Source organism: Dunckerocampus dactyliophorus, chromosome 17 (genome assembly GCF_027744805.1).
Source record: "Dunckerocampus dactyliophorus isolate RoL2022-P2 chromosome 17, RoL_Ddac_1.1, whole genome shotgun sequence".
In the NCBI taxonomy this organism is placed as follows: Eukaryota; Metazoa; Chordata; class Actinopteri; order Syngnathiformes; family Syngnathidae; genus Dunckerocampus; species Dunckerocampus dactyliophorus.
The window spans coordinates 11,276,726-11,549,910 of record NC_072835.1 but is presented as its reverse complement, the minus strand read 5'-3'; the positions used below and the strand labels follow the sequence as shown (position 1 = coordinate 11,549,910).

At 40.0% G+C, this 273,185-nt stretch overlaps 4 protein-coding genes and 1 long non-coding RNA gene across 21 annotated transcripts; 3 read left to right on the top strand and 2 right to left on the bottom strand.

Annotated features, from left to right (window-relative positions):
• Positions 1 to 2,191: 2,191 nt before the first annotated feature.
• Positions 2,192 to 11,018, bottom strand: wdr5 (WD repeat domain 5). 2 transcript variants are annotated; one of them, XM_054756933.1, is made up of 14 exons: positions 10,862 to 11,018; positions 10,259 to 10,363; positions 9,094 to 9,202; positions 8,952 to 9,025; positions 7,558 to 7,647; positions 6,478 to 6,567; positions 6,278 to 6,361; positions 6,147 to 6,202; positions 6,008 to 6,054; positions 4,886 to 4,961; positions 3,259 to 3,292; positions 3,105 to 3,179; positions 2,936 to 3,023; positions 2,192 to 2,725 (listed from the first exon to the last, which is right to left on the bottom strand). In XM_054756933.1, the coding sequence occupies exons 2-14, from the start codon at positions 10,334 to 10,336 to the stop codon at positions 2,625 to 2,627; spliced, it is 1,002 nt and encodes a 333-aa protein (XP_054612908.1). In that variant the 5' UTR covers positions 10,337 to 10,363; positions 10,862 to 11,018; the 3' UTR covers positions 2,192 to 2,624. The 2 variants fall into 2 exon arrangements, with proteins under 2 accessions (XP_054612908.1, XP_054612909.1); XM_054756934.1 differs by having other exon boundaries at positions 10,868 to 11,018.
• Positions 11,019 to 16,095: 5,077 nt separating this feature from the next.
• Positions 16,096 to 26,401, bottom strand: LOC129170435 (lymphoid enhancer-binding factor 1-like). 3 transcript variants are annotated; one of them, XM_054758000.1, is made up of 9 exons: positions 26,368 to 26,401; positions 24,251 to 24,383; positions 21,515 to 21,576; positions 21,383 to 21,448; positions 21,217 to 21,285; positions 18,629 to 18,788; positions 18,452 to 18,559; positions 18,320 to 18,368; positions 16,096 to 16,489 (listed from the first exon to the last, which is right to left on the bottom strand). In XM_054758000.1, the coding sequence occupies exons 3-9, from the start codon at positions 21,571 to 21,573 to the stop codon at positions 16,386 to 16,388; spliced, it is 615 nt and encodes a 204-aa protein (XP_054613975.1). In that variant the 5' UTR covers positions 21,574 to 21,576; positions 24,251 to 24,383; positions 26,368 to 26,401; the 3' UTR covers positions 16,096 to 16,385. The 3 variants fall into 3 exon arrangements, with proteins under 3 accessions (XP_054613975.1, XP_054613974.1, XP_054613976.1); XM_054757999.1 differs by lacking the exon at positions 26,368 to 26,401 and adding an exon at positions 24,468 to 24,624; XM_054758001.1 differs by lacking the exon at positions 26,368 to 26,401 and adding an exon at positions 24,472 to 24,624.
• On the top strand, positions 25,420 to 31,520 carry LOC129170434 (bromodomain-containing protein 3-like). 4 transcript variants are annotated; one of them, XM_054757998.1, is made up of 11 exons: positions 25,420 to 25,557; positions 26,507 to 26,838; positions 27,435 to 27,572; positions 27,657 to 27,789; positions 29,334 to 29,416; positions 29,507 to 29,836; positions 29,928 to 30,056; positions 30,146 to 30,298; positions 30,747 to 30,889; positions 30,974 to 31,233; positions 31,323 to 31,520. In XM_054757998.1, exons 2-11 carry the CDS (start codon positions 26,644 to 26,646, stop codon positions 31,457 to 31,459), a joined length of 1,701 nt encoding a protein of 566 aa, XP_054613973.1. In that variant the 5' UTR covers positions 25,420 to 25,557; positions 26,507 to 26,643; the 3' UTR covers positions 31,460 to 31,520. The 4 variants fall into 4 exon arrangements, with proteins under 4 accessions (XP_054613973.1, XP_054613972.1, XP_054613969.1 ...); XM_054757997.1 differs by having other exon boundaries at positions 29,304 to 29,416; positions 29,510 to 29,836; XM_054757994.1 differs by having other exon boundaries at positions 29,304 to 29,416.
• Positions 31,521 to 45,931: 14,411 nt separating this feature from the next.
• Positions 45,932 to 265,172, top strand: vav2 (vav 2 guanine nucleotide exchange factor). 11 transcript variants are annotated; one of them, XM_054757616.1, is made up of 30 exons: positions 45,932 to 46,883; positions 109,504 to 109,620; positions 198,505 to 198,563; positions 208,404 to 208,472; positions 219,102 to 219,207; positions 220,253 to 220,267; positions 221,135 to 221,233; positions 222,531 to 222,599; positions 224,522 to 224,622; positions 235,514 to 235,613; positions 236,521 to 236,616; positions 240,314 to 240,382; positions 240,466 to 240,552; positions 241,820 to 241,905; positions 241,992 to 242,124; positions 242,421 to 242,435; positions 242,743 to 242,852; positions 243,019 to 243,120; positions 245,395 to 245,483; positions 245,684 to 245,697; positions 245,795 to 245,813; positions 246,124 to 246,251; positions 248,642 to 248,713; positions 248,791 to 248,852; positions 251,108 to 251,224; positions 252,917 to 253,004; positions 253,081 to 253,204; positions 256,224 to 256,310; positions 257,310 to 257,464; positions 261,565 to 265,172. In XM_054757616.1, the coding sequence occupies exons 1-30, from the start codon at positions 46,680 to 46,682 to the stop codon at positions 261,610 to 261,612; spliced, it is 2,640 nt and encodes an 879-aa protein (XP_054613591.1). In that variant the 5' UTR covers positions 45,932 to 46,679; the 3' UTR covers positions 261,613 to 265,172. The 11 variants fall into 11 exon arrangements, with proteins under 11 accessions (XP_054613591.1, XP_054613583.1, XP_054613585.1 ...); XM_054757608.1 differs by having other exon boundaries at positions 256,221 to 256,310; XM_054757610.1 differs by having other exon boundaries at positions 241,817 to 241,905.
• A 4,274-nt stretch (positions 265,173 to 269,446) lies between these two features.
• Positions 269,447 to 271,377, top strand: LOC129170128 (uncharacterized). The gene is made up of 3 exons (XR_008566534.1): positions 269,447 to 269,560; positions 269,625 to 269,704; positions 271,229 to 271,377. It is a non-coding gene; the product is annotated as an uncharacterized LOC129170128 (long non-coding RNA).
• The last annotated feature ends 1,808 nt before the right edge of the window (positions 271,378 to 273,185 follow it).

Below are 273,185 nucleotides of genomic sequence, written 5' to 3'. Positions count from 1 at the left end.
GTATTGGTCCATTCATGAATCACGCGCCTGCTCTGGTTTTTGTCTTTCAGTTCATTGTGATGGAACAAAATGTTGTGCAAAAAGTAATAAAACATTGTTTTAGCTTGATAGTTAATACATACCGATATAATATAATAATACCAATAATCTAGTAAAAATGGGCATCTTTCAGACATATTTGCAAATGGTGATCAATCGCGATTAATTAACTTGAATACTGTGATTAATCTGATTAAAAATTGTAAACCCTACAGTGACACACGTATACGCAACAAAAATATGAACACTTCTGTTTTTGCTCCCATTTTCCAAGAGCTGAACTCAAAAGATCTAAAAGTTGTGACGGCCCCTGCTGGGGGGTTCCATGGGAGCTGTATGTCATAGTTGCTAACCTGCTGTCTCCCTGAGGTTTCACGGCATTCAGCTAACCTGATTACTGATCTGCAGCACCTGGGAGGACGCTCAAAGGAAATAAAAGGGATCCACCTCGCCATGGATTCTTGGCTGCACCATGCTGGTTTTTGTTTGGCTTTAGTTTGATTATGAATTTGGTTCTATACCTGATTTACCCTTAATTGTTCAAATAAATAATCTAATAAACTAATGTAGCTCGTGTCCTCGACCGTCTTTGCCACAAACCATGATGCAGGTTGTGACAAATGGAGGCGTGGCCAAGAACAAAAGGCCTATTCCTCTCAAATATTGTTCACAAATCTGTCTAAATCTGTTAGCGAGCATCTAGCCACCTCACAGGTGTGGCATATCAAGGTGCTGATGAGACAGCATGATTATTGCACAGGTGTGCCTTAGGTTAGCCACAATAAAAGGCCACTCCAACATGCGCGTATTAACTATATTGGGAGTGGTCCGAAACCCAGTCAGTATCTCGTGTGACCACCATTTGCCTCAAATACCGCGTATACACCGATTTGTGAACAATATTTGAGAGAGATAGGCCTTTTGTGTAGATAGAAAATGTTTTAGATCTTTAAATTCAGCTCCAGACAAATGTGATTGAAATATGTGTGTAGTTGGAGCAAAGGAAACCTGTTGACAAGCTTCTAAATGTGTTTTTTTAATATTACTAGAACCCTCTAGACATGAAAGAACACCCCCGTAGTCACCTTTGCACATGTATTACCCAATATAGTAGACATACAAAGAGAAAATAAGTCATTTAAGACATAAATAAAACGTGTTTCCTTGGAAAGCTGAGTGGCAGGAGGCCAGGGGAGGGCAGTAGGGGATTCAAAGCCAAGTGTTACCTTGGCGTGGGTTACTGTAGCAACAGTAGCCCATGTCTTTATTAGGGATTATTGTGCCTGCTGTGGGACGCACGGTGGTCTAGTGGTTAGCACAGTAACAGTCTGGAGATCGGGAAGACCTGGGTTTGATTCTCCCTTGGGCATTTCTGTGTGGACTTTGCATGTTCTCCCTTTGTGTGCGTGGGTTTTCTCCGGGTACTCCGGTGGATGTGGGAGGCCACATTCCAAAAACATGCATGTTAGGTTAATTGGAGACTCTAAATTGTCCATAGGTATGAATGTGAGTGTGAATGGTTGTTTGTCTATATGTGCCCTACGATTGGCTGGCGACCAGTCCAGGGTGTACCCCGCCTGTCGCCCGAAGTCAGCTGGGATAGGCTCCAGAATGCCCCCGCGACCCTAATGAGGAGAAGCGGTATAGAAAATGGATGGATGTGCCTGTTGTGAGATATTCAAACCTACAATAAAAGCCTGTTGTTCCAGCACTCTAGTCTGGTGCTTGTGTGTCTCAACGAACTGATGTCTAGTGACAAAGAAAGGTGGCTGCTGAAGACCAGTGCAGAATACTTCATATTCTTCACTGTCTCTTTGAATACATCTTTTGAATGTCTTATATTTACTTCATTTAGCCATTCTTATTCTTGATCATGCTTAAGGTACAAATATAAAATGTGCTTCAATATACACATTTTTGACTAATAGGTTGTATTCAAGCACAAAACAGCATGATTTAATATATTTTGGAAAAAAAATATATTGAAGCCACAAAAGTGGCAAGGGATGCCGATCTTATACATGTAGATATATTGTATACATTTATCTAAATATGTAATTATGTGGTAATGAGGTGTACGTTTGTGCTGTTTGTTAAACTGTCTCAACAAATAACCATATCGCTTTATGCCGCAAACAAAAGGCCAAGAATGTTCCATGGGTTCCTTGTTTATTAGAAAAAAAAACAAGCCTGACATCATTTGGACATCACCACACGATTACACTGACATAAAAGGCAAAAGTAGCAACCATTAGTTTTTTTGTACAAGACCATAATTGAATTGTCATGTCCAACATGTTGTGATGTCATATGAAAGTTTGTTAAACAAGTCATCCATTTGCTGAACTAAACAACACTTGAGTTGTGTGTAATGGAGGTGGGCTGACGGTGGGGACACAAAACCAGAAGGAATGAATGTGTTAATATGAAGGTGAGTTGCATCATCGCTGAATGAAGTTAATTCCATGGAACGTCAGCATCCAGCACAAGATCACCAGTCAAAAAAAAACAAAAACCTCCTTTTTATTGTTTTATAAAAAATAGAAAATAAGTGTTTAAAAAGAAGAAACGTGAATGTCAGGCTTTTAGCAATCACTTTTCCAAAGTTTGATGGTTTTGTCGTTTTCTAGCGCTGCCGACGCGATGATGTTCTCTGTCGGGTGGCAGGCGGTCGAAATGACCACGTCTGAAATACAATTGAAGAAAAAAACGCATTTATTGTACTCCAACACCAACTTACACATGCAAACGTGATCATAATCTGTATGTATTTACCAAAAATAGTATCTCCTACTTCCAGACATTACGGTTTATTATCATTTTTGTTACTGGGTGGACGGAATCCCTTTGCTTCTTGCAACCCTGCTTTTTGACATCCTTCGATGTGTTAGCGTACCTGTGTGACCCTGCAGCTTCTGCACAATCTCCTTCGTCTGCAGGTTCCAGATGTACACCATGTTATCCTCGGAGCCTGACACGATCCACTGTAAGAAAGCCCATTTATGTTGCATGGAATACACACAAAACAAAATAAAGTGCAGGAGTATCATCTCAATTCAACGTACCTTGCCACCCGTGACTGAGAAGTTGGCAAATATGCAGTACTTCTCATTTTTATGGCCTGTGTACGTCTTCAAGCACTGCAGAGAAAGGGGGGAAAAAAATGGGTATAATTTAGATTAGTATGTAAAAGTTTGTAAAGTCTGTGATTTCTCTCACCTTTCCCTTGCTGTAGTCCCACAGCTTCAGAGTGCTGACGAGCAAAAATATAACAAACGTTAGACTTGAGGGTAGTCATCACGCATTTTTACTGGTGTGTGCCGCCCTCTGCTGGCCATTATCGAAACAACAGGATGGCATGAGCCCTCTGTGCAACTCAAAGAACCACTTCCTACATTTAATACAGAAAACCTACTACATAACATTTTATTGGCTTTTCAGGGATAATAGTCTTAATTTGATGCTAAGCATGTGAAATCATCTATTTTCCGCCTGCGTCAAGATGTGGAATGTCAAGGATTTTGTGAAGATGGATGGGCATAATAAGAGATTCATTCGTTGAGTGTTTCACAGCCCTTACTGAACAGAGGCACATATTTTACATGAGAAAATCTCACGGTACACCACCAAACGCGTCCTAACTTATTCTGTTGTGGATACACAGGTTAATTATGTACCTTCTGCGACCAAGTAGAAGAGTATTTCCTTGTGACTATCACTATCCAGGTATGTCACTGGAGTAGATGCTGTAGATCAGGGTGCCCATTACGTTGATCGCGAGGGTAGTGTGGTGATCGCCCAAGCGTAACTTATTGTAGCGTTATCATTCTGATTACAGATAAACTAACTCAGCGGTAAGATGCCTATATCTATAACAAAGGCTATCTGTTCACTTGTAGGGGCATAGCTATTGAGGAATTATGTGAAATTGTCTTTGTGGCCATATTGAATTGAATCGTGAATTACTGAATGAAATACTAATCATTAGCATTTAGTATAGTAGTTTCAAAGTTTACCAGTTTATACAGATTATACAGTACATATATAGTATACAGTATACATGGTTCATAATAAGAAATAAATGAAGTCGACTTGCAACTTGCATGCAGAAAGTGTGAGCACCCGTGCGGTAGATGCACAAAGATACATTATTTTATGGGCTACATGATGCATTACGCTAATGCAGCCGAGCGGACCGGAAGCTGTGCTGTTAAACTGGTAAATAATGACGGGTATGTACTAATAATACAATTAACTATTAAAATGGGAACGAAAGGACAAAATATGTGAGTTTCTCAGCTCCCACTAATTCTGGCTTATTTAAATTGAATTATGTACACAATGGGGATGACAGAATTAGCTATCTGAGATATTAGACCGAGTTTTAAGTAAATGTTGACTGCTGATCCTAAATATGCCATTACTTTTCCTCCATCAGCTACGGCTACTTAGATATACCGCTAACTGTTATTCATACAACTGATGGTTCAAATGATTATTGCTTTTTTTGTGGTGAATTAAAGTGTTCTGTGCATGTAGAATGTATGTGATTACATGACAGAATGCTGCACGGCTAATGACAACACACACTGTGATATGCTTGTGACAGAGCATTATATATATATAAATATATATATATATATATATATATATATATATATATATATATATAAAAAGAAAAAAAAGAGCTGTGAAAGAAACGGCTGTGGTTTGAATCAGCTTATTAGTGGTATTTGATACTTTCCTATTTGCTCACATTTGGTCTGCTTGAAATGATTTTTAATGAGGTTGGAGGCTGCTGAGTCAGGAGGCACAAAATCGGAAGGGAAGTAGTTTGGTGACTTACTTATCCAGCGTTGCAGCCAGGATGTATTTCCCATTGGGAGAAAACTTTACAAACGACACAGGAGGGTTGTCATCATCTGACATAAACACAAAACAAGTTAGATTTCATTTTCTTGGACCCATAATGACAAATACCATACATGCTCAAATTACACCTCCTATAGTTACCGGGCGAGTTGTCTACCAAAACAATTAACTGTCAATGTCTGTAATTAGCATCTGGTCAAAAAACATTGACAATGACAGCAACCTGCTGATGTATATTTTTTTTTGTTATATTAACTCCAGAATGGCAGCAGCTGCATTTGAAGTATCATGAGTGGTCAGCAACCAACAGCTTTATCTACCTCTGCATGCGCTTAAAATGTTGGTTGCGCTGTACTTTGTGTTGTGCAAAGTACAGCGGATCCCCGCTTAATTGCGATTCAGCATTCACGGCCCAGAAAATTTGTAGATTTTTGGTCCAAAACATTTTTATTTCAATTTCTTTTCTCTGAAAATGACGTACTAACTAATTTGGATACTTACAAGGGTCTTACTTTGGATTGTTATTATACTGTATATATTATCTATAGTCGTCCCTCATTCAACTATGTAAAGAACAAAGTATTTAATAATAATAATAATAATATTTCACTCATTCAGATTTAGGATGAGTTATTTTATTGTTTACTTCATTTTTTGAGCAGTGTATCATTTTTTGAGCAGTGTAGTAGACATAATAAGAGTAAATAAGCCATTAAAGACGTAAATAAAACTCCTGCGTGTGTGTGTCACTTTAAATGTGTTCACTAGCGGGCCTTAGGGGCGACCGGACAGATGTGGAGGACAGGAAGTGACGTCGGAGGTCCAGAGTTGAGTTTTAGCTTGTCGTGGGTAATGACCCCAACAATAACCTATGTTATTATTATGATTATTATGTTGTTATTATTGTCCCTGTGAGATCATTTAAACCTGTAATAAATGCCTTTTCTGGTCCTTGTTCCACCCAAAAACCGACACCTTGGGGCCAATGTAAAATAATACAGTTGCCGCAAGACACAAAAAAATATGTATAGAACTTCTACACTGTGACTCCCATTCCATCTAATTCCATTACAACAACAATAGTGTCACCGTGTACCTATGAGAGTTTTTAAGCACTGCCCAGATGCTGTGTCCCAAATTCGGCTGAAGACACAAGAACAATTTGGTTAGGGACAAATGTGACATATATGCAATGATAACACCACATGGTATGTCAAAGTCTAACTGATTCTCACCAAAGTCCATCATAGCTGCTCGACACAATCAGGGAGCCATCTCTGTTGAAATGTACCTTGAGGAGAAACACATGGTCCAACGTTTAATTCCAACTCTTGGCTCAACATCAGAAGCTGACAAATGTCCTTACAGCAGAGACGGGGTCTGAATGAGCTGGCAACGTTTTCAAGCACTTCCCAGTTTTTACGTCCCATATTCGGACACTCTCGTCAAACTAGGAGGAAGAAAGCAATGCGTTCATCTCAAATCAACACATGAAATGCTTCAAATAGGGGTTGTTATTTCTATAGTTCCTGGATGTTTATAAGCCAAATCAAGCTGTGCACTCACCGATCCTGACACGATCAGATTGGACTGCGGGTTAAAGTTGCAGCAGAACACGTAGTTGCTATGACCTTTCAGGGTCTTCAGGCATTTTCCCTGCATACATGGATGTATACATTAAAAACGTTTTACCTTGTGTAATGCAATACAGTAATCCCTCATTTAATTGGTACCAAAGCCTACCCTGATAAGTGAGCTTCCACAAAGTAGGACTCCTTAAGTATAAATAAAATATTTTCGTAGCTAAGAAAACCTGTTTACGATCTTCTAAATACGGTTTGTAACTTTATTAGAGCCCTCTAGACATTAAATAAGACCACTATTGTCACCTTTACAATCATATTACTTGGTACAGTAGACATAATAAGAATACATAAGCCATTTAAGACATACTGTAAATAAAACTCTTGCTTTTTTGTGTTGTTGTAAGTGTGTTCCCTCAGGGAGCTAAGTGGTGGGCAGATAGGAGGTGACGTCGGGGTTTCAGAGTTGAGTTTTAGCTTGGCGTGGGTGCTGTAGCAACAATAGCCAGTAGGGATTTTTATTTAAGATTATTATGACTGTTTTGAGATAATACAAACCTGTAACAAATGCCTGCTGTTCTGGCAATCAAGTCTGGCGTTTGTATGTCTCACCGAACATCACAGTGGCATTACTGACACCTAGTGACTAGTGGTTCACAGCGTCTCTGAATGTGTCTTCTGAATGCCTTATGTGTTATGTTGTGTTCCACATGTGTTACTTTTGGTTGCACCGTATGGTTTGATGACCTGCTGTTTTGTGTTAGTGTGTCAAAATAGACATTTTTCCTTGCAAATTTTCGCCATTCACGAGTGGTAACCCCCACTGAAAGTGGGAATCTTGTAATGAAAAACATACATGCACAACTAATAATTTGTTCCTTGAGCTGATGTTCAGGTTGGTTCATTTAGGTTCAGAAATGATTGTACAACTTCAGTGGCATTCAACTTCACTGGAGTTTTGTTTTGCAAAATACAGAGCTTCTTTTCTTTTGCACACACACAGACACACAGTCTCACACACACAGACACACACACATATACCAGTTGTTCAGTCATTATTTACCGAGCTGACATCCCAGATCTTCAAGGTCTTGTCATCAGACGCGGACACCAGGAGGTTGGAGTCAGATGACCACGCTACGTCGGATATGCCCTGTGGATTCATATAAATTAAAGAATAAAACACACTGTACTCAGAATACAAAAAAATCTCTCAGTATGTTGCAATGCATTTCTACACCACTTTTAACTACAACCACAAACACAGTTTTGATAAATCTGTTGTACTGCACTGCATTATGCTAATGATAACTGGATTATCCAATGTTGCGGTCAGTGGGCTTGAGAGAAACAAAGAAGGGCCTGAAATTATTCTTTCCACCCACCGAGTATATCCTCAACTGAGGTCAGCCAGAACCCCTTTGAAGCAGACCAAAAGTTGTGCTCCGTGGCCTCGCTGAACTCCTCCCACACCCGAGTTTTTGCCTCAACCGCTGCCGAAGCTGTGTGCTGCTGCTTGACCTGCTGGTTGGTCGTTTGTACAAGCCATCCATGCTCGGTAAGACGGATTCTTTAGTTTCATGGCAGCCCTAAAAGCTGGTGTCCACAATCGGGTACAGTGTTTGCCGCCACGATTGGTACAGACCACAGCTCCGTTCAGCTGCCCCGATGGAGCCCCGATTACAGCCCATTTGGACTCGATATCCACGTCCTTCCCCGGGATGCATGTAAAGCTCTGCCGGAGGTGACTCGACAAACATTCGTACGTTTGAGCCTGCCAGGTCTGTCCAACATCCAACTCATCAGTGATCCCTTGACAGCTCAGCCCTTCTCTGCAGCTATGTGTCCAAAACATGTGGACATATCCAGGTCACACTGTCATTGCCTATATGAGCATTGAAGTCTCCCAGAAGAACTACGGAGTGACCGGGGGATGCTCTCCAGCACCCCTCTGATGGACTCCAGGTACTCTTGAGATGCCGTTTGGCGCGTACGCACAATCGATAGTCATGACCATTTCCCCTACATTAAGGCGTAGGGAAGTGACTCTCTTGTTCACAGGGGATGATTCCAAAACAGAGGTGGCGAGCCGGGTGGCTATTAAGGCCACACTAAGGCCACACTCGCTGCCTCTCTCCTGTGGCAACTCCCGAGTACAGCAAGGTCCAGCCCACCTCGAGGACTTTGGTTCTGGGACAAAAACTGTGTGTTGAGGTGAGTCCAACCATGTCTAGTTGGAATGTCTCAACCTCTCACACAAGCTCAGGCTCCTTCCCCACCAGAGAGGTGACGGCCCATGTCCCAAGAACTAGATTTTGGCGGCCGAACACCAGGTCGTCCAGGTCCAGTGTGTCTCAAAATATTTAACAGCCTCACTACAATTAAAAAGGCCCATTCAAAAGGGAAATTAACTTTCCTTATACTGAACACAAATAAGTTATTGATGTCATGACTTACAAGTTTGTGTCCCGATATGGTTTTCTCAAACTTGCCGTCGTATGCGCCCCAGATTTTGATGAGTTTATCAGCGGCTGCAGAGAGAAAATACATGAACATCCATCCACAAAAAAACTAAACAAAAGGGGGGTGAAAATCTTACAGGAGCTGGCAAGCCACTCTCCACTGGGACTGAACTTGACAGAGGAGACGGCTTTAGTGTGGCCTGCTAGTGTGAACTTCAGGCTGTAGTTGGGCTTGGCAGGGGCTGACTGGAAGTGAATGTGACAACAGATGCTTGTCAAACAGGCAGTGATAATAATAAACAAACAACCTCCTACCTTTTCCACCCCTCGCTGTCACTACATGTGAATAGCTGCGTTCCTAAATGTTTTTTTATTTTTTAAATATTTAACTTAACAAGATGCAGCATAAACAAACTGTCATTTTACACAAGGGCTCTTTGCTGTCGTTAGCATGACGGCCTCTCTCTCCCCGTCCACCCAAGCACCTTGCCGTGGTTGGTTATCATTGGCTGATCACTCATCATCTTGTGGGAGAAACGATCCCATTACTTAATTGACTTTGTTTTGACTTGTTTTTCGTACGTGCATGAATGTATTATTATTTGTATTATTTATTTGTATTCATGTCTCTTCTGTTTTTGTTGCTTAATTTATTGGTATATATGTTTATGTGTTTATGTTTCTTATGTTCTTGTTCTTTTTTGTGTTTTCTTCCTTTTCGTGGGAGAATGAACAGAATAAGATTTTCATTACATGGTATAACTGCTGTTTTACCATGCACATGACAATAAAACTCTCTTGAATCTTGAATCTTAAATGTATTGTGGAGTGAGCGAGTGTGTCATGTTCTTGAGTTGCTGGATTATTTTGCCTTTCTATTCATTGCTAATAAAAAAAAAGTCACCAGTCAACTATCCTTCCACGACCTCCCATAAAGAACGACAGAACAACCATTTGTTAAAAAGAGAACAAGACAATGAGGAAAAGGATACTAATAACAAAATAATTTCTTTAAGCTGAAAACATAGCCCTGAACATGGTATGTGTGTGTGTGTGTACGTGGGTGTGAAAAAAAAAAATCATCCGAGAGAATCAGTCTCAATTCTTGAGTCACATTGTTTGCAGATTTGTGGTTGAGAATACGCCATTAGTAACGAGCATATTTAACTAAAATGTCACTCCATGGAGCACAGACCACCATCCTATGTTACTGTAAGGCTACCTCCTAGTTAACAAATTATGGTTCTGAAGAAACAACCAAAAAAATCTGCAATCTATTCCTTCCATAGATGTATGGCCAACCTTGCTCTGGCTGGCGGATGCTGACGGCGCCACTGGAGGTTTTGTGTCAGTCTCTGGTTTCTTGTCTTCTGTTGCCATGGCGTTTAAGTGAGCATCAACTGTGGACTGTCAAAAGATGACAACAACATATCAGTCGAATTCACTAAAATCCGTGCTTTTGCAGTCAGCACACCTGCATATTTCTAAATTACTGCAAGAGAAACATATCACTGATGAACGACAAGGAGTCTGTGGCTATTAGCATATCTCCAAATGACTCCAAGCATATTCAGTCAAATTTGACATATCAATATAAACCAGAAATCATATTTTTTGAAAAACAACGTTGCTAACACTCGCTGTTTAAGATAATCATGACGTTAAGTCAGTCTAACGTTCGCTAACTTGATAGCCTCAGCACCACCAGGAGGCTATTTTAAAGCTAAAGCTACAGCCAGTAGCAGTAAAAAGATCGAAATCAATATTAAATTACCAGTACTCTCAAGTGCTACTAGCTGGGTGGCGATGCAAGAGCTGTTACACTGATGCTGTTGACAAACTGCGTTAGCCACTAGAGCGGCCCTCCATTCAACAATGAGGCGTCGGTCACAAATCGATACTTACGTGTACCTAATCGAGTTTTGGCGTATACTTGTTGCTCCTCATAAACACCAGTAAGGAAATGTGCATATAAATATAATAAGACTGTTACAGAGAGCCGAAGCGGCTCACTCCTTAACCGCTTGCTACCAAGAGGGACTGCTAGGAAAAGCGGGGAATGTGGTGCAGCAGCGTCCACTGCGCATGCGCCAATTCCACACTGGGTACGGAAAGACAGGAGGGACCAACAGCACGTTTTTCGAAATAACACTTATAAATGTGACTAAACAAAAGCAAATGTACTAGTAATGGGTACAAACTGCACGTTTAATTATCAAATAGACTACGTAAGTGTCTGTTCACCGCCGCTCAAAGGCGCTTTAGCTGCTTGAAAGGCAGTCTTTTATTTGAGTAGGTAATAGTCGGGAAAACACTCGCAAGAAATGAAAGGGGATAACTTGAAAGAAAACTTAACCATGGTGATGTCAGAAATAGATAAAAGATGAACACTACACAGCAGTGACTGGAAGGACGGTGAGGTTCGTGGCTGGTGAGGCACTGACTTTGGAGTTTTTATGTTAATACAGGTTGCTCATTAAGAGGATAAAAAAGAATAATTCTAATTAAATGTCTTCAAATTGTTTTCAAATACTCCTCAGTCCCATTATAAGTAGCATCACAGCAGCATTTCATTAAAAACTTTTATCAAATAAAGATTAGAAGTGCCAAATAAGTTGTTTCACAGAGCTGATTCAAACTATACAGTTTTGCTGTATCTTAGTTTTTTTAATGTTTCATCTGAAGGTGCCTCTGTACATTAAATCGGCTTCACCACTGCATATGTCGTAGTCCAATTGCTGTCAAGTCAAATTTTCAGTCTTTTTTTTCTAAGCGCCCTATTTGCATAAACGTGAGCTATCTTCGACTGCTGCTTCATTATGCATACGCCTCACTGTTGCCCCCTGCAGAGGGGAAGCGAAAATACTGAACAAGCTTGTAAAGCTTGTAAAGGAAAGCTGCACTTTTTGGGGAATTTTGCCCGTCATCTACAATCCTTATGTGAGACATGAACACACATGTCATTGTCTTTTCTGTGCAATCTAAAGATATAAAAACCTCTAAAAAGAGGCAGCTAAGAATGCTGGACGCAAAATTGGACATATCTATTCCACCTTTTAAAGCTTTCTGAAAAAAAAAATCCTAAAACGCCCACAAAGCTATATTTACATAATGTCACCTGCATACTAAACAAGCTACAGTGACATGGTTAACATTGTTACGCCAAAGAACTACTTTACTGGCTTAACCTTGCCACACCACACCCGGCGACTAGCTTCGCCACAGTCGCTCACAACACTTCAGGCCATATGCAGAGCTGCTGCCAGTGCTGCTGTTTTTTTTTGAGTTTGGAAAAATTACGTGTAGTGTTCATTTCTATGTTGCTATGTGAAATCAATGCGCCCAGCAAGGAACAAGTACGGCAAAAATACTGTGAAGTATTATCATGAATGTGCCTGTTACATGTTCACAGCATTTACATAAAATCAAACGTTTTTGGAAGTGTTTTAATAGTGGGTTTTGTAGGTGGAATAGGTGTGTCTCATTACGTGCATTAGCTGCCTCTTTTTAGCTGTTTGTAGATCTTTAGAACACACAAGAGACGAGGATGGTGGGGGAACAATATTCCAAAAAAAAAGGGTTTTCCTTAAGATTGGTTTATATTTAGATGTTTGGCGGGCCAAATGAAACCTTTGGTGGGCTGAATGTGGCCCTGAGGTCGCCTATTCTGTTTTCAGAATTTAAACTTGCCAGAAAATACAAATTTGAAAAGTATTTTGAATGAAAAATCATTAAGAATTAGAGAGGATAAATGCAAAACATCAGGTAATCTACTAGTAGAGTTTTCAAACATTTTCCAAACAATCTTAAAAGATTACACAATCTGGTCTTTCATAACATTTTTATTAAGCATTTTGTTCATTGTAGGTCACACAGTATGTGCCATAAGCCATCAAGACATGTCACTCATCATCCAACAATGTTTAACTTAATTTATTATGTTGTTTTTTTTTATTATTGTGAGTGCTATACAATTTATTTATACTGATTTACAAACCTCACCTTTATTGTAGCATTGATAAACTGCTTCATCATTTTCTTATGTTATTTCAGAACTGGTAAAGGGCACATGTTGAATAGAAAGTGAACAAATGTATTAGCAATTGACGTGAAACAGACAGGGGGTAGGACTGAACAAGCTTTGCTTCTTCCTACTCCTTTTGGACATGTGGAATTGTGAATTGCAACATGTGATGTATACCAAAGTCAAACATATGTACGTTCAAATAAATTAAAACCATTATCATTACCAAATATGTCATTAAGACACAAAGACCAACATTAGCTTGACAAGACAGATCATTTTAAATTTGTTTTTGACTCAATTCCATTCACTTTGTGAATATCTAGCATCCCACAGGGATACATTGGATTTATAGTCGCCTATTTTTCCAGTGTGTGCAGAACATGTTCACACCTTTATCTTACATATTGGAACGCATGGGAAATTTCAGGGGATGTCTTGTGGAATACATTGTGGTTGTCCTTGACAACATATTTCTAATTACTGCATTGTAGTTTTTAATTAATGTTCCTAATTAAATGGCTTTTTTCAACCATGTAACTACTTAAAATATGTTTACATTATTTACATTTACAGAATACACTTCCGTGAATCACCACCTTATCGCAGTGGAGGGATTTGAGTGCCCTAGTGATCCTAGGAGGTATGCTGTCTGGGCTATATGCCCTGGTAGGCTTTCCAAAAAAGGCAAAGATCGATTCTGAAGACCCGCATCTTGCCCTGATGTGGGACACCGGGGCCTCACCAAGAGCCAGGCCTGGTGGTCGGGCCCAGCCCGAAGAAGCCACACGGGATCTCCCTCCCCATAGACCCACCACCTGCGGGGGCACGCATAAGGGTCCGGTGCAATGCGTTTTGGGTGGCAGTCGATGGCGAGTGCCTGGGCGACCTGGTCTTCAGCGGCCAAATCTGGTTCTTGGGACATGGAACGTCACTTCAGAGCACATGCTTGTGCGAGGTTGGGACATTCCGACTAGACATAGTCAGAGTCACCTCAACCTACAGTTTGGGTTCTGTAACCAAACTTGAGAGGGGCTCGACCTTGTTGTACTCTGGAGGTGCCACAAGGGAGAGGCAGTGAGCTGGTTTGGACTTACTGGTAGTCCCCTGGCTCGGTGCCTTTGTGTTGGAATCCCTGGTGAACGAGATCATCCCTGGTGAACGAGAGGGTAATTTCCCTACGCATTTGGGTTTGTGAGTGTCCTGACTGCCGTTTGTGTGTATGCGCCAATGTACAGCTCAGACTACCTAGCCTTCATGGAGTCAGAGGGTGCTGCTGGGGATTCCATAGTCCTATTGGGAGACTTCAACGCCCATGTGGGCAATGACAGCGTGAACTGGAGGGGCGTGATTGGGAGGAAAGGCCTCCCGATCTGAACCCGTACGGTGTATTATCAGACTTCTGTGCGAACCACAGTTTGTCCATAACACCATGTTCGAGTGCATGTGCACATGACACTAGGACACCCTAGGCTGCAGGGCTGATCAATTTTGTAGTCGTATCTGACCTTAGGGGGTGGATTGCGGTGAATGTCTGGCAGTCTCCCCCATTCGTCAAGTCTTCAACTCTTACCTATGGCAGACATTCTACAGGGGAGGATGAGGATAGAGAGTCCGAATAGGCAATGTTCTGTGCCTCCATTGCAAGGTGGTCAGTGCCAGTTATGGCAGCAAACCTCGAACCCGATGGTGGACATCGGAGGTTAGGGCTGCCGCCAAGCTGTAGAAGGAGTTTTATTGCATGGATGGCTTGTGGTGCTCCTGAAGCACCTGACAGGTACCGGCAAGCCAAGTGACACATGGCTTCAGTGGTGGTTGAGGCAAAAACGTAGGTTTGGGAGGAGTTTGGTAGGCCATGGACCACTATTTTTAGTGTCCAATGTTTACAGTGGGGACAGAGGCCTGCTGACCTCAACTGAGGATATAGTCAGGCAGTAGAAGGAATACTTTGAGGCCCTTCTCAATTCCACTGACATACCTTCCATAGAGGAAGCAGAATCTGAGGACACGAACGCGGACAGTTCCATCACCGTGGCTGAGGTAGTCAAAACACTCCCAGTGGCAAAGCTCCAGGGGTGGACGAGTTTCACCCTGAATTCCTCAAGGCTCTGGATGGTGAGGAACTGTCTTTGCTGACATGCCTTTTCAACCATGCGTGGAAGTTGGTAACAGTACACCTGACCTGGCAGACCGGGGTGGTGGTATCTCTTTTCAAGAAGGGTGACCGGAGGGTGTGTTCCAACCGTAGGGAGATCGCAGTCCTCAACCTCCCTGAGAAAGTTTGTTCCAGGGTGCTGTGTAGACGGGTAAGAACCTCGGCTACAGAAAGTGCAATGTAGTTTTTGTCCAGGTCGCAGAACACTGGACCAGCTCTACACCCTTGCAAGGGTAATGGAGGGTACATGTGAGTTTACCCAAAGGATCTACATGTAGTTTGTAGCCTTGGAAAAGGCTTTTTCGCATTGCCAGCAGTTAAGTTCAGCCTGTTCAGGTGAACGTTGCCCTCCACTGTTGGCAAGGCTGTCCTTTCCGTTGATAATTTTTATGGACAGAATTTCTAGGCGCAGCCAAGGCTTTTAGGGAGTCTAGTCTGGGGGCCTTAGGCTCTCGTCTCTGCTATTTACAATGTGGTCCTGATGGCCACATCAGGCTGTGTGACCTTGAACCATTTACTGGGCCGGTGTGTGCATCTGAGTGTGAAGCTTCTGGGATGACACTCCGCACCTCCAAATCCGAGGCCATGGTCCTTGCAACCTCCGGGTTGTGAGGTCTTGCCCCAGGTGGTGAATTCAAGTATCTGGAGGTCTTGTTCAGTTGAGTGAGGCAAGGTTGGAGCATGGGGTCGACAGGCGGATTGGCGCAGCATCTACAGTAATGCGGTCGCTGTACCGGACCGTCGTGGTGAAGAGAGCTGAGCCGGAAGGCAAAGCTTTTAATTTACCGATCTATGTTCCCACCCTCACCTATGGACTTTAGCCATCACCTATGGAGATCGCGGCTACAAGCGGCCAAAATGAGTTTACCCCGTAGGGTGGCTGGACTCACCCTAAGAGATAGGGTGAGGAGCTCGGTCATCCGGGAGGGGCTCAGAGTAGAGCCGCTGCTCCTTCACATCATCAAGAGGGGCCAGTTGAGGTGGCTCGGGCATCTAGTCCGGATGCCTCCCGGACGCCTCCCTGGTGAGGTGTTCTGGGCATGCCCAGGCGGGAGGAGGCCCCGGGGCAGACCTAGGACACACTTCCCTACCGAGACTGCTGCCCCAGGGACCCGGACCCGGATAAGCGGAAGAAAATGGATGAATGGATGGATGGATGGATGGATGGATGGATGGATGGAAATTTACAGAACTAACTACAGAACAGGGGCGGGAGGTGGGGAGTGGGTGGGGTAGGTTAGTTTAAAGGACTAGGCACACCCCAGCATGTGTAGGACCTTGTCTGCAATACGCATTTTTTCAGACTCGTCACTGGTCTTAGAGGGAGTTGGAGTTTCATCTGGAGAGTCCGGTTCTGCAACAGAAACAAGACGCAAGTCAATCCAGTTGGACTTCAAAACTTCAAAATTACTTATTTTCACCCAAACTAACAGGTAATCTTTTTAATACTTGTATTGAGTCAAGTCATGTCTGATTAGACTTCTCAAGTGTGAATTGTATGGCACTTTAAAGCGTTCATTAGAATTCTCACTTTTCATTATTACTACACAGACTGATCCCTCTTAATGACATTTTATCATGTATTTGTTATTACTTTTGTAATATATACTTAATCATTTTATTAAATTTTGTATCACCTCTACCTGAACATGTTGTCTGGGGCTACATGCTCTTGATAGGGTTTCCCAGAGCAAACAGGTTCTGGGTGACGAGCCAGACAGTGAGTCAGAAGACTATGGAAAAAACCTAAAGGAGGCCACGTCACACCTGGACATGCTACACCGGGGCCCCACCCTGAATACAGGCCCAGGAGAGGGTCTCAGAGGCCCTGCCCAATAAAGTGACCCATGTTGACGCACCACTTTTAAAGGTAATTGCATCGTGTGTTGGGCGGCAATCGAGGGTGCCTGGGCGGTCTAGTCAAGATTAATGGAATGGAACATGGAACGTCACGTGGGAAAGGAGCCTAAACTTGTGCATAGACATAGTCTGACTCACCTGCAGTTCGGGCTCTAGAAACAAACCAAACTGGATCTTGTGGTTTGCACCCATCAGGTTAGGAGTCACGTCTTGCCCCTCGTGGTGGAGTTCAAGTGTCTCAGGATCTTGTTCATGAAAGGGGTAAGTAAGGCTGTAGCATGAGATCGACAGGCGCAGCATCCCGGGTAATGTGGTCTCTGCACTAGACTGTCGTGGTTAAGAGGGAGCTCAGCCAGAAATCAAAGCTCTCGATTTATCAATCGATCTACATTTCTACCCTCAACTACGGTCAAGATCTTTGGGCGACCAAAAAATTAAGATTGGGATAGAAGAGGCTGAAATGACTTTCCTCTGTAGGGTGGCTGGATTCACCCAAAAAGATAGGGTGAGGAGCCCAATCATCAAGGAGGAGCCCAGAGTAGAACCGCTGCTCCTTCACAACATCCAGAAGAGCCAGTTGAGGTGGCTGAGGTTAGTACGGATGCCTTCCTGGTGAGGTGTTCTGGGCATACACAGCCAGGAGGAGGCCCCAGGGTAGACCTAGAATTATGTCTCATAGCTGGCCTGGTAACGCCTCGTCCCCACAGTGGAACTGGAAGAGGTGTCTTGAACAGGTGAAAGTCTGCGACTTGGATAAGTGTAAGAAAAAGAAACATGTCTACTGATGAATCCAAGATTTGGCTTGTGGAGGTTGGATCGTAGAGTCAAGAGTGTGGAAAAGTCAGTGAAAATACTGCAATGACTTGAGAGAAACACCTTTTGGTGGAGGCAGCATAATGGTCTGGTCATCACTGAACGCAGAAAAATATTCAGATGAGATTCAGATGAGACTCTTGGTCGCAATCCCAAATATCCACAATCTGGGGCCAACTCAATCATTCAAGATCAACCCAAACGGAGCACTTGTGGGATTAGTTTGGGTGTGCTCATTGGGCTCGAGTGACCAATACAACCACATCGCCTGCTGACTTTTGATGACTCTTGTTCGAGGAATGCCATCCCACAACATTTTGTGAAGAGACTGTTGACCACCTAGGCTGTTGTGGTTGTACATGTTTTTTTCACATGCTACTGAGGCACAGGGGCACTCAGTTGTGCGAGGGATGGATACAGAGTAGACTTCTGTAAATGCCATTTTTACAGGTATACAGGTATATGGCACAACATTAATAGTACTGTATGTGAGGGAATTATGTTGGCATACCTGTAACAGCGGTGGCTGCTGTAAAACTGCGCCGCCTTCTCCTGTTACCCTACACGCAAACACATTTTTGTACTTTCTGTCTAACATAGGCTGATCAAGTCAGTTTTGTTATACTTTGCAGGTTGGCCTCACATAGTTGTCGCTGTTGGACCATTCCGGATACATTTGGGAATGGAGTTTTTTTTCAGCATCAGCGATCTTATAATATTTAGCCTGTCCCTCATCAGTCAGCAACTTCCACTGCAGACAAAGGAAAAAAATATTCAGGAACTAAATACAGGAGGAAACGGGGGACAAAATCACACTCACCATATGTCCCAGGACAGTATTGACAGACGCACTGTCCTTTAAATTCATTTGCGCCTTCACATGTTGCCTCTGCTCCTTCAGAAAGCACATGAAGGCGTTGGGCGGCTTCTTGACGTACGGCTGGTCTACATCCCGTATGCGCCGGCGCCTTCGTTTTCTTCTGATATATAGAAGAAAATATGTAAAGAACTCAAGGTTAACTTTGAGTGAAACTGGGAGGAAAACTGTTTGATCAAGGTCCAAATTAAAGACCATCATGCAGAACTTCAATACCACAGGTCAGCTTACAGAGCATGAAGCCATAAAAAGAAATGAGCTTCAGAGGGGCACGACACAACAAATGTAGCAGCAAGTGGCTTTTGCTTCCAGGCAGTGGTGGGGAGTGGAGATCAGTGGGAGTCAACACCATGGTGATAAGAGTGTTGGGCCAGAGGGGATGAGATAGATGATAAATAGAAGTGTACGTAAGATGGACCTGAAGGGACACTGAAATGATCTGCACTTCCAACTGATTCGTTATGTACAGGTAAAGATGAATACAAACATACAAATACAAATATATACAAATAAGCAGCACACTGACTGTGATGCAGTATTTATCAAATTTTAAACCCAGATGTATGTTTAACATAGCAGCTCAGGCACAGTAACATTGCCAACAATTATATTTGTATTGTATTTGTATATTGTATATTATAGTTTTTTTGCAGGTCTGAGTTATAGTAGATCCACCAGCGAATGGCAAAAAACGACAACTGAGACACCCATAAAAATTTCATTTTTTTGACACACGGCTTGCTCCCTTTTCTCCAAACCCTCCCATTAGTTGGACGTTGACATTCTCTCCAATTTTGGATCAACATTTGCAATAGAAGTGATTAGATTAGCTCAAGCTCCAGAACCCTACTCTTCGCTTTTCAGTTTCCATTGTTCACTCATAACACAATCCAGGTTTATGCCCTAAAGACGCCTCACACTTATTAAACCCATTTAAAGTATAAAATGTACAGTACTGGTACTCACCACTAATCAATGCTCCTGTAGCAAAAAAACTTTTGTGTCTAAAGTCACGGCACGCAACTACGCCGAATGAAGTGCGAAATCTCAACGCTCAGGGCAGACACATTTTTTTACACGCATTTAAAGCAAAAAATGTACTCGCCATTAATGAATGCTTCCATATAGGGGTGCAACGATTACAAATTTCTGGCCGAAAAAATAAAAACATTTAAATTCTGGCCTATCATCAATCACTGATCTTTAAAAGGTCTGACCTGCCGATTCCGATTTTGGCCGACACGGACATTTTTTTTATAATTGACACCATACACCTTCTTCCCACCTCCCCTAGCACAGGAACACATTTACAGCAACACACACAATCACTAGGGCTGTAGCGATGCACTAAACTCGCGATACATTATATTTAGCTCACGATACGATATATATTGCGATATTCAGCCAACGATACGGTTCGATAAGATCACTTACATCATTTTTGGAAATATTTTCAACTTCGGTGGCAGCTTTTGAGTGTTCCATTGACTTGGATTGAATGAACTGAATTGACAACTGAAAGCGTCAGTCACACAATGTGTGGCTCTGACTGGACAAAGAGTCAACAGCTGAATCGACAGACGTCGGCGTCTCTGTAACTTGCTCATGCTAGCAATGACAGTAGAGACGACTTGACCTAGACGGAAAATGAGGGATTTCATTGGGACTTAATATTTCAACAGGAAATATCAATATATCTCAATATATCAAAATCACCCAGCACAATAATATAAAGGGTCATTTCATTGCATTGACGAGACCACAGTCACTGCAGAAAGTACTGTACATAATAGTAAGTAAAAAAAGAAGATCAAGGAACTTTCCCAATGCTAACATGTATGAGTCTATATTATGTTTTGTTTAAATCTCAAATTGCTCATTTTCTGTTATTATATCTGCTATAGTAGGTAATACGAGCGTAAAGATGACTACAAGGGTGCTATTTCATGTCTAGAAGTCTCTAATAATGTTACAAACGCTATTTAGAAGGTAGTAAACAGGTTTTAAAATTCTCTAACTACAAGATATATTTGATTTATGAAATTGGGAATCCTACTTCACTGAAATTCTGTTATACCGGTCAAATCTGGAACCAATTAACCGCAATAAATGAGGGAGAAATGTATTTATAAATTATTACCAACTTATGGTGAATGATAGGCCGTTTTTTCCAGACATGGCATTGTCTTATCTGTTTACAAAACCTTTGGAAAAGCACATAAATGTTCTCAATATGTTGCTTGACAATTACCTGAGGGTAATCCTGACACAAGTCCAGTAAAACGTTGAATTATTCAATAGGGCAGAGTGTATAAACAGCAACCTCGCAGAGCCTTACTAGCAGGACACTCAGCAGGCCTATGCAGCAGACACCTGTATGTACTTATCTCCGTGTACGTAGCTAATCTTATTACTCACCAAAAAAACCCCTAAATCTACAAAACGTTCTTGTTTTTAATTGTATTTTTTTATGTTTTGTCAGTCACTGGCCACTACACCAGTCATGAGAGAATCACTAAAGTCAATCTTACTTTGTGGTTGTATTTGGTGCAGCAGCAAAGACAGGTGGCCCCGTAATGTGGTAAACCACCCCTCCATTCCTACATTAATAAAAAGAGACACAAAAACATTTTTACGTCAAAATTTTTATCAATGATTGGACAGTGGGGAAGTCACTAATTTGGAAATAATGCATACTTTGAGGTGGATGTTATTGGAGCAGCAAAGACGGGACCTGACATCTGGTAGACTTCACCCCCATTCCTTTAATGTAAAACATGCAGAACGTTTGTATCTAAATTATGTGTTAGTGTGTGTCGATTTTCTTACATCATCCCAGCTGGACACCAACTGGAGTTTTCAGGGTGTGTTCCCCCAGGGACTGACATATTCTGGAAACGCAAATATGCAAAGCTGTAAAACAGGTTGCACCCGTGTCATCATTCCACAAGAGGGCAGCATGAAGCCTCCCATCTTTGAAATCATGTTTTGACGCCTGAATAAATGATCGATTTAAATCTCCCATCTTAACATGCGATGTCTCATTTCATAATACAAATGCTGGTAAACTAACCCCTATACAACCTGTTGCTGGGTCCTTTCCAGCCAACTACAAACCACATTACTATTTGTCATGTACTTACCTGGGGGGCACCCGCCTGACTTTTGATGTCAAATGCATGCATGTCGTACGGATTAGAGTGAGGTCCTGCCATCATCTGACCTGGCTGCACAAAATCTGGGCATGGCGGGACACACCCACTGTAACCTCTGCTGTGACCTGCGACCGGCTGACAGTGGGGGTCAGACCTGAGCCCAGGAGGGACGGCGGCAGCATTTGAAGGTGGAGAGCTGGCTGTGGTACACAACATGCTGCTGACCACCTCCAGCAGAGTGGAAACAACTTCCTCCCACTTGAGCTCTGCTATAACTTTCTCAAACTCTGCCCTGAGCTGCTCCATGCTGGTAGAACTAGCTGCCTCTGACCCTACAGCCTGCTCTCACTCCTGAAGAATGACAACGACTGAAGACTATTGGCCTCCTGTGACACACATTGATAGGAAGCTGCTTTTGAGACACTTTGGAAAGTAACATCATAGCTCACACATAGAATAATAATGGCTTTAAAGCATAACATATATAATTTAAAGAGTGATGTCTAGTGTACAAAGTATTTAAAATGAGCAAGGAACCATATTTGGTAACAAGCTTAAAGGTAACGTTCAGAGTGAACAAGTTATAAAAACAATAAAGTATGACATGATGATATGATATTACAAAAATATTACAACATGATGTGATTTAAAATGACGATTTTCTAAGTGTTGCAGTTGCAGCACTGAATGGGACCTCGCACCCCCATGCTACTCGGGGTTCTGAAAGTCGGTTGGCACGCGGGACGCAGGACTCGACGCGAGTTGCTTGACTTTGAAAGAAATCAGTGCATCTCGAGCAGAATATCCACATTTATATTATTTGGCCCGTAGGGACGCCCTTGGAGTCAATTACAGTCATCTCTCACCACTTTGCGGTTCAAATTTCACAGCTTCACTCTACCACGGTTTCATGGTTGACGAAGGCCTATTAATAGTAAAAAAATTATGCACATTTCATCAAATTTTACTATTCTTCGCCTAGATAAAGCATTTTCAAGCATAAAAATGGCCAAATGAATGAAAATATAAATATAACGCATTCAGTAGTATTCTATACTGGTCACTAGGTGTCAGTAATGTTACATTGATGAGACAAACCCTGCAAGAAGTATGCTGTCCAATAAAAAAAACAAAAACAAAAAAAACAGAACTCTCCCATTGCTAAGATTTGAGTCTATGGTATGTCTTATTTATGTATAATACCGCTTATTTTCTGTAATTATGTCAACTATATTGGGGAATATGAGTGTAAAGTTGACTAAAATGGTGTTAATTCTTGTCTAGAGGGCTCTAATAATGTTAAAAACCGTATTTCGAAGGTCGGAAACAAGGTCTGTATGCTCTATACATGAAAATATTTGATTTAGAAACAAGGAATTGTTCTTTGCGGAAATGCTGTTATCACAGTCGGGTCTGGAAGCAATTAACCGCGATAAACAAGACATTACTGTGGATATTGGTATCAACACTTGAGCTTTTGCTCTTTACATTTGCTGTTTTTATTTTTATAGTGTGCCACGGGCCGCAAATGGCTCTTCATTTGTGGTTGAGCGCGTGACGTGATGTTAAAAGTGAGCAACCAAAACTCTCATTGACTTTTTAGCTTGTTAGCTTCCTTCGCCGTGAGTCAACAATGGTAATTAAAACGAGAAGAGAGTGTTGTTGCAGCTGGAACTAATTGATGCGCTACAACACTCAGTCTGTTTATTCTAAATCGGAGAAGAAAGCGTTCACAAACTCGGAACTGGATTTGGCCAAAGAGCAGCCAAGTGTATTAAAGGGTCAAAGACGTATGAAAATGTATACATGTTGGCAGGTCTGTGTAGCTTTGTCTTTCTGTTTAGTATCTGTGATTTTGATTGTTCTCCTGAACCAAAAAGGCCAACTTTGTTTGCAAACGTAGGTTCTTGAGATTTTTTGGAGACGGCACCACTGAAATATTACATTTTTCACATGCCTCGCTTGCAAATTTATTGCTTTTTCATGCATGATAAGGGCCCCAATCATGCTACGAATTGCATAGATAAACAGTAATAAACATTGCAGTTTCAATTATTTTATGACACTTGAGTGGTGGCACCTTTAAGGCTAAATTGAGCTAAACACTGACTTTGTCTTTGATTTAAAAAAAAGCAGGAAAAATTACATATTACTTGAATCCGAACAAATAATGCCAAGTTTGAAATGGTGACGAGTGATCAAGGGCATAGACATTTCCGACACCCTTGTTGCTAGGATACGGCAGAGAAACGAAACCTAAAGTTGGGGACAAGTTTAAAACGTAAAAGGAAGGCCAATATTAAATAAATTAATCACATTACATTAACGGAGTGTTTCCCAAAAAACGATGTCAACTACTTAGTCATAAATAGTGGAAATATGGAAATAAATAAGAAATGAGGCTGCTTACCACAGCGATCACTGACGAGTCATTTCGCCCAACCTGAACTTGTGAGACAAGTTCTCAATATCTCTCCGGGTTAGGAGTATTCCGTTTTTTCTGTAGAGTTCAGGCTGTCAAGTGAATGCTGAGCCAAGTGCTTCTGAAATGAGACAGCAGATAGAAAACTTGTCATATGAAAGGCACAACATGTCACATAGAAATATACGTTGCGTGGCAACCATACACACAACGATCGTTTCCGTGGGCCTATCCGTCCATGTTGGTATTCATTTTCTACATCTCCTCTTTTGTATCACTACGACGGAGTAGGGAGTAAAATCATACCGGATTTCATTCCAGGCTAGAATAATGAGGCGCGCCTAACCTCCAAGTCACACGAGGGCGCCAGAGGACCCTTAATGTAATAATGTCCCACTGATAAGCGCTTGTAACAACTAGGGGTGGGCGATACTGCCGATTTCTGCACCAATTTCTCCGATACCAAGTATATACACTCAGTATTGCCGATCGTGATACTTTTTAAGTTTGTGAAAAAACATTAAATTATTTTGCTATTTTTGCCATTAATTTGTTGATCATGATTAGTATCAGAACATTTCGGCTAACAAAAAACGGCTAACTTATCAACAAAGTTATTTGTGAACAATTTATAGATACTGTACTTGATTGCTCTTTGCAGGAAATTACGTTTTTGCTCCAGCAGCCACTTTTACAGACATTACAGTACGAATAGGAAGAAAGTAAACAATACCAATTTTAAATTAAGAAAATATGATCAAATTTAATGAAAATAATGTACATAATTATGTACATTATAAAGTATAAATACCTGATTTTGAGCATAAATGTATTACGTGCATTGGTATATTTGTACACATGACACACACACGTGTGTTCTGTAATTTCTACATAGTAGACAAATGTACAAGAATCACTTTGTATAGAACACAAAAATAGCAATACAGTATATGAATACAACAAAATAAGACAATGTGACAATGTCAACGTAATAAAACTAATAAAACTATTCCCTTTTAATACATAAAAAATATATACATACAGAGATATTTGTGAAATAAACAGGCGAAAACTCAAGAACAACGATCTAATAACGCTAGTATCGCTCAGATGCTATATCTTGGTATCGAGTCAGTCGATATTTGTATCGATCCGCCCACTCCCCGAGCAACAACTTCCTATCGAGGGCAGGAACTTTTCACCTTCGATGTTGACTAAACGACAGCACTTTTCCTTTAGAGACGCGTCTTGTGCCTTATGAAATGACGTGACGCCTTCACAATCCATCGTGCAAGGTAATGTCATATAAAATCCCTAAAGACCCGAAAAACGTCTCGTTTTCGTTCTGTTCTCCCTTTGTTTGATCGGAGAAAACACGTGCACACGTGGTGTTGATGACAGAAAAGTATGGCCCGTGATCTATTTTGTTATCATCAAGGTATGTATTCTTTCATGTCAACTCGTATTAAACGTTCCTCATTGTATACTGCGGACAAGTTTTTCTTAAAGCCGATGTTCTCCTATTATGTTTCCATCTCAAATGGCACATTTGAACCTATTTCGGCAAATAAGGTTATGTAAAAGTGGCTACATAATTGATTGACGTAATAGTTAGCCTTCAAGCCCCTGAATATACTGCATGTACTGCAGGGCTTTTCAGTGGCTTGCAACACTTACTGTACCTAATTTGGTATCAGTTATTATCTTAAAGTGTTCATTTGTCCCACTTTCCCCTTTTGATCCTCTCGTATGGTACATACATAACATATACATTTTATTTATGTAAGCTTTAGGGCGCGTTCAAGCTTGTCATTTAAAACGGACTGTTTGGTCCAGTGTGAATGCAGTTCAGGGCCAAAAGTACCGGACCAAACAGGGAAAAGAGACTGCCTGAGAGAAGGGATGCAAGTTCGAATGGCGACCACACTAACAGATCAAAACACTGGCTATGATGTCAACAAATGCGACCGTTACAAGGCGATGCGTAGCAACAGTCAGCAAATCATCAAAAAAGAAGTGCTAAATGCCAGAAGACTAAGTACAATACATTTACATTACAGCTAGTAAAGTACAAAAAAAGTCTTCCAGAAAAAGGAAAGTCCTACATGTGCTCGTGACCCGGAAGACGTCATGTTGTTGTGGGGGCTTGAGATCGTGGGACAATGTACTTGAGTCGTGGATATGATTAACTGAGACCATCTATTTGTATTACACTGACATAAACATGTTTTCGTGTTCAAACAGGTCAAAGAAGAGCAATGTAAAAACATGGCTGCGCTTCCTTTTCACTGCACCGAAGACTACAGCCGTAGGATCTGGAGAAGATAATATAAACCTGCTTGTTTTCTGATTTGAAAAGTTCTGACTGTGGAGCAGTGGTCATGCTGGCAGACACAGACCAAACTGTGCCACATTTTGAGAACCCTCCCCCTCCTGAGGTCATGAATGCCAACAAGTCAGGCCGGAGGACCAACCAGCTTCATTTCATGCAGAATGTAGTGGTCAAGGCTGTGTGGAGGCACCATTTTGCCTGGCCTTTTTATCATCCTGTTGATGCTGTGGCTCTTCAACTACCAGTGAGTACTGGCCACAAATGAATATATGGTACTTTCTTTCACCTACCAATGTATAAAAGAAAGAATAACACAATATCATATTAAAACACAGGAAAAAAACACACTAAATGAATAATGACTCATCACTGGTGCATGAACTGAATTCTGTTTTCCAGAGAGAAGATGGTCATAGCCTGGTTTTGATGTGCAACCATTGTTTTGGTAGTGGTTCCGAGCTGAAAACCCAGTCTTACACAAGTAATTGGACTGGAATAGCAACAACATATTCAGTGCCATTTTGGGAAGTTCTGGGTAGTTCTTTTTAACTGAAATCCAAATTGTTGGAACAACAAACTTCTCCCCGTATGGAGTTTGTCTATTCGCACTGGCCAACTTTGACCCCAAAGTCCAAGTTAGTAATAAATAAGTTAGGTCATAGTTATTTACATAAATAACGCAAAATAAAAGTGTGTCTATGGGTTTAAATATTGCAGCCCCACCCACGGTCTGGTTTTAGGGGACCCCGTTCTGAAGACAATTCTACAAAACATAGCTTTTGCTGCAAAGTGACACCAACAAACATTGTCAGTATAACATGTATTCTTTCTATGAATTAGGATTATCATACCGTAATAACCAATCCCATGGATTTGGGGACCATCAAGCAACGGCTCGAGAACAACTACTATTGGAGTGCCAGTGAATGTTTGCAAGACTTCAATACCATGTTCACCAACTGCTACATTTACAACAAGGTATGACCCTTGCAGGTTGATATAGATAGCTGCTTTGCCTCTTTATTACTCATAGATATCGCCCTTCCCCATCCCCTCCTCCAGCCTACAGATGATATTGTGCTGATGGCACTGGCATTGGAAAAGACTTATTTGCAAAAAGTCTCTCAGATGCCCCAGAAGGAAGTGGAGCTCTTGCCTCATGCAGCCAAAGGGAAAGGCAAAAATACACTTCCAGGTAATGAAGTATTGCTTTTTAGAATGCTGCACCAGATGACTTCATGTATGAAAAACTACTTGACTTTGGGGTGTGCCGCAGGCAAGTCACAGGAAACCAGATTCTCTTTAACATAACTGTTGCTACTAATGTGCAACCCATCTTTTTTGAATGAGTTTGACTTTTGTTATGCAAATAACAAGAACGACCAAAAGTGCGTCGCATGGGTAGAAAACAACAAAGGATGCGCGCACTTAAAATAATTTTTTTAAGAAATACCTTACCACCATTATATACTGACTTATGGATTTTCCTCGCCAACAGACTAAAATATATACATATATAAATGTATGCATGTATTGTACAAGTGCATCTCAATGACTTATTTGATTTGATTAATTTCAGTATTTAAATTCAAAAATTAACATTTAACGTACTGCCTTTTAAGTTAAAATGGGGTGTTTGTTTGCTTTTTGGCAAGACTAAGTGGCCGCAGTAATTCTTTTGAGTTGAGCTTATTGTTAGGCGCACAAGTTGAACAATACACATGATGCCAGACGCCTATTCTTAATACTTTCTAATGTTCTTCTGCCTTGGAGACTATATGTCTGTAAGTAATGTGCAACTATAATAATAGTGTCTGTGTGGTTTGAGAAATGTTGTATTTCAGAAAGCATTGTTTAATAAGGACACTGATTATGTCTCGCTTGGAGATTGCCACAGACTAACTAAACACACATGTATGATTTTCAGTCTGTTTTAATTGATTTGTGAAGGCAAAAAGGAAGTTTTGGCATACGTTTCTACACACCGGTATCCATATACCTTAAAAAAAAAAAAAGGGACTTACGCTTCTGTAGCTGTAGTTTGTCTCATTGGCGGTGTAAACATTTATCCCTCTCTCTGGCCTCGATGTCTTCTCTTGTGAATTTAATGTTGTTAGGAGCAGCGCCATGACACTCCTCAAGCTAGCTTAGTCATATACCGATAAATGCCACTTCCAGCCCAGTGCGACTTGTACATATTTTTTTCTTCTTCATGACACTTTTTTCGACTGATGCGACTTACAGTCCAGCAAATAAGGTAATCAAAACTCAAATTCAGTTTCTCATCAAATGAAGAATAAAAGTTCAGTATTGTAATCTACTGGTTCACACTCCAGTCAGCACTTCCTGAGCTTTTAATTGGTGTCTTAGAAATCAAGAAAGCTTTGCACAGTATTCTAATTCAGATGCACCTCTGTGTTCACCTAAGTCTTTCAATAAGTGCTAGGTTCTCTTTGCCTGCATAGAAATAATTTTTTGAACAGTATTTATTGGAACAGCCAATTCTCACAGCAGTGACCATGTTCAAGGAGGTCAATGAAGATGTCAAGATGAAGAATTGTAGATTTATGCAAATTTGTGTATGTACAGTGGTGTTGTGTGGGTTGCCAGTCACCAGGGTTTCACCACGCTAGTACTGAACCTTTTTGACCCTTTCGGGTCACTGTAATTTTTGCACAATATTCAGTAATGCAAATGTAACCAATGCAGGTGGGAAGGGTTCACCCACATTTCTTTCAGATATGACCCCTCAGCTGAAGCCCTTTGGTGCCAGCTCACCTTCCACCTTTCACCTTCCTGCAGAGCAGCCACATGCCAACACCGTATGTGATCTCAACCTGCATCATATGATGGATTATGTAGGACATTTTTTTTTTTTTATCCTTACCCTTCATTTAATTCTGCTATTGAAGAAGATGGGCCTTAAGAGGAAGAACAGCACCGTCACCGACACAACCGGGCTGAATAAGTCACCTGAAAGCAAGAAAAGATACAACAACCTCGGTGGGGCCAAGCATCTTTCTACCATCAATGTCGATGGAAAAGAATCAGTGTCACAAGGAGCTGAGACATTCCAGCTGAGTAAACCGCTCAAGTACTGCGAGGACATCTTGCAGGAAATGCTCTCAAAGAAGCACGTAGCGTACGCGTGGCCCTTCTACAAGCCTGTGGATGCTAAAGCTTTGAAACTGCACGATTATCATGATATCATCAAATACCCCATGGATCTCAGTACTGTCAAGGTATTAATGGTGATGAGTGTATTTTTGTTGCTACCAAATGGTTCTATTCACTCCGGTGAAGGATACTTCTTTTGACTCGTTTTATTTCTAGACAAAAATGGACAGACGAGAGTACCAGGATGCGCAAAGATTCGCTGCAGACGTCAGATTAATTTTCTCCAACTGCTACAAATATAACCCCCCAGACCATGCTGTAGTCGCCCAGGCCAAGAAACTTCAGGTGTGTTTTTGGGGAAAAATCAAGCAGTTAGAATGATGCAAGTTCTCTTGATTGAACTTGTTTGATTCCATCGTTCCTGTTGGCGCCAGAGTTTGTTTGAGAAGAGGTTTGCAAAGATTCCAGACGAGCCTGTCTTGGTGACTCCAACGGGGGGCTCCAGCCTGACTCTTGGTGGGTTGAGTGCCAGAGGCTCATCCATTTTGGACAAAACTGACCCCCAATTTGCAGAGTTGCAAAAACAGGTGGGCATATGTATTGCTTCAAACATAGCTCCAAAAATATGTGGTCAAAGTCTACATTAACTACCACAGCCAGACATACTACTAACATATTACACTCACTGGACTCAAAATCAAATGGGCCTGCGCAATTTAATGAGGTCCAGTACAAAAAGTTTATCAGAAGTTAGGCTTTTCCAACAATAAGGCATAAGAAGACACAGTTTTGACGGGCACTGTCGAGACATATTTAACAATAATTGTTGCACTTCTTGTTTGCACTTTAATTGATAATATCGGGAGGTATTTTTATCATTTTGATCATCTTATTTAGGATACAACAGATCATTGTGTATTGAATGTAGCTGTCAATATTTGGTGTACCTAAGGTTCTGGTCGGTGAGTGTATTTTAGCGTTGACACCACTTTATTTTCGTAGCCTTTAACTCAAACTCCATTTCAAATCTGTCAGACACAGTGTACAGGGGCTCAACAGCAGTTTGCTACATTGTCTGAAACCCCTCCAAATAAAATGAAGAAAAACCTGACAGAAAAGGAAAAAGACAGCAGGCTAAGTAGAGGCAGCACTGAATGCGGTCAGACTGTCAGCTCTAGGTATGACGTCCACTCAATGTTTTATTATTTCTGGGAAAAAGGTAGTTATTAAGGTATTTTTTCCAAAACACTCTCTATTTTCAGTCAGTCAAATAACAACTGTGATGAGGAATCCCTGCAAATGACATACGACGAGAAGCACCAACTGAGCCTCGACATCAACAGACTGTCCAGCATAAAGCTAGGTGGCGTGGTGCACATCATTCAGACACGAGAGCCATCTATGTGTGACACCAATCCAGAAGAGCTTGAGATCGACTTTGAGATACTGAAACCATCCACTCTGCGTAAACTGCAGCAGTATGTCCGGTCTTGTCTATGCAAGAAGTTCAAGAGATTTCAAAGTAAGTATAAAATTGTAAATTGGTTCCAATTGCGTCTGTTCCATTTACTTAGCCGCTCTGCTTCATTTTTTCCCCCTTTTAACCACCAGAGAAGAGTCCAGCTGAGTCTCATCAGATAGAAAGTAGCACCTCAGATTCTGATGTCAGCAGTTCTGAAGGCTCCAGTTCAGAAAACAATGACTCGTGTTTTGTATTTCGTACTCCCTCTCCAGATTTTACTGTCTAAATAATAAAAACATGTACAGTGTATATATAGCTATTTTTTTGTAATAAACCCACTTTCTCCAGTTGTTTTATATTTTTCCCCTCATGTGATACACAGGTGATTCAAAAAGAATGAGCCAAAATCATCACGCAATATTTCAAAAATGAAAAACGGGAGAAAACTCCAGCTTGGACACGTGTTGTACATACCTTCAAGTTTTTATTTCTTCTTTTACAAGTGCTCAATGTGGCCACCACCGGCGGCACGGATTTTGGCGCATTCTTTTTTAATCACCCTGTATTATAAAATATTTGGGATGGCAACCAGCTGAAGTAAATTCATCCGCCCACCCAGGATGTTGATCAAACCAGGAATCACCAAGCCTCACGTGAACTGGAAACTGCTGGAACACCAGTGTCAAGCCAATTATACATTGCCATGGACTGAGACAGTGCTGACCAAGAAAGAAACCCGTCCTTCGACATCTTCAAGCTTTCAACCTGATCACTGTAGCCACTGTCAAGCATGGTGGTGGGAGCATCCTTCTCTGGTTTGCTGCTAGTAGTACTGGTCCACATAGTGGATGGATTCATGAAGTACTACCTCCAAATTCTTAGACTTCTCCTGAGATCAACAGGTTGACAGCTGAAACTACCCCAATTGCATGTTCCAACAGGACAATGGTCCCAAACACACGTGACAACTGTTCTTGGAGTGGATACATTTATCCAAGGACTTTATCCAATGGCCTTCTGAAAGACCCAACCAGAACCCTATTGAACATTTTGCAGATAGTGTTTAAAAGCAGAGTCAAAGCCAGGAAACCCAAGCAATTTAAGTGAATTTTGCCAAGTGGATGGTCAAATATGCAACCTTAATTATGCCAAAATATTTGTGATGGCACACCTGGTCCAGGTGGTTCATCAAATATTAGTGGTGTATGTACAGTGGAAACGATAAGTATTTAATCTCCTGCTGATTTTTGTATGCACATTCCAGAATTTTATTGTAGGCTTATTGCAACAGAGAGCGAACGTTAAAAAAAGCAGAAAAAATGTAATGACAGTAAATATAAATTAATTTGAAGTTGACTATGGCAAATCCAATGCCAAATGTGACTTAGTACTTTGTGGAGAAACCCTTGTTAGCAAGCACAGAGGCCAGATGTTGCACACATCTCATCTTGGTCTGAGAAACAGCCTCATAGCAAATGTTTCCTCCATGTTTGACAGCAGGCATGTGTTTTGGTGCTGGTTTATATCCAGCAATTCTCTGCCTCTAAACACGTGGTGTTGAGTTGATGCCAAAGAGCTCAATTTTTTTTTTGCCTCACCGCATCACATGCGACCGTGCCATGTCTAGTCTTTGAGGTGTTTATTGGCAAACTCCAGACAGGCTTGTACTGTATGTGTCTTTTTGAGCAGGGGGACCTCAAAGCGAAGTTGTATCGGATCTGGTTGGGTTTAGTCGCCTTTATGTACTTATGACTGTGACGCCACTGGTCTAAAGCTGACTTTTTCAGGCTTCACTTGTCTAAGCTTTACAAGCTTCTTATCTTCTTATTGTGGGTTTGAAATTTTGCAGCTGAGCTGTAGTTCTGCAATCATCCAGAAAGTGGCAATCATGCGCCATCTTTTGCATGGAGTCACTTTTTCAGTTTTACGATAGTTTTTTTTTTTTTTTTTTTTTTTAGAATGGGTCATATTCTGTACGTTATCATTTATTTTACTTCCACGTCTGTAGGAGTATGTAGTGCTTTGTACATTTTACAAAACAGGTGAAGGCCAGTGATACACGGATTGTGTATCAACTGCCAAATCTGAGACCGCATGCAAGGGCATTCATCATTGACTTTTGCGGTGAAACTCTGTGACCTGCATGGAATTGGCCACCTAGCAGCCCACTCCCACAACAACCTTGAGGGCATGATTGATCAGTGCCACAAGTTCAGTGACAAGTCATCATTACTGGAACCTGTGGCCATCATTCACAGAGCATGAAGCTAATGCTAAAAACGACCACACACACGTAACCTCCCACTATTTATTTGCTTTACCGTGGCTCATTGGGCGCACATTGCAAGGGGGAGAAAATAAATTCACGAAATACGATTTCACAATATCAATTCAAATCTGAGTGGATGTGCATGCTTGCGTTTTTGTTCAGCAAATGATTAATGCTAAGAAAGTCTACTTTTTACTGTGCTGTGTTAGTGACATACTTTATGGTGCTTATTAATGTATTTTAGAACCATTACTCACTTGGGGAAAAGAATGTGCTGAGCATATGCAATTCAGTGAGAACATATTCACACCCCCAGGATTTTTCTCATGTTTGTTATGTTTGCATGTGCTAAAATGTTTTTTCATATCAATCTACACACAGTTTTCCTTAAATATACAGCAAAAAATAATTGTATATATTTTAATCAACTAAAACAAGCATGGATTCCAAAGTGCCAACATGTCATATGTGATAAGAACATCTGTTACATTCGACAACGCAAACAGTCTGAATACAGTGGAACCTTGGTTAGCATCATTCATTTGTTTCAGGAGGTAAACAAGACATTAACCGAATCAGTTTTTCAGTTCACATTACGGCACAATTATGCCTCCGTTTGCGTGCAATCTCCGGTTAGCGTACAATATGGCGCGCGTCTTATCGTGTTATTAAAACACCTCGAGTCTGACTGTGTTCTTAATGGGGTTTTTTTAAATAACAAAACATCCTTCCTTGTTAGCATCCTATTAGCTAACTAAACAAAATGGCAACCGAAACCGGAAGTTAAGCCGTCCGTTTAAGATGTCATCAAAGGTTGACCAAAAGCTTTTATAGTTTTACATAAAACAATTCTAAATGCATATAATTGACGAGTGAAAGGGATGAATGAACGTTTAAAGTTACTTTTACCTTCACTGAAGGTGTGACTTCCCAAAGACACGATGTGGCAGCGGGATCAACCAGCACCACCTTCCTGTTTACAGTCATGTCAACAACGTCTTCAGTGAAGGTAAAAGTAACCTTTAATGGTCATTTATCTCTGTCATTCATTATTTGTATGCATTTCAAATTATTTTCTGCATATGAAACTGAAATTGTCAAACTATAAAAACGTACGTGTTTTGTGTTAACGTTTTTGGCTTTCTGGAAGAGATGAATTGAATTTACATTATTTCTTATGGGAAAAACTCACTTGGTTAACATCTGTTTTGGTTACAGTTGGAAATTGTGGAACAAATTAATGACGCTACACAATTAATCAGTGCAGGAAAGCCAAAAATGTTAACACAAAACTAATTTTTACTATAAAAACCTGTTTTGTTTTAGCGTTTTTCAGAGTCATTTACTGATGACATCATAGACAGGCGACTTCTGATTCCAGTTTCCATTTTGTTTTGCAAGCTATTAGGATGCTAACAAGGAAGGATGTTTTGTGATTTAAAAAAAAACAACAAAAAAACGCAGTGTATTAATAACACAATTAGATGTGCACCTTATTTTACGCTAACCGGAGAATGCAGGCAAACCGAAACAAAACTGTGTCGTAAATTTTTTCGATATTAACTGAAAAACACACTCACCGGGGCGGACGCTAACCGAGGTTTAACTGTTCCAATTTCTTTTTTTTTTTAAACAGTCTTCTTAAAAATAATAAAGTTTGTGTAGATGCGGTATATGTCTGCCGCAATCTGTCGTTTTTTAAATCCCTATTAACCATACACAATTGAAATGAGAAGTTTTATTACTTTATTAAGTTTTCTCACTCTCTGAAATTAAATCAGACTGAACTTTTCTTGTTTTAGGTAATTTAGAGTTACCAAAATTATTTATTTTTGGTAAATGCTGCAATTACGAGAGAGGGAATAGTTTACGTAGACAAGTCAAAAGTTTACATAGAGAAAGATGACTGTCTTGAAACAACGTGGAAAAACTCACATGACGACAACGCGGCTTTGGAAGCTTCTGAGGTTAACTGACAACATTTGAGTCAATTGGCGGCATAGCTGTGCATGTATTTTAAGGCCACACCTCAAATACACTGTTTCCTTGTTTGACATTGTCGGAAAATCATTTGTGGAGCTCCCCAAGTCTGGTTCATCCTTGGGTGTAATTTCCAAATGCTTGAAGTTAACTGCTTCTCTAGTCAAACAATTATCCACAAGTGTAAACGACACAGGAATATCTAGCCACCCTACCATCCAGGAAGAGACGGGGTTCTGTGTCCCAGACGTGAACATATTTTGGTCCAAAATGTGCAAATCAACCCCAGAACCAAAGCAAAAGACTTTGTGGAGATGATGGCTGAAGCTGGTAAGAGTGTGTTTTTATCCACAGTCAAACATGTCTTATACCAACAAGTTCTGTCAGGAGGAATGGGCCATAAATTTTGTGGAAGGATACCCAAAACCCTTCACTCAAGTCATACAGTTTAAAGGCAATGCTACCAAATACTAAGGAAATGTATGTGAAGTTTTGACTCTGTAAAATAGTCCCTCTTGTAATTGCGGCATTTGGCAAAGAGAAATAATTTTGGTAATCCTAACTGACCTAAAATAGAAAACATTTTGTCTGATTTAATTTCAGACTGTGAGGGAGAAAAAAGACGTTTTACATAGTGTAACCAGTGTAACGTCTGGTTTCAAGTATACATACTATTTCTCATACTCAAGACCAGTTCACTCTAATCTTGGGTCGACATGCCATACGCCAACATCACAGTAGCTAGAACAGTAAACGCCTTTGTGTTTTGACCTTGTAGGAGCAGCTATCCTCTGATATGATCCACTTCAGGGCATGGAAGAAGAATGGTCGTCGCAATGACAAAGAGAGCAATAGGTTGAACGATGATGAAGTTCTCTCTGCATCTAGATGGATCTGGTTGGACCTGTTATGTATTTAGACAAGGTTTAGAGATGTCATTTGCTCCCTGGCCGTCTTTTTTCAATGGGTATATGGTTGCACATATTGACGTATGGGAAGATTAGACAGTCTTGTTGTTGGTGACCACTGCAAACAAGTGTCGCAGAACGAGCAGCAGCATCCTTTGTTGTTTCATGAATCCAACTCTTCCTGTATCTGCCGTGAGCATGGCATTCAGCGACAACCTCGGAAGGCCTGCTAAAATGATATGCCATATTTTAGGCAGATGTCACATCTCCAAAATGTCTTTGAAAGGTTAAGTGATCTCCTGGCTCCATCAGCCAATCTCAAAGACCATTTACGCATTTCATTGCATTATGTACTCTGCATAGGACAGCGTCAGCTGCTTGCCTCTTCGCTCCCATTTTCATGCGCACTTTTTGTGAATTACCAACTAATGGGGCTCTGTCTGCATTAGGCAGTGTTTCAGTCTAACCAGTGAAAAGTAACCCTATATGCATTCATATCGGACCGAGCAAGAGTTGCCTTCCACATTAAATGAGGACAAATTCAATTCTGAAACTAACATGGCATTTGTATACAGTACATAGTGAGGGTAGTCTTGCTTTGAGAGGTTGCTGACTGAATCCTGTATGCAACCATGAGTTGCACATTTATTTCTGTGATTTTGGAGACTGACAGAACCACAGTTAACTATGTTTGAATTTGTGATTCACCTAAACACCGAAAATATTAGGTTAACTATTGCTTAAACTGCATCTCCTGCTGTTGCAATTGACTCAAATCCAGAAAATGTGTCCAAAATTTTTCAAATACTGTATTCTAATCATTACAATTGTGATTTCATGCGCAATTTTGCAAGTTTACTCTGTTAGTTTTTTTTTCAGTGAATACAATATTGGATAAATATGTCCTTTTTCCAAAGGCTGAGACCATTTGGTAGAATGAATTAAAAGTTGCATGACTTGAAGTAAATAAAACATGCTCTTTTGCTTGCTCATTGAAGAAACATAATAACAATTTGGTGGCATTTTAAGTAATTTGAGCAAAGTAACTGCAAGAAAAAGTCACTGTATTGTAAGAGATTGGATTGTGTTTACAGTGACATTTATAGGTCAGTCATGTTTTTCACGTTGGTGTTTCTAAATTCCAGAGGTTAATGAAGGGACTCGAGGCATGACTGAGTGTTAGCGTGACTTGGTGAAACATAAGCAAATGTGTGTGTGTGTGTGTGCTGCTTTGCGTATGTAGAGAACAATAAGCAAGTGAGTCTGCTACGATATAGCTTACGACCGAAAAAAACTATACAGTGGAGCTACAGTATTAGTAGGTTACCAATTATGGTGAATACCCATAATTTTTATTTTTATGCCCGTGAATGGCCATATAAATGTCTATTTTTGAGACAAAAATAGACTCTCCCTCTCCACCACCAAACCCTCCTGCTAGCTTGACGTTGACGCGCTCATCCAATTTTGGCTCAACATTTGCGATAAGAGAGGCTGTTGTAATGATTAGATTAGATTCCGCGACAGAACCCTTCCCCTTCTCTCTTCAATATGCCTCCCACGCTTTATTTTTCAATTTTAAAGTGAAACATGCATTGGTACTCCCCTCTAATGAATGATAATGTAAGATGGTTGATGAACATACGGAACTGGAGTCACGATTTCACTTGATGCTTGATGAAAAAACATTATCAGTGAAGCATTTAAACATAAACATGTAACAATTGTGGGCTTAAAAAAAAAATTATAAAATTTTTGTATTTGTAAATTATTACCGAATTATGATGAATGAGATTTTTTTTTGTGGAAAAAATTACCTATTTTTGGAGAAAAAAATAATTTTTTTTTTTTTTTAGCTCAAAATCTGCACATTTTCACAGCTGTGAATGCTGAATCACGAATATGCGGGGAACCACTATATCAGTGCTGCGCTTAAAGACAACATCTTTTGCAATTAAATCTGTTATTGCCTGAGTCAGTACATGTATATATACTACATGAACTTATTATTGTATTCACTAACCATCTTTGTTATCTGATCATTTCCGATCATCTGGAAAATGTCCCTTATTTTGAAATACATGTGTTGACAGGTATAGACAATCCATGAACGAATAGGGCATGGATGGATAGATAAATGGCCTACAGCCCAGAGTGCTTTTGAGAGACATGCCACATCCCAAGCACGTTTCGAAGTGAATATTAGACAAACTGCCACAGACTCATGACAGCCCTGCCCATCCTAGTGAATAGATGTGTGCAGGGTGCTGCAGGAAAAGGGGTCTACTTTGTCCATCGACATTCCCCAACCACTGCTCATAGATCAGTTTGGTGCAACATGGTGTTTTGCTCACCGGCTCTTTTTACAAGTTATGCACGCCTTTCTATATCCCTGCATAACTCTGCAACAGTGTGGAAGCACACTGAATTGTCTGACCATGAATGAAACACTGTCTCTGTTAAATGTGTTAGTTGGAGGCTCATGACCTGAAGGAACTGAGCAGACCTCTGGGTCCGAATAAATGGCTGAGAGCATTCAAGCTTTGCACAGTCAACAGGATGGACCTCTTTTATGAAAACGGAAAGAAAGGTGATGCTTGGACTGTATAATTCTCTACTCAGCATACCATTGAACTGGAGCATAACAATGCAAACGCACCATGGAGTTGATATTCTCTGCTGTGAGGCAAGGTTTTGTATCTGCAGTCAACAACGCGGCCATGCAAAGTGCTAAATAATAAGGCTATTAGGATTTTTAAAAGGCCCTTCAAGGGCTTCAAGTAAGGGAGAGAATGTCACAGTACAAATTCAAAACTGAAAGATAGTCCGAAATGTAATGTTACCATTAAAAAGCTCAAAGGAAGGACCATGGGCCAAAACAAAGGGATGTTTTCAAATTCAGTTATTTTGAATTTGCCAGAATAGAACGTAATAAGAGTGTAAGAGATCAAAGGTTCTTGTATTGAACCAAATGGAATTTGCTTATGTTTGTGTTGAACAGTCCCAATAACTTTCACGATTTGTTTCTTCAGCTTTGTTGAACGTATCGAACAAAAGAATAGTCCATCATGTGCTATGTAGAGTCACTAAAACACTCACTGTTCAGTGGCCATTAACCATGTTTTGTTTGTTAGTGGACTGCTACTGTCCACAACTGCTATATTCATTCATCCATCCATCAATCGATGTATGTTGCTTTCAACAAATAAAACCATTCCATAAAGGAGCATTTTGCCACATAATGCACTCTGTGGTAGCTTGAAAGTCACAATTATCTCCTGATTACAATCCTAACATCCAAATCAATGTGAATCTTAAAAGCATTGCTTTCTATTACTGTTGCAATGATCTGTATGGATTCAACTTTAAACTTCACGAGCACGGTCAAAGCAAGCGAAAGAGGTTTTTCTGCGGTGCTTTATTTAATGCCAGTAAAAGAATCGGGCTAGTGTATTAGGTCCCTGTGGAAATATGGAGGTGGGGGAAGCAATGAGTTGATAAAGTAATGAGACGTGACAACAAGGCATTAACAAGGTAGCCATGTGACATATTGATGTTCGTGGCAATCAAGTGATTCATTGACCTCATGTGACAATTCAATTAACAAGAGCGAGTCGCTGAAAACTTAAGGAAGAGGACTAATGTTGCACATGGTGTACATTATTTCCAGATATCAGTACCGTACATGGGAATGGAGGAAAATATGTTTCATTTTTCATTTCATTTTAAAGGCCCTTTACTTAGAATTTTTTATTGTATCTGTCTCTCAAAGAAATGCTGAAAAAGACAGTTTATACTTGTGCGAATCCCAGGTAGAAATTGTGAAATTCTCTCTATTGTCTCGTTGCAGCAACAGGTCTCTAAAGACTCTCGAGCTGGTCGAGGAAGCTGCAGCATTTGCAACACACACAACAGGAGGATGCCCCATGATACAACACATAAACAGACTCTCTTTTTGTTCCTGTCCAACTCCCTCTGTTTGCCATCACATCCCACTGATGCATCCAGTAATTCTGCTCTCTTTTGCAGGAACATCTACCTAAAGAATTGCAGTCAACCATGCTGTCACACAGTCTTTATCAATATGATCTTCCTGCAGGTATTAACTGCACAAAAATGACACCTACCACAAAAGAAATAGCCAGAATGACGCAAAAAAAATGGTCAAAGTCTGGGAAATTGCAGTAATACAGCAGAATAGAAGTGATGGGACAAGCAAATGAGCCAAAGCACGAATGCTCAGTGTGGGCGTAGGAGACATTTGCGGAATTGTGCCCAAGTACAGAATGACACGAATAGCCTAGTATGAGTACACCCTTAGATGGGGGTAGATGATATGCCAGTAGACTATTAGACAGACAGATGTGCTCGTCTGCTAATCTTTTCTTTTGAAAGACTATCAGACTGATAGATGAACAGTCGATCACCACCGTGCAGAGTCCAAGAATGACGGAAAAACGCAAATAATGGACTCACCCATAAAACATCCTAAATAAGTCTATTTTTGATAGTCTAAACCAGGGGTGTCCAAACTTTTTCCATCGAGGGCCACATACTGAAAAATGAAAGGACGCAAGGGCCACTAACATATTTTTGTAAGCCAACACATTTGTCCGAAAAAGCGTATTATTAGTATGAACTTTGGTTTTTGCTCTTTTTTTCCAACAATTTTTGCTGTTATTGTTTTTTTCCCTCCAAATATTTCAACTTTATTTTAAGATAATCTTTGTAAAATTATTTTCATTATATTATGACTTTATTCTCACAATAACTTTTCCCCCCAACCTAATATTGCAAAAATTACAACTTAATTTGGTTTTGTTTTAGTTGTTTGTTTCTTGTAACATTCCGACTTTTAAAAGGTAAGGTTTTTTCTTTAATATTTTAGCTCTGTGCAACTAAAATGGCATTATCTTCCCTCTAAAATTGTGCTTTATTTCTCATTTGAATATAACTTGTTTCTCTTGACTTCATATGTTTTGACTTTATCCTGCAAAATTCAGCTGTTTTTTCTCCATTTCTGCTGATATATTTTTTAAAATGTTCAAACTATTTCAACGTTCTTTTTGAATTTTTTTCTCCTAATTCTGACTTTATTCACACAATATTTTGACTATATTCTCGTAAAATTCGAACTTGTTTCCGCAACCTGATTTTCCAAAAATTACAACTTTGTGGTTTTGTTTCTCATAATATTGCGACTTTAAAAAATAATGTCTTATTTCTGTAGTATTTCAACTTTATGCTCCTAAAATTACGTTATTTTTCCTGATAATATTTTGACATTATTCTCGTAAAATTAATACTTAATACTAGAGTAAGTAAGAGTGTGTATGAGCGTGCGCATAGGGGTGTGTTTGTGCGTAGGAGTGTTTATGTGCGTGTGTGTGGGTGCGTAGGAGTGTGTATGTGCGTGCGTGTGTGTACTTTTATTTATTTATTTATTTTAGCTATCTATTTTTTTTGGGGGGGGGGGGGCATACAGGGGTTTGATCCGTGGGGTCAGGTGCTGGGCGATACATCTCTGCCGCCCGTGCCTCCGCCGGGTGGGTGGAGGGTGTGCCTCCTGCATCCCTTGGCGGGGCGGCCCTGTGTCGGGGGTCGGGCGGGGGTTGGCCCGGGGCGGGCCGGGCTCCGCTCCCTGGGGGTGGGGGTGGCGGTGGGCGGGAATTGGCGCTTCCGGCGCGGGCGGGCTTCTTTCCGGCTGTGGAGGCGTCTCTGGGCCTGCCGGTTTGTGGCCCCCGGTACCCGTCTGCCTTTGTGGGGTGTGATCTCTCGCTGGTCTCAGGGGTTGGCAGTCCTCCGGCCCGCTGGCGCCCTGTCCTTGGCTGGGATTACCTCTCTTCGGCCCCTTACTGGTCTTCCCGGGGGGGGGGCTCTCTGGGCTGGCTCTTGGGGCACTGATCTTTGTGCTGCCTGCCCCTATGGGCCTGGTGGCCTTCTGGCGGCCGGGGCCCGGCCTTGCTATTTGGGGCGGGGCTCTCTGGGAGGTGGAAGGCGGCCCCTTTCCTTTCATGCACTCTCAGTGACAATCACACGCCCACACATTCCTGCACCTTTATATATATATGAAGTCTTCCTTACATACAGAGATACCTGTACATATGCACACTCACAGTACATACGTACTTCCCCACATTACTCACTGAGTTAACCAGGGTGTTATTATGTTGTTGGTTTTATTACAGCGACGGTGATATCAGCAGTATGACTATATATATATATGTGTGTATGTGCGGTATATATGTGTATATATATATATATATGTATATATGTATATATATATGTATGTATGTGTATGTATGTATATATATGTGTATATGTATATTTTTTTTTTTACAATGATGTGCATTACAGTAACTTTGATTCTATTCACTATCATGGATAATCATTTCATTACTACAGTTATGTGTGACTGTTTCAATGCGGTATTATCATGGTGATCACTATCATAATTCATCATTTCATGACTGCTATTGTGTGCGACTGTTTCAATGCAGTATTGTCATTGTGATCACTGTCATAGTTCATCATTTCATGACTGCTATTATGTCTGATTGTCATTGACAGCTTTGTCATTGTGGTTGTTGATATTGATTTGTCCTTTATCCTTGTTCGTCTTTATAGTTGTCACGGACATTTATTTGCTGATGTCGCTCTGTATGTTTCTGTTGTTCTGTCACAATTGTTGTTGTTGCTGCTGTTGTCCTTGTCTCTTGTCTCTCTTTTTTTTGTTTTTGTCCCCTCTCGCCCCCCCCCCCCTGTTTCCTTTTCTCTTCTTCTCTGTCCCCTCCTGCTCCGGTCCGGTCGCTCCAAATTTGCTTTATAACAAGCATCAAGGTCGAATAAATTTTGTATGACAGGGGAAGTGTATATCACACTTCTCTCTGGCAGAGTAAATCTGTTGAGCACTTGACGGCATTTAGGTATACAATTCTATCTGCTTTAAAGGCTGGACAGGACAGGGGTAAAAAAAAAAAAAAAAAAAAAAAAAGACTTAGAGCAGGGGTGTCCAAACTGTTTCAACTCTGTTAAAAAAAATAAAAAGACACAGGGGGCCACTTTAATATATATATATATATATATATATATATATATATATATATATATATATATATTTAAATAGATACAGCCAGGTATATATAATTTTGTAAAAAGGCAAAGAAAAACTTAGTTTCTTGTTATTGGTATCAACATTTCCTTTTTTTGTCTTACATTCTGCGTTTGTGCTCATTTTTTCCATTTTTGTATCAATTTTATTTCCACATTGTGCTGCGGGCCAATACAAAACATGCCATGGCCCCCTGACACCCTGACTTTGCGAATGCGCTACAATGTGCCAAAACCTGTGGACAAGTGGGGGTCATCTGTCAAAGTGAATTTTCTTTCTATATTTAGATGAAATGAGTTTGACACAGCATGATATGCTGCTTGTTGCTGGGACATACAGCATCAAGACCGATGATTGGGGTAGATTTTGAGCTGCAATGGGTCAGAACCTGTGGAAGAGAACGGCAGCTGCAAAGGCCAGTTCCAGTATTAAAGTGGAATAGTCAAGACAGTGCATGGTATGGTGCTAGTTGCTAGAACTTCAAAATAATCAATATAGACTATCTGGACGAAGAGGTGCTGGCCTGGCGTCACACATGCTCAAAGTGAAAGACACCTACAAAGACTGTTTGCAGCGCTATGTTGGAATAGTTGCAACTGTGCATGGTATGCTGCTTACTACTAAAAATGTGAACATCATGATATATTGACAATTTATTTCCAAACTGTGGGCAACTAGACGCACTAGGTATAAGAAATGTTTGTAGTAATAGCGATCACACAGCATGGTATGCTGTTTGTCGCCAGGAAAGGAAGGTAGTATGAGGAATTATTTTCACCTGAAAACGTTTGGACAAATACAGGCACTATGCTGGCATCACAAGTGAAAGGCTGTTTGCAGTATGGTGCAATCGTCACGACATTGCATGGTATGCTGCTCTTTGGTTGCGCTCGTGTAGCATATGTTGTCCTAATGCAAGCGTATGCTACACAGAGAAGTCATGTGAAGAAAGAAGAGAAAAAGAAAAGAAAAAAGAAAAAAAAGAAAGAAAAAAAAAAAAAAAAAGAATACTTTTTCTCATTAATTTACTTTTTTTTTCTTGTAATACTTTGACTTTATTCTTATAAAATTACTGCTAATTTGAACATTTTTGCTGTTGCTGTTTTCTTTTGCTGTTTTCCTGTTAAATTATACCTTTAGAATGTGCCGTGGGCCAATCGAAAAAAAAAACCAGCCGTGGGCTGCAAATGGCTCGCGGGCTGCACTTTGGACACCCGACACCTCTCACTGTTACTGAACAAATAAAAAATTTTGTTTTACACATTAAGAAACAATTCCAAGCATATGGTACTGTCTGTACTGAAAAAAATATGCCGTTACACAACATCACCTCTTGTCAAAGCATCTTCCTGCTGGAACATATTGAGAGAACTGACTTGTGAGACAGCACCCTGTGCTAGATTCATAGCTGCATAGCTGCAGATAGCGCCTTCAATCCACTTTTATTGACGTTACCATAAAAAAATATATATATATACAATTTAAAGTGGAGAAAATAAATCTGTGAGTATGCAGGGGCTCATTAACCGCCCTTGGCTCACTTTACACCGAAAGTATGGCACCTTTGGCTAGTGTGCAGGCACTGAACCACGCCCTTTCTGTGCCATGATCGGAAGATGTGGGGCAGGGAACGTGACGAGGAGGAGACTATTAGGCAAATAGATGTACTTGTCTGCTGATAGACTATCTATCTATTGACTATCAGATAGATGTGCTTGTCTGCTGGTGTCTGTCTATGTAGCTATCTAATGAAGAGGTTATATTTTATCTGTGTAGATTCTCAGTCATCCAGGTCACGGTGATCCGCAATGTTTCAATCGAGGAAACTGGACTTCTTCTTATCGTTGTGTGCGTTTGATTTTTAATCCAAAAAGTGTGACCATTCAGAACTGAAGAAGCTTTTTGGATTGAAGGTGAAACGTCTTCAACTATAAGAGGTCCAGTTGCCTTGATGGAACTTTTGCCAAGGTTATGGTTTGTTGATGTTGGGTATGTATTCTCACAATTACATTTACTGTAGTTGAGAATCCAGACATAACTACTTCCGGGGGTCTCCAACAGGTAGCTCATTAGCTGTTCCATTCAGACATTATGCCTCTATTTAACGACAAATGATCACAAAATAGCAGAGAAATAGCATGACTGGAGATCTGTGTGATAAATAAAGTACAATTTAAATGTTGCCAATCACAAAAATAAAACACAAATGGCTCACCTTTCCTTTCTTTTTGCCAAAAGTGATGAATGTTGGAGACCCCTGGCTCATGCCATAAAAATACTAGTACATCAAAAAAAAGACAAGTTATAAATTGTGTTAGGTTTATGTTTTTATTTATAAACACCCCCTTTGATGTAGTTTATCCATTAACATTGTAGATTGTTCATTAATGTATTCTGCAGCTGTCAAAATGCATTTTATTGTTGTATTGTCCCTTTAAAAGCGTCCACGCAGCCTTGACCGTGCAGCACTGAGTTTCAGCCACCAGAGGGCGGGACATCCAGCACCGTTGAAACACATGACCACAAATGCACTTCCATGCATGGAGTGTGGCGCTTCTCTTAACAAAGTGTCAACACTGGACTGACGCTTTTTGCCCGAGCGCCGCCAAAGAGCACGTTGGACCTCCGGGTCAAGAGGGCGCTCTTTGTCCGGAGTCAGGAGTTTGGGACTGGAACATCCCTCAGTCCGACAGGGAAGCGAGGAAAGGGGGAGGCACAAGAGAAAGAGAAAGAGGGCGAAAAACACTCAGAAGGTCCTCCAGCGGTGCTTCCAAGCGGCGAACAAAGTAACACAAACCCGGACAAACTCACTTGTATGTTTCCGCAGGAGCTGAGCGTTGTTCGGAGTGCGTTGTTCAACCATTACGGTCCCTCGGTGGAAGTATTTTGATCTTCTTTTTCTCAGCCTCTCCCCTCTTCAGAGGACGGATCGCCTCCCGCACTTTAAATCCAACAACTCGATTTGTGTGTTTTCTTTCCATGCGGTCGTGAGTGGATACATGTCAAATCAGCTGTTTTTGCGTGTCACCGCCACTGACGTTTCATGCGGACATTTGAAGTGTGGATATGCGAGGGAAACTTTTGAAGGATGAAGAGGAGAAAAACGAGTGAATGCTGGCATTCTTTATATCGTCACGCTGACATGCATCTGCTCGGAAAGTTGTGAAATTGCTTCATAGTGGATGATAAGCACCGCGTAGTGGACTCTTGTGTGATTGTGTGTGCAAAGGCAGAGGGTATGGAAGAGTGGAGGCAATGCGGGCGGTGGCTGATAGACTGCAAGGTCCTGCCCCCGAACCACCGGGTGGTGTGGCCCTCAGCAGCCGTGTTCGACCTGGCACAGGCCCTGCGTGATGGGGTGCTCCTGTGCCAGATGTTGCACAACCTCTCTCCTGGATCTGTGGACCTGAAGGAAATCAATTTCAGACCTCAGATGTCACAGGTGAGTCTGTAACCCTAAGTGACGTCTTCAGACTGTGATCTGACTGTGACACGCACTTCAAGGCTGCTGATACTTTCTCATAACACACCCACTTCATTGCCCACAGCCCAGTGCAGAGCTGCACCTCTAATTGTATGGTTAAAAATATGCAGGTTCCATTCAGGTCATGCACTGAAGAAACAAAACAAAGTCACACCCTTGCACCATCATGTTGCGTTTTGCTGGGATCTGCATAAAATAATGTATCATTTCTTTGTGCCACTTCCTTTATTAGCTATGCGATGACAGGTGTCTTCATGTTTGCTTGAAGTCAAATAATGTTTAGTGTTGCACTGTGTGGAAGTGGAAGTAAATACGACCATCTGCACAAAGACGACATTTGCATTTGCTGTTCCCTTTTAGATTTAAATAGCCTATTTTAAGGAGCAGATGGGTGTAATGTTTAGCGAGAACTCAGGGGAAGATGCTGGGTTGCCAGCATGTTGTGCTTCGGTTCTGGAGAGTTTTGCCCCATATTCTGACAAGTTGTCCTTTAAATCGTTTACACAACTACATCATAGTACAATTGGAACAGTATGCATCTTTGCATTTTGAAAAGTTTGACTGTTGAAAGGCATACTCATACTAGGCCTACTGCTGTGCTTAGACGCACTTCACACCTGTTTGGGTAGTGTGAGCGCACTGATTCGCGTCCAAGCATGATTGGATAGTCATAGAATGACTGTTATGCAACAGCTCCTTGCAAGTTCTTCATGATAACCAACACATTTAATCAAAATAATCGATAAATCAACCCCACAGCATGCTTTCTCACCCTCGACTACAACATAAAGTAATAAATATGTCCATCCATTTTCTATGCCGCTTCTCCTCATTAGGGGGTATGCTGGAGCCTATCCCAGCTAACTTTGGGTGCCAGGCGGGGTCCACATGTTGTTTAATAAATGGGACCTCTCCTCACACAAGTAATTGATGGCAGTCGCCATCTTGCACCAAACAAATAAGACTTGAAATAATCCATAAAAGGTATGTATTGCCTAGTGATCATCCGATATTATCTGCAAAAAAACCCACTTAAAACGCTGTACAGGTGGTTCTGGGTTTACAGCGTTCCATGTTACAACGCTCCATGTTCCCATAAATTCATTATTTATTTATCTGAAACATTAATTTTTAACACAATATAACAAACACTCTTCAATCCAGAATGAAAGGGAGCAGAAAGAAGACAAGTCTGGTTGTCTCTGCCCCTTTTTCCTTCCCCAAAATTCAGCCACAAAGAAAGCAATTTGAAAACAACAATGTAAACAAAAAATATACATATAGCAGTCGGCACGTTTCCTCAATTACAACTCAGCCAATGCCATTCCCCACAATAGAAATAACCATGGTATGGCAATCAAACATAACTAACACATTTCATATTTCCTCAACATACTAGCTTTAACCATTCTTTTAAATGTGTTGCCTGACTTGGATTCTTTAGTTTCTTTATTCAGGTTGTTCCATGAACTGACTCCTTTTACAGAAAAACGACGTTCCGTCAGTTTAGACCTGAATCTTGGTTTAAAAAACAAAATTTTGGTTGGTAAACACGAGAATCACTCGCCTGCCACGACCCTTATTGGGGATAAAGAGTCGACCTATACGTTGTAAGGATGACGAGGTGGTGGTTGACCAACAATCTCTTTATTGCAAAAACAAAACGGGATACGGTTGGCAACCACGCCAAGACAATACCAGCAAAGTCAACTGTCCACTCTGTACCCAGCTGTCCTCAGCCTGCACACACAAACACAATGTCAGGACTCATTCCACGTTCACGGTTTCACAGAGTGTCGTAAATCACAACACTTTGCACATAACTGCCAGGTCACTGTGCTATGCTAAAGGATGTGCTCCTTTTGAAAGTGATGGTAATAATCAAGCAGTGTAGTGGTTGTACTGTAAATGTGCAGTTTTCTGGAGAACTGTGATAAGCATAAATAAATGCTACTACAGCGCTGTGTTCCGTCAGTGTTGTTTTGATTGCAACACGTGTGTAGGCCCAAACAGTAACTGAACATGTGCGTGCCGTCTGTCCTCACATACTACAGTATTCAGCGTCCACCTTCAGCCTAGTTGTCATATTGTCGGGCTCCAAATTCCTGCCAAAACTACAGTATGTTTATTGGTTTTCAGTTAAAATTATCTTTCCTAGAACAGTCCACAAATCAAAAGCGAATACTTGCCTTGTGTTTTATCTATGTATAGGTTGCAATGTAGATGAGCTATTACTCTATGAAGCTCCCTCTCAGTAAATCGCAAAGAATTGTCTGTCTTTATAAAGCAAACACAAGTGGACGTGCTGTCAGAGGTTTTTAGTAACACGCCTCAGTTTCTATAGTGTTCGCTTCAGCAGAACCACGCTTCCACAGCCAGCATGAGGAATCATTGGCTGCCAGAGGAAGTTCATTTGACCACAGTGGTAGAATGAGAGTGGCAGACGTTTCTGTTGACTCTGTTCACCCCGAAATCTGGAATAGTACTGAACCTAGGGATACTTTATGAGTCCATATCTGTCCCTTTTTAATGTATCAATTTTTAAGTACCCCAGTGGGCTAATTATTGGACTTCAGCATAGGTGGTTGTATCTTTTTCCTGGGCCAACACGTTATAAATGTCTTCCCAAGATGAACAAGTGTCAAGGGTGCAGAAGTTCCACTGAGGTAGTCAGTGTCTACATTCCAGGGGCAGTTTGAGTTGCCCTTGTTGGCTTCCCCTAGACACTTGCCCTCGGGGGAATACCCCACCGCCATCGTGTTCCATTTCTCCGAAAAGCTGAAGTGAACTTGGTTAGATCGACCCTTGCAGGGCTGAGGGAGCAAGTCAACACTCGAGAGTTATGTATTACCCACAATGCATTGCACCGGTGCAAGAAAAATACATCAGTGTGGTGGCAGTAATGAACATCAAGCACTGTTTGTTTGGAAGAAGATGCATAAAATAAGCAAGGTAATTATTCTATTTGATGGTTTTTGCAATGGCAACATGTTAGAGAAAACAATTTATAAACATACAAAAACCCATAATGACAACTACAGTAAAAATAAATATTTTTAAACAAAAACACTAAGTTGAAACGAACAATGCAACTTTGAACACTAACTAAAACTAAACAGAATTTTAAAGAGTGGTAACATACAAATGGGGCTTATTAAATAACAATATAATAATACAAATAATGGGCAGGTATATTTTATTATTTGTAAGAAACAGTATAGCGATACACCTACAGCTAGTGGTGGAACCATGATTGCTTGGGCTGAAAGTGAGCAAGGGAAGGTGCGTTCCATTTATCACTCCTCCCACGTCCACTTTCCCCCGGTTCTGCAAGTGTCCTCTGCATGACGTCGCCAGTGACATCATACCAAGTGGCTAGGGCAAGTCAACGAGATCAACTGAAACTGCTATTGAAATGCAGCCATTTTATTGATGTGTTTCAGGCAGTGCTGCTCAAATAGTGGGGCGGGCCCCTCACTGTACATGTCTATATTCATGCTTGAACCACGCTGGTGCCAGCAACTCATACATTGGTTTGTACAGATAACTAAATAAATATTACAGTTTGTCAATAGTATTCCAAATAAGGGATGGGGCATGTGTAAAAAAAATTCCGTCCCCTGGGGGGGGGGCATGAAAGAAAATAAGAGAACCATTGGTTTAAGGTAAAGGGGGTCTGGAATTTGGCTTTAAAAACAGGTCTTGTTCGTTGAAAGTTATCTGTTTTCTTGGAGTTGCTCGTAGGCAAAATAACTTATAGATTAATTTGTTTTCTCTTGCTGGTCTTTCTCTCTCGCACTCTTTTCCTGCTAGCCACCATTAAACTTGACTTATCTGTTCTGCAGAGCTCCAGACTCCTATGATTACAAGGCGAGCAAGAGGTCGGGATGGCACACTTTGATCCGCCCACTAATCCCACTATGAGAATCTGCAGCGAGAGTAGAGGGGCGGGGGGCTTCAGTGACAAATTGGTTAAACAAAAATCTGGCAGCAGAACAGAAGCACATCATGATTTATGATAAGGAAAAGGTCAGAGCATGTGCTTTAACACACAGTCAGTGGCCCAGCCAAATGAAGAGGAGGTCAAGCAGAGCGATTGCATTATTTGCTATAGACAAAACTTCTTAACTGCTGAATTTGAATGGGGATTGATGCTTTCTGGAACAAGTCTTGTATGTGATTATGGCTTGCAGTTAATTAAGTCACTGTACTGTGTATTCGACTCTTTTTAAAATGCTTTCGTGGACTTCAGTTGAATGTACAGAAGAAAAAAAGTGTTTCTCTGTTTTCCAATAAGCCATTTGCTGCTGTTAATAGGACCTTCTGACCAAGATGCTCGAATGGTTGGCATGGACTCCAGTCTGTGCTTCAGTGCAAGACCAACACAGCATTCATTCTGTTTTACTAGACCCTTAAAACAGCACACTGGAAGAGCCATTTACTGAAATTTGAACTGGAATGTCACCTCTTCTGTAATCTATGGTCGAAGTTTTAGAAATGACCTCAGAAATTGCTCATCTGGTTTGTAACTCTTCTCGTTCCTGGTGGCGCCGCTATGGCGAAATGTCTCTCCAAAAAAACACTGCCTGTGATACACAGTTGATGTGTGCACCCGACAATCAAACATTTTTGTCAAAAGTGTTAAGAGTCTAAATTGCACAGTTTTGCACAGACTTGTGAATGTCATTTACCACTGCACTGTGGAGTTGGCACAGGTTTTTAATGCACGAGCTGACCATGACAGCACTTACAGACCTCAACAACTGTGATTTACCATGACTTGGAACAATTGGACTTCATTATATATGCTTGAATTTAGCCCACGATGTAGTACATATGTTGTATTTTCTGGACAGCCTTTCCCACAGGGCTGTAATCTATTTATGGGAGTGGCGGTACGTAATGACATCGTCAAATTTTAATTGGCCATGACACATTTGCATACTTGTATACACTTGCATACAAGTAATTCCTTGCTGCTTAGAATTCTGTGGCTTTCACGCTATCACGGTTTTTCAAAAATATAATAATTGACAAATCATCGCTGTTTCACGGTATTAGTCAAAAATATGCATATTTAAGCAAATTTTACATATTTTTGCAGAAATAATAATGGCTAAATGAGCCAAAATACAAATCTAAAGCATTCAGAAGACGCATTCAGAAGACGCATTCAAAGACGTGATATGTAACATTCTACACTGGTCACTAGGTGTCAGTAATGTTACAGTGATGAGACAATAGCCACCGCAGGAAGTACTGTGCAGAAACCGTAAGTAAAAAAAAAATAACAACAAGAAACACTTCTAATGCTAATGCGTTAGTCTATATTATCTTATTTATGCTTTTTATGACTTATTTTGTCTTTTTATATCTACTATGTTGGGTAATACAAGTGTAAAGGTGACTATAGGGGTGTTATTTCATGTCTGGAGGGCTGTAATAATGTTAAAAAAAAAACTTAGAAGGTTGTAAACAGGTTTTTTATGCTCTTTGCCAATGAAAATACTCGATTTATAAATAAGGAAGCCTACTTTGCAGAAATTCACTTATCATTGGTCTAGAACCAGTTAACTGCGATAAATGAGGGATTGCGGCGATTGTGACGTCATCGTTTCACAAGAGTAGGTTGAATTGTTGTTCACGTGGACACGCTTCGAAGCTGTTTTGGGATTTATCCACTCTGGGAGCCGTTTTGGAAAAAATGCCTCACAAAATGGGCAAGGCCCAAAGTTTCTTGGAATAGTGACTGATGAATTTATATCAAAAAGCAGTTCAATAAAATGCTTTTTCTTGAGCCATGCTCAGTGCCTTATTTGGTTATTTATTTATTTATTTAGCATCCATATAGCTTACAAACGCCAACATGTCCCTGGTGGAGGTAAAAAGTGAAATATATTTGCTTGCTTGGACGCCCCATTAACAGTATCAGCATTTTCTGTTTACAATTCTGCATGTGAGACTCTTGAGAGGTTATTAACAGAAAGTCTGAGGTTTGACATTCCGATGTGACTGTGCCAATAACAGTGGCGTAAAGATGAGGAAAAACACTGCAAACTCAGCACTCATCAGAGCTGGGCTGGCTAGATAATGCTTGGAATTGTCCATTCAAGGGCCTGAAAAGGGAAAATGTCCATTCATGCATCCTTACAGTTCACAATGAGGGATCATTGTGATGCTCATGAGGTTAAATGTGAGCACGGAGCTGCAACCACATTCACTAACGTCTGTGACATCCAAAATAACTGAAGGGATGGTTTTGGTTGTGATAATGGGACCAAATACTGCTATGTTTGAGTCAGTCTCTGTCAGCATTAAATGCAGTGCTTGCAATGAAGCCGCCAAGTTGACCTCTTTTTGGGGTCGGATAAATCCCTGATCGTACTCTTGAAGGCAGCAAAGCATTCATCTTAACCTCAAGGTTTTAAGTGGAGTACTAATGAGCACTGATATTGAGAGCTGCATCAGAGCTACAAGTAGGTGTACTGTACATATTCTGAATCCAGCGCCTCAGGCTGTGTCTGAAAGACGAGGCTCTCAGCGGCATTTTTTTCTCTGGTTCTTTCTCATCCTTTCCTCCCCCCCTCTGTTCGGTAGATAGTGGCGAATACCTTGGGGATGACTCAGGTAGACGTCTATGTGTGCGCGCGCTTCACTGCTTTTGTTTCTGCTGGTATGCGTGTGCATGTGCATGCATGTAAGTGTTCTCAGCACTCCGCAGGGCTCCAGATCTCACACAGAGCCTGCTGCTTCCACTCAGAGGTTCTTCCTCTTTGTCCACCTTCCACCAAAAATATTGGCTGCTGCGGGCTAGAAGTTGGAGCTGAATATTATGAAATTGTTTTTTCTTGAGCTGCTCTTCATACTTGGCTAAAGGCTAAACAAACACGGGGAATGATGGAAATGCTGTTTCATATTTGACACCCTGCAAACAATACCAAAACATGACCATTACATCCCCTCCTCAGTCCTTTGCTGTCTATGTTAGTGTAAAAAAGCAACAAGAGGTTATGTCATTTAAAGGCCACTGCATGTTAGCAAATAAGAGTGAGAGTGAATAAAGCAGAAAACAAGACTGTCAGCCTCCTTTAAAAAAAAAAAAAGTATCTACTTGGGAGGGGGAGGTCACTACTGTGGACAACCACCCATGCTGGCCTCCCTCAGGGGTAATTTAATCCAAGCCTTTGGTCGACTGTTGACCCCCTGACCCCAGCTCTCGCCGGATGCAGGTAATACTGCTAATGGAGCTTGTTAGGGACACATCCTGGCTTGAACAGCTGGGGCTGTGTCACTAGAGGCTAATGGGATTGACAAGAAGGGAACAGGTCTAAGCTCAGGTTTTCTAACCTTTTTGTGTGGGGTAAATCTCCTCCTAGGGCTATGAAAATCGTTTCTAACTGTAACTTCTTAGATGTGTGTGTTGACCTTTTCATACCTGGCTGCTCTGTTGTTTCTCGGGGTAATAAAAATGCTTTTGTCACAAGGGCAACTACTTTTGATTTCACAGTGGTCCATGAAAAGCACGGTATATGGCCTCATTGCTTTATTTAGCTGTTTGTGTTATGTATTTTAGGGGTTTCAGTGTTTCCCAGGAGAATGGGGATAGATGATGTCATCGTTTAATTTGCATAATTGTTCATGACGCATGTGCATGTAACTTTTATGGATTCCCTGCCTGGATGAGTCCCATCATAATGTGTTTATGAGGCGGGGTAGTGTCGAATATTAATCTCTTAAACTGGTGCATGGAATTATTGACTACCTTGGGGTTCTGGTCAGAGAACACAAAGCCATTAGATGGACTCATTAACTTTAATTGTGTTTCATGAAGTCTTCTATGAACAGTAGCTTGTGATACCATCACTACTGTCCTCTGCAGGTTGTTGCTAAAGAGTTGTTTGAGGGTCTTTCTTTACAACTCTCACAATGTTTCCGTCATGGGCATGACAGTTTGTTGAAGATTTTGTAGCAATACATGTGCTGAGGCTGACATCCCATTAGACAAGTTAGCTAAGCTACATCCATTTCTCAATTACTGGACGACACGGGCCAGTGATATATTGCGTCAATAAATGTATGGATTTTTGCATTTCATTTATGGACATTTTATTCACTAAGCCAAATAGCACACACTCTATGCTGGTAAAATAAGTGGAAAAGATAAAAAACGGAATTCTAAAAAATTAAAACGGAATTTCGGAAAAAATAAAACCGATTTCATAGGGTCGTTTGTTAAAAAAAAAAAGGTCATATTCTAAATCACACTATGAATTGTATAACCATGTCAAACGATTAATCCTACGCTAAAATTATTTTTTTCCAATTTTCCAATTTGATCTTTTATTGGATGGACTTTTATGGAATCTTTTATTGGATTAGGGACTCGACTCACAGAGGTTACAAAAGACAATGTTGTTGGTGTGTAAAAAAAAAAGTAAATTCAGCAATAGGTACTTTGGTTGCATTATTTTTAATGCTTTGAAGAGCTATTTCTATAACCATATTCAATTCCACAAGTTCATGTTTGTAACAAAAGCTTATTATTATTATTTTTATTATAAAAATAAAAGATCGAGATCGGATCAGACCGGCGAGACTATAAAAAAAAAAAATTGGATTGGTATCCAAAAAATGTGGATCAGGACATCCCTAGTTTTGATTGGTTTTTCATCTTTTTTTTAGATTCACAATTGCTTGGTTTTCACCCATAGACAGCTCTCTGGTTTTCATGTTGTTGTCACCTCTAAATGCAAGATACACAGGCGAAACCTATCCTTATCAATCTGAAACTGAGTGTCAACATTCAGTGCTATTTATTGATTGAATAAGCAATCAGACACACCTGGGCAACAAAACACACCCGCCAGTCACATGTTCCAGTAATTTTGCTCACATAAACAATGGGTGTGTTCAAACAAAAGGTTGTATTTATTAAAAACTGATGGTTTCTGCAAACGATCTGTCATCAATTTTGGTAAAGTAATGGTTTAATTCAAACTTTAAATGAACAAATGATTATCGCAGAACTCGTTTTGTTCTGACTTGCACATGGGTTTACCTGTGATGGTTATTTCTACTTTTAAAGGGAAGTACAGAGTAGTTCAGCTGCAGGGAATGTTCAAGGTCATTCAACTCGAGGAGGGGAGCCTTGCAGCAGTGAAGTTCACCTTTAACAAGCTGAAGGGCACTGACCTAGAAATAAATATTCCCTTGGAATCAAGCAACTTGCTACAAACCCGTGAGTCAAGATTTTAGAAACTTTTTGGCAGCTGCTTGTCATCTTTTTATGTCAGTGAAGCTCAACGAAGAGGTGTTAAAATCTGTGCTGTATTTGCTGGCATGTGTCAAACGAATTAACAATTATCAGTCTTCCCAAGGGTGGTGAGCGCAGAATGTTTCGCTCAAACTTAAATAACAGTTACAGTTAAGTGCTGTTATAGGGCAGTGCATGGACGTTGAATGAATCACGTAGTAGTTTAGGCCAATAGTCATTAAGTCCAAACAAATGCAATGGGACAGGGCATTTAAACCGGCCCCCTAGTCTACCTGCTGTATATGTAAGAAGATGTTTTTTTCACAATGATTATTGCAATTTCATAAAGGATTGCAAACATACAAAAGGCGCAACACCTCCTCATTGGCTTCTGTTTGTCTACATTTGAATACTGTATTCCTGCGGCAAACTAACTCTTTCAACGGATGGTAATTTCAATGGCATGGTATGGCGTCCCAGCAATTAGTTGGCCCCTTATGAGATCCGTTTTATTTTGTCCAAATTCCGTTTTTTTCCGTTTAATTTTTTTTATTAATGTTTTTTACCTTACTTACTTTACCAGCATAGTGTACTTTTGTGACAGCAAATAACAGGTCGATTAATTACTGTAAATGCAAAAATCCTTGCATTTATTGATGTTATACACCATTGGCCAATTTTGCCCAGTATTTCAGAGGGGGGCTGTAGCTTGGCTAACTTTACTAATAGGATGTCAGAGCCTCTGCACACACAAAAAAATCCTCAACAAACTGTAATGCCTGTGCTTGAGTTAATAATGTAAGATATTTTTTACGACACCCTTCTTTGTTTACACAGTCAGACAGAATGTGGCAAACAGCACTCTTGTGTTGTTTGTGTTGAGTTTTGACGATTTGTTTGTGACGATTCCGCCACAATTGAGCAGTCCGCTGGTGAAATACTTCCCCACACAAACATTTATTCTCGTCATGATGACAGCATTTCATTCACACGATGTACATTTTTTGTGAGATTCAACAGTTTAACAGTAGATTCTGTTTTTGTTGGCCAATTGGGCAATCAGAATTACTATTGCTGTAAATTTCTGTGTGTAAGCCGCTACTTTTTTCTCAAACTTTGAACCCTGCGGCTTATACACTGGTGTGGCTAATATATGGGTAAAAACTACATTTCCCATGATGCTTGGTGTGCTCATGTTCTAATCTCATGGCATCTCCTACACTTCAGAACTACTACTAATCGTTTAAATATCTATTTCGGAAAACAGTATTACTAAGTCCATCATAGGGGCAAACAAAAGTTCAGAACCCCCAAAAAATGCTGAGAAGCCACCATTCTCAGCGTTTGCTAAGCCTGTCGCTCTAGTTGAGTGGCGCCGAGAATGCACACGCTGCAGTTTACAGCGAGCAATAACAAGCACAATTTATACTAAAATCAAATGTATTGGATTATTCAATAAACACCATAAATATACCACCAAGAATGCATGTTGAATGAAAACAAAAAAAGAGGGGACATATTGGAATTTGTGCAGCCATGCAATTGACACATACCTGTATCTGCTGGGGGGGATCCACCACTATGATGACTCAAAGGCGGCCAATAAGGAAATTCAGAGGATAACTCCAGCAGAAACAATGTGTAATATCCAGCAATTTCACAAGTGACCCTACGTAAACCTTAGGCAATGTATGTAGCACCACAGGCGTACATGTCATATAGATTAAGAAATAGAAATACAGATAAAATAAAGCATATTAAACAAAACATAAAATGCCGTGTTGTTCTCTTGGAGATTATAAAAACATATCTATCCATCTCACACTTCTTCTTTATGGCCGGTTGCAACCAACATTGAGGTGCATATCGCCACCTACTGTACCGGAATGTAGACGCAGACGAACGTAGAATGTAGATACACATTCAGAGTGACAACCCGGTAGTGACAGGCTTCCATCATAGAACATACTCGAAGAAATGAAATTGATGCCGCTTTCAAGTTAAAAGCTTTGGATTTGAGGATAAGAAGATGGATGGATGGATGGATGGATGGCAATGGATTTGGTTGTCAAGACAAGGAAACATTGCTGCTTCGTGTAGGACTACTGCCAGTTGAAGACCATTACCACGCTGCTACATGACCACAGCGCTCACAGACACCCCACCTCGTCTCCGTTCCTCATCAGCTTGCAAATTTTCCTTCATCTCCAATCGTGCTCCTCCTCCTTCACCTCAATTTGGCCAACCGTTTCAGTCCACCTTCTGCACCATCCCACACCGAAAGAGAGAGAAGTGACAACCATGTGTGACCGAAGGAATTAGGACGCTGTTCAATTTTGACACGGAAGAGGGTAGGCTATCGTTATCTACTTTATGTTCAATGCGCTATTCGACATTGTTTTTAACCAGCTGTGTACTGTTCTGCAAAAGTAAAAAAACAAAAACAAACGTCTGTGCACTAAATATCCCATTTCATGACTTGCACACCTGTGGCTTATACACCGGTGCGACCAGTTTTTTTCCTCTAAATTTAGTGGGTGCGGCTTATACTGTACATCAGACTTTACGGTACATAGAACTCATGCCTCGTCTCCGCGGAAGACTCCATTGTTCGTCACTTTGAAGAAAGTTAACACTACGCTGCCATTTTTTTTCTATTGCACTAGTCGAAAGAATCATGGACCCTTATGGATGCCATCTGATTTCTGAAGAGGCTCCATCTGCATGCTGGTTGTTTGGGGTGATTAGCAAGGGCATGCAAGGCTATGGCGCCTGCTTCTTTCCAGAACCAGCCATGCTCTGCTGGGCGCCATCGTGCCACAGAGAGATGAGAAAGAGGAGGTCGCCTCTCTGTTGTGACAAGCCAGATGGCTGAATATCTCCCCTGCAGTTCTCTCCAAACCAGACAACAGAAGAGTGTTATAATTCTTCTCTAATAATTATTCTTACCGTTAATTTGTTCATCCGTTTTTTTGTTTTCAGGCCTCGAGTGTCATCTGTCTTTCATCACTAGGGTCTGTAATGACACTGCCCACTTCATTTTGTCACAACAGTGCTTTAGCCAAGAGTCTAATTTGAGTTGTTGTGGTGCTAGACTGGCTGTGGCTGTTTCCTGCGGTCGGGAATAGATTAAGATCTGGACTGTGCTCGAGGAGAGGGAAAGCAGTTCCCATCCCCCCTGTGGACACCTCCAACCCCCAACTGTACACATAAAAACACACAAACACACACTCTAAAACAGCATCCTCTTTCAAACAGTAAAGATAAACAGCCTCATATTTTCTCTTTGCCAAAGGAAACAGATAATATGCACCCCTATGACGCATTGGAGGAAGTTTTGGAGGTTTGTTTTTTATATTTTGTTTGTTTGCACTGGCCTTGGAGTTTTCGGGCCTTTGCCACAAAACGTCACAAGAAGTGCTGATATCCCATTGCTGACGCGTATTGATCATATCACGTAATTGGCTGTGGAATAGGAAGGGCACAAAGGTAGGGTTACAGTGATAGGCTCAGTCCCATAAAAGACCTTATTGATCGCTTAGTCCCTTGCTAATCAAACAAACAAAGTGGAACAGTGTAATGCGGGGCTACAGAGGGCGGAAGAGATCATTTCCTGATGCCCCACCTTTTGCTCCCCCCCCCGCTGTCCCTAGAGCTTCTGTAACTTGCTCAAGGCCACTTTGCATGGGGGAAATGCTTGCAAAGTTCAAGGTTGGCTTCCTTCATTTTTGTTGTAAACAAAAGCACTTTGTCTGTCTGGATCAGTTTGTAGTCTGGCACAAAGAAAGAGGATTCCTTGTTCTTGTCATTGTTACCACAGGTTTTAGAAATGTATTTCACACCTCTAGTGTCAAGCTGGTCATTTATCTGTTCTTTATGTTGGATGACTAGAGGCTAGAAAAGAAAGGAAGACTTTGGTATAGAGCGGAACCGGACAGCAGAGCCACAGACAGTGGTGAGAGTGTATATTTTATAAGCCAGTGGATGTTACAAACCCAGAATCGGATTTGTATAGTTATGTTTAGTCTACTGCTACACAGCACTGTGTGAGGGCCTGTCTTTCATTGTGCAGCTTGTGCATGACTGTTCTAGTGTGTCAGTTTGTACTATTGTATATGGGAGGATGTGTTAAATAATACTCACAGTGTTCCTTTCCAAAATGTGTTTGTGTCAGCATATTGGTCTTTAGATGCAAGGTGCAGCTGATATATAAAAAAAAAAGAAAAGACAGCAAAGTGGACTTTATTTATTTTTTACGAGGCAGAAACAACTTTCTTTTTGTAGTATGTACAAGTTGTGCTTTTGATTGATAAGCTCCTTGAAAACAATTTCTTTATAGATGCTTGCTAAAGAAGGCCAGGGGGATTTCCTCTATTTCAACCCCCATTCTTAAAGGTGAGGATAAAAATAAACATCAGGCCTGCCACCAGTTTGGTGTTTGCATAATGAAAGCAACAGGGCGTAAAGAGAGGAAGGCTAAACAATTTAGATGTAATGGTGAAAGCTCCTGGGGAAAACCGAAAGGGAAAAGACTGTGTGCGTTTGTAGAGAATCCGATTGAGAGGAAGCTTTTAATGGATTTCACCTGTGAAATTGAGCATGTCTCCCACAATGGCATACAACCCTTGTCTGGTTCCTCACAACGACTTAGTTCCATTAGCCCATTTGCGACAGCGGCTTAACTACACAAGACCCTGACAACAAGCAGGATTTACAGGATTTGGCACTATGGTGGGTTCTGAGGACATATTCTTTCCTGATTTTCAAATGAATTATCCGTTTTTTTCTCGAATGTTTGAAAATGTTCTCGTTCTGGTTCAGCATGGCATGGTTGGCATCGCCTCTAAAGTTTGATCGTGTTCCTAAACACTGTCAATTATTAATTTTGGGCTTTGTTGTTTGGAAATAATTAATACAGTTTGAAAATCTTATCTGGTCTGTTGAATAATCTGATGACATTCTTACACTTTGGAGTCTCAGCAAGAAGCTTAATGTGGAAAGTGTTTTGAACCACGGCTTATGTAAGGACGTCAGCTCGTGGCCTTGTCAACCTGCTTTTTGTCTGCCGGTATCAATACACCTGAGACTATTCCGTACAATGGAACAAATAAGGTCAAACTCATTCGCTGGTCAACTGCTGATTTCTTTTGGATTCCAAAGAAATTGTTCCCACCGAACAAAACCAAAACGCTTCAAGGATCAAAATTTTAAAGTCAGAAAACCTTTATTTATTTTGCAGAAGTCTTTTTCGTAATAGTGTAGCATTTCTATCTAATACAAATGCAACTCACGTGTCTTAATTCATGCGGTCACTGCTGTCCTAAAAGTTACCGACAGCGGCCACATTGCACAAAATTAACAAATAAACAGAATGACTCTAAATAAGACAGGAAATAGTCCACTAGTCAGAGAAATTTCAGAAATACATCAGAATAAAAATGATGGGACAAGCAAACGGGCTTTGGCATGAGTGCTCAGTGTGTGCGCAGGACAGCAGGGGTCAGGAAAGGGAGGGGGAAACACGTCCATTTTGATAGTAGGTATATTTTGTTGACTATTGATCATTATTTTTTTAATGACTATTTTGTTGAGACCAAATGGTTAAAATAAATACGACACTTTTTCTATAACCTACATTGCGTATGGCAGTATTATCAGTCTTATTTTGTTTCTTTGTGAAATGCATCCAGTGGCATCACGGTAAAAGGAACATACTGTGTTCATTTATTACACAGGATGTGACCTGACATTACTGTAGTTTGAGGTAGGGCTGTGCGTTATGGTCCAAATCTCATGTCCCGATATATTTACACCACAAACCGTCAGACGCCAGAAAAAGTAGCTAGATTTGTTGCTAGTCGCTTTTAAGAAAATACGTCGCCAAGAGGGATGGAATGTCGCCAGATCTAGCACGGAGCATGGAGGGGGGCGGAGCAGCAGCGTCGCTAAAGAGCGCTGACACACACAGCAGAGCGAGACAGACCTCCGTGTCAAGATACAAGAGAACAGCGCAAATCCAGTCTATATCGATATGAATGATATGTTTGTTTTTGATATTGTGCTTAAAAGAAATATCAATATATCGTCTAGCTTTTGTTTGAGGTAAGAGCTGCTGCATATATCGGTATTGGCTGATATCATTCTCAAAAATGAAGTGCTGGACAGTATCAGTATATGGGATATTGGTAAGAAAGCCAACATTGCAGGGAATAGGGGACTCGTGCCGTACCTCACATTATTCAAATGTTTTTTAGTGGACTCATGGCACGATTGGCACGATTGCCCTGTTGTGAATAAGCCCTAAGTTGTTGTTTTGGTTTACAGCACACTACTGCAAATGTACAAAGTTAGAAAGCAAGCACATTTTCCGAAGGGGGTTGAATCATTTTGAGAGCCACTTTAAGGGCAACCACCATAGACTGGGTTCATTCATTATGATATGACTGCAAATCCACACTTTCCCCTTCCACTGCTCAGGACAGTCTCCCAGTCTCCTATGTCCTGCCTAGAAAGAGTTTCATAATCCACTCCTAACCCTTCCCCTGCTCTGAGCCAGACAACAAGGAACATCTGGATGTGGAACAGAGAGTTCAAATCACACCCTTCTCCACCTTGAACGAGTCCAACAATGCTTGGCCAGTGCAAGTCTGACATTCTTATGACTTGACTTTACTCTTTTCTGAGAAAACTGTGGGTTTTTGTACTGTTATCACTGCATCGCGTGAAGTATTTCTCCTGGAGGGGGTTCTCAAGTGGTATTTTACCTTACTTGTCCCTCATACAGTACATTGGCTCAGTTTTTAGACAGGCTGAACTCATCAATAACGCAGCAAATTTGCTTCATGCAGATTTTGTGCTCTCAATTTCAAATTATAATGTCACATTAATAATACTAAAAATACAACTGAAAGCTGACATTTATTTTTATATTTAAATGGGGAATTTTGTTGCCCACGGTGCCGCACGGTGGTCTAGTGGTTAGCACGTTGGCCAATACAGGAACAGCCTGGAGATCGAGAAGACCTGGGTTCGATTCTCCCCTGGGCATTTCTGTGTGGCGTTTGCATGTTCTCCCCGTGTGCGCGTGGGTTTTCTCCGGGCACTCCCGGCTTCCTCCCACATTCCCAAAAAACATGCAGGTGAGGTTAATTGGAGACTCTAAATTGTCCATAGTTATGAATGTGAGTGTGAATGGTTGTTTGTGTATATGTGCCCGGCGATTGGCTGGCGACCAGTGCAGGGTGTACCCCGCCTGTCGCCCGAAGTCAGCTGGGATAGGCTCCAGCATGCCCCTGCGACCCTAATGAGGATGAAGCGATATAGAAAATGGATGGAATTTTGTGCTATAATTGTGTGAGCTTACAATTATCACCTCCAGTATTCTGCCCACTTGTCAGGCTAGTGAACATGTTTTTTTTGTTGTTTTTTTGAACACATGTTAATGTTTGGTTAAAAAGGAACACAATTCTGTAAAACTATTTTCAGACATAATCTGCTAGTGCTCTGATTTTTGATCTACATCGCCTTATTTTACAACAAACTCTCATGATATTAGGTCGTTTGCTTTCGGGTGCTCTACACCATCCATCCATCACGTCAGTGAAAATCGCCACTCAACTGAAGGAGAACTTCTACTGCGCTTTCGCACTAAAAGGTTGTAGCCTGCGGTTCTATAACCAAAATTGCAATAGTGTCGCTTTACCGGCTAACATTTAGCTGTGGGGCTGAATGACCTGTGTGCTTTTGCCCCAGCGTTGCACTTTCATTTGTCTCATCTTTACCTTCTTTTCCAATATGACTCGACCTTGACAGAGGAGTGTTGGGGGACTGTGGGGATGGCATTTTCCCTGACCGCTACCCTCAGATGGGCTGCTGGGATGATGAACTGCTGTTGTCACTGTCATTCATCTTTTCCATGTGCTCTTGTTCTTCTCTTTACACCCTAGCCCTCTTTGTTTGTGTTCTTTTAAGCTCGGGGGACACTTCACGACAAACACTATAGATGGTGGCGATTTTAAATTCAATAAAAAAAAAATCAATCATGAAGTTTTATGTCAATTACCATATTTTCTGGACTATTAGTCACACTTTTTTCATAGTTTGGCTGGTCCTGCGTCTTATATGTCAAAATATATATATCATTTATGTTTAAATGTTTATTCGTACTGACTGACATGAACCAAGGAGTGAACAATACAATTGACAGCCACAAGAGGGCACTGTAGGCTTGTCACAACTACATGATGCTCCTGCCATTTAGTGATGTGAAAAGAGATCGGGAGCTTGGTGAACTTACTTAACAGTAATTTGGTTGTTGGACTCGCTGGGTTTTTGCATTAATTCAGCCTATTCAACCTCCCAGGTATGTTCTTTATGCGATTGTGTAGCTGGTTAACTGTTAATGTGTTACATCAGGGGTCACCAACGTGGTGCCCGCGGGCACCAGGTAGCCCCCCACGACCACATGAGGTGCCTGCAAGCCTGCTTATCATTCAGGTTTTCAGTTAATAATGAAAGAACAGTAGAAAGAAATGCATTCTGAAATACAAAATGTGAGTGGTGGACACCAGCATTTTGTTAATGTTCTGGCATATTCGCTTTGTTTGGGTTTAAAATAAGCTCTGAAAATAAATGTTACAAAAATGAGTAGCTCTTGGCCATTTTCATTTTGTAAAAGTAGCTCTCACAAGGAAAAACGTTGGTGACCCCTGTGCTACAATAACATCCCGGACACCCATTCAGCCTGTTGTTCTGTGTGCTATTGTGTAGTTAAATAACTTGCTTTCCACATTAAATGTCTGTTCTTGGTCTTGAATTTTGCGACATAAATGTCTACATAAATGTGACTTGTGGTCCGACTTATTTACGTTTTTTGGTCTTTATGATGCATTTTTCTGACTTATACTTCAAAGCGACTTATAGTCCGTGAAATTTGGTATGTTGAATTTATTGTTAATAAATTGAGTTGAGGCAACCTGGGGTGCACTGCTTGTTTGCAACCAACAGGGGTGCTGTTGATTCTGTCTCAACTCATTTGTAGTGGAAAGAAGAACAACATGACTTTATTGACAGGGAATTCACCTCCATCCACGAAGACCTTTACTGTGGCAACCTCTCTTGGCAACATTATTTTGTCAAAATGACATTGGCATTGAAACAGGAGTTTGGAAAATCCACTTAAAAATAATATTTAAAAAAATAACAATCATAATAATCAGTTAATTGAATTTTAATGTTCCTCATCATTGATCAAGAAAATGTACGGTAGTTAAAAGCCAATTCCTGTTCTCTCGGTCACTTTATAAATCAAAGTGGAAAAATCTTAAAAAATAGAAAATACAAAAAAAAATAATAAAAAATAATATAGCTCAGCATATAACATTTTAGATGACTAAAATGGAAAACAATCCAGCTGTATTTGAAACGAAGGATTTGTAAAGATGGCATTAAAAAGAAAAAAACAGTGTGTGTAAATTTTAAGTGAACCAGTTGTAGAAGCTGCTAACATACTTAATGCATCTCTTAAGTGTCTAATTGTCTTCAAATGTCAGCAGAAGCCAGGATGGGCCTCATTAGAGGCCGCGCTTGTACAAATGAGCTTACGGTGACTTTTGCATTACAAAGGGCTAAACAGCCTCTCGTGGAATTCCATTTGGAAATCACAAAGACACTTGCAAAATCCCTCAACACTGTTTGTAATATGATCTGATTTGGTCTCTCCTCTCATATCAAATTGTCATTTGTATGCTCGTCATGTCCTTTTGTTTGTTCTGTAGTTTTGCTCCCCCTCCCTGTCAGGTGCATGTATGGAATGGGGTGATATGAAGGGTTGGTATCTTTCCTCAAAGAATAAACTGCAGTCTGCGTGGGATCCTCCATTTTTAATTACTCTGCACATTTCACATTTCTTCATTTGTATCCAGAGACACTTTGTTCTATACAGCACAAATTGAAAATAAACTTCCCCTGACGCACAGCCGGTCCTGGCCAATTTTGTGGCGAATAATTGACAAAACTAGTTCACTGCTCCCTAATCGGAATAGTGACTGTCTTTGCAGATTTTTAGACATTAACACAAAATAAATGTACATTGGGAGCTTGATAAATAATTCTTTGGCTGATTAGATGTTAAGTGTTTAATTACGCCTGGTTAGAACACCAGCAGATCTCAGTGCTCTGGTGCATCTTAATCTGATTTATGTAAACGTCTGTTCATTTACATGTCTAGACCACTTCTGCCTATAAATAATGAGATTTTCATTATGTGAATTTTTTGTGCCCTCGGATTTTACTGCCTAATAAGCTCTTCTGTGTGTGAATGTGATTTTCTCTTGGAGATCAAAAAAGTATCTATCTATCTATCTGTCCCATAGTGTGTTTGAAAAAAAGAATAGTTGTTAATAACCAACTGATATAAAAAAAACAAAGTAAAAGTGATGTACAACAACAATTTGTGAAAAATGGAGCATTTACAATTTAATATCAACACTACACTGGAAATATACACAGTAGAATAAAATCCAATAACATCGGGACAGCCTATTTGCCTGTTTTTGTAGCATGGATACTATTGAGTGTAAACATTTTGTGTATTTTGCCCTTCATATGAAGACCTTGCTGGCTGCAGACCAAAGTAAACATTGCTTTTATGCGCAAATGTGTAGCATAATTCCGTTAGAGCTTATGCATGAAACATTATCTTAAAGGAACATCAAGACAGAGCACGTACAGGTATAAATGGGTTTGTTTTCATGTTGCTCACGAGGTCTGTATGAATGTGAGAATCTGTTTCCCCCCGGGAAACAATGGGCGAAGGAGGGTGAAGATGTGTCAACACACATCTGTGAGATCAGTACAGAATCTATAGACAGGACGTGAAGTGTTTGAAGGCGACAATGAGAGCTTGCTCATGGAAGAACTCCATGAGACCAGACAGCTGGATGTTAGAGGCCTCAGGCCTCTTGCACTCCTGCTGACACTCCTGTCGTCTCTGCTTCCTCCTCCATTAATTAGAGCAGAGCTTGTTCCCTTTGCTGCCGAGGAGAGCAAAGTGTACTCAAATATTTCACCTGCACATTATCTGTAGTTAATGGCAGGTGAGACAATTTTAGATTCAGTGGAACCTCTGTTTTTGTTTTAAATGAGTCCAAAAGGTCTGACAAAAACCGAAACGTATGAAAACCAAAGCAATTTTTCCCATAGGAAATAATATAAATCCAATGAATCTGTTCCAGACACCCAGAAATATGAACAAGAAACAGATTTTATAGAGAATAACTGTGTTATTTTAATTGAAGATTTAGTGGCGAACATGGTAATGAGTGGAGGGAAGACGGGAGGGGATGGAAGAGCCACGCAAAAGCTGTTTCATTCGCGTCCTTTCCGAATTTAACTTTACCTTTTAACTTTATTGAGTGGATGGTTAGAGCTGCATACCTGCTCACTTGAACTTTGCTGTAAACCTCAGCGGCAGTTACAATCACCATTACACACACTGGCCTGCCTCACTTGCTGTATTGTGTCTCCCACCTGTTGCCCCTGCAACCTGTATTAACGAGGAACCTTTACATTACAATCCTGTTGTAACAGACGCCACCTTCGCACTTTGCTGTGAGTTCTGTCTTGAATTCAATAGTGTTCCTCATCTTCCTTATCAAAGGTCTGGCTTTCTTTGGTATCAAGGTGGGTTATTTTGCAGCCGTAGTCAACCAAAAAGCACAGACTGTCTGGCACTCAAAAATATGCAGTGCACTTGAACGCCTCATTAGTGCAGGGCTTATAATGAGGAAGAAAGGAGACTGATACAGAGTTGTTCATTGTTGTGTGTGTGTGTGTGTGTGTGTGTTCTATGAGGAAAAGGTGATCAAAGGATTTCCTGGCTGGAGTCCATCCATCCATTTTCTTTACCGCTTATCCTCTTTAGGGTCGTGGGGGCATGCTGGAGTCTATCCCAGCTGACTTCGCGCGACAGGCGGGGTACACCCTGGACTGGTTGTGAGTCCAAAAAATGTATGGGTGCCATTTTCCATTTGTGAGTGCTCTTGGAATGTACCCCCTGGGAATATATTGTGTATTGCAATTCAGACAAAAATTGGGATATGACTATTGGGCCTTATTGCCCTACTTCGGATACAGCAGGGCTGAAAATCATGAAACCTTGAATACATTGCAGGAAGATGCAGATACATGTTGATGCTCGGGATTAAACAAACCGAGAAAAGTGTGGGAATACAACACACTTTAAAGCTGCTGTTACCTTGATGCTTGATGCTTGGCGCTTACTTCTAATTAAAACAATAAGGCTTTGGGAAGAACACCGTGCACAGAACTTTGTCTACCAAAAAAAAAAAAAAAAAAGCAAAAACACAGAACAAAAGAAGACATTTTCATTTTCTCAGCCAATTACTGACAGGATCCTTGTGCCTCAGGATAAACAGGAGCACAATAATGAGAAAAACAATAGGCCTGCAATAGTGAAATGGGATGGGACTGCAGGATTCCTCTCCATTTGTTTTTATACGAACTTTAACAAGGCATCCGTTTAACTGGATTAAGTTTGCACTCTGTAGAAACTTCTTGCACTATAACCTACTTACAACTTTCAGCTTAATTTTTAGGGTGCCACGAAAGTGCTGTGTTTTTAACAGCTGTTTTCCCAAACAGTTGATGACCAGGAAGTTATCTCCTCCACAGCTTAACCCATCTCCACAGCATCTGTCTCGTGAATTATTCAAATGCCTCACATCATTAGGTCTGTTTCAAGCTTGTGCAGCAGCAAACGCAACTGTCCTTACGGTTGTACAGTAGTGGAATACCTGCTATCCAATAGTGTTTAATGTGTACTTTGAAATGAAGATTGCACCAACAAACCCTCTCCAGCCATGAGTGTGCAGTGCAGGGAGAAATCCTCTTTGGCGGTGCTTATATTGATCAAGCCTGGCAGGTGGGTTAATGTACAAATGTATTGTACAAAATTCTTAGACCACTGTTGGATTTTCTTTAATGCTAAAGTGCACTACAGTAATTCCTTGTTTATCGCAGTTAATTGGTTCCAGACCCAACTGTGATCACTGAATTTCCGTGGTCGTATTCCTTATTTATGGAATATTTTGGTAGTTACAGCATATAAAACCTGTTTACGACCTTCTAAGTACGCTTTTAACATTATTAGAGCTCTCTCTCCACTATAGTCACATTTACACTCGTATTACCCAATATAGTAGATATAATAAAGTAAATAAGCCATGTAGGACATAAATACAAAGTTGTGAGTGTGTGTGTTGTGCGTGTGCTATAAATGTGGGGACTCAAATGGCAGGCAGACAGGAAGTGACGTCAGGCATTCAGAGTTACGTTCCAGCTTGCAGTGGGTATTTTTTATTAGGGATTATTGTGCTTGTTGTTAGGTAATTCAAACCTGCTATAAAAGTCTGTTGTTCCGGCGATCAAGTCTGGTTAAACATTACAGTAACATTACTGACACCTAGTGACCATTGTAGAATACTACATATCTTCAGCATCTTTGAATGCATCTTTTTAATGACTTGTATTTGTATTTTTATTCGTTTAGCCATTTTAATGCTTGAAAATGCCTAATTTAGGCAAAACATACATAGCATTTGCTTAAATATACATAGGTTTTGACTAATAATAGCGTGTATTTAACAACGAAGCAGCATGATTTATTAATTAATACATTTTTGAAAAAACGTGAGAGTGAAACCGCAAAATTTGAACTGTGAAGTGGCGAGGGACAACCGTATAGCCTTTTACAGGTGAATTTAATTTGACCTCCTTTAAAATTAACTTAAATGACGTGTTCCAATGTATCAGTACTATTTGTCCAACTCGCTATTCTCTAACAAGGAGCTGAACGGCAAAATTCAAAATTGGTGTGTGAGCCAAGAATTGACCGCTAAATGTTGTGGTTCAATTAGTACTGGTAGTCTTCATCATGCGCATTGTGTGTGTGTGTGTGTGTGTGTGTGTTTGTCCATGATTACACTACAAAGTACAGTTTAGACTACTTCCTGGTTCTTGGACGATGATGGTGGACAGTTTCGCTGATGGCACTGCGACTGAAATGGTCAAATATAGCTTATATCCACATTTTTGAATATTTTATTTCTGAATAAAAGTAATAGGTCCTGTCCTTCCAGTTACTGTTTTACAATGACCAATGTCAGTAAAGGGCGCTGATATAGGGTATTGATTAAAATGACTATTGTAAAAATAAATTCACTTTGGAAAGTATGTGAGTGTATTATTGTATTTGGGGAAATGGATGAGTGGGAGTTTTCACTCATGTGCAGCCTAGTTTGCATGTGGGTGAGGTGAACAGCTTCTGCTTTTGAACATAATTAATATTGATTGATAACTGTCTGGCACCTAATGATTGATGATCCGGGTAGTATGTGTTGGCACATTATTGTTTAAGTTCTGTGTGTACGTGTCATTTGCCCTTGAGCCAGCGAACATTTTGTGTAGAAACCTGACGATGATCTGCTTTCACTCAGTTCTCATTTATCAGTCAGAGGCAAATCAATAATGAAAAAGGCAACTTCTGGGCGACAGTATGGACTCATGCATAATATGATAAATGCATAGATAATTACCCTGCAGGTGTGTTTAGTGTAAAGATCTAGGGAGAACACTAATATGCTGACTAGCATATGAAACTTTCAACGTTATGAAGGTAACCAGAACCACCGTAAATGGAGAGTTTAAAATATATTTTAAATGATAATTTGCTGAGAAAGGTCAATCTTAAATGAGGGTTGGGGCTATTGTGTGTTTGCAGATAACTGGGAAATGAAGAGCGTTGCACAGAAAATGTTCATTAAAGTTGGTTGCATTTTTAAAAGGTTTGGATTACCTTTAATAATTCTCATGCACAGGTGTGAGTATACTGTTCAGATTAAGATCATTCTGAGCCTGATTTTCCAATACCAATGTCAAGTCTCCTCATGCTACGTAGTCATGTCGTTTACAGGGCGGAGGCAATGAGCCGCTCTCAGACAGGCTTTCAATTATAATCTGATGGAATTTTTCTTAAAAAAAAAAAGCATTAAAAACTTAGTATTTACTTGTACAGAATGTTTCTTTTTCGAATGTTTTGACCCTCAACATGAATATTCCCTTTTGAGGAAGGCAGAATTACAAGCTAAAAGCATATGGGCTGTCCGTCTAGTTTGCATTTGTGGTGTCCAGTAGCACTCTTGTGAAAGCTGACTGTTTACTGAATATCAAAGCCAGCTGTTGGCATTTGCTTCCTCTTTGGGACATCGCCTTGATGTGTTGTGCGTTAGCTGTTCAGTAGGAAACGCATAAGGAGCCCCTGCAGTCCAATTAGATTAGGACAGCAGACTCACGAGGCAATGAGCACGTACACACATTGGCTAGATACAGAATGGTCGGGAGGAGTGAAAGATTTCAACGTGCTTTCGACCATGTACACACATTGTATGCACAACTCACATGCATGTGCCATCTCTAGTCAACAAACGCTGTAACCTCGTCAACTCCATGGACTTCTGGTGCGTTTTGAATACATGACACATGAAACACACCCACTTCCTACAAGAGGAGCTACAAGATAATAATTGCTTAGCTGCTTCACACCCCGGACATTCTTTGTAATAAGCCGTGTTTGCAGACTGTTCCTTTCGGAACCATCCGCTTTCACTCTCAGATTGTGATGGATAGTTTTAGGGACGCAAGCAAACAGTGATTGGTTACTGCTGGTGTAAGGAGGGGAAGTGTGAGCAGGCGGATCACGGCACTATTACGTACTGAAATTGATCAGAGGGCCCAAGCGGGTGGATCCGGCTCTCAGTTTAATGAATAATTTAAATGTGAATGATGACTCAGCACTTGTATGTGTGTTTACTACACTGGAAATATATACAGTAGAAAAAAATCCAATAACATGCTTTTGTTGAAGGTGTAATGTATCAAACGTCTTTTAGATTCAAACCTGTTTGATTTTCTGTTACACTTTTGTGCATTTAATAGTAGAATTCTGTCTACACAGAACATTGTCGGTTAACCACAAGAGTACTTTTATGCTTTTCCAGATTGTCCCTCCACTGTCAGTTTATGACCAACAAATGTTTTATCACCACTCACTCTGTAAACTGAATGTTGTTCAGGCTAAAAAGGCTTTATTTTTATTTTCCCAGTACTGATTCTGTGTCCATTTGCTCTGCAATGTCACACAATCAAAAGAAAGCCAAGATACTGTACACAATATAGACAAAAGTATTAAGACAACCAGATCATGACACCATAAAAGGAGTTCATCCCCTCCACCTTGCAGCCACATGGGGCTTCTGGGAAGACTTTATCAAATATGTTGGAGTGTGTCTGTGGGGACTGTTGTTCATTCATCCAGGAAAAAAAAAACATTTAAAACTCATTTTTAAAATAAATTTTCTGTTAATTAGCAATTAATTGTTTTAAGTGACCTTTCTCATACTATCTCATATCATCTTTCAGTAGTAAATAGTGTTTGGTCATCCTGCGATGAGCGTCAACAAACATCGGTTTGTCATACAGTCAAACCTCGGTTTTCAACAAAAATGACCCAATATAGCAGATATAATAAGAGGAAAATAAGCCATTTAAGACATGAATAAGACTCTTGCTGGTGTGTGTTGCAATAAGTGTGTTTCGGATGTATGCAGGACAGGAACTGACGTCGGGGGTTCAGAGTTGAGTTTCATCTTGGAGTGGATTATGGGTGCAACAGTAGCCCGTGTTGTGTTTATTATGTTAGAATTGCTCCTGTTGTGAGATAAGTCAAACCTGCAATAAAAAAGGTGCTAGAGTGGCAAGGAATCGACTGTACATTGATTTGGTTTCAAAGATTTGGTTTCCACGAACCTTTTGGAAGGGGTTACCAACGAAAACCGAGGCACCACTGTATTTTCAACACTGTGTTTTTACTTTCTCCATCTTGAAATTTTGTCGGAAAAACTCACTGGTGCATTTTTGGGAAACCAAAATAATTAATGACAATTATTTTGTTATGAGCTATAAATTATGGAGTGTGCACCATGTGTCTCCGTGTGACAGGGTGGCTGCTTTGACTTAATGCAAGGAGATTTCAGTCCCTCATTGCCAATCTTGTCCTTTGCTGCAGTCTGGGCTTTTAGTGGCTGTTGAGAGAAAACAAGCATGTCTATCTGACGGTTCATGCTGCTAATGTAATGCTTAAGTAGAAAGGGAAAGGGGGTGGGTGAAATGTTTCTGCTTCATGTGGTAGCAGAGGTTCATTTACAGACGTATGTAATCTGGGGGCGATGCCCCCCTGACCCTTGTTGTTGACCAATGGGGCTGTTGACTTTGGAGGAGGTTATGATGTAACACGCACAATGAAAAAATGTCCTTCCCTCATTCATAAATGTGGTTTGCCACAGCGTGTCCACGGTGCAGTTACGTACATAATGTTCTTTAGAAACATTTGTTGGGAAATACAATTCTTTATGGTGCTTTTGATACTACAGTATAACATCCAAATCAACATACAGTAGAATGTTACAGCATCGGGGTGGATTTAATGGCAGGAAGCAATTTATGAAGCTGAGAGAACATATAGTAGGCCTACATCATCATGCTTGAATATAGTTTGCGTATGGGTGTGTTGAAATGTCGAAATAAACGATACCATTTCCATTACCCAAGAGGTGAGCTTACGTTTGTTACTTGTTACAGCAGCACAATTAAATTTTATGGAACCCAGGCTATGCAGTGTTATGTAAGGCATACATTACTGCCTTTCAGAGCCGCTGACTGATCTTTGCAATGTTGTAATCTGCTGCTGCTGCACGGGCACAAAGGAAGTGTGAACATAATGCTGTTTATTTGAAGGGCAGGGAGGTCTTTTCCTACTCTGACTCTGTAAAACAGCCCAAGGAAACCCCAGAAATGACTTCATGTCTCTGCCTGTGACTCATTTTAGACGGTGAAATGCAGCGTGAACATTACAGCCATGTCAATAAAAAGCTTGCATTACATCCTTGCTCTGGGAAAACCCCTTCTGCAGCTAAGAAAGTAGGAATTACCTGATGTTGCAGTCTTTGTTTTTGTGCAGTTACTCTAGCTCAGTGGTTCCCAACGTTTTCACAGTCCCATACCCCTTCAAACATGCACATGTATTAGTCAGTACATACAGTTAAGAAACAAACAGGCTCATTGATCAGAAAGTGCACTAATTAGTCACAGCGGCACATAAGAAGACCAGCCCTCATTTAGCACACAAACTATGAGTTATTCAAGATTAAACACTCATAATGCACAATATAATGATCAAACCTAAATATGTTCATAAAAAGCACACAGAACAATGAACAACTTCTTGTCTGTCTCCTTTCCTCTGCATTATACTGCCTGTGCTGTGCAGGTGCTGTTCACATGATGAGGCATTCAAGAGCACAGAGTAACTGAGTGCTAGGCTTTCAAACACCAATGTACTTTAGCTGTTTTTTTTATTTTTATTCACATACCCCCATGACAATTTGGTTACGACAGTTTGTGAACCGAGGCTCTACTGACACTTAACTGCATCTGCCATTACAGACCATCACTTTTTTTTTTTTCGAGACACAATAGTGTGACATACTACCACCACTTAATTTAGTACGTGTACATTTTACATTGTTCATGTTGACTTTTCAGGGACGTAAATATGTGAAAAATGTGTATCATCTAAGAATGACATTTATATTTGACATATTTTACCAGCTTGACTCAATCAAACTCATTTTCTCATAATATTACATTCAATATCTAAGGTTGTCAGCACCCGGTTTTGATAATGGTGTTTGTTTTTTGTTATTGGAGGGTTTGAGAATTGTTTCTCGTCTTCAAAAGTAAATTAATGGGATGGTCTGAAGTGAAAGTACTGCAGAAATTGTGGAAAAAAACAACTCATGGTACTCAAAGTGCTTTGCCATAGTTGGCTCATTCATCTACTGATGACGCAGCAACAGGAGAAACTGGGGGTTCAGTGTCTTTCCCATGGATACTTCGACTTGGTCATGGGGGGGGGGGATAAAGGATAAAGGATCGAACCAGCAACATTCAAGTGGAAAGACGACCAGTCTATTGCCCCAGGACAGTTCAGACGATGAACTGAGACACTTTCACTGCACATGCAAGACAAAAGACAATGTTAGAATCATCATAAGAATGACTGTTTTATATTTATCCGAAAATAATTCATTTTATATATATTTTTCATATAAAATATACAGTAGAGATGTAGTGATAGTGAGCTCTTAAAGTGCTGCAAGGCAGTTGGGCAGGTGGGTTTTTTTTTCTTTGCAGTGATGAGATCAGGGAGTTCATGCTGGCTGTTGTGCGTGTTTAAATTGAGGTTACATATAAGCAGTCACGCTTGAGGCTGCTCCTACTCTGGCAGCCATCACCGTGGCGACTACACTCATGGTGTTTACAATTAGCATTCTGTCTGACTAATCTGCAATACAGTGTGTAGTGGACCACATAGATGCATGCTTTGAAAGTGACCTGACTTGCTCAAATAGAAATATGTGCATTTTTTTTCTGCTAAATTTGTTCTGCTCCAGGCAATTTTTGATGATGTGTACTGTGTATCTATTCATGGTAATACAGGTTCCTATAAAGCAAATCGGATGTAAACCACATTGGCCTTTATGAAACCATTTGCTCTGAATTACTGCTCCGCTTTATTGTACAAACAAACACACCCACAGGTCCACACGCGAATGAAGCTACACAAACACGCTGTTGGCTCGCCGACCTGCCTGCGTGCTGTAAAGGATGATGTTTACATAGGTGTAAGTGAGTTGGTACCATTAGAAAGATGAATTGTTGCAGAAGTGTACAGAGGTTTCAACACAAAGCCAAAGCTCTCGCTGTATTTTGCATATATTATCCTTCCAGGGTGTGGCCTCTGCTGCTCGGTCATGCTCGAGCCCCCCTCCAGCAGATGGAGAAGCTCTTCTATTATCACAGCTCTCCACTGCACCTCTGAGACTTCATCATCACCATATCTTTCGCTTCATATGCGCCTCGCCCGATCCCTTTTTGTGCTTTGCCAGGCTCTTTGCATCTTCAAAATCCTGTATGTGTGTATGTGATTATCACTCCTCATGCTTATCTGTTCGTTTGCATTATCTGAGCACAGGCCTGCATTGTGTTGGATCTACTGATTGGTGATAGTGAGGTGTTCCCATGTTGAGTAGATGACAAGAGCCGCATGTGGTGGAAACAGGGACTGGAAAGAGCCACACTCGCCTGAAGCTTTTCAGGCAATTGTGTGCGTTTGAACGCTTTTTAGATGAGTGAGGCTCTTCAAATACCACATTATCTGTGCCCTATTGTTTGTCTGAATCGTAATCCTAGATGGTTCATGACCATTAAAAGCTTCATTGAAGGCATGAAGTTTTAAGAAAGACATCTAACCCGCCCCACAAAAACAAGGGACAAAATGAGGCAGGGTTTTATCTCTAGCTGGTTAATAATGTTCACTCTTGGGCCTGAATTGGTTGCTGATGCTGATCCACCTACTTGTCAATATGTGCACTGATAACACTGAATGCAGGCCTGGGGTTAGATCTATTGCCATTGATCAGGCAGTTTGAATAGAGATGCAGCAGCAGGCCAGCAGAAGGTCCCATACTGAGGTGTACATGGACATCTTTGTTTGCACCCACACACCCACAAGCCACTGGGGGCGTTATTCATTCGAAATTTATTGCTGCGTCACACTTGTAGGGACTTACTGTACGTGGTAGTTAATAGCATTTTTCTTTCCTCCAGGGGTTAAGTGTAAGTCCAGTAGCGTGGGTATGAATAAAAAGTGGTGCAGGTGCAGGGGCACCTAAAAAAAAAAAAAAATTCTGTCCCCACGCTGGCATGATATGGCAGAAGAGAACTGGTTTGGCTGCAGGACCCCCCCATCACCCCCCTTAAAGACCTTTTAATTATTGAATTAAAAATATATTAAATATAAAAAAAGATAATTATGCAAAAAATAAACACCTGCTTTTTATAGACATATTTCTCCCTCACGTGATTGAGATCGGTTATCCGTTTTTTTTAAAACTCACTCATTGGTGATCGGCTCCAAAAATCCTGAGTGTGTAAAGTCGAGACATTTGTGACCTACTCAAGTACAGTCGTCTCTCGCCACTTTGTGGTTTTGAATTCCGCGGCAAATTTTACAGATGTTTTTGACTAAATTAAGCATTTTGAAGAATAAAAATGGCTAAATTACCTTCAAATATGTTGACATAGTATGCTACACTAGTCACTAGGTGTCAGTAATGATACTGTAATGTCATGTTTGGTGAGACACACAACTTGATCGCTGAGAACCATAGCCATTTATTGTAGGTTTGAGTTATCTGACAGCAGGCACAATAATCCTTCATAAAAATTCCTTATAAAAACACGGGCTACTGTTGCAGCCGTAACGCAAGGCTGAAACCCCGACGTCACTTACCGTCAGTCACTCATTCTGGAACACATTTATAGCAACACACACAAACACAGTCTTATTTATGTCTTAAATAGCTTATTTACTTTTATTATGTGTACTATTTTGGGTAATATGAGTGTAAAGGTCACTACAGTGTGATATTTCATGTTCACCGAGCTCTAATGATGTTAAAAACTGTACTTGGGAGGTTGTAAACAGGTTTCTTGTGGTCTAGCTACAACAATATACTATTTATAAATAAGGAATTCTACTTTGTGGAAATTTACTTATCGTGGTCAGGTCTGGAACCGATTAACCGCGATAAACGAGGGATTACTGTATTTGTTTCTGATGGTGACTTCCGATATACTTACGGTTTCAGTACTTACACAGTAAATCGTTCAAATACTGTAGATATGGTTCATCTTAAACACCATTATGAACTTCCATTTGTCAGTTCTCATTCTATTTGCTTTTTTAAAAAACATTTTAACGGCTGGTCGAGACAATGTAATGGAAACAAAAAGTCTCGCCAAGAACTATGTTTGACCAGCATGTGTTCTGTTTACGCTGTTTTGCCTGTGACATAAACCTGATGCCGTCCAGCAGGATGCCAAAGAAAGATGCGAAGATGCACAGAAAGAAGCAAAGTCATGGCAGTGCACCCAGCAATTAAAATTTAAATTGGCTAGATTTATCTTCACCATACAGTGTGACAGGCTGATAACTCGACCTGATAGCAGAGAGCCTGTTTGTTAAAGCTTGGCAAAATCCAGATATCTGGGCAGCAGCCACTTGAAAGAGCAGAATGGATTTATTGCAGCATTTCCTCACCTCGCACACTCATGATCACACTACAAAGCGCAGTTCAGCCAAGGCTTAAGTGCTAGGCTTACCTTGAAAGCCTCACAAATTGACCGATTTTACTATCTGAACACTTCCACTAAGCAACGCAGTCTGTTTGTGTAGAGTTCTGTTCCAATTATATGTTAGAGGACCTGAATGAGGAGCTTTACTTTTTACAGTCTTGAGTTGGTCTTTTGGGGCTGCTTTATCAAGTGGAATACCTTGATTGCAGAGTAATTACAAACAGTAGATTTGTTTCCACAGAATTGCAAAAGCAGCAAAATACTGCTTCAGGGTAACTTCATTGTCTCACACTTAACAACCCCTGGTGTTTTGATCAGTTCAGACTTAGCTACTGTATGTATGCATAATTATTAGAGATGCTTGATATTGGCTTTTGACTGATATCTGTTATATTGATATTGTCCAGCACATCATTTCTGATACCGATACTGCCAGCAGTATTCCCTTATAATGTCAGGTCACATCTTGTGTAATGAACACATTATGCTTCTGTGATGCCACCGGGATGCATTTCACAAATAAACACTGTTTGTGTAAAATATAACAAACACTGAAATACGTAATGTAAGTTATATGAAAAGGTGCCATATTTATTTTTATTAACATTATTAACATTTTGTCTCAATAAAATAGTCATAAAAAAATGATGACCAATATGTTCTCCTATGATGAACAAGTAAGAGAGGTTAGTCTTTATACATTTGCTGGTCATCCACTGATCGGTTAGATCGGATAAGATCGGTTTCGTATGTAAGGATCGACCACTGATCCCCCCAAATTAAGGAAATCTGTGCTGATTGATTGGTCTTTTACAGTCATTGCATATTGTATGTATATAATCCAAAGGTAAAGCTTGGAAATAATTCCAGGCTGCGGACAAACTGAGCCATCAAGCTTGTTTCTGTGTGGCGCACAACGTCATTATTTACGCGGCAATATCATTATCAGCAGAAAAAACAATCCTGAAATGAGCCAATGTCTAATTTTTATGCCAATACATTCGTCCCTTGTTTATTGCGGTTAATTGGCTCCATATAAGTGAATTTCCACAAAGTAGGATTCAATATTGTCGTATTTAGAGCAAAGAAAACCAACTTATGACCTGAATATGTTTTTTTTTTACCATTACTAGAGCCCTCTAGATATGAAATAACACCCCTATAGTCACCTTAACACTTGCATTACCCACTATAGTAGACATAATAATGGAAAATAGACGTAAATAAGATAAGATAGACTCACACGTTAGCACTGACAGCGTACTTCCTGGTGGTTATAAGCTCAGCAAACGTTACTGACACGTAGAGACCAGTGTAGAATACGACTCTACTGCAGCTGTTTGTGGTTAAGGAGAGACTCATGATGCACTTCAATTGCTTTAGTAAGAAGCAGAGAACACATGCAGCGAACATTCACACAGGAGCTGCTGTCAGCCACTTTCTACGCTAACACGCTAACAGTCCACTCCAGCTAGCTGATGTCACACATGTCACATCCCAGGCCCCGCTTCTTAAAGGTGCACACGAGTCACAGACACTGTATTAGACTTCATATCACATCTTTTGAATGCGTTATATTTGATAATTAATAATTAATTTTGGCCATGACTTCATACAATTTGCATAAATATGCATATTTACTACTAGTAGACCATGAAACAGCACTCATTTATTAATTAATTAATTTTTCAAAAAACACGATAGAGTGAGGGTGCAATGTTGAACCTCGATCTAGCGAGGGACGACCTTCTACTTGTACTGTATGCCTTATTGGCCGATTACTATCGGACATCCCTAACAATTATTCTTCTACAATTCCATTCCAAAACATATTTTTTTCTTACTTCAAAAAATTGTATTCAACAATTTTCAAGTTGATGGCTCAAGGCGAGCAACTAATTATAAAGCAGAATTATTGGCATAAACCGTAACCCTCGGTAAACCCTCAGCTTAATTGAGATGTTCTCAGGCGTGGTTTGATTAAACATGAAAACCTGCATGGTTTTCCAAATTCAAGTTTCCAAGTTTTAATTCAAACTAATAATTCAGTGTCTCACAAACTGGATAATATTATCATTTCAATTCATAGTTGATGACTTCATCAATTGTTGGGATCAGTAAGACCATGGCTTGTCATCATTATTTATACTCCATTTCCTTTTTTTTTATTGCACTGTTCTTCCAATGTAATAAAATCCATCACCTTTTCCCATGCAAATCCGTATTTTCCGGTTGTACCCGGTCAAAAGTTGCCAAATAAAACAAGTCATTCGAGTTCTGACTGTGTATTACCTCGACATTAGTTTCCATCTGTTAATGCCCTGTTCCTAACGGCCATTGAGATTCACTTTTAGGCAAACTTGCATCACCAAATGCAATGAAAGTGTAATTGAATAATTTTCTTATGGGACACAGCGGCTTAATGTGTAATTTCCTCAGTAAATGCTGTGCCACCATGCTGTTTTGTAATATGCTTCCGCTTGATAGGCACTGTACCCAGGAGCCACTATTCAAATGGTGCAAAATGAAACAACGCACCCGAGTGGGCAATGGTGAGGAATATGAACAATTACATTTTTTTTCCCCACTGATAGCAGTCACAAGAAAACCCCACAAATGGACACACTAATTTGGAATCACATCCAATCAGCTATCTATTATTAGAAGTTGAATGAACACAATCTTGCACTAGTAAAAACCAATGCTTAATGGGCTTTTCTGCTGTATGCTCTTGGAGCTGAGGACGAAAGGATGTGAGTGGTTCTCACGGATGATGAGTGCATCTGGGGCTCCAGGGTTCATCAGATGGAAGTGTTGAAACTGTTGAGCTTTTTTTTTTTTGTATGGATAAGCATTATTTATGATTTGCATTAGTACAACATCAAAGAATTGCCAGCCTTTTACTGTATCTGCTCATCAAAGTGTGACCTGTGTGTACAGTGCATCCCCTGCTTCTTATTTGATGGTTTGCTTGCAGAAAGAAAGTTGGCAGGACTATGAGCGTATTGAAAATCCATAGGAAACGTTAAGCTGCAGTCATCAACATGTGGTAAAAATATGTATTTTTCATATTGCCACTGAGCAGGAAAATGTGTTGCCTCTCTCCAAACTTCATCTTCCTTTGGCTCGCCGTCAAGACCCCACTTCAAACATTTTATGAGATTTGATTTCTGTGTCTCCCTGAAAGAGGACACACCGGTAGAACTCAATGGCTTACTCCCTACTGTGTGATGGATGAACAGACTGTAGGATATGCCTAATAATCATTTGCCTCCTGTAGAGGACGGTCCGCTGTAATGGGCCCGCTTATTACTGTAACACCTTTATGAGCAAATAGCAGTCCTCCTGCTGTTAAACTGGGCCTTTAAAAAAGTTTCTATGCCACTTTTGTTGTGACCGCTTCATTCAAGTTGTTTATTGCATATATTTTTTTTAATTCAAATTGTTCATCTTGCACTTATTCTAGGGATTAGAAGATACAAATTTAATTCAGTTTTGGGACAGAGATAGTCAAGTGATGAGTACAGCACATATTGCATCTGGAAAGAAGTTTCAACCTGGAGTCGAAAGAGAAAGTGCCGCTGCATTCTGTAGATCAGGGGTGTCGAAGTCAAATGGAAGCCGCTGCAGGTAGAGGCCGGGTGAGGCCGCATCAAGTTTTCCACAAAAAAAGTGTTTCAAGTGTTCCAAAAAAAGTACAACTGATCCAGTCTTTTCAGTCTTATTATTATATAGTCTTATATTACGCAACGCTGCCAGAGAGCTGGCAGCATGTTCTCTTACACAGCGTCGCTGGATGTGCTTCTGGTTTCCCAGCATGCCGTGTCTCACTTCTTTTTAAAAAAGTTGCCCTATGTGTGTTTATTTAACTGTTACATGTTGTGCTGTCCTTTTTGTGGTCACACCGTGATTGTAGTTAGTGTTCTGCTTCGTGACCCCCAACCTCACTGTGAGTTTATTGTCACCTATTGCTTTCCCAGTAGTGATGTGCGATACCACTGATTTCTTTTCAGATTTGATACTGAGTAAAATTCAGGCTGGTATCGGCGATGCTGATCCGATACTGATACTTTGGTGCATATACACCAAACGTGTCTGGTAAATTTTAAAAAGCAGTGTATTTCCAATAGTAGTAGAGCTCATAAAATAAAAGACTATTAGAAGACATCAAGAGTAATTTATTCATTTATTTTACATTTAGACAAGGTTTCAATAATTTAGTTACGTTCCACTAAGCATGGGCTGGTTACCGGTTTCAAAACCACTGAAATTGTCCGTTATACCGTCCTGTGGTATGAGAGAAAGTGGAGGTCCACTGCGGCCACTGTGTGGAAATACTGTTTCATGTCCTGTGTTGTTCCTCGCAGTTGGAAGTAGGCTTCGATGTGCTGAAACCACAAGCATGAGCTGTGTCGCCAAAAGTCGGCAACTTAGGTGTAACCCGCACTGCCTGCACGGGGGCTTGAACACAGGACCTTTGCAGTGGGAGAGGAGAGCGCTGACCACACGGCCAAAAGCCCGGACTGTCGACCGCGTGTTCAGCGCAGCTCTCAAGGCAGACGAAGTGAGGTTTACCAGCGTACACTTGCGCAGCCTCACAGGCTGGCATCGGTTACATAGGCATAGCTAGCATTGACGTTAGCCGCCTGCAATGCTGTTGTGGTTGCTTGTCGGTTGACAAATTACTCACGTCAAGGGTCACCAAATGTGGAGATGTGATTTAGAACGAGACAGGCGCTGACGATAAGTGGTATATACCGTTTACTATCCGCTGAACAACAGGCAACAACTACTTAGCAACAGTTGCTAACAGCAATCACGTGGCCCTCAAACGGAAGTGAAACTGGTTGATGCAAGCAAATGAATAAAAACTCAGCAAATACGCAATCCAACAATTCCAAAACACTTGTGGACAAGTTCTGACCTGCACAATCACCACACTATGAAATAATAACATGACATTATGGGTTTTAAAAAATTATTATATATGTTTTAACCTTGATTGAGCCAGTGATTGCATTTATTTGGATTTTGCTTTGTATTTATTATTATTTTTTTTTTAGCAAGAAAGTATGTATGATCTTGTGACATGAGTGGCAGGATTAGCCACAGCAGACTGCATTTTAGTTTTTATTTATTTTGGAATAGTTTTTGTTATTTATTTTAAACACATATGTTCCACTTCCATCACGTTTTATTATATATTTAAAAATGACTCTTCAACAGACAAAACATGTTGTTTTCAATAAAGATATTTCAAAATAACCCATTTTAGAGCTGTAATTATTACACCGTGATATTTTTGCCCAGGGTTATCATACCGTCAGAATCTCATACCGGCCCATGCCTACTTTCCACTGTGTTCCTGTTAGTGATATACATTACCTCAAATGACTGAAGTCTCAAAGTATTGATATTATGATCTGAGAATTGGTTTTAGAGCCTAAAGATCTTGTATCGGAGGTATCGATATTTCAGGATCGATACATCACTATTGCCCAGTTAAATAGCCTCTTCCTTTAAGCGAGCTGAAGTGCTTCTCACCATGTCTTGTGGGACTCGGGTTTGCCAAAATATATATAATATTCATATAAAATGCTCAGGACACTTTTGAATTTGGTGCCACAAAATATGGTCTGATGATTCTGGAGAGAAAGTTGTTGAATTTTTCAACATCTACCCAAAGATAATTAGTTTTTTGGGGAAAAAAAAAGATGTTTCTGATGTCTTCCGAGAAGAAGATAGTGTGCCTGGAGGGTGGTCTAACACAAATCAGTATTGTACGCGTAATCCAGTTAGTAGATAAGAGACATATTTCCAGAGTTACTTGAAAGTGCTTCATCACCTCCGCTAAAGAGGTTATTCTTCCATCGCAGTTTATTTCAGTTCGTAGGCTGCAGTGCTGCGTGAGAATCAGCTGCATATAATTTCATAACAATCATCTGGAACTTGACTCAAGCACTTTACATGATTATTCATGAAAAGGCTGATTACTCTGGGAGCAAGCGGCCTGGCCTCTCTTTTCTAACCAAACTCTCCTTCTGCTGTCAGTATGCGATGGATGTCTTCTTCAGTGGTTCATCATATTGGAGACATTGCCGCTAGCATTAGCCATACTTGTCGTGCGGTGTTGGACATGGTTGTCATTTTATCCACAGTACTCTTTCTTTGTGTCATTGCCATAGTGACACGACATCAGTACTGTTCACAGCCTGAAATGAGGCTTGACTGCACTTTTTCCTTGTCTGGCTGACAGCTTTGCCCAACATTTCAGATGAAACAGCTGAGAAGTTTCATGTGGTTGTTTGTCCACACTTTTTCCACAGTTTGTTGTGTTGAGTTTTCTTTTTTTTTCACAACTTACACATTTATAAGTCATTACTGCCTTAAAGGGTGAATGAAATGTTTTAAACAGCCTATTTTGGAGGAAAAAAAAATCACCTTATGTGAAAACTCAATCGCAAATGTGCGAGGATCCACTGTACTCATTCTGTGCCTTCACTGGTTGGATTTGGTAAAATCCCAGCATGCTTAGAGCAATTCACACCAATTCATTCCTCATTCTATATAAATAGCTGTTTTTGTACAATGCAAGCTACATTTGGCCCGCGGCTGAGTTGCTTTGTACTAAATGCTATCAGAGCTCAGTGAGAAGAGACAAAATATCTTTGACTGGATGCAGCCTTTGCCTGCAGTAGCGCAGCTTTGTATGGATTTCAGCTTCCCTTTCAATTGTGTATTTATATCAAATGTGCACCTCTCGACATTTACTTTTGACCGTTTTACTGTGTAGTTTTATGCCGAAACAAATGTCATGTACCGCAGTTGTGAACTGTGGAGGTGATCTTTTCACTATTCTTCCTCATGTTTTGCTCCATTAACTGTTACATTGAGAGCTATAAACCAAGCTTTGTGATCAGCATGCCTGCTCAGCTCACCTGAGTACACATGTACCTGCTATATCAACCATTCTATTGTGTCATTAAAGGGTGACGTTGCCTTATAAAGGCTGCATGTGTCGTATGGATAAAAGTTTATCAAAAGGAAGAGACATTATCTGGGTTTTATTTGCCTTTATACATTTTCCCGTAGTCATTGTCATAACTTCTACGAGAAGGTGAAATGGGCTATTTGTCTTTTCTTGGATCACACTCACTTCAGAATGCACCCACCGAACTGCGCATGCAGATACAAATAAGCAATTTGATCAATTAGAACAGGGCTGTCCAAAGCGAAAAATGGAAAAACGGGGAACTGAGAGTTGATACTAATAAGAATAATAATACACTGTCACCAGTAACACAAAGCTGAGATGCAGGCTGCCTAATGAATAACATATTAGCATATCTACATTGGATTGTTTTTAGTCCTTTTACAAATGTATTAAGAATGTCACGATAGTCCCTGCATCCCTTGATTTGTCAGTATGTGGACCCTGGTGGGAAAAGTTTGGACAGTTTTGACAGAATTAGACAGTTGCATTTCAGTTCACAGTACCCACGGTATGGTCCGTAACTTGGTATTTGGGCTACAGTTTCTGTAGTCCATAAAGGTGGGTTGACCCGTGCAGGGCGGACCGAATGGTCCGGTATTTTACCATGTACCGTTGCATCACTAGTTCACAGCGGATCGACACAGTTTCAACACAGCTTTTAAGTTATTTTGATTATAATAATACAAGTTGAAATTCTACAACTACGGACAAAACAGTACATTTGTAATGCGATCATATACTGTATTTATTAGGCTAAACCAATAACACAGCCAAGAACAAAGTTACTTGTAATTATTTTAACTCTGAACTGACTTAGCACCACAGTAGGTTGAGTTTCAGTCCACAAGTGACGGATAAAAGATGGCGTTGAAATCACAGTATCACGCATGACGATATGCAGAAATTACAAACACGTAAGACAAAATGAGTTGGAAGCGATGTCTCTAAGTCCACTGTCTCCGCTCTCTCCATCTGTGCATAGAGGGGGGGCCGGGAGAGGGGGTCGGTTGTTGCGCTTACATCTGCGCTACTCAATATTAAATTATATTGTAGAAGAAAATAATTGCTAGTCCACACTGAATAAATATCGGGTCTTTCATATCGTCATTGACATCCATTCAGACCACGACATGAATCATCATCCTTTTGGGTTACTCGATATCTGTGTTTGAGTAAAATATCACTGTAAATTGTTGGAGGATTACAATGTCGTTAAGCAGACAGTAATGGGCTTTTTGAAATGTGACGGTCCCTTGAACATTCATTTATCATCATCAGTGATGTTGTTGACCTAAGACAATTAGGGGTAGATATGTCTTGGTAAAGTCAGTGCTGCAAGGAAAGGAAACAACACCAAATAAAACATAATCGAATAGGGCTTGATACTGGGTTTTACACAAAGCATCAGGCTACCAGAATAAAATTGCTGAATTCAGGGTAGAGTCCTGAAATAAGTAACATTTTTAAAGATTTAAAATTTTGATTGTATGGTTTTCTGAACAGTACAATGACATTGGCTATTTAAAAATATACTTTTGTCATGCGTTGCAGTAAATATCCTGCATGTGGGTCATTTTATTGTGAAACTTTTGAGACCGGCTGATTACCTTGAACCTTACTCATCTTGTGTAGCCGCACACAAAGCGAGACAAACTGCATTTACTGTGAGAACACGGAGGAGATTAAGTCTAGGATAATGAGTAATATTCGTGACAATATTATTAGTAGATAATTAACTATCATGCATATCTTTTAATATTCATGCTGGTTGGTTCCACCATTCTCCTGCTAAATATGTCGGTCCTTCCATGCCCTGTTTTGTACGTACGCACATGTGTTTTGTTGCCTATATGCCTGTATTGTACTGTATATCTGACAAGAACAGCCTGTTTGTTTTATCATACATGCTGTATTTTCTGTCTGTTTTGTTTTTCTTCCTCCTCCAATGTCAAGGCAATAGGCAATGTCATGTCCACATATTAGCTTCCACAGTATTCAAGCTGTAGTGTGTCTGCGCTGATCAAATATTCCATTACTCTGCCAACTCCCCGGCATGTAATGGGGTGCACTAGATCATTTCCAAATAGTATTAGGAGTCTCAACACCCCTACTCTCACAGCAGTATCCAAATAATTACCTCGCCATACATCTGCTTGCAGCTCCAGGCTTGGCCAGTCCTGTGACACCTAATGTGTTCAGAGAGTTGATAGAAATGATAGTTTTCTTGCAATGCTGGCATCGCTTTTGTCAGAGCTGACGTGGAGCTGTGCATCGTTTGCTTTGCTTTGTTTTTATCTTTAGTAGAAAACCGAGGACTTTTTGTGGAAGGGGTTGCTGTTTTTTGTTGGGTTTTTTTTGCAAGAGCAACGACTGTATGGCGTATTTGTGGCTTACATGAAGGAAGCATTAGTGAATTGTTGTTTTATTGACTGACTCAAAGGGTTAGGAGGTTAACTGCAGGGATCATTTTTCCCTTTTCATTGCACATATTCTTGAAACAACAATTTAACTGTTGAATGATTATCAAGTGAGAGACTCAAACGGAAAACAAACTGAAGACAGATGTTGGCCGTGCATAAAGTCGAAGTATTGACAGTTCTCCGGGCAAAGTCACCTACATACAGGCGGTTTCGTGGTTATGACACACTTGCACAAATTAATAATACTGTGCAAAAAGAAAAATAGTTATGTTCGTAGGGCGGAAAAGTATGTCTGTGTCAAATAAAAGGAAAAGGAAAGTGAAAGTGAAAAGTGAAGTGAAATTAGACATAATGGAGCGATCATGAAGGATAAAGTTGGTATCTTTGAACATGTGAAAGGATCTGCTCCTATGAAACTGACAGTGATAACTAGGCAGTGTAGTCGTCTCGTTCAATTATTGTATTTTATAGTTTTATTATTCTATTTTATGTCCATCATGTGTTCGGTGAACAGCAGGGAGGTCACAAGATCACGCACGATTAAAACACGACAAGATTTCTTGTTCAGAAAAAAAAAACGTCTCGTGGGCGGTCACTCGGCCTTGGACCATAATAAATAAATAAATGAATCACAACAAATGAAAATTAACTCCATCATTTTGCCGACCTTTGCACGAGCGTGTCTGTTTCCCTCGTCTCTCGCCTCCAAAAAGGCAGCAAGAGGATTCACTCTGCATTGCTTTCAGCACCTTGGCACATTTGTTCCATAGAACAACGGCATGAATGAAATGAGCCCTTCTGTCAATCATACAGTCGCTTTGTTTCTGTGGGTGCAAGCGAGGCTGCTAACATACGCACAGTGCCAAAGAGTATACCGTAGTAGAAATTCAATGAGTAGATTGCAATATATTATCATATATTTTGTATATTTTTTCATTGTACTTTTCTTAAAAGTAATGTTAATGTTCTTGTCTCGTTCTCGTAGACACGATCTTGTGTATCTCCTCTTCTCGTGAACTGAGTGTCTCGTGACACCCCGAGTGTACATTGTGAGTGACTTCGGTGTCAATTTACGTAACACCTCAGTTACCACTTGTGCTAAACCTCGACTTACACTGCAGTCGTGGGAATGCAACTCATTCACAGACCGAGGAGCTACTGCATACAGAGAGGGAAATAGTTATTTGATCCCCTGCTGAATCCACCATACAAAGACATGACCTAACACATTTTCAACTGAGAGAGATGGAATATCAACAAAATAATCCAGATAAAATATTAAATAAAGTTTATAAATGAATTTCTGGGATGTCAATGTTGGCATAAAACATGAGATATTGGTTCATATCGGTATCTGTTTTTCTGCTGATAATGATACAGGCGTGCAAGTGATGGCATCGTGTTCCACACAGCAAAAGGCTTGCTTGCTCACTATGTCTGTGGTTTGGAATGCCTTTGGATTTTAATGATGCAAAGAACACAAAGCAATGCAAGGGGATAGGACGGTAAGGTGTCTTTCTTGAATACTTCATCAGGAAGAATGAAGTCACACTGCGCTAGCATTCCTGCAATTAAATAAGAATCGACCGGAGATGTGCTGAATGAGCCCAGTTTATAATTCCACTGATTGTATTCGTCCAAAGTTTTATATTTTGCACTTTACTTTGTTCTTATACGGATGTTTGTGCCACATATTCCTTATTGCATATTTAAGTATTGGTTTTAGTTTGCATCCAGTGGCATCAAATCAAAAGACGCATAATGTGTACATAGCATGAGTGTGAGTGAAGAGCTGCTGCCAATATCGGTATTGGCAATGTGCTGGAAAATATGGGTATATTGGATATCGGTAAGAAAGCCAATATCAAGCATTTCAAATGAAGTTGTATTAGACTAAGTGAAATGATTGATTATGAGATTACCTACCAACCAGCAGGTATTTTGACCCCGGCAGCCAATGAAGCAGACAAAATTAGTCCAGTTTGTCTGTATGAAGCTTGAGGACAAAGAGACCAATGTAATGTGGGGGGGTTCACTCAGTATGGTCTGAGAGAATGATTCACTTTTCCACCTTTTCCTCCAACTTTGCCCTCGGGTGGGATACCCCAATGTGGGAAACCCTTGCAGGAGAGGCTAAGCCTATAATTCATAGCTGCGAACCGTTTTTGAAAAATGCCTCAAGGACGCACGTCATGATGGCTGATCCCAGGATTAATGATTGTCCTTCAGGAGGCCTTGTTTGTGATATGATTTACCAAACATACTGTGCATTAGCTCAAGTTGCAACGGGCTGACGTTAATTAATTGCAGATCGGCGATGAGTTGATTGCTTCATCTTGCACCCATCTTATAGTCTTTACAGGCTAACAGCTTTATTAGCGCTGTGTGGGGTTGTCAGGTCTTTATGGCACTGCTGTTTATTGCAACCTGTTTTTCACAGTACGTTCTACATCATAAAGATTTAGATATCCTTAGACCTATTCTTCCATGTTTGCCTTCTCATGTTTCATTTAACAGATGGTATTTCATTTAAATCCGGACCTTAAATCCTGCCAGGAAAGGTTTAAGGGATATGATGATGATACACAGCTAGGACGGAGACAGGATCAATAGAAGATATAGCCTGAACAGTATTTATCACCCCGGGACTTCCTAGTTTAGCAAAGCATCCCCCTTTAATGCTGCAAACTCGAGCTTCATAGTAACCTTTACTAGTGGTAGTGAACTCCCCATCATAACCGTGTTTCTAAGGCTATAATCTTGTTTAAGATAACTGATAACCCTGTTTTCTTTGGTCACCAATCTCTACTCTGTTATTCAGCAGCTTAGTATACTTCCCTCCACCCACCCACCCACTCCCCTTTTTTGCCATCTGCTTTGAAATTAATGGGCATGTTGGAAAGTAGGCTAAATCCAGAGTGACAGCTTTTTCTGCTTCCTATTTTTAAAAGAGGTGCTGCAGGCAGAGTCCAAGTGCGTGGGAGATGGAGAAGAGAGAGCTGGTCTATCAAGCTGTTTTCGCCTCTTAGATTTTCTCACCTCTGGCCTGCGGGATGATCCAGAAACCATAGCTCATAGCGTCACTTAGCTGCTGATGGTGTCCTTTGCCCTCCATGATTTGGAGTGAAGTCACTGCAAAATATGCACACAGTTTCTGCTGTAGAGATCATTTTGACGGAGTACAGGAACCTCTTAAATTAAGTAAAATGGCACGGGAAGCGGCTTCAACGCATTCTGTTTTGCTTCGAACACACACCAGCTACAACGCAAGAAGCCGAGCTATAGTTATGGGGCCGAGTTACACCACATCAGTAAAACATTAAGTTAATTATGTATTAATATTGGAAAATCATGTGCCGTCCAATCATCACAACCGTTATCACTGACATGAATGTTTTATGAATGCAAAGTTTTATTTGCCACTGCTTTGTATCATGATTGTTGATGATACTGTATATGCGAGGGTATTGAGAGATAAACTGAACATTTGCATTTAGTCGCACTAGAACTCGTTTCAGGGCTTTTCTGGTTTGTTCATTATGTAATTTTCTGGCAATTTTCTCCATGTTCAGTAATTTGGTTTGTTTGATTAAAAAAAAAACAACTGGCAAATATCTGGGAAAAATAATCCCATCTAAGAATTTTTCAAAGGGTTTAAATCAAATGAATGCAAAAAAAATCTGTGCTGATTTTCTACTGCAGGGTCTTTTAGTGTGTGTGCGTTCCAGCGAGGGCGGGGCTCAAAGCAGACAGCAGAGATGCTGCAGTGGACCAGGGTAGACCACAGCATGAGGGTATTAAGAGACTATGTCAACAACAGCAGTTATTCATTACGCAGCATATTCAACAAGGATCAACATGTTGAAATGATGACATGAGCACAGTAAATGTTTTTTTTTTTATTTTAGAATTACTTCTCATTCAATTCACACATTTCCCAGAGGTGACTCAACATGCAGAGGGAAATTACATTTTCATCATGCTACTCCAGAGAATATGTGATTTTTTTTTTTTTGTGCAGTTTCTTGTGAATGATGATTTTCAATGAAGGGAACATGAAATAATGTTTGGCCTTCAAAGCTACTGCTTTTCAGCTGATTTGCAGTGTTGTGTAGCTTGTCATTACGGTCTTACATAAGTGCCCGCTGATTATGATTATGATGATGATGAAGCAGGATGCATATTATTGAATTCTGGAATGTTTACATATGTTTTGGCCCCGTTTGATGTATAAAAAGCATGATAACTCTATGCCTTTCTTGGTTTATGCATGCTACTATACCATGCTGGCTGTTTCAGCTGTTGCACTTGGGTTAAAAAGCTCCAATTAGAGAGTAGTCATAGTGTAACATTTAAAAGCAGCTGCATCTGGACACACGCAACATGTCTGTGTGTGTCACCCATAGAACACACGCATCTTTTTTCCATGCTTAATACGCTCTGATCCTTCCCAAGGTTTCCTCTTGTGGCCACTGTACCAGACAGTCTGCGGAGCTGCGGAGGGGCTGGCGTCGCCTCGCCCACTGGATGCAAAAGCCAGTTCACATTTACTTTCTAAGGCACAGCAACCAGCCTCTCCTCTCCTCCATTACTCCCCTGCTGCTACCATCTCCCACCTCTCCTCCCTCCCTTCATGAGAAGGATTACTGGCAGAAAGTGGACGTTTGATCCTGCCCTCGTCTCTGCTGCTTCTATATCCGCCTGACAAAGCTCTCGGTATCCCTTTTTCTTCCAGACACCTCTGTTCTTTGCTCTTACTGTCTTTTAAAAAAGATAAGAGTTAAGCCTTTGTACTGCTTGATGTTGAGGTCTGGTCTACCTGGGAGCAGGCTGGCAAGCAGCAGGGTCGCATGTGAGAAGTTAATTCAATTTCCCCAGGAGCGAATGTGGGGATATCACAGCGACAGGTGTGGCTTGTTTTGCACTGTTTTTCACTAATATAGAAGGACGGACATGAATCGATACGCCTCCAAAGAGAGAGTCACGGCTTTTTCTGCCAGTTATCCCAGATAAGATCCTTTGTGTGTTACACATTAAATGTGCAAGATCACGTTAAGCTTTTTTCCACTGAAATGACTCAGCACTGATTAATTGTAAGGGGCAGCGCCAAAAAGCTTTCCAGTGTAATTTGCACGGGAATTATAAAAAGGGTGGATGCTAAGGGCTGTAGCCTCACTGATGAAGGCCAAAAAAGTTGCATTGACAAGATACAACGTGGCATCAAGCATTCTTTGCTGAGATGAAGTTATATTGAAATGTAAACGATGCCAGCTTTATTTAGGGAAAACTGCTGAAGCCTACATATACAGTACCAGGCGCGGATTTAGAGAGGGGGTACCCCCCCCCACCCCGTTTTGAGGCTATAAATAGAATGTTTTGGCTTAAACGATATATTCCAAGGATAAAAATAACAACAAACTCTTGAAATTAAGGACATAAAATTGGCCTCAGATATCACCAGATTGCAGGAAATGAGGTCTAATTTTAAAAAATTTTTGGGGGGAGGGCCCCCAGACCCCTGCTCCATTTCCGGCTCCTCGGCCTACGGCCTCGGCCAGTCCCCCGCTTTTCAAAAAAGCTAGATCTGCCCCTGAGTACATCAGGCTTGTGCAAAATTTCAAATTTCAATGTAATTAATTTGAAGAAATAAAAATAAATTAATAAAAATAAATATAAAAATAAATCTTATTTATTATTTTATTTATTCGTAGGATTATTATATTATTTATTTTACATCATTATTTTTGTTATTCTTAAAGTATTTTTCCACCATTTACTATGATTTTAAAATTATAATACAGTAATCCCATGCCACTTTGCACTTACAAAATATATTAATGAATAAATCATTGCTGTTTTGTGGTTGAATACGACCTATTATTAGTATAAAAAAAACATGCATATTTAAGCAAATACATTTTTTTGGCCTAAATTAAGCATTTTCAAGCATAAAATGACTAAATTAGCTAAAATACAAATATAAGGCATTCAGAAGACGCATTCAAAGATGTTGTAGTATTCAACACTGGTCACTACTTGTCAGTAATGGTACATTGATGAGATAATAGCCACTGCAGTATGTGTTGTACAGATACGGGAAGTTAAAATAAAGGAACAAGAAGGAACTCTGAGTTTATTATCAGGGTCTTCAATTAAAATTGCACACCCCCCAATGTTTCAATGCAACACAATTATCTTGGCACCTAAATTGCCTAAATTTAAAGGAAAACTAGAATACGCCAACATTATCAATTGGAATTTCAAATGTACTTCCTTCAGGTCAAATCAAATTCTTGGAATTTTGCATAAGCCTGGTATACAGTACTGTGTATGTAGTGGTATACAGTAAATACCAGTTAGATCCTGCTGTTCCTACACATAAAACTACCCAAATGCATTTCATAGATGGCCTAAAGCCTCCTGCCATGATGGTAAGATGGTGACAAGCTCCATAAAACCATAAAGATGATGACGATGCCCTGAGCCGCCCTACTCGCCCAATCTCTGTCGTAATCATGAGCGAGTACATTTGTTCGTAAACCACAGCAAATACATTTTCCTGAGGTTGTATGCTGTTTAAGGCCAGCTATAAACTTTCATTCAGTCAGCCTTTTTGCCAGCCTTTGCTGCTGTTGCTTTCAGCTTTGCAGTGTTATGGGTTTATGGTCCTCATTTACAGGATGTCAAGGCTGATGCTTGCAGAGAAATGTGGTACTCTTGGCGATAATTAGGAGAAAACTGCCATTTCTTTTTAGTAATTAAAAAAAAAAACGTGTATCTGTTAATAATGCTGTGGACGGTAATTCTGAACACGCAAACATTTGTGTCAGCTAAAAGCTGTATTGACGGCATTTATTTCCTCGATAACTTGTCATCTTACAGTATATTCAGAGTCTGGAGCACGGGTGTCAAACTTGTTTTCAGAGGGCAACTTGTAACCCTCAATGTACATGAATATAAATATAACTTGGTAAATATAACCTCATGATATTATTACACAATTGCCATGCATTTGATTATTAGATTTTTACACTCTGCCACACACAGAAGGGAGAGTGCAGCCCAGTATATATTTCTGCATGCTTTTTGCGGTAATTTTAATTCCGGTCCAGGTCTTTGGTCCATGTAGCGTTCACGGCTCGGTACCGCAAAACTACTTTTTAAAAGTATAATTTAGAAGCTTTTTGAAGAACATAAAAATAACTCTTTCCAACCCTGCCAGAAGAATTTTGTTAGGGAATACAGTAATTCCTTGTTTATTGTGGCTAACCGGTTCCAGACCCAACTGTGATAAGTGAATTTCCGCAAAGTAGGATTCCTTAATTATAAATTTAATATTTTTTGCAGTTAGAGCATGTTTCTGTTTCTGACTCAGCGCCACCCGATTGATCAGTGCATGGTTAGTTTTGGTCGAACATATTTTGCATATTTGCAAATGCATTTATTTTACTGCACGGAATAATTGAAATATGATTGAACTGAAATTTAAACAGATTACAAAAAATTATTCATTTTGTCTTTGATGTTACATTTAATTTATATATATTATTATTATTTTTTTTAAACAGTGTTCATCTTGTATTCAGGGTTGTCTTATATCCGGGTCAATAAGGTAATGACAACCCCTGTGTGATGGGTCTTATGTCTGCATCAACTCTCTGACAAGGACACAGTTTGTTTAAGCACTATCTCACACAAGCTACTGTATATTTGTTGGCTAATGTCAAGTCTATCATGTGCCAACTTGAAATTGATTAAGAAGGGTTTGTAATGCTCAATACTTGCAAAAATACTTGGGGTACTTAAGGTTCATCTTTGCGGTTTATTTAAATTTTAATTTACCACACAACCATCGAGTTGAAACAAAGTCTATGTGCTCTACCAATCAGTAAATTGGCTCATTGCTGTTTTGTGTGTGGGAGAAGATATGTGTGATTGAATGATTGTTCATCCAAGCTGTGGGTATGATGATTAAAGCGGGCTCCGGTGCCAGTTGGGTAATTAATCGGCTGTTCACCATGTTAATAGCATTAGTCACCTTGGAGATAATCACAGCCATCGAGAACACAGAGCTGCATCCTCCGGTGTACCTCATTGAAACAATGGTATGGCCAACAACCTGTGCTAGCAGTGTACTGCTAGATCCTTCAGGCTGCAAGTCTTGGGAGACGTCATTCATTTGGCTAGTTGGAATAACTGAAGTAAATCATGAATAGTCAAAAAAAATGAAGTCGCATTCTCCAAATGTATCGTGGCAGGATCATCCCCAAGATATGGATTATTTGAGTCATCGCTCAAGGTTGAACTCATGCTTTGTCCCTTGAATCACTTCGTGCGGCCATCCTCAGCACAGTCGGGATCTTTTGCAACCGTAATGTATCGCGTGCATATTTGATGCTGGAGGATTTATGTCGAGAAAAGTGAGTGGTAACATTTCACACAAGGGGATCAGCAAGTGTACGTAAGTGGTGAGGGAAACTCATTGGGGGGGAAAAGATAAATGTAGTCTTCTTCTCTGTTGTCTGATGCCATAAATTACCTGGCCATTGATCCATGGCTGTCTCTGTGGACCTTCCTACATTCATCAAGCCACCAGTCTAGAATGGACCTGGCGGAAATACCTCACTTTATTCCTGGGTCTCTGCAGCACAGCCTGTTGCTTAGATACAGTGCTGATTTCCGTAAGAGTGGTAACTAAACAATTGCATTAAGCACATGCACGGCAACTTGTGATGGAGCTGTTTTATGACCTCAAGTCTTTTGCTAAATGGTTTGGAGGACAAGGAATGACACAACAGAGAGCTCAGTTGCCATGACATCCATTCAATACCGCTGGTCTACACGTTTATACACAAATGTCTGCTTCTGAGATAAAACATATCACCCTTGGTCAATTTTGGGCTGCTGAACAATAATATGTCCATCAAAAATCTTATTAGCTAAAATGTTAAAGATATGCAAGGTTCTTTGTTGCTTAGTAACGTATAGGGAGTAATACACAATCTGAGTGCATACAGTCACAAGATTATGAAGTGAATATAGGTTCTGTATTCAACATTATGTGGTCTACATTCACTGCCAATTGTGGGCATATGGTATACCACAGGGGTGGTGTATCTTTAAAACAAGAGCTAATGAGCATTTTTAAACATCATTTTCGTACTCTGTGACCCAAAATTAGCCAAGAATGACTACTTTCTTTCCAGTAGCATTTTGGGTGTAGACCAGTGTAATACACGGGACAGGGCTGTCCACAATCAGGATATTGGGGGACTAATCAATGATCACCGGTCATTGATTAGGTGACTTTAAATAAACTGAAACACGATCACAATCAGATAATGTGAGGGAGCAATATGTCCAGTGTTTTTCATACATTCATTTATTTGTAGCGTTTCGCACTGTGTCGTATATGAGTGGCAAGACTGGACATGTATAATTGTTTTTGAATTATTTTTATATATTTATAGATTTTATAGAAGCGATATATTATATTATATAATCTCATGTAATATATATTATAGACTAAAAAATTATATGTATACAGTGTACCCTTGTTTATCGCGGGGGATAGGTTTCCGAAATAACCCGCAATAAGTGAAATTTGTGAAGTAGCCAACTCCCTTTTAAGGCTGTAAATTCCCTCACCGTACAGTTTATACACTTAGATCTCAGACAGGCAATAACATTTTCTCACGTTTGTCTCTTGTTTAAACACGCTCAAAAAAGTTAAAACCTTCGTTTGAATTTTAATGATCAACTTTAGTGATCAACGCACAAAATTATTAAGTCACACGCATATTTAAACTCCTATGATCGTGCCTTTTTGTCCCGGCGCCGTTCCGCTGTTTGTACACTTGTTTAAACATATTGCCGCAGACAAACCGAAGATTCATTTACAAGCTAGCAAGCAAGCAAGCTAGCGATGACACAGGAGACATGGCAGGACACCACGAAGGACATTGATTGATCAGAAAACAATGGGCGGTGCAGACAGATGGGGGACACACAACTTCCCACAATGCAATTCTTCTGAAAGTGTTTTACCGACTGATTGACATTGCAAGCTCTCGTTTTGACTGTGACAGGGAACATATTCCTTGTCCCTTATTGTGGCTGTTTTCACTTCGATGTGGAGAGACAAGAGGATCTGTACCTCGAAGACATCTTGCTTTCTGTGTTACTCCCTCTTACACAAAAGCTTCCAGGAAGGGGTCTTTTTTTGAGTTTTAGCTGCAGGGTCACTTCCTCCCTATTCTTAGGAATGACCTAACGTGCGTCTGTACTGAATGTTGAGTCGCTGCATATGAAGCATGTTACAGATGCTACTCCAGTCCAGTTAGTGCTCCCCCTCCATGCTTTTTCTCATATGAAGCCATTCCTTCCACAATACATTTACTGCACATTTATGTGAGTGGCCAGTGGAAAGGTGAAGGTGGACCTAATTTAATAATGTAGTCATCATAGCAGGCATCCCTTTGGAGTCTATATTCTCAGAGCTGACTTATCTTCTTTTGTAATGGAGATTAACCTCCACTAAAAAACCGCACATGGCCTATTTAACGGCCATATTTTAACACAAGCCACGTGCACCCCACTAATGAGGTAGTTGTGCCTTGTCTGCAACTGGTTGTACATGATTTAAAACGGTGGTCAATCCGCGGCTGCTTACAGGCTTTTAGGGCTAATAGGATAAGATTAACACATTTGCATGCCTTGCAATGTATTATTCATGCAACTTCTCCTCAAATTTGCAAGAGCAGGGTCTTTCTCTTGACTGGCTTCCACATCTGGGTGACCTGGAAGCGAAGCAGGTTGCGTGAGCATGGAGCCCTTTGCTACTGTACTCCCATGTAGGTGTCTAGCACCAGTACATCGACCCACCTGCCGTAAAGTAGCGTTTTTGACGTCATGGAGTAGATCCCTGCTTTTTGCGGGAGTTACGGTCCACGCCTACCAGCAAATGTGTATTTTTAAAACACGTCTTGTTCCTCATTTTCCAATCACTCCTGCCAGCTTGATGTTGACATTCTACGATTTCAGATCAACATTTGCAATAAAAGTGACTTTTGTAATAATTAGAGTAGAATCAGCTCTAGAACACTCTCTTCTATTGCAACAAGCCAAATGCAAAATCCAGGTTTAAGCCCTAACACACACACACACACACACACACACACACACACACACACACACACACGTATTAAATACATTTAAAATATAAAATGTATAAGTATCACCACTAATGAATGATAATGACCGAACAGATTGTGAATCGGACTCGCGCTGTACCCAGTCACAGCACACAACTATGGTGCATTTAAAGACCTCCGAAGACATGCGACAGCTCAACGCTTGATGAAAAAGCATTATCAGCGGAACATAAAAACATAAACATGTAAAAATTGTGGGCTATTTGTAACAGTGGTACGTGTATGCTGTGTATTTCACCTGTATTATCATGTATTGATACATTGCTGACTTATGGTGAACGAGATGTGTTTTCTGCGGGGGAAAAAACGGCTTGTTTTTGGAGAAAAAAAGTGTTTTCTTGATGATTTTTTTTTCACCAAAAGTCCAGGGATTCACAGTGGGACCTCATGGGTTGACGCAATCTGCTCCGGACACTGCATTACCTCCGATGAAAAAAAATAAATAAATAAAAAAATACTGTAAATTTATGACTTCCTGGTTCCATCAGAAAACCTTTATTATTATTATGATTATAATTATGAAATGACAATTTTTAGGTAACATTCTAACATTGTACCTGTCATAGAAATGTAAAAAAAAGTTAACCACAGCTAATAGTATAGTGTGCACACGCAGTCAATACTTGAATGTCTAATTACACGTCTCACAGATGTTCTTCACCATTTTCAATGTTAAACATTCTTAAATGACAGACAAGTGTAAAATGGTTTTAGTCCCCATCAATAGCAGGGTTAATCCTTTTGATGCTTTGTTCAAACTGAGGACTCCTCCTGCAGTGTTGTGTGACTCTAAAGCTGCACATTTCCTCAAAATGTTGGTCTCATGTCAGAATCTGTAGTTTCTCATTATAGTTGTTTTCCTTCCTGCACTACAACTACAACTCTGTTTCTGTGACTTAAGATCGATTTGACTAGTTTATAGCCCGTGTTACCAAAGCGGAGCACGCAAATTGTATCTGTGTGTACAGGTGGAACGGGAATAAAAATTAAAAGCAGCGTGACAACATCGGTGCCTGAGACACAGAGTTAAGTAATGTGCTTGAACGCCTCATCATACATATGAACAATGCCTGCAGAGCGCCAGGCAGGGAGGTCGGTGCAGAAGAAAGGAGACAGACACAAAGTTGTTCATTGTTCTGTGTGAGGCATATGAAGAAATAGGTGAGGGATTTCATTGATATTGTTTGCTAAATGAGAGCTATTCTTCTTATGTGGTGTTGTGACTAATTCGTGCATTTTCTGATCTATGAGCCTGTAATTAGTTTCTTGGCTGAATGCACTGACGAGCATATGTGCAGTTGAAAAATAAGCCATAGGATTTTTTGAGCAAAGGAGCAATGTATACTAAGAATGAATCCTAAAAGGGGTTTTGTTTTATTGTTTAGCATTTTGCTGCTTGTCACTTTAAAATACTTGGTTGTTGGATGCTATCATTTAATTTACCATTTATGTTTAAAAACATTCAGCTTGTGCGTGGCAAAAATGTGTTTGGAAACCACAACATTGTTGACAAGGAGATCCTGAAGTAACCTTAAGGGGGTTTATTTTCATAATACACTTGGAAGGCTAAGAAGAAAAAAATAAAACGGAAACCTTCTCTCAACTTAATTATTTGTTTTCCCCTAACTGCTCAACCAAGCTTTTCTTGTGGGCAACTCCCATGAAGAGTGTTTTGTGTTGTTGCTGCCTTCTCACCTGCTGGGAACCTCCTTCCTGGAGGCCTGGAGTGATTCACTGTCCGAGACACAATGCATTGTGTGTGTGTGTGTGTGTGTGTGTGTGTGGCACACACACACAATGGCATTTTCCAGACATACATCAGTCTCTTTCATTGACTCTCTGATTGGCTGAGTATTTGATCATCTCAGTTTCTCAGTAGAGCCTGCTGCTTGAGCTTTCAAACACACATGTGGTGCAATCCAATATACTGTTGGAGTAGCTATGGTTTTTGTGTCCATTTGAGGAAAAAATGGAACATTTTGATGTAGATGTCTCAGAGTGGCACTGTTTTTTTCTTCTTCTACAGCAGTAGTGTTTTTATTTTTGGAGATCAGATCAGGCAAAATCAAGCATCTGGCTCACACAAAGGGTTTGTCTTCAGATGCTCAGTCGCATTGTGCTCTCATGTGTTTTAACACTAAAAATGTCATTACAGGGAAAACAATGATAACTTTACTTTGCATGAATGTATGTTGTTATTCTACAATTTTTCCGTCTCTTGTTTTTGATCCTTACATTTAATTAGAAATGGAACTAATACATGTGCTTGTTAACACTCTTTTTTTTTTTAGGGGATAAGATGTCACAGCAGGAATATTTGCACAACATGTGCACACCTGTATACATTGAGCATGTGCATAAACAAAAGCAAGAAAGAGAAAAACAGCATTAGGGAAGTTTAAAAAAACAAACAAACATGAAAATATCTATATACTTTATTTTCATATGCACAGATATTAAAAAAGTATAATATAGTATGGACAGTGGGGCCTCGGTAGCTCGGTTTTGGTTATTATTATGTTCCAAATGGTCAGACGAAAACTGAAACCTACGAAAACTGGAGCAATTGTTCCCATAGCAGATCATGTATATCCAATTAATCCGTTCCATATACCCAAAAATATGACCAAAAATACATTTTTATAGAGAATAATTATAGTTGTACATGCATAAAACAATGATAACTAATTATAAAGGACAAATTAAATTGATAAATGAAGATTTAATGTCACTTTTACCTTTATTGAAGTCTCTTGCTGGAGAGGAAGGAGGGAATTAGGGAGAGATCGGAGGGGATCAACGCAAACAACTTCTCAACATCTTCGATTGTTTCATTAACACCTTTACCCGATTCACAACATTAGCTTCCTTGGGTTCCTCTTTTTTCACCAGGATGGAACTTATTGTTGATGCTGGAAAATGACTACTTTGTGTAACATTCTCATTTCAGTTTGCCATGTGAATGTTCCTCACAGCAGTGGTCCCCAACCTTTTTTGACCCACGGACCGGCTTGTGTTCCCACAAATCTCCCGCGGACCGGGGTGTGGGGGTTCAGGGGTTTCGTACATTATAGCGATCTAATTTATCTTATTTATTATGCATTGTGTAAAACTAAGACATGAATAACATCAAATTAAAAGCACAAAATGAATGCCGACCCACCATCCACCAGTTCAAGTTCCAGCCAAGTTTTTCCAGAGAGATGATTACATCGCTGTTTGACGTGTGTGGTAAAAGGCAGTGCGCTAGCATGAATTAACCTGAGACAAATGTACACATTAGCACTCAATAAGTCATCAAAACTTACCTTTATGCATTCCCACATAGTATCAGCATTTGACACCAAATATGAGGTGAAATAAAAATGCTAAAAATACAGTAGTAGTCTATCTGTGCGGCATGAGATAAAGTTAGCACACGCACAGTGGACATGTGTCAAGTGAGACGGATGTAACAGAGAGAATCCGGCCACTTTTCAAAATAAAACATAAAAAAATGAAATAATAGAAATTATTATTTTTCTCTGTGCAGCCCGGTATCAAATGACCCACGGCCCAGTACCGGCCCGGGGTTTGCGGACCACTGCCTTACAGTATACCGTACTATTGTGTCAACTAAATACCGTCAGATTTGTTTGTCGTGCAAAACTGCACAATAACTGAGACAGTGTATGAGAACCCAGGCAAATAATAATGATAATAATAAAAATAATAATAATAATATACTATTATATGAATGACAATTTTTTTTGCGTCATCAACACATAAACATCATGGCAAGCCAGGCGTCTGTTATGACGATAGACTGAGGCACAGTGTCGTGTCCCCACAGAGTCACACAGAGTCTGACGCTCCTTTATAACTTCATTCTGATCTGAACACATCAACAACAGGGCAATTCCAACACCATATATTTATCTCCAACTCAAAAACACGTCTGTAGCCCATTCGTCCTGGGAACAACACTTCCTCTCACGAGATGACTGCGAGATGCCTTCACGGACACTCACAACAACATCACAGCAAAGTCTTCAATATGCGTTTATGTGTGGTCTAAGTAAACAGAAAGACAAAGAAAAACAATAAGTGGATATCAGTCACTTTGTAACTCTTAATGTGGAAGTACATCCACCCATCCATCTTCTACCGCTTATCCGAGGTCGGGGCGCGGGTGCAGCAGCTTAAGCAGGGAAGTCCAGACTCCTTCCTTCCCGGCTACTTCGTCCAGCGCCTCCCAGCGGATCCCGAGGTGTTCCCAGGCCAGTTGAGAGTCTCCCCAACGTGTCCAGGGTCTTTCTCGAACCCTTCTACCGGTCAGACGTGCCCATAACACCTCTCCAGGGAGGCGTTCTGGAGGCATCCTGAACAGATGCCCGAGCCACCTTGTCTGGCTCCTTTCAATGCGGAGGAGCAGCGGTTCTACTCCAAGTTTCTCCCAGATGACAGTGTTTCTCATCTTATCTCATCGGGAGAGCCCAGCCACCCTATGGAGAAAACCCACTTCGGCCGCTGGTACCCGCGTCATTTCGGTCACTACCCAAAGCCCATGACCATAGGTGAGGGTCGGAACGTAGATCGACCGGTAAATTGAGTGCTTTGCCTTTCGGCTCAGCTCCTTCTTCACCACAATGGACTACAGATGTCTCCACCAATCCGCCGGTCGATCTCGCGTTCCACATGGGGCAGGATCACATCCCCGACCCGGAGATGACACTCCAACCTTTTCTGGGCAAGAACCATGGACTCGGACTTGGAGGTGGTGATTCTCATCCCAGCCGCTTCACACTCTGCTGCGAAAGTACAATTTGCTGCATTTACTATCCTTAATTCATCTGATTACAAATCATAAATAATAATAAAAGTAGATTTCTGTTAACTTACAGAATCACCATCATGATTCCTGCAGGTTTCCATTAAATCAAGGCAGTGAATTAGAGAATAGACAGATTATCTAATGACTTGTGTTAATTAAAAGTTCCCTTCTGGTTTCCTTCAATAATTAAATAACGACCCTGGTTGGTGCCTCATTAACATAGAGGGGATTGTATTTGCCATGGTTTTTCTCAGGTGATGCTTATATTGTGTTATACTTTCCAGATGCTGCATTTTTTTTTCTACTGCTTTTGTTAGCAGTGGACAATGTAGCAGGAATTCATAAGCAGTCATTTAAATTGCAGGACTTTCTCTTTCTGGACACACTTGCTGGCTTCCATGGCAACGTTCTTCCATTTGCATGAGCTCGCATTTACTCTGCGAATTGATGAGATTTGGCTAGATACGGACTACACGTCGTCTACTCTTGTTTTACTCGTTGCTTTACGATCGGCATTGTTTCTCCGAGCATCCTGGCATCTAACAGATGCAGGGAAATTGCTCCAATTTGATGACTTCTTCAAACCATAAAAGTAGTTCCTGACTCGCAAGTTTCCAGCGTTACCAAGAGAGTCGCTCCCTTCTGTTGTTTCTCTCCAAGGTTCTTTCTCTTGACACATCCGACACCAAAGAGCTGCAGTTTTGACAAAACAACCCACCCATTGCTACAGCTCCTCTCCCTTCTCAGTCTTGATCTCACACTTTTTTTCCCACATTCCCTTTCTCTCATTAGCTGTTTCTCAGGTTTTATGGGGAAGCTTTAATTTGTGTTTCCTCCAGCATGTAGGAGCCTGCACAGACAGGGACCACCATCCCAGAGGAACAATGTGTGATTTTCTGTGATGTAGCACGACGATGCGACAGAAGGGCTGTCAGGGTGTGACGGTTATTTATTTCATTTTTCTTCAAACTTCTCCCAGATCCTTCCCTCCTTTCGGTTTTCATCCCTGTCAACAACCTGACCTCTTTATCAAGTTGTTCGCTCTTCCCTGATAAGTCAAAATTTTGAGCTGTTGCTTCAGCGAAGCATGTGACACCTTTTTAAAAAGCTGACTGCCACACTGCAGCTGAGACCACACCAGGCACTCCGGGCTTATGATCTTCTCCTTTCCCCCCCATTTCCCTCACTTAATCCCCCTTTGTTTGGATTCAACCTTGCTTGGAAACAGGTGAAGAAGAGGCTCCAAAAAAAGAGCTCGTAATCTAAGTGCCAAAAAAAGAACAAACACCTGCTTGCGTTTCTCATTTGCAGTTCAATTTTATTGTAAGGCGTTGTAAAACCATGAATGGGAGTTGTATAATGTGGCTGGATATCAAAAAGCGCTTGGAACTGGATTACGTAATGGAGGAATTTAAATAGTATTGCAGCAGCGATTCAATGTGTGGTTTATAAAACTGAAAGTAGTTCACTGTTTTTATGTTGTTTTTATGTTGTGTACTTGGAATAGTAGGTGTTTTCTACTATATGTATGTATACTGTATATATAACATTTGTTTGATAGTAATGGTTTGCTGAATGTAAAGATAGAAGAAACTAATTGTTTCTAAATGCAGTTTTGAAAATAGTGGATTTAAACTGCAAAATGGCAGGCATTTTCTGTCCATCGCGTTATTTCCAGGTGAGTCATTTCAACAAAACACAGTATGATAACGTGGGATGCACGTTTATACTAAGATGGCACGACTGCATCTAAAATAAGTTAACCTCGTGAAACCATACAACCATATTGTCGCTGGCGACGGCGGCGGCTCTCACAAAGTCTGCCATGATTAGTAGTATCAAATAGACACACACTTTTGATGCAGCTGTTGTTGACGGAAGTAGTGTTGCTCTGGGCTCTGTGAAATCAATGCGCCCAGGAAAGAAGTTCCAGTAATGCTTAAAATGACCAAAATATGGCAAAATACTAAAGTATTACATGTTATCATGAATGTACCTATATAATATAAAACCGTAAAACCTTTCTTTAGATGCACAGATTATGGTCAAAATTCCCAAAAAGGTTCAGTTCTCCTTTAATAACACAACAAGACGCACACAATATTGTACGCTAACCAAAAATGTACAAAACCGAGTCAAAATTTTGGTGTACATTTCCAATGCTGTCCGAAAAACAGAAAAACCGGGGCGTACGCTAACGGATGTTCAACTTTACTTGATTGTTATACTGCCTTGTCACTTTCCTATGTATTTACAATTGTCAAAGAGTACATTTGGACTACAGGAGGTGAACAAATGTATTGAAACTGATGTGAAACGGATGAGGGGGAGTATTAAATAAACTTTGCTTCCTCCTACTCCTTTTTTCGATATGTGGAACTGTGAATTGTACTGTGTGATGTACTTCAGTGTAACTTGTATGCATATTCAACATGAATTAAACCATTACCAAACTGCTGCCATGCCATTGTCCACAATAATATCTTCACTTGCAGCTGTTGTTATGGGCTGTAATTACATTTATTTAAAACTGTATTTTGGGAGATTATACATGAAAAGTTTCACTGAAATATATTACTTCCTTAAATATAACATTAATACATTGCATTATTGCATAAAATGCATTATTTGAGTCCTATAGACATGAAATAACACCCCTATAGTCGCGTTTACACTTGTATAACTCAATATAGTAGGCATAATAATAGAAAATAAGCCGTCTTATAGACATAGATAAGATAAGATAAGGTCGACTCACACGTTTAGCTTTGACAGCTCCTACGGTGTGCGAATGTCTCATCAATGTACTTTTACTGACACCTAAAGACCAGTGTAGAATACTTCTGTACCGCCGCTGTTCGGAGTCAAGGAGAGACTCACGATGCACTTCAATGGCTTTATTAACAAGCAGAGACCCCATGCAGTGAACACTCACATCAAAGCTAATGTCGGCTTAATGTTGCTTAAATATTAATACTTTTTTAATTTTTTTTTTTTTTTTATACTAGCAACAGGATGTTTCAACCATGAAACACTGGTCATTTATTAATTAATAAATTTTTGAAAAAAGAAACAAAGAGTGACAACATGATGTTCGAACTGCGATGTAGCAAGGGACGACTGGACTACTGGGCAAACTTTTTGAGTTGTTAGTGTCTTTATTCATGATTGAACAATGCTGGTACCAGCAACTTATACAATGGTTTGTACACTTAAATAAATATTTAATACTATTGTTTCTCAATACAATACGGGTAGGCATAACAAAAATATTCTCATTCCAAATATGCTTTCAGTCTTTTATCTTTGCAAGTACAAAAACAGCCAGGACTAGACTACAGCGATTTACATTGCTGGCAGTTTAATACATTTGGTTGCAGTGATGCACTCACAACAATGACAAATATCTCTGCCTAAACCTGAAAGTGGTGGCGGCTGCAGAAAGGTAATTCCTGATAGATTGTGCTGAGCGCAGCTTTAGCCTAAGGAGATGACCACAGCCCGTCTATTCCCAGATGCACTCTCACTCTACACACTCTACCAGGAATATTTTTTTCAGCATGATCATAGTAATTCTGCCTAGTGCTTTCCTGCTCTCTTATCTCTAAACATTTATTAGAATGTCAGACACATCCTTCTCCCCCTCCTGTCTCTTTCTCTCTTTCTCTCTCTCTCTCGCTGGTCTCAAAGCCACTCCAGCAAATGTTACCCTTTCATATCTGGGCTAGGAAAATAACCTTCGTTTTTTTCCACCCTCTGCACGTGAGGATTCACAGACACGATAACCTTCGCCACTGAACTGCAAATGTCATTTTGGTAGCCAACCAATCACATTTCTTTTCAGCAAGCCAGGGCGGTTCTCTCGTGGTGTCCTCACCCATGACACCGGGACGGAGCAGATGTGCACACTTGAATGAAAATGAGTCAGCAAGGCTTTCAGGTGTGGCCAGATGAGGCCCGCTGAAATACCGCAAATGATGATCATATGCGATGAAAGCCGCTCGATGGCTGTTAAGTAACTGAAGGGATACGCTTGACTTGATTATTTTTGACCGTTCAAACAATGAAAGCTAATTAGTGCAGCAGGCTGATGGAGGACGCCTCTCTTGGTCAATTGAAGCAACAGGAAGCACAATATCTCATTAAGGCGCAGTCAGGTTGAAATGCATTTTGCCACGCTTGGAGAGGGTTAATGCTCTGGACACGTCCTCGAACATGAATACTACGAGTGCGGCGGTTACTGCCCGAAAGGCATACAGGAATAAACCCAGCTTGAAGTGTGATGACCACAGCTGCTGTCTTTTTACTTGTTTCATAAAAGCATCGATTGCAAGGATGCTTCAAGCAAAACATACAAAAAAAGAGTCATGTTTTTTGACATTTTTTTTCATTTTCTCAGTTAAATATCTGTGTGTGTGTGTGTATAGCACTTTATAAGCCATCACTTAAATAATTGCAGCATCTATTTACCAACTAGCTATTGTGTCCTTAGCAATGGAAAGGTGAGAGAGAGACGGTGATCATAATATTTTGGTCCTTTATGCAGAGTTTGGACAGGACTGCAATCTGTTTGTGGCAAGGAGCTAGATGACATCAATGTCTACTGTACGTAATTGGCCAAGATGCATCCATCCATCCATTTTCTGTGCCGCTTGTTCTCACTAGGGTCACGGTTGTATGCTAGAGTCTATCCCAGCTGACTTTGGGTGAGAGGCAGGGTACATCCTGGACTGGTCGCCAGCCAATGGCAGGGCTATGATGCATGTGCGTGTAATTTTTTTGAACAAAAAGTGAGCAAAATCCCCAAAAATATATGTTTAGGAATACACATTACATTTTTTCTGATGCTAACGGAGCCAACTGTGATTGACTTTAGATGAGGGAGGGGGCATGCTTTCGAGTCTCCCAAAGTGTAAAATAAGAAAACGTCGCTAGATTTGTCACTTGTGACCATTTTTGAAAAGATAGGAGTTCTCAACTGGTCTCTTCCTGGGACTCCAGAGATAAGATAAATTAGATCACTATAATGACTGGCTGGGAGATGGCATGTTATCGTCCTGAATTACAGCTAGGCAGGTACTTGCTTTGGTAAGCCATATTACATATTTGACTTCACAAGTCAAGTATTTTTGTAAAAGCTGAAGATCGTGAGCTTTAGTATTTTATACAAAAATCTGCATGTGTAATGTCAGATTTGTGATCTTTGGTCCTTTAGATTTTCTGCATGAGACCAGTGTCTTTACCCAACAAGCAAACCACCCTGAGGCATGTCTGTGCTGGTGGGCTTGTCTGATGTCAGAGGACGGGCGCCACTCTAACTTTCTTATCTTGATCAGAGAGACAGCCCATCGGCCTCAGGGGCAATCCGTCAGCTCACCTTGTGGTGGCAAACAATCATCCAAACAGAAGACCAAAAAGATCAGCATCAGCCAGGAAATTGGACATTTCGTGTCGTTCAATGCAGCTGTGTGGTTGTGGAATTGTGGAATATTGTTGGACCTTCATAAATCCACTGTCACTGACATTTTGCATCACTGTCCTGTCTTGTAGTTCCTGTGTCTGAAGAACATCAGGACATTCCTCAAGGTATGCCATGACAAGTTTGGCCTGCGGAACAGTGAGCTGTTTGACCCTTTTGACCTCTTTGATGTCAGAGACTTTGGCAAGGTAAGTAAATTGAGCTCTGCTTTTAATCCTCTACATTCCCAGACTCTTGTGGTGAGTCCGTCATCGTCTAAACATTTCTCTGCCCTCAGTCTGGGTTCTAAGAACAATAGGTTCTCAGCAACATGATACTGGCTTTGTCTGTCATAATATCATTGATGGTGCTATGACCTATTAATGACCTTAGAACTGAGATAGGGATATGACTCATTGAGATACATGATCAAATCACAGCATGGTTTGAGCAAACCTTACTGTTTCCTTACTAGACATATGATTCAGTGGGTTTGTAAACTTCCTTTGGTGATGGTCAGGGCGGCTTTTTGTACAATTGCCATATCATAAGGACATACATTGGACATCGGAAATGTGTGGTTCCGGTTTGAGTATCTTTCTGCTATAGGAACTTTGCCTGAATGAACTTGCTCCCTCGTCTTCCATTGAGTAAAATAGATGTAATGAAACCGCATAGGTCTGTCCTGAGTGCAGTGTGAAAGTTAATTACTGGCTGCAGATGTGCCATTAATTGTATCAGATCTCACTATTATCATTACTACTATTACATTACTGGTGTATTGACTAATCTGTTATCTGATTATTACAATGATTTGGCTCATCCGATACAACATTTCCATTGTGGTTGGGGCAAAAACTGGATAAATAAACTGAACATGAAGAAAAAGGAGACAAGGACACATGCCAGGTTGTAGCTAAACCTCAAGATGACGTTTGATTTCAATACCATTCACTGCAAGCTCATTGACTCTCAAACAGCAGTCAGAATCAATCACATAGGCCCTCAATTTGTCAATTTGGAAATTGCTTTTGTATGGTATTGGTGGTGGCGGGCTTGTCTCGCCATGGATTTTCCATTAAGGCCAAACACTGCATTATAATATATCGAACTGAGTAGATCCCTACTAATGTGACATTCATTTAAATTCAGGAAATGGCTTATAGACAGAAAGATAAGAGAAGGCGATTTCTACTTTAAGAATCCGTTCAGTCCATCTTCAATGGATGATTGTTCTGCTTTTAGTGTGTCACCAGCATGTATACGTCTTTCCTTAAAGCTTGGATTATTTAGTGAAGGAAAGGATTGTGGGGAGAAGATACAAGGGGAACGGCTTTATGCAGCTTCCCGTATAACCATTCATAAGCCCCTGTCCACCCATTAATACCTCCACAGTGGCTGCCATGGGCCCCAGAGTTTGTTCCCCCTCTCCTCTGATCACCACCTCTTGCTCTAATGATGCCTTCTCCTGGATCACAAGGAAACTTCAAACGTCATTGCCATTTCCAATCCTCCCATACTACCTTAGAGTGGGACTTGTATTAAATCAGATAAATTGTATGTGTATCCCGCACATACTCATCATTTGATTTGATTTTTGTTTCCGTTTCAGTTCCTTTGGTTTCCGGTGTGGGGCCTGCAGCTGCTTTGTCTTTAGCTCATGCTACTTAAACCCTCGCGTACTGCAGGATAGCGTGGGAGTTGTCACTTACCAAAAATCTCAATTTATTATGACATTTCTGTGAACGTCTGACCACATCTATACTTCATGAACTACCTTCTTATACTAGCAGAAACTCTACGGTGCCATGCACATACCTGTATCACCTTTCCGCCTCTTACTGCATTCTCGCCCTTCCCCCATCATTACAAATTCATTATGACATCATTAAACCAATGAAATGCAGCGTATTACAGTAGACCCCAGAGAACATTTTTATTTAAACACCCACTTTCATCTGAACCCAGCCGCCTCATTTCCGTTCTCCCAACCTATTTTAATTAGCCACCGAAGGAACATTGCTGTCATTTAAATGAACACGGCAATCAGTTTATTTGGCTGTTGCCATGATTAGCATAATTAGCCTGCACCTGTTAGTCATCTATCAACAGTTTGGTAATTTTCCATCTGTAACTGGAGAGCAGTGAAGGAAGGAAACTTTCTGTCAGATTTGCTCTCTTCATGAGGGAGTTCTACATTTGAAATGTAGACGGCATTATTTGCATCATTTTCAATCTTATCTTAAACACTGTTGAGACTTGATTGTGAAGCGCTTGCCGGCTCAGTTACACAGTGTCAAGGTGAATGGATTTAATATCCTCAATGGGAAAGCATTATTTATATGAACTGCAATTCAATCAAAGGCAACATGAGGATTTGGGAATGTATTTGAATACTTGAATACTACTACTACTACACCACAGCTAATATAAAGCAAATCAAATCAGTTTTACCATACAGCTCAAAACAGAAGGGACCACAATTAGGGATCGGCTGGTAATACCGGCTTCCTCCACGATATCGGGCCGATCAGGTTGCTGTATCACCTTCGTAACTCTGAGCCACACTCCAACATGGTAGGTGCTCTAATGCGCCTCAAAGCTGGTTGCCACTCGACTCCACAAGCAAGAAGAAGAAAACACAACGCAATTTCATTTATGGACATTTCATTCACTAAGCCAAATAACACACACTCTATGCTGGAAAAACAAATAAAGAAAAAGTAAGAAAAATGTAATATATTCGAAATTACACCACAAATTATCTATAATCATGTAAAAAATGATTAGTCCTACCGTAAAAAGTATTTTGCACGTCCATTTTTTTCCAATTTTATCTTTGATTGGATGGACTTTTATGGGATTAAGGACCTGACTCACATTGGTTTTTACAAAAGCCAAGCAATATTGTTGGTCATGCTGTGTAATAGTATAGTAAATTCACCAATACTTTGGTTGCCTTATTTGTAATGCTTTGAAGAGCTATTTTCATAACCATATTCAATTCCACAAATTCATGTTTGTAACAAAAGCTTATTATTATTAAAAACAAACTAAGAAAAAAAACAACCGGTACCGGATTGGATTGGTTCGGATCGGCAAGACTATAAAAAAAAAAAATCAGATCGGAACGGAAGTCAAAAAATGTGAATCGGGACATCCCTAACCGATCGGGACATCCCTAACCACAATATCTTCATTTAATTTGAACCAACTGCTCTTGTTTTTCAGCAGCTTTGCTTTCCAGTGCACCTTGCTCATTTGTCTCTTCTTCATCACTGTCCACCACTCCCCACTTATCAACCTTTCACCCACTCTGGGTGGGACTGGGTTGTGATAAGACAAAGCTAGTGTCCGTTGAGCCACCAGAGTGATTGCCATTGGTCGGAGATGTTTGATTACTCTTTTTGATGCTGTGATTGTTTCCACACTAAATGCCGCCTCTTTCATTTCCTTCTTGTACTCTGCATGTGAGAAAAAATGTTCGACATCCATGCCCTTTGCTTCCAACAGCTGGTATGTTCTTTGGCCACTTTGCTTACCAAAGTAGTTTTTGACCTCAGTGCAAAACCCTAAAAGTTTCAATCCCATAACTCTGTAAAATAGTCCTAAACATGTCAGATTGACTTGTTCAATTGGAAAATCCTGATATTCTGGCCAGCACTTTTACACCACTGAATTAGTTGGCTGCAATGCGCATTCAGGTAGCTCATTTCTCCCATTGACCACAACGTAAGCAGGATTACTATTGCAACAACACATCATCAGTAGGGTAAACTAACGTCTCATGGCGGTCTAATCCCAGCTCACGTTACCAGAACGTGAGCTGAGGAATTTGCCAGAGGGGAAGAAAATAATATGCCCAGCATACCCAGGTCTAATGACAAGGAGAGATTGAATCATTTCTTTCAAGACCCATGGACCAGTCCCCTATGAAGTGGAAATTGTTTCTGTAGTGTTGATCTAAACCTGCTAACCAGTGACTAACAAATCAACACATGGCAATCAAAACCTCTGATCGAATGCTTTCATGGTTGGTGGAGGTAAACATTCTTAGCATTATCCTGTTCAGCTATGCCAAAATTCTCCACTACAAGGGGTGTCACAAAATCAAACCGTCACAAGATTTCTCATAGAAAAAACTTTCTTGTGAAAACAAACAACTAAATAAATAAATACATACATACATACATACATTAATAAACACCTGAAAGAAATGACCTGAATAATTTTTCCGGCCTCCATATATTGCCATGTGCATGCGTGTCTGTTTTGTCGTCTCTCACCTCCAAAAAGGCAGGAAGAGGATTCACTCTGTGTATTGGTTCAGCAACTACAGAACGACTTCAGACATTGCGAGACGGAGTGAGATCTCTTGACAGTCGTACAGTCGCTTGGTCTCTGTGGGGGGAGGCGGGGCCGCTAGCATAGACACAGCAAAAGAGTGGAGCCTCGTGAGGAGCAATGCAAGGTAGTAGAAATTAGCAGGAAAAAGATGATTACAAAGCAAAATGCCATAGCCCCCGTGTGTGAATATTAATCAATTAGTTTTAAAGTGGTGGCAGCATAAACCAAACAAACTTGCCCACCTCCACCTGACCCAGTTTTCCCATGTGGGGAAAAAAAATACACAACGAAGTCAACACCCACTGAGTTCTTTGAATGGCAAAGTGAATACAAACGGAATAGAGAAAAATGGTGTGGCTTCACTGAATCGAAAAGTAAATGCTGCTTTTAATACAGTTAAAAAGCCAGAATTTCAAGAAATGCTGCAAAGATTAGACATTACGAATTGCCTGTATGAAAATACTTATCACAACCGGCAATTCCTCAACTTTACAGAAAGGAAATATTGCATTATTACGATATATTATTATTATCTACACTCATAACAGTCGTTTATTTGGTCTAAAAAATTAGACAATAATATCGTTTAGTGTCAATTTGTGGGACGATAAACATTTCAAAATGCACCTGCATTATTTTGTTACTCGTGTGTTAAATAAAAAAGTCTGTTTGTCCAGTCGCATGTTTTCATTGTATGTACTGTACATTTTGAGAATCAATAAAACATGAATAGCAGGAAATAAGACTTTGAACAATGCACGTCAGACAGAGAGAATGCAGTTTAAGTGATGGATGGAGGCCATAAGATCAAGCAGTACCATTAGTGACCACATCCTCAGCAGCGGTCCTTTCCTGTCAGTGTGGCCCAAGTGTGTATTTAAGTCTGCCAGGAAGGTTACCATTTTGTTCATATGTGCCTGTCTCGTCACATTTACAGTAAAACCTTGGTTAGTATCATTAATCTGTTCTAGAAGGTCAGATCCAAACCAAAATGTATGTTACCTGAATACATTTATCCCATATGAAATAATGCAAATCCAATTAATCTGGACAGGACACCCAAAATTGTTCACACAAGTTTTACAATTATAGTTTTACATGCAGACAACAATTCAAAGTGCATATAAATGACAAATAAAAGGGATAAATTAACATTTACCGTCATTTTTACCTTTTGAAGACTTAATTGTTGTCAATGACGACTGAGGCAGCTGGTGAGGGACGGGCAGAGTTCCAATGATGCTACAGACTACTGTTAGCAAGTCTCAGAGTCTTTTGTGGCTGCAGTACGACAAGACGGTCATATACCACCTGTTACGGTCATATGCGCTGAAACTGTCGTTTAGCTCCTTATAATCTTATTAAAATTTCACCAACTTTTGACAAATTCAGCCCCACCAGCTTGTCAGCTATTTTTCCACAGACTTGCTCGTTTTTTTTTCCCCTTTGCAAATCCACTCGAAAGTCATCCCTCCACATCTTGTGACTTCTCTTCTTGCACCATTTTGCAAAAATTTAAATAAACTAGTTTTGTTTAAACAGGGTGAGTGAACAGAATTGGTGCAACAAATTAGGATCCTGCAGCACACAGCCTTTTGCTTCTTGCTAGTTGGTACTTATTTCAGAGAAAGTTTGGAGTCAGGCGAATAGAAAGGCACCGAGGTAAATTAGACTAGCTCCTGCGATGGAAACGGGGCTAATGATGGATGTGATTGTTAAATGCCAATTATACTATAAGACTATATTACGTGATGTAAGTAGATTTAACTAGAGCCCATGCATAGAGTCAGCAATCAAATGACTTGCATACCCTGCCCCTCGAGATAATGCAGAGTTGTTTTCAAATGGTGACATTGTTACGCCAATCCATGACCACTACCACCGCCAACACATTACTTCTTACGTATCCAAGCTTACACCCAGGGCTTGCCGCAGATAGACTACAGTAAGTCTTCATTATCCACTCTAAAAACACATGTTCCTACCTCCGCAGACACTTTAGTGTCTGCATACTCTATCCCCTTACGTCACACTCTGTCCATCACCCCCCCGCCCCCATCAACTGCAAGTTTCTCCACAAAGCTTCCGAGACATGCTCAATAATTCATTCCAAATGCCACAGTACTGATGATAATTCATTTGATATGAATTATAAATGGGAACTTCCTCTCCCTCCTGTGCTTAGACCCCCCACCCCCTTTCCATCCCGATCTTCCATGACCTCATTATTCCTGCTGCTTGTTACTGCAATTCCTGCAGACACAGGTGGTTGCTAAGCTTTCGTTTGTTGTCTGAGGTACGGTCATTAAATGGTGTTTTCTCGGCTTGAATTGTAAGACGGTCTGGCCACAAGGGTGTTCACGCTTACAGTGTAATAGAGATGATGTGATTGCTTGATACCACAGATGGCACCAAGTCATACTGGACCTAGATATTCCTCATTGTTTGCGTGATGGATGAGGCGGACATTTGAGCTCTACATGGCCTGTTATGTGCCATTTAAATGAAATCTCAGTGCCGTCTGGATCCCCTCCAGCTGGTTCATATGACTTCTTTTTTTTTAAACTCATAATTCAATTCCAAAGATCTGGGGAACAACTCCAGTCTGCAATGATTAGTTGTTATCTTTAACCATTGTGGCATTGGCATTCTAAAACACAAGAAATTACTGTATAGAAGGAAGGTGAACATTTATTTCATTTTGATTACTTTTTTTCCAGAACATTTGAAGTTTGGAAAGAATTGGTTTCTCATTCAGAGTGTCAGTGAATATTGATGGACAGATAACAGGAGATTTGCTCCAAGATTAGCACCCGGTTGGCTATTTGACGCCTCTTGTCTCAGCTTGTGCAAAACAGTTAAGACCGCTGAGGTGTTGTCACAAGAATCTTGCATTTGTGGGTTGTGAGCTAGTCGTCACTGGAGTCTGCTCCCTCGGTGGAAGAAAGGTTGTCTTTAGAACAATCTATCAGGATCAGGAAGAAGAGGCCCTACAGAGTGAACTGCGTGAGCTCTCATTATTTTGACTCTCACGATTCCCCCCTGCAAGGCTCCACAGGTGGAGACATGGCAGACAGGTACATTCTCTAAGGCAGGGGTTCGAAAGCCCCCAGTTTTTGTATGTTTATGTTGTTTTGTTTCATTGTTTTTTCTCCGAGCATTTATTCTCAATTTGTTCGGCACCATAGTTGTGTGCTTTGAGTGAAAGCCCCGTATAGCTTTTTTCAACGCTGCCACAGATAGACTGCTGATGCTGTGCGTGTATACATAAAAGTGAGGTTTGATGACTCGATTGTTATGTCTGTATCCGAGTCCGAGCGGTGCGTAACCTCAAGTTAATTCATGCTAGCACACTGCCCGGCACCTACACATAAACAACAATGTGATAATCTTCTCTCTGGAATACGAAGTCCAGGCTCGTACCAACGGTGAGTTTATATTCATCTTGTGCTTTAAGTTGGTGTTGTTGTACGCTACTTTGATTTTCTTCAGTGCAGTCAGACATGATGAACGCGCAGGACTTTTATTGTGACGGCCGGAAGTGTGTTGTTGGTCTTGAGCATCCTTGTTTCATGTTAAACTTTGACATCGTCATTAAACGCTCGGTTAGATTGTACTTGTCTTTGTTTTATACACAACATAAAATAAATAAATGTTAGGATACTAATAAATTAATTATTATACAGTGGTACCTCAGTTTTTGTTATTAATTTGTTCCAAAAGGTCCAATAAAAAAATGAAACATGAAAATCGAAGCAATTTTTCCCATAGGAAATCATGTAAATTAAATTAATTGGCACTTGCAACTTTCTTTGGCCTACTAGTTGACTAGTTGGTTATGTCCAGTATTGTACCATAACCAATGCAGTGTACAAAAACAGAAGCAACATTTTGGAAAAAAATGTTTGTCAAAAACCGAATCATACAAAAACTGCTGCATTTACATCCATATATAAACACAGACAATATATTTTTTTACCATTCAAAACAATCACATAGGATCAACCCACGTGCCTCATAAAATAACACTTGTGCACACTTTTCACTGTGGATGTGTATGCTCACACTATGTAATGCTCTCAAAGTGTAAAATGATCCCAGTCATTCACATATTCATACTAAGCTGTGGCTCAACATCCTTTATGGAAAATATAGCTGAAAAATATTTGTCACACAATGCTGAGACGGGATCCGAAGAATAAGCTGCTTTTCAAAAAACATGATTAAATCATGAGCTACCAAATGTCTGTGTGTCACGTCAAAGAATTCTCTGTTGACAAGGAGGTTGGCTTTCACCAAAACACAAAAACATAGTTGTCTTCTGGCAGGCTATTTCTCTCATGGGGAGGGTTGTGTTGTTGCAAACTATACTACAATTTCATTTTTCACATTACCTGTTTTTCTTCTCTGTGGAGCTAAACTTGAAGGCAAATGAGGAACTAATTATGACATATTTTACATCAATCCACCCATTTACAATACTCTGCATCATGTGCAGGACCATCAATGGCTGGAGCCTCTTCCCAGTCTTTCCACAAAGTGGTAAAGCTCAGTTCTTTGTGTGACAGTGTTGCAGCTCAGTAACTAAGTAATTACTGTGACATATACCACGACAGTCAACAATCAACGCTGTGTCCCCACCTCCACCCCCACCCGACAAGTGTACTGAAGCTACTAGGGCCAGCAACCCAACAAAGCTGGTTGGTTCGGCTGGTTCGCAGATATTGTGCGAACCTTAACAATGAAAATGCAATAAAATACATACCATACCGAACTGACCAGAACCATACCACTTGGTTGAATCAATACTTTAGGGCGAAAGGTCAAGTAAGCCCTAAAGTAAGCTTGATCACCAGTGAGTCACAGACAAATGATAGATACACCTAGAGAAAGTTTCTAGTCTTCAGCTTACATATTACATATTTTTCTACCATCAGAAGAAGCCGGATTACCCACAAAGAACCCACATTATCACAGCGAGAACATGCAAACTGTCCTGATACAGGAGATCCCCCGTTTTTGTGGGACTTACATTCCAGGACCACCAGCGAATGGCGAAAAACCATGAGTGCAGTCGTCCCTCGCCACATCGCGATTCGAACATTGCTCACTCACTCTATTGCAGCGTTTCAAACATGAATTAAATAATAAATTATTGCTGTTTTGCGGTTGACTACAGCCTATTATTAGTCAAAAAATATATCCGTAAATTCTTAAACTCTGAACCCTGCGGCTTATACAGCGGTGCGGCTAAATTCTAATCTCGCCACATCTCTTTTACTTCAGAACTACTACTAATTGTTTAAATACTGTGACGCTCGCGAGTCAGTGAGCTCTTTCTTTGGCAGGAGCTATCAATCACGAGCTATGAGTGCACTCACAACAAGCTTGTTAACCCACTGGAAATCACAGGTCATAATATATAACAGTATAACCGTATAACAACATAACAGTCTGACTCACGATGTCATCTTCCAAAGAACACTTTACTAACAACAATAAATTCATTACACAGCAAATGTTCAAAAGGTATTAAGTTGCAAACAAATTTGCAAACATGCACCAATATAGTTCAAAATATTAAAAAAAAGTTTTAAAGTTTTCCCAAGGGCATTGTGACAGAGCAACGCATTCATTGGGGTGCTGCAATCACATCAGCCTCCCTCTGGGCTTTGTGCTCCGGGTCCTCTGGCTCCATCTGGTGGACAGAGGCAGCATTGCAGTGCCATCCAACATTTTCTATGCTTTCTATACTCCTACAATTACATGGTTTTCTCAAACGCAATACCTCATGGGAAAACTTTAAAATGTTTTTTTTCATTTTAAAATCATATTGGTACATGTATATATATTTCTGAGGTATAATTTTAGTTGTTAGAGTGTGAAGTTGCTGTGTGATGAGTTTAATGTTTGTAAGATGAAACCGTGAGTCAGACTGTTATTTTGAGTAATAACCTCCCGAAATTTCCAATGAGTTGATAAGCTTGTTGTGAGTTTTTTTCATAGCTTGTGATTGGCTCCTGTCAAATTAAGAGCTAACTGGTCCTCACGGACTCTGTGCGTGCCACAATATGCCATTTTATGACGTGGACACGTGTGGCTTATACACCAGAATTTACGGTATGCATATTTAAGCAAATAGTACAGATTTTTTGCACTAAATGCACAATGTAATGGTTTAATTTATTTGAACATGGATAAGTTACAATGAAATACATCACATAATACATTTAGCATTATGACATGTCCAAAAGGGGTAGAAAGAAGCACAGCTCATTCAATCCAACCCCTCATCCGTTTCACATCAATTGCAATAAAGCATAAACATAAAAAATGTCTGCGGTACGTTTCACCGGTATTATCTAGTGTTTATAATATGCAATCGACTGCGGGAAAAAATCCCCTCTTTTTGGAGGGAAAAAATTGGACCAAAAATCTGCTAAATTGCAGGGCCGTGAATGCTGAATCGCGAATGTGCGGGGATTCATTGAAAATATTGGATCCCAAACCCAATCTTCTTGCTGTGTTGTGCTTCCTAATATTTTTACCGTAACAGCTGCATTTTTGCCAACCCTATCCATTCCAATAAAATGCAATGTACTTAAATTGACCCACAAAACATGGGACGTGGTCTGTAGTATTGCAACATTGTAGTTGCCCAAAACATGTCGAAGTAACTCCTACATGAACACTGCAATATCCATTAAACAAAAATCACAGTGTCAGATTTTTGTGGCCAGAGAAGCGGAAATAGCCACCGGAGTCAATTGGATCATTGACTGCACTGTCTGGAGCTGCCATTAAATGTGATCATCAACAGGAGCACATCAGGGTGGCGAATGACACACACGCGCACAGGTAGGTAGACACACACAGACACAATACACACACACGGACATACACGTAGTCCCTCTCTAAAGCCATGGGCCATAAAGTATGCTGGAGTCGGTGCTATCTGATATCTCCTATCAAAGGGCTGTAAAATGGAAATTAGACAGAATGGACGGCATAGTCTCTCATTAGTGGCAGCATGTATTAGAGAAAGTTTTACTTTTAAAGTGTGATGTTGACAGACGGATATTGGCAAGAGGCTTTAGCTCACTTAGCTTTTATCCATCCTACCAATCCACTATCTTCCTCGTGCTCTGCCACCATCATGTGCCGCTATACCAGGCCCCAATGCTTCATTCGCTCATCCTTGCTTTCTTATTATCTCACATTTAGTTACTCCAGTCTGTCTCCCTTTTTCTCCCCATCTCTTAGGACTGTCAAAGTTACCGCGTTAACAGAAACGGCCTTTAACGGCACTATTTTTTTGATGTGCAATTAAGGTGTGCAAGTTCTGTTTGACCCTCGGCCCACACCGTCATTTGAGGAAACGCAGCTGTGACTGTGGAGCCACAAAGGGGAACAAATATTGAGCAGAAATGGACAAAGAAGGCCATGTTGAATGGTAAGTTTAGCATCAAAAAGCCCTGGCGGATGGCTCTCGCAACAAGACCAAAGTTATTTGTATCGACTGTCGCTGTGAGTTGAGTTGTCACGGAACACATCGACTAGCAGAGAGAAGTGAGAAGGTACTCCTGGTATTTTTTAAATTATAATTTAAATAGTGTTACTTTGGCATACTAGTGTCCCAACTAACGATGTCAACCGCCTATGGGCTGATTTTTTGCTTTGAACTGAGAGCTAAAATTTGGGTTACGAGCTGCAAGTTACCAGCAGGCAAAGCCGAGGACAGCTATTTGGGGGGTTTGTGTCGATGTGACCATGACTGAAGACGAGAGCGGATGTAGCATTAGTCGCGCGCTAGCTAGTCACCAGGAAAGATTTTCACCACATTAGCCAAACATGCATATATTATAGCAGTCTAATTTATCCTATTTATCATGTATTGTGTAAAACTATGACGGGAACAACATCAAATTAAAAGCACTAAATGAATACAGACCCACCATCCACCAGTACGAGCCAGGAGTTTGTTTTTCAGAGAGGTGCACCACACAAATATACACATTAGCACTCTGTAAGTTCATCAAATCTTACCTTTACGCATTTGAATTAGCATTTGGGACCAAATACGAGGTGAAAGAAAAACAGAAAAAATAAAGTATTGTAGTCTATAGTAGCGTGGGAGAAAGTTAGATGGTGCGTTCAAGGGCCGTCGAACAAAGTGAGACAAATTGCCGCTGACGTGAAACATGCAAAAACTGTGGGATTTCTAACTTTATATTATTTTTTGGAATAAAATAATGGCCCATATTTCCAAAATTGATATCCCTATGCATGGCATTTGATGTAGTTATTTACAAATTATTTTATTGTTTAAAGTTTTTATTAAAATGTTTTTTTATTTAGTCATTGCGTCTGAATGTAATGATTACAAAACAAAACAGCATGCTTGGGGATATGATGTGCTTTTTTACACATTTGAAAATACCGTAAGAATGCCACTTTTATAAAATTGCCGCCTTTATTTTGTAATGTAACGTTAATGTCAACATCAACTAATGTAACCGTTGAATTGAATCGTATTGTTTGTACACTGTATCGAATTGTTTTTTTTGTGTTTTTTTTATCTTTTTTTATCTATCTTAACCGGTGTATCGAGATGCGTATCAAATTGTTTATCTCAGAGATTTTACATCCCTACTTATGATCGATAAAAGCTTCTTTCTATCTGTGATTAATTGTGATTAACTATGAGTTAACTATGGACAAAATGTGATTAATTAATTAAATATTTTAATCGATTGACAGCCCACATTTTTATTCATTCCATCCAAGTAGGTTTATGGCCAACAACCTTGTCTCCTTTGCTGTCATGTAAAACACAGGTACATTTCTTTTAAACGAAAGAGTTCAAACGTGTACAACCACACATTTCAATTACTGTATTGTTGTGTTTTTACCTGTGGTGTTTTGTGCGTGGCACGCCCTAATTCAATTAAGTCAATAAAAGCTGGCAGCCAGGCTCCTTATTGTGTGGTGTTGAGTAGATGGCTGCCGTGTTATTAACGCCCCCTGCAGCGGCCACAAAATTGATGCCCTCCTCCATGCTACTCATCATTTATTTCCCTGCATGTAGCAATAAGACACAACTCATATGTGGGCAGTAGAGTGGACGACTTCATGCGTGGGTAAAGTCAAAACTTTCCCCACTTCAACTCATAATTTAATATTGTGAGCATTATAGCTCAAAACTAATAAGGTTTGAGAACACAGAGATCATTTGTGACTCTCAAGTGAATGGATAATTATTTTGTAGTTCCAACACAGGCGAGATAACCCCTTTCCGCACTACAACGGAGGCGGGATTATCACCTTTATTTTGTTTATCTGCTTGTCTTCATTCAGCCAAAATTACCGTGCTGATTTATGGTAATGTACTTACTGGCAGCTTGGGTTGCCAGAATTGTACTGCAAAAACACGTCTACATAGGGACAGAAATGACACGGTATTGTGTAAATAAGATGAATAATAGTTCAATCTGTGTTTCTAAAACGACAAGGTATAAAAGTGTTCTCGATAGATAGATAAAACTTGACCTTCTTGGGGGTCGTGACACCCTCCGTAATATAAAGGGATGGGGAACACTCCATGAAGGCAATGAGCACTTCCACACAGGAAAAGCTACACAGAATGTTAATGAAATAAAGTATTCTGTAAAAATGAGACTTCGACGCTCCGTATCTGGGAAAGGTTTGCTTGTAATCATCTTTGACGCACCTCAATAAACTAAAATAGAGCATTTTGCATCCCTAGCTTAACAAATTGACGGTAAATGTAACCATACTTCATATCTGACTTAAATGCATTTTTTTTCATGCTTACGTCAAAATTCTGAGTGCTGCAGTGTCCAGACGTTGATTCAGGAAAGGTAGTCTTCACAGGGCAGATGGACGTGACGTAAACTGTTACGTTTCTGTTTTCCGAGTAGTGTTAGCGGTTGTGCTTGGTCATACAGTGAAACTTTGGTTAGTGTCATTCATCCGTTCCACGAGATCTGACTCAAACCGAAACATACTCTTAACTGAATCAATTTGTACCAGAAGAAGTTAGGTAAATCCAATTAATTCATTTCAGATGCCCGAAAATGTTAACACAAAACACATTTTTATAGTTTTACAATTATAGTTTGTAGTGTTGTCGTGAGAGCTCTTCACGCGTCATTAAAACGTGCTGAGATTTCTCGTGTGTCTACATCAACAAATGTAACCGTTGAATCGTATCGTTTGGACACTGTATTGAATCATATCAAATTGTTCTGTTTTTAAAATATATAGTTTTTAATCATATCGCAACCCGTGTATCTCGATGCGTAAAAAATTGGATCCACAAAGAGATGTACATTCATACTTACAGATAAAAACTTATTTCTATCTGCGATTAGTTGCGATTAAACATGAGTTAACTATGGACAAAATGCGATTAAATATTTTTACCGATTCACAGCCCTACTTTAAATATATGTATAATGCTTTTGTCATTATAAATTGTTTTTTGTTAGTTGTTTTTTTAACTAGAACTATCAAAGGACAGCTGGACAGACCTCACATAAATAGACAAAGACAAATAGACAAGAGAAAAACAGTTAGCTGTACTATTATTATATTATTAGTAGTAGTATCAGAGCAGGGGTTCATTTGGTCTCAAAAAATGTTGACTATAGTATCTTTGAGCATTCATTTGTGGTACATTAAAGATTTCAAAATGCACCTGCATTGTTTTGTGACTGAAATACATGCAAATACAAAAATATACAGTAAGAACACAGTCAAACTCACACAGTGTATTACAAATACAACAAAACAAACAGCATATTGTACACAAAATTTGGCGTACAAAAACACGCTAATGCGAGGTTCTTATTTTCAAGGATGTGTTGTCAAGTAGATGTTACATATTGTTTGCATTTTTTTGCTTTTTTGTAATTTAAAGTATTTTCAATCCAATGTTACAGTTTTACTATTGCTGTTTCCACCTGGAGGTTTTGTAGTTTACTGTTATTTTAATTTTTAACTGTGTACACCACCCCACCTGTCCATGAAGTCAATCGGAAATGAATTTACTTACTTTAGTTGGGTGAGAGGTGCTGCCATATATGGATAGAAGACCGGCCGTGTCTGACTACAGACTGACACATTTTAGGACAAGGGAACGATTGCTCTGGAGGTAGTGACTGACTGTATCTGACATTTGCTTCAACCTCTGACTGAGTCTGTGCCGGGTGTGTGTGTGTGGGTGTGTGTGGGTGTGTGTGTGGAGCTTTCAACCTCATGCTGTTCTCCGTCTGCCTCAGCTGCAATTACCAGTAGAGAAAGGAGAGTGCCCATAGGTACCTGCTCATCATCCCACTGCTAGAGCCCAGCCCTGGACAAAACATATACAGCAGCCCCTGCCAGAGACTGCATTATGGAGATTAGGGTGAAAGATTGACAAAGAGGAAGAGGGGGAAGGACGGAGATAGGTTCAATGAGAGTAGTGAGATTTCAGGGAAGGGAAATTAGTTTGCTTCTGGGTGCTCCCCTAGGCACAAGTGAAAGTGAGGCGAAAGATGGGAAAAGATAAACAACAATAGAATTAAGGATAGGAGCAGCATTGCTACTACTCAAACATTCAGAGCAGCCGCTGATATTTCCATCATAAGTCATTCACTACCTATTATGTAGTCAAATGTAATATTCTAGTATCTAAACATTAGCAAAACTAAAACATCAGCGAGCAAGTGAAGATGTGCTCCACACAGCAAAAAGCTTGCTAGCTCGGTATGACGGCGGCAATGTTCCCACTAAGCTGCGCGCCTGCGCAGTCGCCCACTTCTCTTGCATTCTCAGCGTATAGGAAATCCATGCAGCGCACAAACTACAGCCCAACCTGACCTGTAAATGAAATAAACACATAACAATTTCTTCTGTACCATTTTACAATGCAGCTCAGTGAGTGACAGGGATCCACAAGCGGCAACAACATATAACACAAGGACAAACATTGTCCAGCCAATGATAAGAGCCTGTTGGTATGTATTTACTTGTGTAGCCAATCAATTCATTAACAGCGTGTTACGTAGTACATGCCGCTGTTTTGCAGGTTAGCGTATAGCTAGTGGTGCAGGAGAGTTAAGAGAGCTAAATGCTGCTTGCTAACCCACTCACCAAGCTAAAGTAAAAAAAAAGTTGGAGTGGCTGTCAAAGTATGTGCAAACACAAGAAAAAGAAGTGAAACTGGGTGAGATTGTTTCTTTGTTGGACGTTGTTGTGCTGCTATGTAAAACATGCTGCAAAGCCAAAGTAGCAAGCGAGTGAAAGCAGTGCAAAGCGTGGACTGAATGTGTGGCGTTGTTGTTTTATGTTTTACTGCCGTGCTTTTATTTTGATGGCCGGACGTACTGGATACAGGAAGTGTTAAGCAGAGTTTGTGTTGCTGAAGGAACCGGAAGATTGGTTGAGAGTTTTTTATTTTGTTTTATTTATTTTTTTAGACAAATGTAAACATATGCAACAAATATGGCTTCAACTTCTTGGCGTCTAATTGGCTTTTAATACTTCTTATCTGTTGTCTTCATGCTGCGTTCAAGCGTGACATGGAGAATGAGCCCAGTTTATAAATTCACTGACTGTCTTACTTCAGCGCCTCACACTTTGTTCTTTACTTTGTTCTTATGCGGATGTTTGTGCCACATAGAAGCTTTCCAAATTGTACCGTTGCCAACATTATTTAATTGGGTTCATGAATGTACTAAGACCAACCTGTCTGAAATGATAATTAGTAGGAGAACATGCTATTTTAGTTGACGATTGGTCATGATTTTTAATGACCATTTAGTTGATACAAAATGTTTAACATTAATATGGCACTTTTCCCATAACTTACATTTAATTGTGCAGTATTTGTCTTATTTTGAACAAACGGTGTTTATTTGTGAAATGCATCCATCGGACAGTAAAGGAAACATAATGTGTTCATTCATTCACAAGATGTGACCTGACATTAGTTTGAGGGAACAGCTGCTGCCTATATCAGTATCACAAATTAAATGCTGGACAACATTTGTTGTATCGGCTGTTGGTAAGAATGCCAGTCATTTTCAAGCTGCATAAGTAAGGAACTTAATCATTGCAGTGCCTCCTTGGTATTCCTGGGAAAAGAGAGCCTAAAGGTTTTTAAATCATTAGAGGAAAGCTCCAAATTTAGAGATAGTACTGCAGCAGTACTAGACTTTGAGGTCAGACCATTACTGGATTGAAAATAACTCCAGATCTGGTTGTAGATGTGCTCTAGTTTCCTCTCAAAAAGGGAAATTCAGCCTTGCTCCGCTTGCCAGCAAAAGGAGCCAAGCTGTGCACAGCATTAACAACTAAAGTCGAATCAGCAACAGCTCACACCTGCAACAGTGTGCCAACACAGAGAGCGGACGGTTTTCAGCAGACTGGTTCAGTCAGACACACACACACAGTGGAGACTTTGTCAGCCTCGGTCTTCCTGGTACGGCATGTTTCCACCCTGACGAGAACAGTGTGGTTGTTGTGCTTGTGGTTGCAGAATTGTCCAGACACATGTATGCACGCATGGATACAGTCGGTCATCACACTGGATAGCTTTCATTATAGAGAGAAGCAGTAATTCATGAGAAATGGCCGCAGACATTCAGCAGCAGCAGTAGTTTGCGGTCCATGTGAAGTCGTTTTTAAAATGTGGAGGAACGCAGTATGTTCTTACGAGAATTCAGTGGCAATGAATACACTACAACTGCAGAAAAGCAGAAAATAAACATTGTTTGGGTTCTTCCATAACTTTGCCATGAAAATATTTCCTACGCTGCCATGCTTGTTGAAAATGTTACAGCAAAACTTTTGTTCCGATCGTTATGTTGGAAAAATAGCCTACAATAGTTTACATGAACTCACTCAATACCAAAGATGTAGTTGTACATTTTTATAAACCCGAACACCTATTCCCAACAGCGTATTCATACGTCTTTTACGTTTTTTGCATGAGAGGCAAAAAGAGGTTATGACGCAACTCCCCACTAATGCATTTCACCTTAGCGCAATTTTAAGCCATAAAAACGACCACAAGGTGGCAGAATGGCTCATGTGGTTGGTAAAAACACACATGACAGGAAGGAGGAAGCGAGAGGAGTGTAGAGTACAAAAAAGCTTACGCATTCTAGGGAAATTTTAAAGCATGCACACACATGCGCACACATAGTCACAAATGTGAAAATTGTTAATAGTTCTTGGTGTTATATTTGTTTAAAAAGTTGTTATTTGATGTAAAACAACCGCTTTTTAATGTTGTTCATGTTGGTATGTTGGTGTACATGTTGGCATTTGAGCTGTCATAAAAGCAAAGCATATTTGTGGGATTGGGACAAATCTCAACCAAAAATCGTCAATAATTCTTTAATATGTCATCTGATTTTTTGGGTTTTATTGAACTCTATTAGTTGGAATTGTTGGAGAAACTGATCACATTTTTTTGTCCAATGCATTAAAATATTGTCTTTGGAAAACCAGGAACTGTGCAACAAAACCCAAACATTTGAGCGGTTGAGTAGATTCTTCAGAAAGAAAGAAATTGAGTTTTACCGCAGAATAAGGGGCATACTTCACCATCTCTTCCTTTGCAATATGACTTTGTTCTGTAGGGTGTGTGAGTGGTGAGTGGTGTTTAATGCTATCAGCACACACCTGAATATATCTGTCATATTTTCTGAGTTTTATAGACCCGAGCAAGTTGCTTCCTTTGTATGTTCCTGCTTTGTATCCGAACCCCAGGTGTCCATTCTGAGTTGGTTGTAGATGATATGCTTCATAAATACAAATACTGTAAATAAAATACCATACTATGTTATATACAGACAACATGTAAAATGTCTATTAGGTTATCTTTGCTTCAGTGACTTGTATGCGTGGCTTTCTGACTCCGTATGGCTCTTTGCAGTAATTTCATCCAAAGTCCCCTTTACACCCATGTTTCAGGCTGGGAATTTGGCGCTGCTGCCATATCTCGCTGTTCTCCATTAACTGGAAGGAAATAGAATGACCTGACAAAATGATCTGCCAATAAAGCAGCTCCACAGCCATGTGAATAAAACAGATGTGAATAAACAGCTCATTCAGAACGCTGAAGGTGTTACACATCCCAGTGCTATGAAAACCCACACACTAGGCCGGCGCTTTGCCAATATTCAGCATTGACAAATGATTTTGGACTTACTGTTCTGGGAATCTCTGTGCAAATAAAATACTCATGACAAGTGAGTCAGTTGAATAGAATTTGTTGGGCGGAAGGATGAGCTGGAATAAAGGAAACATACTTATAGAATTAGGAAATTATATGCAAATCCGGGCTCTTGTCCACAAGTGAGGGAAGGTTGGAGTGTGAGGTCGACAGGCACCTGCGGTTGCTGTACCGGACCGTCGTGGTGAAGAGGTGGTGAATTTACCGATCAATCAATGTTCCCACCTTCACCTGTGGTCATGAGCTTTGGGTCGTGACTGAAAGAACAAGATTGCGGATACAAGCGGCTGAAACAAATTTCCTTCGTAGGGTGGCTGGACTCACCCTAAGAGATAGGATGAGGAGCTCGGTCATCCGGGAGGGCCTCAGAGTAGAGCTGCTGCTCCTTCACATTGAGAGGAGCCAGTTCAGGTGGCTCGGGCATCTAGTCTGGATGCCAGACGCCTCCCTGGCGAGGTGTTCCGGGAGAACGCACCGGGGCAGACCTAGGACAAGCTGAAGAGATTATGTCCCACAGTTAGCCTGGGAACGCCTTGGTGTCCTCCCGGTGGAACTGGAAGAGGTGGATGTGGACCCGGAAGTCTGGACTTCCCTACTGAGACTGCTTCCCCCACGACCCAGACCCGGATAAGCAGAGGAAAATGGATGGATATACAAGATATACAAGATGGATATACAAATTATGTTTTGTACACTATTTTCCACCAACGAGTGTGCATATGCAAACATCACCATTGGGAGAAAATGTAAGAGTCCTACCACAACATTTTTTTAATTTTTTTTTTTTTTTTTTACAGGAAATAATGAAAGGGTCATTCCATTAAATTGGTGCCATTGTTTTGTTGTAACTCTCTCAAAATAAAATTGTTTTTTTTTTCCCACTCTAAATCTGATAATACACATTTCGAACTGCTCAAATGAGTATCAACCCATCTCAGGCAACTTGATTTATTTATTTATTTATTTTTTTAACAACAACAATTGTGACAAGAACAGAACAACAGAAACATATAGAACTACATCAGCAAATAAATAAATGTCTGTGACAACTATAAAGACGAACAAGGACATAAGAACAAAGGACAAAAGAATATCAACAACCACAATGACAATCACACATAATAGCAGTCATGAAATGATGAACTATGATAGTGATCACAATGACAATACTGCATTGAAACAGTCACACATAATAGCAGTCATGAAATGATGAACTATGATAGTGATCACAATGACAATACTGCATTGAAACAGAAATATTTAGGTAACAGGACTGTGCCTAAAGTCATAGTTTCCAGTCATAGTTGAAATATCATTAAATATACAGAAAAATAATTACTTTTGGCCTTCCCATGGCCTGCAGAGTATAAGAATGATGCAACGTCCTGTGGACCATGTGACTTCCACAATATTTAACATTTTTCAGAGGGGGTATGTGTTACACCCTAACACAATGCTTCTCAAATAGTGGAGCGAATTTGGTGAAATTTCAGGGGGGGCGTGAGAGGCAGGGAGTACTTTCAGTGTTACTGCAGACTTGCCAACATGTACAAATTTATTGTACTCTACATGCAATTTGACTCTTGAATACGCTCGTATGCTTCACAGCACTCCATTTTGCATTATTTTGCATTTTGCATTAGAATTTTCCTGGTTTCAGTTTTGTGTTCAGTCTGTACAGTACAAATAAATACATAGATATTATCAGCTGTTCTATAGTATTTCAAATCAGGGGGGCATGAAAACATTTCTGTCTCCTAGGGGACAAAAAAAAATAATAATTTCACTTTTTTCATGTAATTCAAAAAGTTTTAATGAACTGTATAAAATCCCCCAATTATGGAAATTGCTGCAATAACACAATCATTTTCTGCTTGAAAGAAAGTATTTAATCAGTCTGTTTCAGAAACTCATCCAAATCCCTCAGGCTTGTCAAAGTGAATGCAAGTTGGCAAGCATTATGGTGGCCAAGTGATGTACACCCCATAGATGCCAAGACACGGTGTAGCCCTGGTAACACTGTCTACAGCAGCAACCCTGATTTTCTGTGAATATCATTGGAGGAAAAGTGTACGTAATTGCTGGCTCAGCAATCCCCACACACAAAAAATGCATTCAGTGTTTTTCATCCCAGTGATTTTGTCAGCCTCAGATTGATTGCACTGCCGAGGTAACTTTCACATCTAAAAAAAACATATTGCTTTTTTTTCCTAATGGTTTTGCAGGGAACATCTTATAGTTATTCAGTCTCCAGGGAGTTTTGAAATTAAAGAGCTCATTTGACATCTACTGATCTACTAGGGAGGTTCTTCCCCAACATTTTTCATGTTTGGGCAACAGGAATGCATTTAGACAAACTCACACCGTCTGAGGTTTGAATAGAGTCAGCCCGTCCGCGAAATACTGAAAAAGAATCAATGTAATGTCATTGTTCATAATTATTTTTAATGGCCGCTAAGAATATTTTAAATAACCTCACTTAGTCCAAGTGGTGTTTTATTAATTACCTAATGCATTAGGTGCATTTACTCCAGACTGATGTTAATAATGTCAGTTGCTTTCTACTGTTGCAGGAGGTTGCTGGGAGCAGTTCTTGCTTGCTGAAGCTGTGTGCCTCAGGCAGCAATGACACAGACCTCAGTGGCAGTGACGAGAGACAAAGAGACAGCAAACGTCTCAGACCGCCACACATTCAAATCACAGCTTCCTTTTCTTCTCCCTTGAACCTCCTCCTCCTCCATCCCTCCTACCCCAGGCTCATGACCTTAATAGCAACTTCATGTATTACTGGGAGATATATAATCCAATAAGCGCAGCACCCCTGCCTGTGGCTGGGACCATCACACACAACAAATGCTCCCAAAAGTTCCCATAGAGCACACAATTGCACTCACACAAGAGTGTACAATTGCTCACTAAGCTGCCTTCCGATTACCTTTTTATCACTGTCATATCACGTAAGAGGCAGCGCATGAGGAAAAGCACTGCAGGGAGAGGGGATGTTTGCTTTTTACCTCACGCGATGAGCTGAACAGGATGTTGTCCTTGCCTCATCTCCCCACACTTCCTGCCTACAGGATGGCCCGCTTGCTATTTATAATACTGTCCTGTATTTGCCTCCTTTAGGGAAGGAAGGAAAAATGTAACCTCCAACTAGCCCTCTGCCATCCCTCCATTTTTAAGGCCAACCATTTCTCACAATTGCTGGACCCTTTTGGCATCATCTGGGGTTGAATAGACCCCCACCCCCACCCTCAGTCCCAGCTGCAGTCCCATAATGAGTCTTATTTATAAGTCAATTTTGCCCCCATTGTCTAAGGGCTGTTTTTTGTTGTCATGCACAGATCAGATTGCATCATTTCAATATATCCACAGTCTTTATAACAGCATCCCTGGTTGGGATATTAGCTGCGTTAAATACTGACCCTGACCCAATTTTATGTAAATCTATGGCAAAACTCAGGACTGATAATTTACATATAAAAATAACAATTAAAATGGGATTTTAAAAAAAGAATTAATTCATGTTGCATTCCATGATGCCTTCCATGACATTATTCCATTTACGCTTGTGTTACTTATTATACTTTTACAATTTAACTAATGGAAGATTTTTGAAAAAATAAATAATAAATCAATTATTTTGTATTTCAATTATCTATTTATTCGGCCTTGTATTCATTTAATTTTGTCCCGAAAACCCTTCATAACATGAGGTAAATATAAGCTGGATTTAAAAGCCTCAAAGCCAAAGCTGAGACCTATAGATTTAAGATCAATGAGTTGTTTTCCAAGGATTCTGGTTGTGGAGGTTTCACACAGGTTACAAAATCAATTTGGTTACCTTTTTATACCATTTTTTTTTTACAAAACAACATATTTCGATCAATCCATTCTGTATAATGCTGACATAACAGTATTAGTGGCTCTGGTCTTTAACTATTAGGCTCAGAAATATAACAAAAGTGCTGAAAAGTCAGCTTCCAAACTACAAAGGAAGAGCAGAGTTTGTGAAAGAAGCAGAACACCAGGATATCTCAATGCTGCAGTCATCATCGGATGCATTATTAATACCTGCCCTACCTAATTTCCACTAATCTGGCCTGAATTGGCCAGGTACACAAGGGGGTAGATTTGTTGAGCTTGGGAGCTGTCCCATAAATTGCAATGCTAATGACGTGGCTGAAAAAGCCTCTATTCCTGATAAAGGCAGATTTAATGGAGATATTTCACAGAGAATCATTTATCAGTGCCTGACAGGCAGGCACCAATTCTTCCTCTCCCCATCAAATAAAAACTACACAGACACAAAGCACCTTGATAGGCACAGACCACATCAGTGCTTGATCCATGACTATACAACTTTATCTGCCACAGCAAATTAACTTAACTCAGTGGCTATAAAAGCAGGGAAATTAAATTGAAGGGGAAAAGACAGCCCACAGTTACATCAATGAATCTTAGATCATGTTTAACGCAACTGAATCGTCACTCTGGGCAGACACGTAAAAAAAAATCAAAATATGTTTTTAAATTCTGCAGAGAATGCATCCGCTGGAAGTCGTAGATCATCGATAAAAGCTGACAGAACAATAGAAAGATAACTGTAGTTGAACACAGGGAGGTCGGCATGCATGTTACACAACAATCCAGTACGGTTTGCTGGATGAAAAGCCTTCCCGACAAAGTAAGGCGATGTTGTGGTCATGAGTTATTAATGGCGTCTCTCACAACATTTCTGTATACAAGCTGCAATGTGATGACTAAAACACTTTGTAATGTGGTCTAACATGCAAACAGCAATACACACTCAGAATTAGCATAATATGTAATTCCAGAATTTATTGTTGATTAATCATGTCTTGGAGCAAAATAAAGCATTCATCCGCAAATAACACAGGAGCACCAAAGTCAGCGTCGACCAATCTGATGTCACTAAAATGATCCTGTGTTTTTGTGGTGTGAATTGATTTATTTCTCCCTCATCTTCCCGGAAAACAGTCGGGGCCAGCATTCAGAAATATGAATCAGGGTTGCACAAAGAAAATGTGTGATCTCGATTCACATTAACATGTGATCTAATTTCTAAACAATAATGTTACAGGAAAACAAAAAACAAACTAGCTTCCTTTTTAGCATGATGGTCAGATCTTCCTCCTTGCTGTGCCTAGCCCCCTACCCGCCTAAACAAATTCTAAGCCAAAAAAAAATCACACTTTTTGCAGAATGGTGCAGGCCTAAGGTGAAACAATATTCAGTATTTGCGACTGAAAATGAGATGTATATGATGGTCAGCATGAGGGGCAGCCCAGCTTGGGACTTGGTTCTCAGGAAACAAGATGGCTGAAGATGACGGAAGCAAAGCGAACAAATTGTAGCGACCATCGCAGTGCGAATCGAAAGCAGAGTTGAATTTCAGAAATGAGGCCCAATTTGTTGGTTTAACCAGATCACCAGCCAATACCTCACTACGTCTAATTTCTATGGAATCTGTGAGGGGCATTTGCTTGATTTTAGCTGTCATTTCCGTTTTAGGTTTGCGTCCTGAAGTGACGGATGGGAGTTGGAGTTGCTACCGATATATATCTATGCACCTTGATAAATCAAGACTCAGTGAGCAGGGGTAATGCTCGATCGCCCAGTTTGTAGAGTCAGGAGACAGAACGGACTAAAACTACTTCAGTCATGCATTCTTTCATTCATTATTTCTTTCTGTTTGCCTTTGTGGATGTACTCAAAATCCATGCCACTCTAAGTGAGCTTTTTGTTGTTGTGTCATAAATGTGACAAGAACATAATAGCTTCCAGCTAGCTTGATGTGACGATTTCATTGTGTTTTGTTTTGTTGTTCTGATTACTGAGGATTTTTTTTCTGAAAAAATGCTTTGTCTCCTAATGCTGTTTGAAAGTCACAGGAATCGATCGTCCCGTGGCATAGTAAACACTAGTCTTGTTGGAGGGAGCAAATGCGAATGTTTCAGTCCATTCTTACTTCAGTCCATTCTTACTTCACTTTTTTCTAACAAACTTTTGAGTGGAATCCAGGCGTCGACGTCTGGCGAAATATTGATATGCAAAGTGCTCTAAGTGAAAGTTAAAAAGCGCACGTGGCAGGGAACTCTGTTTGACGTAGTGGAGGCGGTCTCTGTATCGTTGGCATGGAGAGAAGTCCCAGTATACGTGTGATGGCCCAAACAAAACGTAGAAGGAATAACAGCTTGGTGGCCGGATGCGGCCCACAGGCCTCTGGTTAAGGACCCTGGTCTAGCTCTTCTTCCATTTCCCAGCAGTCTGTATATTGTGGGCAATTATAGTCTGTATCTCTGGTGGAAAAAAAATACTCCTGCTGATTTGCAGTGACTGCTTTGAGTTTGTAAAGCCAACAGCAACACTAATACACCAAAGTACAGTAATGGGTGTTGGACAACATAATGAACATGTCTGCACTATTGGCATGGGCCGGTTACCGCTTTCAAAGTATACCACGGTATGAAAAAGTCATGGTTTCATAACCACTCAATTTGTCCCTCATGCCGTTCCTATATGCTCGTATGAGCTCCGGCGTGGCCACTATGTGGAAATACTTTGTCAAATCCTGTGTTATTCCTCGCAGTCCGAAGTGGGCTTCGATGTGTTGAAACCACAGGCGTGTGCTGTGTTGCCAGAAGTCGGGCCTAGATAGCACAAGCGTCAGCTGCCTCATTATCATTGAGCAGTGCCGGTATGGCCGCACTGTTGTTGAACGACATGTTACTCACGTCGAGGGTCACCGAGACAGGAGTCGAGGATAAGTGGTATAAACCGTTTACTCTCTACTGAACAACAAGCAACAACTACTTAACAGCGTCTTAGTTGCTAACAACAATCACAGGGCCTGTTTTTGGAAAAGTGTGAATAGCAACACTTTGGGCGGTGCATTTATTTGCATTTTGCTTTGATAAGAAAATATTTGTTGTGTTGTGACTTGAGCTGCAGAATTAGCCACAGTAGACCGCAGTGAGAAATGCATTTTATTTATTTACAAAGAATTCACTTATTCTTTGTCATTCATTTTAGATACATATGTTTCATTTTCATCGTATTTTAGTATATGGTTTAAAAATGACAGTCAGTCAACAAAGATATTTCAAAATAACACACTAGTGTGCATGAAAGTATTAAAAGACAGACTACATCTCGTGTGTACCAGATGTTGAGGGTAGTAATCAGGCTTATAACCACCGAATAAACCTTTAATTTACAATGCTTAGTGGTGGCGGAAATATAATGATTAAGTGTAAATAAGAAGAACCAGGGCTATTGTAGAAAACCAAGAGAGGGTACCTTAACCCAGTGTGATCAAGGTATAAATGTGTAAAGAAATACAGGAATGTGTGAAATGAGTGAAAATGTATGAGGTTAGGCGTGCATTCATCCATCCATCCATTGTCTAAATCACTTATCCAGTATAGCTCCACAGGGAGCTGCAGCCTGTTCCAGTTGACATTAGCCGATGGATGGGTGACATCAGAGTCTTATAGCCAGTCAGTTGCAGAGCTTATAGAGGCAACCAACCATCCACAGACATATTTACACTAACGGGCAATTAAGAACCTCAAAACAACTGAGTTAGCATGTAAGCCAGACCACCAGGACAGACTCATGCAGGCAAACTGCATTAAACAAGGGCCGACGCTGGACGGTGGGAATGAACGCAGGACTATCTTGCTGTGGACGACAAAGACTACAAGTGGCACATGAAAACATGGGTTGATAAAATATATAAACCAAATTAAAAGTTCAAAGTGTTTGAATTTGTATTGTTTGATATCCAACATGACAAGACTGCCCTGGAGCTTTGGGATACAGAAGGCAAAGATCAAACGATAATGTAGACATTGGAACACCATCATGCCTTAGAATGTCTTTGTTGTCCATGCTGTGACCTCATCATACCAGAGCAGCCATACTATCCTTTGTTCACCTCATCTGTCTGTCTATTAACACTGCTCCCAGGGGATATCGCTACCGTGTGGCTCCTTTTCCTTATACACCTCCCCCACTCCATCTATTCCTGGAAGTCGAGATTTAATGAAGAGTTTGCCACCGTTATTGACCTATTCTACCAATAGGGTCTGCGGCTGTTCCCTTTTCTTTGGTTTTTCTCATGTTTGATTACAGAAGCTGCAAATCATGCATATGGATGTGTAGCACTGCAGTGGATGCTTGAGTCAAATAGCTCTCTCCATCTCTCTTTATGTTCAACAGCATGATTACATACATAACAAGGCTTATTGGCTAAGTAAAAACATCCATCTATCCAACTGTTTGTGTGGTAAGTTTTATGTGTATCGTAATGGCGGAAGGGATTTTGCTATCCTGCTGTCAAACTAATGCCTTGTAATTGGCCTTCTAATTCTGTGGGATAATGAGACTGAGAGCGGTGGCAAAGGCTATGCTGTTACGTTCGCCTTTAGCACCAGACAATTAGTACGCATAGAGGTAATCACAGGATGGCAGGTAGACCCTTTTAATGAGCCAAAAAGGATTTGCCTTCACTTTCTGAGATCACAATGCTGTGGTAGTGATAATTGTTACTTAATTACAAGTGTAGACTTTTGAGAGCTTTTTTTGAAGCCTCTTTTATACTGGTGCAAGTTTATACAGTTTGAAGCCAGAAATCTGTGGTTGAGGGGCTTTCATTTACTCATTTGCAGAGGGCATCAATAAGGGGGAAGGCATCCGTTGTAGTTTCTATTTGCTGTGTCCAACAGGGCTCACAGTTTTGTTGAGCTCACATTTCATTTGTGTAGATCTCAACATACCTGATAGGGATGAACGCATACACCCCAATCTGTATCGGTATCTGTTCACCCATCTAAATGATCTGTATCAGTATCTGTACTCGGGGCGGAGAATAAACCGGAAGTGGCCGTGGTTTAACTGAAAATGGACGGATCTTAAATCAGTACATTATTTTAAGTCCCGAATTGACATGGATTGTCAACTTTTACAGAACAGCTTGTCACTCCCACATGTCACTCCCTGACACTGATGCTGAGAACACCAAGGTAGGTTGGATTGCAGGGTTTAAAGTGTGTGTCAAGCACTTAATGTGCGCTTCCAATAATGCCTTGCACACTGACACTTCCATATTACAATTATTATCATTCATAGTAGTAAAGCCATACTTCACAGCCTGATTGGCTTCTGGCTGCCCTGTTCTCGTCAGACAGCTTTTCTGTCCACTGTGTTTTACATGCAGCAATGCAAATATATAGAGGCAAATTTGCGGATTCCTATATTTCTTGACTCCAAAAACCGAACAGTTGTTACCCTTCACAAAGCCTGTCAATCAATCTTGAGCAGACCACACAGCATCATCAGAGACTCCCACTGTGAAGGTGAAAGTGAGTGAGGACATTCAGCCCAATGAATGAAGTGAGTTCAAAGTTGAGTTGTCATCAAATGCCACCAGCTGCAATCTTTTTTCTTTTTTTTTTCCCTGTCCAGCCATTGGGGCAGATAGCATTGTTGATCTAAATGCCCTTGCATGCTAAACAGATTTGCTCTGCCAGGGAAAAGTGGAAGATACTTTTCAACTGTTATATAGATTTCATTTGATGTTTATTGTTATGCAGTCGGACCGGAGCAGGAGGGGATGGAAAAGAAGAGAAAAGAAAACGGGGGAGTGCGGGGACAAGAGTGGGACAATACAGAGAGAGAGAAGAACAACAGAAACAACAACAATTGCAGCGACAATAACAAAACAATAGAAACAAACAGGACTACATCAGCAAATGTCTTTAACGGTCAAACAAAACGAAATAATATCAACAGCCACAGTGATAATACTGAATTGAAACAGTCATAGTAATTTGTGGTAATTGTAATATATTAACCATAATAGTGAACAGTAACTGTAATAATAACTGGAATGCACACAATTGTAATAACCAGCTGAAATCTGCCAGCTCGGCATCACAAATTAGCTGCCTTTGATATTTCTTTGCTGAGAGGCAGCATATACAGTAGCTGCTACAAAGATGTATACAACAATTAGCAGTTGCTACTACCATTTTGAATTCAGTGACGTCCAAAACCTTTGTACAAAGGTATAAGACACAGTTATTTTTCATAGGAATATCAGACTGCAAGTTGCCACTTGGTGTGGCAAGCTATTGAACAAAGCTTATTATTCCCAACATACATGAAGTCACCAGACTGAGGCGTGCGTGATGCATTGTAGTGTCACATAAAATAGTTTTAGCTGCAACGCCATTTTTGTCATTCACAGAACCATCAGCGTGTGTGAGCTTTGCCGCACGTTTATGAAGTCCATCATTTAAATATTGATTAGATTGGATGCCTTGGGGATCTGCGTGATCATGGGGACGGAGCAGGTCTCCTCTTGTCTGCGTGCATGGCAATTCAGGATTGTGTGTGTGCATGTATGTGTGTGCATGCTCCTCCAGGCTAAGGATGCATAGAAATATTTTCCTGGGAAGTAATAACCTCAGGCTTAACCTCAGCACAGTGGCAGCATTTGTTTTTGTTTATTTTATAGCTGTCCTCTGGAAAGGGAGGCACCATCGGTGTAGGACTATAAAGTGGAAATCAATGGCAGGCTTTAATTTGAAGCCCCGAGAAAAAGATCGGGTTTGATCATTCCTGTTTCTCGCCGTCAAAGCATGCCATCTGGACCTTTTGAGAAGACTCTAGTTGCATGGTCTTTGCCTTTTTGTCTGTTTCTTACATCCAAATTACATCACTTCTCAGATTGTTATGTAATGTGCCGTAATTGCCTGCTTGCCTGTATGGCTGCATATGCTTACTAAAAGCAGGTGGTCTTCAGTCTACAAACGAGTTCCCTTCCGACAACTATGACGTGACTATGACCTAAATTAACACCTAGTCACTCAGACTGTACGCAGAACACATGAATGCCATATAAAATGTAGCAATAAAAAGATTAAATACAAGAATTAAACAAAACCGTAATAAAAAAAGAGAGACCAACTCCTTACTTTTGTTCCTGTGGTTGTCTTGCACACTAGAAGGGGCGTTGCAAGGGAGAGAGAGAGAGACAGGCTTATTGGGAGGAGGGAGTCTCAACAATGACACCACTACACTGCTTAATTATCACTGTCTATTTCATAGTAAAACATAATTTCACAAGTTCAGAAATACAGTACCATCTTTATCGCTGGTAATGGTTGCAGCGTTGAGCAGCTTGGACTGGGTAGCCAACGTTGATTCTCCACATCTCCACTGAGTGCCTTGCGATGACTGATTTCCTTTACATACTACGAAAGTAAATCAAAATTCATTACATGTTGTATTGTCTTGTCTTTTCTAGCTTTCCAAAACATTGGACAGATTGCTTTTGCTCACAGAACAAAATGTAATTTTCCCCTAAACCCAAAGCAGCATATTTAATACTGTCATGGTCCAATGGTAACCACCTGTGTGCATCAGCCACACTCCCATGCTGTGAATCTTTACTTCTCCAAAGGGAAAATAACAGCAGTAGTTGATGGACACTTGGATTTAAATGGTTGTGCTTGTACACCAGCCACATTATCTTTAGGTGTGTATTCCAAAGGGGTTTTAGTCTATTCCTTAGTGATACAGTATATCCAATTGAAGGGTATCTCTGTTGATATGACACACCTTGGACACCTCCTCCTACTTCCACGGCTCACACAAGGCCCTGATATGTGCCATCATCATACCACGTGCTCTGCTGTTTGTTGACAGCCGGTCTTTGATGCTCATGCTCTCAAGAGAAGCAAATGTGTTATTTATCTTCTTTTCTCACAAAGCGTGGCAGTCTCTCACTATGGGCTTTGGGCTTCCACCTGAATATCGATGTAGAGCACAGTCACACTGGGACTGTACTGGACGGGAACAGAAAAAGCGAAATGTGCAGCGTTCAGCTAGGTCACAACCGGGCGTACGATTTTTTGGTTGTGCGATTTTATTTTTTTTTTGCATTCCCCAAATTGCTGTTTTTTTTTGTTTATTTGTGGAGAGTTGTGGTGACCATGACGGGTTAAGAGCTCGACACGCACGGCGGTCGTATGAAATATCTGAACGTGTGTTGGACGCATTCATTATGTATGTGGGGTGCACGTGTGGTGCAATTGCGACCTACAAAAAAAAAACCTGACATCAGCACAACGTACGAAAGACACACATTGGCCAGTATAGACGACGCATGAAGACTTACGGAGTGCATAAGTTTGTCTTGCAACCTAAAAAAAAAACCCGTAAGTGCCTCTAGTGTTTGACATGACAAAGAACTCTGTGATCGGTCTGCGGCCAGTCTACGGCTCAAAAATCAGCACGTCATACGCGTGCCCTCCGTGCGTCTTTTGCGGCTTTTTTTGCAGGTAGACCAGCTGTAGGAGCCCATACGGCCGGTTGTGACCTAAGCAGTAATCCCTAAAGGTTCCTTGTAAGGTGAGTTGTTGTTCCTCCAGTGTGATATGTTGATGCCACGAACGATGATGCTCGGGTTAAAAACGAGTTCCATTCCTAGTAAGTGGAGTTTTGGTGTAAGTCAGATCTTACACCTAAATTATACCTAAATGAACACCGAAGTAAGTAGAAGTGGAAGGGACATGGGAACAAACAAAACAATCTTTGATGCTTTCCACGTGAAGACCTTGCCTTACACAGGTACAGGTTAATGAAGTGCAAAAAGCTAATGAGTAAGCAATGTTATCCACTCCACGTAGCTGTGAAAGAGGCAGACACCAATGCCACCCTTTACGCATTGTCTTTCTGATTGGGTTCAACACATAAATAAGAATGCAAATAGGCCATAATAATAGAATGATCTCTGTGACCAATTAGGGTAATACAGCCATAAAACAAATACACAATGCTCAACGCGGACAGTCACACACACAGATACAAACACGACCCACTTAAAGTGATTTGCTGGGGTTATTTGCTTTGTTGCATGCTTATTTAATCTGAGAGACAATTTGTGTGCATGCGAGGGTGATAATAGACTGCTGAGTACCTGTGTGTCAACAAATGTTTCAATAATTGCATTATGATACTTATGTAGAAATCCCAAGATCAAGCTGCAAGCCATTAAAATATCACACTGTCACTTTAATGGCCTCCGTCAACGGCGTGCTTTAGGAGATTGTGGATCACATACAGAGCTTACCCTATCTAAAATGGTATGTCACAAGTAATGATACTGCAATATAGAAGATGCATGAAGAAATGTAACATCTGGCACACTGTCTCTCGGCAACAATTTTTTTTTAGCATGCAGAGAACACGCCTTCTAACTTCTAATTAGCGCCCTGTTTTCAAACAAAATACAGACATTTCAGGGTGATGTGGCGTATTGATTTGACTTCTTTCAGCTCACCAGAGGCAGACACAAGATGTATTTAAATAACTCTTTGGAGTTTCGAGGGGAACATAAGGGCTGGGCAATCAACCATTTAGTGTACAGCTAAACAGGCACTACAGAACACATTGTGGTCTTGTTCAGAGCAGATGTGGCTTCAGACTGTGTTCATGTCTTTCTTTTTAATCCACTGGATACAATCAGCCACCATGCAATCTTAATGCTTTTCTTACTATCTCTTCTTGCCTTTGCAGTTTATCTTGTCAGAGCTCATCCTACGGACATTGCAGCAATTAGTAGCTACACTCCCTGTCTGATCTTTTTGTCCAATTAAACACACCGCTGCAGTGAACCTGATTCAACTTGAGAGAATAGCTTGTTGATGCTGTAAACCAGGTCTGTGGGAAACACCACCAGGCTACTTTGTTTCTACCTCTGTGTTATTACCGGCGAGGGATTCCGATTTATTAGTTTCCCTGCCATGAGGTATGATATCCTGTTTGATAAAGCAATAATAATCTCCTTGTCAAATGCTTTTACACCTACAAGTCCCCCACTATACTGTAGGCTCATTTGTCAGATTTTAAGGTATGCATAACCGCGGTCTAAATGCTCTTTTTATTGCATCTTTTAAACATGCTGTCTGGGTAATGCATTTTTTCCTAAATGATGTATACCTGAAGGAGGCTGTCAGGTTAAGCTTAATTAAACAGTCATATGCAGAGTTAGATGATCATGCTCCTCAGATGTTAATCACCATGACAACTGAAAATGAATACAAGGTTCTCATCTACTGCTGCTTACCTTTTAAAATGATGACTCCCCTTACTTACAAAGCTTTACACAGCTTTTGCATAGCTGTCCTTACTCTACACACTTGTGCCAGTAATGGCTGTATTTGTCAGGCGTAAACGGTAGTAACTGCAAAACCAAGTAGCTATCGGTGCTAAATGCATGCAGACTCAGCTACCTGCAACAAATCGCTCTCCGCGCCAGCAACACTTTTTATTTATTTATTTAATCAGGAAAGGCAAGTTCTTCAACCGCAGGATAGCACACAGAACATCAGGCGGAGTAGGTGTTCTGTATGTAACACATGAACCGTTATTCAGCTACACAATAGCATAAAGAACACACCTGGGCGGCTGAACAGGTTAAAATAACATAGCAAGCCAGCGAGTTCAACAAGCAAGTTCACCAAGGTCTCGATCTTATTCCACATCACTGAAAGGCAGGAGCAGCATAAAGTTGTCACAAGCCGAGAGCGCCCTTTTGCGGCTGCTGACAGTAATGTTCACGTCTTGGTTCATGTTCGTCGGTATGAATTAACATTTACAAATATGTTAAATTATATACAGTGCGTATAAATAAATCGCACCTGACTATAAGTCGCAGGGCTAGCCAAACTGAAGTAACTGTGACTTTTAGTGGAAAATACAGTATGCACTTTAAAATACTTTAAAAACGTTTTGTTGCACATTCCCTGTTCTGTATTGCTGCTGGTTTTGCTGTGATAATTATGACAATTTGTTGCGGATTTTATTTCATTTTGGTGAATTTATTACTTAGTTGTAATTTTATTTATATCATTAAAGTTCTTTTTGGACACAATTTGTATGGCTTTCAATTTTAAAGGGATAGTTTGGATTTTTTGACATGAAGTTGTATGACATCCCCATCAGCATCGTAGTGTATCAGCAGTCACTCACCCCCCAATTGGTCTTCTAAGTCCAGTTCTGGTTGGATTTCGGTGATGATGAACGTAGTTCCAGGTAGTCGCTGGGGTTTCACAAGTAAGGAGTTTGGCTTCTCAAAACAATGTGCGTTCAAAAGTGTAATACATTTGCGTCACAAAAATGCCTACTCGAAAAAACAGATATTTGTCTCCCGCCGTATCCCTGTGTGCCGTCGCCTCTCCAATCTTGTGTATGTGATGAAGACGCTCGCATCGACTTCCACGACGAAGCGTCGCGGCCATCCTTTTTTACGTGTGTGTTCCACAGCGGAAGAAGACACAGTTTCAAAAGAAAAGACCAGTGTCGGTTCATACGTAAACAATACCCAGTCCTAGTTGTTACCGATGCAAAGTCAAACTGTGACTCAAGTGTCACATTCGTGACAGAGTGGGAGATGAGAAAGAGGGATGACAAAGATGGACTAAAGGAGTGTAAAACTAATGATGAAGAATCAAACTGGCATCCATGCTTGATGAATGTTAACCCGAGAGGCTGCATGCTGAGATAAAACAATGAAGAGGAGGAGCACAGAAACAAAATATTGATTAAATGTGTAAGACATCAGTGACTTGAATGACTGGAATATTTAAACATGCAAATACTGTTGCAAGATGCTTTTGGGTTTCCTCTAACAAATTACATTCGCCGTCATCCTTGACATAAGCATGATTCTCTCTTTTCTGACTGCATTAAAAATAACAATAAACATACTTCCTCTTGACATAGTGTTTCAGAAAGTGGAAAGAGAGTCAATAAACATTAAATAAGGTATTGTTTATTCTCCATTTACTCTGATGACGGAGGGATCGTTGTTGCACGAGGTTTGTCTCACTAAACGCCATCATGTGTATCAAGTCTTTGCCAGATTTACTGAGGTCTTGTGTGACATGGTGATGGCACGCAGGACCAACCATTGCTAGGTGAGTTTTGACTTTTTACTGCAATTCAAACAAACCTAATCAGTTGATTTTGGAAAGTTTTAGGTCACATTGGTGTAAAGGTTATGTCTTCCCTTTAGCCTTTCTTCCTGGTTCATTGGACCGGATCGGAGAAGTAGTCAATGATCACACAGTTTAAAATGTTTTCATATTGTATTAAAAAATAAGAGCAATATATTTGGTTACAGCGCTGGACTCGACGTGGACAAGGTAGTTCGACGAAACAGCCCATAATGAAAGTGCACACAGCATATAAAGCAGTTGCCCTCAAGAAAGACAACGTGAAAGTTAAGCTTGTATGAGAGAGAGCGAGTGCAACAACAATACACCTGTTGTGTGTTTGCCTCTTTGTCTCATTATTTTTCCTGGAGTCATATTGAGGAGTTGCGCAACACTGATTGTGCTATGTGAGTGTGTGTGTCAAGAAGATTTGAATGAGAGTTATTAGACTGAAAATGCACTATGACCTATTAAACTGAATCTGAAAGTGTACTAGTAATGTCTAACTATTAGTTAGAAGAATTACAATAGTCTAATATCTGCAAAGAAGTTTGTATCTGGATCTATTACAATTTTAAACTTCATCAGAAATCTGTTGACATGCACAGTGGTATCTTGGTTTTTGTTGTTAATTCGTTCCAAAAGATCTGTTGTAACACCGAAACATCCGAAAACAGGAGCAATGTTTCCCTATAGGAAATAATATCCATTCTGGACACCCCAAAATATTAACAAAAGGTTATATTTTGCTGAAATTTTGGTTGGAAAAACGAGTCATACGAAAACAAATGTTCAAAAGCCAAGTTTTTTTTTTTTTTTAACACACACACACTTGTAGTAAGAGACAAACGGTCATTGTAACAGTCGAATTTGGGGATTTACAGTGATGACGGCCAAAGTAATCACTGATGAATTGTTTTCGCAGAAGAAAGATAATCCGTCCTTGTTGATATGGGCCGCACACCTCGCATACGTACAATGCTTTTTCCATTGAAGTTTCTCCCAAAGGAAGTATTTCCAATCAATGTTTACATTTCTCCAACTTGTTTATTTTGCACTCCTCCTTTCAACAAACTATAATCCACTGGCTCAACAAATTAATTTGGCTCTCCCCCATGTGGGTGTTACCCTTCTGTCCATCATCACATTCATGAATTTACCAGAAATATGATCATATTGTTATTTTTCTACATACACAAACCAAACCGTTTAAGGTAGGACCTACTGATGGATTTATTTTATGTTTTTTATGTGTATAAATCCATTTAGATGGTCACTAAAAATGAACAGAGGTCGTTAACATTTACCTCAGGAGAATTGCATCTATGCATAAGATTTTTAAAACTGGTCCTATTTTAATTCACAAGCACGGCTTGTCATAAAAACAGTTTGCCCTTAATAAAACAAAAAGCTTGCCAAGAGATGTTAGAAGACATTTTGATTTGATGGCCCCTCTCATTCGTCATTACACATTGTGGCTGTCTTCATTTTAGATCAGGTAACACAGCCTGGAGCATATCCTGGCTAACTTTGGGGGAGACGTGGGCAACACCCTGGACTGGCCGCCGGTCAGAGCGACAAAGAGCCATTTAGTCCCACAGCAAGTGTGTAAAAAACATTATTTATTCATAAGATTAACCAAATTTGAACTCCCAGCATGCTTGAACTAGTTGTCCTTTTTAATAAGAATCAATGGCACTCATTTCTGAAGGAACTGTGTGAGGTTTCTTGAATTGGGGAAAAAAAAAAATGAGCTTGCTGAAGTCTGCAATGATGTCAATTACTGGCTGATCTTTTAAGTCATTCAGAAAGCACACGTGTCACAGTTCATTAAAAAATGATTCGAATTTTTGCGTTGACCTTTCCTCATGACTAATTTCTGACATTTTATGGATTACGTAACATAATAAGAAATAGAAAGTAGTTTGATAATGAACTTAATAATGACTGCAGTGTTTTGCATCAATAGCTAAGTGTGGCTTGAAGGCATTCTGATATTTCTCTTAATCGAACTCAGTGCTTCTCAAATAGGGCGGGTAGAGCTGCCGGGGGTGCGCAACAAGCAAGGGGACTTTCACTATCATTGTTGTTCTGCTCTCGCTAATGTTTGGTCTGTACTTGCTAGCTCAGCAGGCAGATAACAGGTTGCCAATACTAGTTTAAGCACTATAAAATTGAACGTACAGAAATAAAGCATGTCAATTATGACTTATGTACATCTCTCAGGCATTCAACATAAATGAAATGCATCTAAACCAGGGGTCGGGAACCTTTTGGGCTAAGAGAGCTATGAAAGCCACATATTTTAAACTGTATTTCTGGTAGAGCCATGTGATATTGTTTAATAATGAATACAAATAAATGCGTGCATTTTTAAGCAAGACCAACATTTTCAGAATATAGTACGTTTCTGAATTTATTCTTTGTTTTGGTGTCTGAACCGGAAAATATCGGAAGTACAGCTGGCACTGGATCTGGATGGATGGATTAAAATGCATAAGAAAGTTTTATATTTGGACATTACAACAGTATACGCTCAAATTTCTGTCATGTTTTACCAAAATAAAAACATTACTTGCCAAAATAAATAAATACATAAAAACGTTAAGCCATGTCTGAGAGCCATAGGTTCTCTTCCCCTGATCTAAACAAATGCGCTAGCTCTACGCTAGCGCATTTCCAAACACCTCCGAATATGACAACTAATTAGATATTTAAATATTCATTTCACTTAAACAGATGAAGCATAATAAGCAGAATACTGTATACTTTCAGGCAAACTTTTTCCATGGCTCAACAAGAGACAGGACTGACACATTGCGCGTCCCAGCACCAGTAGCTACTTCCTGACTACGGAAAACTGAATGTAAATGCATACTTAAAAATTAGACTGTAAATATTGTTACAAATTTTTCACCCAAAAGCAAGTTAAGTTAAAAAGTCATATGCCTTTTTGAAAAGGAGTAAGCTGATGAAGCTGACAAGTGACCAGTGTTCACAGTGTACTGTTTACTGTTTTGTGTGAAAACGCACATCCCTGTAAATCCCTGTCAATGACCACGCAGACTGCATAGTCTTGTTTAATGGCAACAAACTGAGTTAACGAACTTAACTTGGAAACAGGTTGAAGTTGTTGCAGATCTTTTTCATAACTGAGTGATTGTATGCCGAATGATGGTGCCAGCAACTCATGCAGTGGTTTGTACAGCTAGATTGACAGCTCTGTCCCCTCGGGGGAGAATGACACGAGATGACAAGAGAATGAATAGTTGAGAACTGCTGGTCTAGCATGAACATGCATGAATAAGAAAACTTTGACATATACAATAGCTGACTGAATTAATGACGCGTCATTGTTACTTTTAAATTGTGATGCCACCTTTTTCTTTAGCATCAGATGTTCAGACTAGCAATCTGAAAATGTCTGAAGGGCAGAATTTGAAATGTATCCTTTATTATGTGAATCATTCCTAGCCACCAGTTTATTTGATCCTAAAACTCAGAGGCACAGGCAATATAATGGCCCATTTTGCTTATTATGCTTTTTGTTATGTTCCTTTTTATGTTATTTTTATAAGTCATGCATTGCATTTTTTCCCCTCCCCGCCAGATTCTTGCGGGGTTTGATCCATTATAGATCAGTCATAATGTCACAAGTCATCAGTTCCATTATAAGTCAAAGCATCAACCACTCTGCTGTGCATAACAGACTGCAGAAGATCAATCTATTTAAGACAGCCAAACGTCCCTTCAGGGCAATGCTTCAGCTGCCTTTATCAGAATGCTTATTCAGTCACAAATGAAGACCAGATTTTCACCCAGTGTACAATTTATTGAAGGGGAACGCTCTTGATTTCATCTGTATTGAAAGCAGAGGTGGCAACTCGAGTGTTATCTCTCACTGGGAACAAAAAAAGATAGTGACTGCAACAGTATGGCCGGGTCATTAATGAATGCTAACAAGAAAAGAGGACTCAAAGTGAGTGGAGAGAAATGAGTCTGAGCTGTGTTTGACGTACGCATGTGTAAGCCTCATTACTTGGCACGGTTATAAATTGTGGCGGTGTGGATCAGTGCTTCTGAGCCATTATTTAATATCACACAGGACAGGTTTTACAAAGGTATTAAGAGATTAGCGTTATGAAACAGGTGATGCCGCTTTTCACCCTCATTTCATTTGTCCCTTCTTGAAACAGTTTGATGACAACAGAACTGACAGAAATCTGGATTATCATTATAATAATGCCTCTTGCCTTTGTCTGTGTCCTTGATTGATGGAATTTTCCATTGAAATCAAAGGAAAGAAGAAGCCTGTGAAAGACAGTTTTTTGCTTTACTTTTCAAACTGTTTTTTTCTTTCTAAAATACACCTCTTCGAAGACAGATGGAAGATGAAAGTACAACGTATAGCTCATCTTTACTGTACATTTGTACAAGTCAGGCTGATATCTTTATAGGTTAGCCATAGTGTTCTAAAATGGTAAAATACAATAACTTACAGTAGAACCTTGTTTAACATCATCAGTCTGTTCCAGAAAGTCTGACTCTATCCAAAACTTAATATAGCAAATACATTTTTCCCATAAGGATTCATGTAAATCTAATTAATCTGTTCCATAAAGCCAAAAATGTTGACACAAAACACATTTTTATTGTTGTGCATGCAGAAAACACTTCAAAATGCATATGAATGACAACTGTATGGGATAAATGAACATTTTTATCTTGATTGAAGACGTGATTGTTGACAAAGAGGGCAATATGGCAGCGAGATCAACGCGGACACTACCTTCGTGAGTTATTTCTTGAATCTAAGAGTGTCTCCCGCCTTCTTTATCAAAATGCTGGCACTTGCAACTTTCTTCGGCTCCATTTTGGGTTATTTTGCAGCCGTGATAAAAATTTTTAAAAAAAGCAGAGACTTGTGGCATGACTGTGTTAGTTAGCAAAGAACTACAGTCAACTGCTGATGACATCATAGACGGACAACAACGCTGAAACCGGTTCCTGTTTCCATGTATTAGCAACCTATGGTAACAAGGACATTTTGAGATAAAAAATACCTTAAGAACACAGTTTGACTGACACGGTGTATTAAGAACACGACAAGACATGTGCCATATTGTATGCTAACTGAAAAATGTACGCGAACTGAAGCAAAATTAACTGAAAAACACTCTAACCGGGGGAATCCGCTAACCGAGGTTCCACTGTATTTTAAAGGGATCATTCAAATATGTCCTTTTCCCTTTCAAACGGTCAAAAGCAGGTACAACCTGGTACTACAAGGTAATGTTCCTGATCAGCTGGGGTTACTGAGTGTGACTGAACCAATACCATCCCACTGATGCTAACTGGCCTAGCAGATTAAGCATTTGTGATCAAATTGTATGTTGGAGGGACCGTTTGCAACTGGCTGAAGATTGCATTAGTTTCAACTTAAAAATACAAGAACACCACCATCAGCGAGGATATGTTACCAATAGCGTTTTAAAAGAACAGACTGAAGATAAAAAAAATTCGATATTTTTCACAATTACAAATTAAACTGCACAAAACTTGTCGGGCACTTCAATTTGGGCCGAATAAGATGACTAAAAGTAGTCTCAGAGAAGCGACTGATAATTTGCAGTCATTCTGTTGTTGCCATAGACTATACATTCAATGATATCTAACGTTAGCAAGCAAACATAACAAACATTACTCGGAACAGGGTGGGATATAATGCTTTACATAATACCTATTTTCTTAAAATCATAAACATTGTTTATGGGATATCTTCATGCTAGAAGTATAAGAAATGCAATGCATTTTTTGGAATTTAGATGAATAGTATTTTTCCAAACTTGCTCTGCATCGTTGAAATAAATAAAAGCCTAGTAGTGAGAGACGTGTAGTGGACCGATTCAGTCAGTGACATCAACCGAACAGTCCAGCGAGGTTAATGCAGCATCACGTCATCTCATCTGAGACACAACACATCAGAATGATTCACGGGACAGCTGGAGGTCACCGGAATGGAGGATGACAGAAAGAAAAAGCGTCATATCATGTTGATGCACTCTTTGTTTAACTAAAATAACACTTCAACGTCGTCATTTCAACCAAATTCACTCAGGGTGACTGCTTTGGCTCTGTGAAAAGGACAGACTTTATGAGGCATGAACACTGATTTTCCACATACTGTATGAATGTTGCTCTGCATTATTTATTTTTTGTGGCAGGAAGGTTCTTTACCTGCACCGCTGCACCCCGAGGGCAGGACTTCGGAACGCAGCAGAACAATGTCTTGCATTGTGCGGAACCAACTAACACCTGTTGTGATTATTCCTCCGTTTAACTTATCTTGCTTCCAATTTGTTCGACGTGCATGGACATTTTTTGATGTGGTGTGGATGTCTGGAAGCCAACGTGAATCACCCTCAGGTGTGCAGATCAGGGCATAACATGCTCTCACGTGTACAATAGCTGCTAGGTTTATGGTAGACGGCAACAGTTTCATATACAGCAACTTCTAAGTTTATACACGATCCATTCAGATTTAAATAAAAAAAAAAGGTAATAAATTAAATGAATTTGTTCCATTTTCAAATGTTTACAGTTGTGAAAATGTGAACCTCAGTTTTCAAAGGCCCCAGTTTTTGTATGATTGGGTTTTCGCTGAACATTTTTGCCAAATTTTTGCCGAAGTTCTTGTACACCGTCTCGGTTTTCCTACAATGTTGCGCATGACTGTTGTATTTTAGCTTCTTTCACGCTGAATCTTGCGGTATTAAAAAAGATGTGGACAGACTACTCTCAGCATTGCTTGCTTATTCAGCCATCTTGGATCACGCACCCAACACCAAAACTCGTGATACTTCGTTTACACAATACTACGGTACCCCGTAGGGCTCACTAATGTCTTGCCTGTGCATCATGCTGCGGACTTGAGTGTTCAAACAAAAGTGAGTCAGTCTTGTCGCATTATTAATACATTGGGTGAGTCCAGGTGTGTTCCTACATGAAGTTATTGATAGTTGTAAAGGGGAACACCTAACATCCACAACTGCTTTGAAATGCATGTGGATATGCCCAATGCATCCCCCCACCGGAATGATTGGAATATTTAGCCAGTAATATGACTCATCTAACTGACATCAAGATGTAAACAGCGAGTGAATATTCTATTCCCTTCTGCTGTCCCGTGGTGCTTCAGTTTAACATTCCAAAACAGCTCCTGCTGACTTCCGCTTTGTTGTTTTTGCACCATCGATGTTGGAAATGATTTTGGTAGCAAATGAGTCTCATTTGGGATCATCATGAAGTAAATAAAGTGAATGTAGAAGAGGCTGCTGTGTTCAGCATGATATGACTGAAGTTGGAGACTAACATTTACCATAATTTTCAGACTACAGAGTGCACTGGTATATAAGCCGCAGCCAAATTTAAAGAAAAAAAAAAGGATTTTTACATATGTCGCCCACAGTGGTCGGTAAGATGCAGGTGTCCACGTCGTAACATGGGATATTTAGTACACAGAATTTGTTTTACTTTTGATTAAATACATGTTTTTTTTACCAAACGGTGCTGAATACTGTAGTGCATGTAACTTTACTCATTAAACAGTAGCCTACCAGAAAAGTCGTTCATCGCTGTTTTCATTCTCTTCTTGGGAACTAAAACCACTAAAGTCGTCCTCTTCAGCATCAGGATTCTTTTGTTACATACTTGTCAGTTTTTCTCTCGTTTTGTTGCTCTCTGTGTCACTTTGGTCTTGAGGAAAATTAGCCTTTTAGCGTGAGCTGCCCTCTTCATCACGCAGTAGTCCAGCTTTTCGAAACCTGTTGGTGATCGTGGATTTTTTTGACACACTGTAAAGAAAGACACACTATAAACCTTGCAATCCTATGTGAGCTCTGATGATGAGATGTGAGACGCTTTTTTTTCACCGGCGTTTAAACATCTGCCGCGGTCCGAGCAGTCCAAATAGAAGCAAATGCCCCAGTCTCTGTATGATTCGATTTTCGACAAAAAATGTTGCCAAAATTCTGCCTTGGTTTCTGTACAATATTGCACTTAACAAACAAGTAAGTTTGCCCTGTACTGAATCATTCCGCGGAATCGAGTGCTGAAACAAAGCACCCTTCTGGTCTAACCGTAACATCTTTTTTCACCCTAAACAAAGCAATAAATGCTGATAATGACAAAAGGGGTTATGTGTTTATGAAGAGGTTTTTAATTTTTAAATGATTTTAATTAGGGCTGTCAAAAATAGCACGTTAACGGTGGTAACTAATATATTTCATGAATTACCTTAGATTTTTTTTTTGCATTATTAATGCACAAGCTTAGGTAGGTAAATATGTTTTCAGACACATATGCCATCTCTTAACTTGTTTTAAATTTTAACTTAATTTGGCGCTGCAAGTACACACAGATGTATATACCTGTATAATCCTCCCTTGTTATTTCTCTTTCTTTCAATAAAATACAGTAAAAATGGGCATATTTCAGACATGGTAACGGTATTTGTTGTAATTGGTAATGGTAATTGTTTGAACATGCATACAAATTACATTGGAATAAATCACATAGTACAATTCACAGTTCCACGTGTCCAAAAAGGAGTAGGAAGAAGCAAAGCTTATTTAATCCGAACCCCCATTCGTCTCACATTAACTGCAATACATCTGTTCACTTTCTGTATTCCAAATGTACTCTTTGCTAGTTTAAAATACACAGGAAAATGATATGGTAATATAAGGTAACACAGTGTGACGTGGTGATTAATCATGCTTAATTAATTTGAAAACCATGATTAATCTGATTAATTTTTTTTAAAATCATTTGACAGCCCTAATTTTAACATAAAAGCGCAACCATAGACAATATTTGATTTGCGTCAGCAGTAACTTAATAGAGCGTGTGTCCGAATGTCACCGAGGACACCCATCTCGTTGTGTCTGTATGTAAGTGCAGCTGACACTTATAGAAGTGTTCTAAAGAAGAATCCTAAAGAGTATTTGTTAATATTTAATGACAAACAACTGAGGGTCTTTATTTATGTGCGGCAACTGTGGCATCCTTCCACATTAGAATAATAGGCTCTTCATTGTAAATGGATGGGGTTAGAGGCATCCAACCAAGATTGTTATGGTTTGTTAAATTCTATGATTTATTTGGTTGCTGTGTGGAAAAAACGAAATGCAAATCTCCCCCATAAACATGGGACGTAAAACTCAATCTCACGTGTGCTTTCACTATTTTAGTCATATCCGTTTACACAAATTCTTAGGAGATTTAATGAATTCAGTGATATACTGTATGTCCGTTCTTATCTCTTATCCCACACATGCACTCCAATAATGACTTTTCTACGCTGAATTGTACACCCCTTTTTTTGTAACATGAATGTCAAGAGCTGAATGAATAATTTCACAAGTCTCTTGAAATATGAATGGTTTCACATATTGGGTCATAAATACACCCTCACTGTAAATTTTCGTGGAATCCCTTCAAAGCCTCCATACATTACTCAGAGCTCTCAAAAAATGTGATAGAAGATTTTCCCAACTCTGCAGTTGATGCCTGTGTTGTGTTGTCAATTGCAGAGTCATGTTTGTGTGTGTTGGCTTGTTTGGTATTTGTGTGAACTCCATGAAACCCGGTTAGGAATTCAAGAGATCCTCCCAGTGAGGCTAGTGTGCTTCTACTTCTGGACGTTGATGTCAAATTCACACTTGAGCATCCATTCCTCCTTCTCCTTTGTCCTTCTCATAAATAAGGCGAACACAGTTTGTGCAGTTATGTAAACAAGAAAAAATACAATAAGCATATTGTGAAATTCATACCTGACGGTGTCACAACTGAGAATTCTTATCTTATTGTTATGTGTTTATGAGCGACGGCGAACAGGTAGTCCCAAATGTATCTGTGGCGGTCCAAATGTATTTGTGGAGGTCATAATTAAATGACTGTATGGGAAAGAAGCATATTCTCTTCAGTCATACCAGCATCATAAGAACATCTTTTCATCATTCCCTGTGCAGAGTGGTGAACATGTGCTGATTCTAATCATTTCCAAACCCAGAGCAGAACATGAACACACAGAGCACCGAAACAAAACCCGTCTCTCACAAGCACACACACACTTCTTCCCACCTTCCCTCTGACTCATATCACACATCCGTCCTTCCGTACCTTAATGAGGAAGCTCATTATGGACAAACAAAGCGATGCTCCTCAGCATACACAACGTGGAGGCTTCATTGTGCAGCTGAGTGTGGCAGCGCCAGCTGAATATTTTATTGATTCTGCAAGTCCGGCTGCTGATCTGTCTTGTTTACTTGTGTCATTAATATAGTCTGTGTAAAACAAAGCGCCGTGGCCTATCAGTTCATCAGGTTGTAATGACTGTTTACATTTATATTAAATATGGGATGAGCATTGTGCTGTTGAGTGGGACAGCTACACACTGTAGGTGCAAAATCTTTGGAAGCGCTCACCGTACACACAATTTCACATGGCCCACAGGACTCGTTTAGACTATTTGCAAAAAACTATGACATTAGATGACAATACAATACAATATAATGGGAGCCATGGATGGGTTCATCCAATTCTCATTGGTGAAGAATGGTTGACAGATTGGGCTGTGCTAAAATGAACCTTGATTCCTTGTACTGTATGTTATCATATGATAATATTTTGCTGCTCATTATGCATACAGGATTGTTTTGGCTCAACTAAGCCCTTATGTAGTTCTCTAATGAAGTTTCGATGTCTAACGTAATTAATTACAGCACTTATCTGACAAGACAAAATGCAGCTTGATGAATTACATTAGGTGCACCATCTTGGCTCTGGATGGCCGACTGGGAAATGGATCAAGATTATCTCACTGCTGGAACAACACAGACACACAGGCCCCACAGCTCATAGAAGATCAATTCAAGGTGAGAGTAGGCAGACCTCACTGTAGCAATATTTGTTTTATATATATATATATGTAAGTATAGTGCAATGTCACAAATATGTCGTCATTTGCATTTTTTTTACTCAATCAATGGATTGTGTTTGAGTTCTGAGGGTCCAATGTATCATGTTTGGGAAGGCATTACTAGAATATACTCTACAGGAGGGGGGCTGACGTCATCCTCTAATTTGCATCATTGAACATGATGCATCTGTATGTCATTTTTGTGTTTTGTGTCACAACATGCCTAATTGTTCCTATTTTTCTTCTTTGCTGTTTTTTTTGTTTACGTATTTGATTTCCATAATGTGCCACGGGCTCATGAAAACACAAGCAGCAGTCCACAAGTGGCCACCAGGCCGCACTTTGACGAACTGTTACCAAACAACAAAAGAGTATCTCCAGTCTCTCTGTCTTCTTAGCATGATTGCTAGCCGTGACTCCCGCTAGACAAAGGCTAAGCTGCACGCTTCCACATCTCCCCTTTCACGCTGGTGGTGATGCACAGTGGAGGTGCCCTGCTCGGTTGGATCTCCACTCCCGCGGTGATTACTTAGCCTTTCAGGGCCGCTTGTGTTTGATTCCCAAATAAATGCATGATTCTTGTCTTTCACTTGTCCTGTCCATTCGCGGTGGCTATCATCAGTGGTGGGCCGCCACAAATGAATGAATGTGTGCAAGTCTTGGTGACACATTAAGGTCCAGCCCAAAGCCCAAGCATCCCTGGTTGGTTTGTTGATGTGTTCCACATTTTGTTGTAATACCCAGCAGCAACATAAGGTGTGAAATTCTGAGGTGTAATACCGCAATATTGATGTAGCAGCTGCTCTTGGGAGCAACCTCTGAGCCTGTGTGTGAAAATACAATGCCTTCCCTTTTTCCCTCCCCTCGGGGGAACAGACACAAGGCACCTTTATTTAACACAAACCAACACCCTCCATACCCCATTACTAAATGACTTCCTTGCTGTATGTGATGGAGAAGTAAAAGGAAGTGATAAGTCTAAAAGGTAAAAAATTGGAATTTGTATGCTGTGTAAATGGCAGTTTCTTATGGGAATTCTTTCCAGGCATTGCTCTGACACACTGAAGAAACAGCTCTTTTGAGTCCAATGAGAACTGATAAGGGAAATTGATCTGCACAGGAGCCATACAGCTCACTAATATGTCCTTCATTGCTTCAGGGTGTAGTCACAAAACAAAGCCATATACTTTTTCCAAGCTGGCAAACAGTGTGGTTTGTAGTTGTTCAGTAGGCTCTCATATCCATTTCGAGTGTGTTGCTGTGTGCTTTGGGATTCACGGGCTCTTGTGTCTTTAGGCGTTTGCAGCTCACGTAAAGTCATTCAACCATCGGCCCAAATAAAAGGCAGTATTCTCCCTCTATGCATACCTCGACGCGTGCCTGTAAGGCATGTGTAAGTGGATCACGGTGCCATCTGTTTGCACATACTTTACTGTACTTTACACCTTCCGCACACTTCAGATGCAGTCAAATTAATTTATTATTCATTCATTGATTTATTTTTGCTGAGTAGTTAGCCACATGGGTTGGCAAAATATGAGCCTGGTGTCCCGCTACCCACTTTCTATTTGCAATCAGAGGCGCTGCATGGGGGAAAAGTTAGGACAACTGACAGGGTGGGGGTTGAATCTCCCTAACGAGGCATGACCGAGGCAGACATAAAAAGTTGCCGAAAAGTAAAACTGCAGTGAAACATCCAATGAAAGTACAATGTCACTGAGGTTTAACAACAATCTGAACAATAAGTCTGTGGAGTTGCGTAACATTCCAATTTCTTCCTGCTTCAATGTAATTCATTCATTTATTGAACTTAAGGCAATGTGTTGGTTATTTTTTTCATTTTACAGTGATTAACTGATTACATTTGTGTGACAGTATGAATAAATTAGATGTGCGAGGTGCATTCACAGCACAAATGACCGTAACATTATGCAAGTTAAGACTGTTACCATTATTTCTAATGGGTTTCACAATGTTTTTGTCTTTCGAGGTAACTTCCACTGTAGAAAATCTAGTGTTTTTTTTATTATAATAGTCACATAAGTGTCTTTTGTTTGTAATCTAACAATTTCTACACAATTACAGACTTTAATAATCACACATAGCGACTTTAAAACTATCTGGATGCCATAGTTTTGCTTCTATAGCATATTTATGAACATGTTTATATTTTGTGTATCACATATCACTGTACAAGGTTAGGTCAATGTCACTTCAGTCACAGGTTGATGAGGACCTGATGAAGGATGGAAACTTTTTGAAATGATCCTTTTTTTTTTTTTTAATAATTCTCTGAAACTTGGGTCAAAGAGGAACATCTGCGTTGCCACAAGTCTTCACCTCTGCTGCCGTCTTTTTTTTTTAGCTAGCAATGGCTGGTCTCCACCTTCTTGCTGATGCAACCACACAAGGGGTGCAAGGTGTAGCATGCTGGGGGCTGATGTTGTCATCACCAACACCTGAACTAAAACAGAGTTGTGATCCAAGTCCGCTTGTCCAAATTCAATCAATGTATTTTTGACTGTAAAGCTGTGAAAATGACTAGAACTAGATGAAGCAGTTCCTGTAGAAATGCAGAATAAAACTTGAAATATACAAGAAATATGTTGAAATCTATTCAGCAACAGAGGATTGAAGCAGCACCCATCAGATTGAGAGACGAACACTCTACAACCTGAGCCATGCAAGCATGGGCAGAATGTCTCATGTACAGTCGTCCCTCGTTAATACCAGTTGGTTGGTTCCAGACCTGACCGCGATATGTGAATTTCCGCAATATAGGATTTAATGTTAACAGATGGAATATTTTTGTTGTTTGCGCAGACAAAACCTGTTTATGACTTTCTAAATACAATTTTTAACATTATTAGAGCCTTGTAGACATGAAATAACACGCCTATAGTCACGTTTACACTCCTATTATTCATTGTTTACAACACATGCTGCAGAGACTTGAGACGGCTGCTAGCTAGCAAGCTAGCGAGCTAACCAGTTAACCTCGACTTTATTTCTTCTAAACTTAAGAAGCCAAAAACGTACCGCTTCCGCAAGGGATGGGAGGAGAACGTTTTTGCAGTCTGTAATGTGGGACATGCAATGGTTGACTTCATGACTTCATGCAATGTTAAGGTAAAGTCATGTAAGGTAATGTCTCAATGTTTTGTGTCATGACTGCCACCTAGTGACCAGAATACTACATATCACTTGTATTTCAATATGTTGTGACTAATAATAGAACATAGTCCACTACGAAACAGGTATCATTTGTTAGTTAATTCATTTCAGAAATACAATATATGAATATAGAGGAGCATGAATCGAACCGCGATATTGCGAGGGGTGACTGTATTGTTAAATGGAAAATGAATTTCCACCAATAGGGGGCAACGTTGAAATTGTCTATTCATTTTCATTTGGAAATTTTTAGAAAAGTCGTGAATGAGCTGAATATTTTGATCCTGGAATGGTTTGAAGCAGTTGAGAAACGTGGGAAATGTGAGCAAAAAAAGCAGGACTGAGGATCGAACCAGCAACCACCAGGTTGTGAAACAACCACGCTACCTTCTGAGCCAAGTCACCCTGTAGAATCAACTGAATGTTACAGTAATGGAAATGGAAAATGATTTTCCACCAATAAGGTGCCCCACATTCATTTCTCAATCATTTTCGATTTGAAAATTATCACAGAAAATATGAAATTGCAGTAAATGTGGGGATTTTTTGGAAAGTCGTGATAGTCAACGTGTCCTAAAGGAGCTGAACATTTTCACGTTGGAATAGTTTGGTTAAGAAGGACGAAAAATGAGGCGGACTAAGAAGAAGTAGCGGAATAAATGTATTTAAAATGGTGTAGAATTGTATACATTTTTTTCAGGTCTTTGTGTGTCAGACAACTTTCAGTGCTATTCCCTGATCTACTCCATGTAGTGTTTACAGCATGTATAGTGACACGGCATCATGGGAATACAATGTGTCTATCTTGCCTCATTTCCGCTGTTTAACCCTGTGAAGGCTCTGACATGAATGAATAAAATCTCTTTGCACCTCACAGATGGTGCTTTATCCGGTATGTTGGTGGAACATTGCTGCTCAGTGCTTTTGGGAATAAGAGTGTTGCTATACTGCTGAAATACCAACATACTCCCTTCATTTCCTTCACATAATTCCCTCAGAAATCCACTTCAGATTTGTTCAGGAGATACTTAGTGGATGTCTCTATGCAGCACCTCCGCACGTTGGAGACAATATGATATGATGTCTGGTAATGCTGTAATTAATATTGCATAGCTCATCTTACTTGACTATTAATGGATTCTTGCCAGCATGTAGGGTATCTCCATGGCTTCCCTCTCTTAAGACTCCTCCGCTTGTTATGCTGCTGGTTTGTTGTGGTGCAGTGTGTTTGTGTGAGATCAGATAAGAGCTCATTCGCTTGCCCCATGTGAGTGGCAGTGAAGAGAAAGCAGAAGTATCAAAGAAATCTGTGGGCCACCCATTTTTCTTATCAAAATGAAAAAGTGGCTGCACAATGAATAAGATACAGCAGCACAGATATCAGCAAAGTCATCCATAACTTTTCTCATCTAAAATGTTATCTTTTGCTCTATCGTTAAACACCCGTTTCGCTCGTGATTTGATATCCAGCTTGCAGACCTTCTCGGCTAATGGAGTCGAAATGATGAGAAATAACACGCTTAAAGAGACCTGATGATGATTGAGTACGCCGATGGTAACACACGCATGCGCACAAGTTGTTTGCTGTCAGCTAATTATAGCTATTTGGCAAAGTTTAGCTACTTGTGTTATCTAGCCTATAGTAATCACACAGTGACTCCAAAATTCTCTAAGGGGCTATCCACACGGAAACGTTTTCAGGTGAAAATGATCCATAATGACTCACAGAAGTAATTCCACTTCTCGTAAGTCTAGGTGAGCCTTGGAAAGCACAAAACGACGGAAGTGTGCGCATGCGTTCTTTCTTCTTCTGTGGTTTGGTGTGTCACGTGGTTCCCTCTGCATGTCTGTTCACAGCGCCACACTTGGGTGTGCCTTGTGTATAACATTGTTTTCGCTCAATTGATTCGTTCCCGTCTGGATGCATCTGGCATAGTTTAGACGAACGCTAGTTATTTGATTTTATTTAGATTGAATGAAAATGTACTATAATTTTTATGCATTTAGTGAAAAATAGTGGAAAAATATTTACAAAATTTGTACGATATGTTCTTTTAAACCACTATTGGTAACATATGCTCGTCAAATTGCATGCTGAGTACGACAAACTCATACATGTTGGCAGGTCTGCACTAATATTGAAAGTCCTCCCAGCCTCTCACGCCCGCCCTGACAGTTCACCACGCCCCGCTCACTTTTTGAGAAGCGCTGGTGTGAACGTCAGTGTGAATGAGTGATGTCTGAAATGGCCTTGTGTTTGACTGGTGACCAGTCCAGTCACCTCAGTTAATATAAAAAACAGTTATTCTTTAGTGGATCGTTAAGCGTCTTTATACATGAATCAAGGACATTTGTTTCAAAGCCCATTCCGACAGTGTATATACATTGATGTAATGTGCTATAATTCCTAACTTCTGCTATATATATACCCGCTACACCCATTTTTGCAATCATACATACATCACTAACTATTCTCCTGAGGAAAGTAAAAGGAGCCATTGTTCAGCTGGAGACGGTTGTATCTTAATTAAGTGCTGTCGTCCGGAAGCGATGGGTGAAGCTCTACTGCATCTTAGTTTGATGCCGAGCCAGCAGTCTGCACGAGATCGCATTAGTCCTGAGGGAATTGTCATGTCTTGCTACCCCCTGTAGAGGAGCCTGGGCTGTGTGAATGACGAAGGGGGTGCACTGAGGTAGACAGAAAAGAGACACAGAGATGGACATAGGCCAGACAGCCCTTAAGGCAGTTTGAGCCACGTGCCACCCACACAGATGTCACAGACCGCTGACCCACACATCAGAAGCTTTCTGATGTTAGTTCATGTACTGCATGTGTAGTCTGGTAATAATTGATCCTGACTCCAGTCAAACCTGGGTTTTCACCATTCGGTTTTTGTACAATATTGCAGGTAACAAACTAGTCTGTTTACCTTGTGAAATCCCAAACAAAGCACCATACTTGTTTCACTGTCTGACTCACTGTCTGTTTATTTTTTTATTGAGTGTGACTGCTAAATAACCTGCCATGGGGCCAAAGAAAGTTGGAGGTTCCAGCACTTTGACACAGAGGGTGAGAAACACTATTGAATTTGATGAAGCCATGATGTATGGGAAGTCTGCATCAACAATAAATTCCATTCCATCCAATCATTGTTCGTGATTATTTTGCATTGTGTCTGCATGTAAAACTATAGTTAGGCTCTATAAAATGTATTTTTTCAAGCATATTTTTTTTCTATATATAATTTCTTTTTACTCACTCACTGTGTACTGCTAAAACAATTTGTAATGATCCACAATTAAAATAAACATGAAACAGATAAATTTACTTCCATTATCAGAAACAGATTAATTTACTTCCATTATCAGAAACAGATTAATTTACTTCCATTATGTTTTAATAATTGGAAGGTTACATCTCCCAACATATTTCCCATTGCACAGAACCAGGAGGAAAAGTAAAATACACCAGCAGCGGCATGTATAAAATTATCAAACTTATATTATAAGTATATTCTGAGTAACCAACATAAAAAAATATGCCATTATTCAGAAATAAATAATAGACTTCTGAAGTCAAACGAAGCCCTGCTTCTCAACAACCGAATACAGCCACAAATCCTTCGCAATAAAAGTGTTTCTAGCAGAAACACTTTTTTCAGTTGGGTGGAAAATTAGTTATCACCTGCTCGATGGTTCTCTGGTTGGCAGCGACTTCTGCTGGCTGTTTTTCCTCCTGGTTCGGGTGGAAACGTGCTATGTGGTCTCTCATATTTGTCGTTTTCCCAAAATATGACAAAGCTTGCATATTGTCTGGCTCTTGTCCAGCTCATGTTTACCTTCAAATACCAAAGCAAAAGTGCTTCCAGACGCTCGCTTTTAACCCAGTTGATACGGGTCTGAGTTTATGCTAAGCCATCCTGTTAGTGTCATACACTTAGGTGCACCACCATAAACTGTCCTGGCGGCACTTACGCTTTCCGTCTTTGTTTTATTTTTGTTGTTCCATAAGCATCGATTATTGACATTTATGAATCGATTCATAATCGTCAATGTTCGCATGGCGATGCATCTAAGAATCGATTATTTCCCCCACCCCTCTGGACATTTTTTTTTAACATCAAATCTGGTAATAAAGATAAACATTTTGTATGGAGAGTTACACTCCAAATTATTAAACCTGGATATAAATTATACAACCATGGAAAAAAAATATTAGACCACCTTTGTTTTTTCAGTTTATGGAGCTATTTTAATGCCTGGTACACCTAATGGTACATTTGTTTGGACAAATATAATGATGACAACTAATATAGCTCATTAGAGTTTAATTTAAGAGCTGATATCTAGCAACTTCCATGGTTTTGGTGATAATAACCAAAATCACTTAAGTTCTTCAATGAATAGCAATAGCATTGTACTGCCAAAAAATAACTCTTATGAGCTATTTTTGTTGTCATTGTTATATTTGTCCAAACAAAGGTACCTTTAATTGTATCAGGCGTTAAGATGAACAAGAAACTGAAGAAACAAGGGAGATGTAATTATTTTTTTCCATGACTGTATATTTCAGTAGTTTGCATTAAAAAAACAACAACAAAAAAACTACAGCTGGTCTAGACTTTCCAATGAATCAAATGTACTGTAAATATTTTTTTTCCTTGTGAGGAAACAGAAGTATCCAACAAGAACCCAGGCAAATTCCATCTGGAGAGCCTCAAGCCAGGACTGATTCTATGTCAGAAAAGACTGCTTAGCACTGGACCACTGTGTTATCAGTTCACATAAAACCAAGTAAAATCCAACATTTATATTGTGAATTGATATTTCTTTTGCCCCAATGTGAAGCTGAGTATTTCCCGAATGATACAGTATATTTAGTTTGAAGTCCAGCTGCTCCTTAGCATCACAATAGTTTCCATGGGCTTGAGCATATTACTTTTGCAATCACTTCCTTTTCCAATATAGAAAGCTCATCTTACAGTGTGGACACCATTTTAAGATATTTTCTCTTGTTCAGCCTTCCATCTCTTTTGGAGGTAGATCTCATGATTACTCTACTGTGAATTGCATATCGCTTTGCTTGATATTGTTCAGGGAAATGAGCTTCTTTCAAAACTGGTAGTAGCTCCAGAGTGGCAATAATCCATATCTTCAACACCTACAATTTGTTAGAATGATACATTTTGATCACAGGCGTCTTTTACATAATAATTTACAAATAGTATTCTGTTGGCATTTTGCAATAGATTCTTTTGTAGTCCTAAAAAAACAATCCACTGTGAGGACCTTTATGGTCAAACTGTTTTGGACAACCTCTGATTTGTTGGGATAAGGAAGCAACTTTTCCCATAAGAGATCATGAAAATATAACACATCAAAAAATAGCATTTTAACATTCTTTACTGTCATGCGACGAAAATAAGTCAACTCATTCAATCCCAGACATTTTTTAAAAGACAACTCCTTCCAGTACCAATCACTTTAGACGATTTTGACAGATTTTTCAAGGCACACAGAATATTGTGTTCTATGGCCCGATAAACGTGGAACCTACCAAAAGAAAGATTAGCGTCTCGTCTTTCATCACAAAAGTAAAGTTTGTTTCTAACTTTTTCCATTCAACACAGGTAAGTTTTAGGAAAATATCAGTACCCAACAAGAATACCACAACTATACCACAACATAAAACACAAACAAGGGTGTGGTTTGCCTTAAAATAACAATTCATTTACAAATATAACACCATGAACTAGATCACTTTTCACATTTGGAACTAAACTGTGCGTGTGCACGTGTGCGCACTTCACGTGTGCGTGCGCATGTGTGTGTGTGCATGCGTTAAAATTTGCTTACAGTGTGTAACCCTCTGCATGCTACGCTCCTCCATGCTCTTCCACTTCCTCATTGCTGTCGAGTGTGTTTTTTCACACGCAAATGATCCATGCCGAGCTGTTATTAAATGCACTTCTGCCACCTTGTGCCTGTTTTTATGGCTTAAAACTGGTCTAAACGTGATCTATTAGTGTGCAGTGGCGTCATCTCTCGCGCAAAAAAACGGAAAAGACATATAAATACGTCTTTGGTATTGAACCAGTTAATCATCATTAATAGTGAATTGAAAAACTAAAGTAATGTCGGGTGAAATTGTTCATGCTGCCACTTGTATACGTGTATTTCTCCTGAATTCCGTCATGTACAAACTTTGTGGCATTCAACTTAAGAGGTCCTGCTGTATTTCAATGTATACAGTCATGGAAAAAATGATTAGACTGATTGACTGAATGATTCTTGTTCATTTTAATGCCTCATACAGCTAAAGGTACATTTGCTTGGACAAATATAACAATGGCAACAAAAATAGTTAAATTTTTTGGCAGTACAATGCTATAGCTATTCATGTAAGGCATGTACTGATTTTGGTTATTATCCAGAAAACTGGAACATGGAAGTTGCTAGATATCAGCTCTTAAATTAAACTCTTGTGAGCTATACTTGTTATCATCATTCTATTTGTCCAAACAAATGTACCTCTAGTTGTACCAGGCATTAAAATGGATCAATAAACTGAAGAAACAAAGGTTGTCTAATAATTTTTTTCCATGACTGTAGTCATCCCTCACCACTTTGTGCTTGGAATTTTGCCAAGCTAAAACTCAAATCTGAACCCGCGACATCACATCCTGTCTGCCCTCCACTCAGTTCCCCTAGCACCAAATCTTATTTATTTCTTAAATGGCTTATTTTCTTTTGTTATGTCTGCTATATTTGGTAACACCAGCGTAAAGGTGACTATAGTGGTGTGAAAATATGTCTCGAGGGCCTTAATGATGTTAAAAACCATATTTAGAAGATCATAAACAGTTTTTTCTATGCTCCAACTACAAAAAACATTCAGTTTATAAATCAGGAATCCTACATGCGGAAATTCACTTACCACGGTCCAGTCTGGAACTAATTAACCTCAACTAATTAACCGACGAATTAACCAATAAACGAGGTATGATTGTACTTCAGGTCGGTTTGTCTATATGTCCTTTATCCATCTCAGATTAGAACAGGTAAATTAGTGGCTTCCACATTGACCAATTGATCCAGTGATTATAAAATCTGTCCAGTGCAAGGCTTAAAGTAATGTCTTTGCCCTCCTTCTTTCAACTGTTTGATCAGTTTGATTTGGTCAAACACAGGATGTTTTTTCCAGGCAAACTTTCCACTCCACAGGTGACGTATCGCTGTGTACTTTTGATTTATTTTTAATGGTGGGTCCTTCAGGTATTGGACTGGTGAGCCCACTTGCTTTTGCACATTCTGGTCTCTTGGTGCACTCTTCTCCTGAGGGGAACTGCCATCGGGGCTAGGGTAAACGGTATGAATTTGAGGTCATCCTTTCATTAGGAATGCCTCTGTGACGGCTACAGCTGCAGTCACTGTTTTGAGGGCATGAGTTAAGTGTTCTGTGTTTGTGCAGCTGCAGGCTAAAATGGATGTGGTTGTTCCAAACATCCCATTGGAGCACACAACCCAAAACCCACCATTGTAACCAGTTCCTACCAAATCCATTTAATTGCCCACAAATATCAGTTATGAGGAAGATATCAAGCAAATCCGTTGTTTCAGTTAGTAAATTAAATAACGGATTATGTTCAATTAAACAGATATTTGAGCTATGGCATGCTACTGATAGAGTATACAGTATTGCATAATGATGCTTTGGTTTGGTAGAAAATGGTACAAGAGGCAAATTAGATGTGATTTATCTTAGTTCCTGTCTTGATTAGCTGTGTTTGAAAAGCCATTGTCTGCCATGCTGGCACAGATGTCTGTCTTTTTCACTGCAGTGTAGCGCCTTAATGGGAATGCCAACTGGTACAGCTGGCATCAGCGCACTGACAGTACATGAAGCCAGTGCCCAAGTCGCATGCACACAAAGCTGCCTGCTTGCACCACCGTCTCTGGGGACGTAGCAATTTCTAACACACATGCTAGTGTGCACATACATGGTTTAATCAGCCATCCACACACACAAACACACACATTGACCGCAACACACAAACACGAGCACACATGCTGTGCCTTGATGAGCAGCTTGCACAGTAGCGGTAATGGAAGACCTCTCCAGCTGTTTGTGAATGCTCATGTCTGTGTGTCTGACAAGCTTGCAGACGGTGACTTGCACCCATTTAGAGCTGTGTGATGTTGGAATTGATATGTGGTATGTTTCCTCAGTAAGTATATGCACAGTTGGGAGTACTGAGTAATTAGTGCAGTGCTTGTACAGTGCTCTGTACAGTACAGATAAATACATCTATATCAGTTTTGTCAATAGTATTTCAACTAGTTGTTGTGGGGGGTTCGGGGGGGTTGACGTGAAAAAAGTGCATGGCAGAAAATAATTGACAACCACTGTATTAGTGTAACAAAACCAACCAAGTTTTAATGTCACTGAAAGCCTTGCTACAATCAAGTCAGTGTTCATATGCATGTAAATTGAATCCAACCTTCTATTTAGCACTTTAGTAGAAATATGCAAAACTCTCACAAAGATGACACAGGTTCTTGTTTCACTTGTGCTCAGCTCTGAATTCACTCACCTGACCATGAACCACTTTAAACCTGATGCTGATAGACATACTTTAATATGTTTGCAATTTGCAGTTATCCATAATGGTAATGTTATAGTAATGGGTGCTGGTAGGGCAATAACATTGCAACAGATGTTTTAGTCCTAGTAGCAATTATCTATGTAGAGAGCAATTTAAGCAGGGTGATATGAAATCACGGGGAGTCCGTAGTTAAACTAAAGGAACCAGCAGGATAGCTGCAAATATACTATATTGATCCCAAGGATTTCTGAATAAGTAGTTATTTAAAAAAAAAAAAAAAGACCCGGTGGAAGAGATTTCTATGTCCACAACCTATTAATGGCATAGAGAGAGGGAGATTTGGACGGGTAACAATTGGGAGGTGCATGGAATTACTGTACTACTGCATTACTGTACTGCGTGCTGTACTGCGGTAAAACCAAAATGTGGATGATGGAAAATCATGTTATATCTTCATTTGAACCGAGTTATGTAAAGATTCCCGCTTTTTACGCGAGTTAGCCTACCAGCTAGCGAATGGCGAATGTATACACCCATTAAAATGTCTAATTTTGACACACGGTTCCCTCCTCCCCTTCCAAACACTCCTGCTAGCCTGACATTGACATTCTCCCCCTATTTTGTGTCAACATTTGCAAGAGAAGTGACTGTTGTAATTGCTCGATTAGACTCAGCTCCAGAACCCTCTCTCTTCAATTGCCATTGTTCAGCGACAGTATCTAATAAGCTAAATGCACAATCCGAATTTAAGCCCCAAATACACCTCACATACTGATCAAACATATTTAAAATACAAAATGTATTGGTAGTCACCACGAATGAATGATAATGATCGGTACAGCCAGTCACAGCACACAACTATGGTGCATTCAAGGACCGCCAAAAAATCTCAACGCTTAACAAAAACAAACATCAGTGAAGCCTGAAGACCTAAACATTTAAAAATTGTTAGCTTTTTACATTTTACTTGTAATATCACAGGTTTAAAAATGATTACTGACCGAAAAAAAAATCCAAATTAAAAAGATATTTTTTGGACGAAACCTTTGCGACTTAGCGGGGTCGTAAATGCAAGAGAATTCACTGTATAAAATGTGTGCTGTGTTTTGTGTATGTTTGTCTCTGTTTTGCTTCTAGCCTAATTGTAATACAATATCCAATAATAGTTAATAATACTCTAAACTCCAAAAAAGCAAAGCCTTCTTCTTTCAAACTCCATAGAAGAAAATCACATTCCTAATTTTGAACATTTTGGGTCCAAATCAACAGTCAATTGTGGTGTTCAAAAACAGGAACGTCTGTTTGAGCCATTTCTCATAACGCAGGCATGGAAATGACAATATGCGGCCCGTACATAATGTACAAAGATAACCAGTCATGTGAATTGGATTTTGTCAGTTCTGGTGCTGATTGAGCATCAGGGTTGAGTTATATGATGAACCTGTTGACTGTCGGCTAAGCTCGCCCGCAACATTATGCAAATACAGTTGGAACAGCAGATCGCCATTCCTTGTTTCTTTATTGCTGTTTTGAATAAAGCCATCTATCTTTCCCTTTTATGATTTCTTTCCAAAGGCAACGGAACTATCATAAAGCCTCACGAGCACTCAACAGCCTCCCATTAAAGCACAAACTTTAAACCATGTGACCAGCTTGCTGGGGGGCAGTTGGCTATACATTGTAGGCTTCTCAAAGGAACAAAAATGTCACCAAGCAAGAAACACGGCAATCATTTCTCCCTTTGCTTTATCACTGCAGAATTCCCTGTATTGCACTGAAGGGAGGAGATAGTTATCGCATGCACAGCCGAGAGCTAAACCTGGAGATGGTGTGCATTCACATGTCAGACTCTGTCATGTCTGCCCCGCCTTGTACGTATTTGACAAGCCCCATCTCATATGCCGCATCAGGAAGGACTATCTTCCATTATCGAAGGGGTATAAAACAAACAAAACTCCAGCTAGTTTACCTTAACAATCAGATGACGAAAGCAAGATAGAAGAGAGAGAGAGAAAAGGGTGACAAAAAAAAGGAGCTTCTCTCCCAGTGATCTGGAAAGTCTGCGTTATTGCTTTTATATTTCTTTCTATTTGCACTTCTTCAATGGCACTTCCAGGGTTCTTCATGCACGTCCCCCCCCTTCACCCTCACACGGCTCTTCCTCTCAGGTACATTTAAGTTAATGTCCCATTTAATGAAAAGTGAGATAAAAGACATGCATCGTCATCATGTCCTTGACCAGAGACGATACGTATGTCATTGAAGCAACCTCATCACTGCCATCAGTAGTCAAAGGAGGGAATTTTGAAGAACCGCCTGGATCAAAATGTCCCCAATGCTGCAAATATGTGGCGCTTCGACTGGAAAAACACTTAGATAACCCAGTTTAGGTTTTTTTAAATGAAGAATTTGAGTTTTCATGCTTTATATGGCAGTTTTTGGCTGGAGTGAAACAGAATATCGTAATACCTCTCCATGCCTCTCAGGCTTGTTTGTAATTCTTCAGACAGAAAACTGAACAAATTACCTTCGATCCACTGACGTGCAGCCTGAGTCTGTTTCTCTTCCAGAATGCAAAATCACCTCCCTCAGACGTACAAATACTTGAATCACCCGAAAAGGAAAAAAAAAAAAAAAAACTGTATAAAAATGCTTCATGACAAACCACCAAAGAGCGGGTTGACATAATATAATAATCAATAGTCTGTTTGATTCGAACCTACAGTTGGTCAGTCCCAGCCAAGAGGAAAGATTACAATTATGCTAAATCAATAAGATCATCTTACCTGATTGTGTAACTTGGTCATTTCTTTTGCATTCATTCTGAATGCATACGGTACATGAAACAAAATGTTTGCAGACTTGACAAATTGATTCAACTTAATGCTTTTGCCAAACAAAACATGCTCTTTCTTAGTGATGTGCATTAGGAATCAGCTGACTATTGCTCATTAGTGAGAGTGCCTTTACATTGAGTGAGGGACAGCGTATTCTAGAACCTGTCACTTATATTATACCGCCACGTCCTTTTTATGCTTTTTGCATTATTCATCGGTAGGTGACTGGCGTCTTCACAACCTTGGCGACCTTGGTCCTCCTCACTGCTGGTCTTAGGCTGCATGTTTTTGGCTTTGGCATGATTCTGTGTCATTACGTTGACTGTGAAAATCTGAATTAAAGCGCTGAAGCAAACAAGCAAGTTGTATTTCTTTGTTTGCTTGAGTCATATCCCCCTTTTAACGACTCTCTACCTGCCGTTGACACTGCAGTAGATGCCTGCTTTTCAGGGAGTTTGACAGGGGTTGCGACAGCATTTCGGGACTACCAGCGAATGGCCAAAAAGTAACCTGAGGACCACCTACATACCAGTTCCGTTCCTAGACTTGGTGTAAGTCGGCTCTTATACCTAAATTATACTTAAATTAACTCCAATGTCACTGTACACAAAACACACTGTGCACACTGCTACGTGTATCTATTATTCTGCCGATGTATTACTCCGCCAAGCGCACGAAACCAGTTGTGACCACGTAACCATGAAACGCCGAAACCCGTAATGTCGTAAACCGAGGACCACCAGTATTCCATTGGCAAAAGCAGGTACTACGGTCATATAAGGTGATGCAAATCACTACTGGTAGGTTATTCGTAGAGCAGAGACGTCATCGGCGCTTTATTTGAACAATACGGCTTTTGATGTGCCTTAGCAATAGGATGTTGCAGGATTTTAGTCTACAGTCTCTACTTTGCTGCAGCAGTTGTTTTTCTTGCTGCCCTCAGTCTCTTCTTGAATAAAATTTGTCGACAATGTCCAAAATTAAATGCAAGAAACCGTCATTGTCTTCATTATTTTCGTCCATCTGACCAATGCATCCAATCTAAACCAGTACATTTACATGATATACATAAATGTGTGTCCAGTGAACGCCACGTAGCTATTTTGACTGACATACTACTCAGATTATGTACACAACTATTGAGGAATTATGTGTAACTATTTTTATTGCCATATTGAATTGCATTGGATTGTGAATTATTGAATGACACCAACTACTTTGAGTAGTTGGTTTCTCACTTAATACTAGTATTAGTATTATCTAGTAGTTTAAGTATTTAGTATAGTAGTTTCAAAGTTTGCCGGTTGGATTTCATTTATATGTTATAAATTTAATAGGAAGAGACAGATCATGTTGACTTGCATGCTGAAAAAGTGTGTGCACCCCTGATATACATGTACAATGTACATAAATACTCATAAATATATTTATTAACCAGGGACCTGGTCGTTTTAAAAGTAGCTTGCAGGCTGAAAACGTTTGAACACCCCTGATCTAGAGCTTTTGGAACACCTGCAGTAGTGTACCAACCATACTGGTACCAAAAAATCTAGAGATGAGAACTAGACTCACTACAGTCCGTTGATTGGAACTGCCAAATGTCACTGCTCTTGTGCAAAATTGTAAACATGTCTATTCTCAAACAAAACTTCCTCTGGCTATACACACCACATAACAACAAGAAAGAACACAAAATATTGTATTTCACTGTCATGCTTTGCTGGCTTAATTTATTGTTGGGTTCCTTTGTGTTGCACCGCTATGATGTCACACCGTTTCCTTTGCTGACACAGCTATTGCTACTTCACTGAAACACACCGCAAAATGCAGTTTACCATTCCAAACAATAATTAAACGCCCCCCAATGACATGGTTTTGAGTCAAAATGGATGTAAATAAAACCGCAATTCCAATCCAGGCTCTACTGTTAGCATATATTCTTGACCGCCTCATGGGGTTTTGTGGTTTTTATTATCCCACCATGTTCATGTGTGGTCATAGCAGCGGTTTCGTATAGCTTCGCTTTGCTAGTGAGCCTGGGCCTTTTTTTTCCAAGGCTAGTGGCGGTTGTGGTCGCAAGAATAGCGTACCGGTGTCATGTTTGCAGCATCCTACCAAGATTACATCATCATCAGTGCTTTTGAGAAAATGCTTTCCTGCAGCAGTGATGTCGACATTTTATATTGTCCAACCACACCGTGTGCAAGCCACTTTTTTTAACATGAATGCAAAACTATACAAGCACGTTTGTTTTGATATGGAGTATTTCTGTAGACTTTGAATGAAAAGACTAGTAATAGCTTTTGATCCAAGTAGCCTCCAACCCTCCTCGTGGATGACAACACTGCTTGTCAGATTCCTCCACATCCTCTAGATTCAGGGTGATCGGGAGTGTCACTGTCTCTTTTTGTTTGGGCTCAGGAGTGTGCGTGAGTGCTTGTGGGTTCGCGGTCATGCTCTCTGGTTGCTTTTACAGGGTTTTCATGTACAGATGTGCACTTCATTGACTACTTTTGTTGTCGTAAACACGTCAACCTTGCATGTGATCATTTTGTCCTGCTTTCTGTCCCTTATATGTTGTATTGTTGTCATTTGGGTCAACGTCTAAATAACTGGTCATCATATACTTTTTGAGGGTAAGACATTCCAACAATAATAAAAACAGCTGCCACACTCAATTGTTTTGCTGTTTGTGAGCCTCCCGACAGAACTCCGGGCCGACACTTGGAACAATCAAGGTGAACATGCTGAAGCTTCTTCTGTGTCGATACTGTGGTAGTCTGGTGCTTCATTTATTGTTTTGTCTTGCAGGAAAAGGTGGAACGCAGGTGTGCTCATTTTATATATGCGGTCCTGTTCTACAACATAAACAGGGTAGTAGCGTCTGGTAGCGATTCTGAGATGACTTTCTAACCAATGATGTCTGTTTTTTTTCCTGGCGTGCCTGGTTGCAGGTGCTCTTACATTATTGAGAAGTACACAGCTTTTTATCGCTCTCAAATGGTACAAGGGAATTGCCAGGGTGTTGTGAAAATGGTCTTATAGAGAGAAATTGGGATGCCTTAGCCTTTCTTATGCCATTGAGTAAAATCGCCAAAAAAAGAAAAAAAAACATGGTTTAGCCATTAAATTTGACTCTTAGGGCATGTACAGTGCTTTAGCTTTCTTGTATGACTGAATGGATTTCACTTGTTGAGAGATCATTTTAAGAATTCTTTATGAATTTACACGAGAAGGAAAGTCTGCAGGCTAGAACCGGCTTTTCTTTTTTCCTTTCTGTCAACACGGACTACTCAAGCGACCTTGTTCTATTTTGGATTTGTGGAACCAACATATACAGTGGAACCTTGGTTAGCGTCTGCAGCTAACCAAAACGTACTCTAACCAAATCAACTTTTCCAATTAGAAATTATGTAAATCCAATTAATCCATTCCAGACAGACACAAATGTTAACACAAAACATGTTTTTCTTGAAAGTGTGTTGTTAGCAAAGACAAGATGTGGCAGCCAGACCAAGACAAACAGACCAGACAGTTCGAGCGTTTGATTCAATCGTCTCTGCTTTTCTTTCTTTCTCTGATCACGGCTGGAAAATAACCCCCAAAGAGAGTTGCAAGTGCCAGCATTTTGATAAAGGTGAGAAACACTATTGAAAAAAGTAACCTTAAATGTTCATTTATCCCTTTAAGCATTTACTGTATTTTTGTTTTACGCAACAATAATTGTAAAACTATAAAAATGTGTTTTTTGTTAACATTTTGAGACTCATGCAAAGAACTACATAGTCAACCACTGATGACATCATAGACGAGCGACGGAGCCGACTTCTGCTGCTAGCAAGGATTTTTTGTGATAAAAATAATTAAGAAATTGGTCTCACACAGTGAATTAATAACACAACAAGACGTGCGCCGTATTGTTTTAACCGGAAAATGTACACAAACTGACGCAAAACGTTAATGTCAATTTCCGACGCGAACTGAAAAACACAGTATCCAGGGCGTACGTTAACCAAGGTTCCACTGTATTGTACTTCTTGGAGCATTAAATGGCTCACAACTGGATTGTTCAGGTTGTCTTGAAAGACGTTTGGCCTCTCAAAATACTAGAAAATGTCCTTTCATCCCTTCCTAAAAGGTTCAATAATGATGGTGATTCTACTTAAATGACTCTCATTGGCCGCTGTTGTTTAACAATTGTCCTTTTGCACAACAACATAGTGAAACTGTTGTTTCGTCTGCATCTACCTTAGAAGATAAATACTTCGGATCCTGCACCAGCTCTGAAAACTAGCGCTGACCTCTCTAGTGTTTGAGCATGAAGTGATGAAGCCTGCTTGGATGAGAGGCGAAACGCCTTCGAAGACGACATGAACAGTCCAGCTGCAATCCAGTTGAATGCCCTGAGAATACAGTCATCTGGATGAATGAGAATATTCACAGGCATCTATATCATGTTTTTAAAACTTTAAGTTCATTCCAAGGACAACATGAAGACAATGTATACACCTGTGATTTATAAAACTGCCTCGCAGCACCTGCCCCGTCGAGCTTCTCATGGGTTTGAGGCAAAACATACGTATATGTCTCAGTCTTGATCGCAAGCTTGAACAAGTTATTCTGGAACATCTTCTCATGAGAATTTGCTGAGATGTTCAATAACAAAAGTAATGTGGGGTGTTTGTTCTATTATATTTTAGCTGACTGTTGGAAAGCAGTAAATATGTTATATGGATTTCCTCCAAAATTCTCCTCATGAGAAACATCGCTTTGGGATATAAACAAGCCAGTGTTTGCCATCATGTGTCCCATGTTTGAACAAACAATTGTGAAAATATTTGAATTTTGCAACAGTAACGGGGGTTGGGAAATGAAAATGTATGTGTCTCTGCTAACAAAACATCTTTTGTTTGTTGTGGAGTTTCCCTTGTCGTGCTCTGATTCTCTCATTCTGACTGAGCCAATACTCTTATCAACCTACCAATCATCAGACGATAAAAGTATTTTTCAGTGGCTTATGAGGCAAGGATAGCAAAATCTAACCGCCGTTGCCTCCATGCAAATCGAAAACAGACAAGAGCCACCGAAATGGGTTGTCTAATGTTAACATTTCCAAACAATGAGGCTATTGTCGATGGTATTAACAATATTTTTAAAAAATACCCCCAACAATTCACTCTCAAAGATGTTTTTTCTTCCAATTTGTGGAATTCCTCTTGAAGTATTGATGTGGATCCACTAAGGACCATATTCTCTGTCTCTGCATTTTTTTTTTTTTAAGCTTATTTCAGCTCCTTGTTTCTGTGCAAGCCCTCCTTTGCCAGTCTCTTCCGTGCGGCCCCTCGGTGAGATCTGGTGCACTGAGATCCATAATGAGCCTCTGTCTGTTTAAGTTGACACACAGAGAGCTGTTTGAGGCTGTGATGTGCCACTGGTGTAGGGCTCGGCTCTCCCAACAGACGTCTGGGTTCAGAATAGAGGAATTCCTTGCCTGAAATACAGCCAACTGCTGTGGGGGATGGAAGAGGTTCTGACCTCCTCAATGAAGACACATCATCACCATCACATCAATGCAGAGATTTTGTGTGTGTGTGTGTGTGTGTGTGTGTGTGTATTCCCAGTTTTATTTGGAAACATACTGGATAACTCAACATGTGCCAAAGATGTTATCTCTCGATTTCATTGTATTTTTTTAAGGGTTCATTCATTTTCTAGTTTCTAGTTGCCTTCGGGTGAGAGGCAGGGTACTTCCTGCACTAGCCCCTAGCCAATCGGAGGGCGCATATAAACAAACAACCATTCACACTCACATTCATACCTATGGACAATTTTGAGTCTCCACCTGACATGCATATTTTTTTTTAATACGGGACAAAGCCGGAGTACCCGGAGAAAACCCGATACCGATATGTGTAACATCCACATGCCGCCTGTCGTGGAATGAACACATATCTGTTGTGAAGCTAATGGATACAGCATCTAGAGAAATACTTTTGTCATTAGGCTTAGGCTGTGACATTTGTTTTAAAAGTCAACAGAGTAGCCATTTACATTTTTTTTGATCATTAAAAAGTCCAGGGAAGAAAATCAAGTGTCGTAATTTTCATGTGCAGCAGCACGGTGTATTCATTTCCACGCCACACTACAAATTGCATGTACACAGTAATTCCGGGCCAAAATGAACATATTGTGCACCATCCGATTTTCATGAAATTTCATGCGCAGATAGATATTAAAGTGAATTGATATCCGACATAACTTTGATCTTGTCCTGAAGCTCCGATTCATGAGTTTGATTGGCTTAAAGTTGGACTTAACATTCAAAGCCGTCTTATGAGTTGAGGTGGTCCAACATGCAGTATTAATCCGATACAAAATTGAAGAGGAAGAAGTGATCTACCTAACAAACATCTATACGAATGAAAAGCAGCATTTTCACAGACGTCCCCACGGACAATCCTAATCGAGCGCACACACACAGTGTCAGATTGTAACATTCCTACTAGTGAGCTAGTAGAGTGGAATGAGTGAGCTAGCTTGCTACTAGCAATCCACGATTGTTTACACGCTTGAGAGGTGGGTTGATGAGGTCATCATATGCACGTCAGAAAATATGGGAGCCCAAAGGCATATAAAAAAAACAAAACATTATGTTTATTATCGGCTTTCATTATAGGGAAAAATCCCAATACCGATATTGACTGATTTTGTATTTTTATGCCAATATCGGGCCGATAATATCAGACATCGCTAATCCAAACATAAACATGTAAAAACTGTGGGCTTTCTATCAGCGGGACATGTATGTTTCCTGTATTATCACATATTTGTAAATCATTACCAATTTAGGACGAATAAAATGTCTTTTATGTGGAAAAAAAATTACTTATTTTCAGAGGGGAAAATAAAAACGTTTTGACCAAAAATCAATGAAATTGCAGAGCTGTGAATGCTGAATTGCGAATGTGCGGGACCCACTGTAATGCGGGGTTGCTGGTACGTACACGTTCTTGCAGCAGCAACAGAAGGCTTGGTAGCCCTGCCTGCAAGCAAACGTCTGCCTCCAGTCATTCAACACACATTCCTAAGCAGCTGATCGTGTTAACAAAGAACAAAGGCAATTTGTATATTAATGCTGGTTAATATTCTATCAGTAGATGCCCGAGCTTGAAAGTAGCTCTATTTGCTCTGAAAGGCCATTATCCTGTTCAATAATCATGTAGTCATTTCAGCCCCGGGTCATTTGACTATTAGTTATTGTCCAATCAATCTTTCAATGTTTGCTCTGTGTGTGTTTATAGCGTGTAATGATCAGACATTGAATGGAGGACATTCCAGCACCCTGAGGAGCACAGAATGTGTGTAGAATGGACTTTTATGTTTGAACAGCTTATAGTCATTGGACATTCTATACATGCCTGGGCTGTAACACCAGGGGAGTCATAACAGCTAATAATGTAGACATTATTAGTAGCATTAACACTCGCCCAACAGGCTAACTGCTGATTCATACGGGGCTAAAAAGTACGACATCAGCAATTATTTTATTATATTTATGTATTTCTGTCTTTTTTTTCCTGAAATCTTCATAGCCTATGCAATAAATACAATTTAAAGTTGAACAGGAAGCTGTTGGAACTCTCCCAGATGAGAGTTTTTTTCCTGCGTTTGCCCTCATGCTGACATACTGTCTCATGGCAGGGATTGAGTGCAAACACATGCACAGAAGTGAAAAGAGCAAAACTACTCCTACTTCATGTCAAGGCATGGTCCGCTCTAACCATTGTTCGTGTTTGCGTTGCCGCCACAGAGACTTTATGAAGTGTTGCCAGCACATATCGAAACAAATGCTGCCAAACCTGGAACTTGCCTTCACGTGATTTTATATTTGTGGAGCAGATCTCATTACAGAAACAGCGTGTCAGATTTTTTTTTTTTTTTTTTCGCAGCCAATGAGTGTTGTTTTTTCCAAATATAGAAGTCCTCTATTCTATTTCCATGATTTTTCCCAAACATACCCATTATCCAATTACGCTGACACGGCACCATTGCTAAAGAAGTCAAGTTAACCATGTATGATGAATAATAATGATGGGGTATATCATGCATAATATTCTGTTTTATTATAAATGGTGCCATTAAATGTTTCAAAATTAGTCATTTTAGAGTGATGTATTTTGACACGCGCTCTGTTCTTGAACTATTTAGTGCTTTGATTATAATTAGCTACAATAATCAGTAAACACGACAAAGAAAAGAACAAAATGCTGCGGTCTTCCTCAGTGGCATGCTGGCAGTGGAAGAGATACTGTATCATCCATACTCATGAGAGAATTATTCAACACTGAAGAGCACAATCCACCTAACTTTCAACTCTCAGTCCAATCAGCATGCATTATTCTTCTTTTTCCCCCCCTTTTTCTTTCTTTTTTTTTTTTTTTGTCCGTCTGTTCTCTTTGGCTGTTGAGCGCAGTGGTTAGCGTAGCCCATGGCTGCAACCACGTCACATGTACAGGCCACACATTTGCCTTGATCTCATTCTCACTTGCTCCCACACACGCTGTTAACTGTGTTTTTAGAGTCAGCGAATGTGAAAACAGTCAGGCGGCAAAACTAAAGACAGGGAGGGGGGAGGTTGGCTTGAACATCACACACACACACACACACACACACACACACACACACACACACACACTGCCACCATTGGCACAGGCGTCTTGCCATGGTGAAAGGTTAAAGTACAGATTAACAAGCCTCTCATCTAAGAGGACACTGTCAAGCTTTCGCTTGTGAAATCAAATTAGACTTGAAATGAAAATTGAAAGTGAAATGTAGATCTGCAGAATACAGTCATCCTTCGTTTATCACCGTTAATTTGTTCCAGCCCCGACTGTAATAAGTGAAAAGTAGAATTCCTCATTTATAAAATGAATATTTTCATAGTTATAGCATAGAAAACCTGTGACCACCTTCTAAATACAGTTTTGACATTATTAGAGCCCTCTAGACATGAAACTAACACCCCTATAGTAACCTTTACACTCTTATTACACAATATATTAGACATAGAAAATAAGACATATTAAGACATAACATAGACTCATAGGTTAGCACCGGGAGAGTTCTTTCTTTCTGCGGTGGCTATTGTCTGTCTGATCAATGTAATGTCATGGCGGCTGACACACAAACACACAAAAGTCATTTCAGTATGCTTAAAACCAGTAATGTATTGTTTGCCGTTGCACACATTCAATTACACAAAAAAATATAAAAAAAAAAAAGCCAGAAGCTCCACCGTCGCCATCCAAACGTATATGCTGAAACCGGAGTTTTCGAAAAGCTCTGCTTTTCAGGACAAAAACCTACGTTTGCGTGTCGGCATAGGAAAATGTGTGTTTTAAAAAAATCAGTATTCATGTGGACAGCACCTAAATGCGTCTTCTGAATGCCTTATATTTGTATTTTCGTTCATTCAGTCATTTTTATGCTTAATTTAGGCCAAGAATATGTAAAAGAAATTGCTCACATTTGCATAATTTTTTACTAATTATAGGCCATATTCACCCAAGTGATAACCTGATAGAGTGAAACCACAAAATTCGAACCGTGAAGTGGCAAGGGACTAGTATATATCATTTATACTTAATGTCGGGCTGCACATAACATTGAAAAACAAATGTGATCTCTTCACATTTAACGCGATCTAAAAATATAATAAGAAAACACATCTAAAGTTCTGGCGGACCAGATTTATTTGTGGCGGGCCACCACATATAAATGAACGTATGGGAAACACTGATGTGTAACAGTTGGAGTCGGATAGTCTTTTCAACACAGCGGCAAAAATGCTGACTGAACTGAGTGGAACCTAACTGCTTCATAGAGATGTTTGATGTCCCATACTCCATACACCACACACAGCGTAGTGTACGTATATGCGGTCAGCCCCCTGCAGCATATAAATGCATTGTCTCCCAGCAGAGAGGATATTAATAAGACATGAGGTCTTTTGATACCGGGCCGTGGGCTGTCAAATCTCAACTGACATGATCACCGCCGTCAACAATCACACCTCCTCCCACCTTTTAACAGACACTCCCACACGTTCAGCTTCCCCCCCAGTGCATGCGGAGGTATTTGAGACTCGACTACACCCTAAGCTTTCCACTTAATATGTAATCCCTGCTCATCAAAACAAGCAGCCTCCCCCACACATACTGTATACATTATTCCTTTGTAGTTTTTTTGTTTTTTTTTCAACCACCAGATGCTTTCACTTTAGCTTTAATGGAAGACAGGATCACTTTTGTTTTTGTTCTCCCATTCCCAACAGCAGCACTTTCACTTTAAAAAGGCTTGTTCACACTCTTACAGCCGCATGGGTTTTATTTGGGCACATTTGGATTTTATATTTAAGTATATTTGGTTAAGGGCAACGTCTTTTTTTGGGGTTTTTTTTTTTTTTTTTTACACATATTTAAACAGGTTTCTCCACCAATTATGTTATTCACGCACAACACTAGTGAAGCCCATCCTATCCTGTCAGTTCAGTACCCCATCCACCCCCACCAAGCCCTCTCCGTGTTACACACACACACTCGCACACACACATGCACGAGCACAAACACACATCACGGCCTTGATCTTCAGTCTCATGCTGTGAATCCCCCATTCATGTGCTACCGTAGCGATAGTTCCTCAGCTTCTATGCCTTGCTTCCATTTTGGGAGTGAAAGGTTACCTTCAGGTCACAAGCATTACTTTTATTTTGTAAAAAAAAAAAAAAAAGAAAGATGCATTTTAATTCCAATTTAAATACTGTTTTTATGATCACCCATTATCCAACTATGTTCTGTCTATTTTATACTTATTATGATTGTCATGTGGAGTAGTTACGGTGACAAGAGCTTTGATGACTATTTTACCACATTATTGCATTAGCTTACCTTTTCCCTATGTACTTTAAACTAGCAGAGAGTGCATTTGGAATACAGGAAGTCAACAAATGCATTGCAATTGATGTAAAATGGATGGGGGGATAGGATTAAATAAGCTTTGCTTCTTCCTACTCCTATTGGACATGTGGAACTGTGAATTGTAACATGTGATGTATTCCAGTTTAACTGTAATTAAACCATAACCAAGTTTATCAATGGGTCGTGAGCAACGCTCCAGCAATAAGTAAAATGTAAATGCATATTTTGCAATGCAAAACATACAGTATGTGAGGGGCGAGTGGATTCCAAGGAGCGCCTCCAGCACGCACATAAAGTGTGTCTTGCATGTCACGCTACCTCCTCGATCTGAGGGATGAAGTCAGACTTGGTGTTTCTCCCTCCTACCCCAGGCTTATTCACACTTCTTCAATGTCAGGGATGTGTTAGATGGGGAGAAGTGTCACTCCTTTCCCACATCCACCTTAGCTTTGGGATTGATTTTTGTCTTTAAACTGACTGAATGTGCCTGCACAGCCAGGTTCCGTGTGTTGAATAATAAATATACTCTTTATTTGTTTATATTAATATTCTGGCAAGATAAAGCAGGTTTATTTGATCTCCTTATCTTATTGCTTCTCACACAAAAATCTCGAGGAAGGATGCTTTCGACAAGCATTTGTTTATGCAGCCCCATGTAAAGCAGTGCTTTTCACATTTATGAATTTCGTTGCCAAAAAAGTGGAAGGATTCATGAAGTAGTACTTGCTTTTAACCACATGCATGTAACCTCGGTTAGCGTACGCCCCGGTTAGCGTGTTTTCCGGTTAACGTCTAAAATTGATGCCAAAATTTGACCTCGGTTTGTGTACATTTTCTAGTTAGCATACAATATGGTGCACTTGTTGTCATTGTTATTGTGATCTTAATGTATTTTTTATCACAAAACATCCTTGTTAGCATCCTATTACCTTACTAATATATGGAAACAGGGTCCAGATGTCAGCACCGTCGCTTGTCTATGATATCATCAGCGGTTGAGACTGTAGTTCTTTGCTACCTAACGCAGTTACGCCACAAGTCTAAAAAATGTTAACACAAAACAGGTTTTTATACTTTTACAATTAGTTTTATATGCATGAAACAATTCTAAATGCATAAAAATTGCAAATGAAAGGGATAAATGAACATTCCAGGTTACTTTAACCTTTTACTTTTACAAAGACACGATGCGGCAGCGAGATCAACACAGACATCACCTTCGTGTTTTGCCATGAGTTATTTCTTGAATCGAACCGTGTTTCTCACCTTCTTTAACAAAATGCTGACACTTGCAACTTTCTTTTGCTCCATTTTGGGTTGTTTTGCAGCCATGATCAAAAGAAAAGCAGAGACTTGAGTTGAAAAACAGTACTGAATTCAAGAAATGACTCCTAGCAAAACGCGAAGGTGGTGTCTGTGTTGATCTCGCTGCTACATCATGTCTTTGGCAAGAATCACATCTTCAATGAAGGTGAAAGTAACCTTAAATGTTCCCTTTCATTCGTCATTTATATGCATTTATATGCATTTGAATTTATTTTGTGTATGTAAAACTTTATAAACCTGTTTGTGTGTTCTGGAATGGATTAATTAGATTTACATTATTTCTTAGGGGACAAAGTGATTCGGACAGACTGCTTTCAGTTAGAGTCGAACCTTCTGGGATGGATCCATGACGCTAACCAAGGTTCCACAATATAAAAATTGTATAGAAAAAAAATAATTATGCCAAAATGTCCAATATGCAGTTTTGACTGCATGTTCGTAGCATCATGTACGGTATATAATATATTGTGGCCCCCGAGTTGACGTCAAAGTTTAGTATAAGTGCGGCTGGGAGTGTTTCAGTCTTCCCAGCATGCTTTGCGGCACTTGTTTTGTAAAAAGTTGATAAAGTTACGCGTTTTAAGTTAACACAGTTATTATCTTCCACCAGTAGTAGTTGTTGTCGTTGGGTAATGACTACCGTACCTGTTTGTTGATGAGTTAGTCACTTTGTTGAAATGTGATGGCTATTACCCAGACCCTACCTCCAGTGGAACCCAGTTGAGTTGAGTGTGAGACCCTGATGTACACCGTGTTAAACAGCCGTACATCTCATGACCTGATAATGCAGCACTAATGCCACACTTTAAATATTCCGTAGTATAGAGTATAGTGCTGAATATACAGCATTGGTTCTGCCTGATCTTGATCATATTTGTGGACAATTGGTGTTGATCCATCCCACGTAAAGAGGGAGTGAATCATTCGTGAATCAACTAGCCTGTACACCGCTACGTGGCTAATATTTATGCACCTTTGATGTTTATGGATCCTGCAGCATAAACTGGAAAAGACACTTTCTTGTCCGAGTAATTCATGCAATGTAGATGTCATGAATACTTTAAAAAACACAGGAACAATGTTTGCAGATAAAAAAAAAAGAACCAGGATCTCAGAATGTCAGTAATAATGTCAACACATACTGTATATGCAGATTAAGCATGCTTGTTCGCTCTTTTAATTGTCATCTTCGCATAATTGCGTCATACGGATCACACGTGTGCTATGATAAAATAGTTATTTGTTACTTGATTGATCTTCACAGTATTTTATACTACTCTGCATAACCTATTTTATGTTTGTCTTGATTGTTTTTTGGTGTTTCACATGATTTATTTTCAATATAAATATGTAAATGTCATCTTACAAGTTATGAGCATCTCTTGTGTAGCTGTCGAGAAGTTCTTTCGAGGGTTCAGTTTCCATGGATTGCAGTTCTGATCATTCAACACAGCAGGGCAAACGTAGGATTATATTTGTGTGATTTTCATTAGATGTTGGCGTGTTTCGCATCCATGAGTAGCTCTCGTCAGATTCCCTGAGGCTATCTTTGGAGGAAAAATTGGAATGGAAGCACATTTTCATAGCCTTTCATAGCCTTTATTTTCGTATTCCATGCAGAAAAAAAAAATGTAAAGTAGACTTTTGCACTTTTAGTTTATCAAGTATTCCGGTGCAATGGTGAACAAGATGTGACCCACTCTTGCAGATAGCCTGCCATCGCCTTCCATCCATCAGGAGCATTAGGTGTCCCGTAGACATGGTTCTAATAGCAGCAGAGTAAGAGGGCAGAGCCTCTAATGGATCCTTTTTGTTCAGTTAAGGCAAAAAGCTTCTAAGGGCACTCCGAACTATAAGGCTTTCATTTGTGTTTTTTTTTTCTCTTGAACTTTTTTTAAGTTTAAGTTTAAGTTTTTTTTTTTATTTACTTGATATAGGTACTATAATTAGTCAGTGAGCTTTTGAAACAGGTAAGAACATGTGAAATTGGCATTGACAATATTAAATGAATTGTACAAGGTGGATCCCTGCATCTTCGCGAGCCCGCAAATTTGCAGATTTTGATTAAAACATTATTTTGCGCCATTTTGTGGGCCGTTTATTGGCAGAAAACCTATCTCATTTGCCTTACTTGGGTAAACTTTTGAGTTTCACCGAGAGTAGTCAAAGGCAAACATGGTGTTCTGTGTATGCGGTGAATCAGCTTGATACTTGCACCCTCACACACACAAACTAACAGGAGCTTATCAACCGCTTAACAACGGACGACTGGCGCTGTGACGTCCCGCTGCGGCGTCTGCAATTTTTTCGAATTATGACAAAAAACAATTTTTATGACTTATTTATTCATTAACTTATTTATTACATTTTTTTTTCAACAACCAGCAGAACATGAACTGAGAACATTGCAAAACTGTTAATTTCATGACAAAGTTGCTGAGAGCACCGAAAGGGTATTCAAGTATTTTAAACAAAAACCCACATTTTAAGGGTGTGGCGGCTTTAGCTCATCATGGAAGTTCGCCACAATCAATTACATCGAGCCGAAACCTTGGAAATAGATGCTTACACACTAATATACATGCAAATCAATACTGTTTTATATTAATTTATAACCCGCAAGGTATGTTGGGAAGCCCACGTGTGCACTTCCCCAACAGGAAATTACCCGGCTACTGAAATTGTTACAGCATCAATGTACTTTGCAAAACTACGGAATGAAAGCTTATCTATAAAATGTCATGTTTTTGATCTCAGTTGATCATCTCCCTGCAGTCATTAAGACTGTATCCTACTCACATTATATTGAGTGAATATGTAGGTGTGGGAGTACTTCTATCTGTGTGCTTTAAGGCAAATGGAATTGATGAATTGAAGAAGAGATTTAGTTCATGTGCATCTGTGAACAGCAGTGAGTCAGATAATAAAAGCACCAGAGTGTCACTGGTGGGTTCATCCACCAGAAATAATACTTCTCCAAAGACAGCAGAGCAGGACTTGCAATCAGAGGAGGGAAAGTCATCCACTTGTCTATGAAAATGGACACGGATAAGCTGTAGACTCTGGAGAGGTTCTGGCTCACAGAAATAGGGGCACGATTTTTCGAGCCTTTTGCGGCCATATGCACAAAAATGTAATGGAAATGTTGATTCAGACGTTCCCAGTGTTCATTAACTTCATGATTTTAGAGTTAACATTCAGTCTATGCAACGTTAAAAGTCATTATTACTCGAGAGCAACTTTCTATCTCCCCTCAGACCATGCCATTAGAGTAGCTAAATGTGCAGTCGCGAGAAGGAAATTGATCTCCATTAAAAGTGCCCTATCTTTATTAGCACCAATGATTTTACAAAGTGGGAAAAGTTATAGAGGGATAGTTCAATTACTAACATAAAATAGCACAATATGTGGCATTGGAATTTAGCCTAAACCTTTTGTGGATATTTGTGACACTATTATGTTGGAGGACAACAACAAAATAAACTCTACAACTGCACTCGGTAGAGAGCCGACATCCACCAAGGTGGAACAAATTTGGTCTGCATGTCAACACAAAGAAATCCTGCCAATTTGCAGGCCATACTGACACTGCACAGCATTCATTCATGCCCTTGCACATTTGCCTGTGCCACTACGTCGTGATGCAACACTGCTTCATACAGTATATTGTTATTGTAACTCTGTGCATTATTGGAGTTGTTCTGTGCTATTTGGCTGTTGGCATTGCTAACTGTGTGGGGGATCGCAGGTTGAGTGCGCGTTCGTGAGCTTGTGCATGAGAACATTCTCTGTGTGAGACTCACTGGCTTCCTACAGGTGACCAGGTGCTTGGCTTGGGCTAACGACCATTTAACGGAACTGGATTAAGTCCAATAAAAATAGTTATACCAACCAACCAACAGGGGTGCAAATAATACCTCTGGTAAGGCAATACCTTTGCAAGATTATACATAAATTTGAATGACAATTGAAATGGATGCACTAATCATATTGTATAGAGTTATGAGAATACTATTGTAATCGTAGCATTTCCAGATTTGGACGTAAATTAGGATGCCTGCGAATTTCTTTAATCTACCAATATTTGTCACTCTGTTATCAGATTTGTACTACATCTCCTGACAAGGTGATTGTTTGGAAATCATATTTAGCTTTTCAATACTAATTTCTGATGTGTTTGTGATGTGGGGGTCTCCCTTATCTCCTCCAGCAGAGGGATGTGAGGAGACCTTCCCCCCCCATAGGGCAGATGGATTACGCCTGTTGGTTAATCCCATTCATTCTGTTAATGCTCTCGGTTGGACATTGGACTACTGGATGGTCATCTGCCAGAGTCTCACACAAGCCGTCCGGCTAAGGTGCCGTGAAGTGATAAGACCCCTGTGGCAGTATTAGCCTCATTAACGCAGCGCTGCCACAACACAGGAAATCCAGTTTGCGTCCAGTGATCCCCAGTTTGCCACTGTAGTCACCCTAAATCCCTTTTACACCACACGCCCGGAAGCTTTCCGTAAGGTATCATCTCTATGGCAGACAAATCCGAAATCCCCTTTCAGAAATAGCTTACAATACAAAGGACTGTTTTCAAAGCAAGTTGTTGTCAATATGCAGTACAACTGACTGGCATTGCCGAAACTCTAGCAACATTTTCCAAATGTTCTTTGTAAGGTTTGATATAAGTAAATCAGAAAAAAGTATGGGGGAGCCTGGCCTATAGGCACAGAATAGGAAGTTGTTTGGCAACTTTTCTTTTTTAATTTTAAGTTAGAACACTGAAGATGCATGTTCAGTGCTGGTGTTGTTTATATTTATTGTTTATAGACATGTTGTCCCCACTTATTTTGTGGTGCGTACATTGCGCTCACAGTTTAAAACTTTAAAAAATATGTTCAACAGAAAGTGTGTCAATGTTGCCCAAAATACCGTATTGCCTCGGGTTTCCAAAACACAGCTGTGTTCATTTTTATTCCAGCGTGTTTTATGGTTTGCTGAGAGTTGGGTTAAATCACTGAGCATATTAATTAGAAACGTTTTGCTTGTCCTGACAGCGGTTTTCATGCTGTCGCCCCACTACAACTGGCAAGAAAAGGCAGTGTAAATACCTAATGGATTGGCGGAAAGCGGCCAGCTGTCTGATGTTGTACTGTGAGCCACAGCAGAGTGTTTTATGGCAACCTGTGGAAGTGGCACAGTAAAACAGATTATATATGTAACATAAAAAATACACAATGCTGTAGATGCAAAGGCTTGTACACAATAACTTATTCCATGTATATGCATCAATAAGGAGCGTACTTAAATCAAGAAGACAAGCATAAGCCCCGGGCTAAACAAAACACATGCCAATTTTTATTGTTTGTGGTTAATTCTCCTATCTGCTCCCTTGTAAGGAGAAACACCAATGCCGTTATACTTGGATGATAACTTGGCAGCACAGTGACAATATGGTTAGGATGTTCTCAGATTTCCACCCTTGGTCCAAAGAAATTGAGCGGTTCTCAATTATTTCCTGTCACCCCCCACTGGAGGACAGAAATGTTTTCGCATCCCCCCAATTTGAAATACTACTGAGAGACTGATAATATCTATTTGTTTATCTGTACTGTACAGACTGCACTCAATACTGAAACCAGCAAAATGCAACAAAATGGAGAGCAGTGAAGCATACAAGCGTATTCAAGAGACAAATTGCATGCTGAGTACGACAAATTCATACATGTTGACAGATCTGCACTAATATTGAAAGTACTCCCTGCCTCTCAACACCCCCAACAGTTCACCGCACCCCCCCAGGGGAACCCACCCACTATTTGAGAAGCACTGGGTTAACTGGAGGCTCTAAATTGCGGTACCTTGTACACTTTTGGTAGGATTCGGCTTTTGACGAAAATTATTGCCACAAATATGTCTCGTTCTTTGTACACTGTCTCGGTTATGTAAAACCAAACTTCCCCTCACAAATAAGTTGAGTTGAGTGCCCAAACAAAGCATCCACACGCTGGTGACTCAATTTCTGTGAAGAATGGATAGTGGTTCTTTTAGAGTTGACACTATAGACAGATTCAGGCCAGGGCATCCTTGAATTATTATTTGTGTGTGGGTGGTTTATTTGGTCATAGAACACACACAGAACGATGAACAACTCCGTTTCTGTCTCATTTCTTCCTCCATTTAAGCATTGTACATTCTGCTTTGATGAGGTGCTCAAGCACACTGCATATTTCTGAGTGTAAAACAAAGACTTTCAGATAGTTTGTTTTTTTATTAAGGGCGACTGCCAGAACTTTGTTAAAGAATGGTGAGTAAGAACTCATAGCAATGTGTGAAGGTAGAGTCAGTCTGTTGCATAAGGATTGTAATGTAAAAGTTCCTAGTTAACAGGTTGCAGAAGGATTGGTTTAAAGGAGACACAGATAGTGAGGCTGGCCAGTGTGTGTAAAAAATGATTTGATCTGCTGTAGTTAATAATCTAATGATAATTATAATAATTTAAGTTGAGTGTATTATTAAAAATTTTGTCGCCAGTTTTTTCACTTTTCTACGATTGGCTGGTGACCAGTCCAGGGTGTACCTAGCCTCTTGCCCAAAGTCAGCTGGGATAGGCTCCAGCAAACCCCCGCATCCTAGTGAGGACAAGCAGCATAGAAAATGGATGGATGGATGGATATTTTCACTTTTAATGCTAGTGAATATCGGCTCCAAATATTCGTTGTCGGCCTCCTTGAGTACTTTTTTTTTTTAAATCGGTCGAGCTCTAGTCCATACACCCTAAGGATACTCAGAAGTATCAATTTCAAGTGTAACTGAATACTAGAGGCACAAACTAAACATATTGTATTTAATTAGTTTAGTCCAAACTGACACTGTTTTCTATCAGAATCTCTCTTGATGATGTTTACTTTTTACTTCAAAATCTGTTGGCATGTTTCATTTACAATGAATTATGGTCCAATACATTAGAGCTCACAGCCTTTAAACAGCTCTGCACAACTGTTGGTATAACATTCAGGAGGTGTCTGTTTCAGCAGGAAATTCAATCATTCAGTTTTCTGTACCCAACAGGTTTGAAGAATCACACAATTGTGATAATCAAAATAGAGTGGAATCCTGCGTTTGCTTGTATCTTTATGCTCACATGTGATGTTCAAGAAGCAGCAGGACAGACTGATGCCAAATCGCCTGCAGCCAATGACCAAACAATCTGTCACTGCCCACGCCCAGGTCAGTTGAATATCACATTCATTTGGAAAAGGTTCTTGCAGGTTTGTTTTCTTTCTGTCGCAGTTGTAGCTCATCCTGCTTCTTGTGCGAGGCGTCATCGCAGCTTGACATCCCTCATACTGGTTTGTCAGCTGTCACTGTGCTGCCAGTTTTTAAAACACCTCCTTGATCAAACCCTTTGAACATCAAGCGAGTCAGGCGCCCTCCTGTCATAAGTTTACCACACGCGTAAGAGGCAACACCCCAGCCTCTCGTTAACCTTGACTTCAACTCTCACCCTAACCACGCCTCGGCGGATAATTATTTTGACATTCATGCGACACACGCAAGCAGTTGGTTTGTTATCCTCAGGAAGGTACAAAGCCATTCATGCCGGAGTGACTTAAAAATCAATTCCCCTCTCTGCTTCAAATTCTTTTATCGTTCCTTTTGTTTATTATATCTCAGCACTGCTAAAGCTTTACTCCCAATTTTCTTCAACACTTCTCACAGCCTGGTCACCATTAGAGCACAAGTAGTTCACACCTATGGGTAAAGCTTTTAGTCCATAGAAATACTGACCCAGCCTGACCTGATTTATTGCACCCTTTCTGTTGTCTCCCAGCTGAATTTTCCAGTATCATACGTTTTTGTTGTGGATCCTTATATAAAATTCTAACAGTAACACAGTGTTTTCCGTTTTGTCCTGCCACCATTTCCTAGTCACCCCATGTTCACCTGTTCGACACCTGGATTAACTTCGCTTAAGACCCATCTCACTGGGACGTGTGTTTGCCAATATTGCATATCCAGGGGGATCTAATGCACCATTGATCTGTGAGTGTGTCTGTCTGCACAAATGTGTACGCCATGCACAGCACATGTTGACCAGTGCATGTGCTGATACACTTGAGGCCCAATGCCATGTGACATGCAGGCATGCATATACGAGCTGGTTGGTGTGTGGTGATATGGCGTGAAATGAGGCAGGTCATGGACATGGCTGCACTGCATTGGCAGATGTCGCCTTGGCCGATGTGATCTATGAAGTAGAATTTACACAAATTAGGCACTGTTGCCCCTCCGCCTTCAAGCAACCCTGTACAGATCGAATCAATGTTCAAGCTCCTCAAGCTAAACAAGCTTCAAATCGATCTGCATGCACTTAATAACATCAATAATTCATATTGCTGGTTGAAAGAAATCTGTCCAAAGTCATCTACTTTTTGTGAACATACAGTTTCTATTTGTGATGCGACTTCTTTCTGTAAATGTTGAATGTGGACTGAGTGCCCTCTGTAGGCTAACAGTTATTTCATGTGGCACTGAGGTTAAATGGAGTCATATGGTCAACAACACTCTTTTTGGCTCGCAGGCCTGACCGTTGGCTTTTCTTGCGCGGTGAAATCCCCTGTAATCAAGCGGATAGAAGGTCTGCTTTGAGAGGATTTAGTGCAATGTGGCAAGTGCCAATCTGACTGCAATCAGGATTTATGCAGGCCCAAGCTCCTGCTGGCATTCTGCAACTTTTAACATGACCCGACGATTGGATACTAATCACAGTCATTCAGTCGCGGTCTTTTATTTATTTATTTCTTGTTGAATTCAGGGTTTGTCACAGGAAAGTTAGTGAGTTGATTTATGCATATTGTTTCCCACTAGGAAACATCGGATTCCTTGGTGTTTGACACAGAATCACTTTCAGTGTTTAATATCCTAAACAAGGAATGGATGGAATGAATGCAGAAGAGTGTAACATAGTAGAAATTGAATTAGTAGATTGCAATATATTCTCATATATTTTTTCATTGTACTTTTGGTAATAGTAACATTAAAATCATGTCTCGTCTCGTTCTCGTAGACCCAATCTTGTGTATCGCCCAATAAAAAAATTAAATAAAACTATCACTACTAACCCTAACCCTTTAATTTGTGTAATTTCCACGACCGGAGTGCATGAGGAAACATCCAAAAGATGTCCAGTGGGACACACTTTGGTTGTCTACCGCTATGCTTTTTTCCTTTGTTGATGTTATTGCCTTTGTCATTAGCATGGGTCTGTGTGTGCGCACCTCCAAATCATGTGTAACTTGACGTATCCCTCCAAAAAAATCAGACTTGGCGACAGAGAGATGCAGACTGCACAAGCTGGGATTGGTTGGCTTTTTTACATTACGTTAAGAGGGCATACAGCCCACCCTCGTGAATGCCTTCTCCCCCCGATTTGCAATAGAACCTTTGCAATAAAAATTCCTGTCTTACCGTGTCGATAATTAGTAATAAAACAAATAAAAGTAACAACGTAATTAAAATAATTAGGGCTGCAACGAATTATTTTTTTTTTAGTCGATTTATCTGAAGCTTGTTGTTTCGAGTAATGGAGTAATCGGCTCTCATTTGATGCAAACACAAACAGGTCGTGGTTTTGTCCCCAACATATCAGAAACCAGGCACAAATATCAATTGCTGTTTTCCAAATTCAAAGCTGATGTGTGTATATCTTGTTAAACATAAACACTAAGATAGTAAGTCTACTTTCATGTATAACTAAGGGAATTAAAAAATATTCACAGAGAGTGTATTTACATTTTTAAATCAAAAGACGATTAATCGAATGCCAAAATAGTTGGTGATAATTAGACATCGATTGTTGCAGCTCTAAAAAAAAAAATCATAAATAATTAAAAACATTTAAAATAATAATAATAATAACACTGTCCGTCTCACTTCAAACCCCATTGTTCAGTCATGACAAAGGAAGCTAACAAACTAAATAGTTGACGAGTGTCATGGTTGCTCTCTCCAGAAAACTCATTTGCCTCTGCAGCGTTTTGGCACAGAATTGCACATCACACGATCAATCCTGACGAAGAGCTATGAAAGGATCAAGAACTCAGCACAGTGGCTTTAGGCTTTATACAGTATATGGCGTCCTGGATCGTTCATCACTCTTTTTAGCAATCTTACTTGTCAGACAATGATAAAAAGAAGTGAGCCACTGATTTGTAGCACATTAGCTGTGATGCCATCATGTAGGACAATGTGTGAATATCAGAATACAAAAAAACAAACCATGAAAGTCGGATTAAAGAGAGTCATTGAGGCCAATGTCAAAAAAGACACAATAGGAAAAGGTTTGAAAGGCCGGAGGCAGTGGGACAGTGGGACAAACACACACACACACACACACACACACACACACGAACACGCACAGGCTCAGCCGTTGCTCCTCTGTCTGTCTATTATTGATGTTTGTCATGCAGGGTTCCCACTCAGCCATCTGTTCTCAGCTCTCCATTCCTCTTTTGCCTTCGATACTCCACTTGGCAGGCTTGCGTGTGCAGACCAGTGTTGTTCCATCAAAGTGTGAAGACTTCATAAATATATCACACGATCAAGGAGGGAGAAACCCGATGTGGGAAATGCAAAAGCAGAATGAATGCTGGATGCTGGCTCTCTTCCAAGACATGTATTGACCATGGCCATGACTGCCTCTAATATAAACAACACTGGCGGTTTTGACGGTCTGTCAATAGCTCTCCTGGTCATGTTTTAAGATTTGAATCACATATAGGATCAGATCAGATCATATTTGTCCTTTGATTTGAGTTATGTCAAAACTGATGTGCATGCATATGTGCTAAGGCATGTTTGCCAGGGGAAACACGTCCCTGGATGTCTTCTGGTTGGTTGCACAACATGCAAGCGTTGATTGTCTTTCATGGGGGGACAGAAGCCACATTTGGCGAGTCTGGCAATATGTGTTTGCAAACACTTGCCCTCCTCCCGTATATAATCCATACACCCGTTTTCCTCCCACCTTCTTTCCCACTAACACAGATATTTGTTTTATTATGTTTGTGGGACCTTAGCGACCACAACTGAGGGTTTTACCGTGAACCCTCAATAAATCATTTAACCTTGCTGAGCATCACTTTCTGTGTTGCACATTTGTGCTCTCCCATGCACAAAAGCCAGTTAATGTCACCCTTATGCAAAAAAGAGACTCATGTGCCTTCAATTATGCACTTCTCAATGACAGACGGGGTCAGATGTGGGTGAGGGGATGGAAATGGGGTTATGTGATGGCAAATAAGGTACAATATTAGTTTGGGGTTTTGGGAACCCAAGCTATCCCTCTGTTGTGTGCCTTTTTCATATTCCTAGAGGGGTGAAAGAAGCTTTAGTCTCTGGCTAGCCACAGCGTTAAGACCCCCTGGGGAGAAGGAGATGAGAGGGAAATTAATAACGTGTAAAGACTCCCAAGCTTTGACTGAACCAAAGGATCAGAAGAGGGCTGAGGAGAGTACATTAGAGGTAGGGAGGATCACAGAAACCGAGGTGGACAAAAAAAGCTAAGAAATTTGACACCGAAAAAGTTTATTGAGTCGGTGAACTCTTGGAGGTATGCTTTGCTGAAAGTGACAGAGAAATTATTTTTACTTATCAGCTTTTGGACTTCACGGTATCGCTACTTAATATCGTCAGATCAGAATTCAGTGGGAATTTGATATCGGCTTCAGCAGCTTTGCAGCTTCACTAAGCATCGCGGCCAGTGTCAAGTATGTGCAAAGTAAACTAAACAGTATTATGGTCTGACATGATTAATTACATTAAGGAACATCACGCGGTTACATTTGCACAATTCAACATATCTGAAAAGAAGCAGGAAGAAGCACAGCTTATTTATTCCTACCCTTTGTACGTGCTGATACATTTATTGGCACCATATCTTTTATATGTTGACATGTAACGATATTTTTTTTACTTACGTTTTGTCATATACATTTTGCTCACTTTATTTACGTCCTGCGTGAAAGGAAGGAAGGTGTTTGTGCAGTGCTAAGGAAAAGGAAGGAATAGCAGTATTAAAATAAGATTTCAATTGAAGAAGTAGGAATACTTACTGTAGTTAAAAGAAAATAAAAATAAGTACAAGATGGGTTAATTCATTTAGTTAAATAATGATATGTGTTCTATTTTGTTTCAATTCACATGTTTTGAATGTATCATTGGGATTTTCAAGCACACTTAAATGCCGGTAAGAATATCCACTTGTTGTTCTTGGTTGTCTTCCTGTGCATTTAGACCACATGTCGGCGCATAATAAAGATGATGTTGTGATGTTCTGAGGTCGGAGTGTCCGTGAATGCACCTCGGGAATGAGGAAATGTTGTTCCCACGATGAACAGGGAGGTGTGTTTGTGAGTTGGAGATACATATTTGGTGTTGGAATTGCACTGCTGTTGATGTTCGGGTCAGAATAAAGTTATAAACGAGTATTAGACTGTGGGAATGCTACGGAGTGCCTCCGTCAGCCGTCATAAGAGCTGTGGCTTGGCTTTTTCCCCCCATTTCTCCACCAGCACTGCATTGTTTTGAGCACAAAATCAAACTAAATACTCTAAGAACAAGATCTACAAGTTACAAGCTCAAACAAAACAATACTGATGCATCTACTCCTCTTCAGTAGAAGTGTCGTATATTTGAGAGACACGACCTCCATAACTGCCATTTAATCACTTGTCCTAATGTGAGAACTCATCTCCACATTCCCTCTGCAAACAGATTGCAAATTAGCATTTCTTGTGATGCCACACGGCTTCGTAGCAAGCGCCAGCATGCCTCCATACATGCTTTTTCACATCACGACATGCGATTGTAACATGATTGAAACATTGACAGTGCTCCTCATCCTCAACGTCAAGGACGCTCTAGATTTGATTTGAACAGACTTTTCCCTGTGATATCTGTAAGTCACGCTAACGCGCCCAATGCTGGCACGTACGAGTCTTGTCACTACGAGCCAAGCAGGCTTCGGCCCTGCTCTGACCTCTCTGGATCTATGCCAGCAGATTCACGTCCCCAGCTGTGTTTAGCCAGATCTGATCATTCTGCCTGTCTAATTTAAATTCTTATAGCATGCCTTATATTTTTTTCTATTTGGACTGTACCATTAAGATTACAATACATATTAAATAATGAACAATGAACTAATAATGATAATGCTGGAAGTGTGCCAAACACATAAATATTATTATTATTAGTCTCCTCAGCAAAATTCAACTCACATGCATATGAAGGAGGAGCTTGCTAGCCCCATATTGGAACCATTTAAGCATGAACATGACCATTATGTGGGTGTTTAGCCACACGCCGAGACAATCTCTTATTATGATGTCAAGTAAAAGCCTTGTTGAGGTTTCCCTCCACAGAGTAGCTGAGATGAGTACATACCAAACGTAGCCAACCCTCCCTCTAAAAAAGCCAATTCAACATGAGATCGGCTTGAATGAAGACACTCACCTCAAGTGGATGTGAAGTGGTCGGCTTTGTCTTCACATTAACTATTCGTATTTGCTCACCTTGAATGTTATTAACGTGTCACCCTCATAAATGCACGCATGGTGTGCTTACTAGTGCTGAGAGGCTGTGGATGACACACCTGCCGAGCAAGAGCGGTCGAGATAACAATTTTGTCCAGTCGAGGAGGCATCTGGCATGGCCACGCTGTTGTAAGCTGAAATACACCCACGAGTGGTTAATGAGGCGTCTGAGGCAGGGCTTGTGATTTGGAGGGGCTGTTTGTGTGTTGTGCGTTTTAGACAGGAGGGTCCCTCGTCAGCCTATTCTTGGCATCTCTACACCGTGCAAGTACGCCATCTGTAGTCCTCAGCAATAAAGCTGAGGACTGAGTTGCATCTCGTTTAAAGGCGGCATCAAATCATTTTACATGTGCACAGACATTTTATCTACATGCTAGGCGTAATAGGGCTAACATAATATAACTGAGAAATGATATGAAACCTTGAGATATGAAGCGGGTGACGGCCTCAAAAAATGATTATCATCAAACTGTATGGGTCTCAAGACTGTTGAATGTGCAAATAAACCCTCTGGCTTACATGTAATTGACCCTGCTCCCATTTCCCTAAAATCAGTTAACACTATGAAGACTTCATCAATTAGTACAGTTATACTCTTCACTCAACCTGCCCCATCTAATGAGATCCAACTGTGTCAAAAATCCAGCCTTTACAAAGATAGCAATGCTGATACTTGACACTAGAGTAGATCCCCGCAAATGGCAAATAACTGAAACTCCCATAAAAAAGTAAAATATACTTGACACACGGCTTGCTCCCCTTCCCAGCCCTCCTTCGAGCTAGAGTGACTGGAATAATTATCAGATTAGATTCACCTCCAGAACCCTCCGCTGCCTCTCTTTAATATGCCTCAAACACTTACGAGATGCATTTTAAAGTATAAAATGTATAGGTACTCGCCGCTAATTAACAATAATTTAAGATGATTCGTGATCAGACGTTAAAATGCAAGATGGCGCCCTCCGTGGCAGACGTCTCTGTCTCACTCTCCCGTTTTTTTCAATTTTTTGCTATTTTATTGTTCATTTTGGACATTCAACGCACTCACGCAGTACATTACAACAGAGAGTAATTTATTGGTATTCATGTTTCTTCTGTTCTGAATCATTTTCTTGTGTTTTTTTCTTTCTTTCTTTTTTGGGAGAATGAACAGAAATAGAATTTCATTGCATAGCAGACCCACCAGTTTTACTGTGCATATGACAATAACACTCTTGAATCTTGAATATATAAGTTTCATTTTAAAAAACTATGGTGTGTTCAAAAGCTGCCGAACAATGTGTGAAATCTTAGTGCTTGACATTATCAGTTAAGCCATAAACATGTAAAAATGGTTGCCTTTCGAACAGTGGTATAAGTATCCAGTACAGATTACCTGTATTATCACATATTTATCAATTATTACCAACTTAGGGTGAATAAGATGTGTTTTCTCTGGCAAACTGATTATTTTTGGAGAAAAAAACCCAACTCTTTTTTACCAAAATTCTTCAAATCCAAGGGGCGGTGAATGCTGAATCACAAATGTGCGGAGATACACTGTATTGCGACAATATGTGGTTTTACTTTGCAGATGTGTAGACCTCTACCACAGACGTAAGCGCTCAACACCGCCTACAGCACTCCTTAATTGAAGCATTTATGTCATATTAATACAGATCTGCCATTATGGCTTACTACAACTGGGATTATTGCTAGAATATCTGATAGAGCCATGCATCCAGTACTGGATTACACAAGAGCAGTTCAATAAATGCTGATGATCTATTTAATGCAAGGAGAAATATACTTTTTATTGCACCACATGGCAGTGTCGGATACAAATGATTTGATAATTTGATGTGCTTCATATTGGTCAAAAGTATTTCTTAGTTATCCATGTTATATCTGACTGTAGCTCATTATGCTGTCAAGAATGCGGACCACCACGTATAAATTCAGACCTTCGTTTTTATGACTGATAGTGTGTTTGTTTGTTCCAGGTGATCTCCACTCTGTCAAGGATCTCCCACCACAGCATTGCACAAATCAAAGGAATCAGGTACATCTTATTTGTAACTATCGTTTGTTATTTGAACTGTAAGGCTTTCTGCAATATCTCTGTCAGTGAACAGCTTTCACATATTTGGGCCTTATGCGCACTACTACTGCTCATTTTCGAGTGAATTCACACATAAGGCCAATGAGCGACTATCGTCTTGTTCGATAAGGTATACTCCACATTGATTTTCACCTGTCACTGAAACGGGGTGCTGTGTTTATGTAGAAATATAAAAGTTCTGATGTGTAATGCCCTCTGAGTCACAGGGCTCCAATCTGGGCCGGCACCATTCTTCTGACACAATCATGAAACAGAAAGAAAATCATTCTCACTGCTTTTATCAACCCTGAAATAGGCATCTGATTTCTCTACGGTTTCTCAAACGGCTTGGAACTCAGGGCTGGCCCACATAAAAACATTTTATCTGTCTGAGTAATGAGTTGATGGTGAGCGCCCATTAGGAGCCTTGCCAGGAAATGAAGAAAGGAGGGAGCGACAGACAAAGCGAGCTCAGGCCTCTTGGCATTAATAAACACAACCCAAGCTGCTGACTTCTGGCTGTTGACATTGACTGTTGTGAAGTGACAAAATCAATGCTTGTTTGACTGTTCTGGAAACTAAGGCAGCGGTCCCCAACTCGACCCCAAGCGTGGTCATGTGTTATAGTAATCTAACGCGACTGTGGTTTACCGATGTATACTGTAAAACAAAGAAAAGCACAGCATCAAATTAAGCCTGTGAATATTCTCATTCATGCAGGTCATCGTATTCTCAGGGCATTGAATCGATCGCAACTGGACTGATCTGATTGTCTTAAAATACGTTCAAGCTTCATCAGTTCATGCTCAATGACTAGGTGGGACAAACATGAGTCAGACTGGACAGGACAGCTCTAGTCTTTAGGGCAAGTTCTAAGACAACCTGAACAGTCCAGTTGTGATCGATTCAGTGCCCTGAGAACATTGAATTCAAACTACAAAATGAATACTGACTTACTACCCGTACGTGCCTGAGCCTAACCCCTAACCCCTAACCCAAATATCATGGTTTGATGTTGACATGTGACAGGCGCAGCGTGTTTTTACCGGATCAGACGGTAATGGCAACAATCGCTTCAAAGTTCTGTGTCATTATTCGGGGTGCCACAAGATCTGGCATATTTAATATAATATTCATAAATGAAAATGAACTTGATAATTTTGCCGGCCTCAATACATTGCCATGTGCTTGCGTGTCTGTTTTCCTCGTCTCCCGCTTCCAAACAGGCAGGAAGAGAGTTCACCCTGTGCATTGGTTTCAGCACCTTGGCGCGTTTGTTCCACAGAACAACGGCATGAACGGAGCGAGCCCTTTTGTCAGTCATACAGTCTCTTTGTCTCGGTGGGTGGAGGCAGGCCTGGTAACATATACATAGCGTGCAGAAGAGTATAACGTAGTACAAATTATACTAGTAGATTGCAATATATAATATAATATAATAAGACGAAACAGCCAACTTCTCCGCGTACACAATGAACACATCAATTGTTTGGCCGATCGGAAGTGACGAGCACAAGTGACGTGATCGCGTGCACTCAACTTTGACCCTGATGTGATGTTAGAGTAAAATAAATGTCTTTGTATATTATTTTTTTTTTAGATAATGACCCTTATTTCCAAAATCGGTATGCACTTACATCAAATTTGATGTCGTTATATACAAAACTATTCAACATTTTTAAATCATTGCTTCTGAAATGTTTCCGGTACATTTACAAGATAAGAATGTAGTAAAATAAAAGTGATTTGTATTTGTAATTTTGAAAAGCTGTATGTAAAATTGTCAAAATAATCACTTTTTCTGTACAAAGACGACTTAAAAAGGTGTAATATGCATGTCTGGCCAGTAGTTGGTGATGTACCCATAGAAAGAAACACCTTCCACCAACAGCTCGTCATCAAGGAGAAAATTACATGGGCGTGCATGTGGGTTCATAATAAGAATCGCGACTCTGCAAGGAATAGTAGTAAATATAAGTAGTAAATGTACACTGAAGACGCATTATGAGCACACATATTTCAATTGTGTATAATATAATTTCATCCCAACCTGAAGTTCTTTGCATGTTTCAAGCATAAAGAGTGAAAATATAGTTATTAGGATCGATGACGATATTAAGCGAGGTCACATTTGCTCCCTGGCCCAGAGAAAACCTGTTAAATGTGATGTTACAGGTCAGTGGTTATATACTAATATATGCATCGGTGCATGTGACAATGTTACTATACATTATATCTTGATGAATGGACTTACATACTCATGTAAACTTAAATGTCTAGAAAAATGAATGCAATGTGCTATTTTCTTATTTTGTTTGAATTGTAGAAGAATTGTAGAACATACAGTTGTAGGACATACACACCAAGACCTCGGTCTTTGCATGGTTTATGGTGTATCATGTGTGTGTATCATGTATCATGTTTATTATTACACTGATTGTTATATGGAATAATATTACATGGAATACAAGAAGTGAATAATATGTAGTGCACAATATGTGGAACAGATGGGGGGTAGGATTAAATATTAAATTAAATTCCTTCCTTTTTTTGGACTTGTGGAACTGTGAAATGATTGATGAGATGTATTCCATTGTAACCTGCATGCATGTTCAGATCAAATTAAACCAAACCAAACCCGCGAACGAGCATTACCTCACTGAAAATGACTTATTAACAATATTAACACAAAACACGTTCTTATAGTTTTACAATTATACTTTGACATGCAGATAATACTGCACATATAGCTGATGAATGAAAGGGGTAAATGAACATTTAATGTTACTTTTACCGTCACTTAAGATGTGATTCTTGGCGACTGTGGCAGCGAGATCAACCACCACCACCTTCTTGTTTTGACATGAGTTGTTTCTTGAATTCAATTTTCTCACCTCAATACTGTAACCAAAAATGGAGCCAAAAAAAGTTGCAAGTGCCAGCATTTTGATAAAGAAGGTGAGGAACACTATTGAATTCAAGAAAAAAAAAAAAAAAACATGAGAAAACAGGAAGATGGTGTCTGTGTGGTGTCTCACTGCCACATTGTGTCTTCGGAAACAGTAGTCTTCAATAAAGGTAAAAGTAACATTAAATGTATTCAATGTATTTAGCCGCCCATCCATCCATTGTCTTCAGCTTATCCGGGTCTGAGTCGTCGGGGGAGCAGGCTCAGTAGGGAAGCCCAGACTTCTTAGTCTGGTCTTCGGTGGCTGACATCTGGCTCATTTAGCCCTTTCATTTGGAATTTATGTGCATTTAGAATAGTTTTATGCATGTAAAACTAGAACTATACAAATGTGTTTTGTGTTAATATTTTTGAGAATCAGCCTCTGATGACATCATGGAGGGGTGGCATAACTTCTGGTTTCGGCTGCTAGCTAATAGGATGCTAACAAGGAAGGATGTTTTCTGCTAAAAAAAAAAACACATTAAGAATACAGATGGACTCACGCAGTGTATTAATAACGTGAGCCGTATTGTACGCTAACCCTAAAATGCACGCAAACCGAGCTTCAACGTTTCAAGGGTTTGGAGTGGAGTGTGAGAGTCGTCTGTCAAAAATAGAGCTTTTTATTAATTAAAAATGCTATTCATCATTAGCTGTGACAGCCCCTTAAATGTGCAAAACAAATGGTTGGGAGTTGGTTGGAGTTTAGCCATGCTGTGTCCACATTGCATGCTGAAGATGTTTACCACAGTTGTGTGAAAGGCTCAAGGGTGGTTAGCATAGTGTTTAAAGCTGCCTAAAAACATAGCCGTTTTCAGCTGATTAGAATGCATGTAGTACTTCTTTAAGAAAAGATCTTCTTCTTGCCTATCAAGGTGAGGGTCTAAATGCCAGAAAGTTACCCAGTGGCCTCAAATAATGCTTACAGAAAGCACATCAAGCTTCCCATTGATCTTTAAAGTGACCAGTGAGCTCACGGCTATGTTAAATCTCCTGGAATCCATGCCACAGACACATCCATCGACATTCTGTTGATCGCATCTTTGATGTCAGCTCAGTGCATCGTGGCCTCGGTAGTTCACGTGTCTATCACTGCATCAGCCTTCCAGCTCTATTCGAAGAGGAAGACTTTCTTTTGGCTTGTTTCCATCGGCTTTGTTCAGCACACGCTGTTCTCTAGCATGGTGCCGGAAGGTGAAATGAAATTAATTAAATTGAGATTCAGAGAGTCAGAAAATGTATTTCCCTGAATAGCAGCAATTCTAGGCCAAATATTATTATTATTGTCATCATACAAATTAATCAGCCAACTAAATGTTTCTACTTCATAACTGTTTTTTTAGTGATTTACTTTGGGGAAAAAAATTCATCACTTCTTACCATTAATATTACATTTACGCCACAAAAATCTATAAATATGACCATGGCTTAAACGTAACAAGCTATTGTCCGCCTAACCACGCCAAAACAACATCAGCAAACTCAACTGTATTTATCCCACTCATGGTCCTGAGTTGACAACATTCCGTGTTGCTTTGAATACGCCAGCAAGTCCAAATGAAACTGTAGAAACCCAAAAAGTATTTCACTATTAAAGGTGACTTTGAAAGAAGCTCCACGGCCAGATTTAAAAGCCGGAAAATGACAGGGAAAGTGGCAAAGTGTGTAAGCTCGCTTGAGCCCCTGTGATTTAATGAGCGTAGCAGAAGCAAAGGTGCGTCCAGGGACGTGGAGCTTCCTCCGTGGTGGGGTATTTGAGTCGCTTTCCCCTCTAATAACGACACCGTTGTTCTGCTCTTCGACAGTGGCTGATCAATGGTACCGGCTCACTGTGGCTCCGTCGTGCACACGTTTGTGCCAACAATTCCCTTTATGCTAGAATTGACTTTATGGGCAGTGAGGAAAATTCAACATGGTTAGGGGTTCGTTAAATTTATGGCATTAATCGAAAAGGGCTTGGAAGTAAGGAGGAAAAACCTGCAAGAGTTAGGATTGTTTTACACCACACAAATCACGATAAGCAGGCTATTTAATAGTCGATACAAAGTGTTTTTGTAATCATGCTTTCATGTTTTCTCATTTTGTTGCATTCCAGAAACCTGGAAGTCACCAATATTAAACCTGTAATGAGGAAAATAAATATATGACATGCATTATTTCACAGTTATGAGAATATGAAACCTTAGATTTTAAAATTTCCAAATTTTGTGTTATGTAGTGGTAAATATTACAAAATAATTTTGAAAATGAAATATTACTTTGTTTGGACGTCCATGAAAATGAAATGTTTTATAGGGGTAAGACTAATTGAAACGATTGGGAACTCTCAGTTATGTTAAAAAATAAAATTACGAAATACAGCAGTCCCTCACAATATTGCGGTTCGATTATCGCTCCCTCACTCTATCACGTTTTTTTTCCCGTAATTAATTAATGATTGCTGTTTGGTGGTTCACTATGCTTTATTAGTAAAAAAACCTTGAAAGACAAACATGTTTGTAGTATTCTGGCCACCAGGCGTCAGTAATGTTCCATTATTGCGACATTACATTAGATTACCGTCACACTGCATGTAGTCAGCCACGGCATGTCCGACAGGACACAGTGAAAATGAATTTTCCTCCCATTCAGTGTGGAAGTGGTAAGTTTTTGGCTTCTTCATTCTTCTTCCCCACTCTGTTTTATACCCCTTCTTGATTTTAGAATACAATAAATCAGTTGGAGGCAAACTAGTTCGCTCGCTAGCTTGCTAATGGTTAACGATGCAGTGATCCCGTAGCCTGCGCATTACAGTTGAGCAGTGTGGTCTAAACAAAAAAATAATAATCAGAGCGTAAAGGTGACAACAGGGGTGTTTACAGGGCTCTTTACAGGGCGCTAATAGTGCATGGTAACGATTGTACTCAGAAAGTCATAAACAGGTTATCTATACCCTAACTACGACAATAGTCCATTTATTAATATTGAATCCGACTTCACTGAAATTCGGGTCTCTAGGAACCAATTAACCACGATAAACGAGGGACAACTGTAGCAGTATATGTTTTAAATGTTATTTAAAAATTGAAGTAAAATATAAGTCAAATAAAGTTAAAAAAAATACTTACGTATGCATCAAACACGACGGAGGGCATTGATTTCAGTATGTAAAAAAAATGTTTTCAATTGCATTTACTAATAGCAGCAGTATTCCTGGAATGTTTTATTTGTGTATAGTAAAAAATTGGCTAAAGTAAAAATTAATATCAAATTGCATTTAAAATTTTTAGCATTTTTTTATGTTGTATTTATACATACTGATATATACATTTTAAATATTGTTTCTAGGCTCCACCATACCCCCGCGACCCTAATGAGGGGAAGCGGCATAGAAAAATGGATGGATGGATGGATATTGTGTCTTTAAAACCCATCAGAGGTGGAAAAATGAAATAAAAATTTGAACATAAGCATGACGGATGACATTAAGTTTTGGGGAGGAAAGCACAATTCACTTTTCTGAAAAGGTAACACATTCTTTTGTGAAGGGAAAACACGAAGTAACATGCAGAGCCAATAATGGCATGTGAATAGCCAAGAGGCAGGCTGTTAGAGGAGATCTGATGAAATTATAAACATGGTTCAATTGCACCTTGTTGCACCATTTAAGAGAAATGAAAACGGCAGCATTAGAGAGTGCTTGGCTCCGCAAAACAACACTGAGGTGATAGATACGAGGGCATGGCCCCACAAACTACTATGTAATTAAATTTTGCCCTGCGGGACTCCATTAATAACTTATAATATAGTGTGCATTTCATTGGAGGGGGTCGTCAAATGTGGGTGTGTTATTACGCTCTGGAGGAAGCATCCGAAGCTGCGCTCTGTTCATAACGGTAGTGAAGAGAGTTGCATAAATCGCATGAAGTTTTTGTATTATATTTTAGCAACTGAAGATTTCATGAAGTTCCACCACAATGAGGAAGGAAAACGGCGCAAAATCAATGATTCAGAGAAACTTGGCCATGCATATTATTTGCAAAGCGGTGTGTAAGGAGGCTGGCAGAGATGGTTGACCTCTGACTGTCTTGCTGAGCACTCATTAACATGATAGCTGTCACTCTGCGCAAGTGAAGACTGCTGTTAGCACACGCACACACGCTGTTTTAATTGAAGGCAGTCAATGAAAGCATATGTTTATCTTATCAAACACAGTCCTATTATTAAACTTACCAAGCTCAGTCTCCAAGCTAACAACTAATTTAATACTTTTTGAGATGTTGGAATGACTGATTTCTGTCAATGAATTATTTCTCCAGCAAGTTTACAGCACACCAACCCACACAATCAAATGATTAATAAAAAAAAATGTATATACTGTATATATATATTATTTCAGCTTGATTTTCATTTTGATTACCAGACATAAACAGTCCATAATTTATATTGGTAGGTTTTCTTGTTTACTTTAACAGAGAATGACAGAATAGCTGTGGGAAAATACATGAAATAAAGGTTATAAGTACATTTTTATGAAATACATATATTATCTTCATAGTGACTTAATGCTTGATTGAGAACCTCTTGTTGGCAAGCTCAGAGGTCAGACATTTCCTACAGTTGCTCATCTCAGAACGGAATTTGCTCCACATCTCTCAGATACAGGGGTCTAGAGTGGCTAGGACACTGCGGGATCGTAATTCGATGGTGTCTTTGTTATACGTTTTGGGTCATAGTCATGCTGGGAGACCCTGAGGCCAGGAGGTTCTTATCGATGATCCTCAGTTGCTCTCAATGTGGTGAGGACTTTCTGTAACTTAGCAGAGAAAAAACCCAAAGAACAATTTCCACCTTTCTATTGGACAATGGGGATTGTGTTCTTGTGGTCATATTCAGCGTTTCTCTTCCTCCAAGCATGTTGATGCCTACAAACTCAATTTTAGTCTCATCTGACCACATCACATTCGCCCCTGAATCATTCAGGTGTTTATTGGCAAACGTCAGACTGCAGGATGTGTGTTACCAGTGTTTTTTTGGTGACTGCGGTCCCTGCTCCCTTGAGATCGTCAACCATCTTCTTGGCAATGGTCTTCAACTTTGTCAGAATCATCCTTTCCAGAGCGAGCGTGATTGACTGTTTCTATTTCTTCCATTTTCAATTATTGCATCAACTGCGGTCTGTTTGTCACCAAGCTTCTTGCTGCAGGGACCGGACTCATTTGTGTGCTTCATGGGCGCATGACCAATATGTGGGGTTTACACTTCTTGCTGGTTGGTGGGAGAAAAATACATTTTTCAGTCAATCAAATGCAAAGCATTTTACAAGCTTTGGTTCATAGTGCACGGTGGTCTAGTGGTTAGCACGTTGGCCAATACAGGAACAGCCTGGAGATCGGGAAGACCTGGGTTCGATTCTCCCCTGGAGTTTGCATGTTCTCCCCGTGTGCGCGTGGGTTTTCTTCCTCCCACATTCCCAAAAACATGCATGTTAGGTTAATTGGCGACTCTAAATTGTCCATAGGTATGAATGTGAGTGTGAATGGTTGTTTGTCTATATGTGCCCTGCGATTGGCTGGCGACCAGTCCAGGGTGTACCCCGCCTGTCACCCGAAGTCAGCTGGGATAGGCCCCAGCATGCCCCCGCGACCCCTAATGAAGCAGGATATAGAAGATGGATGGATAGTTCATGTTTTTTCCTCTCTCTCATAGACACTGCAGAACAACATAAAGCATGACAGCAAACCCTAGATTCCGATTGATTATTTGTCATGAACTATGACGGCTACAAGTCAAAAAGTCAACGGCAGTAATATGGAACGGTTGGCTCATTTCGACCCGCTTTAAATTTCACATCCTTGTTGCCAAAGTCATCAAGGGGTAACATGACAAATACAGAAAGGGATCAAATCATTATTTTCCTCTCTGTACTGATGTATAATATGTAATTATCCCCACATGGACTGTTTCACAAAGTAAGCACATTAAAGAAGTGTTAAGGTGGAAATGTTAAATCCTGGTAGTCAACCAATGAAAAGACACTTGCCTAATTGATATTATTAGTGATGACTATTTCACGTTCAGGAGTGTGGTTGACATTACCGCTAATCATCACCTTTGTGATTTTAATAGACTTGAATTGCACATAACATTGAAGTAATAGCTTCTAATTTGTTGCAATCAGCTGTTCTGGGGGGGAAAAAAACTATCATGAGAACAATCATGCACTGTAGGATGTTTGCGGAGAGCACACATCTTTAGGATTAGGGATAAATCCACCCTCTTTAATGAGCTCATCAGTAAGTTGTTAGTTTTTATGTCCTTCACTACGGAGTCTGAGTTATATGATGACTTTGGCAACATGGATGTGAAATTTAAAGAGGGTCGAAATGAACCAACCGTTCCATATTACTGCCGTTGACTTTTTGACTTGTAGCCGTCACAGTTCATGACAAATAATCAATCGGAATCTAGGGTTTGCTGTCATGCTTTATGTTGTTCTGCATTGTCTATGAGAGTCCTTGAAATGTCCAACACACTTGACACTGAGCCATCAATCTGGGAAAATGATGTTTCCTCTCCTGGGTTTCAGAGAAAGTTACTGATGGGAAGATGCGTTTTTTATCTGTCATGAGCAGCGGGGCTGACATGTTTTGACAATGTTGTTTATGACCGATGGGGTTCTCTCATAAATGTGTCCCACTGTGGCAGCACAGAAGTGATGCACCTGGGAGTGACAATCTGACAGAAAGAACACACAGTTTGCAAAGTGGTTTTTTTTGTTGTTGTTTTTTTTTTTTTTTTACTTTTGACACTATGCTGTTCTTGAAGAAAGTGTTTTTACCCTCTCTTCTGTCTTGTTTTTTTTGTATCAGGCCTTTCCCCACTGAGGACACAACCTTGAATGAGGACGATGTGTACCGGAGCCTTGAAGAGCTGGCAGAGTAAGTTGGCATTCCATGACTCACACATGGAGGTGACTCCCATTCATTTTGTTCATCAGGAGACACCTCCTGTCCACACATAACACTGTATAGGTGGAGGTAGGGGTTGCTAGATGATGTAATCACCTCAGAGGCATGGACTCACCTCACACGACTTGGACTGGAGTCAGACTGAAGTCACAATTATGATGAGTTTGGACTCGACTTGACAATATAGTCAAAGATTTGCAACCTGACTTGGACTTGGACATCAATGACTCTGGACTTGACTTGGCCTTTAGTTTGATGACTTGATGGCATTTTCATTGAATGTGTTGAGTAAAATTTGTCCCCATTCAGTGTATTCAACTAACGTGACCATTGAATGCATCTATGAACGTCCAATCACATTTAAGAACAATCAAGGCTGTAGCTTATATTTCTGTGAGTGCCAGTGGTGCACATGCACACACACACACACACACACACACAAAATTCATTAGGGAAGATGAATATACCCTAAATGTCAATGCTTTTTCTGTGACTAGGTAGTACCACATTGGTCTTACTTTATTTCAAAAATAAAACAATTCGAAATGAATTAAATTAATCACATTTAATAGATTGTTGCATTGTTCAAATGGGATTTTATTTGATAAACACTAAACAGTGGTTATGACTTAAGGCCTTGAAAATTTCAAGCCTGTGACTTCGGGCTTGACTCGACCCGTCTTGTCTTGACTTGAGATTGACTTGGACTTACGTCTTTACCTGAGACTTGTCTCAAGACATGGGATTAAAGACTTGAGACTTACTCGAGACGTGCAAAACACTGACTTTTTCCCACCTCTGAGACATCTAATCGGCGTAATTGTCCATGACGTAGTTGTCCGGCTGGCGTGTAGATTCTCATTACACGTGCAGATTTTAAAAATGCATCTGTGTTCTTTCTTGGGCTCCATGTAAGCGTGTGCTGATCTTAAAAAATAATGTACATGTCATTGTACTTTTAATATCTCAGTGTATTGTAGCATTGGGGGGAGTTACCACTGGGTTACCCAGCATGCCTTGCGGGCACCTTGGAAATACATTTACAGTTTGCATATTTGTTAGTGCGTATTTGTTTTAATACTCATATAGTAGTGGAAGTTTGTTCTACGTTAACAACTGTTCTGTTGCTATTTGGTTCGTACCATGAGTAAGGTAGGTGTTTTGTGTAGTGTTGAACTGTGTTGTCAAGCTAGTTGTCGGCTTTTGCTTGCATTAAGAGCCTCTGACCAGTCCCTGTGCCACGATATTGATGAACTTTATGCATTGTATTGCACAACCAAGTGAGTTGTGGTGTGATCGTGTAAAGGTGTGATAAAATATAGAGTTACAATGCCATCTGCTGTACGGCGTTGTAAGGACAACCTACACAGACAGTCCTGTTATAATGTGTCTAAATGTATTCGTCACAGACCACCTTAAATAGAGGGGTGTGTGGGAAACACTCCAGAGGAACCTCTGAAGTTGAAAACAGTATATTCACAATACATTTTAACATTATTTAACTGTCACACAAGTGGAAAAAAGGGTTAAACCCAAAATAATAAGACATAAAAACTGTTTTAAGTATAATAATGAATGTTGAGGGTGTAATGTAACGGTAATTTGCGCAGCACATGCGCCTCACACATCTCATTTTTTATCATTCTTAATTGTCAGGTCAGTGTGAGAATAAGTTAACCATTATAACATCTATAAACGACACTGCACACTACTTCTAGACACCTCATCTTACGTATTTCCTCTTAATACATCTTGTGGATGGTTCTGTCAGAATAAGGGAAATGCAAAACACACACAATTATTCCTGTCATGCTTTCTGAACTGAAAGTCGTGTGAGGTACGCTGAGTAGTGATGGATTGTTTGGAGATTCTGCTTTTTAGGGGCTGGCTCTTTGACGTGAACGAATCCTCGTCTGTGTTCTCTTAAAGCCGCACGCGATTGGTCAGTATGTTTGGTGCCGTATGTGCAAGCACTGAGCAGGAAGCGGAGGGAGGGGTTACACACACGGCACAGTGTGAGCACACGAACAGGAGCGAGGGAGACGAGAGAGCGCGGAAGAACGTATAGCTACATTATTTGAGACTACACGCTGGAAAGGTGAGGAAAATGAGTGGCAGGCAACAAATGCTAAACACTAGCAAAAACTGTTACCTGGATGCTGCTTTGTATTTTAGTTTTGCACATTTGCACATTATAATTTATATTTTGTAGTGTAAATAATACATACATACAATCAGGTTGGACCTTTTTGTCTTAATTGACAAAGTTTTTGTAAATAAGACATTTGATATAATGATATTGTTGCATTACAAGTTCATTTTACACATATTTTGATCAATCATACAAAGCAGCAATGTACCTCGAATAAAATAACCAAGTAGCTCTCTGTCACCCGTTTCCATGGTGACACCAGCAATACTCTCAGGTTTTCGGCCTGGCAGCCTTGCATGATATGTATGTGTGGGTTTTGTCAGGTGTGAAAATGTTGTACGGTCTCCTTCCAGTTGGCTGTGTTTCCAGCAGTGACAACTCAGATTAATGGGGAATAATTAGTTAACTGCTGTGAGATAGGTGCCATTCATCATATGGAGATACGGGGAGGGGAGCGCGAGGCGGAAATGGAAGCATGCGGGCGGTAGACATACATCCCCTGAATGTGTGATTGTAACATTCTTTAGGTGGATGGAGCGTGTGCTATCTCTGGAGGAGAGATGAGAAGTGCCAGCCAAGCAGAGGCAGTGCAGTTTACCTGACTCAAATCTACATAGACTGTGGCAAGTGAGGAGAAATGGGAATAATATCTTCAATCTTAACGCTGGAAACAGAAGGGAAGAAGTAGAGGTGCTCCGATCAAGGTTTTATGTTGCCAATTTCGATACCGATCATCTATGAGCGAGAATGGCCGATACCGATCACATGGATTAACTATCAATTTTTCAATTTAATTATCATGAGTACTATTGGCCAGGATGTCGTATGGTGGGAAAAGTTAGGGCCCCAAAAAAAAGATAATTCTTTTAAAAAATAAAAATTTGTATTTTTTTTTTCATGGGGCCTAGAATTCCTGGCTGCACCCCTGCTATTTGCTTCATAAAAAAAATAATGTTTTAGTTTTTTTCTCTGAAAAATAGGCAGTTTTGTCCACAGAAAACACATACATTGACCCTAAATCGGGAATAATTTACAATTATTTGATAATACAAATAAAATGTACAGCATATAGGTACAACTGTTCAAAAAAAAAATCCCACAATTTTTACGTTTATGTATTTTTCCTTCACTGATGATGTAAAATGTGTTTACTCGGCGTGTGTGGTACTATATATTGAAGAGAGACGAGGTTTGGAGCTGGATTTTCGGCATTTGCTGTTGGTTGCGGAACATAACTTTCGCGGGGACCTACTCTATTCTAAACTCACGAGCAACATCAAAAAATACATTGTTTAGGGTACTTGCAACATAGACGTGGTGTAACCTGTGGGCACAAGCAGAGGGTGTAGATGTTATTGACTTAATCACGCTGCTCTGCAACACGACTGCTGTTGACCTTTTAAAAAGGCCGTGTATGCGTTTTGCTTCATCAATGGACACATGCATAATTGATTCATCAGCGCAACCTGCACCGAACACAGTTAGACACACTTGGCACATAGGCCATGCTCGTAATAACCCTGCACTCAGACATATTAATTACCCTGAAATATTGATGCATACGTGATTTAAAATAAGTGCATGACTGAGCTGTAAAATTGATATAGAGGATAATGATACTTTTTCCACATTAATCCCATTTTTTTTACTGACATAATACTCCTCAAGAGCCTCTTACATGAGAATAAACAAGCGAAATCAGGACATATGGCATCATTAAAACAACAGCTTGCACGGAATATTGTCATCGAAACTCAGCAAAGCAGCATCATTGAGTTTAATGTTAAAATGAAAAATGGACAGAAATATGAAAGATTTATTTTGATTCTAAACAGAGTTTAGGAGCGGAAAGTAAGAAGACAGCAAAATTGAATTCATTCCCTCTTTAGCGGCCATATACTGTAAGTATGATCGCTACCCTCCAGTTCCTCCAAAGGTTGCATAAGGTTTTATTGCCCAATTCATCAATTAATGTAGAAATGGGTGTTTTTCACATAGTTGTGCTAGTTGTGCTAGCTCTTGGCTCATTTACACGTTTAAGACAGACCACTTGACCTTGCTTCCAATGCAATGTCAGAAGGACTCGTGTCAAGTGGGGATTGAAGCATTGGGTTGTCTGAATGAGCTCACCTGTACAGTAAATGTCTGTTATTGGATTCTATGCGCTGTGAGCATTTGTGTCCGAGTCAATTGGAAGCTAACCTCTATCTAATTGAGGTCCCCTGGGTTAATGTGGTAAACCTGTGCTGCGCTTCTTCCCTTTTGTGATGTCAAGTCTTCACATTGCTTAACTCGCAGTCACTTTGGAATAACTCCATCCTTGGATTGACAAAGCATGAAATGGGGGTGGATTGGCCACATGCAGGCATCGAGGGAATTTTTCTTGTGTAAAAAGGCACACATAGATTTCCATTCCCAAGCAAACAGTGTCACAAACCCTTTGTGTCACCCCTGCTGCAGTTTATTTTGCTCCATTAATCCCTCGGGCAGATTGACATGAAAAGTCAATAGCTTGAAAATAGATGGAGCCCACTGCGTGTATTACTTGCTGCAAGGTTTTAAGTAACAAACTTTTCAAAATGAGCCCCCATACCTGCATGAAGTCATAATACATTATTTTGTAAACAGCCAACAGCTTATTGTACATTAACCTTTGGCAAAGTCCATAAATGTAATTCTTGAGAACTTTGACTACCAACAAGTATTTTGTAGCGTTCCTAGATAATGATTCATGAACTTTTAATGCAGCATTTAATGGTATCTAAGTATGTGGTATATGCTGCATTTTGCAATTGCGTGTTCCACCTTATAGAGTATCCCTATACGGCCGTACCTTGGTTTTTGTCATTAACCCGTTTCAAAGGGTCCGTCGAAAACCAAATTGTACGAAAAGCACATTTGTTTTTCCCGTAAGAGATTATGTAAATCCATAAACCGTTCCAGGCACCCAAAAGTATTTACCAATCTTCAGAGAATAATTATAGTTTTACATGCAGAAAACAAAGCGAAATACAGTCGTGCCTCGCCACTTCACGGTTTGAGTTTTGGGCCTTCACTCTATTGCAGTTGACATGACTAAGTTCTAAGCTGCTGTTTACAATGTGGGCTATAGAGGCAGTGACGTTCTGCACGCTGGGTTAGAGCTAGCTGTTAGGAAATAAGTCCATAGAAGAAGAGAACTAGGACGTGTTCATGCTGTTCATGCTGTATTTTGAGCATCTGCCTGTAAGACAGAGTGCACTGTGTCTATTTCCAATAAAAAGGCTGACTAATTTACAACCATCGTAATGTGGTTTCATTCAGCCACCATTACATTGATGAGACAATAACCACCACAGGAAGTACGAGGCCCAGAAAAACAACAACAACAAGGAACTCTCCCAATGCTAACATGTGAGCGTGTTATGTTTTATTTATGTCTAATGTCTTATTTTCTGTTATTCTGTCTACTATATTGGGTAATAAGAGTGTGAAGGTGACTACAGGGGTGTTATTTCATGTCTAGAGGGCTCTAATAATGTTAAAAACTGTATTTAGAAAGTCGTAAACAGGTTTTCTGTGCTCTAACTACGAAAATATTCCATTTATAAAGAAGAAATCCTACAACGCGGAAATTCTGTACATGTAAGTGACGAAGAAGGGGAAGCGACACACACTACTTTCGTGTTTTGCTATGACTTCTTTCTTGAATTCAGTAGTGTTTTTCACCTTCCGTATCAAAGTGGTGTCACTTGCAACTTTATTTGGCACAATGCTGGATTACGTTGCAGTGGTACCCAATCAAAAAGCACAGAGGCTGTCTCAAAGCCCATTTGCCACTCAGAGTTACGCAGCGCACTTGAACGCCTCATCAGCCACATTGACAGTGCCAGGAGCACAGTGCTTGATATATATGAAGAAAGGAGACAAAGTTACACACATAATAAAATGATAAAAGGAAGAGTGTACAAAAACCGAGATATTCTATAAACGGAATCCTACGAAAACCTTGGCGTATTAAAACTGAGGCACAACTGTACCTCTCTGTAGAAAAATGAATGACATACCAGTCAGTAAGATGTCTATTTCAAAAGTGTTTCTGTGTACATCGGCTCCATAGCCGCTGAGCAAGAGCACTGAGGTTAAGCGATGATTCATGAGCTCCTCATAGAGTATATTCTTGTGGAAATTACAACCCCACCCCCCAAAGAACTAAACAGAATATGCATTTAATGGAGACCAATGCATCCAAGTAACTATGAAATGATGAGTCAGTGATGAGTCAGTCGCCCTCCCCCTCCTTGCTACAATCTATCATCAATGCCTTTGGGCTGCAAGGCTGATTGTATGCAAACACCCTGGACACCCTGTGGTTTGTCAATGTGGTAATCGGGCAAAATTTAGCCCAAGTCATGAGTACTCAGGATTCCATTCCTTTTATGTGTCTTATAGATGCACCGTGATGCATACGCATGCTCATGCATGCATCGGGACATCAATAGACCTCTTTTCATGCTGCAATCACACACATGTATGCACAGGCATGCACACACACATACAAACACGATGAAAACAACACACCAGCTAGACTGCACAATAGTGCTTTATCCGTTGACTTACTAGAATCAAATTGTTGTGTGTAAGCAGATAATGTGATAGTGTATGCAAGCCTAAAGATGACATCCCTGGATCCTGAGTCAGGGGTCCAACTTTTGGATTGATCCATGTTGACTGGAATTACAAGCAATCAGTTAGGAAGGGTGCACCTCACATCTCACCCGAAGTCAGCTGGGATAGGCTCCAGCATACTCCCGTGACCCTAATTAGGATAAGCGGCATAGAAAACAGATGGATGGACAGTTAGGATGGTCATTTAAGACATCACCTACTAAGAACTGAGGACTGCCCCACCAGCTCGTAATACACTGTAGTTTTGACTGCATTTCTATCATAGATGAATTCAAATTTGTTGTATTTTAAATACTTTTTAAATGGCATGTGATAATCTTTCCCAGTGATCAGAATAACGTTGCCTGGAGGGGTTGCCAGAACAGAGGTCTCTCTGGACGTACTCAACTTCACGTAGTGGACAGTAGCAGATGTCACCTTGTTCTTCTTGAGGCCACAAACTAGTGTGTCTGAATCACCAGCATCTCTGTTGGTTGCAACCAGGTTGTTTGCCTCATAGGCTTTAAGACACGATTAATCCTCAATCACTTCCACACATAATACACATAATTCTCAACATTAATTGATTCCAATGCCCATCCTTCATGAACCATCATTGGCATAATATACATACAAACATACAGCAAATGCTCCAATTAACGCCTCTGTTCAATTAGCCGCCAACTGTCCTATAGTTGCCTGGAGTCTCCTCATTTTTATATTGGGCAGTTTTAAATTAGCTTTTTCTGCATGAATGTTGTTTTTTATGTATATTATCTAATTGTTGCGTGGATGTTTATGTATGTGTGTGAGCAACAGACCTAATTCCTTTCGGGATTAATACAGTACTGTCTAACTTAAGCTAACCTGATGACATTTTTATTTATTATGATTATTATTCTCATTATTATTTATTTAATGTTACTAGATGGCAGTACCTGCATTTGAAGTATTGTGCATGATCAGCATCTAGCAGGTTAAGCTACCTCTGCATGCGCTTTAAAATGTTGGTGGATGTGAAACTCGGGCTTGTTCCACTGACTGTGCTGTTGTTATTAATGCTAGCTGAGCAGCTTGTTTCTTACTTGTATTCCAACATTGGTTCTGTAGCTGCTGTGTTGTGCAATGTACTCGTTAAAAATGACCGTGTGGTCAATGAAAGGGATGCTTTCCTTTCCAATCCAAATTATTATTAAAGTACAGTGGTGTCTCGGTTTTTGTTATTCAATTTGTTTACGAAAGGTAAGACGAAAACCGAAACCTATGAAAACCGAAGCAATTTTGCCCATTGGAAATCATGTAAATCCAATTAATCTGTTCCAGGCACCCGAACATTTTAACAAAAAATACATTTTATAGAGAATAACTACGATTTTTAATAAATAATACCATAGTTTTACATGCAGAAAACAAAGTGAAATAGTTATAAATGATGACTGAAATGTACAAATGAACATTTAACATAATTTGTACCTTAATTAAAGACTGTTGTTGGCGAAGACGGCAATATTGTACTCAAACCAAGGTTAAAATTGTAGTCGATAACCGAATCATACAAAAACCGGGGTTATACTGGACAAAATTAAGTTGTTATATATAATGGTATTTCAATGAGCGAGGTGTGTGTGTGTGTGTGTGGGGGGGGGGGGGGGGGGGGGGTTGTCGTAGTTTGTTATCTGCAATATTGTACGAAAACCCAGGCAAAATGTTTTGCCAAAAATTTCAGTCGATAACCAAATTATACGAAAACCGAGGTTTAACTGCACAAAATTAAGTTGTTATATACAGTGAGTTTTCAAATTACAGAGGAAACAGCCTCTCTCCTCTTCTAATTAATAATCTTCCAATAAACAGCTTGTCGTAGTTGTGGTTTCGCTAAATGTACGCCCTGGCTATAATTACAGCATTTAGTATGGCGGCTATAGTTCATTATTGTACACTGTACATGTAATGTTACAAACAGACATTTTATAGTTTTTAATCATTGTCATGAGTACTACGACATGAGTCATTCATACAGAAGAATCAGCGGATATAAAGAGATTCCTCATAGAGATGCTGCTCCTCTTTGATATCCCTACCACTGGGCTGGACCTCTCTTCTATTATACTGTTTCTGTGGGATTAAATACAGTTTAAGTTCTTTGTCTGCTTTTCCTGAAATGCCCCTGCCATGTCATGATGCAGTCTCTGTGGAGTTTGCCGTACGTCCACAGTTCACAAAGAAGACACAGTCGGGACGGTGTCCTCCCACGCTGCCTTTTCAGTATTCAGCAGCAGCTACTTTCTTAATGAAGCAAGCGGAAGCATATTACTTTGAATGAACTGAGCCACCTCAATTAAAACTTCAAACAGTCTCTGCATGAGCATGAAGACAAAGCTGAATATTTGATTGAGAGGCAGTTTTATCTTCTGTCTGTCTTTGCTGCCCTTTTCACACAGACAATGAACTCTGGATTATAATAACTGGCAACAGCAAAAGCGGAGATCATATGTTTATCATGTCATTTATTAAGATGTTTTAGAATGCTAATGAGCGAATACGTCTGTAAATTCATGCATAGGAACGTACTTCTCTCATGTGTGGGCGTTTCATTTCATTTAATGATGGTTTCATAGTGCTGGGTTGTCACATCCGGTTGCAGTTGTCACCGACTCAAGTAGCTGGGGGGGGTCAAACAAGCATATTCGTAGCTGGACGTCAAGTGAAGTAAGAGCGAAAATGCCAACTATGAGCTGTTTTTGGATGTGGAAATCTTTCAAATAAGGATTTCGGATAAAGTTATTGCAAACATAGTCCATCATACAGGTTACACTTGCATGTAATAATAACCTAAATAGTTACACCTGCGATGCTCTCGTCATTAAGACTAGACTACGAGAACACACACTTTCACCTGTTTCGAACACATATTTCCAGACATAAACTGGTCTTCTGACAGAGCGATACAATCCAGCAGCATATATGGACGGCCAACGGCAGGCTACAGGGAAGTAACTTAACAGGTTTTACATCAAATGAATGGTCAAACAATACACTACTGTGGAAAACCAGCACAGCGAAATGAGGAGGGACACATACAAGAATGTATTCATGCAGACGGCCTTGGTGTAAAAACGTGGATAAACAAGTTAGTATTTTCATCTGCTGCATTCGCTGTGTCTGGCACTGAAGATAAGCTTTCGCTTATCCATCAGAACACCGGAACTAACGCAAACTTTCTCCAGGTCATGTGGTTGCAATCCACCATGTTTACCAGAAGAAGATAGACTGATCAGTTGTTAATTAGAAAATATATTTGGATGTGTGATGTAATATATATGTTTTTCTTACACAGCCAAGCATATGGTTTTGTCTATATTTGATCTCATTTTAATATTCTTCCCTTCATTATTTATTAATACAGAGCTGAAATTTAACCTGTTGCTGCCCAGGCATTTTTTGTTTCTTCTGGTGACCTAAACGCCCCCGGTCAACATGGATCCAATACCAAAGCGTACAATTTTGCTTCCTTGGGTTCAATATTTTCCCCCAGTAGACGTTTTCATCTGCAGTAACTGTCTGCACTCCGCTGGTTATTCACGTAATAATATCCCAGTAGCGAGCAAACAAATTAAAGGAAAAAGACACACATCAGCATGACCCAGTACAAATCTGTGAACACAAGTTCAAGCAGACCTTGTGCAGTTTAAGAAGCCATTAGTCTTCTTGAACATACAAGCTTTTAAAATAAGAGCATGTTGAAGAGCAGTTGTGGGTTTTGATAAAGCTATTTTGCTAATTAGTTTTTTCTCGTCCAGTGAGCACGACCTGGGTGAGGATGACATCTACGACTGCGTGCCATGTGAGGACGACGGCGATGACATCTATGAGGACATCATTAAGGTGGAAGTACGACAACCCATGGTGAGCTGGACACCCAATTAAACCTAATCTTCAGTGTTGCATGAAACACTGGAATGGCACAAAGTAGAGGTGCACATCGCCGCCAAGGTCTGCCAAGGTCCGCCAACCCCACCCCTGGCATACGTATACACCCTGTATCTGAAATGCAACTACAGTTCTGCACATTAACAATAGATACAAGTATGAGTGCCACACTGAGAAGAATAAAGACAAGAAAATTCAAAAAAGTGAGGGAAAATTCCCACACAAAACTGAACGCAATATAGAGACATACTTTGTATTCATCAGATAATATCATTCAATATTGTTAAACACTGATTGATGATCAAACAAACCCCCTGATGTTGATGTGATTCTCAACATTCCCCAGCTGCATTTCCCATATGTATTTTCACACATCACGGTTGTCCAAAGTGCGACCCGGGAAGCTACTCTTTTTTTTTTTTATTCTAAAAATATAATTTAACAAGAAAACGTGAAAAAATGGAAAAATCAGCAGTAATTTTGCAAGAATGAAGTTGGAGAGAAAAAAGTTGGAATGTAACGAGAAAAAGTTGTAATTTTAAGCCAATAATGTTGCAATATGAGAAAAAATAACATTGTTTTAGAAGCGTAAAGTTAACGCGAAAGACATTTTTTTTTTTGCAGAAAAGTTGCAGAAAAGTTCCAATGTTACATGCGGTACTCACGGTTTGATCATCAGTCAAAAGGCTAAGCTAATAACCCAAAAACTAATTGAATTAATGGGACGAGATGACCAGCCTTTCTCAGCGGTGGAAGACACTGGGTTCGCTAGTGCTCTGTCACTTCCCTTTAAGTCCTGCTAGAGCGCCACCATTGTACTCTCACATCCAAAGTCTTCTCATAATGCCCCTTCGTATAATCCTTCTAAATAAACACACTTTGACAAAAACATAATAAACTATTACCTATTCTTGGAAACCACTAATGATGCATTAAGTGGAGGTGAGTCATGATGGTGTTTTGCAATTATTCAAGTCTGCTTTGCTTGATTTTTGACTGCTTTGCCTCTCTTATGCTGCAGATCAGATACATGCAGGTGAGTGATGCTGTGCTTGTGACTCAGCCTACCCTGTCATCAATCTAACACCCCCTCCACTTCTCCCCACATACTCCGTCACCACTGTGTTTCCCCCCAAAAAATTGTGGGTAGTATCCCACAGAGATGGCTTGCCAATTAGCTTGATAATTAGCTGTACAAGACAGCTGGTCCAAAGTTTGACTCAGTGCCCGTGGGAGGCAACTGTGACATCAGATGATGACACACTGCTGCACGGTGTCAGCAGTAATCCTTGCCATCCCGCAAGGAACTTCACCGAAGGAAAATAAAGACTTCCTCGTTGCCTTTCTGCAATAGTTTTGACTTGTTCATAACACTTTGAGTCACTTTTATACGCTATCCCAGATTTGGTCAGCCAAATGTGTACCATTAGTTACTTATCCCTCACTTTGTACCAAGGACTAGATGTGTATGTCTGTGTGTGTGTGTGTTTGCATGTGCACTGTACACAGTATGTGTATTGACATATTATGCATTCATGTATACTGTTACATCAGGACCACCATCTTTTTGTACACATGAAGACATTATTATGTTAGTGAGGATTTATATTTTTGGAATATTATTTCAGTATCAGTACAGTATATTGGAGTTTGCTAATACACATTATTTATGGTGGGAAATGCTTTAGCATTTTTGACACATATAGTTAGTGTTGTCAGAAATTTTATTGCATGGGACACTTCATATTAATGACCTCATTATTTACACCAAGAAGTATCACCACATCACCACTTACCATATTGTCTGTTCAAGTCGGAGATGAGCGTATCAATCACGCTGTACTTACTGTAACTGTAAAATGACTCTGACTGGTTATGTATGACTTGTGTACTTGTGTCATAGAAAATGGGCATGACAGAAGATGACAAGAGGAATTGCTGTTTAGTTGAGATCCAGGAGACTGAGGCCAAGTATTATAAAACTCTAGAAGACATTGAGAAGGTGAGTGTGGACGTTTCGTCTTATTTTGTGTATGTGCCACAGTGTGTCTGTTTATGTTGACGTGTGTTGTAGCTTTGTTATCACTTGCGTGTTTTTTGCAAAAGCAGATTTGTGTTTATGGCAAATTAAATTGAAAAAAAAACACAACAGGAAAGGAAATTCCACTGAACTTCCAATGTAACCTAAGTGGACCAAAGTCCTTTCCTCTTCCGTGGTTCTCTTCTTAGTTCTTATTTCATCCCCTTTCCACAACTCAAATCCACCCGTTTAAATTTTGCACAAATGGAAGAAAACAATCCTTTTTTATCCCCCATTCTCCATAAGTCTCTGGTGAAAGTCACAAATGAACCGCCACCTTATGTCAGTGTGAGTCAGCCAAATAAAACAATAAAGTTTTTCCCAATATCTCACACACGTTTTAGCTGCATTGCATCCTGTTTCTCCAAACTACTGTATAGGACAGGCAAGCGTTCGTCTTTAAAACGCTTTAAACAGAATTAGCGTTAACTCGTTATTAACGTGTTAACATTGACAGACCAGATATAATTTTTTAAAAATCCTGGAACCAGAGTGTGGTGTGATGTTTCTTTCGTCTTTCTGTGCTTTGTGTGGGCCTGTTCACAACATGGACGTGTCAGCTATTGGCAGCTAACAAATGTCACAGGAAAAGATCAATAATGGTTATTATTGGATCGCCCGCTGCATGAGACACTGATCCCTCGGGCTTTGACAACATCACACACAGACATCAACAGTCATAGCATTAGGTACACTTGGACGATCTAATGAGATCGGAAGAAATTAATATGTTTTTTAAATTTGCCTTTCCAAACAAAGCGTGTAGTGTTCCTTGCAATGTCAACCTCAGTCAGGCCTCCACAAACTCATTTTAATAAGGAGGCATCGTGGAGATCAGCGCTTCTGCTAACACATCACTTTTTATGTTGACAGATTTCATTGGCAAGGTGATGGAGGGAAACAAATCATGTGGTCCACTAATTTCATTAAACAAAATGTGTATCCTGTGTTTCCTGCATCACCCCAACACAAGACTAAATGAAAATAAACAACCTTCTTATGATCATAGGACTCGTTAAGCTTAATTGAGTTGGGGTTAATAAAGCCTTCAGTGCTTTGTTGTTGCTCTATTTGTTATTATTATGATGATGGAATGTGACAACCATAAAGTTGTGGAATGGGCAGGTTTCCTTCAGCATGAGTGAACTAAGTTTCTGTTTCAAATCTACAGTTTATGCTGACAAATCACAGTTTTCACAAGTACTGCTTCCTCCTTCAGAACTACATGATCCCGTTGAGGCAAATCTTGAGTCCGCAGGACATGGAGGCTATCTTTGTTAACCTTGAGGTGAGTGACGTGGCCTGTGCCAGTGATGTGCAGTCAGGGGAGGCAGGTGAGGCTCTGCCTCATCATGATAATGAATAAAAAACAATGGTGTGCCAATCAGTAAATTGGTCGTAAACAGGTGTGAAGTATGTATAAACTGTGCTGTGTGCCAATGTGCAAAGAAAATGTTGAAATGTTCCAAATTTGTGGCACGCGTAATTTATGTGAACTCGTCATTCATGGGCGCCACACACGGGAGGCGACAAACGACCGCGTTTGGCGAAATTCATCGCCATCGCGTACGAAACCATGCACACGGGAGGCGACAAGCGATTGTGACCAGCTACACAGGTGAGCGACGCATTCACATCCAGAGCGAATTGTATGAGTCTCCCACCGTTGGTTGATCAAATGTGGAGGGAATTTCGGGGTATTAAAGTAGTTCAGAGGAGGAAAAGCAGACGCTTGCTAGTACCTGATCTTGCTAGTATTGAAGATAAACGTACATAAATGCCCGTGTAAATATATGTAAATTTACCAGATATGTTTACTCTGACGGCAACGAGTTCCCAAGCCGCTGCTTTTTTCTTTATATCTCTATATTCTTGTTTTAGAAATATCGAATAGCTCCGGGAAATCTCACACGGCAAGTATAGCGTACTGATTAGCATCCAGTCCCCTCATTGGTCAATCAATGAAACTCCCGTTGATTGGTCCTTGTCTGGGTGACAGCGATGAAAAGTGGAAAACTTTCTGGGACCACATCGCAAGACACGCGTTGCATGACACGCACGAGCACAAACCTTCACACGCACAAATTTTGTGTGTCGCTTGGCTGGACGGTGACACGCGGGAATCGCTCTATCGTGCAGGTTCCATTGAAAATGAATGGAGTCAAGGCGACGTTGCCTCCCGTGTGTGGCGCCCATAACTCGATGAGAACACACCGCAAACACACCGCAACCTATCGCTAAACAACACTGGCGATGCGTATCAAAGCAGCGTGTCTCATTCACATGCATGGGTCAACTTTTCCCTCACCTCTTGGAGTAAGTTGGGGGAATTCTCAAGTAATTTATGTAGCCTCTTGGATCTTCCTTGTGCATTTCTGTTGATAACTAATAATAATGGCCAAAGTGATGTCTTCCCGTGAGAAATTCCCTCTCCCACACTGTCAGTTTATGCCTCCTTCCTGCTCTTTCTGCTTTCTCTTCCTGCAGCTGTGAGATAATATAAACTTACCATTCTTTTATGCAACGAGAGCTGCTTCTTTGGAGTTCAACATCCTGTAGGCCACTTGCAAATAGAGGAATTAATGAAGCTCGGGGAAATGCTGCTATTGCATGGGGTCACACGGGACACAGCGGGGCCAAATAATGCTACGACCTCTTTAGGGATGCAGAAAGTGGTGCAGACAATGCATACCCACGAGGGAACAATGCTCGCCACACGTCCTATTGACGTGCACTATACGTAAACAGTACTTGACAAGGTCTAAATAGGTCGTGCAGGAGCGTGGTCATTTCGTGCCAGTGCGCACCATTTTCAGTAAAGAATTGCATGCCAAGTGCAATTTATGCTGTTGAAACTAGTCTTCCCGCTTTTCAGGCGTTCCATAAATAAATAAATAAATATATGACACAAACTGCCATGGCAAAGTAAAGGACAATGCTGAGGCAAAATGCGTGGAAGTGTAAACTCCACTTGTGGTTCCTTCCCAGTAAAAGGCTCCATGTTGATCATTTTGCACATCAAAATGCAGCATGGACCATGGACCTATGGTTATTATGCAACTGCAATTCTATATTATTCCAAACTTAGATAACTATAATGAATTGAATAATAAATTCCTTGCATATACTGTACTCACCGCACACTCACTTATTCAAGGACATTTTGTAGAGGACATGTAAAGATCTAAAAACTGCGCTGTTCTTCCTCAGGATGTGATCAAAGTACACTTTGCCCTCCTGCGAGCCATCGACCTCAACATGGTCACTGGAGGAAATGGTCTGGGAAAGATCTTCCTTGACTTCAAAGAAAGGTTGGTAAATGTTTAATTTCACCTGCGCTCATGCTGTGCTTATTCAACAAATAAAATCCAGAGTGAAAGGAATATAGATTTGTTTTTATTAAAAAGTCTAACTTACTGTATAACAGCAGGGACGACAGGGACAAAAAGGATCAGGATTATCTGTCCATTCATTTTCTAATTTACAATAGATCCTCGCTTTTTGCAGAAATTACGTTCTGTACAGCGAATGGCCAAAAACTGTAAATAATTGATAGGTCCATAAAAATGTCTATTTTTGACTCATGGCAATTTTTGCACTAAAGGTGACTGTTACTTAGTTATTGCTATATTAAGTTACTAAATTAAGTTACTAATTATTACTTTGGATTCAGCCCCAGAACCCTCCCATTCTCTCTTCAATTACCATTGTCTACTTGTGACACAATCCAGGTTTAAGACTTAAATATGCCCCACACAGGATACAGAACTATTTTGTTTTCTTCGGTTGATATGTCAACTCTCTCCGTATTTTGAATATCTCCTTCTCATCCTGAGCTCCTCAAAGGTTGTCTGTGTGTTTTTTTTGGGTTTTTTTTACTGCTGCATCGATCGTCTCCCGCATCCCCGGTTCCTGGGACTCTTCTGTGCTCCGCAGCACTTCCTAAAGGGTTGAGAGATTGCCTTGTGTGTCTTATGTGAAGCATTCCTTGCTTGGCTACAGCGTTGACTCCTTCATTGTCAGTCACCTGGCTTGCTGGCGGCGGTACCGTTTCCCAACTTGTTTATTTTCAGCTAATAAGTACCTCATGCCAGACAATGTTCAAGCCAAGGGTGTCAACAAGCAAGCCTATAATCGAGGTCAAGATCTGTGGTCAGGAAAAGAACCACAATAGTGCAAAAGTGGCAGTAGGCTTCCGTTCCTTTGGACAGGAAGTGAGAAAACTTTTAACTTTCACTTTCATATTGGTCATTTGCACTTTATTGTGCAACAACTTTTTTTCCCCTCCTTAAAACATGCAGTGTCAAAAATGAATGAATGAATATGAAAATGTCTTTCTGATAACAAATTTAGACAGGAAGGATTTTTGCCATGACCACAAGACAAAAATAAAATCAACAGGGAAAGCTGGTGTTCGAACTGCCAGACGCAATTTCTCTACAACAGTTCTGAGTCTTCCACATCTGCTGAGCTATGTGTGGATAATTTGCATTCCTGAGGGGAGCAGTGATTTGCTTCCCTGCTGTGCTGAGTGTGGCTGCTTCAAAGGTAATGGTAATGTAGGCGATGATCAGTTCTGGCCCCGGTCATGATTCCGCAGCAGGAGTGGATATGGCTCTTTCCTTCAATGATGCAGACATTACTGCAAGAGCAAGTACTTTGCCTGTCGTCATATATATACGTATATATGTGTGTGTGTGTGTGTGTGTGTGTGTGTGTGTGTGTGTTAGTACCTGGACTTTCATACTGGTATACATCACATGTTTCTCAACAAAGTCTGAGCACAAACTTATTTTTCAACTTTTGATTGTGGAAAAATAAGCTCTTTCAGGTGATGTCTGTGTGCTAAAATGGCAATGCAGCGCTCTTGTTTGTAACGGAGAGGCAGACACATCCTCTCACTATATCGCAAACACAATCACACATCACTGTGTTGAATGTCTGTCCTCTCTAATCTAGTACGGGAGCGGTTGGAACTTCATTTGCACGCAATCCTTCATAAACCCCAAACATGACAAAAATATTCAGTTGAAGTCATGTCAAAGATGACAACAAGCTTTGGGGTTTCACTGTTTTTTGATTTGACAGATTATTTAATATGACTTCTTATAGCCCATGTTTTGACATGCCACATACAAGCTGGTATACAGTACCCTCCAGAAATATTGGAACACTAAGGACAATTTTGCAACTTCAGACACGCAACTTAGAAGATAGCACGTTTTGTTTGAAGATGTGAGCAAAAGTATTGGAACATATGACTGACAGGTGTGTTTTGTTGCCCAGGTGTGCTCTATTACATTGCTTATCCAATCAATAAATAGTCACTGAATGCCTAATGCCATGTGTAGACTGCATTTAGAGGTGAAAACAACATGAAAACCAGAGAACTGTGTTGCAACTACATTTCAACAATCAAGAAAAGTAAGTTTTTTGCTCTTATACAAAAAATATATATATATTTTTTTTATTTTATGGATCATAAATTAGCCTCAGAATGTATATTGTTTTTGTACTATAAAATAGTTCACTAAATTTGGAAGTACTGTAGATCACCACATTTTGCAGTGGTTACCTTCTGGGACCACCAGCGAGTGGCGAAAAACCATTGATATGCCAATAAAAATGAATATTTTTGACACACGGCTCGCCTGCCCCCCTCCAAACCCCATGGCTAGCTTCATGTTGATGTTCACCTTCGATTTCGGATCAGCAGTTACAATAAAAGTGACTGTTGTTATCATTATATTAAATTCGGCGCCAAAACCCTCCCGTTCTCTCTTAAAAATTCCTCACTTATTAAACACATTTGAAATTATAAAATGTACAGGTACTCATCTCTAAAGAATTATGATCATTTAAGATGATTGATAAACAGGTGTAATCGAAGTGAGTGGGTAGAAGTAAAATATAAGTTTCACGTCTGCGTCTCACAGCAACTACGTTGCATTCGGGACGGCTGAACAAAATGCAAAACCTCAACATTTCACAAAAAAACATCAGTGAAGCATAAACATGTAAAAGCGTGGGCTTTTTTAACACTGATACATGTGTTCTGTACATTGTGCCTCTTTTATCACGTATTTATCAATAATTACCCACATAGGGTGAGTGAGATTTGCTTTCTCTGGGGGAAAATGGCCTATTTTCAAAGAAAAACATTTGAAATGTTGTATTTATTTATTTCTTTATCATGTTTTGATCGTAAATTTGCAGGGCCATGAATTCCGGATCCATCAACGGTACATGTTTTTTATCGATGTAGTGTAATACCTCACTACCTGACTGAAGTTCCAGTGCATAATATATTCAAGTTAAAAAGGCTGGTGCATGTTGTGCATGTGATTTAAAAGGATTTAATGTACACCACCCTTTGTAGTAACACATCCGGTATAGTAAATTTGCACTTCACTCCAAAGTTTTTGGGTGTGGGTGAGATCAAGCCAGTCATGTTTTCTCAAAGGAGAGAAAGGTATGTCTTTAAGGGCTTTCCTCGATGTATTCTGGTACAGCTTTGCTATAATTGTGTTTTCGCCACTGATTTGGAAGTAGTCATTTTCCAGACGTTGTGTTCTATCGTACCAAGAAGTGAGAACAGAACTAATTCATTCCTTTCATAGGAATATTTGATTTTCAATTTCTATTCAGAAACAAATTGGCTGGTGACATTGTTAATATTTACATTTAGTGGCATTCTCCAAAAGCCATGCAGGGTTATTTTGAGAAAACAGTTCATTAGATTTGCAGATTCTGTGCGTCACAAGCTTTGACTCCATGGATGATTGACATGTGAACCCGCCTCATTATGGGCCCACCGCAGTCTTGTCACTCTGTGGCCATAAACAACAGTGACCATGGGATTTGAACTCCCTCATCAGACATCCTGGTGATGTTCCTGAGGACCTAGCTGGGAATAATTAATTTGATTATCTATGCTTGTAAGTCCAAGTGACCTTTACAACAATGTGCTTGTATCATTTTTCTCCCACGTTGGTGCCAAAGATGAAAAGCCTTTTTTTCTTATTTGTCATTGAGCTGAATGCCATGCTGAAAATGTCACTGGTTTATCACGACGACTGCTCAATTCTTAAACAGCAAGAGCCAGCCTGAATGGAAAAGCACTCTAACAGGCAGCTCTATAAAGTAAATGGGCATCTAAGCACCCTCTTGTTGCTATTCTCATCTGCGACATTTCCCCGACTCATTTCCGAAGTAATCTGGCTTCCTGATTTCCTTGCGATGTCTAATCATGACCACCCAATAAGGCTCCTCACCAGAGCATTTTCTCCATTTCCTGTGTGCCGTATAAGTTGAATGGAGGTGAGAGGTCTCCCAACGCCGTGTGTCAGGGAATATTAGCTCTCTCTACAGCTTGTCACTTCTGGTTTGCTGGAAGATTTCCTCAGTGGTCCAACTTGACTCTGAGACGACCTACTATGGCAGAAGGGACATCAAGGGTGCACTTATTCAGAATTGCATTTTCCGCAAAATAACATGTCCAACAGCATTGGCGTTATTAAAGAGACCAGGGCAGAATAAACAGCACCGGAAAGAATGTTCAAAGCTCCTCTCACTGCACCAGGAAACTCCTGAAGTGGTATTCAGCCAAAGACAAAATGTTGCAAGTGAATTGAGTCTACTGGCAGCCTGAGATTTCAGTCTGCATTTGCCAATATACTTGTTCAAGGCAAGTTATTCAGCTACACAATAGCACACAGAACAACAAGCTGAATTGGTGTTGTAGCAGATTAACAGTTATTCAGTTACACAATAGCATAAAGAAAATACCTGGGAGGCTGAAGAGGTTAAATTAACTTACCAAGCCAGCAAGCCCAAGCAAATGCACCAAGCTCCCGATCTCATAACACACCACTGAATTCCAGAATTCTTCATCCCCGGTGTCGCTAGCCGAGGGGGCCCTCTCGTGGCTGTAATGTTCACTCCTTGGTTCATGACAGTCAGTATGAATTAAAAAATGTAAACATTAAACATTAAAATTATATATATATATATATATATATAAGTGATTTGGGCTGTCAAAAATAACACGGTAACTATATTATTTGATTAATTATGTTACATTTTTTTAGTGTAATTAACTCCTGCGCACTAGAGCAAGCGCGCCTCTCTCTTATGACGGCAGACGGAGTTCTCCACTGTGCTTTGAAGCGCAGTGGAGAACTCCCCACACAGTCACACAGAGGCTGCCGCTCTTTTATAACTTCATTCTGACCTGAACACATCAAAAGCAGTACAATTCCAACACCATATCCCGCATGTATCTCCAACTCGCACACGTCTCTAGTCTGTTCATCCTAGGAATGATACTTCCTCATTGTGGTTACAAGAACGCAAGATACATTGAGGGACCTCCGAACGTCACAAAAACGGCTTTATAATGTGTGTGTGTGTGTGTGTGTGTGTATGTGTAAATAAACAGGATGATAAAGAAAAATGTGAAGTGGATATTCTTATCACTCACTTTGTAAATCTTAATTCGGATGTACAATTTGCCACATTTAAGTATGCTGGAAAATACACTGAAAACAAGTAAATTGACTTTAAATTATGTGATGTTTTTTAACGTAACCCCTCATTTTTCACAATAACACTGTTTGCGGTGTGATTCAAATGTTCTGCTGCTATTAAAGAGACTAGTGTTAGGCAAATAGATTTTTAGACTTGTGTGGTATTTTTGAGCTTGATTTACATATTCAGTTCATTTGGAACTGTTAATACATACAAAAATATATATAATCCTGACCTGTCATTTATCTTTCTGTTCATTAAATACTGTCAAAATGGGCATATTTCAGACACAGTTGCTATTGGAGATTAATCATGATTAATTCATTTAAACACTGCGATTAATCTGATTAGAATTTGTAATCATTTGACAGCCCTAATTTTGATATATAAGTCGCACCTGACTATGTTACAGGACCAGTCAAAGTATGAAAAAAAGTGGGACTATAGTCTCTAAAATACACTGGCAGGAAATTATACAAAGAGTTCAACATTTTATCTAGCCGTCCATTTTCTATACAGCTTCTCTTTATTAAGGTTGCGGTGAGCTGGAGCCTATCACCCCTCTGTAGTAACGCTGTAGTTTTTTTAATTACATCACAACTCTCTGTTTTTTTCAATTGATTACGGCTGCAAAATAACCCACCATGGGGCCACAAAAAGTTGCAGGTGTCAGCATTTTGATAACAAAGTTGAGAAACACCATTGACTTCAAGAAAGAAGTTGTAGCCCGCGTGGCTCTCCTCCTCCCACTGCGCTCATTGCCGACCTTCCCAAAAATAGTCTTCAGGTAAAAATGATGTTAAATAGTCATTTCATTTTTCATTGAGATGCATTTTGAATTGTTTTCTGCATTTACAACTATAACTGTTCTAAATTAAAATTGTTTTGTGTTAATATTTTTTGTGTCTGAAAGGGATTCGTTGGATTTACATAATTTCTTATGGGGAAAAAAGATTCGTTTTTTTGTACAATTTAGTTTTGGACGGACCCTTTTGAACAGCTGAATAACCGAAAACCGATGTACCACTATATTACTATAACACCGGTGGTCCTCGGTTGATGATGTGTGCTTCATGATTATGTACGGTCTCCCATAATTTAATGAAAAAGTTCATTTTGGTGGCAACACTACTTTCAACACTGGACTGTCGTGACCATAATTAAGGATTTTAAGGAAAAACATCGTATTACAATGTATGCCCGAATGTTGTAAGGGTGATGAAGAGGCGGTTAATCAACAATCTCTTTATACCAAAGACAAAGCAGGCTACTATCAGCAAACTTAAGTGAGTGGCAGAGAGAAATCGCAGGGACCATCTGCCTTCCAGATAAGTGTGTGACGTAATTTTTTGATTTGTTACCAAATACAGTTCTTTGGCCTATAAAGGGTAACTCACTACAATAATGTACCACTTTTCTGTGTTGCTATGTGTAAGAAATCCTCCTGAGTTCTTGTAAAAACGTATTCCTTGACCATGTAATATCCGTCCTTATAGTCTGTTATTCAAAAATATTTTTAAAAGCCCTTTTCACCCATTACATTGCTTTGAATGACATCAGAATATGCCCAATTTTTTCCACTTGGAGAGACTATGCAAACATAGAAATTGATGAGTAGTTACCTCCTACTGTGTGTGCCCAGACTTTGTGTCAAGTCAAGCGTATGTGACGGACTAATTATGGATGGCTCGGCCAAGGAGTGGCTGCATGCTGCAATGTGCTTATTAGCCCTTTGGCTCCTGTGACTGGAAGTACCAAGACTCTGACTTCAATGAAAGACTGTAATTAAATTGTAAATATAGATGTTTTTGTTCTACATTTCACTGAGTCTTTGTTGGAATTCGTCATTTGTGCCAGCATTTCTGGTTGTGTAGCAAGCGTGCTGAGATGATACCTGACATAAACCACAAATGCTCGCTCATTGGTCAAACAGATTTGTCGCCTTATTCGAGGATAGACAGAAATATCGACAATTAACCCTCCTGCTGAAGTGATTGTATCCTTTTGCTGTGTGTGGATGCTGCAGTATTGCCACTTTGCTCCAGCGGTCTTGCTGTACTCAGTCTCCTCTCGAATTATATTTGTTTCTTTCTCGTGGCCAACAACTACATGTTGAGAAGTAAATACAGATGCTCGATATTGGCTTTCTTTCCGATATCTGATACAGTTGTCCCTCGTTTATAGCAGTTAATTGGTTCCAGACCCGATCGACCCGTTAATTTAATTTCTGCACTATGGGATTAAATGTTCATAAAATGAATGTTTTCGTAGTTAGAGCATAGGAAATCTGTTTATGACTTTCTAATTATGATTTTTAACATTACTGGAGCCCTGTAGACATTATTATTTATTGTTTACACCACATTGCAACACATTGCAGACTCAACATGGCCGCTAGCCAGCGAGTTCGTCATCTCAATTGATGACACAGCTTTAACTGATGAAGACACCCACCTCCACCACATTAGTTTTTAACTCTGACATACTGGAGGAGGAGCTTAAGGGACTGGTTTCCCAGAGTGCTGCTCACATCTTCATCAGCCACATGAAAGCCCAGAGGCTGTAGGAGCCTCATTGCAGGGGGGCCTTGCTCAATCTGCAGAGATGCTCCATTGATCATCACTAGCGGATCTCTGTGCAGTCAAAGATGATCAGCTAATGAACTGATGTGACAACACTGTTACTTTTGAAGGGGAATTTCCGGTTTGGTATCTGCTGAAACATGACACACTCTGGAGTGGAAATGCTCACTGGGCATCTTTATTATCAAGCTTTAAGTAGTAGTAGTAGTAGGAGTACTTTATTAATCCCACAGCAGGGAAATTCATCTGTTACAGCAGCAAGCAAGATACACAAGTATGTACACAGGTAAAGAATGCATAGTCATAGACAATGCATGCAATGCATAGACATAGTGAATACAAAATGGTTCAGGTGTTGTAGAGCCTGATAGCAGTTGGTATGAAGGACCTGCGGAACCTCTCCTTCTTACACCGTGGGTGTAACAGTCTGCTGCTGAAGGAGCGGCCCGGGAAACAACAGTGTCATGTAGCGGGTGAGAGGTGTTGTCCATGATGGATGTCAGCTTAGCCAACATCCTTCTCTCCCCCACTTCCTCCACGGAGTCCAAAGGACCGTCCAGGACAGAGCTCGCTCTCCTGATCAGTCTATTTATCCTGCTCAGGCCATTTTTAGCGTTGAGATGACAAATTAAAAAGTATATATATGAGAGAGAGAGAGGCCAAATCAACAGAAAGTTTAGGCCAACTTTTCTATTAAATCACGCAGTACTAACCAGGGTTCCCATGTGTCCTGGAAAACCTGGAAAATGATTTACATAGGAGACATATGGAAAATGAAATAAAGATCAAATGCCCTGGATACGGTGAAGTTAAAGGAAAATAATTTCTGGGAACGAGTTGGAGCCCTGAATAACGCATACACTGGTGTAGAGGATTGCTGAATGTATTGATTACCATGTAGACCAGCCAATGAGTGCATGAACAGTGACTGAAAAGATAAACAGTAAGAAGGTAGGACAAACAGTTCAGTCCAACTAAGGTAGTAAAATCCCAGACCGCACAAAAAGAAGACATTTCTAGGGGTAACCGGCCTGTCTGGTCGCCCTGGTATAGTGTTAAAACTGGAATATTGCTACTAGAACAGAGCTAGTGTGATCACACAGTACTGGTGGAACTTTGAGTACCATCCACTAATGCTTCGGGCTGCTCACAGATCTATGAGAGGCTTGATTAAACTTCAAGGTTCCAGGATTAGACAATCATGCTGAGGTGCCAGCTCTTGCAGGGACACTGCTCCATGTGCCAACGCCCTACTTAGACTCAGTGAATGGGAGAATGTGTGTCACGTGCATTGGAAACCACTATTCAGGGATGACTTTGAGCTCCCCCACCCCGATTGAACCTCTAGATCTATGTCAGGTTTCCTTTGTGATAACTAATGAACAGAGACTTCATATCCTCACTGTTCAAAATGAACAGATCTCCGACCTCACACGCACACACACACACACACACACACACACATCCTGGTATGAGGATCTTAACCAAGTAACAGAATCAAGCACCATCTTTTATTGGCCTTCAGTCATTACAGTTTATTGGCAAGAAGTCACTCCTCCAAATATTGCCATGGGATTTAAATCTAGTCATTACTTATTCATGGTATTCACAATTCAATCCAAATTAGAATCCATTTATTCACATATTCCTTTATCTGCCTGCCGTTGTGGGAAATTGTTCTGCGGTTCACCTCTCACATGTTCTTATAAATCTTAAAATGAATGTGTCGTACATTGTCTTAACCACACATGGGTAATAATTGCCTCCGAGCTCATGACGAGCCATCTATGTTGTCTCTATTTTTCCACAGAGATATTTATCCCTTCACAATTTAAAAATCAAGTACTCAGTCTTTTTTTTTTTTTTTATAGATAGCTAATTATTTATCCGTTTTTATGAGTTCATTTCTCATATGTATTCCGCCCTGGGTTAAAATGTATCATTTCACATTCGTGTTTTTAACACTTTCCACTGTGTAACAAGTGCGGTGCTCAATAGTTCTGGAGGGAGTTTAGTTAAATGGATGTAATGGAAGAACCAAAGATCTATTTTTTTCAATATGTCAGTTAACCTGACAGAATTTCTGCAGTTTCCATATCAAATGAATCAGACTAAACTAGTCAAGGGAACAACAAGATTTTAAGAAAAAAATAATCCTCTCCAGGGATACGGGGTGACCCTTGTCTCTACCGCCATAATCATTTCATTGCTGCTCGAATGCGCCTCGAATGCAGTCGAAATGTCCCAACTGTCTCTCGAATGAGTTTGGATGTAATTTGGAACACCACTGGCCTTATTCACATCACATCTCACGCCATGCCGCCAAGGAAAACAGGAGCCAAAGTGAACGACTCCACCACCAGTCGTTGGCGTGGACCGGGCAGAGATGCTGCATCCAAGAAGAATACTCCTTTTCCACTGTAGTGAACTTTGGTGTTGTTGCTGGATTAACTAACTCGACACCAGTTTAATTTTTCATTGTCCGGGGTCATTACGTCACAGGGGTTACGCCTCCGATCAGGAAATAGTAGAAAATGTAAAGTGTTGACCAATTTTTAATTAAAACACACAATGATGCTGCACCTCCTGACCAGACATAGGGCAGCAATCGAATGGCACTTGAACGGCGTTTGAAGTGCTTTCTAAATATTCTGACTGCATTCTAACAGTATTCTTAATATTCCTTCTGTGTCCCAAATACGTTCAAGTCGAATGTGCAAGAATGATTCAAGACAGGTTCGAAACGTAATCTAAGTATTCGAACGAATGTGGCGCGACGGTTTTTTTTCATTTTCATTTTTCATTCCGGCTGGTTCTGCTTGATTCGTGCTGATTCTGAATAAGTGTGATGGGGGTTTAAGATTTGACTGCACGTGCTTCAAGATGAAGCCCAGTATGTGACATAATCTTGCTCACACAAACATTGATTGAAATTTATAAATTCATCATCATGAATGCCAAATATACAGTATATACATAGCATCATAGTTTTGGGAAAAAAATACATTTAAAAACAGAGAAAACTCGGTAATCCTACACTCTGTAAACATGTCAATATATTTACGGGATTTAATTAGTTGTGTCTCCGCAGGTTGTTGATCTATGGCCAGTACTGTAGCCACATGGAGAACGCCCAGAAAACACTGGATGAAGTAATAGCAACACGAGAGGATGTGAAGATCAAAGTTGAGGTAATGTTCTGTACTTCACAGCTTTCTGATGTTATGCAACAACAGCATTTTTGTCAATGCAAAGCTTCTCATTCAGACCGCATCGAAATAGAAGCCACACAACAATATACCTAGTGGAGGCAACGCTTGCTGTGTATAACCCCAAATAAAGTAAAATTGAATTAACCGGCATATAATTTGGACTTTAAAGCTAGTAGTCGTCTACATTTGTACAACAGCCAAGCTAGATTCCACATTGCATACTGACATGTTATTCAGACATACACCCGCAGAACTGACAGCAACACAGATCATTGCCTGCAATGACCAGGCGAAACACTGCAGCTGTATAAAAAGGCAGATTCATTCATTCATGCTATGCTCGAGCCTATCCCAGCTGATTTGGGCGAGAGGCGGGCTACGCTCTGGACTGGTCGCCAACCAATTGCAGGGCATAAAAAGGATGATTGTGGCCCCAATAGTTGTCACCACATAGAGGAGCTTTGTATGGACTGAACTGCTTCTCACAGCCGCGTTACATAACAACCTTCTTTCTAAAAAGCCTCCACTGTTATGGCAGAGTTATGGAAGCTGGATGAAAACATACACAAGCCACTATAAGGGAGCCTTAAATGCTGTTTCTTTTGGATGCAAGCCATTGGGTTTTGTCAAAGGAACCTCCCAGTTAGCATGCAAGGTATTTGTGTCACAAATAGCTGGCACGACGAGAGCTTTTGTTCGCTCAAATATAAACTGACCTCATTGTTTGGTAATGGAATTTACCACAAAGTAGGGAAGCGTGGCTGTGACTGCAGCAAAGCATAATGAACTCTAAACCAAGAATGCTTGTCCCTTAATATAGTAAAGACACAATGCTGAATTATGTAATGGGAAATAAATTGTTATGCCTTATGTGGTTGTTTCACAGGAATGTACAATGAAAGTGCAGGAAGGCAAGTTCAAGCTGCAGGATCTTCTAGTGGTTCCCATGCAGAGGGTACTCAAGTATCACCTCCTACTAAAGGTAAGTGGAAATGTGTGTCCTAATAGACAGAAAGCAAAGGACTGACTAATGGCTACTCAAATTTAAACTACCTGTTATTTGCTGGTGGGTTGCATTCTCAAACAACCCTCGAATGGCAAAATGGCAACTGGACATCACATTAATTTGCTTGAGAAAATGCTGTCTCTTTGCATCAAATAAGCTTGACATTTACACCCACACTCACACAACAAAAACTAATAGGATGTCCTCAAACCAAATGCCTCCCTCACTCACGGTGCAACCAAAAATAACACAAGTGGAACACATAATCTGACTACACCACTTCCCCAACAGGAAGTTATCCAGCATACCTTGCGGGTTACACATTTGTATAAAATAGTATAATTTTGCATGTATATTAGTACGTAAGCCTTTATTTTTTGGTTGCACCGTGAGAGAGGTAGGCATAGACTGTCTTACTGCACCCAACCTCAACAGCAATGGCGCACTGCGAGAGGCCTTGCTTATGCAGCTCATCTTTTAAATGCTGTGGTCTTAAACTTTTGATCATTTTCATTTTTTATGCCAATATTGGCCAATAATATCGGTCGGTCGATATTATCGGACTTTCGTAGTTTATAATATCAAAATAGGCATTTTTAGGGCTTTTTACAGTATGTGTGTTTCCATTGTTAGTGGTTTTTCAGCATTCACTGGGGGTCTTTTAACATAACCCCCCTGAATAGCAGGGATCCGCTGTCCTGAACGATTCACTTAATAAGTCCTTTGGGTTGATTGACTTCTGATGTGACATTGCCTTGCAAAATTTCGACCATACCAATAAACATTTTGTACTAATTGTAATCTTTTATTTCCTTGAAATAATTCCAATTTTAACAAACTATTGTAGTAGTGCATTAGAAGCGTATTAGATATTTTTTCAGCAACTTTGTATTTTGTTGTCATTATGTGTATAATGGATAACACAAATTATTACATTTTTTGTATACAAGTGTCGCATTTCTTTATAATTACCTTTCTTCACTGATTGGCCGAGAGAAGTCACATGGTCTCTCCTGTCTTATAGTGAGGCATGATTGGCACATTTTGACTTAAGTTACCAAATAAGTGTTCTGCTCGACAGCATTTATGTATGATTTTTATCATGTTTATCTATCATTACAACAATTTTCATGTTTTTCGTAATTCAGAACAAAAAATTACAAATAAATATACTGTGCCAGATTTAACAGGATTATTTGATACAGTTGCTGATGAATTATAAATTAGGAATTGTCAGTTTTTAAGCAGAATCGTTCAAACACGACCAGGTAGAGTTATAAATGGTCCAAATAATGTATTATTCTTGGGGGGAGGCCTGTTTTTATCAGTATGAACCAAAGCCGGCGAATTAATGAATTCTTCTCATTATAGCTACAAGACCACACACTGAATTCCATTTGGTGTGAGCAGTTTTTCAGCCTTGGGAGGTTGGACTGCTCTTGTTCAATGAATGATTAATGGTTTTAGTTATTTATTCCTGCAAATGGCAAACATTTGTGGGACCATCGTGTGTGATGCTCACCTTGAGCTTGCCAGCTTAGAATTTATATTGGATCAAACAAATACTGTAATAATCAGAAAGAAGGACTTTATTCCCTGTACTTCTCTCCCATCGGTACCATTAGCAACGTAACCTTCGCCATACATTAGTTGACTTTCCATCTCAACCATGGATGATCATTAGAGTTTATGATGTGTTGCATAATGGACTCTGGTGGAGGCCAGTGCTTTCTGTTCGGTTCAGGCAGCGCTGTGACTTCTCTATTAGTTTGAATTGAACCCCTGCAGGAGTCTCAGCACGGCACTAAGGTCAAATCAAGCGTGCACTAATCAGATTAAGCTCACCCCATTTCACTGTTCTTCACAGCTTTTCAGGAAGGCACTGCTGTATACTGTGACCGTAGGGCATATCGTACACACAAGCTATTTGTGTATGTGCAGTGTGTCTGTGTCTTGCCAAAGGCCACATGTTCACTTGATGTAAAGATGTCATCACAGCAAGAAATCTTGTTTTCATTCATGGTGTGAACACACCTAAAGTACATTCTGGTCCAGCAATGTTTAAGTATTTTATAGCGTTTCCATCTTAATGCCTTCATGTATTGCAATGTACATATTTATATATATTCATTCATTCATTCAATATACACTTAACGCAAATATAAACTCAACACTTTTGTTTTTGTCCCCATTTTTATGACCTGAACTAAGATCTAAAACTTTTGCAATGTACACAAACGGTCTATCTTTCGCTCAAATATTGTTCACAAATCCGTCTAGATCAGAATGATTGTTGCACAGGTATGCCGTAGAATGGCCACAATAAAAGGTCAGTATCTGGACTGACCACCGTTTGCCTCAAGCACCGTTTACGCTGATCCAAGGCATCCCAAACAATACCAGTACAGTTCAACTGCACATTTTGGAGTGGCCTTTTATTGTGGCCAACCTGTGCAATAATTATGCTGTCTAAGCAGCATGTTGTAGATGAATTGGTGGTGGACAAATTATAAATTTTGACTTATGAATGCTCACGAAGAGATTTACACAGATTTGTGAACAATATTTGAGAGAGTACACAGAAAGTTTGACATGTTTGAGTTCATTTTGTGAAAATCGGGAGCAAAAACAGAAGTGTTGTGTTTATATTTTTGTTGTGTATATTTTCTGGCAATTGCAACAACAACAAAAAAAAACATCTTAGTTGTGCAGCCCAACGACGTTGAGAAGGTCTGCAGAAAAGTTCTATGGTTTGTGCTGCTTTTGTATTTGGATGTGTTTTTTTTTTTCAAATCTACTTTTAGTTGCCCTAGTTGGACAAGTGTCCAAAACCTCACTCAGTAGATCAGATGTCATGCTTGATGCCTTCAGTTGAAGCAAGAATACTCAAATGTGGCAGCACTGCAGGAAGTCAAGAACTTTCATGAATAAAAACCAAACATGACCTCACAGATCTAAAGATTGCCCAAAAAGCAATGAACACCTAAAGACCTGGAAAAATATAACATGGACTGCATTGTATCCTACTGACCTCCTAATTATAATGCTACATGTATGGGACAAAATTAGAAATCAGAAGAAAATTAGAAACACCCTTCATTCTATTTCAATAGACTGTGCAGTGTCCAGTTTAAATTTGCAGTTGTTTAATGTGACTTTATGACGTCAGTAAAATTTACATTTATAGGAGTATCATCTGTTGCACATTATCTGTTTTCCAGCTTCTTGCGATGATTTATGGCGCTAAATCTCATTGCAGCGCAACGGCATTTCATACATCACTGCGGCATTTAATTACTTCGCCCTCGGTGGAAGAGAAGCAAAGCAATTGCTGATCATAAAGATGCGGAACGTTTGTTTGTGGAAGAGCACGGTTGTGTTGTGGTTCTTGCTGCTGCAGTTTCAGTTGGAGTTTGTCCGGTCCAACGTCTGGTCTGATATTTTTTTATGTGCAGTATGTTGCTGTTCACGCCCGGTCCTGCGTATTATCCTGCATCCTGCATTTTATTCTGAGCCACATTAGTGTCACTTTCCTAATCAGAGTAAAGAGCAAATATACATCAGCAACCTCCTCTTGCTGCTATTGTTTGATATTGTCTTGATTTCAACATTGATCTAAGCGGTAGTCATGTTCACGGAACAACAATAAAATAATACAAGCCTTTCCTTGTAGGAACTTCTGAGTCACTCAACAGACCGACCAGAGAGACAACAACTAAAGGAGGCACTTGAAGCCATGCAGGTGTGTTTTTTTTAAAATGTTTTTACCAAAAAGCATGCGACATCGTGATGCTTCAACTTGCTGGGTTTGTCTTTCCCTTTTAGGACTTGGCCATGTACATCAATGAGGTCAAGCGTGACAACGAGACACTGAAGAAAATTAGTGAATTCCAAAGTTCTATAGAAAATCTTGTAAGTATTTTCACTTGATTGTGACTACAGTGGATCCCCACATCTTTACAATTCAGCATTTGCAACCCCCACAAATTCGAACCCCGGAAATCTGCCATTTTGTGCTTAGAATTTGCAACCCCCACAAATTCGAACCCTGAAACCTGCCATTTTGTGCTTAGAATCTGCATAATTAGGGTGTTTACTGGTAGAAAACTCATCTCATTTGCCATACATCGGTAATGCTTGAGTTGTGCAGAAAAAGGGGCCGCACGGTGTCCTAGTGGTTAGCATGTTGGCCACTCAGGAGATCTGGAAGATCTAGGTTCGAACCTCCTTTGGGCATCTCTGTGTGGAGTTTGCATGGTCTCCTCATGGTGTACCCCGCCTCTCACCCGAAGTCAGGTGGGATAGGCTGCAGCATACCCGCTACCCTAGTAAGGGTAAGCGCCATAGAAGATGGATGGATGTACAGAAAGTAGTCAGAGACAAATTTGCTTGCGGAGGTTTTCTTTGTATGCAATGAATGGGGTTGATATTTAAACCCTTACTCACACATCACAAACCAGCAGGAGCTGATCACTCACAGTGCAACCAAAAACACCACAATTAATACTTGTGGAACACACACTGTAACTGTACCACACACACTATGTGGGTATCGAAATAGATGCTTCCACACTTACTGTATATACATGCAAAACAATTGTGTGTTACTTGTGTTGTTTTTGGTTGCACCGTGTGTGAGGGAGGCCTTTTGTTTGATGCAAATAGTGGGGAACTACTATACAGTTATGGAAAAAAATGATTAGACCAGCCTTGTTTCTTCAGTGTATTGATCCATTTTAATGCCTGGTACAACTAAAGGTACATTTGTTTGGACAATAATAATGATGATAACAAATATAGCTCATAAGAGTTTAATTTAAGAGCTGATATCTAGCAACTTCCATGCTTACTTGATAATAACCAAAATCACTTAACTTCTTACATGAATAGCTGCCAAAAAATGTTACTCTTAAGAGCTATTTTTGTTGTCAATGTTATGTGTGTCCAAACAAATGTACCTTTAGTTGTATCAGGCATTAAAATGAACAAGAAACTAAAAAAACAATAATTTTTTCCATTACTCCAGAAGAATGCCGCTGTGTCCGAGCAGGGATTGCATCATATATTCTATATCTATTTAGATTCTCTGTGAGTCTCAGGTGCAGCTGAATTATTTATAGGCCCTCATTAGTTATAGCAATCAGTGAATTGACCCTGGCTGTCTATGTGACCTAAGCAGCAGGTGAAGCTGGAGGAGTACGGGAGGCCAAAGATAGACGGAGAGCTGAAGGTTTGCTCCATTGTCAATCGTACGAAACAGGACCGGTGAGTCTCGTAACGTCTGAACTCTGCAGAAAGAAAACAATAAATGTGCATTACTAAATAACGATGATGTGTGTGTGTATCTTCAGGTATATATTCCTGTTTGATAAAGTAGTCATTGTCTGCAAGAGGAAGGGTTATAGCTATGAGCTCAAAGAGATTATTGAACTGCAGTCTTATAAAATGTCAGATGATCCCATGAACAACAGAGACATGAAAAAGGTAAGGTTTAACAAAATGCAAAATTGTTTTATGCCAGCTCGTATGAGATCATATACGATGGCGGCATTTTCATATGTAGAACTTCGAAGTAATGCTTTGGCGTGCTAGTTGTGCTCGTCCATGCTTGAACAACCATGTAAATGCAACAACAGTCATTTAGGATTCATTAAAATGTACAGCAGAGCATACTGTCGCTGGTCTAACATGGCTTTTTGTTTTAAATTTGCATGTCTCTGTCCATGTTGCATGTGTAACTGGGTGTTTTTATGGTGTCTTTCTTTTTGCATGCTTACCAGTCAAGTGGAAAAATGGTAAGCTCAAGTGACTCTTTCATTTAACTCATCTTCCTATGATGGCCTAGTTCTGGATGTCGTGGTGGTGTTTTTTTGGGTGTCATTTAGCGATTGCACGCACCTTACTTGTAATGGCTTTCAAGCTTTTGTACAGATGCATTGCTAAAGCATGTCAAGCTTTATTTAGAGCTGAAATAAATGGACCTCATGAATGTGCTGCATTTGATTTCTGTGTGTTAGAGACAGTATCACATTTTTGTCTGATATTACCATTGCGTCAACTTATCTCACTGCCATCTGCCGCTTGCTCGTGTTTTTTCCCCAGTGGTCTTATGGCTTCTACTTGATCCACCTGCAAGGGAAGCAGGGCTTCCAGTTCTTTTGTAAAACAGAAGACACAAAGAGGAAGTGGATGGAACAATTTGAAATGGCCATGTGAGTTTTATCGTATGGTTGAAGACATTCCACTAAAATATACAGAATACCATACAATAAACCTCTTATCTTTTCTACACAATCAACTCAACCAATCATGGTAGCCTTACGCAAAGCGAAAGTGTCGCTGCTTAGCTTTTTTTTTTCTTTTGTGTTCTTCTTCCAGGTCCAACATCAAGCCTGACAGAGCCACAGCTAACCAGCATAACTTCCAAATGCACACATTTGATAAGAACACAAACTGTCGAGCCTGCAAGATGCTGCTGAGGTAACAAGAACAAATACAGTGCATCCCTATGCAGTCGCTGATTTTTGGTCAATTTTTTTTTTTTACTTTTTAACTTTCCCAAAAAATAAACAGTTTTTTTTCCCACAGAAATCGCGTGATGCGTTTTTTTTATGGTTGAATACGGACTATTATTATTTCAAAAGTGTGCATATTTAAGCAAATTCGACATAATTTCAATGAAGTGTTTTCAACCATAAAAATGGCTACATGAACTAAAATACAAATATAAGACCTTCAGATACATTGAAAGACATTATGCTATCTAGTATTCTGCACTGGTCGCTCGGTGTCAGTTGTGTTACGGTAATGTTCACTGACGCACACAAGCACTTGATAGCCAGAACAACAGGCTTTTATTGCAGGTTTGAATGATCTCACAACAGGCACAATAATAACAACATAATCATTGTAAGAATCATAATCATAAAAACACAGGCTACTGTTGTGGCCATAATCAACTCCAAGCTAAAATTCAACTTTGAACCCCACTTCCTGTCCGCCACATGTCCGGAACACATTTACAGAAACACATGAGCACAAGTTTTATTTATGTTTTAAATGGCTTATTTTCTCTGGTTATGTATACTGTATATGTCTATGTACAGTGTATATACTGTATATGTTCTCTCCAGGTACTCCGGTTTCCTCCCACATTCCAAAAAACATGCATTTTAGGTTAATTGGAGACTCTAAATTGTCCATAGATATGTGAGTGTGAATGGTTGTTTGTCTATATGTGCCCTGCAATTGGCTGGCGACCAGCCCAATGTGTACCCCGCCTCTCGCCCGAAGTCAGCTGGGATGGGCTCCAGCAAACCCGCGACCGTAGTCAGGATAAGCTGCATAGAAAATGGATGGATGAATGGTTTCAAATGCAGTTAAAGTGTTTGAGAGAGACAGTAGAGCATTATGCAGCCAAATCGAATCTGATAATTACAGCCGTCCCTCTTATCGCAAATGTTGATCCAAAATCGTCTGAAAACATCAACGTCGAGCTAGCAGGACGGTTTGAAGTGGGAGGGAGAGCGAGCCGAGCGAGCCTTCAAAAATAGAGTTTTTAATGGGTGTCTTAATTACTCGTGGATTTTAACCACTTGCTGGTGGTCCGGGAACGTAACCCTCGCAAAAAGCGTGGATCTACTGTCCTTGAAGTAGACTGCAACACAATGCGATCCAACAGGAAGCCGTAAATACTATAACTCTTGTCATCATTTTTTATTTTAAATTTGACTTTGTACAATTCATAATTTGTCAGTTTTTTGGTGAAAAATATGCATTACATCACGGACAATGTGATTTTTAAAGAAGAGGAGAGAAGTTAATACCAGAAAAGTGAGGTGGAAAGAGGCAACATACACTGGAATTTATGTAACGGAAGCAGATTGACCTACAAAGCAGTATGTCCCAATACTATTGTCAAAGTTAAGGCATTTTTGTTATTTTTGCAATTTAACTTATAGATATGGAGATAAAATGTTACTAAATATAAATGTCTGTTCAGTTGACAACGATGGAAGCAGTATCCAGTTAAATTCCTTTTAATAAAAGTACTTGAAATATACTGTAAAATTGAAAGTGTATTTAACGTTATGGTATTATGCATTATGCATTATGCATGCGTACATTACTATAGTAGTATGCTATAGTGGACATAACATTTTCATCGGCTGAAGCCAATCTCTCAAGCTTAACCAGTTTTTGGCTCAGCAAGCTTGCTTTTGCTCGGAAATATGTATTTGAAAACATCCTTGCTAAGGCAGTGGATATTTTTAAACATCACCCTTCCCAACAGCCCCCCGCTGTGTCCCTGGACACACCCCCTCTCAGCAGCACCATCACAGTGGGGATAACCCGTGTCACGGAATCACCACGTCTGTCGCACCAGACAGAGCAGAGCAGAGTTGGCTTGGCTAAACCGTGCTCTGTACTGACCCACAAATTTCATGGCTCGCCTGACCTAAATTCCTGTCCAGTGGAAAAGGCTTGGACCAGTATTGTCACTTCCTGCTGCATGCTAATTACTCCTGCGGCCCCGCCGGATCCTGTTGTAATTTACGGCACTTACTATTCAAGATGACAGTGTGTGAGGAATGCAAATGTTGCAGAACTCAACATTGTGTTCTTAATTTGTGCATTTTTCTTCGCCAAATAGGGGTGAAAATGGAGAAGTTATGTGGTTTAAGTGTTGTCCATATAGGACATGTTTGGATCAAAGACTCATCACTGATGTATTCCTTTGTGTGTGTCCTGCAGGGGCATCTTCTATCAGGGTTACTTCTGCTCTCGGTGTGGGACAGGAGCACACAAAGAGTGTCTGGAGGTGATCACCATCTGCAGGATCAGTACGTCTCTGTTCATACTTTATCACAGTGTAGCACATCAAATACATGTACGAAAAGGAGTGGAGTTGATCTAATCCTACCCCTTCTCCTTGTCTATTACTGATCATTTATTCACACCATATTTTTTGTGCACTGCCTGCGTGAAAAGACATAATTGAGTTCTGTTTCTGACCGTCTCCATCTCTCATCTTTCATTCCAGATCCTCATGACTTGGTGAGTAGGGTTGTTATATGTATTACAGTAGTAATCACCTATGTTAATCATCATCTGTAATTATCTTAATGATGCTCTATTTGCTCCTCATTTATAGGAACCCGGCATGTCCTCAGGTAATCTTGACACCTCTACTACAAGTAGTATGATCATGATATAGTAATATCAGTTTATACTTTATAGAACAGCACAGCTCTCTACTGGCATCTAGTGGAAAAAACTGTTATCGCCACCTTAATGTTGTCATTCCGTTGCTAGTTTTGAACCTCTATTATATTCCTTTATGTACATATACACCACTTTTTCAGATTTTAAGTAATTTTCAAAGGCAAAAGGAAATATATGCAAGAAACACATCCAGTAATCTCTTTTGAGCATCAAATGTGAAAGCATTAATGTGAAAAACACTGCATGTTGTGTTTGCAGGTCCCAAGATGGTAGCAGTGAGAAACTACCACGGCACACCAACACCTCCAGGGAAGATGCCTCTCTCCTTTCAAACAGGGGACTACATCGAGCTGCTGAAAGGAGACCCTGACACTACGTGGTGGGAGGTAAAGCACACACTTAGCTCATCATCACTGAGGAACAATCTTTATTATTTAGACAAGGAGTGCTGCCTCCGTGCTTGTCAGCAGTGCCGGCTCTAGTGTTTGTTTGGCGTTTGTTTGTGGCCTACCAAATGATACACCCTGCTACTACTAAACAAACACACACATATGCTGCATAATAAAGGTAAGAAATGGATTAATCGCAAATCTCTTGAATTGATTAAGGTCTGTTAAAGCTACTGAACCAATAAATAAATATTTTGTGTAGTAAATAGGATTAACTAAACCCAAAATGTAAAACTAATATAAATATCAACTTAAACTATTAACATTTACAAATTAAAATCCTTGCAACTTTTTGTTCTAATTCAACTTTACCACAGTACATTTTTCCCTGTTTTATTGCGGTTAATTGGTTGCAGAACCAAACCGTGATAAGTGAATTTCCGCAAAGTAGGATTCAATATTAATAAATGCAATGTTTTTGTTGTTGAAGCGTTGAAAACCTGTTTATGGCTTTCTTAATACGGATTTCACCATTATTAGAGCCCTGTAGAAATGAAGTAACACCCCTATAGTCACCTTTACACGATTATTCTTTGTTTACATCACATTGTGCGACACTAATGGCCAGGCTGCGGGATCTCTGCAGGGACATAAGAGACGGCCGCCGCTCATAGCATATAGCAAGCCACTGAGCTGACTATTTAACCTCCAATTTATTTATTCTAAGTTTCAGAAGGTAAGAAGACAAAAATGTACGGAACACGGAATGGGAGGACAACATCTGTCGGATGTGTCATGGCTGACTCCATACACTGTTAAGGAAATGTCATCTAAAGTGATGTCACATTAGTGGAACATTACTGACGCCTAGTGACCAGAATGTGGCAATGTAACTCATGTGCATGCATTCTTTAGCGTATTGGATGATTACACTTCCTACGTTTAACATTACTTTAATTACAAAACAAATAAGATTGATTTCTGATTACTACCATCTATATTCAAGACAGCGCTTAGTTAACAATAGTACATCATTGTTCTAGGTTGTTCGTTAGGCACACACCTGTCAGATTGGAAGGGGATAACCGCACGGAACACTAACCATCATGGTGTCAGCTAAAGATAAGAGACGAGAAAACAGGTCAATAAACACACAACGCTACATTAAATGACAACTTACATCACATTAAACACGTACTACTAACAAATGTTTCCAAAGCAGTCCAGCAAAGCATGCTGGGAAGCAACACGTGCCGATTCAAACTTGAGCTTGGATTTTTTTTGGAATGAAATGTACTCTCATTTTAAAATGGTGTACAATACAGAAAAAAACAGGTTAATAGTAGAATTTACGTAATCGTTACAGTTACTATACAATGGAGTGTTTTATATGATTAAATGAGGTATTAAGACATCATTTTCAATAACAAAAGTTAGTAAACACTGAATCTTAGTTTTACAATTTAGAAATTATGTTGTTTTATAAAATAAAATTTAGTACACCCAAAAGTAAATTTTTTTCAGTGTAAAAAAAAGTGCCTCCCGAGTAATCTGAATATAAAACTTTTAATATTTAAAACAATTTCTCTCATTCTGTGAGAAACGCGTAATATTACTTTTATCCTGCGCTCTGATTTCCATTTCCGAGTTTCTCTTTGTCTCTTTCTTTTAGGACCCATTTTAGTCTTTAATATTACTAGGGTTCGATTTTATAAGTTGCTAATCAAATCGAATCCTCCAAATTTCACCAGTCAGTGACGTGGTGGCCTAATGAAAAAACGAATAATGATAAAATAAAATAAATATTAATATGGGCTCATTGAACTGCATTATAAATGTATTTGTCGTATGATTCCAATTGTTTTTAACATCTTTTTAAAGTCAGAATTGCTGAAATTGCACATTTCCTGATCAAATAAGAGGTTAGAAATCGAAGATGAGGCTGCCGCAAGCATCCAGCTCACTGTCTGAGTGTACTCAATGAGTGCACTGAGTTGGAGCCTGGCGTTTGTCAGCATTATATTATCAGCAAGAATATAATGTTGCAGAAACATTTATTATACACCGTGACTTTCTACAGCCCTTCTACAGTGTAATGTTTTTAATGTATGTGTGACACCATTACTCTTGCTGTCGTACAATAAAATAGAGAAATGTGATACAGGGAGGCTCCTCATCCTGAAGGGGTGGGGGCGTGCATGAGTTGGAAGGTGCTTGTCACTGCCATCATTCCATAGAGAGGAAATATTGGGATATACAGTCGCACATTTTTGATACAACTCTTGTATTAGACTGTAGGTTTTCCTTACTTCAACTTGCGATCTGTGATGATGTTTGGAAAGGTTTCTATTGGCTTTATTTCCCAGATGACAATAATTGTCTTCCAGGGAAGGCTGATCCAGACACAAAAGAGTGGCTTTTTCCCCAGTTCCTGTGTTAAACCTTATCTAGACCCAAAGGTAAGTCAGCCATGCCCAGCGACTTTTGAACTGTTAAATTCTGAGCGACTTTAATGTGGGTGTTTTATTTGTGACAGCCTTTCCAGTCATTATCCAGCCGACAGTCATCAAGGGATGCAGATTACTACGGATATCCTTGGTAGGACCCTTGACTTACATCAATCCATCTATTCATTTTCAACCACTTATCCTGTGAGGGATTGCAAGAGCTGGAGCCTATCCCAGCTACTCGAAGCATTACAGTAAATCCCTGCTTATTCGCAGACTTCTTGTCTGCTTTAATTTGTAAATATTTTTTTTAGGGTAACTTAAGTAGACAGCCGTCTGATGGCACTATCAGCAGGGTGGAAAAAGGTGTGGTGCAGCTATGAATCCAGCAGAGGGCACTGTCTCACAAGTCAGTTCACTCAGCATCTTCCAGCAGGAAGATGTTTTGACAAGATGTTTTGTACAGCCATGGCCAACAAAGCATGTTTTTGGCAATGGCTGTATAAATTACTATAAATTATTGTTAAATTTCAGATTAAAATTTAAAGAGGAAAAAAAATTGTACTTATATAGGCTGTACTTGTCTATAAGCCGCACATGTCCACGTAACATGGCACATGTAAACTTTCAGATAACTTCTACACCGTGACTGTGATTCCATCTGTTCATCGATCATCTTACATTATCGTTTATTAGTAATGAGTACCGATACTCTGTGTAATTTTAAATGCGTTTAATATGTGTGTGAGGCATATTGAAGAGAGAAGGGAAGCGTTCTGGAGCTGATCCAGTCTTATTAGTACAGCAATCCCTCTAATTGCCGGTGTTGATTTGAAATCGGAGGAGAACGGCAACATCAAGCTAGCTGGAGGGTTTGGAGTGAGGCGTGTGCCAAAAATACAGTAGATATATTTATGGGTGTCTCGTGGATTTTCGGTATTCACTGGTAATTTAACTGCAATTGTTTCTTTAAGGGGTGCTCCGATCAGGGTTTTATGCTCCCGATTCCGATACCAATCATCCGGGCCTGAAATCGTCTGATACCGATACCGATCACGTGGATTAATTATACATTTTTCAATGTATTTATGATGAGTGCTATCGGCCAGGGGTTCCGTATAAAGGGGAAAAGTCAGGACAATTCCGTGGTCCCTTGTTTGCCACGTAGCCCAAAAAAAGGTAATTACAGTGTTCCCTCGTTTATTGCAGGGGATAGTTTCCCAAAATAGCCCGCAATAAGTGGAATCGGCAAAGTAGCAACGATATATATTTTTTTACAATTATGATATAGCTTTATGTTTTAAGGCTGTAGCACCCCTCGCCATACACTTCATACACCTTTCTCAGGCAGGCATGAACATTTTATCACATTTCTGTCTTGTTTAAACATTCTCAAAAAAGTTCAAACTTCCATTTGAACTGTAATGATCAACCTTATTGATCAACACAAGAAATGATTAAGTCACTCATGCATATTTCACTCCTACTACGCCTCTTCGTCCTGGTGCCGTTCCGCTGTAGCGTTTTTTATCCCTGTTAAATATTGCTCTGTCATCGCATTTTCAACAAACCAAAAAAACATATTTGACTTACTTTTTGAAGAAAACATATAAACATATATCTCTGGTGAAACTTACAGAGGATGAGACGCCTTCTTTAAGGAGACTTTGGATGTGAGAGTACATTGGTGGAGCTCGAGCAGGACTTCCAGATAAGCGACAGAGCGGTCTTCCACTGCTGAGAAAGGCTGGTCGTCTCGTCCGATGAATTGAATTATTTTTCGGGTTGTTAGCTAAGCCTTCTGACTGTCAGGCACATACGTGCACGTGTTGTCCACATGGCTGTGTTAGCTGCTGTTTGACTGATGATCACACCTCAAAAACTTGCCAAAAACTGTCAAGTTTTTGTTCTTCAAATGCCTTACGTATGAAATTAAAGCTTTTTAATGTGCTACTCCCCCGCAAGATAGATTTTTTGTCACTTAAATCCCACTCGTATGTTTTTTTGGGGTTTTTTATGTTGTGACCTTCTTGAGTCACTGCATTGCATTTATTTGCATTTTTCTTTTTTTTTTAGTAAGAAAATATTTATTGTGTTGTGACTAGAGTTGCAGGATGAGCTACAGTAGACTGCATTGAGAACTTTTTATTATAATTATTTATTTATTTTTTTGTTATTTATTTTAAATACATATGTTCCACTTTCATTGTGTTCTATTATATGGTTTCAAAATGACTTTTTTCTCTTTTCAATAAAGATATTTCAAAATTGCCCATTTTAGAGCTGTAATTAAAATGCCATGAAACCGTGATATTTTTGCCCAATGTTATCATACCGTCCATCGTATTGTTATCATACTTTTGTACAGCATTTGCCTCTGCGTTTATACCCTGCTCCTCTTTATAGGTTTGCTGGAAACATGGAGCGTCAACAAGCTGACAACCTCTTAAAATCCCACAGCAGCGGGACCTACCTCATCAGAGAGAGGACGGCTGAAGCAGAGAGGTTTGCCATCAGCATCAAGTGAGTTTCTTCTTTTACGTGGGGGGAGGGACTCTCAACGGAACGGCTTTTATTTCTGTTTCAGAAATACAAACTCTGAAGCAATTTTGGTAGCATCTTGTCGTTAATTAAGTTAATAAATGACTTTCTTATTTACGGCTGTTTGTTGTGTTTATTATCAGTGAGAAAAAGTCAGTGTTGCAAAGTAACAAAAGCCTCTTTCACACTGAGATCTTGCAAAAATTAGCAAATAAGAGCCATGACAGTAAATATCGAAGGATATTGCTGTAACTGTGTGCACTCTGACAAAGCGACGAAGACTCTTGCGATCAGATACTTGTAGATGTGTGGTGGTGTCAGTCCCTGTGAAATTTGAAACACTGGTCACAAACACCAACGCTATCATTTCAACGCAACACAGCGCCTCTGCCAGCTTCATGGAATACAGGCGGTCCTTGGTCGACGTGCGAGTTCATTTCCAATGGCATGATGCTGGAACCAACATGAACACCTGAGCCAGTCACACTGTACACTGCAACCATTGAAGGACATATAAAATACAGTAATACAAAGATGAAATACAAGAATTACATGAAACAGTAATAAAAAATAGAGAACAACGCCTCACTTTTATCCCTTGCACACTGGAAAGGGCGTTGCAAAGGAGGGAGAGAGGCTCAGTAGTTACCACTGTCCATTTCATAGGGACAGATCTATTCATATGTTCAAAGATACCATCTTTATCCTTCCTGAGCATTTCATGACGTCTCATTTCACGTCACTTGTCACTTTCCTTTTCTTTGATGCACCGCCATCAGTAGAATCTGCCTTAAGCCTGAGAAGCATCATGCATGGCAAACATTTAACTAAAAAGAACAAAAGTGACGTTGCACTTCCTCAGTGTAGGGTCGTGCATCTACATAGGTTTTCTGCCTATGTATTCTTCCGCCACGCGCACGGAAGTAGTTCTCGTTTTGATTTTATACAGTATGAATATTTTATGGGAGTCAAGGGTGGACTTGGACAAAAATTTGGCCCTGAACTTTTTGGTTCAGACTAGCCCCTCCCATTATGAGCCTAAAAAAATAAATAAAGAAATAAAGAACATGGCCACGGTTGGGATTGAACCTGCACCTTCTACTTTGAGAGGGAGCAGCACATACTGTACGTTACACCAATAGAGACAGAGAGGAGGACAGGTGAATTGTACCATTTTATTGTCAATATTGGTGACAGAGCCTTGGCCTGACTTGACGCTGCATGCACATGTCACGGCAGTGATGCGCATCCTTTGCACGAAATGGGCTCCCCCCACCCCTACACATCACTTGCTCTGTGTATAGGGAGGGGCGGCTCTGACTGTGCCGATTGCCTCCTGTGTTGTGTCTGCAATGGAATGGGAGATTTAGTTAACCTACCAGGGAAAGGCACAGCAAAACAGAACGGCTGTCAATCGGCCCATTGTTGATCGGCATACCGGGAAAAGTCCCGTTACTGATGATGGCCAGTCCTCCCCTGATGGGAGCGTAACCATGAAATGTTACAACATGTGGATCACCTGTAATCTTATACACAAGCAGCATCCCAGTTGTTATGGGTCTTTTACACACACACACACACACACACAACTTCATATACAGTATATATATATATACTGTATACATACATAAACTTGGATGAATAATTTAGTGACTCCAGTGTTTTCCCCAACAGATTCAATGAGGAAGTGAAACACATTAAAGTCATCGAGAAAGACAGCTGGATCCACATCACGGAGGCCAAGAAGTTTGAGAGCCTTTTGGTAAATGGCATACTTCTAGTAAACAACAACAAGCGCTAATGAACCAACCACGTGTATTCCCTGTGTCGTACAACAGGAGCTGGTGGAGTATTATCAGTCCCATTCACTCAAGGAAAGTTTCAAGCTGCTCGATACCACATTGCGATATCCATACAAATCAAGGGAACGCTCGCTAACAAGGGCCAGCACGCGCTCGCCAGGTAAGCGCCCTCACAATGTAGAATGCTAAACCATGACTGGTATGTGTGGAGTTTTCGTGATCAATATCAGCCCTTACCAACTTATAGTATGACCATAGAAAACATACGAGTGTACTACAATTTGTGCAGTACTGTCAGTGTTGAATGGAATATCTTCTGGATTTTCAATGTTTAGGTAAGTTGAGGAATTTGAGTTTCATCATCCTTTCCTCAACCACTAGTCGTTCAACTAGAGGTGTCCAAACTGAGGGCCAGGGGCCATTTACGGCCACAGCTTGTTTTTTTACTGGCTCTGTGCATATTGTAGAAATAAAATGAATTAATTATGAATGAGATATGTTATTAGATATTACACTAGTTTGCTTTGTCACCTATTACACAACTTTTCGTCTGATAGATTAGGATATATTGACCTACATTGATTGGATTTAGCATCTTTAATGCATAAATAATATCAAAGTGCTCCCCGGTGGGAAAGGTTTGGACCCTTCGTGTTAAACTGTCAATCTTACGAAAGTAGGATGTTTGACGTTGCGACACTGTGAGGGCCAGATGGTATCATTAAAAAAAAAAAAAAGATGCACAGTCACCCTACCCGCTGCGTCTAAGTTGTAATGTTTCATCTGAAAGTGCCCCATTGTTTGTTACAAAGCAAACACACTGCCTTTCCGGTGAATGCATATTGTAATGTCCGTGGGGAGCTGCAGCTGGCCTGCCCAGCATGCCTTGTGGGCACTTTTAAATACAATTTGAGTTTACGTGTTTGTTAACACTTTGGCATTGTTTGTTTATCGCACACGTCTAATACTAGTCATTTATATTTACCTACGTGTTACGTATTGTGTCCTTTATTTGATTTGCACCGTGAGTGAGGTTGTTCTGCTTAGTGACCCGCTGTCTGTTAGCGCAACTTCCTAAAGCGAAGGTCACAATTGGATGTGCAATTCTTTGGCCGTGCGATTTTTGGCTTTTCCCTTGTTTTTTGTTCGTGGAAAACGTAGTTGGGGTGACCATAAAGGAGTAAGATCCTGACACGCATGGAGGACATACTAAATATCTGCACTATCTGCACTAATTGCGTATATGTGGGGTGCACGTGTGGCGCACGACACACATAGGCGTCTACAAGAGCGACGTATGAGGACATTTACATTTTGTCCAAACCTGACACCAGCAAAACATAGGAAAGACACACGCTGGCTGTACGGACGACGCACAAAGACGCACAAAGTGCGTAAGTTTGTCTTGCAACCTGAAAAAAAACTAAGCGCCCATCGAGTTTGTTTGACATGACAAAGAACCTCTGCGGCTGGTCTGCAGCCAGTCTACAGCTCGAAAATCAACAAGTCACACGTGCACCCTCCGTGTGTTTCGTACGTTTTTTTGCATGTAGGCCGGCCCAAGGAGCCTGTATGACCAGTTATGACATAGGCTGTAAGCAAGCTGATGTGCCTTTGACCATTTCCTGTGTGACTCAATATCACGCCAATATATTGTCGTCTAGTCGTTGTTAAAAGTCCATTTTACATTTTTTAACGAGTCCATAGCGCCATATTTGTTTAAATGCAAGCCACTAGTGCTGCTTCATTATGGCTCGTACACCTTGCTGTTACTGCATGAAAGAGCACTTTTCTTGTTAGACTGAATAGTTTACATTATTTGGGTTTGAAATTAAAACCTTTGGAGGGGCAGCATGTGTCCCGTGGGCCGCCTATTAAGGACCCCTGCTATTTCTTAACCTAAAACCTGCATCATGTCAACCCTCCACATTGGTACAGGCAGCAAAAAATGGGTTTTCACATCTTTCCATCTCCCTGTGTAGTACAGTATATCAGGGAACATTTATTCCTTGGGAATTCCTCAAATGAAACAGAAGAAAACAGAAGGCCTCACTCAAGAAAAACTATGAGAATGTGGATCAACACCATGAATGTATATTTTATCCCAGACTAACAGCATAAATAAACGTGTGAATAGTTAGCGATAAACACATCTTAAGTGTAATTATCACCTTCTCTCTTGAGTCTTTTTGCTCCCACAAATGTGTTATTTGTCGCTTGTTTGAAATGGAAGCAACGCTATACTGTGCAAGTATTCTAAATCTGATCCCTCCCCGCCCATGTATATTGAGGAGAGGGAAGTACTGGTCTGGACCTTTCTGAGTCAGAGAGGAATGAAGGCGGCGGTAAAGGTCATAAAGAATGCAAGGAAGTGCTGCATTATGGGCAGACTTCTCTTTCAGTCACATCTCAATGTATAGCACGAGCGTTCCTAAAGGGGGCGCCAGAGATCCCAGGTTGAAGTAGAAGCTTTGCACTCACTGTTGCTTTCTGAATAATTGTAATTTAATGTAATTTTTTTTTATGTGTATAGGACGCAATGAAATGTATTTTAAAAATGCGATTATGAAAACATATTATGGACAGGAAAGCATACATAATTGTGCAAATGTGCTGCAATGCCTTGCAACAATCTCATACTCTTTCTTTCATTTGCAGTATCTAAAATTACATATTCACAATCAGTTAAGAGCATCTCTGCCATTTCCATGGCAACCCCACTAAGCAGTCTGCAACGGCAATACGCGCACACAGATCTCTCTCAAGACAAAATACGACAACACAGACAAGTATTAATGATGTTTCTGTTCATTGCTTGACTTTTGGAGCTTCTGTCTTTGTCTGTCAGTTTCCTAAGAGTGTTTATACTTCACAAATGTGCTGTTGTTTGGTTTCTCAAAACAACCAATCAAATCTAATTCTTCTATTAATGTGCATTTGCTGGAAGGTAGGTATTGATTCCAGCTCCATTGTACTCAAACATCCTTTTCACAGTGTAGGAAAGTAATGGCTGATGAATATATATTTAAAGGTTGAGTGGCTCCCACATAAAAACAAATAATAAACCAGATGAGAGACGAGCGTGGCCGTAGTCTTTTTCCATTCTCTGGCTCTGCATGTGCCTCAAAACATTTCCCCCCTTTTATGTCTTTGTCTCCTTTCTTTCCTCCTCTCAGCAGCCACCTGCGCCTCCTACAACTTCTCCTTCCTCAGTCCGCAGGGTCTGAACTTCTCCTCCTCTCCAAGCTCGGCTCCCTTTTGGTCAGGTACTCGCTTCCGTATGTCTCTTGCACTTTTTATCTTGCGTCTTCATTGTTTTTTTTTTTTTTTCACCGCCCACGCTGACCCCGAGCGCACTACTTCTGCTCTGCTTTGTTCATATTAATGAGACTCCTATTCAGTCTTCTCAGGGTCACAGTTCATCATTAAATCAACAAAGGAACAGCAACTTCCACTCAATAATGAAACCATATTGGATACAATGTGTCACACTTAACTGCTGTGTTTTTTTTTCTACTGCTGTTTTTGTCCACAAAATATTACATGTGCTCACCTTCCTCCAGAACAGCGATGGTCATCTTTGATAGTCATGAATTACTAACTTAGTGATTTAGAGCAGTGGTCCCCAACGTTTTTTGACCCAAGGACCGGGTTGTGTTCCCACAAATGTCCCGCGGACCGGGGAAGGGGGTTTCGTACATTATAGCTATCTAATTTATTTATCTGTGTAAAACTATGACATGAATAACATCAAATTAAAAGCACAAAATGAATGCCGACCCACCATCCACCAGTTCGAGCCTGGAGTTTTTCCAGAGAGATGATTACATCGCTGTTTGACGTGTGCGGTAAAAGGCAGTGCGCTAGCATGAATTAACTTGAGACAAATGTGCACATTAGCACTCAATAAGTCATCAAAACTTACCTTTATGCATTCCCACATAGTATCAGCATTTGACACCAAATATGAGGTGAAAGAAAAATGGTAAAAATACAGTATAGTAGTCTATCTGTGCGGCATGAGATAAAGTTAGCACACGCACAATGGACATGTGTCAAGACGGATGTAACAGAGAGAATCCGGCCACTTTTCAAAATAAAACATAAAAAAAAAATAATAATGGAAATATTTTTTTCTTTCTGTGCGGCCCGGTACCAAATGACCCACGGCCCGGCCCCGGGGGTTGGAGATCGCTGATTTAGAGTACTGCTTTGAAACGGACTGGACTGAGCTTTCTGTTCTCTTTTCTCTCTGACATTGGCAGTGTTCACTCCTCGCGTGGTCAGCACAGCAGTGGCCAGGTATAACTTTGCAGCTCGAGACATGAGAGAACTGTCTCTACGAGAAGGAGACGTCGTCAAAATTTACAGCAAGATCGGTGGAGACCAAGGCTGGTGGAAGGGAGAGACCAACGGACGTGTGAGTAAACATTCAGAGTTGTTCTTTGTATTGTTATCGTTGCAGTGTTTCCTTTACATTAATTTATTTGTTGTGGCCCCGCCACAAATAGATTTGGCGCTATCTGATTGACCTGGCTTGTAAAGACATTATTAAACACCTGCTCTGCCAGAGAATAAAAAGACGCAGCAGGAGGGAATGAGGGTTGCCAACCAAGCAACTCATGATGAATCTAATAAAAAGACATGAAAGCACGGATCGTTCCCCTCAATAAACAGTGGGTACTGCTGTGGGCGCCTCCCCCAGTTTGTGACATAAAAAAATGACACAAAGAAGCAGCAGATTAAAGTTCCTTTGTAGTTCTAAACATCTTTGTTTTGCTTTTCATGTTTTAAATGTCCTGTGGGAAACACCGCAATGCATATTAAAAGATGAATCATGTGGATCCTAGGTTCCCAAAGTGGGGTACGCGAATAAAAATGAAAAACAATTAGCACGTAACGCTCACAATTACGAGCGCACCTGAACGCCTCATAGCACGGAGCGCACCGTCATAGCACAAAGAAGGAAGGCGACACGGCATGAAGTTCTTCATTGCTCTGTGTGAGTTTTATGACGATTATGTTGTGTATTAAGAGTGTTTCATCTTGAAGGTTTAACTGATATCGGTGTCCCAATCCCCGCACTGTGAAAACATGTCAATGTATGTGCGTGTCGGGATGAGAGACTAGGCCATTCCCCTGAAAATGAGGCTTTATCGCTGCTTGTGTGTATTTTTGTACTTTGCATACTGCTTTATTATGTTTGTCGAACTTTCGCTGGACAAAGTGGACAAAAGAGAAGCTCAGGTTCAACCCATTCAAACGGAAGGACCCCAACATCTGGCTGAAATAAAACATATGCAGGACCAAGACTTAGATACTTTATTCATCTCCAAGAGAAATTTACATCTTATCTATTTATCAGTGCTCATGTAAAAGTTTGATCAAAATTTGACCATTAACAATAAACATTTTTGAACCAGAATTACTTACTATAAAATTAATTAACCAATTAACCATGTATAACATGTTTTTTTGAAGTGTGCAGCAGGAGGGGGCACATGGCTTCAAGTCAAATGTTTGAAGTGGTGTGCGACTGTGAAACGTTCGTAACGACCGATGTAGGTCAACGTTCGGGTTACAATATCCATTGCCTCCCTCTGGAGCAGGGGTCGGGAACCTTTTTTGCTAAGAGAGCCAAGAAAGCCACATATTTTAAAATGTATTTCCGTGAGAGCCATGTACAACTAACAACAACTGACAATACAACTAAATGTGTGCATTATTAAGCATGACCAACAATTTTAGATTATAATAAGTCTTTGAATTTAGTCTTTTTAATAACGTTGTTATATTGAAGCTAACCAATAATAAATACTGTGAAATACTTCTTACCATTAATGTGACTTCTGTGCTTGCGGTAGAACATGGATGGATGGATTAAAGTGCATAAAGATGTTTTGTATTTTGAATGTTATTTTTAACACTGTGATTTCTGTCAAATAAAATTACAACAGAAAAAATATTATTGTGTTAAAGTCAGAGAGCCAGATGCAACCACCAGAAGAGCCACATCTGGCTCCCGAGCCATAGGTTCCCTACCCTTGCTCTGGAGCGTCCCTGTTGTTTTTTTTTTGGTTTCCAAACATTTAAACTTTCCTCTTGACTAATTTTTGAGTTAAGAGTTATTTTTGTAAAATCGCATCTTTTTTCCTGTTAGAATACCACATTTTTCATTTTTATTGTTGTTTTTTCCAACTATTTCAACTTTCTTCTTGTAAGTTTTCTTCTCGTAATTGTGATTTTATTGCCACAGTATTTCACTTTTTCTGAAACCTAATTTTTCCAAAATGACTTTGTCGTTTGGTTTGTTTCTCATATTACGACTTTCAAAAAAGATCTTATTTCAACTTAATGCTACTAAAATTACAGGAGTATTCCTCATAATATGACATTATTTTTATATTTTTTATATTTATTTTTAGATTTTTTTTCGTTTAACTTTATTTTTGTAAAATTACCGCTGGGTTTTTGCAGTTGTTTTTGTTGTAAATTATATTTTTCAAATGTGCCACAAGGCCTATGAAAAAACAGCCGTGGGCAAGACAAGTTTATTTATAGAGCACAATTCATACACAAGGTCATTCAAAGTGCTTTACAGAAAAGAAGGGTAAAATCATTGCATTAGGTTCTATATTGAGTCCATAAATGATTCAAAAAGATTATGAATGAGGAATGCAGTTTAAATACTTGATAAAATCATTGTCATATGCACAGTTGAATAGAAGAGTTTTCAGCTTGGATTTGAACATTGCCAAAGTTGAGGATTGTCTCACATCTTTTGGAAGACTGTTCCAGATTTTGGCAGCATAAAACTGAAACGCAGCCCCACCGTGTTTAGTCCTGACTCTGGGCACCCGCAGGCGACCACTCTTTGAGCTTCTCAGAGCACGAGATTGTTTATGTGGCTCTAACATGTCAGAGATGTACTTGAAAAGACTTGAGCTGTTTTGAAGTCTATTCTCTGAGCAACAGGAAGCCAGTGCAGTTACTTATTTTACAACCATCTTTACTTTGAACAACTCCAATAGCAACAGTGCTTAGCACGCCTTAAAGCTCCACATTTTCATCCCTGTGTACCTGGATAGTGCCTGACGGTAGCAGCGAAGAACTCCGTCTGAGATGTCTGTCTTGCGCTAGCGGCACCTGACACTGTGCTCTGGCTGCTCTCCTCTTCTGCCTGCCTCTAAAATGTGTTGTGGTTCAACCTGAGGTGTTTAACAAGGTTTGTTGTGTTGCCACGACCCCTGACTGTTTTTCGACAAATATCACACCCAGCGCCTTGGCTGTCCGTGGAGCTGAACTAACACCGCACGTGGGTCTATTGACGATCGGCCATCGTTTCAGCGGCCTGACTGACTGAGAAGTGTGCCGCTGCGCACTGAAGAAAAAGTAGCTCCCGCCAATCGCGTATCATTTACACCTAAAGGTCGTAAATAATTTCGTTATTCCTCTGTGCTCCTGTTAATGGTATACTGCGAATTACCTCAAATGACTAAAGTATCAATATTTTGATTTGAGAATCGATTTTAGAGCATAAAGATCTAGTATTGGAGGTATCGATATTTCAGTATCGATCCGCACATCACCAATGAACGACAATTATTAGCTTTGTTGAATTGTTGCAGAAACTCTAACGTTGTCATTTACTGCATGTATATAAATTACGCAGTAACTTTTCGGTGATGATCAATAGAGCTGCAACAATTAATCGATGAATCGGCAACTCGTTTTTTCATTTAAAAATGTAAATATCCTCTTATTTCAAATGTGAATATTTTTACATTGCCTTAGTCATCCATGAAAGTATTATTTTTGCGTTTTAGGCAAAACGAGATATTCACACACATCAGCTTTGACTTTGGAAAACAGCGATCGACATTTTTGCCTCTTTTCTGACATGTGGCAGACCAAACCACTAACTGTTTGTGTTTGGTTCATATGGATTTGGTCTGTCTAGGGCCGAACCTGTTACTCGATTACTCTGAAGCTTGTCGTTTCAGTTAATCGACAAAGAGAATAATTGTTAGTTGTAGCCCTGATGATCGATCAATAAAATATATTGCTAAATATTGTTGAATTCCGCATAATTGATGTAGTGTTGTAATAGACGATTCATTGTAAAGTTTGTTTTTTGTATACACAAACACACACACACACACACACACACATATATATATATATATATGTATATTGTAAATGTATAACTTGAGCAGCTGTATGAAGTGTTCATTTTACTACCGCAACAAGTAGGAATAAGTTGTTGCCTGGCAACAGCTGAAATAGCGCTTGGTTAAGCCTCGAAGGAAGATGGATGAGGCTGCAGCGTGAGAGCGTGCAGTGATATGAAAATAATGCAAATGTCTTTCCAGCATCAAATGTATGCATCATTTTGTTCTGAAATGCATAAACTATCTTCTTATTTGTGTGTCTATCAGGCCAAACTGCTGATCAAATGTCTGTCATCATCACTTGTCCCATTTTTTTTTGTTTTTTTATGCGATTTGTTTGTCTTTTCAGATTGGATGGTTTCCCTCAACCTATGTGGATGAAGAAGGAGTCCAGTAAGGGCTCGATGTTTCCCGTCTGGCAAAAAAATAAAAAATCAGGAACCATCTATCTGCTGATCTCAGAGAAAACTCCTCACTCTACAGGAAACGTTTTTGTTGACGCTTTTGCTGGATCGCAAGCACCTTTTCCCCCCTCCCCCGTCTTCAAGTATGCCTCAGCTTTGCTTGTCTTATACTTTTCGCAGGATTCCCCATTTGATTTCTGTACAGCCAAGAGGGGAAAGCGTGGCTTGCTGTGTGATCCTTCATTGAACACGGCAAAAACAGACTGTGCATAGCTTTACGTCGAGAAAAGAAAAAGCCTTTGCGAACGTCTGCAAGGTAAAATAAATGTACAGTATAGATAATTTATTGAATAGATATTATTACCATGATTATTGCCATTGTGGGGATTTTAGCAACAACAAAAAATCTGCGGAGAAAAGTAAAATAAGGAGGGGGGGAAAAAAAAGACAGTTGCTCTTTTTTTTTTTCCCACGTTGACAGATTTTGCCTTAGTTGTCATGGTGATGCCTTGTGGGCTGACTCCAGTGGAGGGAAGAGACTTTGTTGCCTGGCTTGGCTTCTCATGTATGCATGTGTCCATGTGCGGCCCACACAAACACACACAAACACAATTGTACAGTTCGGTGCCTTTGAAAGAACGCTTAGTGAACCTCGACATCAGCCAGTAAAGAACATCGCCATCCCTGAAAAGGACCGTTTGTGCACATGCAAAGGGAAAAACACACACAAGACTCGACATCTGAGTCCTTGAATGCAACACGATGACGTATGGACTCCCAAAAACCCCGAAGTGTTCAGCTCAAGCAGTCGCAGTTAACATCAGTCAGGATGTCTCGCAGAAGGGCAACAAGACCACCTCTTCACTCTGACATCTCTTTGCTCACTTTTTTCAAACATGGAACCAACAAGTCTGCATGGAGTTTCATTTCTTTGTAACTTGCCTTATTTTTATTGTATTTTTATTTTTTTACAGATCATCAGATGTTTTTGCTCCCAGTTCTTATGTGTGAAATCCTCGTTGGTGCTGTGTCGACTGGTCACAATTAAACTGCCATTAAGAGAAGTGTGGGTGTGCTAATAGTTGAGGGGGTGTGATTCAGTGCCAAGTCTTTCTATTTATCTCCAGTCACTACTGAGCACTGTATACATCAAGGGTGTCCAAAGTGAGGCCCGGGGGGGCCTTTTTGGCACACACTTTTTATTTATTGGCCCTCGGCACATTCTAAAATTAAAATTAATTCATCATTGCAGGTGGTCCTCGGGTTACGAACGAGTTCTGTTCCCAGTAGAGTTTTAGTCGGATTTTATACCTAAATTGAACCAAAATTAACACTTAAGTCCCTTTGACGGTACACACAACACATGAAGGACATATAAAATACAGTAAAGATGAAATTAAACACTAATAAAAAGAAAAACAGAGAACAACTCCTGACTTTTATCTCTGTGGTTGTCTTGCACTCTGTAGAGCACAGGTGTCAAACACAAGGCCCGGGGGCCAGATGTGGCCCGCCACATCATTTTATGCAGCCCGCGAAACCCTTGGAATAATGCATGATAATAATGCACTTCACCTCTGCCCTTCTAAATGTATTTGACGTGTCATTTTGACAGAAAAATTGTACTGCATGCGGTTCTTCTAAACGTCAGTATTATCTAACCATGCAGCAAGATATTCCAAGCATTTTTCAAAAACAAATACTTGAATGTCTGCCTGTCACCATGACATTCTCACTTCACTTCTCATTTCGAAGCAAGTTATCCATCAATTTGTTAGTAAAAATATAATAATCTAATGCATGGGCAACTGTGTAATAATATTATGAGGTTATATTCATATTTAGATTCATATATACTGACAGTTACAAGTGGCCCTCTGAGGGCAGCCGTAACTGCGATGTGGCCCTCAATGAAAATGAGTTTGACACCCCTGCTGTAGAGGAAGAAAAATGCCCAATACAGTCGTCCCTCGTTTATCACGGTTAATTGGTTCCAGAACTGACCGCAAAGTAGGATTCAATATTAATAAACACAATATTTTTGTAGTTAAAGCATAGAAAACCTTTCAAAATATGTTTTTAACATCATTAGTGACCTGTAGACATGAAATAACACCCCAATTGTCACGTCTACACTCCTGTTGTTCTTTATTTACATCACATTGTGCAGGCTACCGGATCACGGCAGGGACATAACAGAGAGCCGACGCTAGCATAGCGAGCGAAGTAGTTAGCCTCTCCAATTTACATATTGTAAACTTAAGGAAGTTTGTCAAACAGAGTGGGGAAGAAGGACAAAGAACCCAAAAACTTACCACTTCCGCACGCAATGAGAGGAAAACCTTTTTTGCATTCGATCTCAGCCATGTCATGTCCGCCTCGGCCATGGCATGTCGGCTCGGCTCTGCTGGCTCAGTAGCCAGTCTCCATGCAGCGTGAAAGGTAATGTAATCTAACATCACGTCTCATGACATTCCTGACTTGTAGTGATCACAATACTACATATAACTTGTCTCTCAATGTTTTTTGACTAATAATAGGCCATAGTCAGCCATATAGTGACGGAGCAATATTCTAACCGCGATATAGCGAGGGATAACTGATGAGATTTGCTTAGTTATCACTCTCCTTTTCACATAGATCACATACTTCCACATGTTCAACAATACCAGCTTTATCTTTCATGATGATCACCATGTTTGAGCAGCTATGAACGGGCAGCCAATGTTCTAGCGCCGTCTAATTCGACCTTCATTTTCTTCTATGCGCTGCCCCCAGAAGAGTCTGCCTTGTGCTTGAGAGACATAACGAAGTGCATAAAGGGAACTCATAAGCGATCTTGTCCTTATTCCGTGTAGCTGCGAATGAGGCACACACAGCATTCGTCTGTGGCGCGGGACATGAGAAACACACCGTATCTTTGCGCTTTGTGCAGTGCGTATTCATCCGCCGCGTGTGCTGTAACTAGTTCTCGAGCTAGTCGAGCATTTATGGACCAAAGTGAAGTTTTTAATTGTTGATTGGTTTTAGAATCTTTTGGTATGGATGCGTCCATGCTGGAAAACGTTTGGACACCCCTGGTATACGTCCGTCTACGAAGATCTAAATCACTGGCATACAGATTTGGTTTCTGCTGTCTTCATTACGAACATGGATGTACCACATGGTTTTTTACTCGCACCTTTTCACACATTTCTGATATTTATTGACAGATTCACTCAGCTACTTGCCGTACGGTCATTTACAATTACTTTCTGTTCCATCTGCCACCTACACAAGTGTCTGCGCAGTACTTCTTGGAGATGTCCAATGTGCAAAAAGGAACCACAATGCTTGGCTGGGTAAAAGCAGCCGTTATGTAATGTACATTTAATAATGAGGATGGGTCAAACATGAAGTTATTAAAAGTGTGCATTTCATCCTTGAAAGTGTGCACGCAGCCCACTGAGAAGTAAAGTGCAAACACTGAGCAAGTTTTTTGACTGTTTATGATGGGTGCTGTTGCAAAAAGCGCAGTCCGGCTATTCTATGTGTGTTGGGAGGTGGGGCAAGGTGGGGGTGGGGGGGTGCACACACAGGAGGTTTCCATGTTGTCTTGAGCCAGCGGAGAGCTCGTTGCTGTTTATGTAGTGGACAAGAACAACCCATTGCATGTGGCTATTTATATTTCAGCTCCTGTCAGCACAGAAAAATATGTACGTCATCGTGTACATTTTTTGAATGGTCGAATATTTCCAAATGAGGTCTATCATGAAATAAATATTTCTCTTTTTGTTTAGGCTGTTTAGGCTGATTGTTTTTTTTTTTTTTTTTGATGTGATGTTTCACGAGCAATGATATATCTAAATTATTATATTATTAGGACCTATTTTCCAGTGAATATTAGCACAGCACATTCTGCTGCTCGAAGACACAAGGAAAAAGGTAACATTAAAATGTCATTAATTAAAAATGTATATTTTATTTATTGTTGTAAGTTTTAAAAAGTATCAAAAAAATTCTTCCAAATTGTTACTGATTTTCACAGGGGCTCTCTATCACCCCCAGAGGATCAAAATGGCAGTACAAGACTGGCAGACTGCAGCTTCTTGAGGTTAACCTACGCAGGACTCATCGTTGCCTCTGGTGGATTCAAATGGTAGTGCGAGACTGACAAAGACAGCACTGGCATTGATGCAGATATTTTTTTCTTCCGCACCAACGTCATAAAACAAAAGAAAACACATTTGTCAGGCAGTTAAGTTTATGCAAAAGCAACAAAGAAAACTCCAAAAATACAAAATAAAAAAAAAATAGTGTAAGCTTATCAGTGCTCTGTTGTTTGTGTTGTTATTGTATTAACTACTGCTACCAGTAGAGGGTGTTGTATACTTGTGGGAGATGAAGACATGTCCAGACATGTCCACTTCATCTCAGTATGTATAGCGCCACAACAGTCCTGATTGGCTAACGAAGAACCTGCCCATTGTGTTGTGCGTTCTGGTTGGCTGTAGACCATTGTCAATCAATCTTGGTGCAGGACTGCCTGTTCCCACATGCTGATTGAAGACAGAAGTTACGTGGCTGTAGGGCACCTGGAATACTGTAAATGAATGTTTGGTTCGTGGAAGACGACGACGAGGAATATGTTTTAAGAAGGATACAAAAATGGCACCAGGACCACGATCAGAGGAGTGAGTCACTTCATTTCTTGTGTCCAATCTCTTAAGTTGATCATTAAAGTCCTGATGAAATTTGAAGTTTGAGAGTGTTTAAACAAGAGAGAAAATGTAATGCCTGTCTGAGAAAAGGGTATAGGGGTTTTACAGCCTTATATAATAATTGCAAAAATATAGTTGGCTACTTTGCTGATGTCACTTATTGCGGGTTATTTTATGAACCTATCCCCCGTGATAAACGAGGGAACACTACTCGGCTACAGTGGCTGGCAGGGACACAACCATAAAACACCATAAAACAAGTGCTGCATTCACATAAACACTGCAGGATTTTAAAAAATGAAAAAAAACAATGCTGCAAATGCCAAAAAAACAAACTCCAAAACCAAATGGATGAGAGCAATGCTGCAATTTTACAGAAGCGGAGCATCAGACCTGAGGGATATCCCTCTTTTAAAGACTTAATTGGTAAGATTTGATTTTATTATACAGCAACCAACATTTTCTTCTTGGCATCCTGCTCATTATTATATTTTTTTTAGGTATTTGTCAATGTCCTTGTCGTTGATTGGTTTATTTGCCAACAAGGCACACTTTTGAATTGCTTGCCTAAGCTTTTTCCCGTAATTAGTATATGTCTAAATACATAATTGAAATCTTATTGTAACAAATACTTCATATAAATTGCTAAATCAAACCTAAATTGCTTTTTAAAAAGAAAGACATGCAAGCAACACAGTGATGCCTTCGCGTGCAACATTTTCTTCTTGTTTACTTGGTTTTCCAACCTTTTCACCTCTTTCTTCGCTCCCTCTGGTTTCATTCGCAGTCTCACACTGTAGGCGAGCAAACTTTGTGAGCTTAAAAAAAAAAGTGTTGATGATCCCTGCTGTTCTTCTCAAAGCAGAGGCTAAAGGGTGAGTACTTGTCTGGTGGACAGAGACTCCGAATGCAAATATTTCTGTGTACTTGCATGATATGCGAAGGACCAGTCGTGTACATATCAATAATATGTTGTTTTTTGACCTTTAAAAAGCGCATCGACTTGTGAGTAGGAGAAAAGCACATCATTGCTGTGGAATGAAAAGCATGTTCCTCCAAAGGTTTTTTTTTTTAATACAAATAAAATTTTGCAGCTTTTTCAATATAACTAAAACCTATAGGAATGATAAGTGCCGTTGCCATGGATACGCCACATCACCTACTTCATTCATTCATTTTCCATTTTCTGACACTTAAACCGCACCGCCCAAGTGTTGCCCCCGGTGCTAATGTAATAGCTACTGTTGATCAGAGCTTCTCAAATAGTGGGGCGAGCCCCCCTGGAGGGGTACGCTGACATGTTGCGGGGGGCGAGGCGAGGCTGTGGGACTTTCACTATTACTCAGAATTTATGTATTTATTTTATTTACATGTAGAAAGAAATAATTCATACAGTGGTTTGTACAAATGAATAAATAAATATTATCAGGATCTCGGTTGACGTCGAAAAGTTAGAGCAATATTCTGCCTCGTTTTATGTTCATTTTCGGGTTAGCGTTAGGGCTGACAAACTTTAACGGACATTTGCCTTAACGGCACGTATTTTTTTGTGACGCGCGATTAATGTGCCAATGTCTTGTTTGACCCTCGGCTTATGCCGTAGTTTGAGGAAAGGCAGCGGTGTCGCAGTTGATGTGGAGTCACAAGCGGGAAATGGACAAAGAAAAGGGTATTTTGAATGTTAAGTTTAGCTTCAAAGCCCTGGCAGATAGCTCTCTTGACAAGACCAAGGTTATTTGTATGTACTGTCACTGTGAGTTGAGTTGTCACCGAGTACGTCACAGCTATTTTTTATTGTCATTTATACAGTGGTACCTTGGCATAGGAGTGTCCCAACTCACGAGTCATTTTTAGATGCGAGTCGTCTCTTTGCTGATTTTTTGCTTTGAACTGCAGGCTAAAATTTGACTTACGAGCTGCTAGTTACCGGCAGGCATAGCCGAGGGCAGCTGTTTGAGGCCTTGTGTCAAAGTGACAAAGCGGAAGTGAGCGATTGCACACTGCGCTCAATGTGATGGCAGTAAAGGCTCGCCAGGGAATTTGTTAGCATTATTATTAGCGATTTATTAGCGTTTGTGCTTGAACTGCTGTGTTTGTCAAAGATGATAGAATACAAGTTGCATGTTGAAAGACCCGCATTGTCATTCTTCCACGTCGTTGAAGTGGCCAGACTAAGAAAAGTGAAAAATATTTATTTTTCTAACGCCCTGTATTCATTTTACTTAGTTGTTGGGTGTTTTTTGCAAATCTTTGTTTGTAACAATCGTCACAATTATATTTCGTGAGATGATGTGCTTGAAGAGAGTGATGGACCGTTTACCTTACCAATGTGTGCAAGTTGTACATTGTGTTTTTTATACATTGAGGTCCATTTTGTGTCAAAATGCTGGCACTTGCAACTTTCTCTTGCTCCATTTTGAGATGTTTTGCAGCTGTGATCAAACAAAAAGCAGAGATTTGAGAGAAGAAACACTATTGAATTGAATAAATAAAGCATGGCAGAACAGGAAGGTGGTGTCCGTGTTATCTCGCTCCCATACGGAGTCTTTGGCAACAATCCACCTCTTCAGTAAAGGTAAAAGTAACCTTAAATGCTCATGTAATTCCTTTTATTCATCATTTATGTGCATTTATAATTGTTTTATGCATGTAAAACGATAAAAAATAAAAATAAAATAGATTAATCATACCTGAGCTTGCCCTGTGCTGCATCCTGGGATCTGTCCTCGTTGCCCCGAACCAAAGCGTGACACATACGTGTTTTATGTTAACATTTTTGGCTTTCTGGAATGGGTTAATTGGATTTACACTATTTCTCATGGGAAAAATGGACTAGATTAGAATAGGGGTCCCCAACCACCGGCCTCTGGCCGGGGCCGAACCAGGTCATGGTAAACTTTCACGTGCAATGATAAGAAAAAGCCATGTTTTTAAAAATAGTTGATTAAATAATATCAAGTTTTATTTAAATGCATGTTGATTTTGGAAATGAAAGCTATTTATTGTATTTGAAAAATTATATACTGTTAAAAAGCCTATAGTTTTTACAGGTTCATGTCGTTTTGTTTCATTTTTTCACACGCTTATTCCCAGTGGTCCTTGATTGCACCATAGTTGTGTGCATGGAGACAAAGTGAAACTTTCTCCGATGCTGCCGCAAATCGACTTTGATATCTTTCCCGTTGTTCCTTCACGTCATCGTTGTTCACAAATGCTGGTGCTGAGTGTGATTGCATAAAAGGTGAGCTTTGATGACGTTCTTATGTGTGTGTCGAGTGCTCATGTTCATACTAAATTCATGCTAGCACACTGGCTGTTACCCACACATCAAAAAACGATGTGATCATCTTCTCTCTGGAAAACAAACTCCAGGCTCGGACTAATGGTGAGTCTGTATTCATTTTGTGTTTTTAATTTGATGTTGTTGGAAGCTGCTTTTCTGAGACTTTTGCAGTCAGACGAGATGTAATGCACACCGCTTTTAATGTGGAGACAGGAAGCGTGTTGTTGGTAGTCCTTCTTTCATGTTAGGATTGCACATCGTTATATTTGTGTTTTATACACAACATATAAATAAATAGCATTGCATTAGTCCCCCCCCACCGATCTGCCAGATGTTTGTTGAAATGAGAACCATTCCATGGATTAAAAAATGTTGGTATGTTTCGGTTAAGTCGGGGTCACAACTGGACATACGATTTGCCCGTGTGATTTTTGGCGTTCCCCCAATCACTGTTTTTTTTTTTTGTGTAGAACGTAGTTGACCATGAAGGACTGCAATCTCGACACGCGTAGAGGACGAAATATCTAAACGTGCATTGGCTGTGCTAATGTAACGGATGCCAGCCTGTGGGCTGTGCAAGTGTACGTTGGTAAACTTCACTCCCTCTGCCTCAAGAGCGGCGCTGAAGACACGACCGACAGTCCTTTTAGTCGCGTGGTCAGCGCCCTCGCCTCCCATTACGAAGGTACTGTGTTCGAGCCCCGGTGCGACAGGTGCGAAACAGGGCGGGTTACACTAATTCCACATGTGGGGTGCACATGTGTTGCATGACACACATTTTTTTACCCAAACCTGACACCAGCAAAACGTCCGAAAAACACACGTTGTCCGTACGAACGACGCATGAAGACGTACGAAGTGCGTACGTTTCTCTTGCAGTCTGAAAAAGACGCCTGTAGAGTTTGTTCGACATGCGGCCAGTCTACGGCTTGAAAATCAGCACATCGCACCGGCCATAGGAGCCTGTAAGACCGGTAGCGGCATGACTTTAGAGTCGGACATTCTGTAACGGATTAACGACCCCAACCAAGGTTCCACTGTATTTCAAATCGGGGGAATCTGAAAAAATCTCGATCGTCAAGGGGGAGCATTACAGAAAAGAATTGAGAACTGCTTCTGTAGCGACGTGAACGACATGAACAAAAACTAAAAAATGAAAGAAAAATTGCAGCATTGGCAGCATAAGGAGGAATATTAAAATCAAAGTCTTTAAAAACTGAAAAACAGCTACATAGTTGCATATGTACCGCTAATAATCAGTGCTGGAAGTAACTGAGTTAAAAATGGCCGTTGCTTCAATCGCCATAGCTCACTATTGCTTGGAGGAATGTCCCTTTTTATTTCCAATTTTCAAATGCAATGTTATTTTAACTATATTCATCAACATGGCTTAACTAGTACTGTAGGGGGAGCTCAAGAGCAAACAGCCTATATATTATTCCTGTATGTGTTATTTCTTCCATCATTATTATCTGTATATATTTGTTTGTGAGGTAATATTCAGTGTTTGAGCCTGAAAGTCTGTATTGCCTTACAGGTAGGAGTGTTTTTTTAGACGGAGCGTACAATCCTGGAACTAATTTGATCCGCAGTATGACTCATCTACTTGTACCTTCTCCGTCTCAGGCGGTGTTTGTGTGTTTACCTCCGCAATCCATGAAATGACAGATATGAGAGGAACCGGTGTCATCTCTCTCCCATGAGCTTCTTCTCTATGATGCTTCATTCGTCTGAAGCCTGCTACATCACAAACATTGAGGAGACCACATGTCAAGATTATGGCTTGAGGTGCTCCTCTGTCTTCTGTCCTCCCACACAGCACACATTTCAATGTAAAAAAAAAAAAAAAAAAAAAAGTGGGCTCTGCTCCACTTCTTGTGAACCACAACTTTTTTTTTTGGAGGGCACTTATTATTTTGCAAATAGTGTCATAGAAATGTCAAGATGGCAGGTCAGTGACAGATTCCTGTCGCTGGAGGAGCTTGTCATTCCGCATTCTCTTCCAAATGTTTCCTTTTCAGGCAATTCAGCTATTTGAACTTTTACATGTAAGGCAAAAAGGTTCGAACAAATAAACCAAAACAAGTTTTTTAAGTGCTGTCGCTTGCTGATTGTACTGCTTAGCTGTGCAGGAGTAATATACAGTACAGTCGTCCCTCGCTACATCACGGCTTTTCAAAAATTAATTAACGAATAAATGATCTGTTTTGTGGTTGAATATGGCCTATTATTAGCAAAGCAAATGCATACTGTATGCAGTGTAGGCCAGGGAAGTGACATGTGCGACGTCAGCTAACTAGACTTGACTGTGCTCCGCTTGTTAATAAAGCAATTGAAGTGCATCACGAGTCTTCCCTTAAGCCCAAATAGCAGCAGTAGAGTAGTATTCTACACTGGTCACTTGGTGTCAGTAACATTACACTGATGAGAAAATAACCACCAGGAAGTACGCTGTCAACGCTAACGTGTGAGTCTGTTTTATCATATTCATGTCTAAGATGGCTTATTTCTTATTACAATGTGTACTATCTTGGGCAGTGGCGGTTCTGGCTTGAATGACGCCCTGGGCGGACCGATTCTCTCAAAAATAGCGGCACCTAATCGCAATCTCCCAATGTCACTCAACTAGCAGTCAAGGCTAAACCAACTCATTGACTCACAATTATTATTTATTATTTTTGTAGTGAAATAACATGTTTGAGCCTCTTGGTCTGCAATATAAGGAATATAATATGAAGAATTTTGAGCAATTACTGTTGTAATTTACTTTTGCCGCCCTGGACAATTGCCCATATAGCCCATATCTAGAACCGACACTCATATTGTCTAATACGGGTGTAAAAGTGACTACAGTGGTCCCTCGCTACAACGCATTTTGAACATCGCACCCTCAATCTATTGCTGTTTTTCACAAAGTAATTAAGTAATAAATGATTGCCGTTGAATATGGCGGTTGAATATGGCCTATTATTAGTTTTTAAAAATGCATATTTAAGCAAATTCTACTTATTCTCGGCCTAAATTAAGCATTTTCAAGCATAAAAATTGCTAAACGAACTAACAGAACTAAAATACAAATACAAGGCAGGCGAAGCAGTCTAATTGTGAATGTAGTACACATTAGCCACTAGATGTTGGTATTCGTGAGAAAAGGACCAGACGTGGTCGCCATAAAAGACATTTATTGCAAGTTTAAATGATCTCACAACAGGCACAATAATAACATAATCATAATAATAACATGGGCTACTGTTGGGGCCATAACCCACGACAAGCTAAAACTCAACTCTGAACCTCCGACGTCGCTTCCTGTCCTGTAAATATTTGTCCATCCGCCACTAAGGGAACACATTTACTGTGACACACACGAACAGTAGTTTTATTTATGTCTTAAAATCACTTATTTACTCTTATTATGCATACTATTTACTACCTAAGTTGTCCAAGTGGGGTACGCGTACCCAAAGGGGTACGGCAATTGTAATAGGGGGTACGCGAATAAAAATTAAAAACAATTAGTGCTCTCACAATTACGAGTGCGCCTGAACGCTGCACGGTGCAAGGGGAAAGCAGCAGAAACGAG

Coding starts and splice junctions, on each gene's coding strand:
- wdr5 (XM_054756933.1), bottom strand. CDS start 10,336: ATGGCAACAGAAGACAAGAAACCAGAGACTGACACAAAACCTCCAGTG. Junction 9,203..10,258: donor CATCCGCCAGCCAGAGCAAG/GTTGGCCATACA, acceptor ATTCACTTCCAG/TCAGCCCCTGCCAAGCCCAA. Junction 6,055..6,146: donor AGCAGCTATGATGGACTTTG/GTGAGAATCAGT, acceptor TTGTGTCTTCAG/CCGAATTTGGGACACAGCAT.
- LOC129170435 (XM_054758000.1), bottom strand. CDS start 21,573: ATGTCAGTCCCTGGGGGAACACACCCTGAAAACTCCAGTTGGTGTCCA. Junction 18,789..21,216: donor GCACCAAATACAACCACAAA/GTAAGATTGACT, acceptor TCTATATATCAG/AAGAAAACGAAGGCGCCGGC. Junction 18,369..18,451: donor GGTCCAACAGCGACAACTAT/GTGAGGCCAACC, acceptor GTTTGCGTGTAG/GGTAACAGGAGAAGGCGGCG.
- LOC129170434 (XM_054757994.1), top strand. CDS start 26,644: ATGCTGGCAGACACAGACCAAACTGTGCCACATTTTGAGAACCCTCCC. Junction 27,790..29,303: donor AGGCAAAAATACACTTCCAG/GTAATGAAGTAT, acceptor TAACCAATGCAG/GTGGGAAGGGTTCACCCACA. Junction 30,890..30,973: donor GGTCAGACTGTCAGCTCTAG/GTATGACGTCCA, acceptor CTCTATTTTCAG/TCAGTCAAATAACAACTGTG.
- vav2 (XM_054757607.1), top strand. CDS start 46,680: ATGGAAGAGTGGAGGCAATGCGGGCGGTGGCTGATAGACTGCAAGGTC. Junction 208,473..219,101: donor AGCCTTGAAGAGCTGGCAGA/GTAAGTTGGCAT, acceptor TTTCTCGTCCAG/TGAGCACGACCTGGGTGAGG. Junction 240,383..240,465: donor AGGCACTTGAAGCCATGCAG/GTGTGTTTTTTT, acceptor TTTCCCTTTTAG/GACTTGGCCATGTACATCAA.